We start from the raw sequence: 288,031 nt of genomic DNA on the forward strand, positions 1-288,031 counted from the left end.
TATATAACTGCAAGGAACTGAGAATATTTAATGGTGGAGTGAGTCAAAAAGATAGGAAGTACTCTCATGACTCTTGAGTAGAACTTTCCTCTATTTAATGTACAAATATTTGGAAATTAGTTAGTGCAATGAAGTTCTTTGTCAGTTGTGTTTCTGTGAGATTTTCACACTTGGTGCTGCACATCCATATAACTGTGACATGCAAAATACAGACTGGGATTCCTAAAAGTGTATTTCATGTTTCTTTCCTTCTGTTTTTTGATGGTAACACGGTGCTAAAATCATGAATTTTATTTGCATGTGAGTGTCAGTGTGACCCAGATTTTATATAGCATTTCATACAGATCCATAATAGCTTTATATGGCAGAGCAGTTTCGATTTAGGCTATGAGTGAGGAGCTCTCAGACTGGTAAGAATAGAAGGAATCATCTGTGGCTGTTCTGCTCGATTCCAGCTGCAAACACACCATCCTCACCCAGCTCCAGGGGCCTCATGGCTGAGCATGGAGCAGGGAGGAATCCCCAAGTTCCCAGGACAGCTTCACACCAGCAGCAGCCTTTGAAGTTGAACAACAGAGCCTGGCTCGGAGAGCACAGCTATTGGCCATGGAAGGAGAAGTCATTAAGCAATTAATCTCAGGCCTTATCTCAAAGTACTCCATTTCCATGGAAACTGAGTTCGTGGCTCTGATCACCAGAGCATTCCATGGGAATTCACTGTCAGAGTGTTGGAGCAGAGATATGCAGTTATGTGTCACCTGGGAGAACATTCTCCAGTTGTGCTTGTCACCTTGTCACCTTGCCATCTCTCCCCAGGTCCCCACCCCGGTTTGGTAACTAATCCTTGACCTCCTTCTTGCCCTTGTGATTTACATCTGAGTGGGACAGTAAATCCATTGGGAGCAGTGGGTTCAGGCATCTGAGACATTCCCTGAGACAGTTGGGGCACTCCTGATCTACTGAAGTACAGAGGACCTGTGTGGAAATGTTATCAAGCACAAGCTTTTCTGGCAAAGAATAAAAGTCATTTTACAGAGCCAGTAACACTCCAGAGCTCCTGTAAATCCCTTGAACATTGTGACCACCTAAGGGTTGGCAGCTGCAAACAGCTTACAGGCAAAGCTCCACATCAGAGGAGCAAATCTGGGATTTTCAGCTGCTGTTTTACATTAATAACATCCCTAAAAGGAATTGATGGGAACATAGGCCTATGATCAATAATATGCTGCTAGTATCTCACTCATTCGAGGAACTGAACAACCAACCACGTGTGAAGTGGGAATGGGAGCAGGGTTTGGAAAGAAATGGCTGGTAACCTACAGAAATGATGTGACTAATTGAACTGCATGTTACATTGTAGTGTAACAGTCAAAAAAAGAAAATGTCCACTCAAAATCTGCCCAGCACCTGGGAATGGGCTGTTACTACAGCTGGCAAGAGCTACAGAGATTTCCATCTGTACATCATTAGTCAAATATGTGCCAACTTGAAAGACCAAAACCTGCTGTAAGTTATGACATTATGTATTAGTACATTTATTTAATTCTACTGAAAAAATGGATTTATTCTCCATATTCCATTAAGCAGCTGTCAGATCACCATGTTGTCTGTCAGGTCCCCAGCATGTGCAGACACTGCTGACTGCAGCTGGGTGGGAATGGATGGCTGGAAGTGAAACATTTCGTTCATTGTGGTAATTTCAGTAGCCCCAACCTTCCAGCAGGACTTCAGGCTTTTGCCCTGCGGCTCCTAGCCAGGCTTTGCTGCCTCTGCTTTTTCTGTTGTGTGTTTGCTGCTCTGCTCAGCTCCTGCAGGAAAGGCACAGCTGTTTGCTGGGCGTTATCCTCCCTGCTCTGCAAATGCTTTGCTAACCAAATTGGTGTGTTCCCTTCGCCCGTTTCCTACAAACGGCACAAGTTGATGACAATGCAGAACGCTCAGATGGAAGCTGCTTTTCGGCTCTTTAAAGCTTTCAGTTCACTGCCTGGGACTCTCTTGGTCTCAGGAGTGCCAGCTGCTGGTTTGATTCCATTTGCGAACCTCGGAGTGCTCAAAGGGAAGTGAGTTGGAGGGGAAGCAGTTATTGGATGTTTGTTCAGAGCTGTAATGAGATGGAGTAGATAAAAACAAACAGAATGCTTTCATAGGCTCTTGATCTGACTGCAGGGACTGTGGAAAGCAGTGACAGGAGCCACAAAGGTTTATCAATTCCTTTGCTGAGAATCTTCCTGCTTGTGCAGAAAACAGTGCTGTGCTTTTATGGTAATGGATGTTCCTGAAAGTGGCTCAGATTCCACATCCTGATCCCATAGGACTGGTGTGGAGCTTGGAGTTGCAACATGTTTTACAAGTTGATCCCTACTTGTATAACTCATTAAACCAAAAACCAAACTTCCAACTCTTCAGGTCTATATTTAGATTGTTTTCACAAAACAAGTTAAATGAGTCTACAATTACTTCTAAAATATTTTCCAGAAGACTAAAGTTAGCTTTTAGACCCCATTTCCACTAGAAAATGAAGGTTAAATATTTTTACTTTGAGATCTGGGTTCATTGAACTCTCCCAAGTCCTAACACACACACAAGCCAAAAAAGCCATGAAACAACAGTTCATACAAACTCCTGAGAGCCAAATCAGCTGCCTCTGGCAGAGCACTAATGTTTTTAAACTCATTTCAGATTCTTTTATGAAGATAATCCAAGCAGTACCAACTTGCTTTTTCCACAAGCATCTTCTTTGCTTTCCCAGGACAAAATGATAACATTGGAGTCAAAGGCTTGCAGTGTCACAGAGTCATGGCCTAGATTTTTTGTACTGTAGCAACAGATCTGCTAGAGAGCAGATACTTGTTTTAAAATATAGAAAACAATGTTGAGAAAGAACAGAAACCATCATCTTTTTTAAACCAGCCACAGTATTTTAGAGAAGTCTGGAATGCCCTGTCTCTAATGTAAATGTACAGTACTCCATTTAACATACTTCTTTTACTTATTCTGTCTTGGTAATCAACTGCTGCCTTTGAGAGGATGATAAAATTAGTTTTTATTCCCCCACACAAACACACACGTGCAATGTAATGTATTGTGACCGATTGACTCTTTTTAGAGAAGCTAAAAAAGGAGAAATACACAAGAGCACCCTTGTCTGAATAAATACTGGGCTGTCTGTATGGAATAACAATTATATGCTGAAGCTAGAGCAGATGTATGGGTGTGAATCACATAAGGGTAGGTTGGGGAATTATAATCAGCCAAGCAGACCTAGGAATCAATCAGCAGTGGAAATTTTTCTGTGGTTAAAGAGCAGATTTTTCTAACGATTATGGGGCAGGATGGGAAAAGTGATTTTTCATCCCAGGTTCTGCAAGTGTAGTGTGGAAATTCCCAAAACATAAGACATACATTTGTGGCACAGAAACACAAAATGAAATGAGATCTGGCGCTGCCACTGTTAGGACTGATGAAGAAAAGGCTGCAGACCCTTTATTTAGTACTCTGCAAGAAGAGCAACTCTGGAGTTAGGACTGGAGAGAGGAATGCTGTTTTTTCCTGGCTTTTGCCATCCCCTCTGACCAAGGTTACACTGATATTTTTTTTTTGGGATGCTTTCATACACAGGGTTGTCTCAAATGTCATTTGCCTACTTTGCTTCATAATTTCTTCATTATCATACAAAAGATTTCACTCAGGTCATTCAATGGCTTTCCCAGCACTGTGTTTGTGATCTGCTTGCTCTCATTAAACAGCTTTACCTGAACCACCAGCACAGACCAAATCCCAAAGAGCACAGACAGGAGAAGTCAGGATGCCAATTCCCTCTTCTCTCCCGTTGGTTTGGCATTTTTCACAGTGCAATGGATCTTGCATTAGACTGCTGGAAGTGACCAAAGGTGTCTGCAAGCTCTGCAGCACCCTCCAAAAACCTGCCAGCAGCATCTCCCATCAACCTGGAGTAGGCAGCAAATGGGGTGAGAGGAACAGGCTGTTAGCAGCGATGACACAACTGACCACTTCATTTGGTGCCATTTATTCAGTGAGTCAGGGAGCTTTTCCTGCTCACCTCCCCACGGTGGGTGCTGATGAAATCATTTATCTCCCTGTTTTGTGGGCAATCTCAGCCCAGAGCTAAAACAGAAAGTCAAAGGAACCAGGAGCAAAATCATTGCTGGGGCACTGTGGGGAATGTCAGCACTGATTTCTGGATTTCTGTCCAGGGCAGCTTGGCAGCAAAGGAATTCTCACAGTGCTGCAGCTAGGGAGTGCTGGCTTTGGCTGGGGCAGAGTTAATTTCCTTCGCAGGAGCTGGTAAGGGGCTGTGGTTTGGGTTTGTGCTGGAAGCAGTGTTGCCTGGACAGAAATCCTGCCTCAGTGGTTACATGATACCACTTGGGGAAGATGGAGTAACACCAACTATACATCAAGTAGCATTGTTTGGATATGTAATTTTTTCACAGAAGGATTCAGCATCAAAAATTCCACAGTATTTAATGCTTGAATGAAGAACCAGTTACTCAGATTAATGGTGTGCTGTGCCAAAATAACAGTAGCTGCCTCCCAGAGCTCTCTGTGCAGCTAGAATAGATTTTCTGCCTTCCCTCCAGATGTTAATGTGATCAGAAATATCAGCCAATTTATTAAGTTCAGAAGCAGCATGGCAAAAGCCCATCCTTATCTGGATCCCAGTTCCCAATATCCTGCCAGAAGAGATCCTGGCCACAGAACCAGCAGTTCCTGAGGTTGGCCAAAGGTAAAGACACCACCAGCTTTACTGCTGGAGAGTGCAATGTCTTCTTTTCAGGGGGATTAGGAGCTGCAGATATTTTGTGTCTGATCTTTTTAGCTGCAGGTCCACTCTGTCTGCCAGTTTGAGGCTCAGATGCTAATCTTCAAAGCCATCAGCAAGTTTTAATCTCTTCCCATTGGCAGAGCATCCCTATCTGCACTGTGGCCACAGAGCTGCATCCTCGCAGAAATCAGCTCCAGAGTTCAGCACAAAGAGCACTCAGGCTGCAGGCAGATGGTTTTGGCAGCACAGAGGGACTTCAGTGCTGGCTAATCTCCTCAAGGAGGTCACACTGCACTCCTGAACCAGAAAACCCTGGATCCTTTCCAAAGTCACCTGTTTGCCCTGTGGAAAGTTCCCCTCATCTTTCTGCTACAAAATAATTTATATATACATATATATATCAGAAATTCAGAACTGTGAGATTACTCAGATTTATTTACAATCTGGAATGAGCAAACCTGCAGTCATTGAATAGTACTTGCACAATAATTTTTAAAAATTATGTTGCTTATTTTGAGATACTTTTGACACACATGATGGAACTAAATGCTGTTAGTTCCCAGATTGAAGTGATTTTTGATACACCTGCAGACCTTTCCTGTGAAAAGCTTCTTTTCCAGTAGAACGGAGTTGATTTGAATTATAAAGTAAATCTTTCCTAACAGACAAAGGTTTATATTACATATTCATCTCCCTTCAGAAATGGCCTCTTCTCCCTTTCCCCAGATCCTGCTGGAGATAATCCCTGCAGCTGGTGATTCCTGCTGAGATTGCTCAGGGTTTGATGCAAGATTTACATTTGCAGCACAGAGCCTACACTGTGTGAAGGGACTCTTGCAGAAAAATGGATTTATTTTCCCTTTCTCAGCAGCCAGCAGTGTTCCAAGGGGAGGCAATGCTGGCAGTCAGGTAGCAGCTTGAAGATCACCTGAGCCAAACTGAGGCTGCAGTTTGTTCAGTTTTCAGTGGGGAGGAGGAAGATGATAAAGGGGAGATGATGAGCAAAACCAGCCAAATACTGATCCCACAACGATTGCTGGATTTGTTCTGTAGTTATTTCTCTGCCTTGTAGGAGGCCAAGAGGAGAACTTTGCCTGTTGATATTCCTGTGATAATTTAGGAGAGAAAGCAAAGACTCTTTCCCCCAAAGGTTCTTGCTTTCATAGCCACCCTCCTGTTTGTCAGAAACATCCAAATATCACCACTGATGGCTGCAGCTTCACTTTCAAACTGCTGGGATTTCATGGTTTTACTTGACACTTCAGAGCCTGAACAATCTGAGACTTCACTTTTGTAAAGTTATTAGGTCTCACTGAGAAAAAAAAGATGAACCCAAGTGCACCTTAAAGGCTCAAAGTTACAGAGAAACTAAAAATGTCTTCATTATTATTTCCCAGCTAGATTGCATAATTTGTGTTTTACAACCAGCAATTTTGCTGAAGATTCTCTTCTAGATATCAAAATTTTCTGGGAGAATTTTTATAATTTAAATATGAAATGGTGTCCCCTCAAAGACATGGTGCAGATTCCAGTTTTGTGATTCACTGGTGAAGGGAGTTATTTTCAATCTTTCCCATGATCTCAGTGTCATGGGAGTTCTGTTCTCTGGGAGTCATGATGACACAAATAACATTAACAATAACAAATGGTTTATCCATTTTGCATTTATGATAAGAAATCAGCTCATGACTTCTGATAATTTCCTAGTGGGCAGAAGGTTTTGTTTCCAGCCAGCAGGACAAAGCTGGTTGTTATCAGGAAGGCTGCACAGACTCAACCAGATCTCAGCACAACTGCCGTTTATTTTCACTTTTTTCTTGTGCTTTCTGTGTAATTTATCAAATGACAAACTCTCTCTGCTTCATGCAGTATCTCTAAATTGGGATTCTTTGGATTTCCTTCTATTTGGCCATAAACAGGTTGGTACAGTGGGACAGATTCTGTCATCTCTGCCCCTGCAGCAGAGAGCTTCACAAAGGAAAATAATAGGAGTGAGAATGAATATTGAGTGTTTATCACAAGGGGAGCCTGGAGATGTATTCATTTATCTGCATGGAATGAATAATGTTATTAACACAAGTGATAAAACTTTCAGATGATGTAGAGGCTTACCCAGGGTGCAAATTCTAGATCCTGCAGGACACTTGGATGAGCACACTGCCTGCTGTTTCTGTACTGCTCAATGCATGCAGAGAGAGAAATCCTCATCACTCCAACTCATTTCCCTCACTTCAGGCAGACTCTGTGTCCAGTGTGTTTCTGTTCTGTGGTTAAATTAAGGACATCAGTTTCTTGGAACGTCTCATGCTAAACTGATAGAGGAAAATAAATAACATTTCCAAAGAACAGCAAAGGCAGTAGCAATGAACTCTGAGCTACTGTCTGTCCTGCTGTCCCTCCTTGCCTGTGCTTGGTGCAGCTGCAGGGAGAGGATGTTCTGTGCAGCTCCTGAGCATCCCAGAGATCACTCTGAGCCTCTGGGTGTGCAGTGAAAGTGCTGCTCTGTGCTCAGCTTTCTGGGTCAGGGTTATCTGCCTGAATTTGGTATCAAATGTTGCTGCTGCACACAGATCACACTCTGCTGGGAACCACCAGCTGCTGCTGCCTTGGGTTTTGTTCTCTCTGCAGCTCATCTGTGCCTTGCTGGTGTTGGAGGATTAATGGGGAAATGTGGCAATATGTATTGATAGTCATGCTGGCTTTTGGCAAAGGAGGTGATGAAATTAATGGAAGAATTTAACCCCAAATTTTTCATAGTGTGTACCTGAAATGCAGACACCAGAGCAGACAGGAATTCTGCATGTGGGCTTTTCAATAGTTTTATAGCAGGAATAAGTATGTAGGGAAGAGTGTTATATGTCTCTCTATTTTCTACAATGAATATAGTTCTGAATAGAATTAAATTATATTTGTAAGGCACTGCCAGGTATATTTTATGAGAACACCATAGGACTGGTTTATTTTTTTTAATCTACATTTGTTGCAAATCCATTTGATTCTTTTTCTAGTCAAGAGAACAGAGCCATACCTTGCCTTTCTGCTCTATTTTGGGTGTTTTGGAACATTCTTATTGTTTCAAAAGGAAGTTGAATAGTCTTGATGAGATCCTTATTTTTCCAGAAAATTTCTAGACAGAACAATTTAAATAGTATGGCCTGAAGTATCTCAAGATTGAATTTGTAATTTTATTTTGGAGACTGTTCTGCCTCACACTCGACGTGGTCCAAGATGATCAATCCTGTTGCAAAATTGTGAGATGTTTCTCATACGAATAAGAATATATATTTGCAGATTGATTTCAAAGGAGATCTGTTTCAAATCCTTGCAAACGAAGAGCAACAGCAGAGATTCGTTATAACATTGCTTTGCTTTTGTTTGCAGTCGCACAGAAATTGGATGCAGAGCTGCTATCAGCTCTTGCTTTGCTGCCAAGGTCAGCTCTGCAGGCAAACCTCCCATTTTGCACAAGGCTGGTCTGTGCTCCAGCTGTTTCTCTGCTGGATTAAAAACATATATACTCCTCTCCAAAGCCCAACGTTCGTGGCTTTGCTTTGTTTCTGTCTCCTTTTTAACCCTTCCAGCTGCTGAAGCCCTAGGAGTTATTGATTATTAATGCCAAGGGCAGTTCTAGAAGGAGTTAGGTGTTATTGCTCTCCTCGTGGGACACAGGAGGAAATCTGCACTTCATTTTTATTCCTACATGGTCAAAACTGCCTGTAAGTGAAAAATAATTTAAAATGTGGGTCATTAAAAATCTCATTCCTCTGGTGGAAAATAATAAATCCTCTGAAGGGAAAGGTCTCCAGCAATAACTTTAATGATTTACTATCCTCAAATACACTAAAGATAGAAATTGATGGCTAGAACCAGGATAAGGTCAATAGAACATTGTAAATGCAATGAAATACATCAATAAGGATGAAAAATATAGCAAATCACGTGTGACAAATGATGATAGGGAACTGTGAGCTACTTATTTCCAATGGATTGGGAAATCCACAGTGAAAACTTCAATCTTGCCATCAGTTAATCAACTCCTATCTTGCTTTACTCCAACCCTGAGCCCATAAACTCTTGTTTAATAGCAGCAATGAAATCTTCCTAATATGAAAATAAAACTGTATGAAAAGATGATGATGAGAGGAAAGCCTTCCTGCTGAAGAACAGATCTCCCACTAAAGGAGGCTATCATTCTGTTATAGATGTTCCTCAGAAATATGGGGATTTTATTCACTAGAATAAACACACTTTGAATATTTCTGTGTTGGGCAACAAAAGAATTTCATTCATACCTAGAGAATCATTCTAAATGATGCAATTAATCCTTCATATTCCGTAAGAAGACAGTGGCTCTCCCAGAGATGGAAGAGCTGGAATGTTTGCAGTTAAAGGGATGCAACAGTCAGTGAAATCCAAGTCCAAAACAGCTTACAGTGATGTAACTCCTTCCATTCCCCAAGATTTCTGTGAACTGATTCCTTACATATTATCAAGAAGAACGTGCACTGTATTGTCTTTTTCTCATTATTTTTCTTTCACTTACTCTCACATTTCATAGCCATTACCACATCATTCCTTCATGGCACAGAAATGCACAGAAATTCCTGTGTCCCTGTTAGGAGAACCTGCTGTATTGTGTGTGTTCAGCTGGGAGTGAAGGGAGAGTTCTGATAGCCCTGAGGAGCAGAGCACATCTGTCTGTCTGTCTGTCTGTCTGTCCCCTCAAGAAATCAGAGTTTGATTTCTCTGATCAAACTCCCTGCCTCCCTGGGAGGAGCACACTGAGTGAAGCACACCAGAGAACTTTTCATTTGCCACACAAGAGAATTTTTCATTTGCCACTAAGCTTTTGGACTCCTTCACAAGTGCTCTAGCATCCACCTTGTAAATGAGGCAAATTAACTGAAAATTGCTGCCAGTGCAGAGAGCCTGCCATGGGCAGTGCTGTGTGTGATTTGACTGGGGCTGCTGTCACATGTTATATATGTGATGTTAACTCAGTGCTGGAAAGCAGCCTTTGCCATTTGCCCTGTTCTCACAGGCAGGGAAGCTCAAACCATTGTTCCTGCTTTGTTTGCAGTTGGTGCAGTCTTTGTGCTGATAGTTTACCAGCCTGCAACTCAGTGAGGATAACAAGAATATCTCTTTGAAATGACACAATGCAAAGGCACATGAAAGGATAATTAATTCTGGTTTCATAGCACTGTGCACATCCTGACTTACTCTTTGCCACAGCCATTTACTCTGCAAAGTTCAGCAGTAATTTTGCAGTATATATGGGGCTGCTCCATTGTTCTTTAAATTAAAGATATCCTTTTGGGCTTCAGAGGGCTTTGGATTGAGTTTTATCACACTTCTCATCTCAGGATCTGAGTGTTTTGTAATTACACCTAAATAAATCTTCACTCTCCTGTAACTGAGAATTCACTTCTCCAGAGGGCAGAATTTGGAGGCAGAGAATAAGAGGAATGCAAAGCTGGCCACACTCCTCTCCAGCAGGTGAACGAGCTAAATCTCATTTGTTTGCTTTGCTTTTGTTTCCAGACCGAGCAGCAGGGATGTTCCAGACACCTTAGGTTTGCTTTTCTCACCTCCATCAAAACAGAACAAATACACCCCCGAGTTTTAAATGTGAGGAAAAAACAGTCATAAACCTGCAATGTTTGCTTCAGACCCTAGAAATCTCCAAACACTGTGGATTCACAAATCCTTGGAATAATCTCCTCTCAGAGCAGGTAGGCTATCAGTCCTGCTGTGAACATTCCTGGCATCTGTCACTGTCTTACAGTTGGGAATCTGAAAGCTCTTCCATCCTGCCAGGGAATTTTCCAGATTATCCATTCTGTTATTTCCAGTAACTGTGAATTTGTTTATTTCACTTGGGGATTAACTCAATTCCTTCTCCTCCTCCTTTTCCTGCAGTCCAGAAATGTCTGCACCATGAGTGTGTTCCCAAAGCTCAGTGTGCTCATTCTAGGGGTTAAACCATCCCTGTCATTCTCCAAGAGCCTCAGTCCCTCTCAGTTTTCCCTTTTGTCTCCATACAGCTGCAGCATCGCCTGATCCACACCATTCAAGGCCCTTTTTGAAATTCAACAGCAGTCCTGGTGCTCTTTGGAGTGGTGAATTCTGCTGGCTGACACCACTCCAGAGGAAGGAGAAATTCTTCTCTTGGCCAAGTACTTGCTTATTCTTTTAACAAAGGCTCATGTAGAGAGGAAGGAGTGACATTATTTCTGTCACAGTTCTGCCTGATCTGGTAGGACACAGAGACTTTTCTCAGCACAGAGCCCTGGCTGTGCTAGGCACTGGATACCTGTGGGTGTCTGAGGACAAATCCCAGCCTTGAAAATCCAACCCTTTTTAAAACTGAAACTGCAGAAGATGTGGGAAAATGTTTCAGTAAACACTGGACTTCACCTCGTGTCCCACTTTGGAGGGTTCTGCTGTCCTCCTGCCCTTCCTGCCAGGGCTAGAAATGTCAGAATACCCAGAGTATCAGCTTGGTGCTGCTCTCTGTATCAAAATGATTGTGCCATATGGCTGAAACATATGATTCTGCCATGTGACTTTGCTCAGCTCTAGAACCAAGGGGAAATTAATGCTCCATCTCCCTATCAATAAACATCCAGTTGGAATAAAACACACCTCTCATGCTTCCCTATGAAAAGCAGAGCATGGATATGAAATGACTGATTGTGTCTCATTTCCTTTTTGTCTCTGTAAGATAGGAATATGGAAGCATCAAAAAGCTTAAGAACATTTCAGTTTGCTTTGCAGCCTGTGATTTATTTGCTTAAATCCAATCAGAGTCTCGTTCATCAAACGCAGTGTAGCTCCTGAGAGGTGACAGATCAAACTCCAGCAATCACAAACCTGCTGAGCTTTGCCCAAATTATGGCAAAGGTTCCTTGCTCCTCAGGTTCCTTTCAGGAAAGTCTTTGCCCTCCAAATCCAAGTCAGCCAACCAGCTCTCAGTACAGAGATTAAGGGATGTGCACATTCAGGGTTTGGGTGTGATGTATTCCTTCTGAAATAGATGGCAAAGCTCCCCATGGCTCCAGAGGGAGAGAAGTCCTCTGCATTGCTTCTCTGGCTGATTGCAATCCACACAGGGTTGTGCAGAAAGAGCTGCCAGATAACTCACAGCATCCCAGAGCCCTTGTTTCACTGCAAGGCTTTTAGTCATCCCCAGTTCAGTTCAGCCCTGCTCATAAATCTGCCTGCCTTGTCACTGATGCAGCAGGAGCTGCAATAGCTGGATGGCAAGTTTTTGACTCATCAGGGAGGCAGCTTCAGGCTTTGTGCTCAGGATGAAGAGCTGGCTCCTTTCTCCCTGTCAGCCCAGTCAAACAATCTCCCTCCTGGCTGTAACAATCATTGGGAACGAGGAACAAAAACCTGATAACCCCTAGCAGCTAGAGCAAGGACAAATATGGGACTGTACATTTACTGATGCAAACTCCAGATCAAGTAAAACAGATCAGCCAGGAGATGTAAGTCCATGTTCTCTGCCTTGGGAATGCTCCATGAGCACCAGGAGCAAACAGCTGAGGGTTTTCTTTCTTTCACAACACCAAACTTCGCTGCTCTAGAGTGGTTCCTCATTATAACTTGGGCAGAGTGACTCACCTGGAGGCAGATTTATCCCCACTGGGAGCTCTGTGCACTTCCATGTCTGACTGACACCTCATCCCACCTGCTGCATCCTCTGCCATCTCCTGGAGCTCTGCTGGAGAATCATTTCGTGCTGGAAATGAGACTGCTGGGAATTCTCTGTGCTGCTCTGGCTCTGAACCTGGGATGGAGTGTGGGAGTCAGCCAGAGCAATCCAGACATTTTCCCTTTGGTTCAGAGCTCAGTCTGGAGTTCAGTTTCTGCAAGGAGAGGATTTCAGACACGCTGAATTCCTCCTTTTGCACGTTTGGATTGGGGGTAGCTCTCTGCTTTATTTTGTTTGCCTGAACCAACCTTCCCTGGAAAGGTCATTCAAGAAACTGCAAGTAGCTTCTGCAATTTCATTTCAACCAACTAAACACAAGCTTTTCAATAAAGGAATCAACTAATGGGGAGAGAGGAGGTTTTTTAATAATATTTTTATATTCCTTTTTTTTTCTTCTGGGAGGGGGAATCAAACCCAAGCAGAAAGGTAATTTTTGGGTTTCAGTCCCCAGATTCTTAATTAATGTAGAAGTTTATAGAATGTCTTGAACATGTTTAGACCTCACAGATTTTGAGGTCAGTAAGTTATTCATAGATTTGCTACTCAAATAGTAAATCTGAGTTTAGAACTAATTACATTCACTTGGTGTCTTCTAGAAATGGTCTAAATATATGTATATACATATTTATTACACAAAGGATGACATCTTTAAGCAGAATATTTCAAAAGCAGACCCACCCAAAAGAAACTCTGAAACAAACTAGAAATGATTTTGGGATTAGAAGAATCTCTATGCTAGTTCTTTAAATCCTCTTACCTGTATAGTTTTACAGATAGTACCATGTTTAGTCATGATGCAAAATGTATTCTGTAATTTTACTTAAGCAGCAAATAAATATATTCTGTATTTGCAATTTTTTTTCATTTTTCATAGCGTAAAGAATGGAGTAGCATGGACCAAAAGGCAGCCTCTTTTGTTTCTCTCATTTGCTGTGGATTCCTCTGGGTTTATATTGCATTTTTATGACCTAAATCAGGAACAATTCTGCTGTTTCTCACTGAGCTGCACGTGCCTTAAAATCAATAGAAGAATCAGGCTTGCTTTGTGTATTTTTCTTCTGAAAGCTCTATGGATACAGCGGTGTCTGCTTTCAGCCAGAGTGGAAATTCCACTATCAGCAGCTCATCTAAGACCCATGGGTTTGCTGCAGCTAAAGCTGCTCAAACTGAACTCTTGCCCAGCCATTTCCAGTGCAGAATGCAGAGGTGATCCCTGAGAGCTGCAGGTTTGTTCCCCATGGAACTGCAGGTTTGTTCCCCATGACGTTTCAGGTGTGTTCCCCATGAAGTTCCTGGTTTTTTTCCCCCACAAAGCTCAGGTTTTCCCCACAAAGCTCAGGTTTTTTCCCCACAAAGTTCAGGTTTTTTCCCCACAAAGCTCAGTTTTTTCCTCACACTGTTTCTCTCCCGGCTGCACCTGCACAGCTCTCGCCTGGCCCTGATCCAGGCAGGAAAGGGAAAGGAGCTGTAGGCAAACAGCCTCTGCTGGACCTGCCAGGCCGTGTGGAAGTCATTCTGCAGGTTCCCAGCCCAGAAAGGATCTTTAGGCTGATCTACAACAGCAGGAAATTCTTTGGCGTATTTTGTCTTTTCCCCAAACAGACAAACATTGATGAAATGCCTTCTTCATCCTGTATTACAATGTTCTGCCTTCCTTTCTGCAGCCATATGACTTCATACTCATATAAAATAATTTTATATATGTCCATGCCTGCTGCACACATCTCAAAGAAAAGCCATAGAGGACACAAATATAATTTATTCTTCCCCAAATATTTCTCTCTCCCATTTATCTTTCTGGTTTCCCTTCTCTCATTCTCACATCCCGCTCTCTTTGCTCTTTATCGTCTCTGTTCCTTTAAAATATTTTCTTTCCAAGGGAAACCAAACAAAACTATCAGCCCACAGTGGTCTTCTGCATTTGTGCTGTGTCCTTTGTTACAGGGAATTGGAGCAGGGGGTGGGCTTGGGCTGCTGTCCAGGAAAAAGGGGGAAGAGAGGCTCTGTTTGTCGCTGCCAAGGACTGCAGCAATCCCCAACCTTTGCTCTGAGAGAGTCTCTCCTCTTTCTTTCTACCTCTCATGGGGTGAGCACTGGTAAGTATCAGTTCCTGTTGTTATTTACCTAGGCAGTGTGTGAATGGCGTCTGGCAGGGAGAGTTTGGAAATGTCAGTGTTCCTGCGAGTTCCACTCACAGCAATTCCCTACATGGCCTCTCCTTAACCTGATTCTTTAGTACTGGAAGGTTTGTTGGAACCAATCCAGGGAACTGTGTGGTATCTGCACATTTCAGTGCTTGTTTGGGTACACAGAACTGGGTTTATTTCACATGTTTTGTGCTTTCCTGTTTTGTGGAGGATTTCTGGACCAGAAGGAATAACAAAGACAGAACTGGTGGAAGATGCAGCTCTGCCAGCTCCGAGCCAGGAAGGGGAAGTTGGCTGAACTGCTTCTCTTTCTCTCTTTTATTTTCCTTCAAGCAGGGCTAAGGTGAACTGCTAGGCACTGGAGGAGTGAGGCCCCACCTCCCCATCCCATCTCGGCTCGGGTTTCTCTGCTGTGTTCTCAGAGTCGCCGTGAGCTGCACGGCTGCCTGCAGCCCAGCCCAGCCCTGCCCAGCCTGCCACAGCCACACCAGGGCTCACTGCAGGAAGGTTTGCTGCAAACACCAGCTCCAGGATGGAATAGCACCTCTTGAGAAGAGACCCAGCAACCAAACAGTACCTGAGCAACATCGCATTTTCCTCTTTGATTTCCAAATCGGGGAAATCCCTGGAGAAGCCGTCAGGGGAGGACTCTGGCAGGGATGGCTCTGACTTCACCTGCTGCACATGAGTCACGCAGTGTTATAAAAAGCGAGGAGCTGCCAAGGCTCATTTCTTGGAACTGAGTGGAAATTTCAGCGAGCAGCTGCTCTTTCGTTAGTTTAGACTTTTCCTCGGCAGGTTTCTTGGAGAGGCCTGGAGTCACAGAAACTTTGTAGCACAAAGGACCTGTTGCTGCGTTTGGGTATCCCTGGCTCAGGGGAAATCGCTGTTCGGGTCAGATATGAGTCTGAGGGATCTCGGTGGAGCCTGGAAGGAGCCTCGGGAACGTAATTAATCAGGTGTGTAAGTCTTTCTGCATTGGCAATTGAATCCTATCAAATATCAGGAACAGAACCTCAAAAATCAGATTATCTCTCCTATACACCACCCGAATAGAGGTTCTTTTCAAACGTCTGATGCTGTCCAAAGATTTATGCTTTCTAGATTTTCTCTGGAGTCACGTAAGGCAAAACCTTATTTGAAAGAGGAATCGGGGAAAGCAGATCGTGGTGGAACAGCCCTGCTTTAGAGGGAAGTGGCTCATTGCAGCAATCCCTGGGCTAGCAGGGCAGCGTGAGGAGCTCGGCTACCTGCGAGGTTGCCAGCAGGGACTGTGCGGAGCCAGAGCCACGTGTGAGTTGTCAGAGGGGGAGCAATGTGCTGCCAGATGGAAGCACCATAAACAGCTGGGAGATTTCATCCGGGATTTCCAGCGAGGACGGGAGACTTTTGTTCTCGTAGCCCAGTCCTTCCAAAGGTGCTTTAGCTACACCTCCTTCTCCGGGGAAAGATGTTGCTTTGGAGTCGTGGTAGGTTTCGTGTGTGGCCTTTTATTTATTTATTTATTTTGTTTCCTGCAAACGCTTACGATGACTAAACTCCTCCGTTCAGCGGCTCCGGGGCGCTGCTCTCTGCACCTGGGCATGGCGTGAGCGGGAGGGAGCGGGAGGGAGCGGACAGAGAGAGCGGGAGCAGGGAGCGGGAGCGGGAGCGGAGAGCGGGAGCAGAGAGCGGCACCGCACAGCCCGCGGGGCGCCGGCGGGAGCTCCGCCGGTGCGGGAGATGCGCGCTGCCCCGTGGGGCTGGAGCAGGAGCAGGAGCAGGAGCAGGAGCCGGGGCTGTATCCGGGGCCGGGGCTGGGCGGGTGCCCGGCAGAGGGAGCTCGGCTTCTCTCCGCTGCTCTCCGCTCCTCGCCGCGGCTGCCCTGCCCTGCCCGCCCCGCTCCGCACTTTGCTGGCGGCGCGGAGCGGAGCGCGGAGCGGAGCGCAATCCCCGCGCCCGGCCAGCCCCGCGGGCAGCGCCGCCCCGGGCCGGAGAGCACCTGGGGCAGGTAAGGGGATGGCATGGCATGGCATGGCATGGGATGGGATTTCCCCCGGGCTGTACCGCGACCCCAAAGCCGCCCGGGCAGCACAGGGCGGATCGCGGAGAGCTGCTGGGCTCTGCTCGCTGCTGCAGCCGTGCTCCCGCCCGGGGCTGCACCACGGACCGCTCCGTGTGTCCCTGGGTGTGTGTCCGTGTGTCCCTGGGTGTGTGTCCGTGTGTCCCTGGGTGTGTATCCGTGTCCGTGTGTCCGTGTGTCCGTGTGTCCGTGCGGTGCTCTGCTCTCCTCTCCTCGCTGCCCACACCTGCTCGCCCCTCGCCCGCCGGGCTCTCCCCGCTCCGGGGCTCGGCTGGGATCTGCCCTCCTTTTCTGCCTCGCCTCCCGCCAGCTCACTTGTCTTTTAGTCCCTATATTGAGGTGTTTCCGCTGCTTTTCCGCCTGTACTGCCGTGGCGGCACAGAGCAGCTCTCGCTGGGATAATCCTGTTGCACCCCCGATTGTTGCTGCTCTCCGCTGCCGTTTGATCTCCTGCTGCTCATTCAGCCCTTTCGCTCTCCCTGCTAACTTTCCCCGCCGGTTTCGCCCCTGCTGTCCCTCTCCTCGCCATGGCACACAGTCCCTCAGCTCGCCGGTGGGCACTGCCCTGGGCACACCTTGGCAAACAGCCTTGGCATTTTGGCGAATAACCTAAGGTTAGGAATAACCTAACCTAGCTCAGCAGGGCTGCGTTGTATCCATGAACACCGAGGTGTTGCAGCTTCCACTAAGCCACAGTTTCAAGCCAGCCGGTAGCAGGCAATAGGAGAAAGGGTGGAACAGGTTTTTCTTAGGGATGTTGTTTGAGAACCAAACCTCCCACTCAGCAATCCTGCTTTGCCTTGGCTCGTGAATCTTCACCCTGCAGAGTGCTGTGACCTTTGGTGGAGTCTGCTTTGTGTGCTCGAGGTGAAGCACTGAAGGTAAAAGTATTGCTGCTCTGCATTGTGTCTGCTGAAACATTAACCCAGCCATGGATCTCGCGTGCCTTTGCAGCACAGATCGTATTTTAATTACGCCTCTCCTTCATCTTCAAAACCGTGCTCCTCCTCCCTTCCTCTTGACCATCTTCCCTCTCGTTGGTGATTGTGCAATGTCTATATGTCAGCTACAAAAGCTGCTTACGTGGGAGAACATAGAAATGCCCATTTTTGTTGTTAGCAACTGCAGCTACTGAATCAGCATGGTGTGACCAAGGCTGCTTTCCCTGGAACACCCCTGGCATTGCTGCACCCTCTGCCCTGCGAGGAGAAACTGTCCCAGCCAGGCTGGCGATGAGCTGCTGGTGTCAGGGAGCTGCTGGTGTCAGGGAGCTGCTGGGCTGCACTGAGCTGCTGGCTCCAGGCTGGGGAGATGCTGACATCTCCTGCCTCACAGGTCACACGCAGGGTAGCATTTCCAGCGGGCAGGTGGCTCTGTAAGGAGATACTGTGCTCAAGGCTGTGCCTGCTGCCTGCTCTCCCTGGGGACATGGAGGTGCCTTTGGGCTCAGTAGTGCAGCTGGTTTTGCTGTCACACACCCACCGGGGCTGCAGGGCTCAGTGGTGCCTTCTCACAGCTCACAGTGTGTGTTTGAGCGATTCTGGGATTGTGCAAGCAGACAAAGCATCCCATTAGGTTTATTTGGAGGGAGGTAACACCCCACAGGCAGCAACACCCACTAATGATTAGGTGCTGGTTACATACAGCAGTAATAGAGAGGGCAGGTTTAATCTAAAGTTACTTACCTCTGCTGTGAAATGCACAAATGGAAAAAAATACTGAAGTTTTCCACTTGGTGACAACTAAATTCTTGAAATATGGTTGATTTATTCTTTTTTCCTGTCCATAGTCCAGCTGTAAATGGCAAATCAGTCACATTAACTGCTGCATTTTTCCCCTGTGGGCGAAAGCTTATTAAAATCTAACATCTGAAGTCAAATAATTGAAGCCCCAAGGGTCAAAATAGATTAAATATATTCAGTTATTGTGGGAAGGTAAGACTTGAAGTCCACATGACAGAGACTGTGCTAATAAAGCACTTGCTGACTTTGGGCTCAGTGTCTCCCACTTGTTGCTCTTGTACTCCTGGTTACAATTCCTGCATCTTTCCCCACACAGTGAGATGGCAATGGCACAAGATCTTCTCGAGAACACAGCTCTTGGCTGTGCCAGCCAGGAAAAGGAGCCCTTTGGTCTGTGACTCCTCCAGACTCCTCTCTCTGCTCTGCTGGCCAGAAAGAAAATATATTTAACACCTTTAACACTTATCTCCATTTGAAATATATTTTTCAATGTGAAAATTCAATATATGAGGTTCAGTTCTTGTTTTCAGTGCTGGTTCTCTAGTTTTTCTGCTATTAAATGCTTCACATTGCCAGAAACTAGAATTCCTGCTTTTGGGGAAAGCTGTAACTGCTGCCATTTTATCCAAACTCCAGAGTTGGACTCTGATTCGTCCACTAATTTATTCTTCCAAAGCATTGACCTTCTGTTTGTACAGCAATGGATTTAACTGTGACACCTAGGATTTTCAGTTTTGCACCCTGAGTTCCCAGGTAGATGATGATTGTCATCTGAACTTGGTTTTGCTCTGAACTTGGTTTTGCCATGAGCTTCAGCTGCCAGTGCTGAGCAAGCACAGAGTTCCTCCTGCTGTGCCCATGGAGGAACTTGGCTGTAAAGTCATCCAGAACTTCCTCCAAGTCCCTGGGGCAGTCTGGGGTGTGTGTAGCAAACATTTGCATACCTGTTGATAAAACAGTGCTCTGCAGTCGCTGGAATGGAGTGTTGAGCCAAGGTGTCTTTTACAGCTGCTGACACTTGGGGATCCTGTGGAATTGGCTTTTTCCCTGCCAGGTTAGTCACACCTTCTTGGAAAGACCTTGCTGCTGTGAGGAGAAGCAACCTTCACATCTGGTTTGTGAGGAGGGACTCTTGCTTTCTTTTTTACCTCCTGATTTTGTGTCATTGACACTGGAGGATCAAAAAATGGATCACAAATGGAAATACTAGCATTAGCTTTTTGAGATCTGTTTCACTGTGAGCTGTGGCCATGAGCCACAATCTCTGACACTGCCTTTGATTGGAACGTCACTCTTAGCAACATTTTTAAATATTAGCCAACCCAGGGCCTTGGATTGCTGCTAGTTGAACTCTTCCAGTCCTTTCTTCCCTTCCTCTCTACTCCACTGTCTCGGTAATTAGAGTTAGGCATGCTGTGAATCTCCCCAGGGCTGAGATCTGACATGGAAATAGCAAATTACAAATCACTTTCTGTGCATTTATTACCTTTGTCTTTTTGTGAATAGCCTGCAGTGGCCTTATGCCTCCTGAATAGACAAAGTTAGTAGAAGCCTTTAGCCTCAGAGCTGCAGTTAGTGTTTTCCATGAAGTTACCAATTTCCATGGGATTTTCTGTTGTGGAGTTTTCTGGTGCATGACAGGCTTCTTCACTCCTGGGGTGGTGAAATACAGGGGATTCTGCCAGCCTTTGTTCTTAAAGCCTCCCTCATGTCATTCTGACCAGCCATGGAAATCGCTAGGCTCTCTATGGGGCTAGAGAGAAGAAAGGGAAAGAAAAAAAAAAAAGCAGTATAAACACAAAAATGATGAACCACTTCTCCTGTCATACTGCAAAAACTTCAAGTATTTCAACAAAATATTTAGAAAAAAATTCCTATTGTTATTAGATGGGCCCACAACCATTAGGAAATGGTTTTTAACTCCTCCTAAAAACCCCCAAACATAAAACTTGTTCTAAAACACACGAGAAACACATGAGATCACAGAAGTTCATTTGCTCCTCAAGACTTGCAGATACCTGCTGAGATACAAGATTATCCCATTTTATCAGAGTTTTGACTTTCGGTAGGTTTTGGTGTTGCTGTGATTGTTCTGTTCAAGGTCCTGGTGAATTGTGTTTCACCTGAAATGTGAACTTTGGTTAATGAGCTCATTCTGTCCTTCTGGGCTGAGTTCATCCCTCTGAATGCTCCTTGCATCAACACTGAGCATTTGCTCTTCCTTCTCATGCACTCTTGTTCTTCTGATGCCATTGATAATTTTATTTGTTTTCACAGTGTGTCTGAGGTGTCTTTTCTATTTCCTGAGACACAGATCTCTTTCCAGTGTAAAATACATTTTTTTTCCATTGTAAAATATAATTTGAAGTAATTAGCCTGATGATGGGGTTTTTTTTTTCCTGTTCCATAAGGGATTACAAAGTCACTTGGTGTTTCTGGGCATTAATACCTGGTTAATCAGGGATTCATTAGGAGTTCAGTGCCTGTGAGGATCCCAGTGCACATCATACAAATATTTTTGAATGTGCAGTTGTGTGACTCAGAGCCTGTGAATGTGAGACCTTTGTACCAGGAGTGGGACATTCACCTTGTGCATTGTCTTTTGCACTCAGAAACATGGAGAACTCAATGATCTAGCAAGGATAATGCAAGGAAATTGAGGAGTTGGTGATATCATGTGGTAACAAAATTTAGCTGGATGATCTCCTGTGCCATTTGAAAAACAGGCTGGAAAAGTCAGCCATTTATTCTTGTGCCTCTAAAGTCATTTTCAGCTTTGCACAACAAGTCTTGAGAAACCACTGAGTGAATTGTCCTGCTGGAGATAAACATACCCATCTGTGTTTCACACTCAGAACTGGTATGAACTATGAACACACTCAGACTGTGTATTAAACACACGTGTTCTTCTTCCCCTTCACTGTCATCTCAGACTCGCTTTTCCCAAAGTGGAATTATTTATTCTCTGCTCCACTTCCAGCATTATTTATTGCTGTGCAATTCTTGCTGTGCTCTCCCAGCCCTTACTGTAATGTTTCAGATTTGTTTCCTTCCCTTCCTGCACTCAAGGATGGAGTCTTGGCCAGGGCAGAGGCTGGGAGGTCAACCAGGATCTGTTTGTGTTTTAGCTGCAGACTTGTTTTGGGCTGATAAATCCTGGTGATTAGCCCTTGTTGCTGTCTGTGTTGCCGTGGGGAGGGCAGGACAGCAGAGAACAAGGACTTTGTACCTTTGTGGCTCTTGGGAGTCACCCTGGGTGACAAATGTCCTTCCCTGGCAGGAGCAGCCCCAGCTCCCTGCAGTCACAGTCTGTTCTCGTGGAGCCAAAGTCCTGCTGCTGCAGCCTCACCTCACCTTTGGGCTCCTTTCTCCTGCCAGCCTGAGCTCTTCAGCTTTTCCTTCCTTCTCCCCTTGCCTGAGCTGTGTTTCCCCACTATCTTCCATATTCTGGTCCATCCTACTCTTGAGTATTGATATAACTTCAGTTTCCTGCTGTTTATTTTTTTTCTTTATTTAATCCCCAAGTTTTCCCTTCCCTTTTTACATCACTCTTTAATTGCACATTGTGCTCCATGTTCAGCTTCAGGACACTTCTCACAGTAAAGCTTTTTCATCCTCAAAACCCAATTCTTTTTCTCCTTTTATATCATTAGTATTTATTCCAATGTCTCCTCTAAAGTATTTCAGATCCATTGATCTCAGTGGGAAATATTATATTTGGAATGATATGTGTAGTCAGATCTTAGTGGGTTAAGCCTTGTCTTCCCCATGATGCTGTGTACTTTGTCAAGGCAATAATTTCAAGTTTTCCTCATGCAATTCCAGAGCTCCAGCCCTGATGGGAGGTGTTAGAGTGTGTAGGTGTTTGTTTTCCCTGAGTCAGTGAGGTGTCTAACACATCAAAAATGTCTGTTCAGTAAATGCCTTAGTGAATATGAGTATGAGATACTCCTAGAAGTGCCTTCAATACATGGTGGGATTTGTTCTTTTCTACTTGGAACTTGGTTTTGCTCACTTTTTACATGAATACTAAATGCTGACATGCAAGAAGAAGGAAGGTTCAGATGTTCCTTAACCAGTGGCAATCCTGCCTGGGGGAGAAGTTGCTGCTGAGGCTGTTTTGGTGGTGCCCAAAATATCAGATATATGTTGAGATCAGAGCTTGGCAAAGGTGTGACTTCTCCAGAGGCACTGAGAGCTCAGGCTGAGCGTTTGGCAGGTGGAATAATCTGTGTCTGAGCAGTTCAGGGGTTTGTGTTCCCCAGGGTTTAGGGCAGAGGGAGCTGCATCTGCCTGGGACAGCTCTGATTGTCTTGGAGGATGTGGATGCTTAGAGCATGAGAGTTTATGTCCCAAACCATAAAGACTCAAAGAACCAAAGTTGGGTTCTTTGAGCATTTTAAGCTGTTCTTTTATAACTTTTATAATTCTCTTTTATAACTCTGAAAGTTATTGTCCAGACATCTCCATTCCCTTTTTTAAAAATAATCTAAAAATCTCCATTTTGGAAGCAGCTGTTTTGCCTCTGTCTCAGTTTTCCTATTTATAAGGAACAACAACAAAAAAGTATCTGTCTCTCTGGAGTTTTGTGAGGCTTAATTAACAAATATTTATACAGGCTTTTGAAGATACAGAGCAGCATATAAATGCTAAGTAGTGTTATTATTACTGCCAGCTGCTTTGTTGTAATTGAAGTAATAAAAACTTCAGTGCCAGTGGTTGGATTGCTGTTGTCTAAATACAGTTTTTATTAACTCAGGAGACATTCAGGGTGGTGATGCTGCACACCATCCTGAAATACAGTGTGTGGGACAGCTATGGAATCTTTGGGAAGGACTTTTCAATAAGAAAATTAAAAAATAAAAAATAAAAAAGTCCATAACTGGAGAAGAACAAACTCTCTCTGCAGTCTGGCAGTGTTCAGAGGTCCCAGCCCTGCCTGGGTTGTCTCCCTGGTTAGAAATGAGTTGGCAGCATTTGCATTCCTGACATGGACACAGAAAAAAGGATCTTTTAGACATGATTGATCATTGGTAGTATAGGAAAAGTACCATGGAATAAATCACAATTAGCTTTTAGGATTTTTTTGGTAAGGTCTACTTTTGTAAAGCATTCATGACTTAAAGCTGAGCTATTTTTATTAATGTTCTCCTGCTTATCTCACATAACCAGCTTGTTAAAAGCGGATATGAACACTTTTTAAGCCTCTGGCTTATAAATTGTGAGAAAGAGAAAAGAAGATTGATTCCAACAGGCTTGAAGGTAGATCCATTTCTCTTCTAGTTAGCAGAATGAGTGAGGGGAAAGAATTAAACTGTAGACTTTGTGAGCCAATCAGTTCAGCCAGGTTGAAATCATTTGATTTAGCTCTAATGTGCAGTTTAATTGTAAAGTCTAACTTAAAATAAATTCAGGGGAATTCTGTTTGGGTGAATTGATGATAATATCTCTAAGTTATTTCTGCCTGGAGTAATAAGAGTGTGGAAAAAAATGAAGTGCTAACAAAGGAGCAGTGAGGGGGAACAATCACTTTGCAAACATCTCCTGAGGTTCAGAGGGGTTTCTTGGTTGCATTTAAAGAAGAATATTGTGCTGCTTGAACGTTGGAGAGGATTGATAAAAACTGTGCTTTGAAGAAAACATCTCTGTTCTTTTCACTGTAAACATCTGAGATAAGATGGGAAGGTTTGGAAGAATGAAAAAGAAATCTTCTGTGGGTTTTTCAGCATTCTTGTTTGTGATGAGATCTCAGTTTGAGTGTTGGCAGATATTTCTGGTGGGTTTTAGGGGATTCTGATTTATTCAGTTGGGCTGTCAAACTAGCTATAGCAAGTAATCTGACTCTAAGAATATAGTTTAATATTTAGTGAAATGCTGGGTTTGGTTGTAAGATGATTCCTAGCAGCATCTGGATCAGTTCTGCTGCTGAGGACGTGAGTTAGTTACCACATTAGAGGGAAAACAGCAATCTGGATCAGTTCTATTGATGAGAACCTGAGCTAGTTACCACATTAGAGGGAAAACAGCAGTCTGGATCAGGGCTGTTGTGGTTTCACAGTGGCTGAGCTGCAAGGACTCTGGAGACAGAGAGGATGCAAAGCAGGGAACTCACTCAGTCCTTTATGATTGTGGGTAAGCAAACTTTCAGACAACTTTGAACATTATTAAACAGCCAGAAGAAAAGTCCCCAGCCCCCCACCTCTTTTAATTTTATTTTTTTTAGGCAAATCTGACTTTAAAAACAACCACAACATGTGCAACCACCAAGTTGTTCTGCATGGAAATAGAAGCACTTCAGACACGCAGAGGCAATTTAACCCTGAGGCACATCTGGAGACAACCCAAGTGCTGAATGGGTTCAGGAGAGGTTATTGCTCCAGATATTTCCAGTAGCCAACTGGAAGACAATTGATGGCATTGTATTGGAGCTGCTCTCCCTTTATGGTGTGACACTGGTGACACCTCAGTGGGAATGAAATCCTGGGGATTTCTGACAGCTGTGGGAAAAAGCAGCTATTTTGTGCTCCCTGTGTACAGTGGTGGAACAATTAGATAGGAATTTATTTTTCTGTTATCCCACACTGTAACTTACAGTGGTATAATAACTATCTTTTGAAGTACAAAAATATCTGCCTCTGGGGCTATAATTTTAAAGCATCATATGAAATGCTGATTTAATCAGGTTTGCTCCTTGCATGTTTAACTGCAAGGAAATGTGTGTTGAGACCTTGCTAATCTTCATTTGCACAAAGTCCTTGGTTCCCTAACTGTCAGGAATTCATGGTGTGAGTGAGATCCTGCACTGCTGACTGGAGTTATTTTATAAGAGATCCTGCACTGTGTTTGATGGTGCTTAATGAATTATCATAATAAATAAAATGAAATTGCTGTTGTCAGAACACGTGAGCAGAGTAACCTGATTGCCATGGTTTGTGTACTCAGTGGAATTCAGTGATGCCCAGTGGATACTGGAATTATTCAGTGATGCCCAGTGGATACTGGAATTATTCAGTGATGCCCAGTGGATACTGGAATTATTCAGTGATGCCCAGTGGATACTGGAATTATTCAGTGATGCCCAGTGGATACTGGAATTATTCAGTGATTCCCAGTGGATATTGGAATTATTCAGTGATTCCCATTGGATCCTGGAATTCAGAGCTATCCATTGGACCCTGGAATTCAGTGATGCCCAGAGGAACTCTTCTCTCAGCAAGTAGTAGATGTGTCTTGGTTCAGATCTTTCAAGTAGTTCTGTCACTGGTTGGTTAACACTTCTGCAACCTGTAGAGAACATAAACTCTGGAATTAATAAATAGGACTTAAACAGCATAGTTAGAAATTAGTCTTGATTAAGCCTTTTTCTTTTTTCCTAACTAGAATTCAGTTTTCAGCAGAAATTCAGCAGTCTGAGGCTGACAGAGATGCAAAGGTGACTTTCAAGGTGATGGGAGTGACAGAGTAGATTTCACCAATGGATTTGTGACTTCATACTGGCTCTGAATAACCAATTTATTTCTCTGAAACAAACTGGGGTAGTTGCTGTCTGCTTAAAGCTCTCTGCTTTTTAAAGTGAGCTTACAGTTCTCTCAACTTCCCATGCAACAGCTTGGAGAATCTCTCTTGACAGATAATAATATTCTGAGGAAAAGGAAGTTTTGCAACCCTTAAACTTCCTGAAGAAAAAAGGCTGTTAAGATTCCTTGAAAATAAAATTAAAAGCACAACAAAATATTCAGTGAGTCATGATTCACAGGAACATCAGTTTTCTGTGATGGTAACAAAGTATAATTTTTTTCCATTTATCCCAAAGGAAGGCAGACTTTGACTTTGCCAGCTTTTTTGTGACACTTCAGTATTGCAATCATATTTAAGGGAATAGTATCCAATTTCATCCATCAGTAACATGAGGATGTTTCTGAATTATGGACAGAAATTCACATCAGCTTTGAACACTGAATAAAAGGAAATGAGGAAGCAGCTGAACAAAAGTATGAGGAATTTCTGAAAGACAGAGTATAAATAATCAAATGGAAGATTTGCAGGAAAGCTAAAGGAAAGCATTGCCATTGCACAGTAATTGCACTCACTGTGGTGCAGGAAATGCTGCTTCAGGAGCAAATCTGATCTCTGGAGCACAGAGGTGAGAGTGGCTCAGACTGAGACTGAAATGTGCTCCTGCTGAAGTGCTAATGCTGCTCAGGGAATGGGAGAATTCCCAGCAAAGCCACATTTCCTGGATGAACTAATGACCCAGTTTGGAAAGCTCTGACCTGATCAGCCTTTGAGGTGCTGCAGGAGGCATTGCAGCTTCACAGCTTCTTGCTAAATCACTTTTCTGAGGGATTTGCTCTCAGAAAATCAAATGTGCTGTATGTCCAGTTTGGAACTCACAGGGATTTGTTCTCCTTGATGACATTTTTTCCCCTCACATCTCATTGTGTCCTTGCTGCTGAATGTCTGTTGTGCTCAGGGTTTGCTGTTGACCTCCTGGGGGTAAAAAACTGGCTTTATGATCCCAAGTGAAACATTTTTACTTACTTTTTTTTTGTTTTCTCCAGGTATTTAAAATAGCAATGTATCAATAGTTATTGCCCAGGGTGTTCCCCCATTGCAGTGGTGAGGAGCAGTTGGAGCATCTGGTTTGTCCTGGAGAGGAGGGAGGTTGCCATGGCAACTGCACATCCCTGGGCTCAGCTGGGTGTGTGATGGGTGAGCAGTGGGTGTGTGCGATGGGTGTGCAATGGGTGTGCAGTGGGTGTGCAGTGAGTGTGCAGTGAGTGAGCAGTGGGTGTGCAGTGGGTGAGCAGTGGGTGTGCAATGGGTGTGCAGTGGGTGTGTGATGGGTGAGCAGTGGGTGTGCAATGGGTGAGCAGTGGATGAGCAGTGGATGGGCAATGGGTGAGCAGTGGGTGTGCAGGGAGTGAGCAGTGGGTGTCTGATGGGTGTGCAATGGGTGTGCAGTGGGTGTGCAATGGGTGTGCAGTGGGTATGCAATGAGTGTGCAGTGAGTGAGCAGTGGGTGTGCAGTGGGTGTGTGATGGGTGTGCAGTGGGTGTGCAGTGGGTGTGTGATGGGTGTGCAGTGGGTGTGCAGTGGGTGTGCAGTGGGTGTGTGATGGGTGTGCAGTGGGTGTCTGATGGGTGTGCAATGGGTGAGCAGTGGGTGAGCAATGGGTGTGCAATGGGTGTGCAGTGGGTGTGCAGTGGGTGTGCAATGGGTGTGCAGTGGGTGTGCAATGGGTGAGCAGTGGGTGTGCAGTGAGTGTGCAATGGGTGTGCTCACCTCACCTCACCTCACCTCACTGCTCTCTGGGAGTTCCCTGCCAGGCTGTTGGGGTGAGAACTCCATTGAACACCCTCTGGGCACTGAGGAGTTCCTCCTGTCGCCTCCCTTGGCTGCAGGTTGGGATTTCTGCTGGATGAGCACAGGAGGTTCTGCTGCAGAGCTGCTGGGAGCTGCTGGGAGCTCCTCCTGCCTGCTCTGCCCTCGGGGAACATTCCCCTGCAGATCTGGGGTGGTTTTGGTTTGCTGTGCGTTTGGTGCGTTTTGAGCCACTTTTGGTCAACAAGTGGAACTCGCTGAAGGCTGGAGAGACAGAGAAATGGAAGGTGTTGAGCTGAGGCTTTGTGCTGAGACATTTCTGCAGAGCAGCTCTGTCACCACTTGTGAGGCACAGGTTGTTTGTTTGCTCTGTAAATCTCCTGGAACAGGAGGCAGTATATAGTAAATACTGTGTAATTTTTTATTTTATTTACTTTATTTTTAAAGTATATTTACTTTATATTTACTTTATTTACATGATATTCAGCTTATTCTTAGAAAAATATTTTATAAAAAATACTTAATTTTTAAAGTATACAGTAAACACAGTGTACCTAATTTTTAAATTTACTTTATTTTTAAAGTAGATTTTTTTATATTTACTTTATTTTTATAAAAATATTTAATTTCTTTTTAAAGTATACAGTAAATACTGTCTACTTAATTTTTATTTACTTTATTTTTAAAGCAGATTTACTTTATTTACTTTATATTTACTTTATTCTTATAAAAATATTTTATAAAAAATACTTACTGTATTTTTAAAGTATACAGTAAATACTGTCTACTTAATTTTTTAAAATTTACTTTATTTTAATACTTTTTAATTACTTTATTTTAAAAACCCAAAGCCTGTAGTGAGCTTTCTGCCTTCCCTGGAGGTGGAGCAGAGAGCTATCTGCATGACCACAGTTCTTTTTTCCTTCTCTTTCATGATGTTAGATCCTTGGCAGGGGATGGTGTTTTACATAGTTATAATTAGAAACCTGTTGTTGATGCTTTGCATCTCAGTCCAGGCTGGAAGGCAAATAAATAACATTTTGGTGGAACAGGTCTGGTTTGTACCTGCAGGACACTGAGGAGAGCTGGGCAGTGTTGAACAGAGATTTGCCTTTCCTCCTGCAAAGTCAGTGGAATTGTTTGCCCAACTCCTTGTCCTGCTGCCTTGCTAGAGCTGCAGTAATGCAGGGAGATGTGGGGCTGCAAACAGCTTTTTAAGGGGAAAAATAACAAGGACAAATGCTTTAATATGAATATTTTCTTGCTGGGCACAAGCTGAGCAGAGAGCTCTGCTCTGTCCCAGTGCTTCCCTGGGAAATGCCCAGCTGGGGCAGAAGGTTCTTCCTTAGGTTGTGACAGAAAAATGTGATTTTCAGCACTGGTTTAGCAAGGAAATTCACTGTGAAAATAGCACTGGAAGCTGTTAAATCACAAAGGATTTGCAGATTTCTGAAAAAACCAATCTGCCAAGCTGAAGTTAGGGTTTTAGGAACTGTCTAAGCATTGATATGTGGGGAAATAATGATTTTCTTGCCTGGCTAGAGCACTGCCAGCTTTCCTACTGTCAAGAAGAATGCACATGGAACCTGAATAGCACTAATCATGTCTCACTGGAAGTTAAAGATATGATTTACAGACTGACAGGCTCTTTGGTGGATCAGCACTGAGTGCTTGCAGTGCAAAGGAAAATGCACTTCAAGTACCTAGAAAAGAATTAGGCTGGAAAATGTCATGTTTTTAATTCTGTGAATTGTTATGTCTCCAAGTAAGCCTTGTATGCAAAACATTTGTACTTCTCTCAGGAACATTTAACATAACATTCTCATTCCCCTGTTCCTGCAGCCTTTTTGTAGTTTGGTGTTCCTTTTTCTCATCCATCTGTGCCCACTGAGTTTGGTTTTGCGTGCAGAGTTCATTTGGGGCAGTTCTGTGAAAATCTGGAGCATCCTGGGGAAAAAGCTTTGCCATGGCATTGCAAATATATATAGATAGATAGATAGATATAGATATAGATACAGATATAGGGTGTTTAAATTGCCACTTTCACCTTGACAGCACTGTGGTGAAAACCTTTTTCTCAGTCCCTTCTGCAGCCATGCCATGATTGCTGGTGTCAGGATAAATACTGAGTGGCTGAAAAAAAGGAACCAAAAGTGACTTTAACTCCATTTCTATAAATCCAGCCTCTTCCTGCCCAGTTTTCCCAGGGATTTGCTGCAGTGCTGTCTGTCCTGGAGGCAGGAGGGTGCTGATCTCAGGGTGATGCTCTGAAGGCATCACTGCTGGGCAGATAACCTGCTGAGGGGGTTTGGGGATGCTGGGGGTGACAGAGCTCACAGCTGCTGCAGATGGACATTCAGGTGACAAATATTCAGGTTTGCTCTGTGAGTGGGAAATGTCCTTCCCAGGGGACAACTGCTTCAGCCTGGAGCAGGAGGTGACAGACAGACAGACAGACAGACAGACACAGCCTGAGTGCTTCAGCCTTGTTCTGCTCTGTACCAAACTCATCCTCAGTCTGCATTCATTCCTGCAAGGAGAGATTCAGAATGTGGAGATCCTGGGCTGAGTGTCACTCTGAAGTCACTGCACACCCTGGCACAGATGAGTTCATCCTGCAAAGTCTGCATTCATTTCCTGCAAGGAAAATTCAGAATTTGCAGATTCTGCCCAGAGTGTCACTCTCTGAGGTCACTCCATCAAGTGGCACAGACTAACTCATCCTGCGAAGTCTGCATTCATTTTTCCTGCAAGAAATATTCAGAATGTGGAGATCCTGGGCTGAGTGTCACTCTGAAGTCACTCCTAAATTGATATCCACATTTGTTTTCTGCAAGGAAAAATTCAGGATTTGGGGATCCTGCCCTGTGTCACTCTCTGAAGTCACTCCATAAAGTGGCACAGACTAACTGATCCTCATCCACACTGATCTCCTGCAAGGAAAGGTTCAGACTGTGGAGCTCCTGGGCTGAGTATCACTCTGAAGTCACTCTAAATTGGCACAGAGCCACTGCCATGTCATGCTCCTTGGGGTCCCCAGGCAATATTTAGTGTCCCAGAATAAGCAGTGCTCCAGTTAACACAATCAGCTCTTATGCAGGGAGCTGCATTTCTGCCTTGCAGGACAAAGACTCTTTTCACTATATGTGCAGCTATTATTCTGGTCATTCTGTGTGGAGAATTACCACATCTTTGTTTTCCTTTGAGTGGGGAAGGAGTTTTGCATGTTCTGGCTGAAAAGCCCAGTGTTTGAAGCCACAACACTTACATGAGGATTAACTTTTTAAAAGACTGGAGGGTCCCTGGGGAGTTGCCTGAGCCCATTAATAAAAGTTTGAATTTTCAGCCTAATGTGTTAATTATGTTTGTCCAATTCCTAGAGGAACGGTAAATCAAATTAATCTTAATTAAATTTAAGTATGTGATAGGAGGGGAGAAAAAAAAAAGATAATGTTGTAGAGTTTAAAGCTTGAAAGGATCATTTACTGTTACTTTTTCTGGTTAAACTGTAAATACATTTTAAATTCAGATTTCTGTAAATGCATTTGAACTCACTCATTTTTAGACTGGAGTCAGACCTTCAGTAACATGGGGACTGCTGTGCTTTTGTCTTCATGGGAAGATTGTTCTCAGAGCAAAGGGTTGAAAGCTCATGGGATAAATGAAGCCCCTCTTGTCATGCTAAGCCTGTAAATGATTTGGATGAAATTTGCATCTCTAATAGTAATATTAATACTAGAAACAAAATTTCCACAGTGGATGTTTCCATGTAGTCAAAAGACAAAAAGCTAAAAGGGATACAGATGGAAGCCAATTCTGTATTTAGTTTTTGTTTCTTCTCCAGTTGACTTAAATCTTCCATTCAGCTCCTGCTGGAGGAATCCTTAGATGTGAGACCATGCAGAATTACTGAATCTCCCAGGATGTCTGCATTTTAATAGCACAGATGTCAGTTTTGCATCTTGAGGTCTATTTCTTGTTTCTGAGGAAAATTTTTCTTTTGGTTTAGATCCAGCAGAAAGGTTTTATTAAATCCTTGTCTCCATCAGGCTAACATTGCCATCTTGTAAAGCAGCAGAACACATCTCCTCTTCTCATTCTGAGCAGTGTGTTTAGTGCTCTTTCTTATCTCCTCTTGTCTCATAAGAAAATTTATGTGCAAGTAGACATCACCAGCATGTTTTTTCTTTTTTGCATTATATTAATTTGCAGTGCTCTAGAGCTGTGAGGACAGTATTAGTTATGTTTTCTAGGGACATTCTTGTTAAAAGCTGTCATTTACTTCTTCCTTTGGCCCATTTTGTCCTCCAGCTTGTTTTAAACCAATTCCTAGGAGCTTGCAGGAAGTGTTGCCCAGGATGTTCTTGGTGTTTTCCACTGACAAAACTGATGTATTTTATAAGTTGGTGTCCTGGGTGGGCAACCTGCAGTATCTGGAGAACATTTGGGGTGATTTTGGCAAGGCAAGGCACTGACAGCTGCCTTTGGAGCCTCCTGGGAAGTGAAAATATTCCCTCTGTTGTGTGATTTTGATGCATCAAAAGTTGTCTCTCTCTCCTTTTTCCTATGTGTCTTTCTCCCTTTATTCCAGCAGTCTTTATTTCACCCTAGCAAGCAGGGGGGAATCTCTGGATTTATTATTCAACTCCTCTAAGGGTGCACAAATTGTTTTGGAGCTCAAGACAAATGACACTGCTTGGGCAGTGTAAATAATGCAGAATTACCTGACAGGCTGCAGCCTCTTCTAGGGTTTCTCACCTCATCACATCTCCTGCAGACAACCAGGAAAGGTCAACTTCAGTCAGCCTGGGAGCTCTTCCTCCTTCTTTGGGCTGAAACAGTTTGTCCCTCATTTCTTATGCTGGGGTTTAATAGACTGAGAAAAGAATTTCAGTGATAGAAATGCAAAATCTTTTAGCTGAAATCCCATTCTGTGTTCCCAGAGGAGTCTGTGTGCTCAGGCAGAGTTTAACCTGGGCTTGGGCAAAGCCTCCCTGCAGCCCAGCTGGGTTCTGGTGGCACCAAAATCTGGTTTCCTTACTGCCAAAAGGTAACTGCAGTGGAGGATGAATTTGTTGTCCTCTGCAGAATTGCCCTGCTCTGGGGGAATAATGCCAGATTTGTGCTCTGGGGGGATAATGCCAGATTTGTGCTCTGGGGGGAATAATGCCAGAGTTGTGCTCTGTGACAGGAGGACTTGGGGAGGGGAAGAGCAGAAGTGTATTGAAGAGCTCCTTGGGTTGGCATTAAACCTGCTTTGAACAGTGAAAGCTTTCTCCTTTTTTCCTAAACCTGGTAATGCACATGTAAGGTGTATTTTGCTTTTCCATTATAACCTCGTTTTGGGATTTGGCCCCAAGTTTATTCCTCCATGCAAAGATGTGGAACGACCTCTTCCAGCCTACAATAAACACTTTTATTCGCATTTTTCTTGAGTTTGTTTGCTAATTTGAGGTTTTATCTTTTCATTCAACACCGTGAATTGATATTTTATGGCCAAAATTGTAAGTCTGAAAGCAGCTTTGAATGCATAAAATAAGAATGTAATGAATGTTATTTTAAATGCTTAGAGCAGATTTCTGATTTTATTTATTTTCACCAGAAAAATTCTGGTGGTTTGATTAAAATGATGAAACACTGGATTAGGAATTGTTTGTTCAGAGGGATTTTGTTTGAGTGTGTTCAGCATTGGAAATGACTCTATGCAGTGAACAAAACCAAACATAATTGAAATACTTTGTTGATTTCAAGACAAAATTTTAGGCATTCTTGGGAAACTGAACGGCTTCTACTTTTTTGTTTTTCTGCTTCTGGACTGGATGCACAAAAGTCCTTTTGGGTCATGTAGGTTTTTAAAGTCCTCACTTTGTTGTCCAGCAATGTTGATTTAAGTTTCTCTGTTTTGATATAATTGCCAAGCAAAAATAGTGTGGAAATAGGAGAGAAATGCAGCATGGTCAGTACAGAGCCAAGGGAAATCTCCATGTAACCATGGTGGGGATTTTAGGGTTTTTTCCCAGTTTGCAGGGAGGTTGAGCATTTTGTGTTTGTTTTTCTGTATGATTGCTTAGCCCAGGATTAGGATCTTTGTTTGTGGTGTAAATGCTGCTCTTGGCCCACAGAGAATATGAATTAACTCCTGCACTGCTCTGTGCCACAGGGCAGGGTCAGCTCTCCAGTAATGAGTGGAATAAAAGCCCAGAGGAGGTGATGCAGGGAAGGCAGAGAGGATCTGGGATCAGATCAAGAGCAAACTGCCTTGTTCCAGAGTTATAAAACAGAGGAAGGGAGATAATTGGAAATTGGAAGGTGTTTAGCAGGAGGGTTTCCCTTCTGTACACCTGCAGCTTTCAGAAGGACATTACTGAGAGCATTACATCAGTTTTTAATGGACTGCAGTAAAAGAAACATCAGCAAGAAAACCTTTCTAGAGATAAGTGGTGGTTTTGGTGTTTTCTGGGGTTTTAAGCAGTGGAACCTTTAGAAAGCTGATTCCCAGCTCAGAGCTGGGAGTAGCTGGGCAGGAATTGATTAAAGGATGGTATTTTGGAGTTATTCTTTGCAGAGCTCCTGATGAGCATTTGGTCATCATTGGAATCTTTCCTTACCTGCAGGAAAGTGAGCAAGAGACTTTGTCCTGCAGCAGGGGAACCTTCATGTTCCTAATATCTGTGGGGGATCTGAGGAGAAAATCCCCTCCAAGCTCTGCAGAAATGCTTGTTTTTGAGAGCATCCTGAGCTCTGTCTGCCCAGAGTCCTGCAAGGATTGCCATGGAGATGTGGATTAGTGCAGTGGGAACAAATAACATTTCAGGTGGTAGGAAAGTCCTAGTGAGAAGTGCTATAAAAATATGCTTTATGGTTGGAATCTGGGGTTTTTGTGGTTTTGTTTGTGGGGGTTTTTTGGGGTTTTTTTTGAGAGGGTTGGTTTGTTTGTTTATGGTTTTTTTGTTGTTGTTGTTGTTTTTTTTGTTTTTGTTTGTTTGTTTGAAATAGGAATCAGTAGTTATTCTCTACTGGGAGCATTGCAGGTTCTGTTGGAGGAGCAGAGTGGACTGAGAAAGCTCCACCTTGTCCTTGCTGCAGACTAGGCAGATTATTCTGTTCCTCATCCTTCTTTCCATAATAACTTATCACTCTTTTGTTAGACCTGATAGTTGGCCTGAAAACAGATTTGCTCTATTTGTTTCTTCCTCTTTCCCCACATTCATTACTAGACTAATAAAAGCATTTCAAACCTTGCATTTCATAGCTGCATTGATTCCTTTAGGTAGATTTAACTTGGCATGTGGTTTAATGTGCTTCACTGTGTTATAATAAACCATGAATTGATGAAGTAGAGGTCACAGGGGAAATAATGAGGAGTTCAGGGAGGGTGGGCAGGGGCAGGGATGGAGCAGATAAAAGGTCAGAGTTGCTGAATTGTGGAAAAAGTTGCTTTTTTGAGGTGGAGCAGAAGCTTTCTGCCCCTGATGGGTAATACCAGAGGAGACTATTTGGGGATTCTAACTGGGGATAAATGTGAAGGCAAAGGCAAGAAATGGGATTTGAGAAGAAAACCTGAAAGAAAGTGGGGAGAGATGGAGTGAGAATTCCGTGATCCCAATGTCTTGGTGGTGTGACTGTTCTGTGATTCTCAGGGACAGGCTGGCATTGCTGGTGAAGAGTTATCTGTGTGATATCTGTGTGATATAAACCCTGGGGTTTGATGTGTGTGAGAAGGGAAATGAAGGGATGGATGGAGGTTTCAGGTGTTTCAGAGGCTGCCTGTGGTGAGCTCTGGCGTCCCTAGGGATAAACATTTAATGAGTCAAGTTTCCATAAAGCTTCAAAGTAACTTCTGGTTACGTCATGATGGGGAAACTCCTCTGCTGCTCAGCTACTGAGAGACAATTATTGGCACTAAAACGAATTTATTACTACAGGCCATGCTTAAAATAACTTTTATTACCAGCGTGGCCAGAATGTGGTGGAAGTCTGTAGGTGTATTGATGTATTGGTTTGGGTTTTTAGGTTTTTTTTATTTTTTATTTTTAATTTTTTTTTCTGTTGTTGTTTTGTTTGGTTTTAGCTTTTTTTTGGTTGGTTTATGGTGTTTTTGTTGGGTGTTTTTGGCTTGTGGGGTTGTTTTGTTTTTCTTTTTTTTTTGGTGACAGATGTGAGTGCTTTAGGAACAAAATATTGTGTGAAACAAAGTGGTTTGTGATGATTCCAAGTCCTTTTTCCTGTGAGCTGCATTACCATCTCAGCACTGCCTCAAACCCTGCTGGTGTGCCTCGAGAGTGGCATAAAATAAAGAGAGTTAATTACAGCTGCTTAGAATGCTGTGGGGAAAATGGTTTAAAAAGTGATCCAAAGGGCTGTTATTAGTGATTTCCCAGAGCAGCAGTGGCTCTGGATCTGCTCTGGATCTGGATTTTTTCACTTTGAAGGGCGACTGAACTTCTTCAAGACAAGGTTATGCCAAATTAATTGATTCTTTTTTCCCCTGCTTATTAAATCAGTTTGGCCAGGCCACATCGACTTGGATTAAACACAAGCAGAAAGAAAACTCACTTTGGTTCAGGAAGTTTGTTTTGTGGCTCTTTGGGAAAGAACATTCTGTCCTCTTTGCAGAACCAATACAAACATTCTCTTGGCACAGACACTCCTCTTTGTAGATACCTTACTTGAAATTATCTTTTATTTTGCAAGATTAAGTATCTCAGTCCATATTTCCTGGATAAATTCTGAATTGTATAACTGTGCTTTCACTTGGTAAGTCACATCTGCAGTTGGTAGTTTTTTACACAATTAAAGCTTCTGAACACTCTTTGAGATCTGCTGATGAAAGGTACTGGAGAATGGAAATGGGGATTATAAATTTCAGGATAGCAAATGTGGTTTATGAAACAACACTTCTTTAGAAGTGGTTTTATCTCATTGCAGAAATGATCCTGTAAATATGGTTTGTATGTTGTTGGTTAAGGAAAAAGAGCTGTAGAGGCACAGAGTGAAACTGCAAGAGGTTTTTATTTCTTTAGTAATTGAGGGATTGTGTGTGAGTTCTGCAGAGAAATGTCCTTTTTCCTTCTAACTTTTCAAAGGACATCACTGAGCTGCTCTGTGCTGCTGAAGGAGTGCTGAGATAATGCATTTAATGTGCCTGGAGAAGGCATTGCTCACATGTGAGAATCTGGCAGGAGCTGCCAGAGCTGGGAATAGCAGAGGAGGAAATGTGCTCTGGGCAGCTTTAATCAACCAGCAGCAATCTCTGGTGCCCTCTCTTGAAAATCTCCTTCTGTGGAGCTTTCAGGGAAGGATCCTGAGTGATTTTGGGAGGTTTTTGGGCTGATTCTTTGTGATTTCTGCTGCTTTGGGCTCTTGGGGAAGGGAAATAAAAAAGATCTCCTGTACCTGGAAGGAGCCAGCCCTAGGTGTGGCAGGTGAATCCCCAGGTGAATTCCCAGGTGATATTCCCAGAGTGACAAAAGCAAAACAAATCTGTCCTGCAGCAGCCTGAGGTGAGCTGAAGCTTTTTACACGCATTTGGGTGGAAGTTTTGAGAACTGCTTTTTTTAATATAAAACTAAAACACAATGAAAAACTCCAACCTTTTGAACTTTCTATTTCCATACATTTAAATCCGAAGAGTGCAGTATTTTGAATGTCATGTCCATCTTATCTCCCCAGCAAAGCCTTTTCCTATCATTAAAAGGGCATCAATTTTTCTAATGGTTGCCAAATCCACCCCAAGCCTCCCAACAATCATCTCAGCCTTCCCTCTCCCTCCCATCATTGTGTGACATTCTGTTTGCTCAGTCATTATTCATTAACTCTGTTCACATCCAGGGCAGCAAACAGGAGTCACATCAGCAAGGAGGAGCTCAGAAACTCACCAGTGAGATCTTTTCCTTTCCTGTTTCACACTGGCTTTCAGATGAGAATCCCAAAACTTGTAACAAAGTTCAGAGATAAGGAGCTGGAAACAATGAGGGTGCTAATGTTTGATACTTTCTTTGCTTAGAATTCTTTAGTCTTCCATTCTACTGAGAAGAATTAATTTCTGTGTAAGAAGCTACTGAGGTCATAAATTACTATTGAAAAAGAAAAGAGATGTAGTCTGTCTTTTTTTTTTTTTATTTTTTTGCTTGCAGAACACACATAATCCTTAGTTAGAGTTGGAAAGGACCTCTGGAGAAGGTACAGAAAATACACTACTTCCTTTCTATATTAATATGGAGCTCCTGGATCAATTCAGATTGATTGAACTGAGCTATTGTCACTTGTCCTGTTACTGAGTTGACTTGTTACTGCTTCTTCCTGGCTCTGTTGCTATATCAGATTGATCTGTACTTTTAAATTATTTTTAATGGCATTTATTGTAAAATGGGAAACATCACTGCAGGGCTGGTGCTGCAAGGAGAGGGAAAGGAACCTTCCATAGAGGTCACAGCACTGGGATAATGTCAGAATGAAAGCCTAAAGAGAGTAACTCATGAGACAATTCCACTGTAAATGGTCATATTTGCTGAAATTTGAAGGAATTACCAGTTCCTGGAATGGTGCACAGCTGGAAGTGATTTGTATTACAGCTGAGTTAGAATGAAGTGTTGGATATGACTAAAATGGAATAGAACAGGACCAACTCCTGAATGTTGGATTCAGGACTGAGGGGTGACAGAGTCAGGAGGGTTTGGGGTGCAGGCTGTGCAGTTATCCCAACCAGCAGGTTCCTGTTAGCTCTGCACAGTTCTTTGGGGTACTGCTGGGTTCAGGGAGGTCCCTCTGACAGCAGGGGAGGAATCAAACCAGAGATGCATTTCTGTCATTCACTGAGGGAAATCCCATTTTAAGAAGTCAGGGATTAGCAGATAACTCACTGTATAATGTGCAGTGGAATTACAAAACTGAACCTGTGTTTTTTCTGGTTTCCAGTGCTTTGTCCTGCTGGGCAGCTGTGCAGAGATGCCAGCCAGCTGAGCTGAGCAGTGCAGGGACAGCATCTCCCCAGGCTCGTGGTGTCTGCAGAGGTGACCCTGGTGAGTTGAGCAGCAGCACAGCTTCTCTCTTTCCTCTGTCTCTACCAATTGGCATCTGTGGCAAATTCTGAATTTCTTGATGCACAGACTGTCCTGTGTGCTTGTTTTTCCAGAGGGTTACTGATGGGCTTGCAGAAAGTGAGAGTGACCCAAATGAGGTTTCCAACTAATCTTAGGAAATCCTTGCTATTTGTATGTTTGTGGATTATTTTCCTCTCTGCCTCCACTGGATGAACAACATCCTGCTGAGGCCAAACGTGGAATCTGTAGCATTTGTGTTACACTAGATGATATCACTGGGCTTTCCCAATCAGAGGAGATTTTATATCATCTTCTTTAGTGCTTCAGTGCTGGAAATGCCAGCTGTGAGGTTCTGGTAACAGCAGTGAGGGGCTGCTGTCAGCAGCAGGCTGATTAAAATTGTGTGTGTGTGTTGGTTCACTCCTTTCCAGCTGAACAGAAAATGTAACAACTGCCCAAAGCCTTTTATGTAAGTGCATGGATTTGGGCTTTTTTCCTGTTTCAATCCTGTGTGGCTGTGTGCAGACAAACTGCATCCCAGCTTCCTTTTGAAGGTGCTGTGGAGAGAAAAGTGTGCTTGTCTGACCTCTGAGCTGATCTGTTCTCACTTAATACCAGACAGAACCCCTCTGCAAAAGACAAAAGCTAACCATTTATTTTGTATGGGGAAGGTGGTTTCTAGTCAGTTTTTCCAAGCTGTGATTTTCCTTGATAAGACAAAGGCAATCTGCTTTTTCCAGCAGCTGAAATGCTGTGATGCTTCGACAGCAATGTGTGGAGTTCTGCCTTACACCTTGTAATTTAATGACATTAAAAACCACCCTGGTTTATTTAGGAATCTCTCATGCTGGGCTGACTGCTGTCTTCCTGGGCAAGAATTCCTGTGGCACCAAGGAGTTCTTGATGAGAGGCAGCCTGGTCTGCAAAGCACACGTTTGCTGTTAAAAACAACATATGTGCCTCAGCTATGGCTAATCATGTAAAAATCTGTGCATTTGGGGAGGCAGCCACTCTGTCCATGGCCAGAGCTCCATCAGAGCATCAGCAGGGCTGAATTGCTGCCCTGGGAAGGGCAGAGATGGTTTGTATTATGGGTGCAGAGAGGGTGAAATAGTCCAGGTGGGACTCTGGCAGCTTCTTGGCGTGTTGGTCAGAGGGATGGTTGGAGTATTTGGACAAAGAGCTGAAGGTCAGTGCTGTCCTGAGCTGGTCAGTGCTGTCCTGAGCTGTTCCTGCTGCCTTGGTTAGAGACAGAGCTGGAAAATCACCCTGGCCTGAAAAATTACGAGGGTAATTCTGCTTTGTGCTGGAGGAGGCAAAGCAGAACAAGGAACACAAATACATCATTTCAAGGTCCATGGCTTGTTAAGGCAGGCTAAAATAAGGAGGCTTTAATTAATGGAAAGTTTAGGGAAACAGCTCTGGTGCTCTTGTCACGTAACCATTGCGGTTTTGCAGGTTGGAAGCTACCTGTCCTTAAATTCCATTTATTGCTGCTCTTCCTGCCTCAGCTCAGGCAGAACAGCTTCTATCTTGGGAACACTGAAGGTGGATGCAGCTCCTTCCTGCTGCTGGAGAACCCCAGCCCTTAAATAATACAGCAACTTTAGTGCTCAGGGCAGCAGCTTTGGAGGAGAAAGGTTTTAGAGTTGTTGGAATTGATTTTCAGGGAGTGTGGAAATAGAGAAAGCAAGGTAGTCATTGAAGCAGTGGGTTTTTATTTAAAATCGTTATCCCTCGGGTAGGTGCACCTTTTTTTCACCAGTAAATGTTTTCAATTATTAAAAGTTAGAGACCACAGATTGGTCTGGAGGTGAAATAATTCCGTGTCTGTGTCTTGGGCAGGGAGGAAGGGAGGACAGCAGCTCAGGGAAAAATGATACATGTTTACTGGGGGGAAAAAAACTCCAAAAAACCAGCAGTGGGCATTGTGTCCTTCTGCTGGTTTGAACAAACACTTCTTCTCCTCTTCAGCTCATCTGCTGAGGAAGAGCTGCAAGCAAAAGGTGTGAAGGCCTGGGGATGAGGTCAGGGTTCAAACCACCAAACAGGAGTTCCACAGAGCTCCCTGCAAGGGATTTCAGTCTCCCCCTGAGCAGCTCTGCCTGTCCTGTCAGGGCACAGGGATGTCTGCAAGGACTCTGCTCTCATCTCTGCAGGGAAATCAATCCCCAGCTCTGCCCAGGGCTCCAGGGATCCCACAGCCCATCCAGGCTCACTCTGGGTTTGTCCTTTCCCTTTTGGCACTGCTGGGGTGCAGTCAGCTCTCCTGACAACGTGAAACTTATTTTATTTTATTTGGAGAGCTCTCTGGCAGATGGATTCCATGGAGTGCCTGCCTGGGAGCAGCTGCTGCTGAGCACTGCCTTGCACACCTTCATCCATCACCAGAGTTCCAAAGCTGAGCTGAAATCGAGCAAATGGGTTTGCAGGAGGATGGGAAGTGCTCTGCTAGCCCTGGAGAATGTGTCAGATGTGAAAAGCACAGCTCTGCACTGCCTTTAATTCATTCCTGTACATTCTGACTCCACTCTGTTAGCAGCATTCTCCAGATTCCCAAAAATCCAGGAGGGCAGCCTGAACAAGGTATTAGAGATGTAATTAAATACTCCTTACTGCAGGTGATTTTAACTAAGCCACTCAGGAGCTGCCAGCAGTTCAGACTGAGCTGGGGAGAACCTCGAGGTGACAAACCTCAAAGCTCTGCAGCAGGGAGAGGAGGTTGTTTCCCCAAGTGCTCAAACTCAGAAAGATCCATCAGCAAAACCATGAAAATACAAACAACCCAACTCCATGTGCTTGAGAGGATCTTTAGAACTCTGCTGTGTATTTTTCAAATGCCCTGAATCTGGGGGAGCTCTGTGCTGTGCATATTGAGTGATGGGTAGGATTCCCTGGCACAGCTCTGAGTGCATTTTAATATGATTTTAGTCAGGTTGTGCCCAGCCTGGTGAGCAGTGCTGCCTCTTCCAGTGGAACCCTGATGTCTGTCCCACTTTGGGATTGATTCTGTCCCACTTTGGGATTTATTCTGTCCCACTTTGGGATTGATTCTGTCCCACTTTGGGATTGATTCTGTCCCACTTTGGGATTTATTCTGTCCCTCAGTAGCCTCTCCACAGCACCCAGCCTCCCTCTCCTCCTTTCCGGAAAATGTCAACTCCTCTCTATTTAGAAAAAAAAATGGTTTATTTTTCTTCAGTGCAAAGGAAAAATGCTACTCAGGGTTCACTGGACTTTCTGCAGCAGTGTTTGTGATGATTTGCTTTAGACAGAGAGCTCTGGTTGAGTTCCCTTGCTGTTTATTTGTTGTTGCTGCTAAAGCTCTTGCTGAGCTTCCAAAGACAACTTCTGAACATGAGCTAAGTAGATTCTTTCAAGTGGCTGAATAATAATTGAGGAGCTCAACATGTGGGAAAACTCCACTCTTTTCTCTTTTTTTTCCTTTTTTTCCTTTTCCCCCATCTTTCTGAATGTTGATTTTTGTTTCCTTCTTGTCCCCATGCTTTGTGTGTTGGGATTTACTGTGATGTTTGACACTTCCCATCTATAGGTCATTAAAGGGAGCCAAACAGAAAAGGCTAGATTGCAAAATTTCATCTCTTTTAATTTTATTTCTCTTTTTCAATCCAAGGGGTGCCAAGCAATGAAATGAGTGTCTCCCAGGCTGGACTCTTCCCTTCAGTGTCCATAAACCCAACTCTGCTGTCCTTCAGTTTTTCAGTTTCACTCAGAATTTAAGGAGAGCAATGACCTTATTTTTTTGACCTTTTTTTAATTTTTTTTTTTTAATATATGACAGTGTAGTGGTTTTCCAGTCACCTATTCTCTTCTCAGGAAAAGAAGGATATGCAAATTTAAGTTGCAATGAAAAAGGCATGCAGAAACAAAACTGAAAGCTCCCTTTCCCCTTCCATGTCTTTTTCCTTGAGGGTTTTTTGTTGTTTTTTTTAAAATTTTTATTCTTTGCTTGTAAGCAGAAGCAGAAGGTCTGTCTTTGCTTCAGAAGAAATCTTCCAGCCCTGTATCAAAGTGCAGGGGCTGTTAATCACTGACACATTTTCAGCTGGAAATAAAAAGTCATTCTGGTTACTCAGTTCTGTGATCAGCCAAGGAGAGAACTCAGAACTGCAAGGAACTGTTTGCTTTCTGTTTCCATCCAAACAGGAGGGAGGAAAAGTGTTGTGAGTTGGTGAAGCTTTAATGCACAGATGTGAATACTTCAGTAACATCATGTCACAGAAATCCCAGACAACTGTCCAAACATCAGGGTTAGCCTAGAAAAAATACTGGTATTTATTTTGCTACCTGACTTGTTAGTGTGTACTGAAATCTGTTTACAGCTGAGCTTAAATGTGCTTTAATTCTGTTTGGAATAAAAAACGCGTGAAAAATCCCAAACTATCACACTGCTTATGAATTAGAACACACAGTTTGTTAAACCTTTGAAAATAGAAATGCCGAATGAGAACACTGTAGCTGTGATGAATAAAGAGCCAAAGCTCTTTGGGGATCTGTTTGCAGTGATGTGGGTGAGGGAGGATGGATATATTAAGCAATCTCCTCTCCAAAACAGTCACCTTGGCAAAAGGGAATTCAATTTCAAGTCTTTTTTGCTGAAAAGTATTTCTCTTTCAAGACTGAAAATTCTACCATGAAACCTTTGCCCTCCCAAGTGCCTGGGTTTGGTTTTTCCCATGATATTTTTTGGTTTTTTTGCTGCCCAGGAGCTCCCCTGGCAGAGCTGCCCAGGCTGGCAGGTGAGCTCTGCAAAGCTCCATCCTGCTCACATTGGCTGGAACACAACTCAGCTCCTGCAGAAGGTTGGCATTGCTGGGAGGCTTGGCAGGTTGTGTCACAAACAGCCAGCAGTTTGGGAGAAGCTGATTTGGTTCATTTCATTGTGTGCCAAAAGCTCTGTTTGAAAGTGTCTGACCTCAAGATGCAACAAAAAAGAGAGCAAGCTCCTCTGATCTTCCTTGGCACCATTTTCAGACTCTCTCAATGTAAAGAAAACATTTTGTTGATGTCTACCATCCTCTGAAATCTGAAATATGCAGGGAATGAAAAGCTCTGATTGTCAGTAACAGCATGAAACTTTCAGTGGGTTTGTTTCTGTTCCTTGACCTGAGTTCTTGACTCTCTTTTGTGTCATGAACTGAAATGTCTGTGAAGAGTTACACAGATGGAGTGGTTTAGTAATGCTTTTGTAGCAGAGATGTTGCCCACTGATTCACTCTGTATCTGTTCATCAGGGTGAAAAGTTTATTTAAGCCTTTACTACTTCATTGAGGCAGAACTTCTTAGGTAGAGGAGAAAAATCCTGCTGTTCCTGAGTGGTACAGCAAACACTGTCCAGATCTGTAATTGAAAAATAATGAAGAATTTAGCTTTGTGTGAAGATCTAATGTTCAGTTTGCTGCACAGCAGTACACAGATACCAACCCATGATATCAACCCGTGATACCAACCCGTGATACCAACCCATGATCTCAACCCATGATACCAACCCATGATACCATCAACCCATGATATCAACCCATGATACCAACCCATGATACCAACCCATGATACCAACCCATGATACCAACCCATGATACCAACCCATGATACCATCAACCCATGATACCAACCCATGATACCAACCCATGATACCATCAACCCATGATACCAACCCATGATACCAACCCGTGATACCAACCCGTGATACCAACCCATGATACCAACCCATGATCTCAACCCATGATACCAACCCATGATACCATCAACCCATGATATCAACCCATGATACCAACCCATGATACCAACCCATGATACCAACCCATGATCTCAACCCATGATACCAACCCATGATACCATCAACCCATGATATCAACCCATGATACCAACCCATGATACCAACCCATGATCTCAACCCATGATACCAACCCATGATACCATCAACCCATGATACCAACCCATGATACCAACCCATGATACCATCAACCCATGATACCAACCCATGATACCAACCCATGATACCAACCCATGATCTCAACCCATGATACCAACCCATGATACCATCAACCCATGATATCAACCCATGATACCAACCCATGATACCAACCCATGATACCAACCCATGATACCAACCCATGATACCAACCCATGATACCAACCCATGATACCACCAACCCATGATACCAACCCATGATACCATCAACCCATGATACCAACCCATGATACCAACCCGTGATACCAACCCGTGATACCAACCCATGATACCAACCCATGATACCAACCCATGATCTCAAGCCATGGCAGTGCCATGAGTGGTTTGCCAGAGCTCTGTTAGGCTCAGCAATCTCTGCTGGCTGCTCCCAGCTCTGCTGAGTGCAGAGTGCATTTTATGTTGCTGTTTATCAGAGCACAACTACTGCCTTTACTCTCCAAGCATTTACTTTATTTATTTTGGAGATTGGTGCTCTTCCAGGAGAAAGGTACAAACCTATTTGAGGAGAATAAGCATTCAGGAAAAGTGCTTCTAGCCTGCTTTCAGGGGTTACTTCCTTTATTTCCTCCATTATTTCAATATTTATCAAACAGGCTCAAAGAAACTTTCTGTTTCAGTCTCCTTCATGCCACCCTGGAGCTGTTGATGCTAAAATCCCCATCAGCCTGTGTGGGAGTGAAGCAAGCTGGAGTGAAGCTCAGGAGTTTTCAGATATTTCATTTATTCCTATTTTCATCCATTCCTTGGCTGTTTTTTGTACATTCTGATTGTCTCTATCACTTAGCCAGAGGCACAAGGGTGCTGTTCTGTGCTGTTGGCAAACACACGAGGAGATGAGCTGAGCTGTAAACAGGCAGTGAGTTATGCTGGGAAGAGGAAACAGAGGGAATTAATTACACTGGAGTAACATTTTGTCTGCATGCTGTAAGAGGTCCAGGATTTGAGGTTAACTGTTGGGAAGAATAATTGCTGCCAGTTTCTCAATGTGTGTTTTAACACGAGGAGAGCTGAGGTGGGCAGGTTGGTGCAGAGGTTCCTGGGACTGCAGGGGCAGATATTCCTTTGCTATTTCATGGATATTCTCTGCCTTCTGGCTGAGCTTTCATTTTGACTCTGAGACACCCTAAGTCTAGGTGGCACATGTGGCATACAGTAAACTCCTGTTTAAAATTGTTTCTCCTAATGGTGAAGCAGTCATTGTAAAGGTAAGGATGTTTGTCTGTAAAAAAGAGAAAAAGAAAATAAAAAAGAGTGCTGAGCTCTGGCAGTGCAGAAGTTTGTAAGTCACCCTGCAGGGTGTGGGGATCTCTGAACTCCCACATCACTGACAGTTTTTGATTCTTCGTGGAGGTCAGGAGACAAACAGAGTCTGGGAAAGAGCAGAAATACAAACCAAGCAAAAGCTAAGAGTGATTTATGTCAGTTTGTCACACCCAGGGCAGAGTGAGAGGGATGTGAAGTTAGAATCAACCCCTCACCCCATTCCTTCCCCCTTTTTGTGGGGTGGTTGTTGGTTGTTGGTTTGTTTGGTTGTTGGTTTGTTTGGTTGTTTTTTCCTTCAGCAGTTTGATGTTTTTGAGGTTGTTCATGCTGCTGCTCCCTTTCCTTGCAGGAAGGGATTGCTGGGAGGCCAAGGAGCCTCAAATAGCTCTTCCTGGAACTCCTGCTTCTTCTTTTGAGTTGCAAGACCTAAACGTTTTTAATTAAGTTGGCTTTGTCTCCAAAATGTGGATTTAGTACTTAAACAGTGTTTTTAAAGACTCTTTTTTCGTCTGCTCTGACCTTCTCCCACCACCGAGGTCACTCAGCTGTGCTGCAGAGAGGAAGTGTGGAAGGAAAAATGTTTTCAGTTTGCCAGGAACCACTACAACCTCCAGGGATTTTGAGCAGTGGGTCATTTTAAGAACTGTGATTTGTTAAATACCTGGAATTGGTTCAGAACATTCTTGTTGTTGCTGTTGCTGGTGGAGAAGCAGTTATTCCATTTTCCAGTGTGGTCAGAGTGTGAACAGCAAAATTTGATCCTCTTTTTTGGACACACCTTGTAACACAGCCTGCCTGTAGCACTCCTCAGAGTGAGCATTTCCAGGATTTTTAACTGAAGGGGGTTTGTTCAGCCTGTGGGAGCCACGAGAGGCTGTGGGGTGGGATGGGCAGAGCATCAAATGATGCTCTTGGAGCAGCCTGGGGTGTGTCAAACCCAGAGACACCAAACTCAGCAGGGCACACTGACTGCTGCACTTCTCATTTCAGTGTGTATCTGTATGTGTATATGTGTATATATATATGTATATCAATGTGTATATGTATGGATATATGGATAATATAGATGTCTGTATGGCTGTATGAATGATGCTCCTGCCAGGCAGTTATCCCATTTACAGCTGGCAGATTGGCTGGCAGGCTGGGAAATGTTCATTCTCTGCTCTGCACTTTGCTGTAACTCAGTCTCTGCTCTCCCCACAGCCCCAGTGAGCCCTCAGGTCAGGGTGAAGTGTGAGGAGCTGTGAGTGTGCAGATGTGTGCAGATGTGTGCAGATGTGTGCAGATGTGTTCTCCTCCCTGCTGTCACAGCCCTGCCTCCCCAGCTGTCTGCTTTCAGCTGGACAGAGCTCCTGTTGCTGCTGTGGCCCCAGAGCAGTGTGGGGCAGGGCTGGCAGATGCTGATCGCCCTGTTTGGCTCTGCTGAGCACTCTCACCGTGAGTCAAGGACTCTCAGTGCCTCATGCTGAGCACAGGCAGCTGGCAGGGCAGGTGACAGGGACAGCCAAGGGATATCCCATAGCACAGCACTCGTGGGCACTATATAACCAGGGAGCTGCCAAGGTGCCTGTGCTGCTGGGGACAGGCTGAGAGCTGCAGCACTGGGTGAGCACTGGGCCTTGCTTGGCTTCATTTCTTTGTCTCTTCACTTTGCTTTACAGAAATTTACTATTGTATTACTATTATTATCATTATTATTATTTTTACTACTACTGCTACTATTATACTTTGTTTCAGTTATTAAGCTGTTCTTCTGTCAATCTGTGTGTTTTACCATTTTCTGGTTGCTCTCCCCATCTCCCCATCCCTCCAGGGCAGGGAGGGAGGCAGTGAGAAGCTCTGTGCTCCTGAGCAGTGCTCTGCAGTTCCAGCCCAGCCCCAGCACTGTGCAGGACCCTGCATGGGCTCAGGGAGCTCTCTGTGGTTATGCAGCTGAGCTGGGCTGATTTCCTCCTGAGCAATGCTCCTCTGCTGATTTTTCACCCACCTTGCTCCTTCTGGCAGCTCTCTGTCCTCTTCAGCCTGGCTGTCATCTCCAGCTTTCCTAAAGTGCTGCTGAGCTGCCTGTGGGTCACAGGTGGGCAGCTCTGCTCCTGCCAAGACCTTTCCTTGTGCTCTTGGTCTCATGCAGGACCAGCATGGGACCAGAATGGGAGAGTTTATTTTGTAGAGTTTATTTTGTTTTGTGCTGTTTGTCGATCACTTGGTGTGTTTCTGGTGCCCTGAGAAGTCATTGTGATTATTGTCTGTGATTACTGTACATGATTAGAGATTCTATCTCAGTCTGACTCCCAAGTTAGTCTTGTTTTGATCAGATGACCTCCAGAGTTCACCCCAACCTGAATTATTCTGCAGTTTATACTGTTGTTCAAACATGGTAGGGATAAGGAGCAGCTGGTGCAGTGAAAGGACTGGTGAGCAGAGCTCAGAATTTGGGAACAAAAGGTGATTCATTGGCTAAAAGAGAGAGAAGAGTCAAGTCTGTATCTCTCTTTTGCAACTCAATGTATTTGCATAGCTGCTATTCAAATATTGGCTGGTCTTGATAGTCCACTATCTAATTGATAGGTCATAGAAATAAAGGTCTGGCTTATATTTGTTAGGAATGTTGTTTAAAATCCTTAACTCTCCTTAAAAGAGCTAAACAGAAATTGTTTGCTAAGAATTTGTGTAGCTAAGCCTACACAAGTAGTGTGTGTGAGGCAGGGAAATTAATTTACAAACCAAGGATTAACTTGTACCTCTTTTCACCTCTGCTAGGTCATTAACACACTTTTATTCATTTATGGCCATTTGAAAATAACTCCCTAACAGCAGGGCAATCCCACTTGTTCACCAGCATAAAACTTTCTGTGACAATAGATTTTATTAGTGATGCTGTTCTGTATAATAATTGTGCAGCTGACTTGTTACATTGCTGAATCACTGAACTTTCATTCCTCATATAACTCAGCATTTGTTGTGCTTCTGCAAACATTCCCACAGGTATAAACCCCATGGCTTGGCTGCAATGATGTGTGTGAATAAACTCCCAAAGTGGTTATTCTCCAGTGGGTGATTTGTGCTCCAAAGTACTTGAACTCCTAGTGCAAGGTGCAGCATCCTTTCCCTTGAAGTAGAAGAAGGATTTGATTGGAACTTGAGCAATAAATGAAATGTGAAATGGTTCCAACACCTGCTTGAAATCAGATCAACACAGCAATTCGTGCCTGTTTGGTATCTTGTGATCTTCAGTCTCAGTCACCTGAAGCTCCCTGTATTTTCAGCAGGGAGGAAGTGAAAATTGTGCTTTTGGCTGTGTGATTAGTAACTCCTGCAGCTTCCCAAATCCCTGGGGTTTCTCAGGACCCTCTCTGCAGGTTATCCCAGCAGCAGCAGGATTTTGGCAGCTCTGCCCCATGGCTGCTGTGTGCACTCAGAGTTCTTCCTACTCCTGGAGCAGATTTATTTCCCCTCTGTCACATTTCTCACTCTCAAAGTCTGTCCCATAGAGTTATTTAAGGGTGGAGATCTGCTCTGCCTTACAGCTCCTATTGAGTGCTGCTGGTTGCACTACAACAGAAACTGGTGATTTATGTTCACTCTTGGCAATAAATGACCTTGGGACCTAAACTGTAAATAATTAAGCTTTACCTCTACTTCTACCTCTCTTTAGCAAGCACTTTCCAAGAGTCTGTTTTCTATGTGCAACAAGCTGGGGATTAAAATTCAACAGGGATTTAAAAAAAGCACAAATGAAAAATGGAGTTTTTTTCATTCTTCCTATCCAAGGCAGAATGGAAACCAAGCAGCAAGGTTTTCTTCCTCTCCTTGTTGGTGTGTTTGAGAGAGAGCAGCACAGCTGACTTGAGTCCTGTGGGATGTGGAGATACAGTTCCCTCTGGATAATTCAAAAATACACCAAAAGTCTCCCTCCTGACTCAGAGCTGGCATCTGGACTCCTCAGCCTCCCCAGGAGCAAAGGGCAGCAGAGGAGGAGGAAGAATCCACAGCTCCAGACTGATGGAAGAAAAGAAAATTGCACAACACTTGAGGAATCTGGGATGCATTTCAAACACAAGAGTAGCAAAGGAAGTTGTAAGCAGCATAATGATTTTTGGTGTATTTTTGAATTATCCAGAGGGAACTGTGTCTCTCAAACTACACCTACAGAAAGTTGGGATTTCTACATCAGGTAGAAATCCTTGGAAAGGATTTTTTGCCTCCTTGGAAAAGCAGAAAGAGGTCACAGCCAATTAGAGCAGTAATTGCTTCTCTATTTCACCTAAACCTGTCTGTGAAGGAGTTTTCAGAAAGCTCAATGCAATAGCTGGGAAACATAAATTACCACCAAAAAAATTAAAATCCTACATGTAATTCTTTTGGTGTCTCTGTTGGGAAAGGCAATATTTACAGTTGTCAGTGTTAATTCTCTCAGTGATCATCCAACCCCATCAGACAGATGAAGGACATTCACTGTGGATGGCAAGCTGAGTCCCCATCCTAAAGGCTTTGTACATCAGGAAGTATTTTTGAGTCTAAATTTGAATTACTTTTTCTTGAATAACTTTTTATTCCCAGAAAATCTGCTCTAGATGTACATAAAATAAAAAAAAAAGAGGAGAAAAGCATAAGGGTGTATGAAACAATCTGAGGAAAGAGTAGAGGTTATGCAAAGTTCAAGAAGCAAAGGGATATGGTTTAGCAAAACACTGAGATAATGCAAGATAATATATAGATGAAGTAACTGCAATATGGTTCCCCCTGAAACTTGCCTCCTGGGCTCCTGGGGGAGAATAGGAGTTGAGATCTGCTTGCTTTGGGCTGGCTGGCTGGAAAAACTGGAGAGGAGGGGATGGGATGATATCCTCTGGGGCTGAGCTCAGTGATGGAGGGGAGAGGAGGCAGCAGCAAGGTCAGAAAATCAGTTTAATGCTGATTTGATACATGTTGCTACCTTTGGTTTTTGTCCTTTTGTAAAAGAATCCAATGTAGTTTTGGGGTATGTTGTGGAAAAAAGCAATATCCAGTGAGTGTAAATTGCAACAAGGATTTAGAATATTTATTGAAAAATAAGTTATTTACAATTGATAATTATATTATAATCAAAATAATATTTTTATTCTTTATAATAATTTAATATGATAATTGCTTATTGATTATTTATTGAGAAAAGCTTCAGAATAAAGCTAACAGAGCCTGGGTTTGCCCAGGCTGGGTTTATAGCCTCTCTCACCAGGGAAGATGTTGGGAAGAACTACTTTTTGGGAATTACCTTGGCACAGTTGCCTTAAGGATGTCAGATGATTTCCTTCCTTTTCAGCCCCATTTCTGTGATTGATTGGGAAATTTTTCCAAAAACCATTGAGTTTTGGGGAAGCACATATGAACAGGCAATTGCTTTGATCTGAAAGACTTCCCAATAATTTGGTCCAAAGCTCCTTTTTGCCCTGGCTCTGTCACAGAGCTGCCCTAGTTAAACAGCAATTCTCCTGGTCAGATTCCTTCATGGAAACATAGAAATCTAAGTATTTATGTCAGAATAGTCCTTAATTCTTTATGGGTTTCATGTCTAAAATGTGAATATGTTTTAGCCTCTTTTATCATTTTTAAGTAGTGTGGAGTTAAAACCAGTGCTTGCTGAACATTTGAAACATTGTATGAAGATATCTGGAAGCTCTTTGTCATAAAAGGACTTCTTGAAAAGTTTATTCTTTAGTCTTATTTTATTCTTTAAGTTGCTTCTCACAGCAGCATAAAGGCAAATGTAATGGAAACAAGTAGTTCTGGGAATGACAAATAGAAAAAGGATAAGTAGAGAGAAAAAAAAAAGTTCTGCTTTTCATAGAACTTCAGAAGTCTTTGGGAGTTTGCTGGAAGTTCTGGCTGAGATCCAACGTGCTTTTACTGGCATACATGACCAAATTATCCAGGGCACAGCTATTTTTCTTACTGCAGTAAAAACAGGGAGGCTGAATGGAGCCTTTGTGGAGGAGAAATATTTTCCCTCTGAAACTTTAAAGTTTATCTAGTGTGCCTTCTGGAAAAGGGCAAAATACACTTCTCAGTCTCACAGAATAGAAAATGGAGTCTAGGTTAGGCAGCTCAGAGCTCTGTCAACAAAATTGAGTCATTGGAGGAGCTGTGGTGGTTTTACAATAAAGCTCATCATTTCTTAGGTTCCTAATTGTGGGAGATTCATATTTGTTGATATTGTTTGTAGCTTCATCCCTCGAAATTTGGCTTGATAACCATCAATGACAAATTCCTGGGGCAAATATATGTGAAAATTTAAATGCCATAATTTGAGGAAATTGGAGCCAAAACCATTGTGCACTGATTATAGTTAATCTTTTATAAGAAGTTCTAATTTTTGACATTCTGAACCCTGGATGTTTGCTAGAAACCTAATATGTTTTTGTAAAGGCATTAAAATTTTAAGTATATATATTTTTACTTCTGGAAGTCAAGCCTGTAAACTTGCCAAGCCTGGGCATTGACAGCAGAGACTGCTTTTGAAAATGTGAGTTTGTGAAATGATTTGGAAAAAAATCATATTTATGCATTTGATTCAGGTAATTTAAAACAAAACAAAACTTCAAAAATATGACATTTGCTGAATATGTGTCCCTGGAATGGAAATGCACATAGGAAGGGCTTTGCCCAGGTTAATGGGTGAGAAAATTGTATTTGTACAGCAAAACCTAAATGTTTGCAGCTAGAAAATCAGAAACATGAAACGCCAGAAGCTTAAATCTATTTTCTTCCCACAAACTGTGGGATCTGCTATTGTTCAGCCCATTTTCTTCCAGGAAGCAATTGCTGAGTTACCCAAGGCTCAGTAAACAGTGAGCAGGGTGTGACTGCAGCCAGCTGTGACCTCAGCTTGGGCACTGCTGTCACCCTTGACTCGCTTGGTGCTCAGTAATTGCAGCCAATTATTAACCCAGCACTCAGGGGGTTAATCTGCCCTGCTGGATGGGAGATGGGAGATTGTGCCCTTGGCTTGCTGCTGAGCTGCAGTGGAGTCATTTGGGTTCTGTGGGTTCATGCAGACAGAAACTGCTGCTCAGGTGTTTGTGAGCCCAAGGAAGATCACCTCGTTTGGATTTTTGGGGTGTTTGGGTTTTTCTGGTTGTTTGGTTTTTTGTTAGGGTTTTTGTTTGTTTGTTGCTGAGTTGCCATAGATTCTCTCTGGGTTCTGTGGGTTCAGGCAAACACAAATTGCTGCTCAGGTGTTTGGTGACCCCAAGGAAACCCCAACTGCAGGTGGCTCAGTGCTGCTGCCATGCCAAGGCTGAGCATCTCCTGCTCTCTGTGCTGCTGGCAGCTCAGCTCAGGGAAATTGGCCTTGGAGGTTATTGCTTGAGATTCCTTGAGGTTATTGTTGAGTTCAGAAGGAAAACCCATCAGGGAGGTGCTGGGTGACAGAGAACTGCCTGTTGGACTTCACTCTGTGAGCAAACAGAGCTCTCAGCTCCTCTCCCAGCTCTGCTGGGGAGTGGAAATGGGTTTGGTTACCAGTTGGTGTCAAAGAGGTATTCCAGGTAGAAGGGAGAAAAAGAAAAAGTCATGTTCCCCTGAGCACAGCCTTGTTTGCACATTATTTGAGTTAGGGAAGTTTGAAGGGTTGGTCAGCATTATTGGAATTGTATGAATTCATTTATTAAGGTTTAAAATTAAACTTTTGGATTTGCTGTTGGGCTCCACTGTGAGTTTTCACCCTCCTGCTGAGCACTGCTGGTTTGCTGTGGCCTCATCAATAACTTCAGAATTGTGTGTATTTGTTCACCTTTGTTAAACAGCCTTTTCTGTTTCCACTGAACTGCATGGAAACTGCCTTTGTTATTTATTCTTGTTGGTACCAAATAGAAAACTGAATCTCACAGTCAGACACAGAGAGTGAATCCTTCCTTTGGTAAAGCTCGAGGCATTTCAGGTACACTGAGTTTGTATTCAGAGCAATTTATTGGCAAAGAGCTGAAGATCTAATAAGCAAAGCTGTGTCACCAAGGAACCCATCAGTGGGTTTCCACCAAACCTGGATGGTCAGGAAGTCAGTAGGTGTTGGTTCTGCTCAGCTTTGGTTGAATTCCAGATTATAACCTCCTGCAGACACAGAAATTGGGTCTCTGTGAGCAGCTGATGGACTCCAAAAACTTCACCAAAAGTGAAGAAAGCAAATATGTGAAAGCAAAAATTAAATCTTGCCACATTTCTATTAAACTGAATTAGAGAGGTATTGATGAGTGTTCCTGTCCATTTCTCCTTCTCCTTCCTGGGAATTTTTACAGTCTGTTGGAGTTTGTCATTCTATGGTTTAGTTTTTGTTATGAACTGCTCCACACCAGTTTTAATATTGTCCTTGTGTCATGACACAGTTACTGCTCTGCTAATAAACAGGTGGTTCAGCCAGTTTGGGCAACTCACAGCTCTGTTTTAAATATGCTGGAAGTTCCTTCAGTTTTTGGCCAGAATGAGAGGAAAACCTTATCTAAACCAGCAGACAACACCTAAAGTCATTGTCTTACTAATCTTTATATATTTTAGAAGTTTTTAGAAGTTCGCATTTCTAAAGTGATGATTTGAACTGACTTTCAAATTATTTTGGTATATTATAATCCCTATTTTCTACTCCCCTCTACAAGTTCCTTCACACACCACACACACTTTCCTCTACAGGACTTCCCTGTAGGTGTGGAAGGGTTTTTGTTTGGGCTTTTGGGGTTTTCTATCCTTTCTTTTTACTTTTCTACAAGCTATTCCAGCTGTGGTGATCCATTCTGCAAGGACTGCATAATGATCTTGGTAATTAATACTCACGTTGCTTTGGATGAGGTGGTTAATTCTCTAATTAAAAACAGCAGTGAGTGGTGGCTTCAGCCCTTGGCATATTTATTAAAGTTCCTTTGTTGCAGTGGGGATTTCAGGTCTTTGAAGCTTTTGTATCTGTAAAGCTGTTTTATTTTCTTTCAATATGGTTCATTATAAACCATGGCTCAGCCCTGAGTGAAAGGGATGGAAATAAATAGGTTGCCATGCCAGAGCAGGAACTTGTTTTCAAGCAGGGTCTTTATTAGTGGGGCAGTAATAAAACATGATCTGGGGTTTATTCATTCAGCTCTTCCTGTTGCTCTTCATGTTTCTCCCCTTTCTCAAAGTAAAAGGCAGATATCTTAATTGTGTTGGTAGAATATTTCTTCAACAGTGAATCACTGGGAAATGTCATAGCAGGAAAAGGAAGACTTCCAGGGCAAGTTTTATCTTGTTGGTTTTTCCGATGGAAAACTTCTCTTCTAGATAACAATTATTGTTCTGAAGACAGGGCTTGCATTTATATATTAGTCTTCTGCTTTGGTGGATAATCACAACAAATTTCTTAATAAATCTATCCTCTCCCTCCTGCTGAAAGGAATACTGCTAACAATTTGGCATACTCCTTCTGAGTGAAGGGCTGAGGGAAAAATAATAGCTTTCAGCAAGTGTCAGTGAAAATCAAAACACTTTCTGTAACTGGGAAAACCAGCACTGATCACTGAATGCTGCCCTGCAGAGGGGAGGAGGATGTGAATCACTCTGGGCTTTGTCACTGTCCCCTGATTGCAGAATTGGATTTCTTGTCTCTCCCTGTCTTTAGCTGCTCAAAATGCTCCTAACCCCCTGACCTCTCACACAACCAGGTAAATCACAGTCTGGGTTGAGTTCAGCTTTCTCTAAGGAGTAAAACTCACAGAGGAGAGGGAGACTCACCCAGTCCTTCCTCCTCCCACCACATTTCCTTCAGCAGGAGCTCAGTTAGCTCACATTGCATCAGCACTGAGCACAGAGCAGCCCAGGGCAGAGCTGTGTTCACTGAAATTCAGTGTAATTAGTGTGATGAACATCTGGAGAACATTCTGAATACAGACAGCACCCTGCAAGAAACAGCATCTGCAGAATTATTGCACTGTGGCTGTTGTGTCACCATGTCTCCTGGTGCTTGGGCACAGGGGTGAATATTGGGGTTTGTAGAGCTCAGAAAGCTCCAAACCCATAAATACAGAGTGAGGCACAGGGATACAGGGGTGACCAATCCAGTTCATCCATTTGGGGCCTGGATTTCCATTTTCTGCACTGATTTTTGCTTTCATCATTTCTCCCACCTTTTGGCTGCTCCAGTCTGTTTAACAGGAAGCTGAAAACATTTCAGCAAAGCTGCTCAGCCCAGCCAAGAGCATTTTCTCCGAAATTCTGCTATCAGTGCAGGGAGGATGGAAAAGCCCCAGGGATCATTTCAGCAGCATCACTCCTGTGCATTTTGGTGTTCATCCCGGGGCAGGATGTTGAACAAGCAGCAGAACTCGTGGCTGTGCTGCTCAGCAGTCCCAGAGCAGAACTGCATCCCTCCATCCATCACCCCAGCTCTGCAGGATGCACTTTGCCAGGAGCTCCCCATGTGTGAAATCAGAGGATGGGATGAGGACACAAACAGCAGTGATGGTCAGAGCAGTGAGGCAGAAATCAGGAGAAACCATTTAAAAATGAGCACAATGGAGCAGGGAAGGTGTGTGGGGGAGAGCAGGATGGCTTTGGAAGGAGCAGATGAAAAATGGCAAATCAGGCAGCAAGTGCAGCAGGTTTTGCTTTCTGCAGGTCAGCAGTGCAGAGTGCTGAGGGGCAGGAAGAGGATTTTACTGAATGCACAGTGAGCTGCACTGTAGCATGGGGAGGTGGATTTATTTTTTTTTTGGCTGTTATTTTGTTCTTCCGCAATACTTTCAAAAGGGGAAGGGTGGAGGGAGAGTCCTTATCTGCCATTGCTGCATTCCCAGAGCCTCTGGGAGTTTTGGTGCCTTGTGATATTCCACTGCTTTTTGTTTGGGCTGCAGTTACACCCTGCCTTTGTGCTCTGGCTGGGGCAGTTTGGGGGATTTGGGGACACAGGATAACAATGACTTGTTCCTAATGACATTTTCTTCATCAGCAGACAATTAGCATTCCAGCCATTATTGGCTTTGCTTTCCCTTCCTGTCCATCCTTTCCCTCTCAGCCCTTCCTCCTCCAGAATTTCTAAAATATCCACATTATTAAACTGTTCCTCTCTTGGTTCCCATATGATATTGTGGTTTGTCACTGGCTGGACTCACTGCTTCAGGATAAGAGCTCCAGGCTCTGCAATATCCAATTTTCTCTAATTATATAGCTCTTTCTAGAGAAGAAACCAAATTTTTGTTTGGTTTTTTTGGGGGTGTTTGGTTTTTTGTTGTTGTGGTTTTTTTGGTTGGTTGTTTTGTTTGAGTTTTTGTTTGTGTTTGTTGTTTTTTTTTTAAATAAATTGGGGGATTTTGTTACTTTCAAACTCCTATTAGAAAATGAAACAGCAGGATGTGAGTGTTGATGTGCCCCATAAATTTAATTTGATTCATAAATTTCATTCATTTTTCATGAGGCTGCCATGCTACAAGATGGGGAAGACAAAGAGTATTTTTGCATTTTGACATTTTTTTAAAGGATATTTTTGACTGATATAATCCTCTTGTGAATTAGCATCATTGTCCCCATTTTTGGGATCACCACCTGTAACTGCTGAAGGACCAAAGTGTGTGAGAAATAGAGATTTCTGAGATTTTTGTTATGGACTTGGGTCCTTGTCACTGCCAGAGCTGCTGCCTGCCAGCATCCCTTCAGAAATACAGCTGATGGCAGCAGTGAAGTCCTAGGTGGATTTTTGTTGTTGTTGAGGTAATTTAGTGGAGATTTTTGTATTCAAAATATAGATCTAACTGGTTTTAATTATGTATTATTTTAATATACTTAAAGATAAATACCTTGATATTTGTCATGCTATTAATTATTATTGTATCTATTTTCTTGTTTTGTTTTTTTTTTCCTGTTGAAACCTTACTTGGTTTTCCTGGTTTAAAATATTTCTTTTTCAGAGCAGGCATGATTTTTTTTTCTCCCAGTATCCTGAGCCATGACCATTTTAGGTCATATTCCCAACCAAGCTGTTGATCCTCCAGCCCTAATTAAAGAGGGATCATGCAGTTAATTGCAAGGATGTTTATTTTAAGGTCTGGGGCAGCAGTGTGGCTTTGGCTTGCTGTGAGCTGCTGAGCTGAGGTGGAAGGGAAGATGAAAGAGGAAATGGAGTTTATTAATAACTGCTGGCTGACAATGGCTCTGCAGTGAGCAGAGGTTGAGTTCTGCTGCAGAGCTGGTTGGGTTTGAGGGATGAAAGAGCATTGGGGATGAGGAACAGCAGAGCAAGCTGGGCAGGTGAATCACAAACAGAGCTCTGCACACACTGTTACCCTTCTGGGGTTTTCCCTTTCCTCCATCATGCACTTAATTACAAAAAAAAAATAAATTAAAGAGTTTTCCTAAAATGTTTTTTTTTTCCCTGAAACATTTAGGATGAAAGAGTTTAAATTGTCTGGTAATTTTGGGGAATCACAAGTAGCTTTTTGATGCTGTTATAAATATTTGGACTAATTATAAATAATTATGGAAATAATCATTAGTATTAACATTGAGGAGCTTTCTTGAGCCAGGTGACAGCAGCATTGCCTGGCCTCTTGAAATTGTCATTTCGAGGTAGTTCTGGCATTTGGAAAATGCTGGAAAATTGCCTGAGGGACAGGAAATGATGTTGGCTTTGCTCAGCTATCTAATAGCAAGTGGTGTTTGGTTTGCATATCAGCTGAAGCTGACTAGAAATTTGGTGTTTGCTTGGCACAACAAGCTGCTTGCTTTTGCTATTTGTTTTTTAATAGTCAAATTTTTTTACTTCAGATTTTCAGTGTCTCCTAATTCAAAATACAATTCTGCAGATTTTTGTATGCAAGTGCTGTTGTGTCTTACAGTGGACAAGTATTTAGCCACGAGATGTATTTTCTTTCCCCACTGTGCAAATCTGCAGCTCAACTTCATTGCTGCTTCCCAGCTCAGTGTCATGCTGACTTCAAAGGCTGAGGCTTGAAATTCTAATATTTTACATTCCTTCCACTTAAAATATCTGTTCCACCACTTCTGTAAAATTGAGTGAATACAAATACAAACCAAGTATTTGTCAGATTAAGATGTCAGAGCAGTGGAATTATTCTGAGAGCTTTTTAAACCAAGGGGGTTTTTTGTGGTTTTTTTCTCCCAGATCTCACTTTAAGGCAGATAGTTGCAGAATTTGTTATGAATAGAAACACAGGTTGAGCTCACTTTGGAAATGCAGCTTTTTTCAGGTGCAGATTTTCTCTGATGTACTTCTGGCTGTTCTGCAGTGTGACTGAAATGTGGAGAAATACTCAAATTTATATTATTTATGTATATATGTATATGAAAGAATATTTGCCTGTGGTTAATTTGAATATGAAAGGGTTATGAAAGTCACTTTCCAGAGTCAGTTTGAACTTCAATGGACATGTTGCTAAAGGGAGATGACATTTTTTAAGCTGTTTTATCATGGCCTTTTCAGCACTGCTTTTATGGGAAAGGTTTCATTTGCCATGCCAATGCCAAACTTTCTGGGTGTTAAATGCTGATTAACCAAAAAAAAAAAAAAAGCCAAAACCAAAAAACACCAAAACCCCAGAGCTTCCTTAAGCACCAAAATAGCTAACCAAGTTTCCTTTTGTGCTCACAATTGTGTTTTACTTTGATAATGTGTCTTTCTAACAATTCAGCTGATATGTTTCACAGAATATTCATCCAAAGGTCATTTCAGAGGTTTCATTGGACAGAAACGAGCTGAGGGTTGAAATCAAGCCTGACTAATAAAGTTGCCATTGGGAACATCTTGTTCACTTCTGCAGTAGATGTTGTTCTTTGTTTAGTGAGCCTTTCATTTCCAGAGCTATTCCTGAACGCCATTGTGTGGCAAATAATAGCTTTGTTCACTAAATTATAAATTATTTGAAGCAATAACTATCGAATTGCACTTGGGAGAAGTTCCACAGTGGAACTCTGAGGCATCCCCAGGATGCAGTTCCTGAGAATTGAGCTTGCTGATGCAATTTTGTCCCCATTTCAACCATCATTTTCTCATTAGCTTCGTATCACTTCTGTATCAAACCTTCGTCTTTTAAGAGATTTAAATGTTGTTTTTTTGTTTTTTTCCCCAGGTGGTTTCTCCCAGTGAGAGACAGGAGAATGAATGGACATATATCCAACACCCCTCCTGCTGGATATGGAAATTACTTTCCTCAAATGAAGTAAGGTTATGCCTTTGACTTTCTGTCTGTGGACAGAAAAACAGTGTTGTGCTTCCTTCTTTAAGCTTTCCTTTCAGACAGAGCTGGAATTAGCAGATCCCTCTGGAATTCTGCAAAAGCATTTCCTGTAAAAGGGATTTGCAAACTGTGGAGCCAAAGTGACAAATCTCACCTGGCTGATTGTTGTGTCAGTGTAGGGAGAGCTGGGGCAGGAAAACCAATTGCTGTGGGCAGAACTTGCTGCTGATGTTCCTTGGAGCTGCAATTCCTCACAGCACTGACGAGGATTGACCTGTCTGATGTCACAGATCTTGTATGGAGCAGGAGAGCTGTGCTGAGTTTACATCTCATTGTTGTCCCTTGGAGGTGAACTCACCCAGGACTCATTCTTGATACTCTTGTAGCCACATTGCCTTTTCATTGGTGTAAGAAAATGGCAGTTATTTCAAGTTTTACATTAGAAATGGTTAATATTGTTAAAAACAGTCACCACTTGTGTCCATAGGAAAATCCCCCAAAATCCTGCCCAGTTCTTTGGTACAGTAATTATTGTTATTATTATTGCTATTATTGTTATTATTATAATAATTATAATTATGCAGTGGATTGTATTACTTGCATTATGCTGCTGTCAGTTTGTACAGCACACCCCAATTGTGATTTTGTTGTATTAATGCAACCAAAGAGCTCAGAAAGCCTGCAGCCCAGGTGGAGCATTCTTTATCACATTCACAGTGTGATACAAATATCCACTGTCCTTCCCTCTGTTGCTGATGCTGCAGGTATGTATATTCCAACATAAAAGGAAGGCTTTTCAGTGCCTGTTTCTGTGTTCCAAACACATCTACCCAGAAAATAATCAGAAATGTTTTCTTCCAGTGGCTATGGCTCCCCAACGTTTGCTCAGGTGGAGAGGGAGCAGAATTCCAGAACAAGTGCAAAAGCTCTCTATGGTAAGCTGGCAAAAAGTCTCTAAACTTCTGTGCTAAGTTGCTATTCAAACACTGGTTGTGATGTCGTGGCAGAAACATTTTACACAGATTAATCTGAAAGTGTATTTACATCCCTGTGGGTGTGTCTGTCAAGGAAATTAAAACACAAAGGGGTTTTTCCTACTAAAGTGAGCTAGGTTGGCTAGAAAGTGCTCAGGTTAGTGAGCAGAGAAGTTCCAGCTGCTCATTTCCAAGGCAGCAATGTGTGAAGCATTCCTCACCAACCTCAGAGGGATCCTCAGCCAAGGCAGAGGACATTCAGGGGTTGCTGTGCTGTGGGTTTGGTTTGTCCTGCACCTCCCTCTGCCTCCCCAGCTTCATCCCTGCTGCAGAAAAGGAATTTGCAATGTGATTCTCCTTTGCCAGAGGGCTTGCTGGCAGTCAGAGCTGCTGGGATGGATCTGGAGTCCTGTTGGGCTGTTTGCAGAGCTCTGATGTCAGATGGGTTACTCACCAGTGCCTCAGCCTTGTCACTCAGCAGCTACAAACACTGGGGTTTGGCTTGGCTGAACACAAACTCTCCCAAATGCCAAACCAGTGTGGAGGAGAAATGCAGTTCTGTTCCTTGCCAGCCAAACTGCACCACGTTCAGGTCATCCCATGGCTAGCTGTGCTGGGAGTGGAGAGCAGCAGCAGAGGGGCTGTGGGGAGCTGTGCTCTGTGAGGCTGTGCTGCTGCTAAATGCTCTTTTGGAGTCAGCAGAGCTGGTGGGATGGAGGACAAGGCTTGAGCAGAAACACCAGAGATCAGCTGCTCTCCCTGAGCTTCTGCCCTGCTCTGCAGCTCAGCCAGAGGAGCCCAGGAGCTCTGCTAATCACTGCAACATCCCAGGGATAACTGAGCTGCTCTCCCTCTCTCTTGGCTGGGGTGGTGGCTGGGAGGGACTGCAGAGGTCAGGGGAGAGATGGCAGCTCGGTTTGGAATCTGAGAATCATTTAGGTTGGGAAAGATCTTTATGATCATCGAGTCCAACACTACCCAGCCCTGACTGTCCCTAAATTCCCCATGGACACATCTGAACACCCCCAGGGATTGGGATCCAACCATCTCCTGCTCCAGTGCCTGACAACCCTCTCAGAATATTTTCAACCCTCAATATTCAGCCCACTCTGAATATTTTTCCTAATATCCAGCCTAAAAATGGTGCTGGATGTGAATCATTCTGAGTTAAATCCACAGTGTTTCACACAGTGCTGTGCTACAAAAGTCAGTCCCTGGCATAGTGCTGAAGGCAGGAATTGCAACAGAGGAAAATCCTGAGCTGATCACTTTAAAGAGTGATTTCTGCATCCTGAATGGATTCACTCAACAAACTGATTGCAAGTGTTGACAGCAATAGGAGGTGGCAACAGAAACCAGCAAGAGACATTGCACAAAACTCCTAGCAGATTATTTCTTTATGAGATGCTATGAGAGTGTTGTGATTTCTTTTTCATTTTATGTCATCATCATCATTTTTCAGGAGTGCATGGTTTGAATAGTGTGACAATATCAGTGTCCTAACCACGTCCTTTAACCTTTGTGGGCTTTTAAAATATCATCTCTCTGAGTTTTCTGTATCCAGCATGATGGGATGGTCATGTGTCAGGAGGAGATGGGGACAAGTGAGTCCATTTGATGGATATCATGGTATTTTTTAATTCCAAAGCACTCAGTGGAGTTCAGGTACTTTCTGAAAGCTGCTGTGTGGTGCCTCCTGTAAAAGGAATTTTTGTCCTTGGCTCACTTCTGCTGCTGGTAGATTTATCACAAATTGTAGCTGCAGTTGCCAGGAGCTGAGTGAAGTAGGAGAATCAGTTTTTCTGGAGCCCAAGTGGCTGTGTGTTGGCACAGCTTTTGGAGTGGAGTTCACACATTTTACTACTTCTGCTGTTTTGTACTCATAAAGAACTAGGCTGTTGCTATCACCACACACATCAGAAAACAAGGAAAACACTTACAAACTTTCTCAAATTCAGGGCAATTATATTTTCCTAATTGTTAGCAGCCAAGTTACTGTTCTGCTGCATCCCACAAGAGCATCATTTCAACACCTGTTGGAAACCAGAAACATGTTCTATTCCTGGTGATTGTGAATTCTGTAATTGCACAAACCAGGGACTGCAGTAACATCTGTCCACATCTGACATCAGGAGTAGAATTCGTTTCTGTGGATCAATGATTCTGTTCCTTTAGAAGCTTCAGCAGCCAATGGATTTTACATTCAGGATCTAGAAGTGAAGTTCTGTGCTGCTATTTGCTTTACTGCCTTTGTGTTGGGAAAGAGTTTGTTCTAATCAAATTCTTCTGGGTTGCATTTGCTATAGATTATGATAAGAATTTAACTCAAGTGCCTTTTGCCATGATCCTCTTTTATTTCTTTTTCTTTTACCATAGGGAAAACCCTCTGGTAATCAATTAATGAATGTAATTTTGTTTATTTCTTTCTTTAAAGCACATATTCTCTTTTACTGGACAGCATTTAAGTATCTTTTACAGTCCATAGCAGAAGAACTGCTAACTGATCCCCTTAGAGATGCAAATAATTCTATGGGATTAAACTAGATACTGCTTTTTAATCCCCTTGTTTTGTTAGGAACAGATGGACTTTACTTCTTCAGATCATCATCCAAACAAAAAAAGAAAGGTAGCAGATCAGCCAGTGCTGCTTGCCTGCCTGAGTTGGGGTGTGCATGAGTGTGTTGTGGTTCAACAGACAAACAGCTGAAAAAGTAATTTAACTGACATGCTGCAAAAGCAGAAATGGTCGATGGAGATGGAATAGTCAGTGCTGATCCTCTGCCCTGGGATTTCAGGATAATGGGCAATGAAGGTGTCGTGGTTTAGCATTTAGTATTTTTTTTATTTTGCAGAAGGTAACTTAGCCTCCCTGGCAACAAAAGCACTTTTATTTCACCTCCAACTACTCCAGGTGTGATGAAACTGCTGTATTTTGTTTGTACATCAGGTTCTTTCCTTCTGGACAAAATCAAGCTGTTTATTTAACTTGCAGATCAAAAATCAAGGTTTTTGATGAACTGTAGAAAAAATAATTGTTTACTTCTAGAGTTTCCTTAGACCTCCCTCAGCCACGTCACCTTGTGAGTTTTTCAGAGCAAAGCTCCTGATGTTCCAGAGCAGGCACTTCAGTGGGTTTTGAGTGAAAAAAACCCTCCATACCTTCCAAATGTTGCATTCATTTTTTTTCCACTGGAGCTGAAAAGTGCTCTTCAGCATTCATCTACATTCCTTATTTTGAGGTGTGGGTGTGTGTTGTGTCTTCATCTTGCTTTTCCCCTTTGTCTCCTGGTTTGAAGTGAATCTGTTGCACAGAGGAAAAGGCACACGATGTTTCTGGTTTTGTTTTCTGGTTTTGCAGCATTGTGTCCTCTTAGCTGAGAAATATTTCTGTTCAGAGATATTTTGGTGTGTGATGTATATCTCCATGCACATCCCTGCATTAGCAATTCAATGAATGGAACACTTTATGGGGAAAGAAAGGATGAGTCAGGATTGTGTGTGGCTTTGTTGTCCTGCAGATTTGCCACAAGGGTTTGTACATCTCAGGAGATGTTCTGCTCTGAAGGACATTCCTGCAGCCCCAGGGAGCCCAGAGCAGTTAGCATGAGGCACAAGCAGAGATTTCCACAATCAGCTCCCAGGGAGGTGTTTGCAGGCAGAGCTGCTCCCCCCATGCCCTCAGTCCCTGGGGAGATAAAACCTTTTTTGTGCACCTCCAGCTCAGCCTGGTGACGCAGGAATGGTCCTTGTGCTGAGCTCGGGGTGCAGGGATGTTGTGCTGAAATACAGCAATTAGCCACAGCTCCTTATCTCCTGGTGTGTACAGCTTGTCCAGAGTATCCCTGAGAAATGCTCAACACGTCAGGATGAGACATGGAATGAATAATTGCTCTTTCTTTTGCTCCCACCTGCAGAACAAAGGAAGAATTATGCCCGGGACAGTGTCAGCAGCATCTCTGAGACATCACGGTACCACGTCGAGGTGAGAGAGAGAAAAACACCACTTACAGCTCTCAGTCACAGCAGTCACTGCTGCCTGTTGGTGGTTTCTGAGGGTAGATCTGCAGTCATTGCTGCCTGTTTGTGGTTTCTGAGGATAGATCTGCCTAGAGGCACCTGAACCTCCCAAAATATCCCTGCAGCCCGGGGTCACTTCAGCATGGATTACACTGAGATGGCTCAAGCTCTGCAGCCTTGCTGTGGGGAGCTGGGATTTGGCTGCAGGCAGAGCTGTGTGCAGTTTGGCAAAGGCAGCACTCACTCCTCAGCAGGACAGCAGTTCAGCATCTCCTGCTGCCCTGTCGCTGAACCTGGCTGCTGCTGGGCATGGGCAGGGCTGAGGAACGCTGTGCTGCTGCCAAGGCACGCGGGGTGATACTTAAAACTGATCCTCTGATCAGAGAGAATCAGCAGAGGTGTTAGAATATTCATGGAGTGCTGAGCATTAACCCCTGAAAGCCCAGAGCTGAACAGCAGAGCTGAACCATTGTGGCTGTCCAGAGCTGCCCAGGAGGAGCACAGTGTTTGCTGTGCCTTGCTGCCTCCAGCTCTCTGCAGGATTCCTCCTGCTGCTCTCAGGTGTGGGATCCTCAGCAGATCAGCCTCAATTCCTGTCTGGAGCTGGTAATTCCCTCCCTCTGCAGTCTCCCTTTGGCTCAAACTCTCCCCTGCTGCCCTCACACCACTGTCAAGGGTTGAGCCAAGTCTTGCCAACACCACAGGTTCTCAGCTCCTTTCTGCTGGATTTTAAAGCATCTGGGAATTGGGAGATCATGTGCAGAAGGCTCTTCATTTCAAGTGCTCAGACCTATGGTCAGCTTGCAGATGAACACATGTGTTGCTCCTAAGTGCCTGTCTATTTTTGGGTGGTTCCTTCAGAACAGTTTTGCTCCTGTACTGGCATCACAATTTGTATTTGCATTTGGAATCTGAGCACTCCTGGGTAAGCAGCCAGGACAGTTTGTTGCACTTTACTTCTTTTAAATACTTGGATTATATGCAGCTTCCACCTACTTCCTTATCTGTAATCACTGAGTGCTCTTAGCCTGTAATAGAAGAAAGCACAGTTAATTCTTTTTTGTTATTTTTTTTTATTCTTTAGAGTTATTTAGAAGACAGATATGCAGGCATGTATTAAACATGGTTCAGCTTGAATGAGTGTTGCCAGATCTTCAGCAAAAATGTGAAGGTGGATTTATGCCTGGACAAAACAAAGTAATTTTGTGGGGTTTTTTTCACAGTTGGCACACTGAAGGGGAAACTAACACAATCTTCATGACAGGGAAGCTAGCTGAGGTGGTGTTTGAGAGGTGCTGTTCCGTTTCTGAGCCATTAATTGAGTCTGGAGAACATTCCTAGCTGGTGGTGAGCAGAAGCAGTGGATATTTTCCCCTGTGTGGCACTCAGAAGTGCCCAGCCTGTGCAGAAGGTGTCCCAGGGAGATGCCAGCCCATCCTGGTGGCTCCAGCAGGACCTGGCAGCTCAGGGGGACATGGGGACACTGCAGGTCAGGGATGTGCTGCAGCCACCTGGGCAGGGAGCTCTGCTGGCACCTCCTGAGCTCAGCCTGCCAGGAGAGCCAGCTTTGCACTCCTCAATTAAAACTCGTATTTAATTCTAGCTTTGATACCTGAAGGATGTCAGAATTTGCCTTCAGGTCGAACTGCTTTCAGCAGGGAGGAAGTGACAGTGGGTGTCACAAAGCAAACTACAAAAATAAGTTGCCTTAAAATGACATTATGGACTAACCAGCCTTTCTCATGTCTCAGAGGTTGAGCTCTGTCATATAAAAGCACTTTTACTCATGAATAATTTGTATTTCCGCCTCCTGACAATTCCAATACTGACACTCCTGAACAATGGGGAAAATTGCAATCATAACTTCTTTTAAATGCATGTCTCCTTCCCCAGCACTTGACCACCTTTGTCCTGGACAGAAAGGAGGCAATGATTACAGTGGATGATGGGATCAGGAAGCTGAAATTGTTGGATGCCAAAGGCAAAGTGTGGACTCAGGACATGATCCTTCAAGTGGATGACAAAGCTGTCAGTTTGGTGGACTTGGAATCCAAGGTAAGGTCTGTGAGTGACAACCTCATTTTCAGAGAGGGAGAAGAAGGGAGAGAGCAGAGAAACTCTGTCTGTGAGACTGAGGATTTTAATTAGCTGATTATCACTTTCCCTTTTTAGCTGGTGCAGGTTTTCTGAGATCAGCATGCTCTCTAGTAAGGTGGTGTTTTGTGTTTCTCTTTTTTCCTCCTCTGACAGAATGAACTGGAGAATTTTCCTTTAAGCACAATTCAGCATTGCCAAGCTGTGATGAATGCATGCAACTACAACTCCATCCTTGCATTAGTGTGTAAAGAACCAACCCAAAACAAGCCTGATTTGCATCTTTTCCAGTGTGATGAAATTAAGGTAAGATAATAATGGAGATCTGCTGTGAGCTATTTGAACAGGGGAGGTTTTATGGGTTGACCAGGACAGTGAATAAAGACAAATGAGCTGATTGATAGAAAATAATTCTGTATTTTTATTTGTAAGAATATGATGTCAGCACTGCTTGTAGTATTTAGTAAATATAGTGTGGTTTGTATTGCATAGGAATAATGTGAGCTGAATCCTTGTTTATGTGCAAATCTGTCCTCACTGTAAATATTGATTCTTGGGCTCTGGAACTGTTCATTTAGGTTTGCAAATGTATAAAGCTCTGGAAAATGTCTGTGGTTTGCATTCAGAATTCTGAAAAATAGGTGTAAAATAATTTGAGTTATCTCAGATTTATTTTGTAATCTGCAGAGAGCTCATCTGAGCCCTGAGTCTTAGCTACTTTTGCTTTTTATCCCTGAACAATAAAATGTTCTCCACATTCTCACCTCTCTACATCTCTGCTCTGCTGGAGAGATCTTGAAAGGCAAACTATTCTTTGCAGGAGGGGCAAAACAAAGAGATGGATTGTCTCTGATTAAAATATTACCTTCAAGTGTAAATTATTTTTTATGTATTCTACAATACTTCCTTATTTCTGAGGTTAGGCATTTAAAATTTTATTGTTATTCTCTGTAATTCTAATTGACAATTTCATGGGGATTGTTTAATTCCTCTGTAGTAGTTTGTGTGATTGTGATTGTTAATCACACTGTGCAGCAGTCCTGGAATTGGTGCAGTGAGAGTGTGAGGATGATGAGTTATGTGGGATTTGCTGCACAGAATTTGCTGTTTTAAAGGAAAGTGGATCCTGTCAGGAGTTCAGGTGGGATTAATGGTAAATAATGCAGAGATCCCTTTGAGCTCTGTTTGGAGCCAATGTGCAGAGTTGGTCTCTTTTAATTTCATTTTTGAAGTAATTCCTCAGTGTCCACATCAAATGTAGAGTATGCAAGCATGACTTGGAAGTCCAGGATCTCCCTTTGTTCTTGGGCATGGTTTGAGTTTGGCCATACTCTGGATTTTTTTCCTTACCCATGAAACTTTTCTGGTTTTGAAAGTTTAGTTCTTTCTCTGTTGGCTTTTCCCTGCTTTTGTTAGAAGTTGCAAGGAACCTCCTCTGCAATAAAAAATAGTTAAAATTAATACTATTGGGGCATTCTAATATTTTATAAACAAGAAAAAATTTAAATAGTAAATATCAAGAGTATTGCACTAGTGGAATTCTTCTGGGTTTAAGTTCCTTTGATCCCCTAAAGTTTTTTCTATTAATTCTGTAATCTTAGGGTATCCCTCATAAATATTCTGTAGTGCACACCATAATAGCCTGAAAAGTCCCTTAATCCCCTTGGATCCTAAATTCAACAGTGTCTTCTGCTCCTTGCAGAATTCCATATTCCTCCCCAAAAGGAAAATCCTCCTGCATTCTGGGGGCACAAGGAGAGATGTGGTCCTTGCAGGGAGAGCCACAGGCTGGGCTTTGACAGCCTTTGTGGGAAATCAATTTGTCAGCTGAAGACAAATAACAGAGCATTGGGAATCCTGCGAGGAGCCATGACCTATTTAGTGCAAGAAATAGTAAAATAATGCTTCAGATGTGCATCAGAATGCCACTGGTGGGGGCAGACTGCAGGTGTGGAGTGGCAGGAATGAGCAGATGAGGAGAATTCTGAGAAATTCATCTTCTGATACATCGGAGAGAACTTGGAGGCTGTCTGAAAAAAAAATTGTATAATTAGGTGTTACTTTCTTAATGCTCATGCTGCTCCCATCTGTAGTAGTTTTGCTGCTTCTATTTATAGTAGATTTTCTTCTCATGGTATGAGACAAACAAAATACTTGAGACAAGCAATAATTACCTATGCAGAGGGAAAAAGCAGCTTGTGCAATAGTGGTTGAGTTGAGATAATTCCAGCTGTTCAGACAAATTTGGGATCTGGATTACCTCTTTGTGTGATGGTAATGCTGAGGTTGGAGCAGTGACAGAAATACCAACTCCCAGATTTTGATCTGCTCTTTATTCTGTTTATGTGAGAAGTAATTTGTCCCAGTGCTTTTAAATAAATGGGATTGAAAAAGGTATTCTCTGATCTAAAGGTGCTCTGCAGGACATGCATGAGGAGATGTTTATTTCATGTATTTGGACACAGTAGCTGATATCTGATTTTCTGCTTCTGTCCCCTTAGGCTACCTTGATTCATGAAGATATTGAAAGTGCAATCAGTGACAGCAAAAGTGGGAAACAAAAGAAGAGGCTTGAAACACTGAGGTAAAAATCCAGCTGCTTGGCAGAGTGTAGGATCATCAGATAATGGGACAGCATTCAGCTCTGCAGGTCTGCCTGCTGCCTTTTGGAGTTTTTTGGGGTTTGAGGTTTTCTTTTTCTCCTAGCTAATAGTATATTCCAAAGCCACATGGAGAGGTCTTGCTTTGAGAATTATCTCATGTTCTATCAGTTTATAGTGCCACTCTCACCTTTCCCAGTTCCACCCCAGTGATGGGAAGAGATGAACAATTCCACTTGCCAGAGAATGGCATTGCATGGCTCAGTTCTGCATATGGGTCAAGCAGTTCAGAATTTAAACTAAAAACACCAATTCCCCATGACTCCAAGTAAATAAGATTATGCTAAAAGGTTCTGGGATCTGAAGATGTTAAATAAAAGAGCAACTGAAGATTGAATAATCTTCCTGCCTGCCTGTTTAATGATGCTGAAGACTTCTTGTTTCCCTGGCAGCAAAAGCTTCTCTGCCAGTTGGAAAGTGTGAGGAAAGAATCAGTTGAGGTAGAGGAGATGAATGCAGAAATGAGAGGCAGCAGACAGAGGCTTAGAGAAGAGCACAAATATATTGGATATTGAATGGTGATGGTAGTAGTTTGTTGGAATGTTAGTCTGGAACTGCAGGCTGATAGTATCTCTCTAATAATTGTGTTCAGATAGAGAAATCTCTGCTGGACAGAAATAGAAATGAATTTATAATAGTTCTGGATACCTGTGAAACTCAGTTGTGCAACTTAGGAGGATTTCCCAGAGTAAGAGGAACTCCTATAAAAACAGAACAGAACCTGGACTGTGCCTAACTTTATTTGCAGGATTAAAATTAAATAAATAGACTTTACCCTTGAGGAACTGCTGCAAACCAGGTATAAGCACAGAGAGCAATCCAGAGGGACTCAAACACAGTGGATGTGCTGGGAAACTAATGAGGTTTAATTGGGAAAAGAATGGAGGTCAGTTCATCTGTTGGGACAAACAATCAGAAATCTCAGTGTCCAAGGGCTGTGAGAAGCAGAGGTCAGACGTGGGTGGATTTGAGTGCTGCTGGATCCCTGCTGGCTTTGGGGCACAGCAGAGCCCTTCTGCCCCTCTGGGGCATGCTGAGGAGCTGCAGGGTCACTGACAGGGGAGAGGACTGCGAGAAGGAAACACAAAGGACATTTATTTTTTCTTATTTGCTGTTCAAAGACCAAACAACATTTGATATTTGGTGGTCGTGTTGTTGAATGCCATGAGTGAGATGGGATAACAAAGAGATGAATTTCATGTGAAGATCTCATTTTTAAACAGAGCTGTGGGGAAGGAATGGGGGATATGTATGACAGGAGCTACTGTGGTTATTTTTTTATTTTGTCTGTTGGTATCAAGCTGCAGAATAAATTCAAAGACCTCTTTCCTTATGGTATTTAAAACTACAGTAAAAACTGGAACATTGCAGGTGGGAACATTGATTTGTTTGTATCCAGACAGGATGAACACATCCTGTTGCAGAACAAACCAGTGAACTTGGTTTGGTTGGTAAGGTTTGCTCTGACCCAGCAGCAGAGAGCAGAACAAACCAGTGAACTTGGTTTGGTTGGTAAGGTTTGCTCTGACCCAGCAGCAGAGAGCAGAACCTTTGTCCTTCACGTGTCCTTGTGGGGTTTTGCTGTTCCCTAGGATGATCTCCAAAGCTGACAGTGCCATCCCCCCTCCTCCCCGGGCTCCTGCCCCTGTGCCCCCGGGGACAGTGACCCAGGTGGACGTCAGGAGCCGCGTGGCAGCGTGGTCAGCGTGGGCCTCGGAGCAGGGCGAGTGTGAGTGGGGCTGGGCTGGGGGGCTGGGATGGGGGTATTAGAAATGGGAGTGTTGGGGATGTGAGTATTGGGGATGTGATTGTTGGGGATGGGAGTACTCGAGCTGTGAGTATTGGGAATATTGGGAATGTATGAGTATTGGGAATGTGACTATTGGGTATGTGAGTATTTGGGGGCTGTGAGTATTGGGAATGTGGGTATTGGGAATGTGAGTGTTGGGGAATTGTGAATATTGGAGGATGTGAGTGTTGGGGATGTGAATACTGGGGGCTGTGGGTATTTGGGGCTGTAGGTATTGGGAATGTGAGTATTTGGGGGCTGTGGGTATTTGGGGGCTGTGGGTATTTGGGTGCTGCTGCCCCACAGGGGCTCAGCAGGGTGTTTGTGATGCTCAGGAGCACAGAAATCATTTGGAAAGATCCCTTAGGAGGGGGTGGCAGGATAGATGCAGAATTGCTGCACAAGGTCAGCCCTGTGCCCTCGCTGGGAGCAGAGAGGATGATGATGATGATGATGATGATGATGATGATGATGATGATGATGATGATGATGGTGATGATGATGATGATGATGGTGATGATGCTCCCAGCCCAGTCTGAAATGCCCCAAGCCACTGCAGCCTGAGCTGGGCAATGAGATCTGTCATGATCTGACTTGTCATTTCCCTGCATTTATCCATTTTCTGAGTTCCTCTTCATAGCTTACTGGAGTAGCTTGCAGTATATTTTGCAAAACAGGATGATTCCTAATTACAGATTTATAATCTGCCTCTTCATGCTGAATTTTTTTTTAGTTTAAAACCTGGTACCACACTTCTGCAGTGAGCTCCATGTAGTTAGTTAAGTTAACTGCAAGCTTGTACAGAAGCCTTTTTTGTGAGACTTGGCAGGATCAGGGTTAAGGTCCAGGATTTTCAGCTTGTGTGGAGTCCTTGCAAAGGGAATTCGACAGTTCTGTCCATCTTTTTCATACAATAATGTACCTTAAAGCATAAACTGTATAGAAATTGCAATATACTAATTCCACATCTATGCACATAGAATTCCACATCTGTGTCTTACTGTCTTCTTCCCTTTTTGCAGATGAAAAGCACAGAGCATACCAGGAGCAGGAAGAAACTCCAGAGATGATAGCAGCCAGGATTGACAGAGATGTTGTAAGTGAGAAACTCCAAATTATGTTACTCCATGTGAAATTTTGCAGCTCTGCTTTGGGGAAAGACTTTTTTCCAAATGGGAAATTCAGTTCTGGAGAAAAGCTTTCCAGTCAGCCTCTGCCTGTGTGGTTGATTTAAACAGGAACAGGTGGTAGTTTCTTTTCTTAATTTACTTTTTTAAAAAGAAAAAATAAGAGGGGACACACTGAGTGCTGAATGCTGATGAACAGTTTTCTGCTGGGAAGAGCTAGAAATAGAAACTGTAATTTTTTAAGTAGACCAAACTATGTAAGGATAAAAAATTCCATCCATCTAGCAGGGCTTGGATATGTGTAACATCTGGAAAATAAACATGATAATTTCTGCAGACAGGTGGATTTTGTTTATTTATAGTTTAGAGCATTCTTGCCTTCAAGCAGCAGCACTGGGCATGTTCTGTGGCCTCTGCAAAATCAAATATTGCCCCATGGGCCACTGGGAACTTTCTATTTTCCACTCTGCTGTAGCCCTCAGCAACATCAGAAGGACTTGGGAAAAGCATGTTGGGATCTGCTGGAATTCCTGGATTTGTGTTTTCCCCCAGGGTTCATTCATTCTCCTCCAGTTACTCTTTGAAATCAATTCTTCAAAGAGCACATCTCTCCAGGCAGCTTCATTTGCAGAGAGCTTCACCAAACAGCTTAATTCTCAGTGCTGAAGGAGATTATGGAGTTATACTCTTTATGAAAATTCTGTCCATTCAAAGAATTAGACTTTTTTTCATGTGCTCTCAGCGAAAATGTGATGTGAAAACAAATTGAGTAATTGCAATCTGAACTTAACAGTCTTGTTACACATAGTTTAAAAACTTCCAGCAGCCCCGAGGTTTATTTTTTTTTTACAGTTGTATAAATTTAATAAGACAAGGAATCTAAATATGGAATATTCCAGCATGGAATTTGTTCCAAGGAAGCCTTTGGTGTCTGAGAGTCTGGGCATTTCAGTTCCTGGAGTATTTCTGCTATAGATTCTGTAGAGAAACTTTTTTTTTTCCTCCCCTAGCAAATTCTGAACCATATTTTGGATGACATAGAGTATTTCGTTACCAAACTCCAAAAAGCTGCTGAAGCATTTGCGGAACTTTCAAAGAGGAAGAAAACTAAAAAAAGTAAAAAGAAAGGACCTGGAGGTGAGAGTTCTTTCTGCACACTATTCTGTTTCTCTGAGGATCATTGGAGGAGCTGGGAAATAGGACTTTTTGTGCTGTTTTTTTAATCACTGTGGCAGTTTTCTCTCAATTTGAGCACAAAAGTTCCTAAGCAGTATATGCTGAGAGGGAAATCTGTGAAAATCACTCACTTGAAGTCAGTGGGGAGTGAGTGATCAGAGATATAACCCCAGAACATGCTCCTGCCTTGGTTCTACAATTACAAAATTCTCTCAGATGGTAAATTTATCATGTATTTACATGTTTACTACATCTGGAATATTGATGGAAGTCCCATCCCCAGCCATGGGTGTATAAAAACCTCCTTTTGTCCCCAGAGGGTGTTCTGACTCTCCGAGCAAAGCCACCTCCTCCAGACGAGTTTGTGGACTGCTTCCAAAAATTCAAGCATGGCTTCAATCTGCTGGTGAGTGGGTTTGGGGAGTGGGGAAGGGCAGGGGGAGCACCTTGGGCTGGCTGCAGCTTTGGGCTGCTGCTCCCCAAGCTCCCTGCAGAATGACAAGATGAGCATACTTGTCTTCCAGCACTGTGTTTCTCCTTTTCACGATTCTCTAAAGCCTTTTACTTGGGAAATTTGGTTTTGGTTTTCAGCATGGTTGTGCTTCTTGTTTTCAAAATTCTCTAAAGCCTTTTACTTGGGAAATTTGATTTTGAATGGTAAGAGAATTCCTAGGTAGGTCTGTGGGCATCACAGCTCTGCTGTGTTTGCCACCATCACCAGCTGTGCCATTATTTAGTTTATTCAGCCATGCCCATGGTTCTCCCTGGGCTTGTTGGATCATTGCTCAGCACCTTCTGCCCCCAGACCATCACATCCAACAAACTTCTGTCCTGCACAGCTCCTCAGCAGCAGAGATGATAATTCAGGAGCTTTCTCCTGGCCATTCCTGTGTGAACTATTTTAAAGTTTCCTAAAATGTATCATTTGTTTTTTTCCTCCAGGCCAAGTTGAAGTTCCATATCCAAAATCCCAGTGCAGCTGATCTGGTGCATTTTCTCTTCACCCCACTCCATATGGTGAGGTTTTACAGTTTCCTAAGTGTTTACCTGCAGAACTCTTGTATTTAAGTGCTCTGTAACCTTTTCAGTGATAACAAGACTGAAATGTTGTGTCCCTGGGTGATAACTAAGGAGAAATGTGTGCATCTCAGGGTGAGGTTTCCTTTAGAAAATAATTTATATCCTTTTCTGCATATTTCCCCATCTATTAAATATATTTATGTAAATCATCTTCAGCCTTGTGTTGCACTTTGTCACTGTAGTTTTGAACTAGCAATAAAAAATTGAGATTCTCTGCATAATGCAGGAGGAGAGTTGAAAGCATATTTAATGGAAGAGTGTGTGGCTTTGATCAGTAAAGCACAAATAACATTGCCCAAAGTGGATCTAAATAAAAAAACGGTTGGTGACCAGAACAACAGCAGTTCAGTCATAAATAGTTTAGTTTAGTTAATTTGTAGGACGTTAGGACATGTTGTTAGATTCTCAAAGGGGTTTTTGGGGGAAATGGTGTTTTTATGAGGAATAAGTGTTCCCTAGCAGCACTGCAGGTAACATAAATTCACAGTAATTTCCCCACTGACAATGTGAGTGTTCTTCCATGACTTTGCTGCCTGGGTTTAGGTGGTGCAGACGACAGGAGGACCAGAGCTGGCTGGCACAGTGCTCAGCCCCCTCCTGACCAAAGACACCATCGACTTCCTGCGCTACACTGTCACCAGCGAGGAGGGACAGCTCTGGATGTCCCTGGGGGACTCATGGACCAAAGCCAGGTCAGCAACCTGCCTATTCCTGAGAGCATCTCGAAAATCAGATTGATGGACATGACCTGAGCCAGGTTATCCAGCCCCAGATAAACACAGTATTGTTTATTTTATTCTGTTTGGTGTAGCTAGGTTCCCTAGGCTTCCCTGCTTCTGACAAAGCTGTTTCTCTGAAGCCTTTTGTTGGTGCTTTCACACCAGCAGAGCATTGCAATGTTTTTCCCCATGTCTCACCTTTAAAACGAGTCCTAGATTTGTTTTGATGGATTCCTCTATCACCACCCTTTGCTGTAAGGCAGTTTGTTGTGTTTCAGCACTCAGATGTCCTTACAGAAGGAGCAATTTCTCTCTGCAGGGCACTGCAGGGAGGATGGTTGTGGTAAATGAATATTTTTCTGCTGATTTTTTCTGCTCTAGCATGATTCTGCCTGTACTGCAACCCCAGCCTCTCCTCTACACTGACAAAAATCCCAAACCATTTCAGTTTATAGGAACCCTGTTCAAGCAGCACTGTCTGGCCCTCAGCACAGCTTTCTCATCTGCTTTCCCCCAGAGCTGAATGGCCAAAGGACCATTTCATTCCCCCCTATGTGCCTCGGTTCCGGAACGGCTGGGAACCTCCTCTGCTGAACTTCCTGGGAGCTCCAAAGGAGCAGCAGCTCAACCAGCTGGCTGAGTCTGTGGCTAACGTGGCAGAGCAGCAGCGCAAGCAGGAGATGAAGAGACTCTCCAGTGAGGTGAGTTACTGCAGACATGGGAGTTAGCACCACCAAGCACCTCCTCCATGGGTAAAATATTCTGGGGCATTCCTGGGGTTGCCATGAAAATCTTGGTGAGGAAAAAAATAAAGTCTACTCTGCTATAGAGATAAAAAAGAAAATAAATTGGAAAAAGCCTGCCAAGCAAAGGAATTTCCTAAAGCCTTGGATGTCCTTACATATGTGCTTGTGATAAAGTATGATTATTTTCATTGATGAAAATCATTAATTACACCAACTATCACACTCCTGCTTGCATTTCTTCATGGACTGCAGCCATGTTCAGTCAGAGTGTGACATGAATGAGCTCTTTCACATCCTGACCCTGGGATGGAGTGATAATTTGCCTTTATTTCTCACAGCCTCACTGTTGGCTGGCCAGCAGTAGTTCCAAGCAGAGGTTTGTGGCTTGCAGTGCACAGCCAGAGCAGCAGCTCAGAGCAGTTCTGCTGTGCAGTTTGTTATTCCAGAGCAGCTCAGCCATTGTTTCTGAGCTGTGTTGCTGCAGTGATAGCTGGGAGGTGACACAGCCTTGCCCCAGAGAGCTGAGGAATAATGCAGCAGCATGGCTCGGGATAGAAATCCTTTTATTCCATCCCTTTGATCTCTGCATTCTTGTACTGGAGTGCAGCAGGGATGAGGTTTTCATGGCAGAACCACAGACCCCTGAGGAGGGAATGCTGGAGGGGCATGGGGTGCTGGATGGGCACAGGGGGGGACACTGGATGGTGACATTGGATGGGAGCACAGGGGGTGACACTGATGGGGGCACAGGGGGTGACACTGGGGGTGACACTGGATGGGTGTACAGCGGTGACACTGAATGGTGACACTGGATAGCACCCAGGGGTGACACTGGATGAGCACAGGGGTGACACTGATGGTGACACTGGATGAGCACAGGGGTGACACTGATGGTGACACTGGATGGGTGCACAGGGGTGACACTGGATGGCATACAGGGGTGGCACTGGGGGTGACACTGGATGGGGGCACAGGGATGACACTGATGGTGACACTGATGGTGACACTGGATGGCACCCAGGGGTGACACTGGATGGTGACACTGGATGAGCACAGGGGTGGCACTGGATGGGGGCACAGGGGTGACACTGATGGTGACACTGGATGGTGACACTGGATGAGCACAGGGGCAGCATTGGATGGTGGCACAGGAGTGGCACTGGTGACACTGGATGAGCACACAGGTGACACTGGATGGTGACACTGGATGAGCACAGGGGTGGCACTGGATGGTGGCACAGGGGTGGCACTGATGGTGACACTGGATGAGCACACAGGTGACACTGGATGGTGACACTGGATGAGCACAGGGGTGGCACTGGATGGTGGCACAGGAGTGGCACTGGTGACACTGGATGAGCACACAGGTGACACTGGATGGTGACACTGGATGAGCACAGGGGTGGCACTGGATGGGGGCACAGGTGTGACACTGACACTGGATGGGTGCACAGGGGTGGCACTGATGGTGCCCCTGGATGGCACCCAGAGGTGCCACTGACCCTGTCTGTCCCTTGTGTCTCGCAGGCTGCAGCTGTCCCCGACTACCCCCCGGCGGAAGGGTATGCCTTTGGGAACACGGCGTTCAAGCGAGGGGCTGTGCTGGAGCAGGGCGCTGCCGTGGCTGCCTTCAAACACACTGTCAGCCGCCATGTAGATCGGTAACCTGAGACACCAGGGGCTGTGGAAAACTGTCCCACCAGGGCTCTGGGACAGGGCTGGGCTGCCTCTGGCTCTGTCTGCAGCTGGGGGTTAGCTCTGATTGATCAGGGATTCTGATCAGGGATTCTCTTTGGCAGTGGGGATTCTGCTTTTGCTTCTCCAACGTGTAGCATTAAAATTTTAAAAAAATAATTTCTCTGAAATACCCTGTTCATCAATGATGCTGAATTGATGCTTTTGTCAATAATGATACGGTGGAATTCCAGCCCAACTGCAAGCACAGAATCCTCCTGCTTGGGTTCAGATTTAAATCTGAGTTGTTTCATGGTTTAAGCACACTCTTGGCTCTTTTCAGAATGACAAGGAATGACAAGTCTGCTCTGTCATTCACCTGTCCTTTTGACTGATGGTTTGATTTTCTTAGCTGCTCTCTCAGTGCTCCATAGTCTCCTGCTTTTGTTTTCTGGGCTGGTGTGTAAATATCCACTTTCAGATCAGTGACATCTTGTCTCTTCCATCCTCTTTCAAACGGTACAGAAAATGCTCTGAAATGTTTGCACAGCATTCAGTGTCTTTTTGCACATCCTCTTTCACCCCTTCACTTTATCCTAAAACTGAATGCCCTGACAAGAGGAAATGCAGTGATCCTTGGCCTTGGCTGTGGGGAGGATTTATCCACAGCACAGGCTGTGAAGCAGATCTGTAAAGAAGCATTGGAATTGCTCTTCTGTGCCAAACCATATTCTATATACTCTGTAGGAAAAGTATTTTGTCTCATGAGCCATGGAGGATGTTAAAGCTAAGTTTTGGGGATCAAATTGCTGGTTAGATCATCACTGATGCAGTTTTTTGGATGAAAACTCTTGCAGAATCCCCAGTTTTGAGCCATGTGCTAAAAGACCCTGTTGCTGATCTGCATGCAAACAAATTCCCATGTGGTGTGCAGGTTGAAGACTCAATTATTTCCCAAACTTTGGATTTACTCTTCATAGCAACTACAACAGAGTAGTCATCTCTTGTTTTATCAGACTTGATTGCCTGTTGCATTCCTGTCTCAGGACCATCAGCTCGAAATCTAGATGATCTGTGCTGCAAATTACCTTCCCTTTTCTGTAATGTGGTAAGACCTGTTTGGTCCTTTCACAGTGAGAATATTCCATGCAAATGCAAATGTTTTTGCTTCTCCTTCAGTTCCAGAGAATGAATTTAAGTGGAACTGTTGATGAGGCAGCATAAATAGAAGTACTGTCATAGCTACATTAGTTGTATCTCTGAGACAGTAAGAAAGGAATTCAAAATAAATTAATTTCAATTGGGTGGCAGGAAAAATTGCTATTACACACTGTTCAGCCTCATGGCAGCAATCCTGCAGGCTGGGGTTGATTCCCTGCTTTTCACTCTCTCCTTAAGCACTGGTGGTGTTTTCCCTTTCTTCCAAAATGATCTTTCAGTCTCAGTGTGACTCCTCCTTGGTTCTGCTCTCTGTCAGGTGAGACAGTTCTCCACAGCCAGGCAGGGAATAGCCAGGTTAGCTGGGCTGCTGGAAACCCCTGGAAATCCCAGTTACACAGCTCCAGCAGCACCAACCTCAGCCCCAGCTGGCACCTTGTGCCCAGCAGTTCAAACCACGGATTGCTTCATGTTCTCATTAGCATTTGGATTTATTTCTCTATTTATTTATTTATTCATGTGGGGGGTTTGTTTGTTTGCTTGTTTTACTGCTCAGTATGGATTTATGTTGTTGGGTATTTTTGCACCAAGTGAATAAAATTATTGGGGGTTTTTTGTGGACCTGTTTGGAGTGGGCTGGGGAATTCTCAATTGAAAAAAAAGTATTATCTCAAAGGAAGTAGTAGCTCCTCAGCCAAAGCATTCTGGGCAGACCTTTCCTCATGGAAACAGAAAGTTGGAGAGCTTACTGTGAATCCTGTGTGCAGCTGGCAAGAAGTTATTCCTCATTTTTAATTGATTAAGCAACTTGGTGTCATCTTATGGTCAATTAAGAAAACTGATCTACAGTAGGTGAACATTTTTTAGAGTTTAACTCCATTAGTGTTGATGGCAAAAATTTATTCATCTATTATGTATTTGGAACAATTTAGGATGAGCACTAGAAATACAGTTTCATACAAAGCTCAAGCTATCAATTATGTCCTAAGTATAGTCATTTGTTTATATGGCAAATGACTGTTTAACCTTCTGTAGGAAAACAAACTAAATGTTGAGTAATGTTTATTTAAAAACAATAGCACCTGCTAATCTAAGTCCTTATCACACATCTTGCAAGCAGGGAGCTGATAAAGATTACTAGTTCTTGAGGTCTGTGTATTTCAGCCTCCTTTTTCTTTTGTTTCATTGTTACTTCTTTTTGGCACTTAAATCAGTGGGTTATGAATGGGTAATTCTACAGCAGCATCACAATACGGTTGAGAGGTTTTTGTTTTAAGAAATGTTTTGCAGGTTCTGCATGTTGTGTTTCTATTTGCTTGGCTGTCTCACTGAACAACAGTCTGATCTCTGCAGAAACTATGAAGCACACAATAAAGCACAGAGCAAGAAATATGCCAAATGCAAGTACGAGTTTGTGGCGAGAAACAACAGCGAGCTTTCTGTCATGAAAGAGGAGATTGTGGAGGTAATTTTGTTTGCAAAGACAACACAGAATTTCTGGTACTTCTCAAAGCTGAGGGCACCTTTCCTGTGGGCAGTGTGGCTTTCCTGATGTTTGCCTCCATGTGTTTGACTTGTCTGCCCTAGAAAGTTCAGGGAATTTGTTCTGCATGGTTTTTGCTGACTTAGGAGGAGTGCTGCAGGAATCCGTGCTAGAAATACATTTGTGTGTTCCTCCCTCTCCTCCAGTGCTGCTTTTAAACATGAAATAGTGTTTAAATAACCATCTGTGTACACGGGGGAGATGGACTTTCCAAGAGGATTTGGCACCAGAAAAGTGAGATGGATTTGGAAGGGAAGGAGCAACAAGGAGAGCAAATGCTGAGTGTGAGGCTGTGGGGCAGAAGTTGAACTCCTGAGTGCTCCTGGCCATCCTGCTGCCCTTCCCTCTTCACTGCTGGGTCTCCACATTTGTGCTCTCCCTGATCAATGCCTTTACTTGGGTTATTAGTCATTATTTATTCCTTTTGTCAACAGCACATGGCTGTAGAGCTGACAGCATCTCTGTGCAAATGCTTGATGTTCATTCCTCTGATCCAGACCATGCCTGGGTTTACTGAACTTCATCACACACTTCTCTTAAGTATTCTTTCTCAGAGCCCATTTTGAGAAGTGCAGCACAACCATGTAGAATTAATGATGGTGATAATCAAGGAGGATTCAGGATTTTCTCAGGGACACGTCTGTGCAAGGGCTGTGGGCAGATGCAGCACCTGGCAGAGTCGTGGTTTTGTTTGGAAATGATGCACAGCCAAAGAGAAAAACAGGTAATTAATGCCCCAAATTGTTTCAGATTCTGGATGACAGAAAGCAGTGGTGGAAGGTTCAGAACAGAAGTGGCAGCACAGGCTTTGTGCCAAACAACATTTTGGACTCCCTGAGGAATGCAGAAGGTGGTCAGGGCTGGCCCGAGCCGAGCTACACCCGAACCATCCAGGTACTGACAATCCTGTACCCACACCATCCAGGTACTGACAATCCTGTCCTCACACCATCCAGGTACTGACAATCCTGTCCTCACACCATCCAGGTACTGACAATTCTATACCCACACCATCCAGGTGTGACAGTGTGTAAAACTGAAAATCCTGTCCATCCTATCCATCCTACACCATCCAGGTATTGTCCATCCTGCACCCACACCATCCAGGCACTGACAATCCTATCCTCACCCCATGCAGGTTCTGTCCATCCTGTCCATCCTACACCATCCAGGCTCTGTCCATCCTGGGACAAATCTCTCTCTGGCAGTGTCACAGTGTGCAGCAAGGCTGAGAGAGCTGTGTGTGCCACTGCTTGTCACCAACAATTGACATTTCTCCTAAATGTCTGTATTTCACAGGCTCTAACTGGAAAGTGTAGCTAACAGAGATGCAGCAAAGTGTTTTAGCTCAGTTTTCCCCCTGCTGATTAGCTCAGAGGTGGTACCTTCAGTCCCAGTGGGTGTGTGTGCATTGATTTTAATTGCAAATATCCTTTGTGAATTGATAGCTGTTGATGCCAAAGAAGGAATTTGAATTATTTAAGGTAGGGTCATCTTTGTTTTTCCTAGAAGAGTGAACTCTAGCTTTTCTTTTGGTTCTCTGTCTTTGTGTGTCTCTATCCCAGCCTTGAATTTATTTAATTATTGTAATTTTGGGGTCATGAAAAAGAGGTGTATTTGCTTTTGAATTCACAAAGCAGGTATTTTTCAATTACTATGTCTGTGCATCAAGAGCACTCTATTATCCTGACCTAATTTTAATTTTCTTTCTTTCATGCAGTGGTGTGGGATTAATATTTTTGTTGTCGTTACTTCTTTTATATATTGAGCAGAATTAGAGGGTAAAATACTTTAAAAAAATTTCTTACATCAGCCAAATTATCCACCCCAGTAAGGATATATAGAATGAAGATGGATTGTGTATTTTTAGACAAAATTTAAGGGGATCAGAGGCTGCTAAAAGAAGTTATATTTTCTAAGACCTCTTTCTTTCCTTTTTTTTTTTCTAATGATCTTGAAGGTTTAGGCAAACAAGTTTGGATTAAGCAGAAATTCCAGGCCTGCCTCTGAATCAGACCTTTTAACCAAACTTCTGTTGAAACTTGAAATTTAATTTAATTTTATCTAATATTCATTCCTGGTGCCTGCACCTTCCAGCTGATGACTGAAAGCCAAGAAATGCCACAATATTTTGCAAAATAACACAATATTCCTGCCTTGATCTTGGTGGGCTGGAAGCAGATGATTTCTGAGCTTTGCTGTCCCAGACTGTTTGCCTGTAAAATGTTGCATTCTGAACTGATTGTGGATTTGCCTTTCTGAGAAAGAAGCATGCAGTGAGTGCTTTTCAAATCCTGATTTAAGCATCTGCCTTGTTTTTTCCTTCCTTGCATGGAGTTTGGTGTGGTTGGAATTTGCCACCAAAGACACAATAGTTTTGAGTAGAAGTTCTTCTGTAATGCACTGCAGGGTTTGAAATTTACTGTTGGAAATACCAACAGGACATGGCAGAGAATAAAATAATCATTTCCACAAAGCATTCTCTGGGCATCTATGAAAATCAGGGTCAGGGAGCAACGTTTGAGACAAGTTTGTGACTTTGCCCTCTGGCAGGTGATTCTGCAGTTTGATCATATTCAAATGTGAGCTTGAAGTACTGTGAAATTGTTAATGAATGTCATGAATTGCGCAGCAGAAATGAAGTCTTTAGCAAGGTGTGTCAGCTGCTCTTAACTTGATGGTGATGATCAGAATTTCAGCACTCTGAGCACCTCATTGCTCTGGTTTGCTGGTTTGTCTGGGAGGTGTTTGCAGAGCTCAGTTGCTCTCACAGCACCTCTGAGGCTCTGTGCTCTTTCAGAAGGAGATGAGGCTGGAGGGATGAATTCCTTGCCCAAAGTCAGGCAGGAGAACTCGAGGGTAGAGCAGGAAACCCAAGTGGTTCCTCCCAGTGCCTCTGAGCAGGAGCAGTGCCTGGTGGCTTTTCCTCTCTCCTCAGCTTCTCCACTTCCCAAAAAGCTAAAAAAGCTTCCAGAGCAGCCTTGGCTGCTGTGCTCACCTGCAGAGAAGTGTTATTTACAGATGATGGTGTTTTCCTTTCCAGATTAATGACCTGCAGTGCTCTGCTCACCAAAGGATATTGAGAAATGACTAGGAAGAATCAAGAATTTCATTAATTTTATTAACTTTTTTTTCATGCTCTTGAAAATGAAATTTGAAGAACATAATTAAGGTAGAATTGTGTATCTTGGTGGGCATGTTAATTAATCTGCTGACACCCTCTGTGAGGTGAGACAGTTACATTATCAGTGATGTGCATGAAATCCTTGGGCAGAGAGACAATGGTAAATAAGGTGCAGTCCTGCAGTTTTATTGAAAAACCCATGACTGTCCCCAGGAGAGTGACAGTGTGTAAAACTGGGTGTACAGTGATGTCTGTGGAACAGAAACACCAAGACAGAAGTCCCACCTCATTGAGGAGGAGTTTACCTGGCCTTTCTCAGAGCTCTGCTGTCCAAAGCTCCCTCAGCTCTCTGTTTATCATCCCTCTGATGCTGTTTTCCTCTCCAGCCCAGCATTTCTGCAGCTCAGGGCTGTGATGTCACCCTCAGCTCTGTCCTCCCTGCCCATCCTTATCTGGCTGTGATAATTGTTCTAATCTCTCCATTATCAAGGGTTTGGTGGAGAGGTGCAGCTGCCAGGTGTTCATCTGGTGACAGCCAAAGAAATGTCATTTTTGACCAAGGGCCAGCATCTCTCTCATTTCATAGCAAATTTTCATCAGACCAAGACTTCTTGAGGCCTTTGGAAAGAAAAAAAGTTTCCCATCCAGTTCAACATTGATCCCATGCCAGATTTTTGGATGCCACTTATTACACAAAGATGGACTGAGTGGTTGAAAAAGGATTTGATTAGTGAAAGGGCTTAAAAGTCCCCAGTTTGTACATATTTTCTTTCTTTTTAGAAATGGGGACAAATTCTAGCTAATAACAATTGAATAAGTAGATTCTGTCCAACCTATTTCTGAGTTTCTGTCTGGGTAGGTGCTTTGGGAAGAGCTGATTGCTGTAGGGTATCACTGAGGATGTTTGGTGGCAGCACTCTGCTGCTGATTCAAAAGAAGAATATTAGAATTACTGTGTTCATTTCCCAGTGAGTAAGAAGAGGTAATTGCTAACACTGATGTTCCTGTGGTTGAAATTGCAAATATGTGTGAAATTTCAGCAGTGATGTGTAGACAATTGCTTTTTACCTTTCTAACGATGCTGTTTGATGTGATTTACTCCATTTCCTCACAGCAATTACTGGGAGAGCTTTCAGAGGTAACTGAATTACTCTTCTGATACTGAATCTCAGAAATTCCTCTTTTGGACCAAGTAGTCCCCAAATTCCACACTGCATGCTTATTTTTACAGCAGTGAATAGAAGTGCTGGGCTGGAGGTGAGGATGTCCTCAGAAGATCTGGAGTTAAAAAAAGAAGTGTTAAAAAAAGAAACGTTCAATGGGATTCAAATATGTAATTGGCTTTTGGGCACTGTTCAGCTAAATGCAAAGTGTATTTTAATGTGGTTTCATTTGTAAATTTAGAATTTGAGTGATGCTTCCAGATTAATTTCTGTTTTCACTGCAGCAAGTTGTTTTGATGAGGCTGTGATTGCAGTACAACATGTTTTTGCAGCTCCTCCAGTGACATCCATTGCGAGTTCCATGTAGTTTGTAGCTCTGTTTTTCTGGATTGTGATTGTGGTGAAGTGCAGTTGATGCCTTGGTTTGTAATTTATCCTCTCTGTCACAAAATAGTTCTACTTTTCCTTTGTGTGTTTTTTTCAAAAGGTCAAAACACACCTGAAGGTGCACTGTGGGGATGGCAGCCTAGTAACTGGAATTTGTGAAAAAGATAAAAAGATGTGAATATCATTGGAACATTTTAGTATGTGTGAAATTTTAAATTCACTGGCAATCTATCATAGTAAATCTCTATATAATGAATTGTGGTATATTTGCTATACACCTAGCAGGGCACTCTCTTTCCACCAAAGGGCAAGTTTCATAAATATATTCATTCTGCTTATTCAATTCTATAGTATGCATTTCACTTTTCTGGTCATTTGACCATTAAAAAACCATTTATTGTCTCAACACTGAAGCTGTAGAATACAGAGAAGTCAATCATGATTATTTTTCAATCTCCCCACAGTGCACTGCAAAGCAGCTGCAATGGATGCCTTTGAGCAACTAAATGCTGAGATTCAAACAAATGAGCAAACAGGAATGTTTAATGGGAAATGTTTTACAGGGATATGTTTGATTTAGTAACTGTTATGTTATAGATGATGTAGTCACTAGATCATATGATAGATGTTTGATTTAGTAACTTTGATCTAGTAACTGCTGTGTTATATGTGATATAGTCACTAGATCATATGATATATGTTTGATTTAGTAACTGACTGTTATGGTTTAAGTGAAAAATCATCCAGGGGAGGTAAGGCTGATTTCTGAGGTTTAATTGATTGGCTGGATAATGCTGGGATGCATTTTCTGCTGCTGTAACCCAGTGGAGCTGGAATGGTTTATTCATTTATTACTCAATATCCTGAGCATCAGCTGGGCTCACTGAGCTGGGGATTCCTGTGCAAAGGCAGTTCTGACATTTGAGGAAAGTTTATTGCCAGGGCAGAGATGTGCTGCTCAAACTCTGACAAATCCTTCAAATATCTCCCTCCTTGATCTGCTGTAAACCTTCTGCCTCCGAGGAAATAGGGAAAGGCATTTCAGGAAGGAGCAGTGAATGTGGGGAATGTATTCATCATCTTCATACCACAGCGAGCTGACTTCTCATAACTCAGAAATGAGGTGTCCCTGTTGAGCAAACAAACTCGAAAATTGAACTTTCCAGCCACCATTGTCCAAAATTGCAAAAGGGAACATTGTTAAACAGTGAGATATGGAGTTTGAACTGCTTGAAAGAAAAGGCTAGCATAGGCTGCTGATGGATTTGTCTGTCTTTTTGATTGCTTGGGGAAAATACAGCTCTTCTTCCTGTAACTGGTGCCATTCTAAAGGCAAAGAAGAAATTCTTGAAATTATTCTGGAGACACCTGCTAGTCAGGTGTTAGCAGCAAGAGAGCTTACATGGTGTTTGGACATTGGGTGAAGTGGGGGAGAAAGAAATAACAGCCCTATTCCAAAAATTGTGACATTTGGGGCTTTTTAGTTGGATTATTGCCTTGAGATGGCTTGTGGTGATGCCAGCAAGAGCTGGAAAGGCACAGATGAGTGGATGGGAGGAGCAGGAATCTCTTCAGTGCTGTCTGCAGTTCAAGGAACAATGTGTTATCCTAACCTCAGTGACATTTAGGAGTTAAAACATTAGTCAAGTTCAGGTGTGGCTGGATGTGTTAACTTTTCACATTTTTTTTACCTAACATCTCAAAAATATAAATTTTCCCACTGATAAAGCTCAACAAGCCAAAAATTTCGAAAGCTGTCAAAACGTGCCAGTTAATAAGAGTTTGGGATTTAAAACCAATCTCATTTACAAAAACAATTATAAAAACATTTATAAAAACAATCTCATTTATAGAATTTCATCTGCTTGAGAGAAAAAAAAAAGTGTTTCAGATGATTCCATTGCGGTGAGTCTTGGTCCAGCGGGGAAGGAAATTGATGCCAAACATTGATACATGATCATGTTTTGGCAAATTTTGGAACTGTGTCTGGCAAGTAAGATGGACTGGGGATAAATGGGATGAAAGTCTGGGCTGGTGTGATGTCTAGTCTCTATTTTGCTGTCTGACTGAGTGTCTGTCTCCTTTCAGAAGCAGAGGACAGACTATGGAGCCAAGCAGCCCGAGGTGCTTCCTGCCACCCCCTCTCCGCCCCCCACGCCAGCTCCAGTGCCCGTGGCTGTGCCGCTGCCCCCCAGTGTCCCCAGCGTCCCCAGTGCCCCCAGCGTCCCCAGTGGTGTCCCCAGTGGTGTCCCCAGTGTCCCCACAGCCCCCGTGAGCCGCCAGAGCAGCACCTCCAGCGACAGCAGCAGCAGCAATGCCCGCGACTCTCAGCGCCAGAAGCAAATCCCTGTGGATCGTAAGTTCCTCTTCACAACTGTCCTGTGGTATTTTGTCATTAATCATGTCACGTAAATATAATTTATCATTAATCATTCGTTCATGATTAATTAGTGCAGCTTCCTAATAAGCAGTGTCCATGTAGGAGAATCATCCCTGTGCAAAACAGGGAAAAATCTGAGTTCTGTAAGTTGGATAAAAGCAGATGATAACAGAAAAAAATTCCATGAGGAGCAAGGTGGAAACTTCCTCCCATTCCTGTGTTTTTTGTGTAATTCTGAAATTCTGTAAATTTGTGGTTCAGATAAACCTTTCTGAAAAAATTTGGTTTAGTTTTATGTTTAAAGTACAGGTTTTCTGTGTATGTGCATTCTGACCCTCACTGTAATTACATCATGGTAATTAGGGAAAAGCCCTTGTCCCAGCCTAGATCCTGTCCTTTCAGGATGACACCCATGATGGATGGAGAAGGAGAAGCCTGGTGAGAAGGGATGTGCACAGGGTGGGAGGGTGCAGAGCTGCTGCAGACTGAGTGCTTGCAGGGCATCTCTGCCCTCTGAGCCCTGCCGAGCTCCTGGGTGACACCTGGGTGACACCTGGGTGACAGCCAGCAGCTCTGTCCCTGCTGCAGCTTCCCCCAATTGCAGTGAAAGGGCTGCAGGTATCTGTGCAGAGGGATGGGAAGCTGTGCACCTGCAGCCAGGTAGAGCAGCCTGGCCAGTGCTGATAACAGCCAGCAGCAGGGAAAGCTCCTGTCCAGCAGCTAAATGTTTGTCTCTCGATACAGTCCTGGTCTAGATGGAGCCTAAGTCGGTGAGGATGTGTGTAAATAGGAGGGAGATAGCAGTGTTCTGTCCCTTCCTGCCTGGCAAACAGCAGGTGCAGCCTTTGATAACATTGCCTGGAGGCTGTGCTGCTGTAACCATCAGATCCTCACAAATCCCTGAGCTGTGATTCACACTGGGGGGAGAGGGGAGAGTCCACAACAGGGCCTGAATGCCTCAAATATTCTACTGGAGATGTTTGGTTCTGCTTTCAGCCTGAGGCTGTTTTGTATAAGAAAAAGGGAAATGGTTAAACCAAAGTTTTTCCTTCTTTTTGCCTTGGTGATTAAAGAAGTAATCCTAGAGGTCTCTGTAAAGCTTGTTTTTATTTGTTTAACTGGCCAGAGATATTGATCCCTGGAGAGATTTGGAGAGAATAGAAAAGGAAAGTAGAGAAAGCAAAAATATTTCTATCTTACAGGATTTTTTTTCATATTGAAGTTGTGTTGTTTTCATCTGTTCCTGTCAGTGTCAGGGGAGGAAGGGGATCAGTTTGGCCAGCTGAGTGCATTGAGGAGGTGAAGTAGTTTTGTGTATCAAAGTGAGAAGGTTGAATAAAGATCACTAAAAATACCTTGGCAAGGAAATCCTGAGAATTTTTGAGATAATTGGAGTTGGAGTTGTTTGTCAGAGGATTGTTGTAGTTGTTCCAATGTTGTGGCACAGAGAGTTTAACAGTTCTAAAGCAGCATCTTCCCTGAGCCCAAAAGGGTATTTACACCTTTTTAGGTCCTATTGGTGTGAATTGTATAAAAAGCATTTTACATGTATTTTAAACAATTCTCAGGGTTGTTATAATTGATCTTGTTGAAATGACCAAAAAAGCATTTCAGTTTGTTGCCTGCTAAGGAACAGCAGCTGAACTAGATGTTTCAGACAAGTAGCTTCTGGGGGACAATGAATTCTTATGGGTTTGTTTAAAATGATAAATAAATAAACAACTCTTGCCCAATTGTTGAGTCTCTGGTGAGAACAGCTACCCCCTTTTATTTTATTCCTTTTTTAAATGCAATGTTTCAGCTAAACAGCCACTCCAGGCTTGGAGAGAATTCAGATTTCTCAAAACCCTGTCAGTCAATCAATGTGATTGCTGCACTACCTCACTAGATTTTAGCTGATTTGTGTCAGTTTTTTTGCCTACATTGATTTGCACTAAAAAGTTGAACTTTGAATTAAAAACCTGTTTGTGGAAAGTACTGCCTTTCCACAGTGTAAGCAATCCTACACCTTCCTTACCTTTTCCTTGGTTTTGGTTCCAAGCCCTCAATTCTAGTTGAAAAAAGGCAAACTGTGACAACTGAATAACTCTGCATTCCCATTTTATTGTACATTCTGGCTGCTGTGACACTGAGCTGCACCTCTGTGTGACATCCAGCTCAGCTCTCCTTCCTGGGCTCTGAGCTGAATTCTCCTTGAGGTTTTTTTGTTTGTTTTTGTTCGCAAAATAAAACAAATTTTTGCCAAGAGACGATTGGGAATATGGAAATTGTTCAATGTCATTTGAGTATTTAATTCAAATACAATTATATATAATATATATAATATATTATATTATATAATATGTAATAACATATACTATATAACATATAGTATATAATAATATATAGTATATAATAATATATAATAATATATAGTATATAATAATATATATATATAATATAATTATTCAAATATAGAGAGAAAGGAGAAAAATATTTTTTCTTTAAAGATTCATTCTCTAGCTCTGTCTGAATCAAGTTACCAATTTCAAGCGGCACATGAGCCATGGCTGTGGTGCAGCCCCGTGGCTAACTGCTGTGGCTCTGTGTGCTCAGGCAGGAAATCTCAGATGGAGGAGGTGCAGGATGAGCTGGTGCACCGGCTGACCATCGGCCGCAGCGCTGCCCAGAGGAAGTTCCACGTGCCTCGGCCCAGTGTCCCCGTGGTGAACATCACCTACGAGTCCTCACCTGAGGATGTGCGAGCCTGGCTGCAGTCCAAGGGCTTCAACCCCGTGTGAGTGCCTGGGAACTCTGCTTTCTGTTACTGTCCTGTCCTGGCGGCAATGGGCTCTTCTGAAAAGCAAGCAGCCTCCTGAAAATCAAGGGATGGCAGCTGCACTCTTGGGAAAAAATAATTGATTTTTACATAAATATATTTTTACATATATATGTATATATATATATACACACATATATATACATGTACATATATATATATACACACAACACATATCCAAATGTGTGTGTATATATATACACAGATATATTTTTACATATGTGTATATATGTTTTTACACACATATACATATGTATGTATATACATATATACATACTCATATGTATATATATACACAGATATATATTTTTACATGTATGTATATATATTTTTACATATATATGCACACATATATGTATATATACGTACACATATATATTTTTATACATACGTGTATATATATATTACACATATATATATGCACATGCACATACATATATGTGTGTGAATGTGTACCTAATACATATATAAAAGTATGTGTCAGTGTGGTTATAGATCTACAGAAGTGTGTGTGTATATATATATGTGTATATATATGTATATATATATGTGTATATATATGTATGTGTATATATGTATGTGTATATATATATATATCTGTATATGTATATATGTATGTGTATATATATATGTGTGTGTATATACATATATATATGTATATATATGTGTGTGTATACATATATATATATATTTTAGCCTCTACCAAAAAGTGGTACTTAGATCCTCAACTGACTTCAGGAGTTCTGCTGCATAAACTTGGTTCTTCATTTAGCACCCTGCCCAGGGCAGTGTGGGATGAAGATGATTCCTGTGCCTTGGCCAGGGTGGTTTCCTGATTCCTGTTTTCCCCCTGGTGTCGCAGGACTGTGAACAGCCTGGGGGTGCTGACAGGAGCACAGCTCTTCTCCCTCAACAAGGAGGAGCTGAGGACTGTTTGCCCCGAGGGCTCCAGAGTGTACAGCCAGATCACGGTACAGAAATCTGCCCTGGAGGTAAGGCAGCCCTGCTCACCACCCAGCCTGGCTCACCCTCTGCAGCCTGCAGGGTTAGAGAATCTTGGTTTTTCCTCATTCCCATTATGTGTGTCTGTTTGGGTTAATCCATGGGAACAGCATGCACCAAAAGATCAGGGGAGATCCTTTCCCCACTTTTCAAGGAGCCCAAAAAGGGTCTAATCCCTGTTCTCAAGCTGCCTGGAAGAACAGTTTATTCTCTTTGGAGAGAGGAAAGGCACAGCAGTGGGATTGAGTGGAATTGCTCAATCAAGCACCAGCAAGGATTTATTCTCAGGTTTATAATGTCTAAATATTATTGCCCTGATTTTTAAGTGTGGAATCCTAAAAGGCTTGCTGGGCTTTAACCCTGCTTTGACTGAAGCCATATTCCACCCCTAAATATCCAACATTTCAAGCCTCATGTGAGAATCAAAGATGCTCAGCAGAGCTGCCAGGCAAGCTCATGCTTTTAATAGTCTGCAGGGTTTTTTCTGCTCTATATTTAAATAGATAAATACTTTCCTATCAGAGCTGCAAGGTGAGGTTGTTTGTTCAAACACCTGTCGTAACAAAATGCTGACAGAGGAATTTCAGATCTGTCAAAGCTGCAAATAAACTCTTCTTTTTTGTTTACAGGCTAACAGTGGTAGTTCAGAACTGCAAGAAATCATGAGAAGACGGCAAGAAAAAATCAGTGCAGCTGCCACAGATTCAGGTGTGGAGTCCTTTGATGAAGGAAGCAGCCACTAAATATTTCCTCTTTTCTTTAATCCCATTGTCCATAGCATTAAACCATCAGCTTTGCTTTAGGAAGCAGTGAAGGGGAATGTCTTATTATATTGTAAACTTAACTAGCCAACAGAAAGAAAATACACAGTAGATCACAGAAGGACCTGCTGGCTTCTGACCAGGGAAAAGGACAGATAAGAAATGCAGTGGAGCTTCCTGCCAGGTGAAACTATTGGTACATAACTCATTTTCACCAGAGCTGAGTCCTGGCTTTGTGGCATTCAGGTGACAGATAAACTGGAGCACTTTGTGTTTGGGATTCAGCCGAGGGAAGCTGAGCCAGCACTAAACAGCATTTGAACCTTTCAGCACTAATAAGATCTGCAGCATCTCCTGCTGTAGTGTGCAATTCTGGCTTTTGGGCTCAGCTTCTCCTGGTTGGCTGCAGGAAGTTGGATTAAGCTGTCAACTCCAAATGTAGAGGAAGTGTTTAGGGATGAGCAGCAGCCCAGCATAGACTGAATCCTTCTTGCATCACTCCCCAGAGGTTTTATTACTAATGATGCTGTTTACAGCAAAATAATCCTCTGTACATTGATTTTATCCATATTTCACCTGTGATGAACTATATCATATTGCACAAGGAGGAGGAAGTAGAAAATAACAACTCAGCTCAGAGGTGGTGAGATCTGCTGTAGCCATCAACAACTCACAGTACATTTTTAAAAAATATAATTGCAGTTTTTTTGTCTGTAACCTAACCCATCAAAAAGAACAGTGTATAATCTAGACTTCTCTGTGTGCTGATCCCAGATATCAGTTTTTCCTTATGTAAAAAGCCTTTGTAATTTCCTCTATAAATGTAATCTTTTGGAGAAGGGAATTCCTGGAGGCAAAAAAAGGGGAAAAAAAGAAGAGAGAAACATCCCTTCCAGAAAAATGTTATTTTTGAAGATGCAATGATTTTTGTCACAAAATGTTCTGTTATTTCACATGGTCATGTGATTTTATATATAATATATGTATTATATATAATATATAATATCACTTAATTTAGATAAATTTAATCATGTAGTTTGATTAAGTTTCATAGTGCCTTTTTCACTTGAATCAGCTTAAAGTCTGCAATAAACAGTATTTCTTGTCTGTTAAATCGTGTTATCTTTGTGGCTACAAAGAGAGTATTGAAATACGAAAATAATCTGGATTTTTGCCATTAGTTTGCTTTTCCTCTGCACACAAGGGAAAAAAGAATCTACTCGTTTTTCACAAATGAAAAATTAAAATCTTAATAAAGGTGTTTAGTGCCATTTATTGTACAAGTCCTCACAAACATTTCTTCTGTGTGTTGGTTTGTGTCTCACAGTCTGTGCAGTCTGAATGGTGTTGAGGCAAATCTTTCCCTGTTTGCTGAAATTTCCTTGCTGGTTTTAAAGCCCTGCAGGGAGCTTCACCCTGTGCTGTGCAGGTTTGGAATTTCCAGTTTGCTGGCAGTGCTGAGAAATCAAAAGGAGATCTCCTTTGGGGTTCCTCAGGTGGAAATGTTTTCTTCAGAATATCCCGTGGTTCATATGAAAACAGGAGTAAAATGCAGTGTTTCATTCCAATGTTTTCTCTAGGATTGGAGCAGCAAGGCTTATTTTTTTTAATACTAATATTTTAGAAGTATGTGATATGTCTTTGAGAGGGAAACAAAGCAGGTTTTTAAATGCCAAAACCAGCGCCTTATTAAAGGTTTGATGGCAGAGGGAATAATTTACTGTTCTACTGCCATCAATTTGCCTTTTCACTGGTGCAGGGAGGCAGTTTGTGCAGCCTCTGCTCCCTCAGTGTTCTGTGCTCCCAAAGCACAAACCTTCCAGCTTCAGCACTTCTTCCCACCTCTGCAGGCTGCTTGTTCCCCTGGGACACCCTGGGCAGAGCAAAGCTGAGAAACCTCACTTTTAACTCAGGAGGAACTTCTAACCAACCCTGATGGATGCAGCAGTTTACTCACCAAATAGCAATTCGAATGTCAGCATAATATTATTTTTATATATATAAATATATATATAATATTATTCTATATATTATATATAGAATATTAACATTATATGAATTTATATATATATTTATAGAATAAAGCACAAATAAGACTTCCTCACCTGTTCTGAATCCTTGCATGAGGTTGGAAGGAAGCAGCTCTGAAGGAGGTCAGGCTCACTGCTCACTGCACAGCTCAGACAAGCCACACTTTCACTCATGCCTCTAAAAACCTCTTACCTTGCTAAGTCATCTTCTGAAGTTTGCTTATTTTCTGCTTCCATGGCAACACCCATTGTGAGGCAGCAAGGAGAAGAGCTGCCCTGGTTTCAGCTCATGGCACAGGGCTGTTCTGGGGAGGAGATGCTGAACAGCAGCAGATCAATACAGAGCAGCAGTAATGCCAGCAGAGCTGTGGACATGAAGCCCATAATTCCAAAAATCTCTTACCAAACCTGAAGCTTCAGACAGCTGGGATGACTTTAGAGCTGGAAACTATATTAACATGAAGCAGGAGCCCAAACCATTGGTCTTTTGGACTTCCTGTGAAGGTGTGTGACAAGGAAAGCCAAAAGTCTGTCTGTCAGTTCAGGATAAAGGATCTGCATGAATCTTCTGAACCACACCATCTTCCAGACTCATTGATTGCTGTACTCAAGTCCTGAATGCTGCCAGAGGTGATTTCCACATATTTTCTGAGTAAACACATAGTGAAACTCTGAAATACATTTTTTTAAAAAGCGTAACAGGCAAGGTCTGAATGGTCCAGTGCTCATTTGTAATTCTGCCTCCTGATCCATTCAGGCCAGACAGCTCTTTGCTGCTCCTGCTGCAATGGCAGAACCTCAGCTGGAACAGCAGCGAAATGAGGGGGAAATGTGTGAAATGAGAGAAATGTGTCCCAAAGATGCCTTTCTTGTTACCAACCTGCCCCAGGATGGATCAGTGGAACAGTGCAAGGAGTATCAGAGACAGGGAAACACAAGGAGGGGAAATTCACATTACACCTTCCAGTACTCAGAGGCTGGGCTCTGTTTATTTAGTACCCCTTCCCTGTTTTATTTGGGGAATTGCAAGTCTATGCAGTTCTGCATAATAGATATGGGATTGTTATTTAATAAGTATACATCTACTTACCTGCTAATGGAACAACTTTGGAAGAAAATAAAAAAAAAGAGCATCAGCTGAAGGAGATTTCAGACTGCTGGAAGCAGCTGAGCTCTTGACCTACACCCTGTGCCCTGCCAGGGAATGGAATCAAAAGTATATTTGGTGTTGCTGACAGTGATTCTGCACAGGTAAGCAATCCAGTGTGTTTACTTCCAGTTCAAGTCTGTTTTGTTTACATTGAGTTCCATTGCTGCTAACTTCCAATGAGGTGACACAAAGCAACAGGTCACAAAAATGCCATCAAACATCCATTCTGACAGCATCAGGTCACAATACACAATGATGTACCGGAATTATACAAAGACCAAAAAAAATTAAAAAATAGATATATAGCTAATTGTTTTGACTAGAACTGAAACGGACAGCGAAAAAGAAAAGAGCCCCCCAGCCCTGCCCCAAAGGCCCTGCAGGAATCCATGCTGACACTTTGGCAGCCTTGTAGCACAAACTGAGAACCAGCCCTTCCCGTGCCAAAACCTCCTATTGGAACAAATTCCTGGTTCAGAAAAATATGTCTATTAAAGCACTTTTTGTTTCTTTTCTTCCTTTCCACCCCTCTGACCTGAACCAGCGTCACGTTTTCACACAGGGTTAATAATTACTAAAAATAACAAACCAGTGAGGGGTATAGGCACCATGGACTGCTCAGACAGCTAAATGCTCGAGTAAACATGCTAAGATATCCCAGCTTGGAACTCAGTTGCCCTGTGATTGGATTGGTCTCAACCAAGAGCCTGACCAGTGGCGTTACTGAGAAAGGTTGGCAAGAAGAGCAGTCCCTGTGCTCAGTGAGCAGCAGCACAGTGAAAACCCCAAATCCACCTTCCTGCAGCCAGTGCCAGCTGCCTGCTGCAGGATTTCTGCTGGCAGTGCTCCCCGTGCTCCCCAGACCCACAACATCAGTGCTGCAAGGAAACAAACCATGACCCCAGCAATCCCCCTGCCCTCCCTGCCCTGCCCCGCCACAACCTCCAGGTTTCTTCATGTATGTTCATGCCTCGCTAATTAATTCACTAATGAGGTATTATTAGATACTAACAATGCCTGCTCTCCTAGGGACGTTAGCACAGACCAGTGACACATGAAGAAAGCTCTTCAGTCAACCATTACAAAAATATTGCACTTACTTCAACCTTAAGCCCAACCTGCACAGAAAAAAAAAATTAAAAAATTATGAAAGAGCTTAACCAAAAAGTACCAAACAAAACCCCAACACTCTGGAGCGATCTATCTTATCACACATAGTGTCTTTTCCTTCACGTTGTTCAGTTGAATTTGGTCCAGTATTTAAAAAAAATGTCCAGAAATGAAACAGTTCAAAAGACACCGCAGGCTCGTTAAGGCTTTGTCTCCCCAGTGCTTCAGAAAGGTAAAAGTTTCTCTCCCTCATTGTCCATGGACTGCAGAGCAGTGATGTCTTGTGGCACAACAGCTGCCCTTCAAACCATCAACAGAAAATAAATCAGAAGCAAGGGAAGATGGGTGTGCTTCGTGGTCTCACCTGCAACCAAACAAACAGCACTTCAGGAAGGGGAAAAGGAAATAAAATACTGGTTTTAGCATTTGTTTTACTGACTCTCCACACAGGCTGGGACTGGGGTTAGGCAGTGAATTACCTAAACCTTAGGGACAGGAATGATGCACAAAGGTGACAAAAGGCACTGTGCAGCAGCAGGGACACAGCAGCCATGGAGGTGACACCCTCAGCCAGCTCTCCAGCAGCTGCCTGGGAACACTTTGTGCCCAAAGCCTGCAGCTTCCTGCTCCACCCAGAGCGAGGATTAGGGTTATGCTGGGTTATTGCTGCCACCTAATGAAGCACAGCCTGGTGCCCTAAGGAGCAGTGACACATGTCCTCACAGCTTGTCACCAGCAGCAAAGCTGTGGGACAGCACAGGGCACAGCCACGGGTTGGCAACACCAATCCTGCATTATGCTGCTGCTGGTACCAGCTGGAGACCCTCAGACTGGGTTTGCTGCTTCCCTGGCTCTGGGATTTCAGATTGACCAAAAGATTTCCCACTGTTTTTGTTGGAGTTTTTGGTTCCACCTCACCCTCCAGCAGAGCATCCCCAGAGCTCTGCTGGCCTTGGGAGCTGATTTGGGAATGGCTGAGGATACAGAAGCTCTCCCTGCCTTTAGGGTTAGTAAGGTGTGAGCACAAGTGGCAGGGATGGTTGGATGGCTCATCAAAGTTCTGCATTCTCCTTCCCTTTCCCACCAGACACTCCCAGGGCCGTGGGAAGGGCAGTGCATTATTTGCTGCCAGGCTAGGTGGATTTCCCCCTAACTCTCCACATGAACAGGAAAAGCAATAAGGTCAGGAAAGCCCCAGACTGGCAGAGAAGCTCCTGGAATTGCTGTGAGGCTGAGGGCTCAGCACAGGGCAGCTCCTCACCCTGTGACTCTGACTAGGACTTGCTGACGTTCTCATAGATGACATCACTGATGCAGAACTGCTGCTTCTTCTTCTGCCACATCAGCTGCACACACTGGTGGATAAAGATGTACTGCTCCTGCAAGGAAAAACCAAATCAGTGGGCATTTTTTGCACCTCAGAAAGCATGGCAAAAACCCAACCAGTGGAACACTTTGATAGTTCACACCAACAGCCTGCACAGCTCCAAGTCTCCCAAGTCAGCCCCTCACCCTGCACAGGGAGTTTTCAGCTCCCAAAATAATAGCTCACAATTGTTACAGACAGCAGGTGGGGATGCCTGAAATCCACCTGAACACCATAATCACTTATTAATTATCTCAATGATGAAACAAGAGAAGGATTGAGTCAGAGCTAAAGTGGGTCTCCTTTATATTGCCTAAAACTGAATTCTAAGAAAGGTACCTGAATGCTTTATGTTCATTTTTTGTCTTAAAAACAGAAAAAGAACTACCCAGTGGATATTTGGGTAGGGAGAGGGGTGAGGAGGGTGTCTGGCAGACTCACCAAAGGATTCTTCTGTCTGTTTTGCTTGTTTGAAATCCCATTGTGCATTGAGTTCCTAGCCTGGCTAGATGATACCAACATGATCCACGAGCAAGGCTGCTGACACTGAGATCATTTCATGAGCCATTAATCCCCTCAGCAAGCCCCACTCCTTTCTGTGTGCTTTGAACATTTCCTGTGTTAATCTCTGCTAATGCATTGTTTGCAGATGAATTTCCCAAAGTGAGAATGACTCATTCCCTTTGAAGACAGTGAGATTGCAGCTCTATCCCCAAACACACCTATGCAGCAACTCATAATGTGACATTATCATATCAGAGATGGAAACCTGATTGGATCAGTTCACAGGGATTTTGTCAGAGGGAACTCCAGTCATGGGACAGAAATATGCTGAAAAGGAGAATGAAATAAAGGAGCAGATCTCACCTCAGTCTGCACCATGGACATCCTGTAGGACCTCATGTCAGCCACCAGCCCCAGGATGTCCACGAACTCGTGGTCTCTGATGTGCTGCAGGAGTCGATCCAGGGCGATGAAGGTTCCTGTCCTCCCCACGCCAGCACTGCAACACACACACAGACCCCAAATCAGCTCCTCTGAGGGAACACAGGGAAATCACAGAGCAAGTCCTGCAGCTCAGGGATCACATAGAACTCATCTGAGGGCAGGCAGGATGGTTAATCCATGGGATTTATTGGGATTTATTGGCACCAACCCATCAGCCATGGCTGGGCAGAGTGGATGGAGTGATGGCTCTGCAAATATTCCATGTTTTCCTGCTCACATGAATGGCTCTGCAAATATTCCATGTTTTCCTGCTCACATGAATGGCTCTGCAAATATTCCATGTTTTCCTGCTCACATGAATGGCTCTGCAAATATTCCATGTTTTCCTGCTCCCCTTCATGCACACATAGCCTCCTCCACCGTGTCTGTCTGTCCTTCCTGCTGCCCCTGCTCCCCTCTCAGCCTTCACCAGAGCCCTCTGACCCCAGGGCTGTGGGCAGAGCTGCAGAGACCTGCTCTCAATTAATCTCAGCAGTAATTAATGCCCAGAGACAGCAGGGTCACAGCTCCACTCAGCTCACAGCTCTTTGTCCTCAGAGGACAAACCACCCCGAGGGGTTTGCACTGCAGGACTTGTGCCTGGGGAGTGAGGGACAGAAATAGCCACCACTAGGCTGAAAATCTGCATTTCCCCCAAAGGGAAGCTTAGCAACTGGAAAAATACACACTGCTTTCATGTAGAATTCTTCTGTCTGTTTGAGTCTCTGCATTGTAACTCCACATGGAATGTTTAAGTCTGATCTCACTGAGTGGCTTCAGAGGTTTCACAGGGTTTCACACAGCATCCCAACACCTTCCCTACTGCTGAGGGTAGAAGTGTGTAACAACAAAAATTCTTTTTTATGTCTTGTCATACTTTTTTCTGAAAAGCCTTGGAAGTGTTTGCAGTAATGCTGAATAGTTCATCTCAACACAGTTCAGTGTAACTGTCACAAAACAGGTCTCTATTTTGGCTTTTGTCGTGTTAATTTCTTAAATAAGATGAATACAATTCAACTTCTGCTGTGTTAATTGGACAGATGAACTGATAACTCATTCTGTGCCTCAACATTTGAGAGCAATTGCTGCAGGAGTTGATTGATCCATCCTTCCCTGCCCTCCACTCATTCCACAGCACTGTTGCTTTTAACCTGTGTGGTCTGAGAGCTACACTCTGGTCTGAAACACTCTCTGAAAAGATCTCTCTTTGCTGCTAGAAGCATCCCAACTAAAAAAAAGCAAAGACTGCAGTTGTTGCCTAGCTCTGTGATAGATGTTCTGGGAAGGAACAGAAACAAGTAGTAAACACAGGGTTTGATTTCATGATGTTATATATCAATCTCCCATTTGATTTCATAATGTTATATATCAATCTCCCCTGGGTTACAAGCACCTTTCATGACATTAACACTCAGAGAACAACATCCTCTATGGATTTCTCCATGAGGCTACAGGGGAGACACACCAGAGAGAACCTCTTCAGCCACGAGGTGAGCAGAACCCAAAAGCTCTCCTCCTCGTGCTTTCCCAGCCCATTCAATGCTGTCCTGCTGCTCCTGCAGCATTACCTGCAGTGGATGACCAGAGGCCCTTTGGCCTTGGCTGCTCTCTGCCTGACCATGTGCACAAACTGCAGGATGCTCTCGGCAGCGTTGGTGGTGGGAACTCCATGGTCTGGCCAGGCAGTGAAGTTAAAATGCATCACATCCTGCACCTCGTCAGCCTGGGGAGAGGAGAGCAGCAGCAGGGTCAGCTAGAGCAGTGTCAGCACTCTGTCAGCACTCTGTCACACTGAGGCTTTGTGGCATTTTGTGGCTTTTTTCCCCACATGCAGCCTGAAAGTGAAGCCAGCCCAAGAGCTGGCCAAGAACAAACATGGGATTGATTACAGGGTGGGGGATATCAGACCATCATTGTCAAAAGGGTATGAACTTCTTGTTCCTGGGTTTGGGATTTGGTTTTTGCTCTTGTCCCCCTGGAAGTTCCATTTGATTTTGCTTTTAAACCAAGAAGTGTTGCATTTCTCAACCCTGTGCTTTCCCCCTCTTTTTATTCCATTCCCTCTCCCTTTCTCATTCTGCCACTGATGAAGAATAACAGAACTGGCAAACAGTGCAGCCTGGACTGAAATGAGCCCCATTTTTTGTGAATTGTTTCACTCACATAGCTGATCCTGAAACTCCTGTACACCCAGTCAGTGTGCTCCTCCTCGCTCAGCATCTCCACGGTGATGTCCCCATAGGCAACAGGATCTTCTGTAAAAGGCCAGTAGTGATCACATTTCACCTGGAAGGGATGGAAATCCAGGCCTGTTTGTATTTGTATTTGTATAAATAACACATACAGAAATACAGGATGCAGAACCTCAGGCTCAGAAATGCCCACACCACTGATCACTTGCTGCTGTCATTTCTCCTGCAATGAATTCCACTCTGACCACTCCTATCTAACTGTGGCCATCAGCTATGTGATGGTTTTCAGAAGGGAAGATTTAGAATGGGGAAAAAAAGCGCCTTTTGTTACTCCTGAAAATAGGTCTAAATGGAACAAAACAAGGGTGAAAGGGAATGTCCATACAAACCCTTCCAAATTACATTCCAAGTATTTATTTTAAAATATCACGGGGAAAATGTAAAGCATAAAACCTGTATTTTGCAATTATTGAAACTTAAAAGTGCAGAATCACAGAATGCCTGAGGTCAGAGGAGGTCAGGGAAAATCAGGGAATGTGGAAGAAGGTCCTGAAATGGGAAGGAAGATTCCAGGGCTGGTTGAGATGCTGCCCCATGATCAGCAATAATGCAAAAAAAAAAAAAAACAAAACCTAATCAGCATAAAAAGGCTGTTTTCAGAGCAGTTTCTGTTGCACCACACACAGGATTTTGTTACATACCCGTCTTTTCTCATTGCACTGAGTGAGCATAACAATAATCTGTGATTTTTGCTGCAGAACCATCTTCCAAAAATCGTTCCTAGTTTCTGGCAGTGGTCCTTGGGTTGCAATGTATTCCTGGGGTGAATTATAACCCTAAGAAATAAACAGAGATGTCCTGATTACCAACATGGTCAGTGCCTCAGAACAGGTATTTTTCATATTTTTTTTCAGCTTGCTCAAGTTCAGTTTGTACTTCTAAAAGTGACTTCCACTATGAAGAAATTAATTTTTTTGGTATTTATTTGTGATGACACAAATAAATTTTGGGGGTTTTTTGTGATGATTTATTTTTTATATTTATTTTGTGATGACAACTTTTGCCAGATTCTGATGCCCCCAAAGTACAAGCAATCCAGAATGAAGGCCAGGAGATGAAGCTGTTACCCCAAAAATCATTTGCCCAGAGAGCAGAGGTTCTCTCTGGCCACAGAGGAGCCAAGCACAGACTCAGGGACAATGTCACAGTGACAATCCACAGTGACAGAAGTGGCTTCACTGACTCACCCAGAGCTCCTCCCTTCTCCACAGTGCTGGTTTGGCTCTCTCAGCACAGGCAGGGGCAGTTTGGCTACAGCAGGGCTGCAGAAATGCTCTTTTCTCTGTGCTCCCAAGGAAAGGACATTTCCCAAGGAAGAGAACATTTCCCAAGGAAAGGAACATTTCCCAAGGAAAAGAACGAACATTTCCCAAGGAAAAGAAAGAACATTTCCCAAGGGAAAGAACATTTCCCAAGGAAAAGAACATTTCCCAAGGGAAAGAAACATTTCCCAAGGGAAAGAACATTTCCCAAGGAAAAGAACGAACATTTCCCAAGGAAAAGAACGAACATTTCCCAAGGAAAAGAACATTTCCCAAGGGCTGCTGTGCTGCTCTGCAGCTACCCTGAGGCACAGCCAGGAGGGACAAACCTGGTGGCAGTGGCAGGAGGAGCTCAGTGGCAGGAGGAGCTCAGGGGGAGTGCAAAGAGCTGCTGAGGCTCCAGCCAACCCCAGTGTTAGATATTTGGCTGCAGCTCTGTGTGCAGTTTAATTCTCCTCAAGCTGTGGTGCCACCCTGGGGAGAGCTGCTCTGGCAGGTGCAGGGAGGAGGGAGGGAAGCACCAGGGAGGAGCAGAAAGCAGAAGTTCTCCCCACACACCATCTGTGCTTCTTGTGCATTTGGAGTGTCTGCCTTAGCCCTTTGCCACGTGCAGCAGAAACCTAGAAAAATGTCTCATTTAAACATGTATGGTAATTCTCACTATCCTGAAAGCAACTGAATCATTTCATGTTTCCTGCTCATTTCCCTACCAGGTTTCACAAAGATTCACTGATCATCCAGAGCTACTGGGGCAAAATTTGCCAAAAATCTTCCCCCTCCAACCCCTTTTTTTTTTCCTTTCTTTTTCTTGGTGGTTGTTCCCTGTAGGCAAAATATTGGAATCTGGAGAAGCTGAGAGCCTGATGAGCTTGCAGGAGATGCTGTGCTGTTTGCAGAGGTCAAACCCCCTGAAATCCCCCTGAGCAGAGCTCTGCACTCACTGGGATGTAGTTGGCATTGATGTAGTCAGACCCTTCCTCCTCGTTCATGGACACCAACCTGACACGGCTGAAGTCATCTGGGAAAGGAAAAATCAGTTTAAAAATTGCCTCTCAAATATGGCAAAATATCTCAAAGTGTGGCACTCATCTCCAGCGAGGCAAAATTTAAATTAGTCCTATAGAAGCAGTGAAAAAGTATTTATTAACAAATAGAAAATTCTTGTATTAACCAAGAGAGCAAAGTTTCCTTCAGCAAACACCTCATGGCCACAGCATCATTACTGCTCTGCAAACACCTCTCCATGTGCTCTCCCTTTGCTTCCATTAAAATCATGCAAAAAATGCAGTAACACTACTCAGCAGCACAAACAACCTTGCATTTCTCACCTCCAAACTCCTTCCACCAGAAACATTTCCAGGAAACAACTTCTATTCAAAGCTAACAAAACCCACACCTCTTGCCTGGCTCCCTGTGAGAGCAGCTTTGGAGAACAGCCTTTTATCAGTGTTAGAACACCTCCTGGCTCTCCCATTCCCCTATCAGAGCTCTCCCTTCCCTCCCGGGGATCTCAGGAGGGTGTCAGGAGGCTGGGCTGTGCTGTACTCACACGGCAGGATGTTTGTGTAGCGATTCTTGCAGCGATTCATGGGCAGCTCAGCAGCAAAGTGGGGAATGTCCAGCCCGATCAGTTTGAGCTCCTGGGGTAACAGGGAGGAAAACCCCAAAGTCAGCCTCAAAAACACCCAGAGAATAATTCTTTGTGGTTACAAGTGGCTTTCAGTCTGGGAAGAATGTTTGGAAGATCTTTGCAGTCATTACCTTCAGTCCTTATAATATATGGTGTATCAGGAAATTTCTCTGTCAGGAAGGATCATTGTAAACCCAGAGAGTTCTCCCCACTCCCTTCCCAGGTTTAAATCTTTGGGGAATACATTTAAACAGGACAGGGATGTGGTTTAGCTCTATGCCATTAAACTGACTTTAAATCCTGGGTAATTAGGAAAAGGCACCTGAACTGACTTTAAATCCTGGGTAATTAGGAAAAGGCACCTGAACTTGTCTTAGAGAAATCTCCTTGCTCTTACAGAGACTTCTGATGCCACTTCCTTGTTTCAATGCTTCCTCTCAAATTAAGAGTATAAAATATATAAAATAAAACCACTAAAATCCCAGATTCAATTCAGGTTGCCAGCGTGTCCTAAACTTACAGTAAGAGTGTTGTTCTGCCAATTAAATTGAATGTGATGAGAACCTCCCAGCAGTTCACTAAATTCAGATTTAACACCACCAAGTTCCACTTCTGAGTTCTGCAGAAGGGGAAGTGCAGCTGAGCCACCCAGCAGCACCACACAGCCATGCAAATGGAACAGCTTGAAAGAGATGAGAGGGCAGAATCCCCAGATTTACCTCAAACTGCAGAGAAAATTTATAATCTGAATCTTTGGCCATATCCTTGATGTATCCATCAAAATCGTCCAGCTGGACAGGGCTTTGAAAGAAAAATACACAGAAATTAAGTAAAACAATCCAACATTTGTGACATCTTTCATTTCCCCCCCCCAGAATACTATCAAGTCATAAATATCTATTTGCAGCTGTTAATGCTAGAAAGCAGTTAGGAGGAACCTTGTGGGTGGATTTCATGTTTAGGCTTTGATTTTTTTTTTTACAAGTTCCACCTAAAAAAATCCCCCTAAACCAGCACCTTGGATGTCACTGCCCTGCCTTTGGGAACTACACACTTCTGTCCTTAGAGGTCAAATTCTCTTCCCAGAGAGATGGTGGCTAAAAGTGACATTTAAGTATAAAACCACAGAGAATCCAGCAGGTGTGATTTAGCTCTGATTTAGTGACTCCCATCCTGCACACTGCTTTTGCCAGGTGAGGATTGATCAGCCAGTCAGGCACAACCCCTGAACACAACCCAGAAATAATTAGGCTGCTGTCTGAGTGAGGAAACACAGGTAAACAGCTTCCTCCCCCTAATGATCATCCTCTAATTTACCAGCTGCTGGAGCATGAGCACAGCAATCTCCTCATTTGCTCCGAGGCAATGTGCCCAAAGGAAGGTGTCTTATCACCACTTAATTACTGCTGTTTCCCCGTTAATGATCTCATGTTCTCCCAACAACTAATGAGAGCCCCACGTCAAGAGGGAAATATCACTGCAAACAAATGCAGCAGGTTTCTCACCATTTGCCATTTTTAACTAAGGATAAACTCTGTTGAAATCACTAAGTTGGATAATTGATCTCTTCCCTGATGACTAATTTTGTGTGTTTTACTACAAGCTGTTGAGAAGAGTTGGTTTTGTCCAATTGTTGTTTGTTTTCTGCCTTCAGATCTCTCTCAGGATATGTCTATCAAGAAGTTTATTTCTATATATTGCAATACCAGTATGCCATATTTCTATATAATGCAATGCCAGTATGCCATGTAATCCATAATGCATATTTAGCCTAAGATTTATTCTTTAAATATCAAAGAATTTACATACTTGGTCAGCTTTCTCTTCTTTAATCCATTTTTACTCCTGTAAAAGAAAAAAAAAAAAAAAGGAAGTGTTTTTCATTTGTTAAACTGTTGTACAACCTTTATTCAAAGATAAATGTCTATTTATCCACCAGATTCAGGAGGAGATTGGTGATAATAACTTGGACAATTTGAAGCTGATACAAAAGTTCTGTTGGCTCCAGTGGGATGCAGAGAACAAAGAAGTTAAGCAAACAATAAGATTAAATACACAAAGCAAAAACCCTGGAATACCTTGGCTAAAAATACTGATTTCTGTTCAATCAGCCACAGAGCACTAAGAGATTCTTGGTTACTCAGAAGGGATTTTAGTAGTGTCAGTTTTTAATTACTGGGCATTAAACAATATCTCTTCATTTTTCACATTATCATGATGCTATTTTTAACTTCATGATGATATAAGAATGATTTCTAGATCACTTGCTTCACAACTTCAATTAGTAAATTAAAGGAGAAGACTTTCAAATTCAAAGTAATATAGAGAAAGAAATATTAAAAATTTGAGCATTTTAATTTTTCTACCCTGTTTAGTTTAGAAGTTACATTAAAAAAAATGAAGTATTAATTTTCAAGGTTAATTTTTCTACCCTGTTAAGTTTAGAAGTTACATTAAAAAAAAATGAAGTATTAATTTTCAAAGTTAAGTTTTACAGAATGTTCAGTTTCTGGAGCAGCCACAGCCTGTAGTGATTTGTTATTTTGTCAAGGTCCATTTCCATTTAGATGAGGAGCTTTAGCTGCACAATTAACAAGAGCTATAGCACTACCAGCTTTATATTAATGTGGAGATTAAATATGATAAACCTCCTCAGCCTATCATGTTATCTGCACAGCCATGTGTACTGCACACATAAATTAGTGGTATTTATTTTCCATCTCCAAAGATTTTTTTCCAATGAAATCTTAAAGTTAATTCCCCTAAATTATTCCACACACCTCCATCCCCCTGTGACTGTAAACCTTTTAATGTCAGGTGCATAAGAATTAATTTGAAAAGAAAAAAAACACCTAAATGCTCTTTATGATGGGAATGCTTCTAAGAATGCTTCTCCAAGGGACACTTCAAGAGGCAATAAAACAAATGATTGACACACATTTCTCAGCAAGAATTTCCTGTCCCTAGATAATCTCAAAAGGCTTTTGTTTCTTAGCACTGCAATTGTTTCCTGAATGTTCATAAATATTTGAAAGCAGCTTGTGTGAGAAACAAAGACATTTGAAACATTAGCTGCTGTTTCATCTGTTATTCCATTTACTCTACAGATTAAAACACCAAGACAGGCATTAATCTCATCTCATTGCACTTCAGCTCCTGTAACCTTAACCATCCAGGCTAAACCAGGGAGATTGAGTGAAGGGGAAACCTTGGAGAAAGATCCACATCTGGAGAGGTGGCTTAACACATCTGGAGAGGTGACTTAACACATCTGGAGAGGTGGCTTAACACATCTGGAGAGGTGGCTTAATGCATAATAAAAGCAAAAAGGCACAGGGGCAGAAGAAGCCAACTCTTTCTGCAGCAGTGCCATTGACAGTGCATCTGAGCATTGGAGATAAAAGAGTTCAGTGTGACCTCCAAAATAATAATAATAATGATAATAATAATAATCCTGCTTGCCTGACCCTCCACCACTGCAGCTCGAGAGTTAGCTGAGGTTACACCAGATAATCATTATATAATAATAACTAACATTAACTTGGAGAGGTGTGGAAAGGTCCCCTGTGCTCCTCAGTGTGGAGAACATGCTTTTGTCCCCCTGAGAGAATAAAGGAACCTTCCTCCAGTGACACAAACACTCTCACTTCCAGGCCAACTGGAAATTCAGATGGGTTTTCCTGCAGACCCACTGCAATGCAAGGAAAATCTCTCACAAAAATCCCTGTGCTGGGGATGGTGATGTCTGCCTGCCAGGCTTTGCATGGTAAGACCAGGAAAATGCCTGGGAAATGAAATCTTAACCTCAGTTGCACCCTTTTTGTAAAATCCTATAACTTGGAGTCAAGACCATCAGGAACTTAAGTTTCTTTATATGAATTAGGCATTTTTGGATCACAGTCAATTATAATTATTTGTTAAATGGTTTGCCAAACAGTCCTGGTTGTAAACAGACACATGGCTTTGTTAGGTGTTTTCAAAAAACAATCAGTTGTTTACAAAGTCCATATAAATTATTTACAGACTGAAGTATTAAATACACACAATGAGCAGTGCACACAGTGACCCTATTTGTACCCTATTTGTACCCTTTGGGACTTCTGGCTCTATTGATTCTCAGTGAACTGCTTTTGCCAAAAACAAACCTTTTACTAATATCAGGGTAGCCTAAGTGCACCTTTAAAAAACAAATGTATTTGACATCACACACCAAACAGGTGAGGCACAACCAAGCAATTTTAGTAATAAAACAGCAGCAATCAGCTCCAGGCAATGAACACAGAAATAACCAGGACAGAAGAAGCCACATTATAATGAAGCAGCAAAAATTGCAAAGACAGCAATGAGATGGATATGATGACCACTCCAAAATTAGCTTTTTAATCCCAAAATGGGCTGGAGCATCAACAGGCAGAGCAGATGAAGCAGGGCAGCAAATACTGTGATACCCACATCCTGAACAGTCCGTGTTCTAGGGCAAAAAATTCTATCTTAAAAGCTTTGACTCGTTTGAAAACAAAAATATCATACATTTTTCATGGAATAGAAATTAACATCGTTTACACATTGCATATGGAAAAACAAGTAAGTCACTTACCAAGGATTAATATAAAATGCCAAAAGATAATCAGTCCAAAGGCATGAGGGTAGCAGAGTTAGGAAAGCAAACACACTTCTACGCCTGTGAGCATTAATAAATAACATACATAAAGATGAGAAAGTGGGGAGAGTTAGTAAGACAAACAGAAATCAGGAGATCAGCAAATTCTATTTTAAAAATCAGCTAAACCCATAAATCCTCCTTCTTATTTACTTCCTAAGAATATTATTAGCATCCCTGAGATTCCTCACCCTGACACCCTCTGCAGGATTTTCAGCTTATCCAACACAAGATTCTATTTGGGCAAAAGAAGTAGGTCTTATCACATTGATTCAGGGCTGTTAGTCTAAATTTTCAGAGAGTAAAATGGGTAGGAAAACATCACTGACAGATTTACAGCCACTGCACAGGTGGCATGAAGCCTCTTTGCTGATGTTTGCAGATATTCAGTGCTGACATGGTTTGTTCTTATCACAAACAAGCCACAGTCATCTCCCACATTTGTCCCTGCAAGTGATCCTGGGGATATCAGGAGATCTGTATCAGAGATAAATTCAGATGCTTCCAATCTCTCTTAATACCCTCTAGTGAGTCAGATTGCTCAATCCATGGAACATCTTGCAGAGTGCTGGAAATTCTCTCCTAGGTTTTCATCTGAACATTGCTTGAACAGTTCTAACTGTGCTTTCTATGCATAACTACTCACAGCAGATTTTACTGTGGCTAAAGGAAATATGAATACAAAATCATTCTAAATTTCTGTGTTTCCAAGCTGTTTACCAGGTTCTGCTGTGCATTAATTTGGGAAACCCACTCAGGCTGTTCTGCCTATCAGTGAAATGGGCTTTAGGTACTTCACAAATATTAAAAACTCAGGAAATTTAAACAATCTTTGCTGCAGTAGAAGGACTTTTTTTTAGCCAAATACACCCTCAGTGTGTTTTTTGCCCATCAGAAAATCTGCTGCCTTTGAAGTGATCCTGTCCTGCAGCTGCTCTAAAGAGGAAGAACAAAGTGAAATTTCCTTCTCCAGTACTCTTGGCCCTTATGAAGTTGGTAGATTGTGTATTTTCCCTGATAAACAATTCATGTCCAGTGTAATCATCCCTAATCTCAACCTTCCAACCAGTGCAGGAAACCCTCTGCCCATGCAGTGAGAAGCCCAATGATGCTTTGGTGAGTTTTGCTGCAGTGCAGTTTCTGCAGGGTGCCTTGGCCAGCTCTGGAGGGAACTGGGTGGGTCAGGCAGCAGGAAAAGCCTTTTCTACTTCATCATACACCTTGGGGCTCATTTGCTGGCTGAGTTTCTGGGGGACTGGACTGAGGGAGAAATCTGGTTTTCCATAAACACATCTCTGCTGCCAGAGGTTTCCATGAGTCTCAGAAGAGAGAAGTGAGGATGTTGCTGGAATACTTCTCTTTCCTTTGAGAAACTCCACAGGAGGCTTTTCCTTCCTCTTGCCTCCAGAGGCAGAAGGAATTATTCAAACCTGAGCTTCTCTCATCGTCAATCCTCACAAGAATTTCCACTCTTTATCAAACCACAGGCTACACTACCTCCAAACTGATTTATATGCTTCACAGACTAGGAGCTCTGACATCTAAGCCAATTGATTTTATTCAACATATGAAACATATGTAATTGCCCAATAAATACACCACTGTTTTTCTGCAATTATGTGGTCTTCCACATCCTGCTCAGGTGGACTGAACAACTTCATTAAAAGAAAGAGATGCAGAGATTGTTTAAATCGTGAAAACTCTGCTGAGCTGAGCTTCCCTTAGGAATTAGTAGCTTTGCCCATAGCTCCCTCACTATATCCCTGGAATGAGCCCAAGAAAAATGGATTTTTTAATCCTCCTAGCTGTCTTTAGGGCCATATTTCCCAGCTGGCTGCTTGAAGGATAAGTGGATCTGGTCTTGACATTAGACAACAGAGGCACACAGAACAACTCTCAGAGAAGTAAGGACCATAAGATAAGATAAGATAAGGACACACTGCCTTCAGGTACAACAGATTTGTGGAGGTATTCAGCAGGAATGCTTCCCTCAGTTTGTATTTTTATAACCCAATTCATGTATGTATACATATATGCATTTATACACACAAACATTCACATACACTAAATCAAGCAACAAGAACCTTCACTTTCACATCCAAACCTACTAATTCCCTTCCCTTGAAAAACAAAAAGCCTTTCATGCTTTTAATGACATCTGCTGCTAGTTTAATAATTTCATTCAAGCTTGGATATTTAATTACCATGAGTGTTTGATCTTCTGCCTCCTCTGCCATTAGCACAGCCCAAGCAGCAGAACTGAGGGATGATTTCACCAGCACTGCAAACAGCTAAACCCAGCAAGTGCAGCTTGTTTAATATCCTGTTAATTAGCAGCACAGTGAGATATTGACAAGATCTGCTGGGCTGTGAGTTCAGTTTGCAGGTTTATTAGCTCGTTGTGCTGCAGTGTCAATAATTCAGCCCATCCTGGCTGGCAGGCTGTGTCCTGGGAGATCAGGGAAGCAAATCCTGAGCCCCAACTCCTCTTTCCAACTTCTCAGCTGTCAGCAAAGCTGACCATGGGTGTAAAACCATTTTATTCCTCTGGCACCCTGGAACAGGGCTGATATTTTGAATATCTGTGTTTGGATTGCCTTGGAAGAGGAGAGGCTTTGGCAGAGATTGCTAATAACAGAAGAGCAAACCTTGGGTTTGTCATCACCACTCACTGATTATCAAAGCAGGAGTGGGAATCACCACACTGGTGCAGCCAGGTAGCTCTCAGAGCCTTTTACTCCTAGAAAAGCTAATTTTCTTTGTTCCAATACTTCTCTTCAGCTGATGGTGACAGTGATGATTTGGAGTCCATAGTGGCTGAAACTCCTGAAGGTGATTTTCTAGCTTAGAAAGATCCATTTGGGGTGTTTTGTTATTTTTTTCAACAGCACTGAACTTTGACTTAGAGTGTATATGTGAGTTGGCTTTCCTTGTCTTGTAACATAAGGATTTATTAATTAATGGCACTGCAGGGAGACACTTGCTAATTAGGCATCTACAAGTCATCCTGGATGTAAATATATGGAAATGCTTATTTACAGATCAAGTTTCTACAGTTGTGTTATTTTAGGAAATAAGTCTGTAAGAGAAAGGAAAAAAATATCCTCCCAAAACACATTATTGCAACCTGTCTGACCTGTATATACATCACTGCCTGCTGAAATGGCTTTACTAAAACCAGCAGGTGACAGAATGCATGGCTTCAGTCCTCATTCAAGAAATAAAATACATTCAAGGAATAACATACTAAATTAACAAGCATAGGAGTTTTATCCTAAAGAGGGACAGCAATGACAAACAAAAGCACTTTAGGATTGCAGATAACATTTTTCATAAAGCAGAGATGGGGAAGAAGAGCAGCTTTGCCTCAAACACTCACCAGTTGTAGGGGAGCTTCCCATCCCTCTCCAGAGATGCAAAGTTCACAAAGGTTCCAGCCCCACACTCCCTGTGCCAGCAAAACCAGGAGGGAAGAATTACTAGTTTTGGATTCACAACTCTTGCAAAGATTCAGCAGAGAACTCTTGGAGCTGCAGAGAAGTGCTGAATGCTCTCAGCTGTGACTGAGAGAATCTGCACTAACCATGGGTAAAACCCCTAAGTACAGCTGAACAAACCCAATAAATGTTCAGCACCACCTGAGAACAAATTACCTACAAATGCCTAAAAAGAATGAAATTCCCAAATAGACCTGATCTTCTGTCCAGATTGGTGCTTTCCACAGTCTGCCACTAGCAATGGTTTCTGTCCTCAGCACAGGTTAAATATTTACCTTTCTATACTAAATATTTACCTTTCTATACTAAATACTCACTGCTCCCACTCTAAGGAGAAGTTGTTTAATTATGTCCTTTTTACAGGATAATTATAGGTAATTTTGAGTTAAGAAAATAACTGTAGGGAAAAGAAAAAAAAATCCTGAAGAACATTTTAGTAGTGTCTTTATCACAAGTTCATTATTTTTGGCTACGAATTATAAACTGACTTGACTATTTCTTTGATTTAAGCAAACAATTGCTTGCAGCTTCTCAGTGGATTTATTTTTTAAATTTCCTTCTGGGGTTTTTATCTTCTGTGGCTAGAAGCAGTGATGGAGAAAAAGGCTTTGGGCTTGCTGCACAGAAATTAAATGGGAAAGAGAATTAATTTAGCTGGGATTTTCAGAGCCAGTTACACGTAAAAGGAACAAACCACATGATGTTTTCTTAAAAAGATAACCTGAAAACTGTGTGTGATGTGGTTATCTGTTACAGGGAGTACACAGCCAAGAAACAACACAAAAAATTCAGCATCTGCTAGTGTTAAGTGCAAGATTTTTTGCATAGGTGTTTTTTTTTTTTTAACATGAAATAACTTCTGTCTTGACATGGATTAATTCTCAGCTGAAACTACTGTCCCGATGTGTTTGTTGGTGTCTGAATTTTTTTTTTTTTTGGTAATTAGCATAAATCTGGACCTACCTGGCCATTTGCAGGTGTTTTCTCCTGAGAACCACCAGCGTGACCAGCAGCAGCCCAATCAGGAGGATGCTCAGGATGGCCAACACAGAGATCACCACCACGTTGGGGTTCATCTCAGTCACTGCAGGGAAAAGTGACTCTGGGTTATTCTGCCCACAAGCACTGACAGCTTTGTTTGGTTTTTCCCTGAGTTTTGATAATGTTATTTTTTTAAACTTATCTCAAAGAGCCTGGAGTGTTACAGAGAGAAAAACCTACCACAAGAGATAAAGGGAGAGTTTGAGTAGCTGTAGATAAAGGGAGAGTTGGAGTAGCTATTTCTCCTAGGAAATTTCTTTGGGGAAATGACTTCACTCTGGCATTTTTGTTAAACTTTGGCATGTTCTGATTTATTTTTTCTTTTCCTTTTTAGCTGACATTTATAACACAAGAGAAAACGCTGAAGGTAATACAAAATAGAGATATTTATCACCATCTATGTCTCCAAAGCACATTTTCTGCTCTCAAGTTGTTCTTCAACAACAATCAATACTTTTTCTGACCCAGAAGCAAAATAATAAGCTGGGGCTCTGTAATATACTGGGTTGGAATTGCTTAATTACTCTGGAAAGTGCCATTCCCAGGCATCCTCCATGCCTCCTGGCTGTGACTGCTGCAGACCCTGCAGAGCCCCTTTTCTTCCTTGAGAAAAAATTCACTTCTCTGCTGAACTCTTTGCTGAATGCAGAAAGCCTTAGCAGCTCATGAATGTGATTTCCCTCTTCTTTGGGCTTGGCTGAGAAAACATTTTTCTCCATAAATATCAAGCATGATGATATATCATCAAGTATGACAAATATCATCATTCTTGATGGTGATGTTCTTGCTGGTGATCCTGATGTTCAGTACTGACCCCACAAACTGCATCCCTGATCTCCAAAACCCACACCAGAGCTGAGCCCCGAGCTCAGATTTTTCCAGGTCAACCACAGCACTTTCCAAAGCTGCTCCCCATCCCAGCCCAGGCACATCTGGCAGCTTTTTCCTGATCCAAACCAAGTGCTCTGGAAAGCAAGGGGAGCAGCAGCAGGAGGAGGAGGAGGGAAGAGCTGCTTACCCATGGTGGACACGGCGATGAAGGTGGGGATGCTGGGGCTGTCGTGGCTGAAGGTGGTCACACTGCAGTTGTAGGACGTGGCAGGGCTGAGGCTGGAAATGGTCACCACGTGGGAAGAGACTGTGACAGGTTCCTGCAGACAGGAGGAGACCCACAGCAGTTTGTCTCTGCCCTGAGTGCACAGAGCAGGGCTGGGGGGATTGGGGAGGTGAAGGGAGATCTGGGAGAAACCAGAGCTTTGGGACACAGGAAATGTCACCTGGGCTGTCCTGGGGAGGTAAAGGGAGATCTGGGAGAAACCAGAGCTTTGGGACACAGGAAATGTCACCTGGGCTGTCCTGGGGAATGGGCAAGGAGGCTGGCAGGAAAGGGGGTGAATGCAGCAGCAAGAACATCCCAGAGCACTGCAGGGAGCCCTTTGGGGAGGGAAGGAGAGGTGCCTCTGGGGCTTGGTGGGGAAAGCACTGAGACCCCCAGGAAGGAAGCACTGTGACCCCCAGGATAGAAGCACTGTGACCCTCAGGATGGATGCACTGTGACCCCCAGAAGGCACTGAGACCCCCAGGACACCCCGAGGTGGCACAGCTCAGCAGCTCTGGGCACTGAGCCTCACAGGTGGGAGGAAAACAAAGGTGTTTCTACTCCAAGCACAGCCAGGACAGTCCCACTCCCTGCTCTGAATGAAGCCAGAATTCTGACAGGAATTCATGTCATCTCTGCCTCTGAGGAGCTCCTCTGGATGGGAAAACCTGGGATTGCTTTGGAGTGGCCAAGGTGAAAAACAAAGCTAGAGCAAAGCTATTATTTGGTAATAATTACAATCACCCTACAGCTCAGCGTTTCCAGCTGGTAGAAACTGTGTGTAACATATTTATGTAACATGTATAAATAAATATGTATGTAACGTATTTACCCAAGGAGTTAATTACTCTGACCCTTGTGAACACTTTATGGATTTTAAATGCTGACAGAGCAAGAGAAAACAAACACAACCAGAACAACATGCACTGACTTAAAGAAAGAGATCCTTAAGGTCTTTGATTTTCTGTCCTGTCCAGCAGAACCAGGTGGTTAAAGCTGTAAACACAGGGACACTGAGCCAGTGGTGTGGAAGGGAAAGGAGGAGAAGTTTTGTGAATGAGCTCACTCCAGATGGGGAATACAAGATGCTGTATTCCCCAATACAAAAAATACAAAAAAAAAAAGACAAGAAGTCCCAAGCACTGGGTATTTGCTGTCAGCCATGGCCTAACTCTGCTGCAGAGCAATGCTGAGCTGCACTGTGCAGATGAAAGCACAGAGTGCAAGGGAGATTTTTATTGCCTGAGCTGAAAGGAGGAGCCACACTTTGGCAATTGGACTTGGTTGGATGTTTCCATTTTCCCCTCTGGGAAATTTAAATTAGCCAACTCAAATCCAAGATGTTCAAAACCAGAAAGCTGCTCCTTTTCATTTCACTAATCTAAAAATGGAGGAAAGGGGACAAAAATATTCATGTAGTTAGCCTGGAAAATCACAAAGAATTGTCACCAGGCTACTTGGAAAGAATTCCTTTTCACAGTGCAAAAGGAGCTCTTCCCCATTTTGCTGCAGAACAGGAAAGAGAGAGATGAATCTGATGAGGAGAGAGCTGACAGTTCTGTGCATAATCCGTGCCAGATGTTCATGGCAACAAATGAGACACCCACTGAAGCAGCTGCCAGTGAAGCAATCTTTTCCTGATGTTCTTAAAACAGATCTGCTCTGAACTAAAGCTGCAAATCCTGAGCTATTTTCCTTGCCTGATCTCATCTCTGTGTTGAATCTCTGTGAAGTGAGACAATGACTTCACAACCTTTGCTAGTGAGGGTGAAAAGCAGGAATCTAGATGTGGAATCCAAACTTGCCAAAAGATCAAAGTGCATTTAAACTTTTTTTTTCTTTAGTCATTGCCTGTCTTAATTTAAAAAGAATATTAAATAATTCACACTGATCTTCCATGGGATTAAAGAGTGTGCAAGTCTTTTGTGATAATCTGTGGTTTAAGTGGGTAATTTTTCACTTCTTTCTGAATGATTCTGATGTGTCACAGTCCACATGGGCATGTAATCAGAGTGATTCATTATCCCTTCAGCCAAAGCACCGAGTAAACCTCACGCTGAATGCCAAGAATTCAAACTACTACTGCTCTCTGTTTGTCACTGAAAGCATCAGCAATTTAAATACTCTGATACTCAGGTGGCCTCTCTGTCCAGCCAGAGAAAAGGAGGTTCATTAGTGAGCCTCAGAAGGTGCTCTGGAAGAAAATACCCTGAGATAAAATGCATGAGAAGCACATTTTCAGCATAAGGGAGTCTGTGAATAGCAAGGAACTCCTGCTGAACTTCAGTTAACAGATCTCAAAATCAGGAATAAAGTTTGCCAGAAATAAGTAGATACTGTATGAGAGATCTCATGGCATCTAGATATGTCTATTTTTCCCATTCCTCATCAAGCTACCTGACCATTTTCCCTTCTTGTTCATTGCCATTGCTCAGTTTTGTGCATTAGGTTTTCACAGGTATCAGAGCTATTTCCACACAGCCCAACACCAACACTACTGGATGCACTTATTTCCTCTCCCACCAGTTATAATCTCATCAAAAAGGCAGAACTCAACATTGCAAAACAATGAAACATTTTACTATTTGAAGTGTAGCTTCAGTAGTTTAGCTTTTAAGAGTTTAATTCTGAGCCACCTGATCACGTTTGGTATAAAATGTCATTTAAACTCCCATTTCAAGGAGCAGAGCCAGAGCAGGAAGGTGCAAGGCTCAGTCTAGGCTCAGAGATGAAGAGTGAAGAGCACAGAAGAGACACCAACCTGGATTTTGGTCTCCTGGCCAGATCCAGCCTGCTGGCAGTAGACTTCAAAGAAATCAGCCACTCCTTCTTCCACCCAGAGCAGAGTCACAGAGGTCTGAGTCTTGTTGACAGCAAACAGGGATTTTGGAGGGGCTGGCTCTGGTGTAAGAGAAAAATCTCCTTTCATTAAGCTTATCTTTAAGTTCCCAGACAACTGAGAAAAATGAAAAAGTTGAAAGCAATGCCTGATGCCCTTCTATCTTTCATTTCCTTCAGATAAAGTCCACCAATGCAAATCGTCTCACGATGCTAAACCACCACTGTGAAATGGGAAGATGATGAAGTGGGTTGGTTTTTCTTCTCTATTTGAAGTGTTCTCTGTTTGGACAGATGGATAATTACTTCACTTCCCTTTTCAGCAGAGCCCTTGTTGGAGGCTGATCAGTGGGTTCTATTAATAGAGCAATGGTAGCAGAAACCCTCAGAGAAGATGATTTTCCACCTGTTAGCAACACATTTGGCCTCAGAAAGCTTTTCCTCACCAGGCTGCCCAGGAGATTACAAAGAGGCTTCCCACAAGCAAAGGCTGCCTGAGTTCATCTGATGGCAGCAGAGGAAATATTTAGTCAATTATCAGTTAAAAAACCCCTTGTATCTTTTTTTTCCCCCTCAGCTAACAATTAAGGGCCATTGGATCTGTGCTCACTTCCACCAGCTGTAGGGATTTTCTCCTCAATATTACTTTTTCTCCTCAATGCAATATTATTTCAACACCAAGGCATAATCCTGATTTTCATCCTGATGACTTCCCATGCTGGGTATTGACAATCCCTGGCTTTCCACACCTCCTGGGCTCTTCTGCTTTGCCTTCAGAGCAAAGTTTGGGTTGGACGTTTCTGATCTGTTCTGCACAGCTCTCGGATTTCCTATTCCATGGATGTTTAATTCAAGCTGCAATTCTCAGACAATGATCTGATTTCAGGGTTCTGACACACTGCATACACCAGGTGATGCACAACACCACTTTGGTTTTATTTTTTTCCTTCCCCAAACAATTTGTCATTCTCATTCAGTGAGATGCTGTCCCAGGAACCTTGGCACAAGGGACTTGCTGAAGTAGTTATAGACTTTTGGGAGACATTTCTGATCCCAAAACGATCAGATCTGTGTCCTAGGCTTGGAAACTGCCCAGAACACATTGGCATGATGGGGAGAGCTGGGCAGGGCTGAGGCACATGCAGTGGGACTGCAGTGCTCAGCTGGTCCCAGAGCTGCACAGGAATCTCCTCTCCCCTAATCACATCTGTAGATCTGCTCTGGGAGTCACCAACCCATCCCAGCTCTCCCTCCAGGTGAAACAATGGCCCCAGTTAAAACAGGAGTTGTGCACTTGGCCAGCATCCCAAGCAAACCCTCCTTTAGCCTGCAGCAAATGGCTTGATTTGGCTGCAAGAGGAAAGCTGCCAGGATGGAGCAAACACGGTGGAGGGAAGAAGATTTGGCAGGAGAGCTGCAGGGACTGCCAAGCACTGAGTCGTCTGTCACTGAGTCACTTTGCACTGCTGCTAATTACAACTCCCACTGCTGCCCTCAGAAACACAGAGCAGGGAAACCTCTGGCAAAATATCCTTGCTTTTGTCTATTCAAAGTTCAGACATCAGAAAGGGAAAAAAAATCCAACTCAAGCCAATAAAAACCCCACACCCAGAAGTCTAGAAGGGATTTATTGAAATGGAATTCATCCCACCTTCCCTTTGCTGTCACTGGAAGGCAAAATACTCATCCCAGTTCAATGGGAGAGAAAGAACACAGAGATACAACTGTGCTGCAGGGTGTGCAACACAAATCACACTGTGGGTCTGTGTGAAAGATAAAACTAGCTGGTATTTTGAAATAGCACCCTGAAATGTTTAGGCAGTGCTAGCAGGGAGTTCTGCTCAGCCTCACCTGCTCAGTTCTGGTATTAATACATCTATTTAGCTGCACAGACAGCAGCTTGGGGAAAACAGGGATATGGTTTGCACAGGGAAGAGAAAACTCATCCAATCTGTCTGCTTCTCTCAAATATTGCCTCTGGCCAAAAGACCTGCAAGAACTTCAGATTGTGTGTCTGCACTGCTCACCTCAGCAGTGTCTGAGATGTGAGTAAGAGTTCTGAGAAACAGAAATGGGCAATGCTTGCTTCGAGACTTCTAATCCAATTAGAAATTATTAGGTACTTTAAATTTACTCCTCTCCCAGTGACTCACAAAAGGACTATTGTTCATGTGGAGAAGATAATCCAGTTTGAAATTACAAACTCTTCCTTACCCAGCTTCTCTGTGCAGTTAACACCCACAAAAGCAGTTTTGCACACTTGGAAATTTCAGTTTTAGGTTCCTAAGGCTCAACAATTCTACATACATTCAGAAGAGAACTAAAATTTCTTAAGGTCCAATGGTGCAGTGTCCAGTGGTTCTCCCAAGTAAAGAAACATATTGGGCAGAAAATTATACTTTAAAGTCTTACATTAAGGATCAAGTTCTCAAGTTTTCTTTTGGTTCTATATTACACATATTTCTCTTAAAATGAAGCTGGGTTCCACATTCGTGAATCTGACTGTTTCTATAAAGAGTGCTAGCATTAATTTGTATTTCAGGGTAAGTTCTTGGTGTTGGAAGACTTTGCAGATGTGCAGGGAGAGAGGAGGGGAGACAGGAAAGGAGAGCAGGTGGCAGAAGGACCTAGAAATTGGCTTGGCAGAAGCAGAAAGGAAAGTTCTGCTTTTTATGGAAAAGTTTTTGTGAAGGTTGAGTCGCCACTCTCAAAACCTACACATGTTCAGGATTTTGGGAAAGCCCCTGTGAGGCTGAGTTGTTCTCTCAGCAAGGCACTAAGTGATTTCCACTCTCCTCCTTCCACTCACAGTCCAATTTTGCCTCTCTCCCTCCTCTGGAGCAAAACCATTTTAGGAGAGGATCTTCTCACAGCAATGAGACAATCTTCATCTCACTGAGGTGAAAATCCCAGCTCTGCAGGAGAAATGGGGTCACAGTGCAGAGCTGTGCATGAAGGGAGGTGCTGACAGAGCTCTCTGCAGCCAAATGAGTGCAGGGAGGGAAGAATTGCCCAACAATTGATAATAATAATTGCCCAACAGCATTTCTTACCCAGTTTCACCAGCTGGGGCACAGAGGTGTTGCTGCCTCTCTCGGTGCAAGCAGTGACTGAGAGGTTGTAGATGTCCCCAGGAGGCAAACTGAGCACTGCAGTCATCACATTGCGAGTTACCTGAGGGAGCAGAGAGATCAGCTTCAGCGGGGCACCAACCACACAGCTGCCCTGAAAATCCACCTGCAAACACTCCAAAAACTCCTGTGCAGCACAGCAGATCTTCTGCACGCCCCAGACTGTGACATCAACCCACTGACACCAGCTATGAAACTGGAATAGCACAATGCAAAAAAGAAGATTATCTTAGGCTGCACTATGTGGCCAGAAATTAAGAGAAAATTAAGAGAATTTAAGGAAAAAAGAAAATCTCCCTCACACCATGGAGAAGTCTTGTGAATCTAGATATTTCTAGTTGGGCAAAATGCTAAACAAGCCACAGACTTGAGTATATTGTAATTTTAGAGGAATTTAAATCAGGTCAGACAGCTCAAAGAAAAGCACACAAGCCATGTGCAGGCAAGCTTTATGTATCAAAAAACCTGAAAATTGCACTGGATCCCTACAGAAACACTGCCCAGGGGCTGTTCTGAGAGCTCAAGTCTTTGGAAGTTCATCTAACACTGTGAAATGACTTGAACTGAGCAGAATTCTACCAAACTCGCTGAAACTTTGGAATGCAAAGTTATCAACTCAGAAAAACAAAAGTAAACAAATAAGAACCTGCCAAAAAAAAGAAAAAAAAAGAAAAAGAAAAAAGAAAGAAAGAAAAGCCCAGAGAAATGAGCACCACCTTCCCCACTCAAACTTACGCTCTTCTTGATTTTTTTCTTTCCCTCTGCAATGACCATCCAGTGCAGCATCCTGGAGTGAGACAGGTCAGGACCATCTCCCCCATAGGTCCAGGTGACGTACAGAAGGTGGTTGTAATACTCCACAGAGGTGATTTTGGGTGCCACTGGTGCTGAGGGAAGAAAGCAAAGTGTGTCAGACAGTGTGTCAGCAAATCAGTCATGAACTTCTGCCAGGGGATGCTGCTGGGAAGAGAAATCACAAATCTAGCAGGAAATTATGAATAAAAACCCCTTTGAAAAGGCCACAAGATGTCACTGCTGCTTGCACAAAGGCTCCTTGACTTTGCCACTGAGACATTTCTCAGTGAACAGATTTACTGCAGTAATCACTGAGGAAAGCAGCAAATGCACAAAATTGAAAACACTCAGCTGGCAATAGCAGCAAATGCACAAAACTGAAAACACTCAGCTGGTGACACCCCAACTGCAGCTCCTGCAGTGAAACAACAGCCAGGTGGAGTTGCTGCCCAGCAGCACTGCAGGGTTTTTGGCTGGCTGGTTACCTGTGATGAAGCTGATGGTGGAGCTGTCACAGCAGCTCAGCTCGGGCTCCCCCCAGGTCACCATGGTCACCCTGAAATTGTAATACCAGGCAGGCAGCAGGTTGGCAATTCTCTGTGAAGGAGAAAACACAGCGAGCAGCTCAGCAGAGACTCAGCAGCACCAGGCAGCACTTCTGAAATACAGCAGGATTTATCAGTTTAGGGCACACACTCACTATCTGAGCTCCCAGTCCTCCCTTCAGGGGAAATCTCTGAAATTTGGTGTTTCCATTTATTCAAAAGTCTGTGCAGGAGAGCAAACAGCTGGATGGCTCTGCTGCTCATCCACATCTGGCTGCAGGTTCTCCTGCCACAGGAATCTCCCATGGATTTCCAGGGCAGTAAAAACCATTCCCACAGAGCAATCTGCCATCCCAATCCCAGCAAAATATCTACATGGAAAATGTTCAATATTAGGTGCTCCTACTTTGATTAAATGGGGGTTTGAGGATAAATTAGGAGCAATGTTTTTGTCACAGGTATTGTCACTTTAAAAGGTGTATTTTTTCTCCAGTTTTCAAAGTGTATTTCGCTTTCTATTATCATTTATTATGAATGGAATATGAATGAAACATGAATGACTTATGAGATATAAATTATATATGTAAATATAAATGAGATAGAAATGAAGTATAAAAGGCAGAATGTTTTATATTATAATACTGAGTGCAATATTTAAGTTAAAACTCAAATTCTTCCACTGACGGCACAGAACATTTAAGATATTTATGTTTCAATGACAAGCCTCATGATATTATTAAAATTCAAAATAAAAGCAAGTTGCAAAAACTTAGTATCTTCAACAATGTAGAAATTGCTATTTTTGCAGATCTCTGTTGTTTGCAGAATGAAGCAACTAAACGAGAGAAAAGACAAATTCAGTTCCAAAGGTTCTTATCAAATGTTAACCTCCAGTAAATTGAATATTTCACGCTGTTGGATACCTTGATTTTTGACTCCCCTGCCTTCTCACTGTCTCCAGCATTCACCACCCAGAGAGCAGCAGAGCCCAGGGATCCCAGTGGGATTCTGGAGAACCACCAGAGAACCCAACAGAAGTTCACCAGAACCTACCTGAATGTTAAATGCCACAAGAGAAGAACAGGGAAATGTTCTTTCCCTAACTCAGGCTTATTTTTAAAAATTATCCCTGAAGAAAAGCTCACTTTGTGCATTTCAGAGTGAAATCCAGCCAGAGGAATTCCAGCTTGGCTTCTCTGAGCAGGACTTGCAGCAGTGAGGGAGAACATCCCCTCCTGTTCTAACAAACCCCAGCAGCTCTGGGTGATGGCTTAGATCACCCAGCTAGTCACCTCTTTCTGCTGAGTCATGATTACAAGATATTAATTACTAGTTTGGGAAGGTATTTTTGGTTTTAATTTCCCCAGAGATTGATGAGCTAGATTTACAGTCCCAGCCCCAGTTACAGTAAAGCTGCTGCAGCCCAAATGGCTCCACCAATGGCAATATGCAAATCCTTTACAGTAAATCACTGTGCCTCTCACCAACAGCAAGTTATTGCTCTTTTTTGCATACTCATAACTATCTGAACAGCTAATTTCAGCTGGAATTGCTTTCTGTCTTGCACCACAGTGAAGTCTGAATAAAATCTGTTCACCTTCTCCAGGAAATCATGGGAAAGAGGAGGAAAATTTCACTTTATTTTTGCACAGATGCCTGTGAGTACATGATGAGTGTGTTCTTACACAGACCAGCATTCACCTAGTTAAAATCCCAGCCTAGGTTTTGCAGCTTCAGAAAAATGAAAGCTGTTTCCACAAAACCCTCTCCCCAGCTCAGCCCTGCAGCTGGCAAAGTGCAAGCCCAGCCTGCAGCCCCAAATCCATACCATCAATATTAATTATGGAGCTCAGGCTTTGGGCTGCACCCCCTGAGGAGAGCATGGAGCTTTGAAAGCCTTGGCTGACAAACTGACCCACAAACTGAAGCTGCCTCTGGACTTGCTGAACACCAAAAAAAAAAAGAGGTTCATCTCCTGTCTCATTGCTCTGCATAAATTCAGCATGGTTCAGCTGGCACTGCCTGGCTTTAGAACACAAAATGCCTCCAGCAGCCTGGACATTTCCTCTGCTTTGCTGGGGAAAAAGTGCCATTTTTTGTAGATATTCATGGGGAAAAGGAGGAAGCACAAGGTGCCACCCAGGCAGGGGACAGCAGGCAGGAATGCCACTTTACCACAGAGGCAGTCAGGGACACAGTGGCTGCTATCTCATAGTAGGTTGTCCACTCCGAGGTCATCGTCGAGGGGTTGAAGTAAAACATTTCCACAACATATTTCCTGAACACCCCCAGGAAAGGTCTGTTCCAGCTCAGAACCACAGCTGTAGGTCCCAAAGGGTAGAGTGTCAGATCCTTTATTCCTGTGGGCACTGTGAACCAGAAATTATGGTTAGTGCAGTGTGTGTGTTATCAGTCCTACTTTATTTTAAAATTACACCTTGCCTTAATCAAATTCTACCTATTTCTGGGTTTTTTCACAACTTTAATTCCCAAGAACTTCCTTGTCACAAGCACTTGAATACCATTTTTTCAGCATTTGTTCTCCAGTTTAAAATTACTTTTTCAGAAGTGGCTGCAGACAGCTTGGTGTTGTGACTGCTTAGCTTGAGAGAAAGTGCAGAGCTTGATTTTTCATAAATGGAGAGTTCCATCCTACTCTGAGAATCAGGATGCCTAGGAGATATTTCAAGATGCTCAAAACCAAAAGCATCAAAGGCCAGAGCACTGCAAGAAGGAAAAGTTTTTATCTCCAGCCCTCCTTCCCTGGGGAGCCCAAAGGTTCTGTCATGTATTTGTGTCTCACACACAGTGACACCCAGAAAGAGTTGAATATTTCTCTGCAAGTGTAACTCTGTTCACTGAATCTCCTCTCTCTGACCTCTCTATAAATACATTTTGATTAAGTGGTAATCTTGGCAAAATAATTTAAACTAAAATGAAATGGTAGAATCCTAAATCACAGATATGGGAGCAGCAGCTCTGCCGGCTGGACATAAAACCACATTCCTGAAAATGTCACTCTCAGTCTCAGAGGGTTCTTCTCATTTCCAAACCCCAAAGCAGAGGACATCAACATCCACTGTTAAACCCAAGGAAATCAAGGTATAGTCTTCAGAACTTCATGAATATACTACAGATATTTAGAAACAAACCACCCCAAAGCAAGGAAAGCCACTTCAGCAGCAGGTTCAGGGGTTACCAATGGAGAAGGTGACAGGGTCAGAGGGAGGTCCAACCAAGGGTCCTTTCTGCAGATAAACCACCACTCGGTACTGAGCTCCAGGAACAAGGTTCTCAATCAGGCTGCTGCTGGAGTTCACCTGCAATTCAGGAGAGGAACTCATCAGACTGACCTGGTTCATGACAGAAGATTGAGATGTAGCTGAATGGCTGCAGTTACAAAAAGCACAAACCCAAACACATTGGCACCACAGCAAGAGCTGCACTCTCTGAGCCCCAAATGGCAGAGCTGTGGAAGTGGTCAGACTGAATTCCCAAATTCTCTGACTCAGAGAGCTGCCCTTGCCTGGCTGCAGAGGCTCAGCTATCTCACTGCACACCCACTCTCCTCTACTGTCAGAGTTCATGAAAATATTCAGGCTGCATTATTGGTTTTACATTAATATTTACAAAAATATCACAAAACATACAGGCAACATTTCCAGACTATTCAGGCTACATTATTCAGGTGGCATTATTCAGGCTGGAGCATTCAGACCATGAGTTTTCAATGAAAGCCTGAGGTTTCCCATCCTCATCTGCTGCTGCTCTGCGAGCTGAAGGCAGAATTTGGGGAAGCTGTGCTGAGTGTGTCCTGAGTGACTCCACAGTGAAATCAGAGAGGAAATATTCCCTGTGTCCTCCCCTCCACAGCACCACAAATGTGACTAAGTGACATTGTGTTTTTTCTTTTCTGTTTGAAAACAGAACATTTCTGCTAACCTTTCTGCTGTCACACCAGAATTTCCTGACCAGGTGATTCCTGCTGTGACACAACAGAAAAGGCTCATTCATCTCCTGAAGCCTCCACTACCAGCAAATGCACCGAGCAGCTTGGAGAAAACCTCCACACATCCTTTCTAGAGCTGCAGGCTGGTATTTCCTACTAATATTTTCTTCACAACCTTTGCAAAGTCTGTATCACAGCCACCTCTGCACTTTGCTGCAAAGCACACGAACAGATCAGTGCCAGCACAGATTTGCTGAGGAACAGAATTTGTCTCTACCAGCTGCTCTGCAGAGCTACAGCACTTTTAAATTATGTTAGAAATGGAGAGAGCTCTGCTCTGAATTTTGCCCTTTTCAGCTCATCAAGAAGTCAAACCAACAGCCATTAACAATTCCAGGTATAATTGCTCTGAATTGCTCTTTATTTCCCAGCACTGACACCTTTTTCTATAGATGAAAAGCTGACTTCTGATCCTCCTGAAACTTCCAGACAATTTACACTCAGGTTCTGTATTCATACGTGGGATAGCTAAGAACTGATTTATGCTACTTCCATGATAATGATGCATGTGAGCATTTTACTGTATAGAAATGAATTGCAGCACATGCCTGAGTGAGGGATTTGCTACAGCCAGAAACACAATTTGAGCAACCCTGGGGTGTTCTGCACCTTTTCCTTCCTGCCTGCTGGGCTCTGCCCTCCCCCAAGTCCAGCAGAAACACAATTTGAGCAATCCTGGGGTGTTCTGCACCTTTTCCCTGCTGCCTGCTGGGCTCTGCCCTCCACCCTGCCCCAGTCCCTTCCCTCTGGATGCAGAGCAGCCACCCTGTCCCTGCAGCCTGTCCCAGCCCTGGCACAGCAGCTCCACACTGCAGGAGGATCTCCCCAGGATTTGGGAGCCCTGCAGCTGCTGCCCTTACCTGGGTGCAGTAGTGCTTCTCCAGCCTCTGGCTCTCCTTCTGCTTCTGGCAGGTGAGGGAGAGCACAGACACGATGGTGCTGCTGCTGCCCTCCTGGGAGGCTGTCCAGGAGGTCAGGGCAGTGGTGGAGCTCAGCACTGTCACTGTCACATGCTGGGGCTTCTCGGTGAGCTCCTCGATCCACTCCCCCGTGGGGCCTGGGGAGCCCAAAGCACAGTGAGACACGATCTGCCCGTCTGAGAAACACCATTTAGGTTTTTATCCATTGTAAATCACCTTTCCTGCAGGGAATCATGGATTCCTGGCAGCTCTCACCTCCCCACTTTCCACCTGCAGCACAGTTTGTCACAAGGCAAACAGGACTGTCTGAAAATTCAGATTGCAGTTCTCTCCCAGCTGAATCAGATTTGCTCCCAGGGAATGCTTAAAGCAGTGACAGCCAACAACGTGCAGATCACTGACCAATACTAAAGGATGAGCACAGAATTTTTCACCTCTCCACACACTAACACACCCTCCAAGCACAGCACAGCCTTGATGCATGAAAATCAACTTCACAGAGGGATCTCACTCTGCATCAGACTTTTCTGAGCACTTGGTAGAGAACACAGCTTTAAATACAGACAGAACAACAGTTTGGAAAATAACTTCATCTAGACTTGGTCAAAATTTCATATTTCATGAAAATAAATCAGGGGTTTTTTCATATAATGAAGCTGTCTAACTATTCCTAAAATAAAAGAGAAGACAGAGAAATTACAACAGCAGAGACCCTCTCTCTCATGTGCTGGTCTCTGTATGTTTTCCAATTATGGTTTCTTTCAACTATAAAGTTGTTAAAAATGGGAGCAATAGTGGAATTGCTACATGCAGTCCAGCATTATGGTTAATTCAAGTCTAAATAGTTAGTATTTGTAAATGTTATGAGCCACTAAAGGGACAATTTTTATTCATAATACACTGAAGCACTCAACTACATTTCCTTTTACTATGGATTTTTCTGCCAGCCTTAGCTGCTGTGTCTTGTTGAAGCATTCATGGGCTGGGAAGGCATCACCTCCCCACATGGAAAATTGAGCAGTGAGCAAGTATTCCCCTTTATGGGCATTCTGTAGGGAATATCTATGTGCTTTTGCACAAAAAGGGACAAAGGTGACCACAGCCATTGGAAGGACAATGATGAGAATTCACCAACTCCTGTCTCACTTGCTGATCTGATTGTCACTCATGGTATTTGTTTACACAGCAGTGTATCATTACTTTGTCTTTTACTAAATCTCCAGTTAAGAAACTCTGGGATTCTACAGGGAAATAATAAATTACTTTTTCTCCTTTGAATTTAGCAGGCTGAACCACTTCATCTCCTGCAATTTGCTGGGTGTTCTGTCAGAGACCATGCAGTTCCAGAGTTCAGTGTTTAACTGTGCAATTCCCACAGGCTCAGCCTGAGCTGCTCTCATCCCTAACCCACCACACACTCCAGGAGAAAGGAAGTTAAATATTTCAAGGACTCTCCATAGCCACCAAATTAATTCTCAGAATTAAATCCTCCCTTGGAAAGGAGCAGAAGGGTGACTTGTGTCGGTGAGTCACTTCTGAACACTCTGCACATCACTCTGCATGTTGCTCAAGGAGAAAAAGATGAATTGCAGGAAATACTTACTGATATAAAAGCTCAGTGTTTTTGCTGATTGACTTCCCCGAACTTCACAGGAGCCAGAGGAGCTAAATGTTGTTACAGACAACTTGTATTTTCCTGGTTCTTTCAGTTCAGCAACGAACTTGTGAGTGTCCTCACTCACTGTCAGAAATTCGGTGGAGTTCTCTAAATCAGGGGAAAAAAGAGTGTGGATCAATTGAAATTTGAAAAGCTCCAGCCACCAGGAAAATTATTTACATCAGAAATGCTCATCTCGTTTCTGCCGTGGGATTCAAAGGTATCCAAAAGGGCTGCAGTTAAACAGTGTGGCAATAAGTACAACACTGTAAATCTCATTTAAAAAAGAGAACTGCAAACTGCCATTTCCTCCTCCCTTACTTTTGTGTTGCCTGAAGTAGAAGCTATCCAATGCAAGAAACTCCTCAAGAGATACAGAGGATCTAGGAAAGCTCTCTGAAGCTACTAGACAATGACTAATTTGCAGAGGGGACAACCTATATAATGATATATAGTCAGAGAGCAGCTGGACGCCAAGGGCACAGGCTGTGCTTTACCTTCCCTCTCGATGCTGATGTGGAAACCATCGAAGGCCGTGGGGGGCTTTGGGGGCAGCCAGGTGAGCACCATCTGCACGGGCAGGAAGGCAGGGGGCTCTGCTGGGGCTCTGCCAGGGCTGGGGACACGGCTGGGGACACGGCTGGGCACTGCAGTGACCAACTCCTCCTCGCCCTGCGCCGACTCAGCCTCGCTGGAGCCCCAGGAGGGCTGCTGGGGGCTCTCAGTGCCATTCCAGGGCTCCTCCAGCCACCCTGCCGAGCTGGTGGCTGCTGGCATCTGGGCTGGGCTGGCAGCAAGGTGGGTCACTTCTGTCCTCAGCATCTCCTGGGGTCCCAGGAAGGATTCCTCCGCGAAATTCCCGCTGTGCTCCTCCCAGTTGTTCCTGCTGATTGGCACAATCTGCACGGAGATGTTTCGGGGTGGGTAAGGAACTGAAAGAGAGGCAAGGGATCAGCTTTTAACAGGAATGTTCTGTGCACCTTTACAAGGTGTTCATTCCCCTGACAAACCACATTCTTCTAGGATCTGTCTGAAATAACTTGTCCTTACCTCCCTTCTCTTACACATTCTCATAGCAGAAGTGATTCCAGTGGGATCAAGATCAGTATGATTCACACAATAATCCCAACTCAAGGATACCAGAAGTAAAGTAGATGTGAAGTCACAGTAAATCAAACTTCAGTGCTGTTATAACAGCAAGGCTACTCTAGTTCAAGTTTTTAACAGTGAATCTACATTTATTTTATTGTGTCTTCCAGGAAGATCTTGATCATGGAAAAAACCCACCTCTGTAGAAATGAATTGAAAAATATATGCAAAACTAATATATGGCACAGCTCATATTTAAAAAAATAACCTCCATATTGCTGTAGGGCTTTTCATATGCTTTTAGCAGCCACCTTTTCACAAGCATTAAACATCAGTTTAAATTTGAATATTTGTGAAAGCTTGATCTCAAGCCTTGGGTCTCCAGAAGACAAGATTTTGGCACGCAAAGCAGTGGCTTCAGCCAGCAGGTGAACACCCAGCATTCTGTGTCTCACTGTAATTGTTTTCTGCCTCTCCTTACACACTCAGTGTGAGCAGCCTCTGCAAATAATCCTGCCTGGCACCTTTCAAGCTGCCACTTTGCAGCACATTAACTTGTTGAGGTCCCATCCCAGTCACAGCCACCAACAGAAAACCAGACTGTACATTCTCAGTGCAGTTCATGTGAAAAATGAGGGATGGGAGGGCAGCAGGAAGAAAAAAACAAACAAAAAAGCAACCCTGTTGGTTATGGTTCAGTATCACAGTAACTATATTTAGGATCTTCAGGACAGAGCTCAGCTGGCATCATTTGGCTCTGTCCTGTCCAAGGCAATGGACCAACAGCAGTGTGTTCAGCTGAAGGTTTGGCCTTTTGATTTCATCACTGGATCATTTCACTTGGACCCTGAGAAATGTCTGTGGTCCAACAGATTCACAAAAAAGTTTTGGGCATTGTCCCAGTCCCAAATTCAATTAGCTCTGCACCCTGAACAAATGCAATTTTCAGCCTCTGCAGCATGGCTCTCTTGGAAATTAGAAGTTCATGCTTCAGGGCACAGACTGGCCAAGTGGGGCAAGTATGACATTGTTGTGGGAGATGGAAAAGTGCAGTGAGGAGACCTGGATTGACTACAGCAGGAGACAGAGCAGAGCAGAGCCACACCAACAGCATCCTCACTGCAGCCATTCCTGCTGCTCACCTGTGCATTCCCAGCACAAGGCCTGGGATATCTCATGGGCAGCAGGAATTGTTTTCTAGGAAGCAAACTCTATGACAGAAACACACAAATTTCCCTCTGCACTGTTTGCACACACAGTGCAGAAATTCCCCGTGGAATTCCCACAGCATCCTCCTGCCTGGACGGATCAACCCTCTCTGGATCAATCCTCTCCCCACAGCAGTGAGAAAAGCAGCAATTCAGCCTGGGAAGGAATGTTTGGAAGGGTTTTCCTCACCTGTTCTGTGCTGTTTGGGCTCATGCTGGACTCCACTGTACTCCACCAGGGTGCTCTTGTTGAAGGTTGCCTCTGACACCAACTGAAATGTGATGTTGCTGTAGCAGATACCTGGCAGCCAGTGGTTGAAAACTGTTTTGCCTTTAAAGAAATCTGCAGAGGGTTTGAAGAGAAAAGAAGAAAGGGGGAAAAAAAAGAGAAGAGGATAATGGATCAAATGTTCACTTTCTGATAGTGTGACTGCATGTGCTGAACAGGCAAAGTTTTAGATGTTTAAACATTTTTCAGCCTGCTCTGAGACATGAAATTGTAATAATTCAATAATAACAACTAATAAATTGTAATAATTTGCCAATGCTCTTCCTGGCTGTCAAAGCCACTTTGCTACCAAAAAAAAAAAAAAAAAAGAAAAAAAGAAAAAAAGAAAAAAAGAAAAAAAGAAAAAAAAGAGAGGGTTAAAAAAAAGAAAAGACCCAGGACAAGAAACATGAACTGCTTCTCAAAGGCAAGGGAACTGAATGTGGCAAGCTGCTCCACATGACACTGAGTATCTCCAAGAGCTTCTGACAGTTCCTTTGGCTGCTGCACGCAAAGCCTCTGTGCTTCTGCTGACTGAGGCACGGCAGGAGGGAGATGTGCAGAGGGACAGCACCTGGAGGGAGCAGGAGCTGCAGGGCTCAGGGCTGGGGTTGTGGCCACAGCTCAGCCCAGAGGGCTGGGGAAGGGCTGTGCAGGCTGCAGGACATGTTCCCTGAGGAACATCCTCATTCAGGCTGATATTTATCAGCAGCTTGAGCACACAGCCCCTGGAAATGTCTGTTAGCTGCACAAGATAAAAGTTACTGCTGGTGTCCCTTTGTTCTCTGCAAAGAGGTCACCTACATTTTCTGCTGTCACCCAGACTTCACCATGCCTAGCTTGCAGAACTCTACAGCACTGGAAATGTGATTTCCAGAAGGAGACTCCCAAATTTTCTGATCTTCTGGAGGTGTGCATCTCCCTCTGCTGCCTTTAAAGGGAGTTTACAGTGACCAGACATCTATTCTGGGACCCTTTTTAACAGTGAATCCACATCTATTTTATGGTGTCTCCCAGAAAGATCTTGGTCGTGGGAAAAACCCACTACTGTAGAAATTAATTGAAAAATATATGCAGAACAAATATTCCAGTGCCTGGAAATCAATTCAGCACCTCCTGGATTGCCCAGAGGCATCTGACTGCCACCAGGGAATGCTAAATCACTGGGGTTTCAGGCCCCAGAGGGTGTGGGGTGCTTTCCTCACCTCTCAGGGTCCTTCCTGCTTCAATCCCTGAGACAGACACTGCCTAAGTCCCACTGCAGGGCAAAGGTTGGAAACAAACACACGGAAGGTTTCAGTTATGAGCAAATTAAAAACAAAGCAGAATTTGCTCTTGTTAGACCATTGAGCTGGTCAGGCTGGTTGTTTGTCTAGGCTGACAGTCTAGACTGCAGGATTGATTGCCCTTGATTGGATGGTGTTAGGAGCACTGACATTTTATAGCAGCAGCAGGTTGTTAGCCCAGGGACAACACTGAGTGCTGCAGAGATGTCCTGTACAGCACTCACTGGGCACTGCAGAGCTGGAGCTCTGATCCTGTGCCAAAAATCAGATTTATCCAGTGGGATTCCCTCCTCTGGGACATCCCAGGGCTTTCCTGTCAGCCACACACCAGAGAGGAAACCAGCAGGAAGAGCCTGGAGCTTTGGAATTGCTCTGAATTGCTCTGCAGTGAGCCAGCAGCACAGCAATGGGCAGTGCCTTCCCGGGCTGAATTCACACAGAAATCCACACTGCCAAATCTTCCTCTAAAATCCAAGAGAAAGGGAACATCACCAGAACTAGGATGGTAAGCAATTTAATAATCCCAAATGAACCAGCAGGTAAATTCACCAACCCATCACTTACTCCATACTATAAAAGCTATTATAGAAACACATTACCAGAAATATAAATCCTTTTTTACATATATCCTTATCCATCTCAAAACCCCACCTAAGCCCACGGTTTAAAATGTCTCCAGCAGTATTAGCATTAAATTGTGGTGAAATAACTTCCTCCTACCTTTGTACAGCATTGTTCTGTAGTCTTTTCCTTCCCAATAGCTGATATTAACTCTGGTAAATACATTGTACTTCTCTGGGTACTGAATTTCAAACAGAACTCCTGTTTCTGGAGATGGTTTGTAGTCATAGATAGAAACGTTGCTCACAGGAAGAGGCTCTAAAGGACATGCAGACAAAAGGGGGAGAAAAAGAAGAAAGGAGCAGATTAATAGGCAAAATGAGTTCTTTACACATAAACCACAGCAAGGGAAAGAAATGGTTTTGCAGGTATGGCAAAAGAACTCCTGAATCCACCAGGTGAGAGCTGGGGCTCCACAGAGCTCTGGGGCAAAGCTCACTGGGACACTGCCAGAGCCAAAATCTCTGTATTCCCCTCCTCTCACACAATTTATCTCAACACTTATGCTTTATGAGGAAAAATTTCTATATTTGACATTCAAAAAACGTTATTTAGGTCATCACCTCAGAAAGATTTTCATCTTTAATCCTTGTCAATCATGTAGAAGTGCCCAGACAAAACAACACCACACTTGAAACTGCTTGTGACTTCAGCATAAATGTCAGCTTTGAGATGGGCTGAGAATTCAATCAGTGTGGTGGCCAAAGGAAGCTGCAGGAATGAGGATTTTCTGTTTGGGTATCTCTACATTTCTTTATTTCATGGGCAGTTATACAGTCTCCATTCCTACCATGGGAGAGGATCACCATCTTCAACACATTTATCCACATCAAACTCCTACAAAACACAGCAGTACCATAACCATTATTGTATAGATGGAGAGCTGAGGGACACAGAAATAAAGTGCTTTATTGGAGGGCACAGGGAAAGCTGTGCTCAGCAAGGAGCTAAGTCAGGAGCTGCTGATCCAGGGCTCTGAGCTCAGAGTCAGGTGTGCCACAGAAAGCAAGAAAAATCTCCCATGTGCTGAGAGCTGGAATGCAGAGCAGTGCTGCTCCAGCAGCTGAGGAAAACCCTGAAAATAACAGAGTCACATTTTCATTCAGCCTTATTTATCCACAAAATAACCCCAATAAAATGAAAAGAAAAGCACACCTTTTGCCCCATGCCCTCCTCAGCAAGACAAAACTGACAGCAACTGAACTATCCCTGGTGAAGAGGTGAAGTGATCCTCAAGCAAGGTTATGCTGGCAGCTGAAGTCTGTCACACTAACACATTTTAATAGAGGTGCTTAATGCAATTATGCCTGCATCCTTATGAAGATTAGCATGTTGATTTAGTTATTGCACACTGCAGGGATCAGATTGCAAAATCCAGGCTGTTGATTAGCACAGCCCTAGAGGAGCCATTTGAGTTGAAAATTCTGCTGCTGCAGGCCCTGGAGAAAAACTAATAAAAGATTTTTCCCCGAAGAGCATGGAGTGACAATGGGCAAGGGAAAGAGCAGATGAAAGGGAAGATCAGGATCAGCTTCAAAAGGGGAATTATCCCACAGGAGGTGGGGTAGGTTCATCAAAGAAGGAAAAGCAGGGCTGTAGTGAAAGAGAAAACTAAATCCCAATGACCAGCAGAGCATTTTCACTACAGCTGGAATTTTCCAGATGTGATAAAAATCAGAGAAGAAAAAACAACTGGGAACAAAACCATAGCTGCAAACAGAACCTCTCACCAACACCAATGTCTTGTCATTTTTAACTTTGTCAGAGCATGGAAAGGCAATGCTGTGGGATTATTAACCTATTTCTCATGGCAAAGGCTCATTGTGTTCATCAGATTTATATCAGTGCATTTGCACATTAACCACTTGCAAACAGAAACTCCCTTCTCCCCTCAGTGATGGGACTGTGGAAATGCTGCTGACATTTCCCCCCAGCCTGGAAAAGGCCAGGAGCACAGCAGAGCCCAGGAAGCAAAGCTTCCCTCCTCCTTCTCAACCCTCTTCCATCGCTCATTCCACACTGAACAGTGGAAATGACTCCCCAGTGACCAGAGGGTTCATCTCCCAGCTCACCAGAGTGGTTTAAATGTCAATAACACCCCTGAACAGCCCAATGCTGATGTGCACACCTCTGCTGTGTCAGGTGAGCCCTGGGCTCTCTGCTGCCTCACTCACATCTCAGGTCTCCTCCTTGCTGAAAGAATCACTGAAACCTTCCTGTGCCAGTGATTCAATTACCCCATTTATTCCTTCCTACAACAAATCAAATAAAGGATGGAAGTTATATTCATTTTTAATCCGAATGATTTTTCCTCCTGATGCTTTGATTTAATTAACCAACAATTGAATTAAGCAGTAATCACCACAGACTCTCTCGTGTCTCTATCTTCTCTCACCACCCTCTCCTTGCTCATGGCTGATGTTAGCAGAGCTCTGTGAGTGATTTAATGCCATTTAAAGATTCTTCCATTATCTTACTTCCTTCGGCACCAAATCTTCCCATCAGAAGCTATTTGCACACTGTGAAATTAAAAGAACACTCAGCAGATAACCATCACGCTCTGGTTTTCACTTACTAACTGCTCCTAGGGTTATTAAAATTAAAGAATGTGGAAAATGCCACTCTTTGCTAGCTATATTTATAATTCAGAGCATCAACAGTCTGGTCTTTTTAATTTTACTGTTTTCAGGGCTTAGGATCCAGCTCCTCACAGATTCCAGTGGCTGTCAAGAAATAGCCTAAATAAAGTGGAATCACAGAAATGTAACACTTGGAGCTCTATGAAAACTCTGTACTACACTGAAATATATCACAGAAGGGACTTAGAGGGACATTGAAATGCTCTAACAGTTTAAGGCACTTCCTCACTTACAATCTCTTTATTTTTAGACTTGCAGATTATGTTACACACAGACACAACTCTGCAGGATCAAGAGGATCAAGTCCTAAATTTGCCATTTTTCTCAGTGTCTCACAATCTCCTGCTTCTATAGCAACTGCTTTCCCATTTTATCTGTTTACAGGAGAACATAACTTCTCTGTTTAGCCTGGACTTCCCAGCATTTTAGCATTTAACTCACATTTCACAAGCATCCAGATAGCATAAGAAATGTGCCTAACATCATTCTCTAATGCCCTGGAAAATTCTGAATGCTAAATCCTCCATTAATGCATTCAATTTGTGTCACAGGCATTAATATTTGCAATTCAAGGGGGAAAAAGAAGTCCATTGAAAATAAGTACCACATTTCAATCCAAATCAATTTGTTGGCGATATTTGTAGATTGGGTCACTCTGCAGATGGAATTAATGGTTATTGTGGTAGCTCAGGTGTAGCATTACATGTGGGACTGAGATCAACCCTCCTGCTCCTCACACTCACATCCAGATTTATGATTATTCACCTCCACATTGTGACTTTTATTAAAAAGATTCCCCATTAATGGAGTGGCCTAACCCCCATGGGTAATTCCCTTTATTCACAGGAAAAAGTTGTGAATTATGTCATTTTCTCCCCAGGATGACACTAGTTATGTATCTTTAGGATTACTGGGAGTGAGGCACAGCCAGGATAAAGCTTCCATTTGGGTTTGTTTTATCTCCTGTTAAAAAGAAACCATCCTTGAGATTAAAGAAGCTGTTGTTTAACACTTTGGAAACCCAATGTTCAGGTTTCTGACAGCTAATAGAGATATTGTGCTATTGCTGACAGGGGGAATAGAAGTGAAAATAGAGCCTGAGTAGTGATGATGCACAGTGCAATTTCTCCATGGCCACACAGCATGAGAAATAAAAAGATGACACAAACTAAAAAATAAGGTTGTCACAGGAACAAAGGCATAGCTGTTGTTCCTGAACAGATTTAGGCCAATTGTTCAGATCATCCTTACAACAGAAATTACAGCAGGAAATCATATGGTTGCAGTTCTCTCTGCTTCTTTGATCCTGATGGAGAGGATTTTTCACCCTAAGAAGAGGATAACATGGTTCATTTGCTGGGAAAAGCTGAGCACCAATGGTGCTATCCTGAGTTATTTCAGAGCCAGGGCTGCACAGCTAACCAGCCTTCCTGAAGGTGTTCCATGTCATCCTTTAAAACATGAAGGCTTCAGTCTCCCATTTCTTAGGGAAAGGACTTTCTGCAGCTCCTGGCTGAGCAGCTCTGATCAGCAGGAAGCAGTGCAGCTGCTGCATCACCTGCTGCATCACCTGCTGCATCACCTGCTGCACATCTGGCCAAGGGCAGAGCAGCTCCACTGCTCTGGTGGCAGTGACTGCCAGGGCCAGGCAGCAGGGCAGCTGCTGGGCTCTGAGGAGATATTTCTGTAGGAGACACAGAGGCACAGCTCTCCCCAGAGGGAATACAATCCACAGCCATGGATGGAAGGAATCACAGGCTTTTGGAACAATGAGACATTTACCACTCACAACTCCTAATCATCAGCTGGAATGAAAGCCAGGCAGAGCTGGTCTTAATTACCATCAGAGCTCCTCAGAACCTGATTTCTGCCATTCCCAGCAGAGACACATTTCTTTCCTGCAGCACACAATAGCTTTGCTATGATTCTATGTTGTATGTATATTTATATAGCATTGTTTTATGGTTTTATATGTATATATTTATGCACATACATATTTATATGTATAGTTACACATCCATACCTATATATGCATATATATAATGTGTAAAACATGTATTTTGTATGTTTGCATGATTAAATAAACCAAGAATATTAAACAGACAGACAGCATTTGGCAAAAAGAAAAATATTAATCCATCCTAATTATTGTCTGCCAAAAAAATAAAGTTAATTGACAGTCATAAAATTGTGTAAAACAGGCAGTGGACAATACTAATGAGAGGAGAAAAAACCCAACAACAAACCAACTACCTCATGCATTTCTGGAGCAGGAAACTGATCGTGACACAAGTTTGAAGATCTCTTCTCCAAATCTGCAGGGTACTGAAGTACCTTGAAAAGCCCACCCAGCCAAGCTGCCTCTTCATTCCAGACTGACTTTCATCCCTGCAGCCTTGTGCTCCAAAGGATGACCTGAGGAGCAGAGGCTGCGACAGGAGAGCAGAACTCATCAGTCTGCCTGGCAGGAAACATCAGAAGGGAGATTGGATCCTTCCAAACCCAATCTCAATGTACAGCCTGGCTCAGAGCTCAGCACAGCATCCTCCAGGGCTGCCTGCAGGGTGTCCTGTCTCTGCCATGCACCTGGCTGTCTCTCTGGTGAGACAAACCCACAGAAATCCACTGTTCCCCTGTTGTTCCAGGTGCTTCCCACTGGCAGCACTGGGATTCTCACTGCCACTGGTGATGCCCAAACCAGGCTGCCTGAAAGAGGCCAAGACAAATTAGGAGAATAAAGCAGACAAATTTATTCAAAGCCTTCCAGGTACACTCAGGCAAGGAAAGTCCCCTCGAGGGAAAACACCCCAAATGGACTCAGGGTCAGGAGCTCTTCACCTTTTGTAAGTTCTGTCCTATTCAGGTGATGCTATTGATCACCCCAGGCTCTGCTCCCCCCCTTTCCACCATTATTTACATATTTTCAGGCCCTAGGGTAACAAATATATCCTTGAATGTCTATCCAGAGAGCTTTGTTTTGGTTAATGTGTTGGGAACAGAGGTTTTCAGCATTCTGTAAGATCCCAGAGCTAAACCAACTCACAGATACATGAAGAGTAAAAAACCCCCAAATTATTAAAGCATCACAATCTCTGCTCCTTCAAGGCCTGGGGAGCAGCAGAACTCCCAGCAGGAACCCCAAAAGCTGCCAGCTCAGCCCCATCAGACAGGTGGTGACACCAGGGAGGAGGGACAGTGACATGGGGATGTCCTTGGAGCTGCCAGCCTCAGCTTTGCCAGGAATGGGACTGGGCTGGCTCTGGGGTCTCTGGCTCCTTTCCTCATCCCAAATTCCCTGCACAGGGGTGTGTAAACCATCTGCCAGCTGGGATCACACCTTCCTGCTGCCAGCAAACCTGCAAACCCAAGAGCAGCCAGCCTTGCTGCACAACTGCAGCATCCAAACCCCTACAGAGGCATTTCTTACAGTTCTGTATGACAATGGATGCTTCAATTATCCTCTTGGAAGAAAACAAGCAGAAAATAGGAAATTGGATTAAAATTACTGCTTTGCTTACAAGGTTAAAGCAGTCGAAGGGAAGGAAATTCAGGCTGCCTGTGAACCCTGAGATGGCTCAGGATGGTGTTTCCTCACTGACACAATTATTCAGGTACAAAAAACCACAACCATTCCTCAGCTATGAGCCAATAAATTACCCATCAATTCCAAGGTGCCATTTAGGAAAAAAGAAGAAAAAAAATCGGAAAATTTGTCTTGCTCCATCCAAATAGCTTTTTGCCATCTTCCAGATGAAGAAATCATTTTATGTTCTACAAATTGTTTCCAGGTTGGCACCTGAAAGTGCTGGATCAGTCCTGGATCAGCCCCAGTGCCAGAAGCACAGCTGGAATCACACAGCAATCTGTGGTATTTTGTATGATGACAGAGCAAACAAGAGGGTTTGCTTTCCCAGTTTAGCATTGCTTCCACAGATTAGCCATTGAAGAATATTGTTCTAGCATTTAAAATAGAATAAACCTCCCCATGGGTCAGCAGTGCTCACCCTGAGGTGTCACTCACCACTTGTCATGGCTTTATGGATTTTTGGGACTCCTGGTTCTAAGGGTTTAGGACAAACAGCTGAAAAGAAGGTTTGTTCTTCACACTGTTTGAGTGTTACAGCTCAGAGTTCTGGCAGAGCCAGCCAGGGAAAAACTGCAGCCTTTCCTTCCTTTCTGCCCAAGCCTTGGCAATGTTCTCTCCCACCTTGGGAATGTTCTCTCCCACCTTGTCAGGATTCCCTGCTGCTTTCCCACAGGGATGGATCCCAAACACCAGCAGCACCCACTGGAAAACCCAACAACCACCCAACCTTCACAGGAAGAACTTCTGGGGAAAAAGCCACACAGAACAAGAAAAGCAGAAAAGGAGAATTAGGTGTTACTTACTGGTTAGCACAGTGATTGATCTGGCTGACTTGGAAACCATGTTTGAGTTCACCACCAGCAGAGTCACTATGTAATACAGGCCATGGTATTTGGCATTGAAAACCACAGGGGCAGGTAAAGTGCTATTGAACTCGTCAAACTGGAAAAAGTAGTTCTTGGATTCTCCAGCTATCTTCACAACGTAGACAGAGGAGGAGCTCACCAGGTCTGATGCCTCCAGGGAGACAATGATGCAGTTGTCCTCTCGGACAGCCACCTGGAAAGGTTCTGCATTCTGCAAGACAGGAATAAAGAGTGTGCTGAAGTAAAATCATCATTTCACTTCCACCTATTTCCCTTGACATTCATGAGATACTCATATTTGCAATGAAGTTATATCTTATATTCTCCAAGAGAGTTAACATCAAGCAGGAGCAATTATTTCAGGCTGCAATTCACAGTCAGCCAAAGGCCACAGGTATGTGATAATCAGAGGCAGAGGCTGATCCTGCTGTGTGCTTTCTGATATTCCAGATATCCCATTCCTTACATCCTCAGGAATAAAGCCTCTGGCATTCTTTCATGAGGAAAGGTGAAGCAGAGCAGAGGAAGGATGAGATTGTAAAGGGTATCAGGGCCAAGAGGATTTCCAATAAAGCCTCAAAGTCATTTAAATCCCCAAAACGAGGTGATTAAATCAAGACTCTTTTATCTTGCAGAAATAGGATTGTATATTCCTCAATGCAATAGATGTTGAACACAACTGAAGGATAATTTCTGGCACTGCCCAAGCTTTTCCAAACATGCTCATTCCAGCAAGCACCAAGTGACAAGCAGCTCTCAACACTATGTCCATAGCTCTTCTCATTACCTAAGATACAACATTTAATTTTCAATATTTTTTTTAATTAGTAGTAGGGAGAAAGGTGCAATTTAACCTTGTGCTCATATATCATGAGCATGTTAAGCCATTGCCAGCGGAAAACACTTTCATTTTTATTAATTGCAAACCAGCTGTCAGGAGCAGCACTTGTTCTCCACAGGAATTTCAAAACAGATTCATGGTAATTAAGAAGGAAAAGTTTAAGGTTACATTAAGTTGCCTTTCTGTTTATTAGAACACACCACAGCAGGTAACTTTTTTACCCCCTGAGAAAATTGTAATATCTGATATTTTCAGTTCCCAACTCCACAGTGTTTCTTTTTCCTTCATATTTCACAGGCTGGGAGCTCTCATGAAAAGGTGGAAAAACAAAGCCAGTTTGCAACTTGTTCAATCAAGCTGTTCCTGTAGAACAACCAGAGCTGGAGACCTTCAGAGATTAACTCCAGCAGCCTGGCTACCTCCTGTCTTCTTGTGCTTTTGTTTAGTGGGGATTCCTCCTTGAAAATCATCTTTCTGGGATTTATCCTGAGGATTCAGGATCCCTATTTGGAATTCACATATATGGCATTCAATCCCCCCCAATAACAACTACAAAAATAAACCCACAAGGAATAAGGAATTGGTTCTAGGAATGTAAGATGTTAAACAGCAGGAGTTTGTAGATATATTCAGGGTGTTGTCATTGGGTTTTTCCAGCGTACCTGAGGTTATCCACAGTGTACCTGAGGTTATTCCCAGTGTACCTGAGGTTATTCAGAGTGTACCTGAGGTTATCCACAGTGTACCTGAGGTTATTCCCAGTGTACCTGAGGTTATCCACAGTGTACCTGAGGTTATCCACAGTGTACCTGAGGTTATTCCCCGTGTACCTGAGGTTATCCACAGTGTACCTGAGGTTATTCCACCCCACAGGCAAAGCCCCAGGACTGAGACAAAAGCCCTAAGCAAACCCCTCATCTGCTCCCAATGAGAACAAGGCACAAAGCACATTATCAGTGCCACCCAAATAGGATAACCTGTCTAGACAGCTGAAAACCTGAGATTAAAAACAGAGGCAATGCAACTTCAGCTGCTGATCTGAGGTTTGCTGTAATTAGTCTTTTAAAAAACTACTTTTAAATTGTTAAAATCATATCAGATGATGTTATCAATGGGAGAATATTCTGGTGCAGAGTCTGGGTGATTTTTCACAGATGGCACAGAGGTTGTTCCACAAGGTTTGCAATGTAAGACTACAACTGCATAAAAGCTTCCATGTGTTTTTCTCAGCCTCAGCTGCATTCAACAGGCTTACCCTTGAGTGGATCCAAATGCCACACCTCAAGTGGTTGTAATTTGCCATAAATCCCAGTCTGGCATTTGGATTCACACAGATTCAAACCTTTAGCTGGGGATTCTGTTTAGATCTGGTCAAAACCAAGTCAAGGTTCTCTTACCCTTCTTCCTCCCCATTTTCTTTTCCCTGAGACAATGTGGAATCAATCCTAGCTCAGCCCTGCTGTGTGGGAAGGCAGGAGAAGGAAGGCTCAGCTGAGCTGGTGATTCCCAAAGGAATTGCACTGTTGGATCACAAACCATGGCTGTCCTCCAACAGCAAGCAAGGACTCAGCCATGCTCTTTCTACATACTAAACTTGAAGTTTGTGTAAAATCCCACAGCTGTCTGTGGGGTTTGACCTTCCACAGACTTGCATTTGAATGCCAGGAAAAGGATGGTGTTATCCCTAAAATTATTCTGGCCTTCCCTTGGCATTGCCACTGAATTCCACATGCTTACCTTGCAGTGAAGAACCAGCCAAAAAAACCAAACAAACCCAAAAGTGCCAACAAACAGCTCCAAGTGAGCTCCTTACAGTTGGCTGTACTGTAAATCATTTGCTGTGCTAATCAAGTACAGCTGGAAACTGAGCATGTAATTGCAGAGTCATGGACATGCCTGGGATATAATGAGATGCTTTCAGAGAATGCTCCTCTGGGTTGGGATTTTAGTCTTTGATTCTTCCATGGCTATTCTGTTAACCATGCTGAAGACTGTACTTTGATTTTTTCCCCTTAATGTTTTCATAAATCCACAGCAAGGAGCATTCAGCAAACAATTCATGAGCCTTTTTCACCGTTTCTCACTCAATCAGCACAGAATGCCTCTGTCCTTCCACACCCCTGGCTGCTCCTCAACTGCTGCATGCAAGGGACACACATTTGGGGGAGACATCTGCTGTTTATTATCCATTGGCTCTTGAAATCCTTTCATCCTTTAATTCCATGTTCTAATACTGCAGTGGTGGATGAGGGATCAGTAAAAAGAATTGGCAATTAACATGTTGTAAGCTGAAATCATTTATCTCCTTTGGAATGTGGATTTCCCTCTGACAGAGCTGTACAAGAACAACCATCCTGGTCATCAAGCTGTGCCAGGTGAGGATCACCAGCCAGCCCTGGGCTTGTGCTTTTAGGAAAACACCTGAGTATTTCCTCTCAGCACCGCTGGAAGTGCCAAACGTGCCCCACTTAACTAGACTGTAAAGCCAGTGTGTCTCAGGACTGACAGCATCAGTATGGTAAATACACATTTCATTACTTCTGGTCAGCTAGCTGCAGGATTTCATTTGCTGGTGTCACAGCCTGAGCAGCTGCTCCATGCCTGTGGGGAGGTTTGGCTGGGCTGGTGCATTCCCAACCAAACGATCAGCTCCAGCTTCCTCCCCAGCTCATTATCACAAGCTCGTGCCACGAGAAGCACTTGGAGAAAAGCAGGGAAGGGGAGGTAAATCCCACCCAGTGCTGCCTGTTCAGGGTCATTTCCAGCTCAGGATGAGCCATGCTAGCTGCACTTCCAGCCAACATCCAGGTCCCAATTCAAATAAACAGGAAGGGGAGGCAAGGAGATCTACAGCATGTCAAATAAACCACATTCAGAGAGTAACAGGAAAATAAATGGTGTGCAGCAGAGCTCAGAGCTCTTGTTCAGAAGTTTCTATCCTTGGTTTGTTTCCAAATAACAGAATGAGTTTCACGCAGGAGGAAGAGATCAAAGTTGCAAAGCAAATACTAATTTTCAGTACTCTAGCTTTTGAATGTGTCACTCTGAAACACTTTGTGCCAAATTACCAGAAGTACAAGCAGTGACAAGTTCTGCCGACTTTAGGAGGAGCTCTGGATGCTCACCAGCTCTGTAAAATTCCAGTACTGGTAACTGCACTGCATTATCTAATGCTGGACAAGCAGAACTAAAATCCCAAATAAATCTGACTTTTGGCACCTTTTACAGAGTAAATCCTGCAGCATCACAGAATTTTCAAAGGGGATATCTGAAACCCCAAAGCAGCAGCAAATTTTAAAGCTATGAGGATTTAATTCTTAGGTACCACAGTGATCACCTGCTGTGTAATGCTGGACACAAATACCATCAGTGCAAGTACAAGACAATATTGGTACATTATATCCAAACCTCTTGGGAGAAATAGTGGCTATTTGGTGAGTGATTCTGCTGCACTCAGATCTGTTTTGTCCTGGTGGCCAATAATGCTAATTTCACCCTAAATCACACTATGACTCATCTCACCACAACTCATCCTACTGAATCTTAGCCACTTAAACGGAATGACTAAGGCAGGATGACCTTTTCAGACAGAATACCTGTGGATTCATCTGAGATGGGAATCACATTTGAAAGTGCACTGAAAAGCCAAAGGGCTCCTGGTCCCAGCCTGGCAGAATTCCTGCAGCTCTGTCCCTGGCTGCAGTGAGTCCTGACAATGACACAGGACTGGGACCCACAAAATTCAGGATTTCGGTCTCTGGGATCCACAAAATTCAGGATTTTGGTCTCTGGGACCCACAAAATTCAGGATTTTGGTCTCTGGGATCCACAAAATTCAGGATTTTGGTCTCTGGGACCAACAAAATTCGGGATTTTGGTCTCTGGGATCCACAAAATTCAGGAGTTTGGTCTCTGCCCCAGGTGCCTCCACAGAATGCACACCAGAAATAAATAGTACTGCAAAACTAGGAATTTCTGGCTATCATTCTTACATCCTGTAGTTTAAAGAAAATAGGCAAAGACACCCTTACAGGATTTAGGGAAGTACATCCCAAGTTTTTCCAAAGTTCCAGTGAATTCTGGAGCAGGGATAGACTCGAGGCCTGACTGCAAGAGGAAAGGATTGTTTGAAGTGATCTTCAAGAGGGTGAATAAAAATGGTAGAGCCTTGTGGGGAAAAAAAGGTAAAGACTTTTTGAAAAGAAGGATATTTATTTCTGGGATTTTTGTTTTGATCTACACTTTCCCACAGGTTGTGTAAAGATCCTCCCTTAAGAAGTACTTTTCAGAAGAAATCCTCCATGGGAAAAATGCAAATCCATCTAGTGCAGATTTTCCATGCAAAAAGGAATATTTTAACATGCAAAAAGACAGCAAAAGCAGCAGTTCTCAATAATTGATGGTTTGTGATTCAGGTTAACACATCATTTCTGCCATTCTGCTCTAGGAATAGTGTCCTCAGCACTGCTGCTATTCTGAGTCTCAAAAAGCCAGTAATACCAATCTGCTGGTCATATTTTATAAATGAGATTTCCCCATTTCTCTGCTCTGGAAAGCAGCTTCAAAGGGACAAGGATTTTTTTTCCCATCTCTGCCCACAAATGCAGAACACGAGGGGTTTTTTTAAGCAAACATCATTATGGGATGTGCAGCCCACCCTGCTCTGCTGCCATTCTGGAGTTAATCATCTGGAAGGAAATATTTCTTCACACAATCAGCTGCCACTACAATAGCATTTAAGTAGATGCCAGAATGCTGATTTCAGTAAGGTTAATATTTTATCTTTCACACTGCTGCCATGTCCAATATTGAATAAATCATTGCTAAATATCTACTTGTATGTATCTTGTATATATATGCCAGAATGCTGATTTGAGTAAGGCTAATATCTTATATACCACACTGCTACCATGTCCAGTATTTATTAAATTATTGCTAAATATCTACATCTATATATATGCCAGCATGCTGATTTCAGTAGGGCTAATATCTTGTATATCACACTGCTACCATGTCCAGTATTTAATAAATCATTGCTAAATATCTACTTGTATGTATCTTGTATATATATGCCAGAATGCTGATTGCAGTAAGGCTAATATCTTATATACCACACTGCTACCATGTCCAATACTTAATTATTGCTAAATATACACCTCTAGCCCATCCTTCTAGTGCAAACTGCAGTGAGCAAAAGTCAAGCACAGTGATCCAGAGATCTTGAATGAAGTTTAAATTAGGACTTTTAGGAATGTTTTTTGCTATTCTAAAAATAGAAAATTTCTCCCTATTGTTGATCCTGACTGCACATGTACACCCCAAATACAACAGGAATTCACATCCAGGCAGATATAATTTGCTTTCTCTCCACTCTAGATTTTTAGCTTTTCCTAGTACTAAAATTATGTCAAACAGCATAATTCTGCTGAAAGAAAATAGGATTTTGGTTCCCTTGCCCAGCTCAGATCTTTGTGGAGCCTCTGCAGTGACAGTTGAGCCATCCCTGGTGGATGTACCCAAATGGCAGATGAACCCTGTGCTTGAATCCAAATGCATCTTCCCTCCTGAGCCTGCATGTGACCAACAGAAATGCAAAAGGGCACAGCAAACACACCACACAGCAAACACACCACACAGCAATCACACCACACAGCAAACACACCACACAGCAATCACACCACACTGCCCCAGTTCCCTTAATTCCACCCGAACTGCCCTTCTCTAGGCAATCCTTGCTCTCTGGGACAAGAAAGAGCAAATTCCTGCTGAACCAATGTGAAATCCAAGTTGAACACATGGCAGGTGGAGGTGGGAGGTGAATCCTCTGCTAAACCCCAAATTGAACAAGGAGGGGAAAGGAAGAGCAAGATCTACTCCACGGATACTCCATGGATACTCCATGGGTACATCCTTCTAATAATGTACTCATCATCCTAAGAACATTCATGTTTTCCAGCACTGGAGAGTGAGAGCTGAGAGCAGAACATCCACAGGGCAGAACACTGCAGACACACCTCAGTCTGGGCTGGGGAAGGAGAGCAGAGCACCTCCTGGCAGGGCTGAAGGACAGGGCAGGGTGAACAAATGAGCCATGAATTCAGGTAGATTTCCAAGAATTTGTATTGTTAGAAAGAAATCTCTCCTTACACTGTGTGACACAATTCTGCTGCAATGTCCTCTCCACCACCTAGTGACTTCAGTTCACAAAGCAGAATCTGCTGCAACTGTTTAACCAGAGCAGGAAAAGAAGAATTCCTTCTGCTTCAACTTTACTAGACAAACACCACATTGATGCTTCATGGGGAGCACCTGTGTGCTGCCACAAGCACTTGCTCCAATATTCTGCAAATATTCTCAACTATTCTGCTCAAATATTCCCCTTCTGTGAGGGTAGCTAAAAGGCTGAATGTGCTGCTGCCTTCAAACTCAGGACACTTCAGAGACACACACTGGGCAGAACCTCGTGATGAGACTTCTGTACTTTTGATCTGGCTTCATTTCATCATCATCTTCATTCTGGGATTGATCTGGCTTCAGTTCATCATCATAAAAATTGGGTGTGCAGTCAGATCTCACCATCTAGGCTCCCTCTGTACTCTGCAGGGAGAGACAGAGCTGAAGAATTTGATTTATCCACTTAACCTTCGACAAGCTGCCTTCTGCAGATGTTTGTCTGTCTCTGTGCTCCTTCCCTTTGCCATCAGGAGTCAGCTGAGACACCAACAGCTGGCTGTGGCAGGATGGCAGCTGCAGCTCGGATTTGCAAAGCCATTTTTATGTCTTATAGCTCCTGCTCCTTTTTATCCCAACTGATATTCGAAGGTTTAAATTTTAGCTGCTCTCTTTGTCAGCAGTGTAAAGTGCATGATGGCCAAGGCTGAGCAAGGAAATGACTTGAGGCACACGAAAGGTGCTGCTCAGCAGAAGAGGTGAGCATGGCCATAAATCCTCTGCCTCTGTGACACAGGCAGCCCTGAGAAAAAAGGAACCTGTCAGGAGATCAAGGTCTCTGTTCTGGAGTTGCCAAAGGGCAACAACCCCTTGAAACTTCCTTCTAATTTGAGTTTTTTATGAAGTGAGGTTGCTAAAAAGTCATTCGAAGGATAATAAAAGTTGCTCTGTGAGGTGATGCTGAGAGCCCTGTTCTGCAGGTTCAGAGTTCTCTCCACAGAAGTTATTATTCCTTGCTGTGCCCATGTGGATTTTACTCTTGGCAGTCCTTCAGTGGCTGAGGGGATGCAGACAAACCACTGCAAATATATTTATTCTGTATTTATCAGCCTCATCTCCTGGGCTGAGGGAGCTCAGCAGTGATGCTGTGGAGATCACACACATGACATTTCCATCTGCTTTGGCAGCCACATGCCCTGGGAGTGAGGAATCTAAAGAATTAAACTTCAGCCATTAGCTTTTTCTATATTTCTCTGCTAATACCTGACAGAGCTTTTCCCCAGGCATGACAATGGCAAGCCAGGCAAGAGAAGGCTTAATAAACTGAGAGATGAAATCAGCTGAGAAAAGGCTGTGTGGAAATCCACAATGGGAACTCTGTTCCCTGCAGCAGAGTTGACTGTAATACAAAAACATAAATTTCCAGAACACTGTTTTCTCATTTTAACTCAGGATGCTAAGCCTCTGCAGTGCCTCCTGAAAAGGATGAATTTATAAACAGCATGACCTTAAATGAGTCACCAGAACCTTTCCCAGACACACAGCACAGTAAATATTTACTGAGCTTTATTTCATAGGCATTAATTCATCAGGAATATCAAAAGCTCTCAGGCTGCTAGACAATGCAGTGTGCAATACTACCATTTGACATTTAAAAATAGGCAGAGTTTAAAAGGGATGATGACTTTTTTCCTGGTTAGCCTCTAGATACGAGTTCACTACGTATTTGTTTATGCTGTAATTTGCTTCTTCCATTTTATGAAGTAGTTTTGCTGCCAGAGAAAGGGAAGGATAAGGATGAAGACATAGATTATTCTCCTTTTGCCTTTTATTTAATTCACAGCTAGTGGTGCTTCCATACACGAGCAGTGGTCACTTTGCATTGTACTAATCCAGGCAAAACCACATCAGCCTGGCTGTCTGACTGCCATTTCCAGCTCTCACTAGGGCAATTCCTCAGTAACTGCAATGCAAATATCCAAATCTCTCTTATCTCACCAACTCCTGCACTTCAAATTCATGCAGTAAATACACTGCCTAAGCTCTTACCCAACTCTTTGACTGAACCAAAATATTTTTCATAATCCTCCAGGGAGCACACCTGCCTGCACTTCAGAATCACAGAACTGATGTGGCTCTTTTTTCCTAATTGTGACCAGAAAAAGACACTAGAAGAGTTTTGTAAATGCATATGGTGTCCTACAATGCAGAGAAGTATCTACAAGATCCTCCAAAAAACAGAGCTGGGCACCAAGACATTTTTCATTTTCAGTTAAATGTACACTTTAACCCTTTCCACCTTCCCAGCATGGTCCTTCTCATATATTTACAACAGAAAGATGCAAAATGCACACTGGCAGCACTGAACCCCTGGGGTAACAAAGCAGCTTCATCTCCAAGCCAAATGAGTGGTTTCTCTTAGTTATTTATAGCCTTTTAAAAGTTTAATTACTTTATTTACTCATTCTCTGCCAGCTCCCTACTGACACCATTCAGTTTTCCCTCCTCCTGCACCCCAGTGAGCTCACAGAGCAATCAAAGCTCTTTATTATCAATATCAGCCTACAATGCTGTTCCTCAGCTCAGCTTTACTCCCAAGGCAATTTTTGCCACCAAACTCAGGAGCCAGGAGAGCCAAAGGACAGAACTCCTGAGCAAGCTGCTTGCCACCAGCCTTGAGAAACTTAGAGCAGCAGAGAAGGAACAGTGTTGGTGTTTCATTTGGGTTCTGAATTTCAGTGTTTGTGGCTGACAAGTTACATTAACTGCTGTAACTCCAGACATGTTTCTGTGATGATTTCTCCATGAGGAAAGAACACCACACAGGAGAAACCCAAGGCTCAGTGGGTCATGGAGTTTTCTGTCCACTCCCAGACTTTACAGGAGAAAATCATCACCCAGAGCTCCCTGAGCTCCCTGAGCTCCCTGCAATCCACAGCAGCAAAAGCCATTTCCAAGCAGCAGTTTATTACAGACTCTGCACTGAGTTCCACCAGCAGGCAAAACACAGTGACTTCAATTACCACCAAGATTAGGACCAACAACACAATCAGCTGGCAGAGCTCAGTCTGTAAACAAAAAATGTTATTTACCTATGGCAACAAAATTAGCCATGCTCTCCTTGTCTGTGCTGCTGCAAACACTTCCAGCATGCATGGGAGGTGAACATTCCTGCTTGCACTGAGGATTTATTCCCATGTTTGTGAATAAACTGTAATCAATCTGACAGTGTTCTTCCTTCTCGCCCTGTTAGCCCTGTGAGCTCTTCATTCACTTCTCCCACTCTGCATACCAAAGAGGCAGAAAGAAAAACATCAACAGCCTTGCAAAGTTGCACACAAGTGCAGAATGTCTACATAAATAAGAAAATTAGACCCAAAGGCTGGAGATCATGCTCCAAAGAGCAGAACGTCTTGGGATTGGCCACAGTGAAAACAGAAGCTGGGGAAATCTTGGATTTTTTTCCCCATTTGTCTCTACTTGAAAGAGGGAAAGAAGAGACATGCTTGACTGATGGTAATGGAAAACCTATTTGTGTCCAATTCACTGGAGAAACAGTACAAGGACATATCACCCTTGTGAAATAATTTGTCCTGCAATCCTTGAGCCAGATGAAAGTCCCATTATGTACAAAACAACGTGTGCAGATGAATACCGATTTGGGAGATCTATTATTCTCTCACTGCACTGTCTTGGTGGAACTCTGCCATAAAAAAGGCTTTTTCCTAGTGCCTCACACTGTCACACGGTGTGACTTTTTGGACTGACCTGGAATGGATTTGAGAGTGCTCAGCAGCACAGAGGAGTCATTCACAGTTAGGGCTCTTGCTGTGAAACAAAACTGGCACAGCTCCTGCACCTCCAGCAATTAGCAGGTGTGAAATCCAAAGGTCTCAGTGCACCCATTGCTCGTGGAGCAAAACCAGAATTAAACAGCCACTTCTTCCTAGCCCTGGATGGCTGTGCAGTGCAGAGATCTTTGTGAGCACAGAACAGTTTCATTCCCCCAGTGAGGCTCTGTGCCTCCAACTGCTGGATTTGAACTTCTCAGCATTTTCCTCTCCACACCACCATGATGTACAAGGTGCTGTTACCTCACTTGTTGCTCATTAATAGTTCCCTGACCTGACAAGAAATCTGTGCAAGAACAGAAGACTTTGGGATCTAAAGAATGATTATTAAGGGACACAGGTATGATCTCAAATCTGAATTTTCTCCTCTTGCAGCACGAAGGTAGAAAAAAGAAATAAAGCAGGCCCAGCAGAGTGCCCAGCACACCACGAGCCATTGTGCTGCCACTGCTTTTTAAGGGCTTACAGGGCAACTCCTTCCACATCAAACTGAGTAATAAAAAGTGAAAAAAAACCCCAAAAAACCCAAAAAAACCCCCCAAACTTTGAGGCACCATTCCTGGCTGAAATCTGCTACCATTCACGTTACAAATAATTCCAAGCACACAGAAGGATGTCTCTGGCAGAAGAAAGGCAGTGTACATGCACACATGGTAAAACAGAGGTTGGACAGTCAAGACCATGCTGGTTTGCTGAGCTGTCCCAGAGCAGCCTGGAGCTCATTCAGATCCAGGTCAGAAAATCCCAATTGCCCAATCTGGCCAGAAAATAGCCTGAAATAAATGCCTACAGCTCTCATCATCACCTAATCCAGGACACAATGTCACTGCAGATGTGAGGATGGAAACCAAGCCACCTTCTCCATTCCAATGTCAGTCCAGGCAGTTTTCCTTGGGCTCCAGTTTGCCAGTTTTATGTAGAGGTCTGCAATAAATCTCAACAGCTTCTGTCAATTTGCTTCCCATATACATTTAAAAATCATATAAATAGAAACCATATTTCATAGAAAACTTGCATATGGTTTGCTCTTATGTTCCTCCCTTTTAAAATGAATTTTTAAACCCCAGAAACATGAGGGTTTTGCATCTCCAACCAATTTATCTGTGCTGCATTCTGCAGTCTCTCCCTCTCTCTCCAGTATTGGTTGTTTTTTGGTTTTTCCCTCGCTGCTGACTGCTGTGGACACCAAGCTATTTACCTCACCCAGAAAAGCCCAAGAGCTTTCCAGCCCTACCAGGAGCTCTCCCTGCTCCTTCAGTCTGCATTGCAATAGATAATAAATCCATCTCTAAATAGATAATAAAATTGCAATAGATAATAAATCTATTGTAATTTGCATTTTTCCTCCCCAAACGACAAGGGTTTGCCTCTCCTGTGCTCTGTGCAAAGGATATTATCACCCTTAAGCCACAAGAGCCTGACCTGAAACAATGGGAAAACCTCACCCAGAATTTGGGTTGAAAAGCCTTCAGTTGTGAACTATTTCCTACTGTCAGTCCTGGCAGCCCAGCAAATCCTTCTGCTGAGTTTCCTCTTGTTTTGTGCACAGAAACAGAGCTTTCTGACAAGAGACCAGGGAAAGTCAGCCTGAAATAATCCTGTTTTCCTCTAGGCATGATCTGCAGTGACTAATCCCAATTTGCTCCCCTAGCTCTGCCTCTCTCCCTTTCCAAAGGCAGCTCAGCTCTGAAAACAAACGGGAGTGGAGGAGAAAAGGCAATTTGTACTCATCTTCCCCACCACGCTTCCTCCCACTCCAGATTCAGCAGCAAGGAGTATGTTTTGCCTCACCAGCTGAGCCCACATTCCCAGCTATTATGTTAACAAATAGTAATGAAGGAATATTTTGAGTTAATTACACAGCTCTGCTGTTGCAGCTGACTGGGGAAGATGAGGAAATCTGTGTGGTTTTTGGTACAAATGCTGGGTGGGAAGTGCTCTAGCCTGGACTTGTTGGGCCATCATTCCATTTCCCAGGAAGTTTGGAAACTTCAGTCTGGTAACCCTCTTGCCACCTGCAAGGAGAAGATCCTAAACTGAAGCTCAGATGTAGACAATTTAACTTGAAGAACTTACTAAAGCTGATGTCAAGATTGGAAAACGCTCTATATTTCCATGACACCATATTTTTCACTGAAGAATATCAAAGCACTTCTCTAATTCATGCTAATGAGCCCTCCCAAGATTGCTATAAATACAATATCATGTGGATATGACTCATGTGGCCCATTAATTTCACATCACCTACACTGCTGCTAGAATGAGAGTGACAGAGCAGCGTTCAGAGAAATCCCTCGGTGAGAATTTAGCCCAAATAGCAGTACCTGCTCTGCAGGGGTCAATCTGCCTCCAGGCTGACTAGTTAGCAACATCCAGGCTGAGAAATGTTCCCACAGCCCTCCCTGGGCAGCTCTCTTGGCAGAAATGTAGAGCATTCTCCCCATAAGAAACTCCAGTCTAAATAACAGTTCTTAGGTTAAACATTCCCTACAATTCCAGTGCTCTACAGCAGGGGGAAAGGAAGAACAGGAACTTTGCTGGGGGATAGAAATACATCCAAAAGGCACAGATCCTCCATGGAACTGGATTTTAATTATAAACCAGGAGTAAAAAGCAATATTTAATCTCTTGAATTTACCTATGCCCGTAACTGAATGACATTTTTACTCAGCTTAATTAACTGTTAACACTGAGTTGCAGAAAAGCCCTTTGTAATTTCCAGGAGTTCACTCTGCTCCAGTGGCAATTACCCCATTAGGAGGTTCCAGAGGCAGAGCAGTAATGAAGATGTAAAGGATTTGTTTGCTTGGGACTTCACAGGAGCTGGGAGCCAGACAGACTTTTTAATGGAGATAAATAGGTTGATGAGAGGTCAAGTGTATTAGTGTGGGGTTAGCACTAGGCAGGGCAGCTTCCTGCTGGCTCAGAGGCTGGGAAGGGAAAACAACTCCTGTCTGTAAACTGCCACAAGTTCAATAAATGGTTAAAGGCCCCACAGAGGGTAAATAATAGAGCTGAAACCACAATAACTCGATTTCCTCAGCCCAGTCTCAGTGGAATCAAGAGAGGTGCATCAAACCCCCCATTTCATAGAGATTTCCACCTCTCCTGCCTGCAGGATGATTGATGTGGAGGAATTCAGACTCAACAAGGCAGGGGAATTGCACAGCAGCGAGAGAATTTCACTCACAGAGGGGAGAGAGCTGAGTCAAGGTGGGAAATCTCAAGAGTAACTCATTCCTCTGCCCTGCAGAAGGTTGGGTGAAGCTGGGCAGCAACTTGCCAAACGACTCTACCAGATTTTGAAGTCAAGGCTCCCAGTTTCAAGAGCAGAGGCTCCAAATTTGGTGCTTCCCACTAATTATATCTGCAAGGGAGTTGTATTAGCTATATTTTAAATTAGCTGGTGACCTGAGCTGTATCTATTACAGTCCAAATGCACTTTGCATATCATTCATTATACAAATGAGGTTTGGAATGAACATAACTGTTTACTCAGAAGACATCCATTTAGTGAGTTGGCATTTCTTCATTACCCAAAATATATGATAATTGTCCATGTAATTCCTTCAGCAATTTAATTGCACACAGTCCTGCTCCTCCATGGAAATTATCTGTCAACCTCACATAATAATTAGGCATCAGTCTCAGTAAATATTCATTCACACTGTTGCACACCTAGGACTGGATTGAAACTGGATTCAATTCACAGTGAGGTGAGCTTTTTAGGGAACTACAGCAGTGAGGTTTTAATTACAAAACTGAGACCACAACTGCTGATTCAATGACTGAAGTGCTGCACATGGTGTGGTGTATGCTGATAGCAGAATACAGAGGTTTTGCACACATTTTCCAGGGTGGAAGCTAATGGGAAATGAGGGTGATAACCCTGAGCCCTGCAAGGAAAGATCCCCTCTGCAGGAGGGCTGGGAGGAGCATTTCTGCAGCTGGAACCAAATTCTGCATTTTGCCCTGAACTGACCAGATTTATTCTGCTTTCAACACAAACTGACTCATTTCTAACCCAGTTTGCTGCAGCTCTGTCTGCAGTTCCTTGTGCAGGGGGATTTGGCTGACAGGGAGCATTTCCTAGCCGTGGCACATGTGAGGCTGAGGTGCAGCTCTGCAGGGAAATGGAGCAGCATGGAATCTCCATTGCCCTCAGATCACACAGCAGATACTCCTTGTTTACTGTCACCTCCAATTTATCCTGGCTGGGACAGCAGCAAACAACCTCCAGCACAGAGCAGAGGGAGAGCATGGCACAGTGATGTGATCCAACCCAGCAAACCTGTCAAGAACAGCTCATATATATATATATATATATATATGTGTGTGTCTATCCTCATAAAACCACAAAGAGCATTCAGATGACGAGTTCAAAATGAATGCAAATCCCCAAGCCCCAAAACATCTGACAGAAGAAGGTCTTAGCAGCTAAAAATGTAAGTTTGGAAACTAAAAAAGGATAAACTGACAATCTAGGTCAGGTTTTGTCATCCCCTGGTGACTGCTCTCAGCCTTTCTGAGCCTTTTTGTTGCTGATCTTTACACATCCTCATGTTACAACTGAAATAAAGGGGGAAAAAAAGTGTATCTCCAGATCCCATGGCTTTTGGTTAGCTAAAGAAGGGGCTCTGCCCCTCAAGGCTGTAGAATACTCTATTTTTGTTAGACATTTATAGAAGGAAATACTCTGCAATGAGGTCTGTATTCAGAAGGGAACACAAACCCCCAGAATGCAGAGCTAACCCAGCCAAACCCCTGATGACCATGAGGGCATCAACAGTGATAAAGAATAGGAAAAACCTGAACAAGTGTGGATTCTGAGAGCCTACAGCATTTTGTACTGTGTGCAGGGAGTGAACAGGAAGGTCTAAATTAACTTTATTGAGGTTAGCATCAATCACTGCTGCATTCCTGTCATACTCCTGAGAGCATTAAAAAAGCTCCTGCCTGCCAACTTCAGCTCTTCTCACAGATCCCAAATTGCTGTAACTGCTGTGGAGAACAAGATACAATCAAGTCACAGCAAATTTTGTGCAGTATTTTGGTTTTTACAGGATTAAAAAAGGATTAAAAATCAAACCACAACTCGTTTGGTGAGGAAGTTCAGCCCTCAGCACCAGAGTGAACCACAGGTCAGCAGTGTCCCCATGGGTCAGTGAGAGCCCAGAGCAAACTGAAACCTCCAAACCCAGCTCTTCCTCACAGGGAGCCAACAAAGCTCATTTCAAAGAGATAAAATTAATGCAGAGAAGTTGTTACCTCCCCCAAAACCAAACCCCAGAGTGCCTTGTTCCAGTACAGCACCAGCCCTTCACAGGGGGAGGACAATGTGGGTTACCATTTGGAATTTCACTTCATGCAGCTGGGGAACATTTCTCATTCATTCCACATCCCTGTCAGGACTCAGAGTCAGCACACAGCAAAAGGAGCTTTGCACCATTAAAGTGCTTTGTGCCTCAAAAGTAGAAAACTTCAGAATAGCCTTTCTCTAGGTGATCATGAAACTCCCTACTTCAATCCTGCTCTGTGCCAGCCCTACATCCACATCCTCAGCAGATCACATTTGCTTTGGAGGGGAATTCTGAGCATGACCAAAAATCAGAGAGGATTTTCTACTGAATTTTGGCAGAGGTAGCCCTGTGAGTGTCACAGTGGAGCTCAGGGCACCTCGGGGGGTCAGGGGTGACCCTTGAAGCTGCCAGGATGTGCTGCTGCCTCTCCTGCTCACTTCACAGGGCTTTGTGCTCCTCACGCCCTGGGAGGAGAGAAACGACATGAATTTAACATTTTCAATACCCCAGAAATGAGGTCTGAGGTGCACAGCTCAGTATGACTCAGGAATGCAAATTTTAGAATTAAAAGATCACAAACCCCCCCATCCCTGGCCAAGGAAATGCATCAATGTGTTTAAAATATGTCATATTTAAAATATGTCATATAAACGTATGACAAGCACTTAAAGATCCTGTCTATTCAAACACACTTCTGTACATCTAAGTAGGCTGAGGATCAAAAGCCAGACTCCAATTTATGCTATTTTGAGCTTAATGTGGTAAATAAGGAATCTTCAGCTGGTGATCTGAGATACTTTTGCTGCTATTCTTGATCCAATTTTCCTGGTGCATTTCTGTGCATTTCTACTTCCTGTGCTGAAGAACAACCCAGCCAAACAATTCACTGGCTAGAAAAGGATTTCATATGGAGCAAGGTTGATTTGCAGGACTACAGAGAAAAATCTGATTTTTTTTTTTTAAATGCTCAGCCCTAGTTAAAGGACCTCAGAAAAAAAGGCAATGACACAACAATGCAGTAACATCAACTGCCACATAATAATAATAATAATAATAATAATAATAATAATAATTCTTTTTGCTTTCTAAGCAAGTTCAAGGAAACACCTCGTGCTTTTGTACACTAATGCAGCATCCCATTTCATAATGGAATTTCTTAGAAGTGTCTAATTATACTTTACAGGGAAAAAGTAATTTTCAGGTTTTTGCTTTCTGGCCCAAGAGGCAGCTCCCTGAAAAGATCTGAAATCTGCAGCTTTTTACATGGTCTGTGATTTTATGAAAGAGAGATCATTTAGGAACTGTCTGAAAGAATCAGCACATGGGAAAATGGTGGAACCTCTGCTTTTTGAATTAAAGAAATAAAATACCTGGAAGGAAATTAGTGAGATGAGGTGTTAGATTAGCTTGATGAAGCGTTTCTTTGATGCCACTGAAAAGGGAACACCTCCTTCTTGTCAGAGAGATTTTACACATTTCAGCCAGCAGAACCAAATAATAATTAGCTTTCCATGGCACCCAAGAGAAATAGAAAATAAAGAAACACAGATTCAAAAACAGTTGCTGAATAACATCATTCAAAATCTTCTTTCTTTTTAGACAAGTGAAGAGCAGCTTTTCACACCTCAGGGAAAAAGGTTTTGCTTTGAAAGGTAAAGTACATGATGTATGTTTAAAACAAAAAAAGTGTCTTTAAATAAACAGAAGTCGTGGTTTTCTAAGGCTATTGAACATGCTGCACAGAGCCAGGGAGATCCTTTCAGTGCACATCTCTTCCCATTAACCAGCACCTATAAATTGGGCCCTAAAGTTTGGGAAAAGCACCAGAGGGCAGAATGAGAGGAGCTGGACAGGTCTGGAGCCACTGACCCAGCTGGCCTGAGCTCTGCCCTGCCCTCCTGGCCAAGCTCCTCTTCCTCTTTTAGCCCAAAACAAGCCTTTCCATCATTCCTCATCTCTCCTGTGCTCTCCCCCTGCTGCTGAGCCCCCAGAGCAGCTGACAGGTTGTGGGAAGGCTGCTGGAGATCCTGGAAATGCTGATCTGCAGTGAATCACAGCCTCATCCCCTCCAGAGGAAGCTGCTGAGCTGCAGCAGCCCAGGGCCTGTCACTGCCACTGCCACTGCACCCTGGTCCATGGGTAATTTAAATTAATGAGGGATGGATGTTGTTGTTTCTGCCACAGACAGGAGCTCCACACAGCCAGAAGAAATAATGCTGGCAGGTTTGCTCTGCAGCTGGAGCTCAATGGGTTTACACAGGGAGAAAGCAGCATCACCCTGTTCCACAAATTAGGCACAAAAGGGAGCATGGAGCCAGCAGAGCTGGTGCAAAATCCAGGGACAGGCTCTCAAAATCCAGGGACAGGCTCTCAAAATCCAGGGACAGGCTCTCAAAATCCAGGGACAGGCTCTCAAAATCCAGGGACAGGCTCTCCAAAGGCAAGGAAAAAAAGATATGTACAGGGGTTTAGGATGGATTGGAAAGCTACAGAGAAGTGATGCAGAAAAGTCAGAACTGAGAAGCTTTCTGTCCAAATAGAGCAAAGCTGGTGTGATGGTGAAAGCAGAGAGCAGTCAGCACATTTTTAAACCTTTTCCAGTGGAGCAGAGGTGCTTTTCACTCTGGGCTAACAGCTTCCCTGCCTTTCTCCATCTGTATTCAGCTGCAAGGGAACAAACCAGCTTTGCTTTGGACAAGGCAGACCAAGAAAACCCCAAAATTTCACACAAAATCATTACCCTATTTCAGAAAATGGGTGAAGTGCAGCAGTCAAGAGGCAGCATGAGCATCTTTCCAGAGCTTGATAAAGATCCAGTAAAGAGCATTAATAGAATTGCTCCAAGGGCTGAGCAGAACCTGAGCAGCTCCTGGGCTGGGAATCCCCAGGCTGCAGCTCCCTGGGCTGCTCTGCTGAGAGAGCTAACTCCTCTGCTCATCCCATCCTGACACAACTCACAGCCCCTCCAGGATTCCCTGCTGCCTCCAGAAAAGCCCTCAGTGATCTCCCATTTCATGGTAACATGAGGGCTCAGCATACCATGCACAGCTAATATTAATTTTTTGAATTTTAGGACTATTTTTTCCCTGACCTGAAAGGAAGCTGTCTAGATTAAAATCTTCTGGCTGTAGCTGCCAGTGAAGCTGAATTAGCAGTATTAATGTGTGACAGGTTGTCCCTGCAGATCCAACCCTTCCCAGTCACAAATGACAACATTCCTGCATTTATGGCTTCAGGAGAATTCTGGATAAAACTTCTACCTTTTCCACTGTCCAGTTATTAAGACAACCTATATGACCAAGATGGGGAAGTTTATCCCACATAAAAAACCCAAACCAAACCCAAACTCAACCAAACCCCCAAAAATATATTGGTATGATGCTTAAAATGCCAAAATGTGAGTCTATACCTGGGTTGTAAATAAAGATTCTTGTGACAATGGTTACCTGTTTATCTCATAATCACTGAAGTGGAATGATTTACTGAAGTCTTTAAAATAATACCATAATCCTTATTTGGGGAACCACATTGCTGTGTAAGTTCATTCAGGGAGTTAATTTAGGAAGTTCCTAGCAGAGCTGTGAAGAGACTCCAGATATCACTATTTCTTACCCTACACTGAAACCTAGCAGCCAGAGCTTTTACAGCAGCCAAATCCTACTCCAATCAATTCTCCACCTCAATATTCCAAAAGCCTGACCAGTCCTTATGCTAACCACATCCAGAAATCCAGTGTTTTGCAGCAGCTGTTCCCACACACTCACAGGGATGGGCTGCTGCCAGAAGCTGATTCTGTATCACAGCTTCCCACACCCTGCTGGAAGCTGCTCCTCTGCACCTCACCTGACACAGTTTTCAGCAAAACCTCATTTCTCCTTCTCTCACTCTCATTCCTTCCTCTGTTTTGTGTTTTAGCCAAAACACAGCACTGCAGACACACATCACCACTGCTTCCCATATCCTCATCACAGCACCTGAGCTGGGAACACAAGCTCTGCTCTGGCTCAGGAAAACACACAGCTATTGAAGTCTCAGAGAGGAATTGTTTTTAAAACCAATTTTTAAAAACCGTGAGGATGCCAAATGGCAGCTTATTTATCCAGCTCTGGCTGCAGCTCCCCCTGCAGCGAGCTGCACTGACAGAGATTCACTAATTAGCTGCTGGAGGTGAGCTGGGCTGCTCCAGCTTTGATGCTCTGCTTTGCAATTAAATGTATTCCAGCAGCCACATGGGGGAGAGGGGAAAACCACAGCTTCCAGTTCTGCAGTGACCTAGTTCCACATGAAAGGGGAAGGGGAGGTGGGGAGGAGGGGAGGGAGAGCTAACTGCAGCTGAATGCAAGCTGGCACTGCCCTGAGCTCAGCCTGCACTGCAATCCATGCAGACAGGGCTGCACATCCTGCAGGACATACTGGGGAGACAGACAGTTAATGACAGGAGAAATTCATACAAGGCTTTGGTTCCCAAAATCTGCACTAGTTTAATATCCACAGTCCCTCTGTGCCTCCCCTGCCATGCCCCATAGCACAGCACTCCTCAAGTTGGTGTTTGTAATGTGAAAATTCACGTTTTTCAGGCAATACTCTGCACAGCACAGCCTCCCTGGCCCAGAACACCTCCTCCCAGTCTGGTACAGACATTCTCATTCCTCCCTCTCAAACAGCAAGGAAAGGAGAGAATCTGATTTATTTAGCTTCACTCAGCTAAGTCAATGCCACTGATTGATTCCAGACCTTCCATTCATGTTTCAATGTCCCTTCCCCCAGTTTTTCCCCACCTCAGATTGTCTTTCATCTTTAAAACAATTAAGCAGAATCATTAGAGAAAGGTGGTCATGGGAACACTCTGCATTCTGTCAGGGATCCCAGAGCACACTGGATTTTTAAGCACAGGATGTATTTTGGGATGTTTTCATTATTCCACCATCCTGGTTCATGGCATGGACAATAAACCAGACTCTTCCAAAATGCCATGTACTTGCAGCATGTGCAGTGCCTGTTGTTTAAGTATCAGAGCAAATGTTTTGAAAGCTTAAGTGCAAAAATTGAGCTGAACAACACATCAGTAAGCATTTAAAAATCTTTGTTCATTTGTAGCTTTTTGTATAATAAAATATAAAGCGAAGGAAACTCCTTTAACAATCATCTGCCTTTTCCTTCTTCCTTGTGCTGTCAGATGAAATATTCACCTTCAGTTCTGTTTCCCAAACTTCCAGAACAAATATATTGGAAATATCAAATGTAAATGTCCAAAGGCTATTCTGAATTACAGTACCTAATGATAAAGAAAGAAGAAGAGAACAGTAAAGGTGGAGATGATTTTTTATCCTTTCAGCCCCACTCAGACAAGGAGCAGCATCCAGCAGCACCACTTGCCCCAGCCAGAGGATTTTCAGCCTGAATTATTAGTTTCCTTCAGTATTCTGCAGCTCAGTAGCTGCACTGCTGGGAGGAATCACATCTGTGGGATTTCCTAATCCCCTCCTACAGCTGTCACAGACATTGGCTGCTGTCCCTTTGCCAGCTCTTCCCCAGTCACACCACCTGGGGCTGGGAGCTTGTTGGGTCTGATGGCTGAGGAGGTCAGACACAGAACTTGATCCAACCACAGCCAGAGAGAGCTGAGATGCTCTGGATTGATGGACAGCAAATTGCATTCCCATGGTTCTGCACAGAGCACTCCCCTTCAGTGCAGACAGCTGGGATGAAACCAAGAGAAGTACTGGTCCTGCTTGAAATGACAGAAGATAATTTAATTAACAGCTCTAAGTTAGTCACAATCACTGTGATCTATTGCAGTGGATAAATTCCTGAATTAATGTCTTGCAAAAAAGTTGGCAGGAAATTCCCTCCATTGAAATCATGGCAAAAATCCCATTTTTCAGTCAGAGGTTTCATTGAACATCATGTCCAGGATCACTGCACTGCCATGGACTGGAGGAGTTCTCATCTCAAATTTACTGCAGCCTGGCACCAGATAAACCTGAACTTCCTGGAGTCAGCCAACTGCACCTATTCACAAACCTTTGTGCCACCAAAATCCAGGAGTTAAAATGAGCAAGCAGAGGAGAATATGGCCAAGAGGTGTTGGTTTGATGGTTCCCTGCAGTCTCTGTCCTTTCCAGCAATCCTCTGTGAAAACCACTGCTTTTCTGCAGTTTGGAGAGAAGGAAATATTCCCTGGTGAGGAAGAATAGAATTTTCTTCTTCTTTGCTTGCTGGGCACCTGAGATCCCATAAAGGTCTTTTTATGGGGTGAATGTATCAGGGACCAGTGAAAATATCTGGGTATTTAGAGTTATTTGAGCCATTCTGTGAGACATCAGTGTCTCCCTGCATCCATCAGCACTGAGATGATGTACTTTGCCTTGCAGTGACATTAAGCCTCAACAGTTGTACAAACTTTGCCACGCTTGGATGAAAAACATCATCTCAAGTCTACTGTATAATTAATGTGACTGCACAGACTCTTCCTTCTCTTTAAGCAACTTCTTCAAAAGCATTCTGAGCATCTAAAGCCTTTTTTCTTTTCCTGTGAAAATGTCTGATTGCATATTTAAAAGTATTAATTGGTTCTATGGTAAGGTTTTTTAAAAAACCCTTAACACTTCAAGATATCAGGAAGAAACCTTGTAATTACTCAAATAACTTAAAATGCTCCCAGGTTTTCACTGGTCCTTGACACAATCACCCAGTGAGGACACTCATAGGCAAAGCTGGATGGAATTTATTTAGCAAAAGCTGCTTGGAAGTAATGGACTAATAATAAATAATTTGCAGAACATTGTGCACAAATTATAAAAAGCATTCCAAACAACTGATCTCATTCCTTGGTTTAATTATTCAGTTCTTTTTAGGCTGGAGCTCTGTGTCTGCTATATTTGCCTCAGATCTCCAGAGGGTATTGACCAGGTTTTCTGAAGTCTTCTGCATTATTTATCTCTTCCTACCATAAGGGCTCTGATAGGCAGACTGTTTCAATAATTAAATGTCAACAATTCATGCTGTTGGCCAAAACCCAAAGGACCTTCATAAATAAAAAAATACCATCTTGCATTTTTACAGCTCCTTTCATTCAAGGGTCTCAAAGTGCTCTGCAAATATTCATTAAGATCCTCCTGACAGCCTCACCAGGTAATTCAGAATTATTCCACTGCAGGTTTTTCACAACAGGAAAAGGGGAGAAGGGATGTGGAGAAGGATCAGCTGTCCCAAGGGCAAGGGCAAGGCAGGGGCTGGGCTGGGGAAATAACCCAAACCAGCAAATAAGCCAGACCCTGCCCTGCCCTGCCAGAGCTGGGAAAGTGGGGCAGGATGAGGGAAATCAGTGCCTCTGCTCCTGATTTTTGTTTTAAACTTTCTATTCTCACATTTCCAGAGAAGGTGAGGGAAAACAATGCATGTTTTCCATTCATGGTCCACTCCTGTGGACTCAGCAGTGACATTTCTCTCAGTGTTTACAGTATTTCAGTCAGCAGTGATTTCAGCCAGAGCAAGGAAATATCCCATTTCCAATCTAATCCCTCCAAATGTTCATCCGAAGTCAAATAGCTGAATTTCATTTGCCTTTCTCCAGCCCTTTCTGTCAGCATCACTCTCCATGACCTCTTTTTCACTCCTTCCTGAGGAAAACAAGAATGATCACAATGATCTTCCCTTCCTGCAGAGGCTTTCATCACACTGACACGCTGAGAGCAATGATGAGCACAGAAATAACATGAGAAGCCTTTTCAGGCAGCCTCTCCTCAATTCAGAGCTGAGGTTCTGAGGGGAGAAAGGCTGAACCTGAAAGCTGAGTGCAAATCCTCTCTGCTCATTCAGGTAGCTTTGACATTAATTCTCCGTCCAGCCCCACACAGCTGTGAGAATTTCCACACTGAAGTGGAATTTCCCATTCTGGTTCTCAGAACAAACACCAGGTTCAGAAAAGCTCAGCCAGTGCTCTCCAGTGGAGCTCCTTTCTGCTGTGAATGCAATGCCCAGCTAAATGCACCACCAGAATATCTATTTTTAAAGAAATAAAGCATCACAAAGTGCTTTCACTCACATACAGCACTTTAGGACCTCCAGCCCTGCATTCCCATCAGAGGAATATTCACATTTCCCACCCTCTGCCCTACTGCCACTCTGTATATACATTTACAGATATACACACCTGGATATAGAGTGGATATAGAGTCCCTTAATTGCTTTCAATAATTAGCACCATTTTTGGATGTTTGAATGTATTTGCCTGTTCCTGATGTGGCTTTCTGAAATTCTTCCCCCTGAGCTTATGTCTGTTATTACAGCCAGGAATATTCACTGATTTTCAGGAATTAACACAGATCTGTCAACATCACTGTACACTTCATGTCCAGTTTTTAAAGACATAAATCATCAATGCCTTTTCTTTTCTTTTTCAATTTTTTTTCCCTAAATATATAGACCATTTGATTCGATGGGAAAAGTTCTGGGCTCTGTTGATAAACACAACATGAAGCAGCATTCAGGAATTTTCTCATGGGTTTTTATCAGGGATTTTATCATGTCCTACCTGAACTGGATCAATGCTCATTACCAGTAAGAAAAAGAGAAAAAGAGAAAATACTATGGAAAGGTAAGGATTTAAGAACATATTTAAGTATTTAAGGCTATGGCATTGGATGAATTAAAACGAAAGCAATTTTACACATGGTGAAAATCAGTAAAAAATTAATGGAAAATAGGATACATTTTGCTTTAATAACAGTAATTCAGCTCTGTCTCCTGCAGGCTCTTTTCTTCATGCCTCTGCTGCTCCTGTGCCTCCTGACTCTCTCCTTCCCCAAGCTTCATGTTTGCTTCCAGCTCCCCACAGCTTGCAGAGCTACACATTTGGAGCAATTTAGGGAAAAGGTATGTTCTTGTAATTACCATATTTCCCTATCCACTGCACAGTCTAAGTCAGCCTTCCCCCCATTTTTCTCATTAAGTCATCCAAGCCAGAAATTAACCTTATTGGCAGTTTTGCCTTCAGCTGGGTGAGACATTGAGCTGTGGAATGCAAGGAAAAGACAGGAGAATGTGAGAATTCACCTGCTTGGCAGCAATGGTGCCAATCTGGAGGATGTTGAAAGACCTTTTTACCATCTGGGCAACAACCAAGCTGATTTATGGATTCTCTGGACCTATTTCCCTGATATTTGTGAATTCAGATTCCCCAGGTGATCCTGGGCCAGAGCAACACCAGTTCTGCTCCCTGCCTGCAACTCTTCCTCAGTTTCCTGCATGCACACAGGTGGATTTGCATCCAGAAAATTCATAAATAATCCATGTAGGTGGACTGAAACCTGTCTCAGGAGATTAGGACATTTCCACAAGACAGCAAAGTTTCTAATGTCAGATATTTCAATACTACTGAAACACAGTTTTATTCACTTTCATTACCCTGAATACTTTCTGCTTTATTTGTGATCTCCTGACAATCCAGCAAGCAGCACAAGACAAATACAATTAATTTTCTAAGGAGGTACTATTGATCCCATGTCACTGCTCTATTAAAATGACATTTTGCACGCTGCAGCATGACTGATGCAGGAGTTATTTAACCTGACAGATGCTAAGAGCAAGAAGGCAATAGCTGCTCACTGCATCATTATTCAACAGATAACACTTCAGCTTGGCTTTGCAAAGGCCATTCTCATTTAAGGGGTGCTACTGAACTGACTTTTTATTACAGTTTGGGATTACATCATCCTTTTCCAACATCCCCTCCCTTCCAGTAAAGCTATCCTAAATCCAGTCAATGCAGCAGTGAGCAAAATACTGCTGAATTCTATTATTTTAATCTAATTAACCTACAAAACTGGCCTCAATAATATCTGTATTCTACAATCTGGTTTATTAGTTCTCCTCCCTGTTTCTTTACTGTGGACCTTTCAAAAACCAAAATAATCCAACCAAACAATCAAAATCCACCCAGCATCCCCCAAAAATCCTGTATATGAAGCTAGGATGATTCTCAAATTTGACTCTCAAGATTTTTGCCTTTTGTGTGCAAAACCCAATATCTCCACAAGCCAGAAGTTTGTAGTTTGAGTCGACAGGAATTTGCTGATCCAGCCAGGGAAACTCCACACACTGACATGCAGAAGTCATCAGCTGTTAAACTAGGATACTCCTTCCAGCTTTTAGAAAATTCCCATGCCTGATGTCCTGTTCTTCCTCCTCATGCACAGCCTGGAAACTCTTCTAGAAGAGCTAAATGAAACCCCTAAATCAGGAGCAAAGCCTTCAAGCCTTGCACCACACATCATTTCAGTGATGACAGCAGCACTATCTGCACAAACAGACTTACCCAGGGCTTCTCTCTCCTGCCCTGTGCTCCAAAAATCCTCCCCCAGGACAGCTGGGAGCTCTCGGGAAGCTCAGCCCTGCCAGAGCAGGTTTTCCAGCCTCCCCAGTGCTGCTGAGCTGCAGCTCATTCAGATCCATTGCAGCTACTCCCAGGTGCTGGGGGTGGAGCTGCTTGCAAGCCAGCCAAAGCCCACTGAAACAAAGGGCTAATTGCTAATCCCAATTAGTTTTTTTAATTGAAAGAGCTCCAGCTACTCAGGGTCTGTCCACAGAGGTGTTTTGCAGACAGATGGGAAAAAGGTCTGCCCAGGCTTGGGGCTGCCTGTGCAGCCTTGCTTCATACAGGAGCCACAGGACATGAGTGACACCAGTGACACGAGTGACATGAGTGACACAAGTGACACAAGTGACACAGTGACACGAGTGACACAATGACACAAGTGACACAAGTGACACGAGTGACACGAGTGACACAAGTGACACATGGGACACAAGTGACACAGTGACACGAGTGACACGAGTGACACGAGTGACACAGCCCCTGCCTGAGCACAGCCAGCTCTGCCAACAGCTCTCCTCATGTCACAACTTCTCAGCCCACATTCGATGGATGGTTTCACTGCTGCTATTTCCTGCTGCTCAGAGAAGGTGTGTAAGCAAGCAGAGCAATGGGATTCTGGCAGCACGGGAGTTTTTCAGTAGCTGCCTGGATCCTCAGCTCCCCTCAGAGCAGAGCAGAGGGCAAAGCACAAGGATATGAGCAGAAAGTGAAGAGCAGAGGAGCTCAGGAGGCTGCAGGGCTGGCAGAGCTGGGCTGTGCTTCAGTGCCACCTGTGCAGCTGCTGCAAACCCTCCTGCCAGGCTGGAAAAGCTCTCTCCTTCCTTCTCTGCTGTGCCAGAAACAAACTGAGCTTGCAAACAAGGTCTGCACCACAAAGCCATGCAGAACTCTTGTCTCTGGCAGAGCATGGCAACCAAGCTGTCACTGGCAGGGCACATCAGTTTATTTGGGTCATTTCTGGGAGAGCTGCTCACCTGCTGCCTGCAGTACAGGAGATAGGCTGGCAGTGCTGGGCTCTGGTCCTGGCTGAATTTCACTGCCAGAGAGAATGGGATGAGATAGATGGATAACATGGGGACCTCTGCTCCAGCCTGGGTGCAGATGGAAAGCAATATAAAGCCTAAGAAGCAGAGATTTAAAGTCAGCAGTGTGGCTTTACTGTCTCCTCCCACAGCAAGTCCCACAGGGCAGATGGATGACCAAGGGACCACAGCAGGAGCAGCAAAATATTTCAAACACAAAGAGCTGTCTGTTAATGATCACTCCATGGTGAGGATCCCAGGTGGTAAATACACCCAGGGGAACCCCAGGCTAGTGTGGTAATCTTGAAAGTTCCCAGAGGTGTGATTATTTCCCAGTGCTGCTGCTAGCCTGGTCAGGATGCATTGCTTAATCAATCTCTGCAGAATCACTGAACATTTCCCTGGCAGAGGAACCACCAGCAGCCTGGAGCTGCACTGCTGCACCTCTGCTGCATGCTAGCAGAGACAGCAAAGCACTAATTATTGCTTAAATAACAAAGCACAAATTATTGCTTCAGCAGCACCAGCCAGGCCAGCTGACAAGGTTTGCTAAGGCAGAAGGAAATAAGACAGGAAATCCTTGACTTGGTCATTTCTCTCCCAATGTGTGTGGTTACTACATGTTTTTTTGCTTCATAGTACCAACTGATTTGTAACAGCTCACTGTACTTACTGATCATATTCTCAGATTTATTTTTGTAAGGAAAGAAGGCAACACTCTGTGCTTTATTAGATCTTTTCCACAACTCAGGCCAGAGAACACTGAGCAACTTCTCTACGCCTAAAGCCTAAACCTCTTCCTGAGCCTTAACAGTTCTTGGCATCATCTTTATAAACTTTCCTTTACCTTACAACATATAAAAGAAAAACATGTGTAAAGGAGGTAGGTGTTACTGAATGAAGGACTTACAAGTGAGGAAGAATCCACCACTTCCCCAAGTATCTACAGACATTAATTATCCATAATGTATTTTTTTGCATGTTAAACTCAGCATCAAATCCTCAGATCTAACAGAATAAGAAATATGGAGATCAAAACACTGTTGAGTATCAGAAGTCTCTTATCAGTGTTGGTTCTTCTAGACCATAACCACAGTGACTCCTTCCCTTCCCATGGATAAACCAACTAGACTGAGCTTCTTTAATCTCCTATTTTAAATCATTTCCCCCAAGCATCACTCTCATGCCTTTTTCCCTAAGAAGGAAAGAAATCCAAAATGCAATGACCTTTCATTTTGTCATTAAAGCAATTGTTTAAAACCCTTTCTCCCCTCTCCATCCTCTAAACTAACCTGCTGATGGACTCTGGGAAGCTGTTATAGCCCAGGACACATCAAACACTGGCTGCTGTTATATAAATGCACTAAAAGTTACACCTTTGCTAAAGAGTGAGAAAAAACCAAAATGTTTTATAAACTCTCCTGATCAGGAAATAGTTGAGAATGTGTCTAGAAAAATAAAAAAATCAGTGCAGTACAAGCTGAGTGTGCAGAGACACTGAAATGACAAATCTCAAGGCAATATTTAACCCAGGACCTATTGATCTGGAGGAATTTCATCAGCATCTCCTTCCCTCCTGTCTAATCCAAGCACTTCCTATCCCCACACCACTGGATGCCAACAGCACTGTCAGGATGCCACAGAAACATCATGTTATACACTAAAAATGCACTAAAAATTATATGCACTGAAAACTGTAGATCATTTCCAGATAACTGTGCCACACTCCAGCAAACAGCCTCTCCACAAGCCTTTCATCACCTCATGTAGAACTCCATTCTTATTTTATCAGCAAGGATTTCTCCATTATGGAGATGCAAATTCTACCATGATAACTGCAGATATCATCTTAGTTATTCTGCTGCAAGTGTTTTGCTCTCTTAAAAATCCAATTTCCAGCAGCTTTGCTGTTGGTCAGTGCTGTATCTGAGCACATCCAAATTAGATTCAACATTAGAAACAACGCAGACCTGCACAGAAAAGACTTTCTATGTGAAAAGAGTCAGGGTGTGTAACTGTGGAACTGCTTTGTGGCCAAGAAAACACAACTTTGAGCAGCTCACTAGTGCTGGTTGTAAAAACCTCCAGGTTTTGAGCTGAGGGTTTGAGTTAGGGGGGAGCTGTTAGTTTTTTTCTAAAGGGGGTTTGAGTAGAAGAACATGAAAGGAGCTAAGTTTTTTCACATGGCAGAGCAAATCTGCCTGCATGAAGACCTCAGAAATAATGTTCCAATTTTGCCATGGCAGGCAGAGGCAGATGAATAATTGAGGATGTGCAGCACGAGCAGAGCTCCCTTGTCCTCAGTGCCACCTCCTCTGAGGGAGGCTGGGCTGCTCATCCCTGCCAGGGCTGCAGCTAGCTCACCCTTGGGGCAGCAGGAAAAACGTGGAAATGTGAAATATGTGAGATACATGCATCTGCATTCACCCCCAGCACACTCACAGTTTGGGCCAGAAGGATAAAATGACCTTATCTGCATTCACCCAGAGCAGAGCAGAGAGCCCAGAGAGCCCAGGCAGGGACACAGCCCTGCTGAGATGTGAAATCCTGAGGTGCTGTGGAGCAGAAAGCCTTGCAAAGTGAGGGTTTTGCTGCCCTGGTGAAATCCTTGCTCACTTCTGTTCCTTTGGCTAGCTAGGAAAGCATTCTGGGAGTGACTCAGCTGAACTAGAGATGACAATCAAGTTCCATAACTGTAAAACAATAATTAGAACAATCAGTGCTCACAGTGGGGCTGTGGATGCTGCTCCTGTCTGCTCTGTGGTGTTGGTTAAGCACATTTGCTGTGCCTCACAGGTGTGGAAACTCAGAACAAACCAGAGCTGAAGAGCCCTGGATTTGTGCAATAAAGCATCTTTACCATATCCTGATGGATATTGTGTGTTTAATTCCACACTGAGGCAGTGGCTGCTGCTCCCAGCCAGCCCCAGAGATGACCACTGCCTGCCAAAAAACCCACATGGAAATAAATCCTGAAGCCCTCACAGCCTCCTCCAGCACAGTACTGCCACTCTGCTGAGTTATTGTATTGGCAGTGCTAAAGCAAAGGCAGAACAGAACCATAGAGGCATCAACAAAGTCATTTCATTTCTTTCAGAAATTCAGCTCTCTGGTTCTCTTTCCATTTCTTCCTCCCCCTCTCAGGAGGGAGAGAGCATTTGTTAAATTTGGCTTTGAAGACAGGAAAACACTGGTTTGTAATAACCCTTCTAATTTGCTTTTCTTGGCAAGCACCCTGCACAGCCGTCCCTGGGTCTGTTGTTGGGGGATGGCTGTGGAGCTAAGAAAACACACACACACCAATCCTCCAGTAATTATACGTGCAGTACCTGCCTCTGAATGCTCTGCAGTGTAATTACCTTTTTGTCAGCTCAGCCTCGTTCTGTGCAGAGCAGCTGAAATCCCTAATTACCAACTGCAGCAGCCAAAGTGCCCAGTTTGCTCCAGAGGAATTGGTGTCATTAACCCAACTCATTCTGGGCTGCTTGTCAGGTGAGGACTGTGCAAATTTCACCTGCATTTACAGGTTCCCTTCCATGGAGGAATAAACACCACATTCTGGATAAAACACTGAAAAAAAAACCCAAAAAACCTCCATTCCCCAAGGGCAAACCCCAGCAGGCTGACTGACCCAGGAGAAGGCTGTAGAAACATTTTGCAGAAGCTAAATGGTGAAATACAACAAGTGACAAAATTTTAGCAACTTTGGAGCAGATTTAATTAAGGAAACTCCATTTCATTGCAGACAGACTGTCCTATTTAATCTCCCACTCACAGGTTTGCTTCTCGCTGCATTTTTGAGCAATTAAACCAAGGCAAACTGGAGCGCCAATTAAACGCTTTGGAAACAACAGCCACCCCTCTGACACCTGCTGAAAAACGCGTGAAGTGACACATTTGCAAACGAATTTCGGCATTTCTGCATTGTCCCTCATTGCCTGCAGTCTGGGCTGCATGTTCTGCCCCAGGAAAGCAGAGAACTTTGGGCACTCACAGCCCCATGGTGAGGCAGGAGAAAGGAGAGAGATCCTAAATGAGCTCCTAAATCAGGAGCTGGGGGTTTGGGCTTGGAGAGGGAGAGAAGACTTTGCTTTCTGAACATGAAGGTTCTTTAGGTTTTGGCAGACTTGAACTCATCGGTTTAAGCGGTGGGACATTGTTCTTTCACCTTGCAGAAAGAAATTGAGATTTGTTTTTTCCCCTATTCTTCACCAAGACGATGTAGAGGCTGCCAAATTTTCCATGGAAGACCTCAAACAGAAGGTGGGAGAAAGAGAAGAGAGCAGCAGGGAAAGGAGGAAAAGCCAGGGGAAAAGAAAGGGACAAAGATGGAAACTCAGGTCCTGAAAACACCACCTCTTCCAGAATCAGTCTTTCTTCAAAGAAAAGTAATTTTGCGTCATTTAGCACCCAATAACTTTTTCAGTGAAAGTCTGCTTGAAATCGATATGTGCCTAAGTAAAGTTCTGACTGATCAGCAAAAAACTAGCCCAAGAGATTATCCTTAAAATAAAGCTAGATTTGAGGCAGATTTACACACAGCTGTTTGCGTGGGAAGATGAAGAACTGTGCCATGCCTTTGAATCTGAACCAAAACCAAACCCAGCAAATCCCACTCTGACACAGTGCTGCTCTCCATTTCTGGCTCCCAGATTTTATTTCTTGCTGGCCTGTCCTGCTGCCCCCCAGCTTTTCAGACAGTGATGTCTGTGCTGCTGCAGGTCCTGCTCTGCCCCTGCATGCAGTGATTCAGCCATGCTGCACATCTGCCCAGGGCTGCCAGCTCACATCTCATCACTGCATCTCCAGCTGCAGCACTGCTCATCAAGCTGCATTTGTCTTTCTAGGCAGATGTGTGATGTGGAGCTTCTCTCTCCATTTGTGTCTGAGCAGCACCAGCACAAGCTCCCAAACTCAATGCACTTGTGAAAATATGAAACACTCAAAGGGATTCCTAATGATTTTTCTTTTAAATTAGGGAGTTACAACCTATTTTTCCTGCTGTAGGCAGAGCCTTCAAAGGACTTAGCCCAGCTAGTTCACCTGCTAACCTGTGAGCTGCACTGCAGTCCAAAGCAGAAGTCATTTCAGAAATCAAACTACACCAAAACAAAAGCTCAGCCAGGCTTCAGTGATCCCTGCTAGTCAAACCAACCAGCACAGTTCCCAGTCCCTGACCCTCAGCCTTCAGCCTGCTCTGATGGTTAGATTGCTTCAAAGGTCATTTGTAACCCCTTGGCATTGTCAGTTCATCCTGTAAACCTTTGATGTGCAGCAAAGACCAATGGAGACAACAGCCCAGCTGAACTGCAGGATGGGAGTGAGGGTGACCCCAAAATCTCCATTTCTGCCAGCTTTGGAAGGCACTGGCTGAAGTCCAGCAGAGCTACAGGATGTGAGGTTGACCCTACAGGGCCCTGATATTCTGATAGATATTCTGATATTCTGATATTCTGATATTCTGACATTCCATTTCTGCCAGCTTTGGTACACCCTTGCTGAAGCCCAGCAGAGCTGCAGCACCAAATCTCTGTCCCCAGGGCCCTGGGTGTGCCTTTCCCTCCCTGGAGGGATGACAAGGCTGGACCAAGTGACCTCAGGGTCACAGGGGGCTTTGTAGGAGTTCTGCTTTGCCAGGGAACCAGCCCAGCAGCTGCTGCAAACTGCAATTCCAAGCACTGCCTTATTAAAGCAGCTTGTTTGAACTTGTCCATGTTTCAGGGGTTTCACCTCAGCCTGACCAGCTGCCTGGAGCTGCCTTGGCACACAGTTCTCATTTAAGGGTTTGACACAGCCAGGGATCCAAAATTCTGTGCACCTTCTCTTTCCATGTGACACCACAAGACCACTAAGTGGCACACAAGCATCTCAGAGCAGACTTATTTTGTAGTTTGTTTTGAGGGAAATACAACCATTTTTGAAGCAAACAGAATAACACACATTTGTTTCCATCAGATGCATCCTGATGGAATCACTGCTGGTTAATCACTACCATGATTAACATTCATTTTCCTTTATGCACAAGACACAGTGGTGACTCTTTATCCCCAATGTTCTTTGCTTCAGGAAAGAACATTTTACAATGGATGTTGGACATCCTGTACTACAGTCCTGTCACAGAAAATTAGTATCTAGCATCCCTGCAAAGAGCCTGTCTGCAGGTGGTGGTGTCATCTTTTTTCAAAGAGTATTGTTACTATAATCTAACCACAATCAAAATTCAACTAGTAAGAACTAGTCCTTTCCCTAAAGGAGCTTGATTATTACAAAAAAAAGGACAAAGTACAGGAAAAGGAAACATCAGCTGAGCAAAGTAGCAAGAACAGTATAAAAATTCCTAAACAATAAAATACCTGTAAGATTTTTACTGGAAATAACAATACAGAGCTTGTTGAAATAAATCTAACACAGTGAAGAAAAGTCAATGCACACCTTCAAAATTCACTTTCTGTTTTTTGACCAGAAGCTTATTATTTCTACAAAATAGATTCACACTTTAAACAGAGGTTTGCACCTGATGAGCACCAGAAATCCCTTCCTGTTTTAATTATTCTGGGGTCCTCTAACTCCATTGGTCACTAATGAGGGATCTCCCTATCAATCAAGAATAAAAAGTAAAAGAATAAAAGTAACTGCATAGAGAAAACTAGAAAATAATTTTTTTTCCCACCATCTCTGATCTCAGGGATTGCCTCTGAACACCATGCCTAACCACCACAGAAGGATATGGAAAAGTAACTTTGTGTCTTTGCTACAGCATTGAGAATATAAAGAAAGCATGACAAAGGACAGAGAGCAGCACTCAACAAAGCTCCAGCACAATTACATAGACATGTTGACAGCAGAGTTAGCAAAATAAATACATCAAATAGCAGCCTGGGACTCTGTGATGCTCTCCACTCTGCAGGAATGAGCTTGGCTAATTCCCTTGGCTAAAAGGAGCTCCAGCTCCAGCCTGGGCACTGCTGAGCCCCCAGGGCTGGGGCTGCAGTCACTGAGCATCCCAAGGCACTCTGAGCTCCCCAGGCAGCATCCCTCCCAGCTCAGGACAGGTCTATCCCAGTTTCTGTCCCACAGCAAACACATTTCCAGCAGCAGCCCAGGGCTGTGCCAGCCCAGCTGTGCCATGTAGAGAGCAGTGATGGGAGCATGTGGAGAAGAGGGAATTCATCACCCCTGGGCCCTGGGGAGGATGGATCAGAGCCTCCCCAGGAATGCAGGGACAGCAGAATGCACAGTCAGCAGAAATGCACTGATGTTTCATGGACACAAACATGAGCCCAGCAGGGATTTCCACCTTCCCTCCTCCACCAAAATGCACTCTTGCTGCAGAGGGGAAATCCCTCTCCTGCCCAGCTCCCCAGCTCTGTTACACCTACAGCAGAGCTGATCCTGCTGCTCCCATTAGCTTCACCAGGCTCTGCTCACTGCCAGATCAAAGCAGCCTGTTCCTGGAGGGTTTGTGCCACTGATAATCTGGATATCTGCAGTAAACTCAATCTATCTGTGCCACACTGCAGAGACTGGAGGCAGGGGAAGATTAGAGTGATTTGCCTAAGACAACAGAGGCAGCTTGAAGGAATTGAAGGCAGGTTTCCACAAAGCCCAGGCTTAAAGAGGAGTCTCTTCACACATTGAGATTCCCCAAATACACATCTGGAGAATTAGGATTTTGCTATCACTCTATTGGATATCTAAAGGGGAAGGATTTGGAAATAGGCTTATGTTTGTCTTTTTGCTGCTTTTTTTACCCTTTTCTTCTCCCCGAGTCTCCCTTAATTGTGCTCTGAAAGGCTCAATCAAATAAGTCACACAAGGCTTTTCATGCATATCTTATCAGCAGACAGCAGCTTTGTCAGAATGCTTCTCCAGCATGCTGGGCTGTGCTAAAATTACTTCCCAGTTTTTACAGTCATTTCAGGACACATCACTCCAAGAGGAGGTTCAGATGGTCACTGTCACCCGTGCTGGTGCAGCTGTGGCAGTGCAGGGTGGCACTGGGGACAGAAATAGCCAAGTTATTCCCAAATTCCCCTGGAAAGCACCTGCAGTGCTGCCTTTCCCCAGAAGGTTTAAGAGAGAGGTGGAGGTGTGACAGCAAACATCCCTCTGCCTTTGATAATGACATTATGCACAGCTAGCCTGTTCTTTGGCTTGTTAAACTCCAAGTTTCCTGTGGGGAAGAAATGAACATTACTCTGTCACTGTTTGCAGGGCTTCCTGCCATGTTAATCTGATTATCTGTGACAGTTTCTGTCAGTTTGTTAGTGAAGATCCAATTATTCTGCTTGGCTTTTAAGTTTTCCCACATTCCTGGCTATGGGCCTGATTCTGGGTTCTTCTTTGTCCTCCTGTTTTAGTACAAATTTTAATGTAAAAAACAATCCCACAGGATCAGAACTGATACACTAGTGGTTTATATAGAGTTCTTTAAAAATGGATGCATTCTTCATCCTCAGCAAGAATAAACAGAAAGCTGCAGAGCTGGCAGCTAAAGGAAATAAATGGCCCCACACCTATCTGACTGCATTTCTGTAATTGAGATTTACAGTGTTGGTATGGATGGGAAGGGAGTTTTGGGGATTTTCCCCTCCTTTAAACTCTTGTTTAGATCTTGGATTGTCTTCTGTGTCAAAACAAGGATGATAGCAATGCCTTCTATTTATAGTCCCAAAAACTCTGCATCCCACCAACCAAACCAGGAACTGAAGGCAGCAGCCAGGAGAATTAATTTGATAATATTTTTTCTTAAACATCATCAAATGGGCGTAAGTTTGCTCCCTACCAGAGGTCATCCTCAGCAAGAGCACTGCAAATCAAGCCAAACTCCACTGCTAAATATCAAGTGCAACATTCTGTCTCACCACAAACTCCAACATCTCACTCCATGATAATTTTTTTGCACAGCTCCCTCCATAAAGAATTTTATCATATTGGGTGCAACTTGGCAGAGATTCCTCATAGTTCAGAGTACAACCAGCCACTGTCAGGCGAGGATCTCTCCATTTCTGCACATCTTCAAACTGACAGATGAAAGACCAGGCAATAAAACCCCAGCATTTTCCTCTCTAGGGAATTTCAAAGCCTGAAAAAGTCTTCCCTTTCAAGTGCAAGCATAAAACTCATGCTTGGGTAAGAGCAAGATGGGGAATTGCATGTTCAGGAGGAAAAGTATTGTAAAAAACCAGAGCTGCTGCTGCCCTTCATGCCCAGTGCCCTCTGCAAGGCTGTCATGCTGGAGAGAGCAGAGGGAAATGGTGAGTTTGTGTGTTAGGTGGATGAGGTGGAGAGGAGAGAATGAGGTAATCAGATCTCTCAGCTTCAAAGCCTCAGTCTGTCACTAACAAGGGTTAGCCAGAAATCCTGCAACCTTCTCTGCTCTCAAGTTCAAACAAACCTGTGCTCTAGGGGGTTTTTGGGGTTTTACATGACCTCAGGCTCATGGCTGCTGCTCTAGCCTGCTTGCTGCTCTGAACTGCCAATTCCTGCACCAGCAGCCAGGAAAAGCCCAGGAAACCTTGTGGAACACTAACTGCACCCTCTGATAGTCACTGATAAACAGGATTCTCACCAGGAAAAGCCCAGTAAACCTTGTGGAACACTAACTGCAGCCTCTGATAGTCACTGACAAACAGGATTCTCACCAGAACACCCCCTGAGCTCCCAGAAACTGCACAGATTGAATCTTCTCCCTCTTACATGTTTGACATCACTGGCAGTGATTGTGCTCCCAGAAAAAGGTGCAAACAGAGCACATCCCACCCTGCTGGGGCTGGAGATGGGACTGCAGGAGTTACTAGCTGCTAGCAGGTCTGCAGAGCACTGTGCCCAACACGAGTTTGTGAGCTACAGCATGAGCAGGAATGGCAGGAGGAGATCACCGTGGGGCTCAAAGCAGGTGGATTAAAACATAATTCTCACTGCACTGTCTGGGGTTTGCTCAAAGGCGTTCTAGAAGGGGACAAAAAAAAAATCCTGAAAAAAAAGGGCTTCAAAGTTTGAGAGGCAGCAGGGAACAGCACAGGAGCAGAAAGGCAAAGACAGGAAGAGAAATTTCCTGGTTTTCCCCCAGAGGAGATGCTCCTGCTGGTGCCTCAGCTCCTCCCCAGCTAACAGGCTTGGCTGAGTCTCTCTGCTGGAAATATCTACAGCTTTCTCCACGGGGATAATCAGAAATCAGCTTCCTGTGTGAAGCTGTTGAAGGTCCTGAAAGGAAAGGTGCAAAGCAGCACTTGATGTTCACCAGCATTTGATATTCACCAGCAGAGGATGAAGAGAAGAAGTCAAACCATGAAGTTCAGGGAGAACATGACACTGTCTGCTGCTCGGTCCATTAATGAACAGACCATAGAAAAAATGATATTAGGTGCAGAGTTTGCATAGTTACATTGCCTGAAGCCATGCACAGCAACAGCTAGAAAAGTGAGAAACAAATGGGAGGAAAAACCTTTTTCTTTACATGATTATTATTATTTTCTGTAGAGGCCATTTGTTTTCTGCAGCAATCACCTGCACACAAAAGTAATGGGTAAAAATCAGGCAGGTAAGAAGGAAATGTGTCTGAATAAAACCACCTCCAGGCACGGGGAGATTTGCAGGTAGGTAAAGATTTTGAAACGCCTTAAAATATTGCTTTAAAATATTAAAAAATATATTAAAATAGATTTAAAATATATTTGAAATATATTAAAAATATATCAAAAATATATTAAAATGTTAAAAATATTTTTAAAAGTATGCTTTAAAAGTGCTCCTTGCTCCCTTGCCTGCAGCCTTTCTTGCCAGGATGCATGGGCAGAGCAGAGCCAGGGGAATGGAAATGCTTGGAGCTATTTCCATGGCAACAGACCGGTGAGGTAATACACCTGAGCTGTTAATGACCTCAGCGTGGGGTCTGGATGCTAATAGAGAAATGAAACGAGATGAGATGGAGGCATTTTTTACATTTCAATGGGCTCTTTAAGGAGCAGCAAAACAAACCCATAACAAAAATTTCCAGCTGCAATAATAATCTCTCCTTTGTGTCACTTCCAGGACATATATTCTTGTTAACGGGGAGGAAAAAAAAATAAAAGAGGAAGCCAAAGCCATGGATGTATCTTCAGGGTGAGCAGAGCTGACACAAGCAGATTGTTCACCTCTTTTTTGCTTCTGCTTGTACAAATGCACTTCCTGACTGAACACTTCTAAGCCCACAGAGAGCTTTTATTTACTTCAGCAGATTTTGGGTTAGGATTAGCACAAAGATCCAGTTTCCCTCTGTCCCTCCTCCCCCTAAGAAACTCCCCAGCTAATTCCTGCCAGGAGAGACAAGAACTAAAGACTGTCTTTAATTGTGACACTGACCTGTGAGTGCATGGAAGACAGCAGGAAACATTTAAATTTAATGTCCTAAAAAAGAAAAGATCACTTGGAAGCAGCAATGCCAGTGCTCTGTAGAGGTGGGAATGAGGGCAAGAGCTTCTCTTCCTCATTACTTGACTCTTCCTGGTTTTCCTGATAAATTAAAATTAGTACCAGGCAACTAATTGTGCAACTGAAAGGAAAAGTGAGTTTGGGGGATTTTTTTTCACCTCCTTTAAACTCTTGTTTAAATCTTGGATTTCCTTCTGTGTCAAAACAAGGATGATAACAATGCCTTCTGTTTATAATCCCAGCAAAAACTGCATCCCAGCAGCCAAACCAAGCAAACCCTGTGGCTGTGATGCTGAGAAGTCAGTCAGCCTAAGAGAAATGGGAATGGCAGAGAGGAAAAAACAAACAACAAACAAACCAACCCACACCCAAAAAAACCACCACAACACTTTGTGAGTGGCTTGAAAATTCAAATGTAGCAGTGAATTCTGATCACGTAGGGAGTGGAGCACAGGCTTGCCCTGATGCACAAAATCCCTCCCTGTGCAGGGAGTGGAGCTGTGCTGAGGACAGAAGTGGGTCAGTGGGACTGCAGTCCTGCTTGTCACCTCAGCTCTTTCCCAAAGCCACGGCAGAGTTCCAACGCCAGGCTCTGGCTCAAGGCATGGCAACAGATGCCATGCTGAGAGAAATCACAGGCAAACCCATCCTCACTGAGTCTGTTTGCTCTTTTTTTAGGCTTACCTCAGCTGAATTTGCCCAGAGTTTGGAGCAAAAATTCAACAGAACAACCCACTTCCAGTATGTGCCACAGAAACCAACTTTTCCTCCTGAATAGTCAAAGACTGTAAATGATAGTCATTGGCATTGTTCATGCCAAAAAAAGCAATTGCCACATTCCTTTCACTTAACTTTCTTGCTCTTGAATATCAGCTATTTCTGCTGATAGTTCTATCTGGTTTTGGAAGCAAACAGGATGAGGATTCCTCAGGTGTATGAACTCTGCAATACTATACTGACAGAATTCAATATTCATAGTTTTACCCTAAAAAGACTCAAGCAGAATATAAAGGATGAGAGGATAACAAAAGCTGGAACTGCCTTTTACTGTAATTAAAAATGCCCCATAATGTTTATGATCCTTTCCTCTCAGCAGCTGCTCCAACATTTACTGCTAATAAAAAAGCACATTTTGGAACAATATTATTTTATTGCAATCCTCTTCACATTCCTGACCTTCACAAGGAGCTGAAGGCTGCTTGGTGGACTGAGAAAGGACAAACTGGTGCAACTCAAAGAGCAAAGAGAAAGGAGAACTGAGTCCCTGCAGTGTGAGAGTGAAGGTCAAGAAGTCCATCAGCCAACCCCAGAAAAAGGCAAGACACCAAATTCACTGAATATTGATTAAATTCTCATCTACATCACAGGACTATGGTTTGAAGACACCTCATTCACCAGGCTGTGGGTTTTTTTTTTAATTCCTTCCTGAATGATTTCATCTGCACCATTTTACACCTTTGCTGAGCCAACTTCAGAAGGAAATCACAGAGCAGTCCCTGGAGAGCACTCCTCTCCTGGAGAGTTCCTTTGTCACACTGAAATCAGACACACACTGCCTGTTCTGTGGCTGGAGGCACTTGGTATTTTCAGTGCTGGGATGAGACAGTTATGCAAATTCGTGTACAATAAGAGAGAACTTTGAAGCTCCTGGAATGTCCTTTCACTGCCAAAGGCTTGATGGGAATTCAGCATTTCCATTCAGCACCTTTCCCTTCCCTGTGTAAAACATTCCTTTCTCTCCTCCAGATTTCCCTTTTGCAGAATTACCATTAAAATCACATCCTTAAAGAACACCAAAGGCTGTTGTCACATCCCTGTTGCTTTAAACCCCAATTTCTGCCAGGCTGAGCTGCAGAGCTGAACATGGATTGTCACCTGAGGGGTGCTGCTTCTGGCTCTGCCTGTGTCCTGCCCAGAAAATGGGATTTGCAGAGGAGGAAATCAGTCTCCAGTTGAATTGCAGGAAGATCTGAGCACCAATTTCCCATAGAAGAAGCTGCAGTCAGGATCTTGCCCTGGCACAGAGGTAAATCAGAAATGCCACTCTGGCTGCTCCTGCTCCCCAGTGCTCTGCAGATGTGGTGGTTTGTTGCTCTCTCACTGCTCTCTCCTCACCCTGGAAGGCTAAACCATTTCATTTCTGGGTTTGTACTTCTTTTTTTTTTCCCCAATTTTATTCTAAGCTGAACTGACAAACCTCTTCATGGTTAAAATTGGCTTTGGGCAATTGGTTACTGAATTAAGCTGCTTTTCTTTAGCCTGTTTCTAATCTGTAAAGCCTTTCTTCTACCTCATTTACCTCTTCCCTTTCGAGCAGCACTCAGATTTATATATTTGCCTTTTTTTGTCCCTTTTTTCTCTTGGGTATGGCTAATATTTGCAATACTACTGAGACAATCAGCCAGGAAAAATTTCTCCAGCCAGAAGACCACAGAAAATTGATTCTGTGCACTCATGTGAATATGGAATTTATGTGAATAAAGAGCTAAAAACTGCTAGTGCTGGAGTGGGGAAGGTGTTTTTACCACACCAGTTGGTCCTGAGAGAGCTTGATCCACCAAGCCATGCTGGTCTGTGAATTCTGGATAATTAGGATGAGCAGAAGTGTTCACAATTCGTTGGAGGCATGCACAATAACTAGTTGGTTTTTAATTTCACAGACTCTTGATATCAGTCAGGTGCTCAATGAATCTCCTTCCTTTACACATGAAACCCAAAATGACAATTCCACCAAGGAGCCAGTCTTACTCTTTGCAAGATTTTTTTTTTTTAATGATGCCCAGTTGAACCAAATGGAAACACTTTAAGAGATTTAACAGTGAACTCAATTTCTAAAACCAGACTGCTTTCAGATCACAATGCACTATTAACATGTTCAGTGTCTCCCTGTATTCTATTAAGAAAAGCCCCAAATCTCTCAATATCTGCTAGAAGCACAATCTTGTTTCCAGTGCCTGGAGAAGCACTAGGTAATTACAAAACAGACTAGCTGGAGGAAGATAAGAAAAATCATTGTGTCACACAACCTTGAATTCCATTGATTGCACTCTGGGAAGCTCCAGTTTTAGGTTTTACCTCTGCTGAGGTCAAAGCTAATTCTGCCATGGGCTGCAAGTGGGAGAAGTTTTGTACAAAGGTTTACTTGTTTAACACTTGGGTCACCCTAAAGCATCTGTTAGCATTGCAGGAGTTCTCACTGAGGTTTCTAATTAAGGTTTCCATACAATCCCTTCTCATTTACAGGGCTGCAGGAGAAAGGCTCTTGAAATTATGATTTCCTTCCCCCCAGATTGCAGGGCAGGGAGGGGAGAGATGTTTTTGTGTCTATTCCTGCATTAGATCTTTGATTTCAAATCTGGAAGATGCATTAAAATTTCGAGGTAAAAGCATGAAAATGACAGAGCAAAAGGTTAATTATAATTAGATCCTTCCCTCCTTTCCTCTGCTGCAAATGCCTTAACTCCTCTCCTGTCAGACATTTTGGAGGACTTTTCACATTAGCAACACTTCAATTTTCTGCCTAACTTTTTTTTTAAGACATCAGAAAGAAAAGAGAGGCCAGAACCAGGGAACTGAAAACTCAACAGTCCTATTGATGGGAAAGAAAAACAGATTTACTGATGTTTTATCCATCATGAACAACCATGCAGTCCCTGCCCTAGAGCTCTCCAACCCCAGGGGTTCCAGCAGGAGGGAGCAGAGATCTCACCATGGGCACAAAGCACAGCTTCACCCCAAAAAAGAGCCTCTGGAGAGAACTGCAACATGTGGAGCTGGCACTGCATCTTTAGTGGGGCTGAGCACTGGGATTTTTGTCTGCAGAATTAACAATCTGGCAGCTTTCTTATGCAGGGAATGGAGTTAGGAATAAAGAAATTGCCATATGTTGGTTCTTTCAGGCCAGGAGAAACAAGCCAGCTGCCATTCCAGGAGTTGGTGTCTCCGAAATTCTGCTTTTTTTGTGATGTCCAAAGCAAAATTTGGCTCCCAGGTTGGGAAGGATGTATAAATAACTGAACACAAAACTCATCTTCACCTTCCAGGGAGCCTCCAGATAACCCTGCAGTAATTTTTCCTCTCTATCAGGTAAATAATAAACTCCCAGGGGGATTACCTTATATCCAACTTGTCGTGTAAGTAGAGAATAATTAATTTTGCTCCTGTTTACAGTTTGTCTGATAAGAGCATTAAATGGCAAGGAGCTAGAGGAATGCCAAGGGGCTGCAGTGTTTGCTCTCAGCCACTCCACATGGGAGCACAAGGGGAATGAAATCCATTTGGCTCTGACTTAAACATCCTCCCTCCCAGGAGCAGCAATCAGCTCCTGAGGCTGAAATCGAGTTTTGTTGGTGCTCCACAGAACAATAAAGTGTTCTAAATACATCAGCAATCTTAAGGCATGAAACTCTAATTATCTCCTCTGAGGTCTTGCAGGACTCCCAGATGTTATTCAGATTGTTGACAAGTGTCCTTGATTTTTCTGAATTTTTCCAATTCAGACAGTTATTGGTCCAGAGCTCTGCTTGTATTTCCAAAGCCAACACCTAGAGCTGGTGGAAATCAGGAGATTAAACACTAATTTTGCCAGCTAATGACGAACCTTTTCAGATTTCTGAAGAAAGGGGAAAAAAAACTTCAAGGGGAAGAAGAAAAAAAAAAGAAAGAAAGAGAGGAAAAAGGAAAAAAAAATGAAAAATAACTTCAAGGAGAAGAAGGGGGAAAAAGGGAAAAAAAGAAGAAAAAAAGAAGGGGCAGAAACCAGGCATAAACCAGTTACAATATCCATGTCATATTCACTTGCACCCTGCTTAAAATTTCGTTCTGGTAGGAGCAGAACATCTGTCACAAGTCTCCTAATACCCTCTGACAAGGTGAAGATAAATTCCCATTAAGACCTCTGCAGTGCCAGTGAAATGTGTAAGCTGTTCTTACACCGAGGAAAAACGAGGGCCTGAGACTTCAAATTGCAGCCATAAAAGTGAAATAAAAAGCAGAAAGGCAGAAAGGGAAAGAGAAGGAAGCTGCTTTTATTCCAGCCATGAAAAAGTAATTCCCTGGGATTAGCATATTTTTATTTCCTCTGCATATTCTTCTCTGAATTAGTTTTGCTGCGTTTTGATAATGATCTCAGTGAAAATAAGTTGATGGCAAAAAAGTGATGCTAATAGGAAGGAATGGCTTGGAGGCACTGGGGAGGGATAGATGACCTCTTTAGAGGTTCTGCTTATCCACCTCCAAGGGCATGGAGAGCAAATGCTGCTCCTGCTTGGGGAGCAGATCAGCCTGGCTGGGAGATCAGGAGAGGAGCAGCAGGGAGGAGGCAGAGAGAGAAGATTCACCCACTGGTGCCAAGGGAAAGTCCAGATTTCTGGACTCTATAAAGCCAAGACCCTATAAACATATATATATGTTTATATATGTTTATATATATATAAAGTAGGTTTATATATATATAAACTCTATGAAGTTTAGACTTTATAAAAGTCCAAGTCAAGGTGTGTTGCACAGAGCTGTGATGATGAGCCAGGGCAGAGGCAGAACCAGGAGGGAAATTCTGCCTTTCCATGGAAAAGAGGCTTTGGGGTTGGTTAGCCACTTCTCCTTTATTTTTGATTTTTGATGTTACCAAAGGGAAGAGCTCTGTGAGTGAGAAGGATTGCCATGGGCTGAGTGACGCTGGGGCTCAGTGCAGTGACAGCTCTGGGAATCAGAACCCTCTGGGACATTCTGTGTGGCACAGCAAACTCCCTCCCAGAAAGCCAGCCAGGAAAGGCACTTCCACTGGTGTGCAAAGCAGGGCAGACTGGCAGCTGAAATGGAAATATTCCCATGGGAATTAGCTATGATCTTGTGCTGCTGGTGTTATGCAGCTGTGGCAAGAGAAAAACCATTCCTAGCCACTCAGTTCATTCAAGAAATATTCGTTTGAAATTGTATTACCAAAGGATTTGGGTATTATTGATAATTGATTGGGTCTCGATGTGTGCTTAATTAGCAGGGAGTGTGTGAAGTTTTTATTTTCCTACTCACACTATTTTATGTATAAATCTCACCCCATGTTATCAATAATAGAAATACATACACTGAGAACAACTTGAAATAAAAGCAATGCGTTGCCCTGATTTGAAAAGGAACAGGACACCTGCACCAAAAATCTACATTATAAAGCTGCCTGGGACAAAAAGGGGTGGAAGAAACACCAGTCTGATCCAAACCCAAAAAGCAAAGCAATCCTCAGCACACATTTCATCCACAAACAATCTGCTGCCCCACTTCCCTCCAGCTCAGGCACAGAAGTGGGTTGTATCCAGGAGAAGTGGGTTGTATCCAGGAGAAGTGGGTTGTATCCAGGAGAAGTGGGTTGTATCCAGGAGAAGTGGGTTGTATCCAGGAGGATTTCTCTCTCCACATCTCCAGCCCTGCTGCTTTCACAGAGCTGTCAGCTCCACAGCACACCACACTTCAAAGGGAAACTTCAGCCTTTCAAAGGGTGCATGCCAATTTGGGGTTTTGTAAAACATTAGTAACAAAAACAGAGCAGGGAAAATATTATGGAGCCTGATATGGATGCAAAGATTTTAGGAATGTTACGGTTAAAGAATGGACAATAAGCATGACAAAAGAGGGGAAAAAAATATATACTCAGATAACCAAAGAAAAGCCCCAAACCCCACCTTTTTCTTCTATTTAAAAGAAAAACCACAACACCATGTTACACCATGAGAATCAAGTAAAAAATCCAAACTACTAAATGGAGCCCAGCAAAGTACACAAAGTGAAATAATGTGGTTTCACTGTGCAGTGTAAGAAGAATCTAGGTAAATACACCAATGAAAATGAAAGCACTTTAAACCTGATTTTACTTCTGGTGCTAATGTTTCAACTTGTGAGGAGGATGTTCTGCAAATGAATCTCATCTGATTTCTTGTTAGTTTTAATCAGCAGATTAGGTGTCAAAGGAAACGATGCTGCTGCTTCTCCTTCAGCCTGAGATCTCTGCTCCATCCACAGCACTTCCATGGATTGGATAACACTAATTCAAAGATTCCCAAGGAATCTAACCAAGGGATTGCCAAAATCAGCAAAATTTTGTTATGGAGGTTAATATGGGAAACAGGAGTTTGCAGACAGCAGTCAAACAACCAACACAAGCAAACTGCAAAAGCTCTGCAGTCTGTGGAGATCCAAAAGCTGGAGGCTGATGGAACAAAGTTCCTCACTGGGTGAGGTAATTAAAGCCTTTTGCATGTCTGTGTGGCACTGAGGATCCAACACCAGTGAGATTTCCTGCAGTCAGAGATGAACAATCCCACAGCTCTCTGTGCACCCTAAGAGCCAAACTCTAGCACCAAAAAAGCAAGAAGGTCTCTCATCAATATTTCTTTATTTATCTGTGCTTTCTTGGCTTAACCTACAACATGACAAAGGGAAGAACCTGACTAGGTTTCAGGCTAGTTTCATCACTGAGACTTCAGGCTGAAATCCTCACTCTGTGATGGCAGCAGAAATCAATTCTGGACTTAAAACACAGGTTTGATGCTTTAATATTCACCTCCCATTAAAGTTCTTCTAAACCTCTCTCAGAGCTTTGAAAACCTGAGTCCAAATTACTTCATTCAGAGCTGCTGAAATTACCCAGAAGCTTTCATGAGCAAGAGATACTGAAATTCCTCTGCTTTTCACACCAGAAAATCATGTGCAGCCCGAAAGGTGCATTTAAGAGATATGAACTTCAGTTAGAACATCCAAAGAGTCTAATGGGAGTTTCCAGATGACAGTGGAACCAGAGGCCAGGCAGGTTTCACTGTGATGTCCAATAATTATTACAGATACTGCTGCTAATATCTGCTGTGAAATACGTGGAAGTTTCAAGTTGTCACTTCTCAAAACATGATTTTTTGAAGCACAAAACCCCCACAAAGGATCTCACCATGCACTGCTAGAAAGACTTTACCCCTCACTTTCCCATATTATTTACCAACAGCTTTTCAATGAAATTTCATTTGAATCTCAAAGGATGGCAGGTAATTTGCAGTGATCCATTTGCTATCTGTGGTCTCCAAACCCTCTGCCTGTGCTGCCACATGGCCAAGGAAAGCAGCACAGGACAAGAAAGGCATAAATAAAGAGATGCCAGGGATGGGGACTGAGTGGTGCCAGAAAACCTGGAGTTTCCTCACTGGAATTATTCCATCCCCAGCTGAAACTCTCCAAAATGGGGGCAATTTGGACTCGTGCTGTGTGGACAGAGATGCTGTCTGCAGGGTGAGTCACACACCTTACAGATGTGAAACATCTGGGCTGGATCCCCCACTGCCCTGCAGGGAGGATACAGCAAGCACAGCTCAGCCCCAGGCTGTGCACAGCTTTTTCATGGATAATGTCATTTTTAGTGTCCAGACTCTTTAATGCTGATGGGAGGTGAATCTCCCCAGCAATCCCCACAGAGCAAGGGCTGATCTCAGCCCAGCAATGCCTGTCAGCCTCCTGTGAACAGGAAAACTGGAAATGAATCCAGAGGAATTCAGAGCCTCTTGTGCTCCATATGGGAGGCACCAGCTGCTGCTGCTTTTATTCTTGCACTTTGCATGATCAGAATAGATGAAACAATGCAAAAGCATGATCCTGAGCGTGTCAGGCTGGTCACTAATTTGGGGACTGCCCAGGCAAGGAAGGCTTATTTCACCTAATTAAGACAGAGCACAGTATTTAAAGGCAGAGCATTTGCATTAAAACAGACAATTCAGAAATCTAAATGCTGTTGAGTCTGAAATGATGATTGTTAATCTCTCCTCACATAACAATATTCCACTGACAGACATTGTAAATCACTTCCTTTTGCTTGCATGAGATGAACCCATCACTCAAAGGGCTCCATTAGAAATCTGAATACAATTTAAAAGGTGAACTTCCTTTCGTTTTACTAATGGCAGAAGGGCAATCCTCATGGTGTAATACCAATGTTAATGCATTACTTATGACAGGAATTTAGTCTGGATTCAGTAAATTGCTCATTCCTGTGATCAGAACAGGCAGCAATTTGCTCTCCTGGATCTCATTCCCCTTCCTGCAAGTGCATTGGGTGTGTCATGGGCAGGAGGACACCCAGCTGTAAGCTCTCTGAACAGGACATGTTCATCTATAATGAAAAAACCAAAGCAAACCAGAAAATAAACTCAGAATATTCACTGCATAGTCATGACAGGTTTACAACCTGCAGGTTTACAAACTGCAATTAAACACAGATATGGAATCATTAAAATATCAAATACTGCATCGTTAATTTTCATTTTCCCGTGGAAATGAGATAGACACGAGCAAGTATGTGAACAGCAGTGTGAATACTCTCCAGCCCTCAGCTCCTTTAGGTAACAGGATTTAATTATCCTTTGTCCCATGCTAATCTGCAGAGATGCTCCCACCTCAGCAGAAACTCCTCTCTGTCTGTATTGGAATAAAAACCTAAAAATAGCCATTTCAGTGCAGAGCTGCAGTTTACCAAAATGATCTCCAGCAAGGTTTTCTGGTCACAACTGGTTTGCTGACCAAGGGAATGCTTCCACTTCAGGTCAAGGGAAATACCTGAATGTATTTCAGTTCCAAACCTATCTCAGTGCCAGCTGGGCTGTCCAGTCCCACTTAATGACAAACATTCCTAGAGATGGCCAGAAGGGAACTGAGCCCATGGTCACACCTGAGCTGCTCTTCTTTCTGGCCATTCTTCCCTCTGAACAAAGACCACCCAGGAAATGTTCCAGGACATGAAATGCAGCAGCTCAGCATCCTTCTGCACTCATTTCTAGGTCACCAAAATGTGCTGCTCCCCTGTGATTGTGTCAGTGTGACACTGAGGAAAGCCAGCTGCTGGGATTGTGTGGAACACACACCTCACTCAGATCTGCTGGGTTTGCACAGATCCACACTCAGATCTGCTGGGTTTGCACAGATCCACACTCAGATCTGCTGGGTTTGTGTAGAACACACACCTCACTCAGATCTGCTGGGATTGTGTAGAACACACACCTCACTCAGATCTGCTGGGTTTGCTCAGATCCACACTCAGAGCTCTGGAGGCATCTGCAGTTCTCCTAACACATTCAGAAGCTTCAAGGCAACACTTTTCTCTCTGAGTTCTCCTCTCCATGCACAGCAATTCCAGCACTCCCTGCAGGTTGGAAATCCTAGGAGAGGCTGGTAGCTCCTGTGAGCAAAGTCCAACCTGCTCTGGTGATCAGACACCCAGAAATTGAGGAATTGGATCACCTAAAGACTTGAACATGACTTTTTGCTTTCACAAACCGACAGGGACTGGTTTTCTAGCAAAAACTGAGAAACTAAAACAGTGATGTTCACCAGTGAGGTCATTTACCTTCCAGGGGAAGCATCCTTGATTAATAATAATGGGATTGATTAAATTCCTCTATGGTGTGTGGGATCCCCACTGTTGGTAATTGTGGGTTTGGAACTTAGGGTGTAAATCACATCACCATTGCAATAGTCCTAGAAAATCTATTTTATGGGCCATCAACCTGTCCTGGTACACAGGAGGACCAACTGATCTACCAGAAAGCTTAGAGTATGATAAATGGAAGAAACACATATCATTCAGACAGACAAAACTACCCAAACAAACTTGCATTAAGTGTTTCACAAGAAAAGGTAAAGGTAGTAGGGGGCAGAATAAAAATCAATTTTAAGCTCTTCCCAAAGGCTCAGAGCCCCAACTCTTCTAAGACTATAGCACAATCAACCACATATTACCAAGGAAATAATAATTCCTAGTTTTGAGGGGGAAAAGTTCATAAATACATCCATTTCTGTGAACTGTAACCAGGACAAGGTTCTGAAACAGTCCCAGCCAGCAGAGCTGAAATCCACAGGGACTCATGCTGCGTTTAGTTACATTTGGTAAAAATCAGTGGAACAACATCACTTCAGATGAAGTTCATTTGAATTCACAGTGGAGGTGACAGAGCTCAGTAATTGGCCCTTTTTCTCCCTGAGAAATATGATCTCTATTTGAATAACAGCTATCTTCACTAAAATAGGCTTTTCATGCAATCACAGTCTTTTTGTGACTTGTTTAGCATTCTGCTGCAAGTTAACTATGGAGCTAAATGTCTGCAAATGGTGTGCAGAGAAACCTTTCCTGAGGGTTGAAAAATGCCATCCCAAAATGTTTACTGGAGAAACACAACTTCACACTGAAGCTAAAGGCAAAATAGCTGAGAAATGAGGTTACAGAGCTCATTTGGGGTGAGGAGGGTGAGAGGCTGGGTGGGAGCAGAGGGACTGAGCAGGGAGAAGTGCAGATGGAGGAGAATCAGGGCTGGCAAGGGGGGCAGAAAGGGAAGGAGTGGGGCTGGAGAGGAGAGAGGCCAAGGGAGAGATAAATGAGAAAAATGGGATAGGATTTCATTCTTGGGAAAACAGAGATCTCAGACAATTGTAACTATTTGCAGATAACTTCAAACGATTGTTAGCTGTTGAATTTTCCTTGACTGACTGACTGACCCAGAATCCATTTTTCTTTAGAGGGCTGAAAGCTTAGGGCTGAAGTGCTCCTTCCGGAGAACAGAAATATTTGCTGGGAAGCTTCTTAGGCTTCTCTGTCACAGCAAAAACTACAAAAATAATGTTTGGCAGTCAATCCAAATTGTTATTTTGCCTTTCAAACCTTCTGAATATCCAACCTGTGCAGTATTTTTTTGCACAGGATTATTAAACAAAACATGGGATGAGCTCCCAGTCCCACCACAGAGCCACCCTGGAACTGGAGCTGCAGGTGACCAAAATCTACCCCTTTCTGCACAAAACAGCATCCACAGAGACTCCTCCATCACTGTCACAAAACTGGCTTTTATTATTCTAAACTAAAACCCATATTTGCCTAATCCCTGCCAGTCAGAACAGCACTATTTGAATTTATGAATTAGCACTGGTCAGGGGACTCAGCCATTCAAAGCAAATCTTTATCTTGCCTCTCCAACAAAATGATTTCTAGATTGATCTGCCTGGCTGCTTTGACACAGCTCCTTTAACCACAACGTCTTTCTGTTCCTCTAGTAGCTGAGATTTAGCATTTCAGGCTGAGTACATATGTTGGATAAGAACATAATCCTCAGCTCTGGGCACAGGAGCTCGTGGGGAGAGGATGGCTCTGCATACCAATTGAGAGCACTGAGAGGCAGGCAAGAAAAGAAAACTACACTAAACCCTCATATGCATATTATGAAGGCCTTCTGGCATCAGAAGAAATCATCAGTTATTTAGCTTGACATCTTTAGAAACAGAGGGACTGGAGGGGAAAAAAAGAAGGAGAGAAAGAGAGAGAAAAAAAATGATATGACCTTCAGTCCAACACTCCAAGTAAAGACTTTGGATAAATATGCACACAGCAAGAATATGCCAATATGCAAGGAGGAAAAGAGCTAAATGTGACTAGGGCGTTTCAGCAGAGAAAAATCCCATTTCCCAGCCCTCTGTGACAGCACAGAGCTGGGTTTGTCAGGGGCAGAAGGGGAAACTCCTCCTCCCCTCTGTCACCCTGTGCTCAGCCCTTTGGGTGCAGAGAGCACAGCTCTGCTTCCTCCTGCCTCCTCTCCCCCAGCCTGGGCAGATGCAAAACCACTTTTCATTATCATCTCCTAACACAAAACACTTTCCATTGTCACTGCAATAATCCACCCTGGCACCCAGCAATTCAAATGGCTTTGGGGTTATTCACTGGAAGGTCTGACTTTATAAAGGTGCAAGAAAAAGGCTTTTTTGGGTGATATTGTTGGGAAGTCAGGATTCATGGAAGAGAGCTGGGAGATATATGGGCCACAGGACAACCACCATCTTAGGGGTTTTTTAAACTTGGGAGAAAGCTTTTGTTTGGGTTTTTGTGGGGGTTTTGATAGGGTTTGGGATTTTTGGGGGGGAGGTAGGAAGGAGGAAGAGGGAAGTTTGGCTTTTTTATTCTGTGTCCTGTAGTTAAAACCCAGAAATCTGTATTCCAGCATGGATGGGAGGAAACATCTACAAGTATGAGCTAACACAACTTCAAGGCAAAAATCTGGGAAAAAAAAAAGAAATCCTGAATTCATCCTCCCCTCCAACATTAAAAATCATCAGAAATAAAATCCCAGTGTGCTGCAGCCAGGCAGCAGAAGCTGAAATCACAACCCAAAGTGTTCCTTTGGAGCTCATTAAGTGTATTGAGTCCCTGGAATTGATTGATTTCAGGAGCAGTGCTTCGGTTATCAATACAAAAATACAGGAAATTTCGACAAAAGATCCCCCATATTCCCTAGAAACGTGTATTTCTCACCCTGATTTACACAAGTTTCTGTAACTGGGTGCAGTGGTGAGAGATTCCAGCCAGGACAGAGTCAGTCCTACACCAAGAGCCTTTAATTCATGTTTCTCACCAATATCCCTTAATTCATGTTTCTCACCAATATCCCTTAATTCACATTGCTCACCAACATCCCTTTATTCAGGTTTGTCACCAATATCCCTTAATTCATGTTTCTCACCAATATCCCTTAATTCATGTTGCTCACCAAGATCCCCTCAGTGAAGCTTTAATGGTTTCCTGCATGCCTCAGAGCTGAGCTGGTAAAACACATGAAGTCATGGTTCTCCTCCCAGAAGTGTAACTCAGAAGGGGAAAAAAAAATAATCAAAAAATCTTCTTGAGAGTGATGAAGCTGTGAAGGGAATGTGCAGTGATGGCAAATACCTGCCTGACTCTGCAGAAAGCCTAAGTGATAATTAAGGTACATCCTAACACTGACAGCTCCAAGGATTTTTATCCTTGATATAATATTTAAAGCTCAAGCTTCAAGGCACTGATAAATGCAAGAAAACAAGCAGAGTTCAGCAGAAAGCTTATGACTGTAACCCAGAGTTTGAAACCTCACAAAGAAAGGCAGCCCAAATTATTCCAAAATGAACTTGCAAAACAACAGAACAGTCAGGTTAATAAAAAATTCATACATTTTGTGTCCTAATTCATGATCTTTGAAAGGACTCAACTTCTGAGTCCTCTTTGAAAGGACTCAATGAGGCTGTCATTGCTCTCCTGCAGGGTCCTGAGCAGCTGTCCAGAGAGGAGGTGGAGTGAGGAATATCAGCATCACTGTCAACTTCAAGGCAGCCAAAAGCTTAAACAAGGAGATACCTTTGCTAGGCCAGCAGCTCTCGTGTGCTTTAGTCACATAACAAGGGCAATAAATCCCTCCCTCTGGGCAGGGGAGGAGAAAATAAAAATCTCTCAGATCAAAATGAAAATGCTCTGATCAGTAGAGGAGTTTTACTCTCAGAACACATGGGCATGGAGAACAGCAGCCCAGAGCAGGAGCACTGCACTAGTTCAGATATGGATTCCAGCTCAGCAACCCTTGCCAGTACAGCTATTTGCTCCCTAAAGAAGGTTGCTCAGGATTGATCTGGAGGAGTTCTGCAGCTCTCAGCCTCAGCTCCTGAGAACCAACCCCATCCCTGGCTCTGGTTTGCTGCCAGCACTGCAGTGACCCCAAGGCCACCCCATGTCCCCTGGGCTCTGAGCCTGGCAGACCCCATGCAGCTCCCAAAAACCCACTGAGAGCAGCAGAAAACCACCTTGGACTCCCCCTGGACTTTGTAGCTTTTCCCAGAAGCACAGAGGACTCTCTGATAACTCTCAACCTCCTCAGGATGAGAGGAAATCCCTCAGTTGTGATTCCAGCTGACAAATACTGATGCTGCACAGCAACACCAGGTGGGATGACAAAGCTGTTATTCCTGTTCCACTTCAATATGATGTTGCCACTCTGTAGTTTTCAGGATTTCCCCCAAAGCTGCTGAGGAGCCCTGATGGGGTTTCAAAGCCTATGGAGTCCTGAGCTAGTTTTCAAAAGGTTTGAAAATAAAAAGCATTTTTTTGGCTTAACATGTTATTTTGCAGTGCAACTGAGAAGTGATTTTATCCCAGAGATCATTTTGAAACACACTTAGATATTCACTATGTATTCATTTCTCTTTCAGAAAATGTCATCATTTTTCTTGTTGCATTTAATAATTGCCAGTTAATGATGTAAAATCCCATCCCATCTGCTTATTCCTTCACACAGGGAAATTAGAGGGTTTGATGCTGCAGTCATTACACACAGAAGGAGAGGCATTGATTTAATGGACTTTCCTGAAAAGGGATTACAGCACAGGATCCTCTGAGATTGATTTTGTGACATCATCATCTTTCCCTCAGAAGCAGCAATGATGACTCAAGAAAACATCAGCACAAGATTAGGCAGAGGCAGGCAAGTTAGAGAGACAGAAAATTATTAAAAACCACCTCCCCAAACCTCCTGGTTTACAGCAAGGTGACTACAATAAAATATTAGCTATGCTCTCTGTTTCAGCTGCAAGTTCTCTTTGAAAAAGGCAAATATCTGAGGGATGTTTCCCTCTTTCATCTCTTGCCCTGCTTACAGTAACTTTCATGCAGCTGTTGTGAGCTGCAGCATTTTTGTAGGTTAATGGGCTCTCTTGGAAGGGATTAAAGCCACATTGATTATTAATTATTTTTTGATGTCTTAAACGGATGTAAATGTCCAGAAGCTCTGAAGAGCAACATCCTGTAGAAATCAATACCGAATTTAAAAAAAAGAAAAAGTAACAAACAACAACAACAAAAACCTCTCTGCTCAGCTCCTGGGGGAAGCAACTGTGACTTCTGTTTGGAAGGTACAGCAGCCCCTGGAGAATAGCAGCAACTGGCATTTATGGTAATCATTCCTAAGTTATCTGGAGCATCCTTATTTTGATGTGTCTGTCTGTCAGACTTCAGGCAGAGTCTGCAGGTATTTTGCATACAGAACAAAGCTAGGCACAGCAGTGCTAAGCAAATAATAAATAAATTATTTTCATTGCTCTTGGAAAATGTTCATTTTTTTTTTTCCTTAAATCTGCCTTACAGTACTTTAGGAAAACACTAATTAGCATTCTTTCCATGGTTTGTTTTTTTTCTCCCCAATTCTCTCTACTGTTCATCACATTTAATAGATGTTCAGGTTTTGGGTGTGTGGGGTTTTTTGTTGGCTTTTTCCCCCTTGCTCAAATTTAACATTTCTCTGCTGTTTGTAAGTGGAATGAAACCATTCCTCTTCATTGAACAGATCAGTGAGGAGCAAAGATTCCCCATGTTCAAACCACTTCCATGTGAACAAACAGGAAACAATCAGAACAGCTGTGGTGCAGATAACAGACAAAAAGCAAATTCCACAAAGGGAACGAGGCAGTTGGACTGTCTGGGGCTCCTCTCAGCATTTATTTAGGGGATATGACACAGAAATTACTGAAAGCCCTTAAGACTGAAGGAGCTGCTGATCAGATTGGCAATTTGGTCAGTGGGATTTACCTCCCTTATCCCAAAGACTTCCTGGGATGTGGTTGGAAATCAGCAGAACTAACTGCAGGAGCTGCAGGTTGGTGGCACACTGAGGAGCTGCAGGTTGGTGGCACACTGAGGAGCTGCAGGTTGGTGGCACACTGAGGAGCTGCAGGTTGGTGGCACACTGAGGAGCTGCAGTTGTCCAAATCCTTCTGACCACACTAGAAGGGCCTTGAATCAACGTGGAAAAGCACTGAGGCCAAATCATGTCAACATCACAGCTGTCAGACTGACAAGCGACCTTATCTGTTTTTACCAGAGAACTTAGGAATTTAGGAATTTTATCCCCCGAGAGGTTCATATCTACCAAACAGCTACCTCCTGTTCAATCTCTGGCTGGCATAGAATAATAGCTCAGAGTTGTTTACTTCTGTTATCTGTGCTCAGCTCCTCTGAAGGGCTTGAATTCCATCTGCCATCCCAATATTCTGTTTTCTGCTCACTCACAGTGCCTATCCCACATATTGTCATATCTATGCTACCACCTCAAGACCAGCATGTTTGAATCTGACTGCATTAATTCCCTTAAAACTTCTCCTGCTAACTCCTCCCTGTTCCTGTCAGGCAAAGTGTCACCAACTTTCCCATCCCCAGCACTGACTGCAAAGCCCTTTTTCCCTAAATCCAGGTGTACAACAGGCAGGGAAGTGCAGAGCTTGCCATGCTGATTCCAGCACAGCCCTGACACACTGTGCTATCTTTATGGCAAGCCAGACACGATGCAGATCATTTCATTCCTGGAACTCCATTTCCAGTCCAGTGCAGTTTCCCAGCAGAAGCACCAAGGGGTTCCAGAAATGGAATGCATCACGTTTGGCTTGCCTGAAGGACAGCAAACTCCCTCCTGAGCTGCTCCCTTCGCTGGCTGCCATTCCTGCAGGACTGCAGAGTGCTGTGAAAAGCAAGGTAACCTTTCTGTTTCGAGTATTTCCCATTCTCTGTTCATCTGTTGCACTGCATATGTGGCAGCTAGCATATGGTGCCACATTTGTCTCCAAGGTTTTCCCCTTTTCAACTCTACTTCTATAGAAGTTTGATAAGAAAAAAAAAAAAAGTGTTGTAACTTTCACGTGTAAAACATTTAATAAACAAGTCTCTCATTTTTTAGTAGTGCACTCGTAGGTACTCAAGTCTGTGTAAATATTTTAACTTCAAAATAATCTTAACGTTTATCAAAGTTTGCTTTTTTTCTTCTTTACAGTGCAACCAATTCAGTTTTGTCTCAGGACCAGAATCTTTAAAATCTTGAGTAACAAAACTGGAATCACTAATTTACGAGAAGATAAGAGTGCTCAGGATGAGAATACATTCTGGGCAACCATACCAGGCCCATGGCATGCAGTGGGCAGTGTTTGCAGTGGGCAATGCCCCTGTCTGATCCCTGAGCCCACCAGCAACCTCAGAAAGTGCCACAGGCTGGGACAAGCTGGCACTGGTACTCTGCACCATGAAATAATGACAATTGGAAGACGAGAGAAGAGGAAATGTGCTTGGAGCAGCTTTATCCCTGAGCAAAGTCTGCTGATGGTTTTACAAATTGCCAGATGGGCATCGAGGCCACATCAAGCAGATTCAGCTCAGCAAGTGCCATTTGGGCTGCTAGCACTGAAACTGCAAGAGCAGACAGCAGGTTTGCCTGTCTTCAGATCCATCAGCTCAGTGCCACTGCTTTCCCAACGAGATGAACTTCCAGGTGAAGCAGCAATTTAACAAATCGAGTCTGGCTGATTTTAGCATTGCTTCAACAAGCTGGCAGAACTAAATGGCACTAAGCTAGGGAAATGCCTTGTTTTGAATCGATTATTTTCAATTATTTGTCACTGGAAAAAGTACTCAGATCTTGAGGGATACTCAGTGAATTTCAGGCTCAGGGAAATGGTGATGATCTCTTGTGGTGATGTGAAACAAGCACTGCTCTTGCTCCCCCAGCTTCTCTCCTGTAACCACATTCACTCTGACTATCCTCTGCAGTCTCAGTCCTTTCACTGTGGTGTCCAACAATAATGCAAAGGTAACTAATTACAGTGAGGTTGTTATCCCCCCAGAGCCACAATCCAGTCACACAGGGTGACACTGATGCACCTCCAGCTGAAGCTGCAGCTTTAACTTTCCTTACTCCACAAAATTCTGCTAGTGCTCATCAGCTTTCTTTGTCCTCAGTCCTGGGTTTATTCAGCTGAGAAGTCATGGTGATTTTAGAGAAAATGAAAACCTCAGTCTTGGCTACCTTCAAACCTCAGCCAATTTCTTCAAACTTATTATTCATTTAACAAGTATAGTATTATACAAAGTTAAACTACATATTTTCTGTCTTGCTTCACCCCAGCAGGTCTAGGAAAAAAAATTAGAAACTCCAACTATAGCACATAAATACTTAAAAAAACAAACCAAAAAACCCCAAAAATAGGATAAATAGGCTATAAAGTAACATACATTCTCTGATTGTGGGATAAAACAGCTACTTAAAACTGTGTGCACTTCTGTATTTGTGAACAAACTAGAAACTTCATCTTTCTACGAAGCCATAACATCCACAGACTTACTTTCTTAAAAAAGAATAAAATTTAAAACTACCACATTGCATGGAACAACATTTTGTCTGTACATTACCATTTTATCTTGCATAAATGTATGTTTCAGCAGTTATGAAAATGAGACAGCTGACAGTTGACTACTCTATGTGAACAGATGCTGTGAAAGCTTCCCTTGAAATAGTTCTGTCAATGCAATGTCAATTTTAGAAGCAACACCACTGCTGCTCTAGGACATGATCCTGCAAGCTCTTGTTCACACAGGGAGTCCTGATGATTTCCACAGAATATTTACATTTATAAGGCTCTGAAAGGTCAGCTCCTTAGCTGCAGAGCTCTCCTTAACAAATACACCACAAAGTTTTCAGCAGTGCTGAGCTCTGTTCTTCAGGCAATGCCATTTGCAGCCAGCACTATCCACCTGGGCACTGCACACATTTTCTTTCACAACTCACACGAAGCATATCAAACCCTCTCAAGAAACCATTAAATGAGCTAAAGCGGGGAGATAAAACCATCCTGCGAAACCAAGCTGGCAGCATCAGGCAGAACTTTGAGAAATGACTCTGCCGAGGAGATAGGCTGAGGTGGCACCCAGCAGGCACCGAGCAGAACAGAGCTGTGCGATTGTGCCACCGCTTTGTTAGCTGCGTCCCCACGGGCGGAGGGGCTGTTCTCCCGGGCAGGGCTCGGGGGTGAGAGCTCGGGGTGCTCAAGGGGTGAGTGAGTGCTCGGGGTGCTCAAGGGGTGAGTGAGTGCTCGGGGTGCTCAAGGGGTGAGTGAGTGCTCGGGGTGCTCAAGGGGTGAGGAGCTGGGGGTGCTCAAGGGGTGAGCTGCTCAGGGTGCTGAAGGACAGCGAACACACCGCGCCTCTGGGCATCCCAACAAGGAACTCCGGAGGGGCAGAGCATGGAGCACAGCATGGGGCACAGCATGGGGCACAGGACGGGGCACAGCTCCGGCCCCGCTCCCCAGGGCTGCCGGCAGTTCGGGGATGCGGAGAGGCAGCGAACCCGCCCGGAGCAAAGCCAGCGCTGCTCCCGCGGAGCGCAGAGAGGGACAGCGGGGATGAGCTCCGCATGGAGCACCAACAGGGACAGCGGGGATGAGCTCCGCATGGAGCACAAACAGGGACAGCGGGGATGAGCCACCGCCCGGTGCTCTCGGGAGAGGGGCAGCGACACGACACGGGCAGCGGAGCGGGGAGCGGAGCAGGCAGGGATAGCGGGCAGGGATAGCGGGCAGGGATAGCGGGCAGGGATAGCGGGCAGGGATAGCGGGCAGGGATAGCGGGCAGCATCCATGAGCAGCGGGCACTCCCGGCCCGTTGTGGGCACGGCCAGCGGGCAGTGACAATGGGCAGCGGGCAGTGACAACGGGCAGCGGGCAGTGACAACGGGCAGCGGGCACTCCCGGCCCGTTGCGGGCACGGCGGAGCGGCGGGCGGCACACAAAGGCGGCGCGGCGGGGCTCGGCCCGCACCCCTCCCCTCCCTTCCCTTCCCCTCCCCGCGCCTACCTTGAGCAGCACAAAGAGCCAGAGCAGACAGGAGCGAGCCCCCGGGGCTCCCCGCCGGCGCCGCTCGGGCATGGGGCGGTTCGGGGGCCGCGGCCCGCGGGGCTGCTGCTGCTGTGCCCCCCGGAGCCCCGGCGCTGTGCCCCCGCTCGGCCCCGAGCCGTGCCCGGCAATGGCGAACTGCGGCAGCATCAGCTCGCCGCCGGCGACCTCCCCTGCGAGCGGCGCATCCCGCCGCCCCCCGCCCCTTTTATCGGCCGTGCGGCGGGGAGGGACCGGAGGAGGTGCGGGAGGAAGAGGAGGCGACGGCGAGTGGTGTCTGCCCTCCCTGGGCTGCGGGCGATCGCAGCTCCCCGAGCATCGGCGGCAGCAGCCTCGGCGGAAGGCGAGGGGTGGGAGATAATGGGAGCCGGGAGATGATGGGAGGATGATGGGAGCTGGGAGAGGATGGGAGCTGAGAGAGGATGGGAGCCGGGAGAGGATGGGAGCCGGGAGAGGATGGGAGATGATGGGAGCCGATAGAGGATGGGAGCCGATAGGAGATGGGAGCCGACAAACGATGGGAGCCGCAGCCGCTGCCTCGCCCCGCTCCGCCCTGCCCCTGCTCCTCTCTCCTCCCCGGCGGCAGGAGCGCAGCGCTGGGCACAAAGCATCCTCACATCCCCAGCGGGCTCTCAGCCCTGTTGTGTGGCATTTGCTGCCCCGCGGTGAGCAGGGACAGCAGTGCCGCCAGCGTCGGGCTCAGGCGGTGCGGAGGGACAGAGGCTGCCGGGGACAGGGGAGGCTCCGGGAACAGGGACGGCAGCAGGGAGCGGCAGCTCACACCGGGCACAGCGCCCTGTGGCTGCTCCAGCGGGCAGGGTGAGGTGGGACAGCTCTTCAGGTGCTCACGGTGCAGGGCTGAGCCTGCAGGGGATGGAGAGGTGCTCATCCTGTCCCACGGGACGCTCGGCCCCAGTGATGCTGACAAACCGAGGTCACCTCACCTGTGGTGTCTTCCCCCCACATCCCACCCTGCAATCCTGCAAGTTCACCAGACCCATCTCCAAACACAAGCTATTCACCTGAGCAATAGCTTAACATGATGTCCCCAGGGGAAAAAACCCCAAAACAACACTGAGGAACCAAAACCAAACCCCAAAGTTAAACACCTTCCCCACTCGGACACCATGATGGAAACAGCATTTCCAAAATGAGGTGACTCCATCAGAATCTGGTTTGTCACAGCACACTCTCACTCACACCAGCATCATTTAGGAAGCATCCTTGGCACCACTGTCAGAGGCAGAGCAAAGATCAGTTCAAACAAAATAGGGTTGCCAGGGTAATGCAAAGGGCATTAAACTGCATCTGGGGCACTAAACTTCACAGTTTGCATCTAGTTTTTTTAGCATCACCATCTCCCTGTTCCTTAAAAAAATTATCTAGTGGCTAAAAGTAGCTTCTGGGATAGTTTTCAGCTTTTCTAAGTCATTTATGCAAGTTGAACTCCATCACAGCCTTTAAACCAAACAATCCCAGAGCTGTTTTCCAGCAGCACTGCTAAACTGGACAATAATGAAGCTGTGTTTCAGAGCCCTGCCCAGCTCCTGCATGGCATATCTTTGATTTCCTTATAACTTGGACATTCAGTCAACAAAAGCTTGATTTCAAAGCCAGAGAGGGATGAGCTTATTTTGTACTGAAATGGGCCCTTGAGCAAAGATTTGCCACACTTGATGGGGATTAATCCAGAAAGCAAGGAAGAAATTCAGGTCCCATGTAGGTACTGGGAGAAAGCCTTCATTTAGAACTCCAAGGGCAAATGCTGTTCGTGTGTTCATTTCTGAGAAGCTGGGGACATCAGGGATTTCTGGAATGCTCCCAGTGAAGGACACAGAGCTCTCCTGGGGAGCCACCACTCCATGGTGTTTGCAGCTTCAGCTGGAATTGCTGTGCAAGGGGTTAACCATAGCTGAATTCCCTTCAGTACTCAGGCTTAGGTTGGCTGAAAGATAAAGATGTGAATTTCTTTAGGAAATTCAAATTTCCGCCAGTGTTTGAGAGCTCTGGATTGAATTTTAGGCTGGGAACCTCTTGTTTATTGAGTAAATTGAACTGAAAGAGTCAATGATTTTTCACCTTAGGACTAGATTTTTTATGCTTCTTTCTTCTCCAGTATTCCATTATTTTACAAATATTTAGACATTCGAATGACGATGGCGTAAGCAAGGCTAAAGATTAAAGGTATTTAAAAAGAAAGAAAAGGTATAACATTCCAGTAGCATTTTAGCCTCAGGACAACACCATAGGAATCAAAGAACTAGAGTGAACAATAGCTGAAAGAAGTGACAAATGTTTTGGGAATGAAAACTGCAATAAAGTACCAAGATAATAAAACATTCTGCTCTGGCTGTTGAAGGCAAGGAAAATGCAGCAAGAGAATTCAAGGGTTGCATCCTCTCAGTTATGAGGGTCTAGCAGTACACAGCTCCTCCAAAACTGGCCAACACTTTAGAATATTCCAATTTGTAAACAGAACTTAATCCCTCAGAAGATTATAATTAAGTCATTATTATTATTATTGTTATTATTAATAATAGTAAATTCAGAAGGTGTTTTCTATCAGCTACTCAGAAGTGTGTTAGACACTGGCAGTAGAATAATTCCTCCCAAGGAAAGCCCAAACCCATGCAGGGAAAGAGGCACAATGGGTAAAGCCAAGAAGCAAAGATTGGCTCCAGGGAAAAAAGCTGGAAATTAGCATTTATTCTGCCTTGCAGTATAAGCCCAGATTTCTGTGAAGCTTTAGAGTTCTCAGCCAGTCTGCATAAACATGGCATGAAAGGAGTTTATAAAAACCCCACTCTGAGCAGAAGTCATCCTGGTGCATGAGGTTTTTGAAGCAAAGCAATTTTTCAGTGCCAAATGTCCTTCCGAAAATAAAGTGTGGATTGTCCTGAATGTGTTCTCCCCTAAATCCCTTCGGTTTCAGTGACAGCCATGGGTAAAACAATAACAAAAATAAAGTGTGGATTGTCCTGAATGTGTTCTCCCCTAAAGCCCTTCCATTTCAGTGACAGCCATGGGTAAAACAATAACAAAAATAAAGTGTGGATTTTAAATGTGTTCTCCCCTAAAGCCCTTCCATTTCAGTGACAGCCATGGGTAAAACAATAACAAAAACAAGTGCAAAGGGTGGCTAGAATAACGTCCATGGTACGTGTTGAGGCGCAAATTGATCTGAGATGTCACTCTGATGAGGACAGGCTCTGTGACCTCCCCAGGTCTGTCCCTCAGCCACTCCCAGACAGGCTGTCAGGGCTTTCCAGCATCTGTCTGTGCAGAGCAGGAAGGACTGACACCCTGCAGATGTGTGAGCTGATCAACCTCCAGACTCTTGTTAGCCTTTCAGGGCAGGAGGAGCACTGAGCTCTTCTCAAAAGGTCATTTCCCTCTTTAGCCTGGTCAGAAATCTCTGACATTGAATCTTTCCTCATAAATAAGACTATGAAAGATTTTTGTCTGGTATTTCTTTCCTTCAGCACTGTGCACTGCAATAGGGCATGGAGAGGAGCTGAGTTGGTTTTTTGGGTTTTTTCAGAAGGGAAGCAGCAAACAAACCCACAGGGGCAGTGAGATTATTTAACATTTAAAATTTCCACTCCCATTTCTCTGTCCTGGGCTATCTGGATGTCCAGAATCTCCAGATTGAGGTCGTGAACAGAGTATTTAAATATTTTTTTAAATATTCATCTGTGTACCTTTCTAGTTATCCACTAAGTATTTGGCCAGCCCTGCTTGTTATCAAGAATTGTCTCCTTTATAGTTCTCCCTCAAGTCTCTGCAGATCTGGTTGATTAAAAGGAAATAAATGGCTGCAGTTTCTGGCTGTTTGTATTTTGTGTTGCATCCTCAGTGTTTCCTTCCTGATGCAATTTGCTTCTCCATCTAGTCTGTGATCTAAGCAGGCCAAAGCCACACACTGGGGAAAGAGGAGGTTGGGAGTTTCTGACTCTCTTTAGCAACTTCTGCAGCCAGAGAAGTTGAAAAAAGGGAGAAAAAAAGTGATTTTTCTTCTGCTTAAGGTGGGTATATATTTCTGGGGATAATCCTCAGTAATTCAACTGTACATTACATTGCAGAACCATACAGGCTTTAAAATAAAATAAAATAAAAAAATAAATACAAAGGGAAAATTTCCAGAAGAAAAATTGGGCTCCAGTCAGCCACAGACTTTAGCACCTTTCACCTCTAAAATATAAAATACATTGACTTCCTCTGACCCTCAGAGGCTCTATTGATTCACAGATGTCTGAGTCATAGTTACAGGAAACGTTTCTCTCCCCAGAAATTTACAGTAGGAGCTGAAATTTTGCACAGATAACATCCTTTTCTTCCCTGGCATCAATACTGATTTTTTTTTCAATGGGATGGAATTACCACATCCCAGTATAAATCTGCACACTTCAAACCAGTGCCTTTGCACTCCCATTTCCCAAATGGCATCAACAAGCAGCCTTTTTACATTAGAAATATATTTTTCCCCCTATGCAAAGATAATATTATTTGCTTTTACATGTTACTTCCCAAATCCAGATGTAACATTGACTTAGAAATATTTAGAAATAATATTTAGAAATATTTAGAAATATTTAGAAATATTTAGAAATGTAACATGCATTAGAAATACTTTTTCCCCTATGCAAAGATACTATTATTTGCTTCTAGATGTTACTTACCAACTCCAGGTAAATGAAGCATTTTTCAGAGGAGTTTCTGCCCCCCTGCCTGGGCAGGTGAGGGAAATAAAACCCCAACTGATCAATCAGGAAACAACTCCTGGCTGAAGCAATCAGTCACAGCGTTTGATTAATTGTGCCAATTACTGGGCACTCTGAGGAAACAATTTGAAAAGCAACCCCAGGTGGAAAGTGCCCTGCAGCTCTGGGAGAATGGGGAAAATGGCTTCAAATCAGAAATATATTCATAAAAATCCCATTTCATTCACTGACAATTTACTTCCTAGGGGGTGAATTTCATTCAAAGAAGAGAGAGGGAAGAGAAGATTCAGCAAATATATTGTTGGCACAGTCAGGTGTTCTAATCACTGAGGATTTAAGGGAATTTTACCTGTTCTATGGAAATAGCAAGGAAAGCTGTAGATTTACCAGCTAAGGCAAAAATGTTTGTTATTTACTTTCAATCTTTAGCATTTCAAAACCTCAGGGGTCAAAAAACCTGTTAAACACAAAGAAGAGAATGATGCAGGAGGGTTTTTTTTTCATTTCTGCATTCCTGCATTCCATGATATGTGAACTCATTCCAGAGTACTTGAAAGATGAAGTCCAAGAGGAGGGAGGAAAATAAAACCTTTTACAAATATAAATGTTGGAATATCTCTATAAAATTCCCCCTCCATTTTTAGACCCAATATTAGCAAGATGTTAATTAAAAATCGCCTGCTTTCCTTTTCCATGATCATCTTTCCCAGTCTATCCAGTTTGCATCAATTAGCACACTAACATGCCAAGTTCATCAGTTCTGAGCTGACACTTCTCACACTGTGCCCATGCCAGGCTCAGGGCAGGATAACAGATCAAAAAGACTCACATTGTCCAAACTGAGTGCAGAATCAGCCTGGTAAAGCAAGGGTTTTATCCAGGTGGGGAGTTCTGTGTCCTGAAGGACAGCAGCTGATGATCTGAGCTTCCTGCAAGGCACAGAGGGCTTGACAAGGGAAAAAATGTCACTGATCTGAAGAGAACCCAAAGGCTGAGCTGACAGACTAATATATTGTGTTCTCTGACCCACATGGTCTTTACAGGGTGGTATTGAATTCTGCTGAAAGAGTGTGGGGAAATCCTGAACTTCAAACCTCTGAAATACTGTATTTATCAGCCTCCAGGGTGGGGGTGGCAAGAAATAAAAATCCATCACTGCTAGCACTGTGCAGAAGAGTGCCAAGGTTAGCCTAGCCAAGTTATCAACCCCATGGCAAACGTGGGGTTCACTTCCTTCTGCTGCCACACATCCCCCAAAGCTCACAGTGCCAATTGAACTAAATCCCTATGAAATTGGAGTCACACAGAACTGCAGTGACAATAAAACCCTGAACAATCTTCATTTCCACGGCGGTTCTGTGGTAATTAAAAATATTCACAGAGCTTTACAAGGCATGAAATTACCTTGGCGTTTCCCTATCACAGAGCAGAGCCTTGGCATGAGCTGGGGGTGGATGGGAATAAATGGGAATAGCTGACAGGGAATGGCAGAGCTGCTTTTCCAAGAGCTCTGGGCAACTCCAGCCATTCCTTGGGTGCCTCTGGATCTTTCCAAGGTGTTTGAGCAGCTCTGGAGGGCTGGGAAGCTGCAAATCAAACACCAAACAGCATCTCAAACACCTTGGAAAAATCCAGAGGTGCCCAAGGAAAGGCTGGAGAGGCCCAGAGCTCTTGGAGAAGCAGCTCTGCCATTCCCTGTCAGCTCAGCAGAGCTGCAGGAGCAGGAGGGAGATCAATAGTGCAGCAAACATCAAAGTGACGTTTTGGGGACTTGCAGGGAGGTGATGGCTCTGAGCAGAACAGCTCCAGCTGCAGCAATGAACTGGAGCTGGGCTCAGGCTGGGCATGGCAGCAGCTCCTTGCAGGAGGCTCTGGCTGATGTGACCCAAATACCTGCTAAAAACCCCAAAACTGAGGGCACTGAGGTACCTCACCCCAAACGTGGAGTGCAACCAGCAGCAGCTAACAAAGGGTGTGCTGGTGAGATTTGATCCACCTTGCATTTCTGCTCAGCAGAGGAAGTGAAAATGTGGAATTCACCATGGGAAAAGTGGGAAGTGCTGCCTGACAATGGCTTCATCAGAGTGGACATCAAAGAGACCCAAAATATCAGTGTTCTCATGGCTGGGATGGAACCAGGGATGCTGGGGAATATTTTTAATAAAGGAGACAATAACAGAAGTGGAAATCCATTGAAAATGTCCTGCTAAGATCTCCATCCCTGCAGAACACATCCAGGCAGACATTCCAGGTGCTGCTAACTCTGAGCAAAGCCTCAATAAAAACCATGATCCAGCAGGTCTGAGGAGGCAGCATTGCTCTCCTCTATGGATTTCATGCCTTCTGCCCATTTACACCTCTGCTTTAGCCTCATTTTTATTCCCTATTCTTTAAGTGAGCTGACCTACTTAATCACTTTATTTTTTAGCTCCACTGAGTGTCATTATTAGTGTCTGTTAGTGTCAAAACATGCTGTGATTTTTAATTTTTCTGGCACATTCTCTGCGCTTATAAATCAAAATAGAATCATCAAATGAGAAGAGGATCAGTAACCAGCCATTCTTAGCCCTTTACATGCAAATCTGTAAATTATTATGGCACTCATTTTTAGTACAAGCTCTCCAGTCACTCTGAGGTATTTGAATGATAGCATCAATACAATCAAGTTGGTTTAATTTTCAGTAAAAATGCATAAAATTAAAGCACTATCAGATTACACTTTGTTTTCATGCAATTTCACCTACAGCAAGCAATATTTTGACTTTCACTTCAGCGTGGCAAAGAGCTCCACAATATTAATTAATTAAGCCTTAAAATCCCTCTCCCTAACAGGGAAGTCTTATTATCTGCATTAACCAGAGAGGTAAGCTGGACCCAAACTGTGTCTAATGACTTGCCTGACTCAGTGACAAATGCAGGAATGGAGCCAAGGAGTTCACTTCCCCAATTTCTTCCCTTTATCTCTGAAAACCATTCTCTGGCTCTGGGTAAACACACTGAGCTGCCTCAGCATGTGGAGTTAGTTGGGCACATCAGCAAATTTCAGTGGATTTGTCTTTTGGTCTCCTGGAAGCAAAGACTCCATCAAGTCATGTTGTAATTAATATGGGAAGATGGTCAATATAATATGTTGACATCAAAGCTCGCATTTGCTGACAGTGTAAGCCATCTCATTAAATGGAAAGAATTAATTATAGCAGTTTATCAATGTCAGGTTCTCAACTAGAGGCTCCCCCAGCAGTGAATGCATCATTGCACCTTGTTTGAACTAATTTTCCTGTGCTGACAAAGTCAAATATGGATGTGGCAATGTTTATGAACTATGAAGCTTCCCCAAATCCAGGCATTATTGTCTGACTGTGGTTTGCCCCAGCAGAAATCAATACAAGAGCAGCACTCTAGATGAGCTGTGAGCAGGGCAGAGTGTGTGGAATGTCCCTGGTAGCCTCCTGAACACATTAGTGTCCTGCAGCAGAACTAATGAAATTGGTATCCAAGATAACTCTCTTGCTTAATATCTCACAGTGAGTGAGGAAAAACCCTTCCAGGAATTTGGGATCCCCTCAGGAATGTGAATGACATTGGGAGATAGGAGATGTTAAAGGATCTGAGCAAAACCTGGTGAGATTTAAAAGCAGCAGGGAGTTGGTGAGACTCAGCTGGCCATTGCTGTTGCTCAGGTTATTCTGTGTGCTGGGAGGGAAATTTGGAGATTCACCTCTGAAATGAGAGGGATGGGGAAAGGAGAGCCAGGGGAGATCCTGGATGGAGAAGGATGGAGCAGGGATGGATGTGCAGCTCTGCACCAATGACAGTGACAGGAAATGTCACTCAGAGCAGCAGCCACAGCATCCCCTGGACCTGTCTGGGGTGCAAATCCAGCTGAGCATCGAGCAGAACCTTCCACAGCAAGAGAACACCTGGGATGGTTTCACCTGATGGGCTCTGGACAGAGCAGGGGAGTTTGCAGAGCTCTGGGCTTCACCTCAGCATCAGGGAAAAGAGGAAGGAAAAGGAGCAACATCCAGGGAAAAGGAAAAACTACCCATGATTTCACACAACTACAGGGTAGAGTGGCAAGACAGAATTCCAGAGATTACCCAAAATCCAGCAAATTCATTTTTTCCCATCCAAATATTCAAATATGACCAATTCTGGAAGGAAATAAGGATGCTGAGGAAGTACAGAGATAGCTGCTTTAGCTACAAGGCTGACTAAGCTTGAAGGCAGCTGGACCCAGGGCTGGTTGTTTCCTATCTCTGCTCCTTGCCAAATATCACTAATTTGAGAAATTCTATTGACATTTCCTCCTTCACAGGCATTTATGGGATTAAAGCTTCCAACAGGTACAATATCAGAGCATTGAGGGGTTAAAACAATATCTGTATACTTTATTTTATATACTTTATTTTATGAATATACTTTATTTTATGAAACAAATACAGTAATGTGGAAAATGGTTAACAACCTGACTGCAATTCTGAATTCTAATGATATGTTATTTTCACATTACAGAGTATTTGGATACAAACATGTGAGAAACAGGCAAGTATGCCACTCTGCCCATTTTTTGGTTTCAAAAAGTCACAGTTTTGATTTTCCCTACAGAAAAAAAAATAATTTAGTAGTACATGGAGGGGAATATCAGGAAGAGAACATGAAGAGCTCAGAAAATAACAATGCTGGTGTCCACCACTCGAATTAAAAATATGAGAATTTAAAAAAGAATAATTAAAAAAATTTAAAATTAATTTTTCAACATTTAATAATTTAATGATTAAATCCCTGTACCCTGTCCTCACCCCAGTGCTCTACCATCAACTAGTGCTGAGATTAACCAATATTGTCAGCAGACTCGAGCACAATCCTCTGAAACATTGCCACGCTGTGGCAACAGAAAGTATGAACTTTGCAATTTTCTGTTGAACACTTAGGCAGTTTCCTATCGCCCTAAAATCTGTTTTTAACCTTTGTGGCAGATACTGTTAAAAAGAGAAAGATTTCTGGCAAACAAATAGCTCCAATTACCATATGGGGGGAAAAGCCCCAAATCAAATATTCAGAATTTCATCACCTGGCACTCCGTTCTCTCTCCCCAGCGACCCGCAGGTGGCAATGTGGGATTGGATTTGCAGGATTTCCTCACTCAGTGGCCTCAAGATGTAGCTCAGCTCTCCCATCGCTCGAATTTCCAATTCCGTGGGTCACTTCTTGTTTATTTTCATCCTTTTTCATCATTTATTTACCATAAGGCACATTCCAATGTTTGATTCAGTTCCCACTTGCTGCTATGTGTGCTTAACTTCCCATCATTACAGGTTTCCTAAGTGGGTTTTCCGGGACAATAAAGTTTTTGGAGTATGGAAAAATTGGATTTCTATAAGTTCTCTACTTGATACTTTCTGTAGTCTATACTGCCAACCCTGAAATTGAAGTGTTGAATTTAAGAACTGAGGTACAGGAGGATTCTTCTCTTGTCAATGGAGAGAATAAACATTTTTGGAGGAAATTCAACTGTTACACTTTCTGCAAAGACTGTATCAGAGCTGAAAAATGAATATGCTTCTAACTCAGACATCTGAGGGAGCAGGAATTCCTGATTTCTCAATTCTTGATACTCTGTTTTTATAGGAAAAAAAAAAGACATAGCTTCTATGATTTTTTTTTCTTTTCACATGAATTTGCATGAGGAAAAGTACTACAGAAGCATTAATAACCAGACAAATAATCACTGATTGTGCTTCAGCTGAAATAAATATCAGTGTGTAGCTTATTCCAGAGATGGAACTTCTCCCCTGTGAGCATTGCTGTCCCCCAGGAGAACATGCCAGCATTTGAACTTTTGTTTCACACACTCCACTAGCAGCTCTGTGATCAAGAAAAAACAATCCCATCCTCAGAAATCCTCTGGAGAACTTGCTGCTGAGAAAATCCACCCTGCAGGCTGCCAGGAGCTCTAATCAGCTAATCCATCAAAGCTGGAGTGTTGCCTGTCTGCTCCCCCAGCCCACCAAGGGTTAAAATAATTCTCCCGGGTCAAACTGCAAACCCAAGGATAAGCAAGCAAAAATGCATGACTGCAGCCTGCAGGATTGTGAATGGCTGATGGTGAGCAGCACTCTGCTTTGATGCTGCTTCCAAGAAATTCCTCATGCACTCCAAATCCTGCTGTCTGTGGGTTCAGCAGCAGCTCGGTGAGCCAGGCCTGAGCACAGCTGGGCTTTGCTTTCCATGCTCCATGCCAGCCAGGCCTCTGTGGCTAGCACAGGTTTTCCCATGAGAAATTTTCTTGTGTTTTATAAATAAAGATAAAGTTTGGATGTTATTCGAACAGTGTCCCAGAACTTGGGCAGTGCAGGCCTGGCCAATCAGGCCTGGGGGAAGGCTTCTGACCAACCAATCTGGGTGACTTTTGAAAACTCTATATATATGATGAAATCAAAACAATAAAGGTCATTCCTTCTTGCCACTGAGAACTGGTGCTTTCATTACTCTGCTAGCTGCTCAACAGCGACAGGCCTGCTTGCATTTTCTGCCCTTGCTGGCATTCAGACAGGGCAAAGTGTCACTTAAACACAGTTGATTTATGGTGGGTGAGAGGGTGAAGCAGAATTTCAGTCAGGAGACTTTTCTTCCTCTCTCCATCTCAGACCTTCAGGAGTCCCTCATTTCTGTCAGCTCCAGGAGCACATGTGGCTGTGCTGTGCAGCTCCTCTCCCTGCTGGCACACTCCTTCTGACATGTGCAGGTGGATTAAACCCAAATTACACTTCCATCTTCATCAGTCCATCCCAGTTAACTTTCTCAAAATAATATATCTGAATATTCTCTCTCAAATCGCACAAACCACAGTCCCAGAGCCAAACATCCAAGAAAAAAAACCAAACCAACAAAACAAGCATTGGATGCTAATGCAGATCTTGGGAAGCATGAGGAGTTCTAAACCAGCAAGAGTGAGCTCAAAACTGAAGCTGAACCTGAATTCTGACTCTAAATTCTGACCTAAAAATCTTGGGTAGAAGGTTTGAGGATGAAGAAAAAAAAAAAAATTGCCACAACACAAATTATCAGTTCCCAAAAGCATTGTATTATTTCAAAACCAATTCAGAAAATATTTCACTGGGGGGAGAAAAAAGTTGAAAATGTTTAAATAATAGGTTTAAATAATACTAAGGCAATTTCTTTCAGTGTGTTTAGCTCCAACTTCCCTACAATCCTCACTGGACTTTACAAGCCACTGATAAACCCACTGCCAGCTCCTCCATCTCCCCCAAGCTCAGCTCATTACATCCTTATCCCTTGACCAAGATCATTGCTTTGAGGGTTTAGCCTTGCAAATGACTGAAATTCTGATCTACACACTGCTGATGGAGTTGCAGTTCAGACCTGAGTGCTGTTTTGGGTCAGAGCCAGAGCAGGTTTTTCTTTGCACCACTAAGTCCTAAATCTCCCTCCAGGAATGGTTCAGCTCCAGTTTTATATTGTTTTGTTCTTTGCAGGAAAATCAGAGCCTGAGGCTTGGTTCCCTCAGATATTTTGGTTCCCTCAGATATTGCTGCTCTTTTACATGAGCAGAATAACTTCAATGAAGTGTCCTAAATCAAATCTGGGAAATGATTATCTGGGTGAATGGATGTGGTTATGCACTGCTGGTTGCAGTGGTGGGCACCAGGAAAAAAACTCTTTTCCACTCTACAGTTGCATAAAACTGTACTAAAGTATAATTTTTCTCCTCTTTGTGGTAAGAAGGAAAAAAGCTGAAGGTCTTTGGCAATGAGATAATCATGAGCTCTTCCTGATGGCAAGAATAATTCCTTAAACAAGGAAGAGAGCAAGGGAATTAAAATCCTTTATTCCTAGAAGGTTTAAACTCCTGAGTGTTAAAGGGTGATGATTCATTTTTAGATGTAGCAAGTCTTTAAAAAACAAATTCACAATATTTCTGGCAAAAATCACCTAGGCAGAAATCTGTAGCCAAAATTACTCCAATTGTCTCTGTGTTTATAAGGTTTTGTGTTATTAATATTTTTTGTACAGTGTCACATCAAATATCCATCTTCTGAGCTGTTTAAATACATTAAAAAAAACCTCAGAAGAAGAACACACACAATATGAAATTCCAGATTTAATCTATCCAAAAGCCTCCACAATTCACCTTCAGTAAAGTCTTTCTAAACAGACATTAAAAAATTCAGAATGCAGTACTTGTGGCTTTTGGTTGTGGGTTTTGTTTTTTTTTTAAGATTCCACAGTTTAGAATAAATCCAACCCACACCAGCCAAAATATTACAAAATTCTTATAACTAAGCTAATTCATTTGATATATTCTTTCCCATTTGCCCACTTGCTCTGCCCCTGTGGGCATTAAGAGGCTGAACTGCAATCCTGAGTGAGTGGAGAAAAAGAGTTATTTCATTCCTGGGACAGAACATTCGAGTAACAAATGAAAAAAACAAAGTACTATTGGACAGCATGTTCCTTAAACATGCAAGAATATTCACAATATTCACAATATTCATTGTTCTAAATTATAAGTTTCCTGTAGAATTTTATAGCTGAAGCCAGAACAAAAAATAAATTATGCTAATTTTAAGTATTACCTCTAAGTAGTTCAAAGTGAAACATTTATTATTTTAATCTTTTTTCCGACCACATCCCAAAACATTTAATGAATTTTTAAAACCCATTATTTTTATGGATGATACCCTACTAATTAAGGGTGTAGTACAGGCATTAGAGAGCAGTGTTTTTTAAGGAGTACACTTAATTGAGTTCCTGCAATCTTACCATCAGTGATACTGGAATAATGAACAGCTGAATAACCCAGTGACTGCTCAGTTAGTTAATCTCCATAAAATGCTGCACTGTTTTCCATGGGATTTGTGTTTACACGAAGATGGGAACCCTGGGCAAAGGAGCAGAGATTTAATCTTAGGGGTTTTTTTATTCTGCTGGTTTAATTACTGCTTTTTATTGACTCCTTCCAGCTGTGCCATCAGTCGAGCAGGGAATCCACAGGAATTTAACATGTGCTTCAAACACTTCTGGAACTGTGGCTTTGCTAGTTGCATTTTAAAATAGACTCTTTCAGAGTTTCTCCACCTCACAGGGTAACATGCTGGGAAATTTGGGGTTGTAACATCAATTTAACTTTTTCTTCTCTTTAATGCGGATATTTCTGACTGTTTCTCTCATTCTGTCCTAACAACCTTTTATGTTGGTTTATTATCATTTACAAACGGTGCCTGAAGGTCTTTGTTGATGTCTGAAACTTGCAGTGAACACACAAAGCCAGCAATCAGCTCCCAGGAACCTGGACAGGTAATATGATAACAGCAATTAGCATCCCAAAGCTGGGCTGATGAGCAGGAATGGTTTCCAGATGAGGATGGATGATCAGCAGCACCATCCCCTCGTGTCCTGCAGCACAGAGCAGCTCAGCAGCTGCAGCTACAGCAACTTCCTGCTCTGCTGGGAGAGCTGATGGCCTTCTTGGAGTAATGGATTTTAGTTCCCTTGCTCTCTTCCTTGTTTAAACCTTCTGGGTTTATTCCTCTGAGAGGAGGCTGAGGCTGCAAAATTCCTTTATCACCTTAAACACAATGAATTCAGGGATAGTTCTTAAAGAGTATTTAGATGATACTGACATGTCAAGTATTTCAGTAGTTGGTGGGGGTTTTCCTTCTAGAACTTCCTTTTCTAAGAAAGTATTTAGATGGCACTAACATGTCAAGTATTTCAATATTTTTTGAGGGTTTTCCTTCTGGAACTTGCACCCCATCATTGTGGGGAAAGGTGGCAATGTAGATCCCAGTGAATCATTCTGTAAAACAGCACCAAAATAAGGAAAACACCTCAAGGCACATGACAGAGTCCAAACTTCTCTCTGGAGGAGATAGGAAATAATTCAGCACCCAGCAGTTGATAAATTAGATCTGAGTTTGCAGGACTCCTGGACAGCACATCATCCAGTCCTTGACTGGAAAAGGAACTTTCTGCTTTTCCTCCAGGATGTTTCCAAGATGTGTCACCCACTGAGGTGTCCTCTCTGCACAGAGCTGTGTCTCCTCCATCCCAGGAGTAATTCAGCTCCAAACTCCCAGCAATCACAGCCTCCTGAAGATATTACCACCAGCAGCAATTTCCCCTTCCCATCCTCTTGATTAACCAGAAGGAAGGAGGCAGAGCAAAGATGAGAGACATAAACCTCCAGATGTTGTCAACACCAATATCTGGTTCCAGCAGGGAGTTTGAGCACTGCAGCAGTGATGAATTACAGTGAGGTCCCCATGGCAGTCAGCCTGCAATCACAACAGCACTGAGGAACAGGAAGGGCTAACATCCATGGATGTGAACAGCAAATGAGTTTCTGACAGTTTCCACTGGTGCTTTCAAAGAGCAGGGATACATCTGTAAGGAATTAGGGTGACACAGCAGTGTTACTCATTCATTAATAAAGTCTGGGATTGCACAGTTGTTGCAAAATGTGTCGCGTTTGTTACCAGTGGGTTTTCATTCTGTCAGTGTGCTTTATTAAAACCATAACACAAACATCTCCAGCAGAAGAGTTCCAGCTAGTTTGCAGACAATTCTGTAGGTGATTTAATTTTTGGTTTAAACTTATTTTGGTTTAAACTTATTTTAAACTTATTAACAAAAAAAATGTTGCTTATGACAAAGCAAGGTGGCCCTTGATCTACAGGACTAAAGCCTAAGGCTTTAAAAATCCATTTTGGGTAGAAAAAAAACACCTAAAAACTCACCAGTGTTATGAAACACAGTGAGTTCACAGAAAACAAACAGCAAGTGGAGCACTCCTGGACCAGCCTTGGGTCTCTGAAACCTTTGCTGTATCCACGATTAGTGTTTACTGAATTCTTCTGCCTTGGCACCAGTGAGAGACTTCAGCACAAGCTGACTGCGCAGCCTCTGGGATTTTAATGACCAATAAATTATCTGCTGTTTTGGAAAAGGCAGTTATGGTATTTAATTTGACAGCCCCATGCAGGGTGAATTCCACAGACACAAAACAAATGTCAGGCCTCGAGACTAACACACATCGCCCCAGATGCAAAATACACACCAGTTGCTCTCTTAGGAGGATGTAAAAAGCTAATCCCTCTGAATTATGCAAACCAAGCAGCGAGAGAAGCCTTAAAGCCTTTGCTTTTAAGAAGTAAAGCATAAACCACACTACTGCTTTCTCAACTGCCTTCTGATTTTTTTTTTTTTTTGCCTTTCCATGATTCGCAATGCAACTATTTTAAGATCTGCTCCTGGCACTTCTTAGAGGGAATAAAAGCTTTTCATTTCTCCTCAGGATTGCCACCCTGCCCCCTGAACACTTATCTTGCTCCTCTAGAGAGACTTGGACCACGGAAGACCTTTTCCAACCCAGCTTCTATTGAATTTTGCACCAAGGCAGACAGGGAGGGGAGAGCTTTTTCTTTTACTCATCTGCTATCTCGTTGGGATCTGAGCTGGAGCAGAAACAGAGGAGAACATCCACTGAGCTGTGAGTGCTTTGCAGCTCTGCTTCACATCTGTTACTAATGCATCTTTACATTACTGGATAGTTTATTAAACAAGGAAGGAAGAGCTGTCTGGTGAATTCTGCGCTGTAATTTCAGAACTTGATCCCCAGCTCTGCCACGACCCTCTTGGAGAGGCTGAAATATTTACACGATTCGTTCTGCCTTTTGCAAATTGAAATAACAACACTTTCTTTTGCCAAGAGGGGAAGTCGGGAGGAAGGGCTGCGAGTAAAAGTTGGTGCTACTGGAAAGCAGTGTGATGGGGCAGCAGCCCTGCTGTCACCGTGCTGTCACCGTGCTGTCACCGTGCTGCCACCGTGCTGTCACCGTGCTGTCACCGTGCTGTCACCGTGCTGCCACCGTGCTGTCACCGTGCTGCCACCGTGTGCAGGGCTGGCACTGCTGAGCAGCAGGACGGGAGAGGGAAGGAGAGTCCTTGAGATGTTAAAATAGCCTGCAGAGCAGCGTTGGCCGGACTGGCTGCCAGCGCTGGCCCAGGGAGCAGAGCCGCTGTCCCACGCAGTTAAAGGCTGCGGTGACACCGAATTACAGGGCTGCGGTTCTTCCTGCTCTGGGGCACCGCGTCGGGCACGGGCTGCGCTCTGGGGACGCGACAGCGAGGGTACAGAGCCACCTCGGCCACCCTCCGCGTCCCGCCCGGAGCCCGCTCCGCATCCCTCCAGCTGCGCTCAGCATCCATCCCACCACCTCCGCATCCCTCCGGCTCCGCATCCCTCCTGCTTAGCTCCGCATCCCTCCAGCTGCGCTCCGCATCCCTCCCGCCAGCTCCGCATCCCTCCGGCTCCGCATCCTTCCCGCTCAGCTCCGCATCCCTCCGGCTGCGCTCCGCATCCCTCCCGCCCGGCTCCGCATCCTTTCCGCCCGGCTCCGCATCCCTCCAGCTCGGCTCCGTAGCCCTCCGGCTCCCCATCCCGCTCAGCTCCTCATCCCTCCCGGTTCCGCATCCCTCTCTCTCTCAGCTCCGCATCCCTCCCGCCCGGCTCCGCATCCCGTCCAGCTCTGCATCCCTCCCGGTTCCGCATCCCTCCAGCTCCGCTCCGCACCGCTTCGGCAGCTCGGGCAGCCCGCAGGGGGCGCGGCCGGTCCGCACGGGCGGGCGGAGGGGCGGAGGGGCGGGCGGAGGCTCCGCTCCTCGTTCTGCTGCCGTTCCGCATTGTGCGGCCGCGCCGCTGCCGGCGGGAGAGCCGAGAGACGCAGAGAGGTGAGTGCGGGGCCAGGGGGGATGCGGGGCTGTGCCGCGGTGCGGGACTAGGGGGGATGCGGGGCTGTGCCGCGGGGTGCTCCGCGGTGCGGGGCTAGGGGAGGATGCGGCGCGGTGCCACGGGAGCTGTCCGGAGCGGTGCGGTGCGGAGCAGAGCCCGCCCGAGGGATAGAGGGGCGGCGAGGGATCATCCTGTGGGGAAATGGGAAATCATGGGAATAATGGGAAATCATGGGAAATAAATGATGGGCAGTGAGGAGCGGAGCGCAGGCGGCGCGGAGCAGCGATCCTGCCGGGGCAGCGGCGGGCGGCAGCGAGCCTTGGCGAGACACCAGCGCTGTGGCCATGCAGTGTCCAGTGCCACATCCCGCCACGTCCTGCCACAGCCTGTGCTTCCTGTCCCTGCAGAGGGACAGCAACCTCATCTCTTCTCTCAGGCTGAAGGAATCAGGAGCATTTAGACATCAGAGATGCAGCGGGACCATCCTCCGTGTGTCTCGCTGTGTCTCGTGGCTTCACTTTTTCTTTTCACAAGCGTTTCTGTATAGGGAAAAGGCTTGGGCGTTTTTCTCTTTTCACAAGAAACATGTTTGAAATGCGTTTTGCTGTAGAGCAGGTAGTGCTGACATGGAGAGCATCCTACGGCACTGTTAGGATTCCTGGCTAACGTGGGAGCTTCAGCTCAACGGCAAACCCCCAACCAGCTGCAGTCAGACATAAAGTTCTACCCTGTTTTAAGGGCAGACTGAGTATTTGATGGTTTAGTCAGGGCTGGGGATGATCATGACGATTGCCCTGCTTTCCCTGAAGATCCTAAAGCACTCTAGAATGACAGCTCTAGTTTTAGATATTTTACTGTCCAGGTTAGCAGAATCAAGGTCGCACAGCAAAGCTGTGACCAGAGGTAACTGCCGGCGGCTCCCAGTGCAGGACAGAAACTCTGGCATCCTTTTGCTAACCCCACGCTCTGCTGGATGTTTATGGATGAGCTGAGGCAGCTGGAACAGGAGCTCCGGAGAACTTTCTGGGCATGGATTTGTTTAGGACAGTGAGCAAGGTACAAGTGCTTAGAGGTTTTTAGGCAACTGCAGTGAGTAATTGAAACCTTTTTGGAGCTGGAGGGCTCGAGGAAAGATTAACTATCTGCAGGCACTGCCAGGGAGAGCTCACGGCTAGCAAATATATTCTGCAAAAAGGGATTCATTGCAGTTGATTCAAGTACAGTAAATATATACAACTGCAGCTGAAAGAGAAGGAAGGAAAGGAAGAAGGAAAAGGAAGGAAGGAAGGAAGGAAGGAAGGAAGGAAGGAAGGAAGGAAGGAAGGAAGGAAGGAAGGAAGGAAGGAAGGAAGGAAGGAAGGAAGGAAGGAAGGAAGGAAGAAAGAAAGAAAGAAAGAAAGAAAGAAAGAAAGAAAGAAAGAAAGAAAGAAAGAAAGAAAGAAAGAAAGAAAGAAAGAAAAGGAAGAAAAGAAAGGAAGAAAAGGAAGAAAAGAAAGGAAGAAAAGGAAGAAAAAGGAGCACTGCAAGGCAGGTCCTTGGGGTTGTGAAGTTCCCTTTGCAGTATCCCAGTGCAGTGTGAAGCAAAGAGCAATGGAAAGCTGCAGGCAGGTTCTGCACAAACAGTGCCTAACGTGTCAGCAGTGTCACTGCAACGCTTAAAGCAGGAGCACCGCTTCGATCACCATGAATATTTCAGCAGAAGGAGCAGGGAGGGGGCAGGCAGGGCAGAGGAGAGCCCTGGCTCCTCGCAGCTCCATCCTTGTGCTGTTCTTCCCCAGGCTCTGCATTGACGTCACAATGACACGGTGAAGCTGAAGGCAGAGCTGGGAACACTAACTGTGCCTCACTCGTGCGAACGGAGGCACTTTGGCAGCTCTGCTCCTCCAGCATGGCCAAGAGTGCCGAGGTGAAGCTGGCCATCTTCGGTCGGGCTGGCGTGGGCAAGTCAGGTAGGTTCACTGCTGAGCTTTCCTTCTGCTTGTCGCCAGGGAACTTTCTGCTCTCTCTGCAGACAGACTCTTTGTGAAAAAGGACATCTCTGACCTTGTTCTTGTCAGGGAGGTGGGGATCAGGCCAGGGATTCTCTCCTCCTTGCCTTTTCATGCTGTTTTCTCCAGGTTCTCTCAAATGAAAGTGCTTTTATCACTTTTTAAGAAAAAGCCCAACAACAAAACAAGCTTCTCAACCTAAATATAAGCGACTTCTCATTAAGTCAGTGGCAACATTATTCTTTTCTGCTGGACCAGAATTAGTAATATTGCATTTGTCTCCTCATAGCTTGTGCCACGATGAAGGCATGGAATATTATGCTCCCTATCCTCTGTTAAATATTAGCTGACTTCTGTAATTGTTGTAATTCTGGCTGATTTCCACAGGAAATTTTAGACTCACCAACTCAAAGAAGTTCTTTTTTCACTGCTCTCCTGGATTTACACATTTACCAGGAAGCTAAGACAACACCATGTGTAAAGTTTCCATTTGTAGAGATCTTCAGAGAAACAAAAACAGTCTGCTGAGTCCATATAGCAGAGACACAAGGGGGAGGCACGAATGTTAAAAATCCATTTGCACAGCCAGCCTTCCCTCCGGTGAGACAAGGAGCTTTGTGAGAGGGTTGCAACCTCTCTGGGGTACTTCAGGGGTGTTGCATTAACCTGACAGCTCCACGGCCACTCTGCCATGTCCTTGCACCACAGGGAGGAGGAAATGAGGAGACTGGGGCTCATCCTGCTCCTGTGGCACTTGGGGAGCTGTGAGACACTGTTTATTTTAGGGAAAGTCTGCACAAGAGCAGGCAGCAGATAGGATGTCCTGGTAAGAGCATTAAGCTGGGCTCAGCTGCCATCAAGCAGCTCCAGTTCCCCAAAATGAGTTTTCTATTGCACATGCCAAGGCTGTGTCCCATAAATGCATTACAGTTTGGCTGATTCAGAATGGGATGTTTATAAAAGCACATTTAGCCAGGAGGGATTTCACCCAACACCACCAGTGGAGTAGCTCTGTCAGCAGCCAGGAGAAAAGGCAAATGGCAGGCAGGAGCTCTTAGAGATTACACTGCTTATTCAGAGGCAATGCAGATTAAATTCCACCTTTCCGAACAGAATGCCTGAGGGAATGCTGATAATATACAGGGATAAGTTGAAACTCTTCCTTCTTCCCTGCTGTGCTAACCCCATCCCTGCTCTTGGATTCAGATTTCACTGTCCTACCTCCGTTTTGTAGCTTCAGTTTTGGTTTATCTTCCATTCAGTTAATGGTTTTTTGGTTGTCCATTTTTTTGGCTGGACTCAAAATAATGCAAGAGAAAATTGAAATATTTACAGGAATACAGAAACACTAATAGAGTTCCCTCTCCCCAGCATTCCTAATAGTTTGAGAGTTTATATTTAAAAAATACAAAACTACCTGTTAAGTGCTCAGTTAAAATGCTAGGACAGGACCAGCATAGGATCAACAAGAGCCTTTTTGCCTGCTATGTCCTTTTTGTAGACTTCAATATATTAACATAGTATAAATCGTAAAAGTCTTTTCTTCCCGTCCTGGAACTGGGTGGGAGATAAAAGAAATGGAAAACCAATGAAAACACCTTAGTCCTTCAAAATCCTCCTCCTCTCTCCTTTTTTCCCCCTTTGAGATGCAAGAAAATATTACATAGAATATTAACAAGGTCCCTCTTTTGCCTGTGACCATAGATGTGAATCTGGGGGGGAAATGGAGGCACTAATAAGTGGACAGCACAACGAGGGGAATTTATTGGGGTGGAGAAAGCACAGAGTGCTACCAGGTGAATTTATTGGGGTGGAAGAAGCACAGAGTGCTACCAGGTGAATTTATTGGGGTGGAAGAAGCACAGAGTGCTACCAGGTGAATTTATAGGGGTGGAGGAAGCACAGAGTGCTACAGGGTGAATTTATTGGGGTGGAGGAAGCACAGAGTGCCACAAGATGAATTTATTGGGGTGGAAGAAGCACAGAGTGCTACAGGGTGAATTTATTGGGGTGCAGGAAGCACAGAGTGCTACAGGGTGTATTTATTGGGATGGAAGAAGCACAGGGTGCTACCAGCTGCCTCAACAGAGCAGCAGCTGTGCCTCCCAGCATCTCCAGCTTGCTTATGAAAACCTCTCTGTCCATTGCCATAAAAGGCTCCAGTTTCAACAGCTTGGCCAACACCAGAGAAATGAGTTTGTGTGTGTAAAGGGTTGGTGTCTGAAAACACCTAGTTGTGTGTAGCCAACAGGAACAACAGTGGGAGCTGTGAGATTGCTGTTCCACCTTTGCTGAAAGCAGAGCTGGACACAGAGCAGCTCCAGACTCTGGTCTGGTGGAAAATCCCTGCTGGAATGGTGCTGAAAGTGTGTTTTTAGTGGAGCAATGTCATTCCCTGTCCCTGTGACCAGTTTGTCACCCGCTGTGGGACAGAGTCCTGTGGTCACAGCTCAGTGGGGCAGCCCTGGCCAGACAGCTGGCAGATCAGGCAGGCTCTAGAAGAACACAGGCAGGGTGCTGGAGCTCACAGGCAGGGGAAAGGTGATAAATAAGGGCTCTAATTGCCAAAAAGTCATGCCAGAATGTGGTCACTGGCAGCTCTGCTGGCTGGGCTGTGTTTGCTGAGGAACAGCCAGGCTTTGGCTGCTCAGTCTGAGTGGCTGAAGCACCTGACAGCATCTGGGGAGTTAAAAACTCACTGAAATGTCCTGGAGAAGCTCCTCTCTCCCTTCCTAACCCAGACTGAGCAGCAGGGAGTCAAGGCAGCTCTGCAGACAGAAGAGTTGTGCTTCAGGACCTGAGGGGAGCTAAATGTGTCCTCAGTCACTGTGCCAGCCAGCAGAGCTGTCAGCATTCCTGAGAGCAGAGAACAGCCCAGCCTCACCATTAATGCCACATCTGCTCAAAGGAGGAGAGGTTCCTGTTCTACAGAGCACTCCCTGCCAAAACTCTCACACCACAACACTGTCCCAAATCTGATCAGTGATAGCATCTCAGAAGGGTTAGCATCTCCAAGTGATAACATCTCAAAAGAGTTAGCATCTCCAAGTGATAACATCTCAGAAGGGTTCAATCCAGGGAAAACAAAGCTTTTCTCCACTTTCTCGCTGCTTATCAAGTTCCCACCCTTCAAAGGTTTAAAAAACCAACAGCAGGCAATAACTAATGCCAGTGTCAGCCCTGCAGTGCTCTCCTTCCTTGCCTGGTCTCTCCTGCCTGCTGCAGAGAACCAGCAGATGGCTAATCACTGCCTGTCCTGCTGTGCCTTTTTTCTCTCTGCACACCCAAACAGACAGGAGAGGAGCAGAGCAGCTCAGCCAGGAGCACAGGAGCTCTCCTGGCTCAGAATTACACTGAGCACTGAGCAAACCCTCCAAGCACAGCATCCCAACCTGCCCTCCACAGTGCCATAAATGCTCCTCCATTCAGCCCCTTCTCACTGTATAAAAGCTACATAAACATTGTTCTAAAGAGGCTGAAAAAAGCCAGATGAGGGGCTCTTTGCAGCTGCCTCCCCGGGGAAGAGGGGAAACGCTCTGTGGGTGGGAAGGGACATTGCTGAGACCTGCTGGAGATAACAGGGCTGCACCTCCTAATTTGGGCTGCAGGCGAGCAGCACTGAGTGGGGGAAAGAGCTTTTTAAAGAGCTTTTAAAGCCTTTTTCTTTACGGCCAAGAGGAGCTCGGATGGAGCAGAGAATGAAAGTTGAAGTGAATTACTTAAACGTTGCTGTTTAAATTGTTCTTTCTCTGAATCCTACAGCTTCATTCCTATGGTAACAAACCTGAGAAGTTCCTAAATAGCTCCCTTTAAGAGTACAGTGGTAGCAATTAATAAAGACTTAAAGGCCTTGTTCTTCCATGTCAGCACAGACTCTGTGTGTGCCCAGAAATCTAAAGAGGAGCGAAAATGGATGAACCAGGAGGAGAAAAACAGGATAACACTGCATGGCTGGTGCTTTTCCAGCTCAGAACTCAGAACTGTGAATGCTCAGAATGCCTCTGCTCAGGAGCCTTTCTGTTTTGGCCAAAAAAGAGACAATGTCCAGCTGCAGGGTGAGCTATCCAGCTTTGCCTTCTTGCTGGGAGTGTTTCAGGCTGAATATTCAGGTTTCTGTGCTAGCAGGGGTGGTTTGGCCATGTGGGGAAAAGGGTGACCAGGAAAGTGGCTTCAGGAAGTGTCACCTGCCAAAAAACCTGTGCCATCACAGGAATTAGGATCTCAGCAACTCCAGTCATTCTAGAGTCACAGCTGGGAAAGTCCTGAGCAGACATTTATTTGTGTCTGCTGGTTTATTCCATTTTCCCATGTCTAAACCAGGATGGGAGAAAGATACCTGGGTTTGGAAGTTCCTACAGAACAAATTCAAGCAGCAGCCAAGCCAGAGAGACCTTCAGCAGCTCAGTGTTTTGTTTTCATCACTTGGGGATATGTCTGAAACACTAGCAGGGATCACTTCCCAATTGCCTGTGGGAAATACAACTGAATTCAGTGTCACCCAACCCCCATTCAACAACACCCTGTGGGTTACTGGGAAAGAAGCCCAAAGTGATTTTTCTACTGCACAAATCCCTGCTGATATATTTTCCCCCACTAGCTGCATTTCAGGGACTTTTGCAGAGGGAACTGGAGTTATTAAGGAGTGATTAGTTCTCAAGCTCACAGCTCTGCTGGTAGGACAGGGAAAGCTGCCACGAGTTCTTCAAAGTCCAACTGATCTGTGGAGGGAGGATTGCTGTAATAATCTGTGCCTCTGGAATCCAGAAATGGGGCTGGAAAGAGACTGGATTTTCTGTTGTGGGCTTTGTTTTTGTTTTCTTTTTTTTTGCTTACACTGGTAGAGCAGATCAGTTTTCCTTTGTTCTTAGGAAAGGCAATGACAAGCAGATGCTGAAGGGATTGTTCAGTGATCAGCTTTAACTCCCACTGTATAAATTGTCCTGCATTGTTTCACTGCTAAAGCACTCATGAAACACTCCCACTTGTTACATTCTCTGTTTTGCACTTCCCAGCCAGCTCCAGGCTCTCTGAAGGCACTGAGCATGGATAAGTCATAACAGCAATTCAGTCACTAATTTTAAGATTATGTCTTCCCCAACAAGAACACAAATAATCCCCTTGGAGAAATGAATATTGCAGGCAACCAGTGGCATTAATGTGACCTTGCTGAGCTCCTGCCCAGTGGGTGATTTTGGTGTCTGTTCAGAGGGTGAGCCCCAGCTTCAAGCACTGGTGAAATAAATTGCTTTGTGGCCTTTACCACTCAGATACAAACTCTTTCTAAAAACTGCATTTGTTGATTCTTACCATGCTAGAGCTAGAGAGAAGGAGCCCCAGGAGCCTGGGCTGGACTCACAAACATTTGCTGTGCCTTTTCCTCCTCCCTTTCCTCTGTTTGCCTCTCCATGGCTCACCACAGCCTTGCCCTTGCTGTAGCAGAAACCATTCACTCTCTGCTCCACATCTGATCTTCCTCCTGGCTAACCATGAAATAATAAAACACAGAGTTTCCCCAACCAAATGCCAACGTGGCTCATTCAATCCTCCCCTGTTCCATCTCATTTCACTCCATCTGACAGCAGCTCTACCTGTCTCCCCTCTGAGCAGCTGCTGGCAGCTGGTGGAGCTAAGAACAGTCCTGCTGCTCTTTTTTTGTTGTTTAGGTTGGGCTAAATATAGCCTGCAATTTGATTCCTGGGGAAGGAATGCCAGGATTGGAGATTTATGTGCTCAGCACACATTTTTCCTGAGGCTGTGCCTGGCCACCCCTGCCTGGATAGCACAGCTCTCCTGCCCTCTGCCCTGCTGGGGTTTTGCCCAAGGTGGCTGCAGAGCTCCCTGCTGGAGTCCCAGGGATGGCTGGGCAGCTTCTGCTCCAGGCTGGCACTCTTGGGTCACTGCTGCTTCCCACCAGGGCTCTGGGAGCACTGGGAGCTCCTTTCAGAAACACCAAGACTTTTATCCTTCCACAGACTTGTTCACCTCCCTGATATCTGAATCCTTGCCTACCTTTGCCTTGCATATACATTTTTTTTGCCCTGTTTTTTCTCAGCTCTCACCCTCCCCTTTCCCCTGCCAGTTCAGTGCATATTCCCCAGAGGCTGCATATGGTGCAATGGCTTTTCCTTTACAGCAAAACTCTGTATTTACAGTTCCTTTCTCCCCTCCTCACTCTGGGCTTGCTCCCATCTCTCTCTCAGCCCCAGCTCCTCTTTGCCCACACTGAGCATCATCCAATGCTCAGGGCATGAGATCCAGCTGAGCTCATCCTGGCAGCAGGGCTGGGATGCAGCACAGAACACTCACTCTGAAGTGCTTCCTACTGTCCTGGAAACCATTCCTTGCCGTGGGCTGGGAGGATGTTCCAAGCTGGGACTGCTCCAGGTCATTGCAGGAAGCCAGCTCTGCCCAGGTTCAAAAGGGAAGCACTGTGTATCTGTGCACAGCTAGGCTTGGTCACAAAGTGGGGAAATGTACCTATTTTGGGTTTGTGGCAGAGCAGGAGAGACAAGCTGTGTCTGTGTTTCTCAAGCAAACTCTTTTTCTGCGTTTGTTTTTGTGCCACCCTTGAACCTTTTACACTTACAGCACCCAAAAATAAGTATTTTAGGTGTGTGAAAAGCTACCACTGCCCTGAAGCAGCAGGATCAATGAAATGAGCTGAGCCCTGCTCTCAGGGCTGTGGTTCTGTGCTGCTGACTGAGGTGGCTGTGCTCTCCCACCTCATGCCTGGCAGACATTCCCAGCCCTGCTGAGCAGGAGAGACACAGGATTGCTGTGAGAGCAAGGCAGCTCTGGCACCCTCAGCCATCTGCTGCTCCCATTCCAGCTCAGTGTCTGCTCACATTCTGGCAGTTTTACACACCCCCTGCTGCAGGGCAATGCCAGCTCTGGCCAAAGCCATCCCTCAGCTTCTGCTCTCCCCAGCCAGTCTGGGGTGCTGATGGAGAGAGAATTCCCCATTCTGCTGCTCCTGGAGCTCCACCTGCCCACCTGGCTGAGCCCACATCTCCTTCCATCCACCTCCAATCCAACCAGCCCCTCCTCTTTTCCCTGCTCCTACCTCGTCCTGAGCACAGAAAAACAATCTGGGAGGAGGTGCAGCTGTTTCTATTGCCTTTTCATAGCTCTGAATGGGAAAAGTTCTTTTTATGATTGTTTCCCACCAGGTAGAGCATTCACTGCTGGAGTTAGCCTGCAGCTGTTTCAGTTTCTAATGGGTTTGCCATGTAGGTGTTGGGAAGTGCCATACATCATGGAGAGAACTCATACTCTGTGCATCCAGTGTGAAAAATGAATGGCAAGAGAAGCATGAAGCCCTGGGGAAGGAAGTTGTAGATACATTAAACATATGTGCAGCTTTGAAATGTCACAGAAATTGGCTGGAGTCTCCAGCTGCCTTTCCAGAAACGTTAGACAGTGGTCTGTGCACAGGAAAATGAGGGAATATGCTGAAAACGTCCTGGCTGGGCTGGAGAGCACAGGGAGCTGCTGACACTGCTGGCTGGGCTGAGCAGCACAGGAGCTGCAGATGAGAGCAGAGGGCTGGCCAGGGGGAATGTGGGATATGGGGCTGGGAAGGTGCTCAGGTGCAAGGATGGAACTGGACAGGGCACAGGATGCTCTCCAGGGAGGGAATTCAGGGCTGGAGCAGCACTGCAGCTCCCCAGGGGCTCTGGGAGCAGTGGCCACCAGCTGGGAACAGTGACTACCAGCTAGGAACAGTGGCCACCAGCTGGGAACAGTGGCCACCAGTTGGGAACAGTGGCCACCAGCATGGCCCTCTGCATGGCCTTGAGTGGCCACTGTGGGAGCTGGGGGGAGGAAGGGACACTGAGAGCCTGATGTCACCCAGAACTGTGAGCTGGGCACTGCCACAGCTCTGTGCAGGGCTGCTGAGCTCAGCTCTGGTTGCTCCCAGCCTGGCAGCAGCTCAGGCAGCCCTGGGGATCCCTGTGAGCCTTTGTGGCTCATCCACTGATGTTCATCACTGACAGCAGAATAAAGCTCAGAAGCAACACTGATTTTCATTAAAAACACATTTGGCAATCCTGTCTTTCACTGCTCCCCTGGCAGGGTTTATTTCAGTTTGACCCACAGCACCACAAGCACCAGAGGAGCTTCTCTTCACTTCCTCTCTCCCCTTCATGTGGCTCTATTTCCCATCCAACTCTCAGTCTCACTGTAATATAGTCCATCAGAGATTTGCACAATCTGCTCCAGAGAGCTGCTTTTGTCAGCAGCTCATCTCTGCTGCCCTGGGAAACAAAAATCCAACTGCCCACAGCAGGGGAAGCCAGTTAGACTGAGCTGCCAACCAGGATCTTTTCCTGACCTTCCCAGCAACTCACCCATTCCCTGGAGCAGCTTTTACAAGTGAGAACTTCCAAACTGCCATTCAAAGCAGGAAAGTGTAAAAGAGAATTAGAAGCTAAAAGATCAGAGTGAGCTATTTGTTTTTTCACTGCAGAACAAATTGAAAATTATTGAAGAGTCGCCAGAGAAGAATGCAGAATTAGACCCATGGGTGGCAGAAAAAACACACCAACAGAAAATCCCCCCAAAGCCCAAACCCTGGGGTTGTGAGTGCCAAAACAAACTGCTTGTTAGCCATGCTCAGTGGCACAAGCTGTGATTCCAAGCACTGCTGCTTCACCCAGCTGAGCTGCACTTGGTTCTCCTCCAGGCTGATTTCCAACATGAAATAATTCAATAGTGATCCACAGCATGACTTGGTCTGCTAGATCTATAGCCAGGCAAAGGTTCAAAAAATGTATCTCCAATTAAGAAAATTTGACCTTTATCTCTGGGTTGGTCTCAAGATAACCCAGTAAGCTGGATAATCAAACATTCCTATCCTGATCTTCAGCCTCCCATGGGAATCTCAGCTAATCACATCTCATGCAAGAATATCCTTTTGTCAGTATTCAGAGGGATTAAAGCAGTCTGGTTCTCACCATCCTGAGCACCACTTTGGTAATTTCTTTGGCAAATTTTGCCTGCAGTTCTGACCTGCCATCTGAAACAAGCCAGCCTCTCTTGGGAAAACAAACTTCCTCTATTTTAAACATCCCCAGCAGGACTGTTTTCTTCATTAATTTGCTGTTTGGGATCCAGCAGGAAAGAGGCCCCTGGGATTTCACTCAGGACCACTGGGGTGGAAATTCACATAGTGCTCAGTGCAGGCTGGGAGGAGTTTGGGAGCCTCTATTAAATAAATATTTCTGTAGTTTGGACAGGTTTTACATCTAGTTCTGAAGAGTTCTAGGGCTCCACAGAAAAGATCACTCTATTTCCACTCTTTGCTGCTTGAAAAGGCAGAAATATTGCATTCTCAACCAAGAAAGGAGCTTTGCCTGCTCTGTTTTCCTAGTCTCCCTCTACAGAATAAACCACCAAAATATATAGGAATTTCTTTATCCAGTTTTATTCTCATGGAGAAGCCTCAGTAAAGCTGCCCTTTGCCTAAGCAGCTCTAGCAGTATAAATGCAATGTGTATTTATCTGTAAAATCACATGCAGCTGCTGAAGCTCATGGGACAATCTCTAGAGCAGGATGGTTTGGCATCCTGGTGAAGATGAGGCAAGAGACAGACAGGAAAAATGCAGAAGAACCTTTGAAGGAAATGCAGAAGTTTCATCATTCTGGCATTTTACAGGTATGAAAACATGATTTGCCTGCAGGGCTTCATTTGATGAGGCAGATGATTTTCATAGTACTGTTAGGAAATCTATTTTTAAGGTTTAATATTAGGTATCTAAGAAAAAATTATATAACTTTCCGTATTTGTTTAATTTAAGATGTAATTTCATGGCACTGGGCTGAAAGCATTCACCGAGTCAATATCTGGACTGAGCTGCAGGGATGTTAATGAGAACTCCCAAATTTTCTGCCCTGGGACTCATTAAAGGGAACACAAATTCTGCAGCAGTGCCTCATTTGCAAGAGCAGGGATTAGCAGGAGCACATCGAGAGCAGAATACAGAATGCAGTTTTTTCTGTAAATTCCCACCAAGATCAGAACAAAAGCAGAACTTCCCATGCTAACATGAATATTTTCACCTCTGAACAAGGTGTGAGATTGAAAACCCACTGGCAGATAAAGAGCTGGCACAGAGGAGATCTGCACAGATCAAAGAGGAAATCTAGAAGCAGCCAGCTTTAGAAAGAAAAATCTTAACTAACACTCTTGGAAAGATGAAAAAATAAATTCACAGAAGGTGAGCTTTAGTTACAACTCTTCAAAACTAGATGAAAGTTTCAGGGGATTATTTGCAAAGCTAATAAAGAACATTAGTTATGGGAAATTAAGGATTAATTCAATGCTCCACAAGGTGCTAGACTAAATAACCTTGTGCAGTGTCCCTCGCAGACAGGAGGAGGTTGAGACATGAAAATAAATGCAAAAGCCTGTGGTTATTTCTGTGGGCTTAGGAACAGTTTGTGGCATCATATATCTGCTGTCTTCTGAGTAGCCTAGGCAGAGCCTGCAGTCCTGCAAAAAAAAAAAAATTCAGTTTTCAAGCAGAGCAAGGGGTTTATTTGAGCTATTTATGAAACTAAAGGGCTGAAGAAAAAACAGCCTGCCTCCATAAAGGTATCATTTATTTCTCTATTTTATCTACTGTCCTATACAGAAACCATTCCAGAAGAGTTATTTTTTCATCCACTTCAACTGGTGTTGAGTTGCTTGTAGCTTCTTGATTTTTAATTTATTTTTTTAGCCTTTTTAGTGCCAGGCTGGAATATCATATTCAGGTGAGGACAGTGAGCAGCTTGGGAAGATCTAATAAATACCCTGAGGCTCTCCAGTGCAGCAGCAGCCCCAGAAACCAGTCAGGGCATTAAATTATTTTGGGTTATCTAGACTATCCAGCCATCCAGAGGGTGCAGTGAGCCACTTCCCAAGTTCCATGATGCTTCATTTGGAGCAATCCTGGTTTTAATGCAAGAAGTGCCATATCTCCCAATGGGAGCTGGAAAATGGGAAAGAGAAGCCTGAGGGTTCTCTCATCACCACCTCAACCTCTCCCTGGCCCTGAAGAGCACAGAATATTCTAATTTCCTGCTAGCTCTCCCATCCTGGCAGCAAGCAGCAGGGATGGGAGGTTTCTCCCCAAGGTGTGCAGCACTCAGCTGATGGTTGTGCAGCTCCAGAGCTTTGTTTGCACCATGTGGCTGCAAAGCTTCCATCTGGCAGAATCCACCAGCAGATGCCTGGAGAAGCAACTGCTCAGCTGAAGATTTTCCTGGGGGAAACTCCCATTTCCTCCACACCACAACCTCCTCCTTGAACATATGGAGCTCCAGTGTGGTTATGACTCAGGGAAATGTTTGTCCTTAAATTTAAAGAGCTTTCCCTGAATGCCCTTTCCGGGAGGAGTTCTCTTTGCCACGTTTCTTAGAAACCATTTGCAGAGTTCCCATGCCTCAATGTTCTGTGTTTTACACCCAGCAGAAAGCCATTTGCTCCTACTAGTGTTGTGATTTTGGGGACTGGATTGTCTTTAGAGAATTAGTTCACTGCTAAACCCTAAAGGTTGTCCATATATTCTAGATAGTTTGTGGTGTTTCTGTGCCTCTATAAACTATTTTACATGTACCAGAAAGCCCTTTGCTCACATTAATGTTGTGATTTTGGGGACTGGATTGTCTTTGGGGAATTAGTTCACTGCTAAACTCTAAAGGTTGTCCATATTTTCTAGATGGCTGTTGGTGTTTTCATGCTTCTATATTTTATATGTAGCAGCTTGCACTAATGTTGTGATTTTTGGGGACTGGATTATCTTTAGGGAATTCATTCACTGCTAAACTCTAGAGTTTGTCCATATTTTTTAGATATCTGGTGGTGTTTCTGTGCCTCTATAAACTATTTTACATGTAGCAGAAAGCCATTTGCTCCTACTAATGTTGTGATTTTGGGGACAGGATTGTCTTTAGGGAATGAATTCGCTGCTAAACCCTAAAGGTTGTCCATATTTTCTAGATGGCTTTTGGTGTTTTCATGCTTCTATATTTTACATGTAACAAAAAGCCCTTTGCTTGCACTAATGTGTGATTTTGGGGACTGGATTGTCTTTAGGGAATTCATTCATTGCTAAACTCTAAAGGTTGTCCATATTTTCTAGATATGTGGTGTTTCTGTGCCTCTATAAAGTATATTTTACATGTGTCAGAAAGCCATTTGCTCATACTAATATTGTGATTTTGGGGACTGGATTGTCTTTGAGGAATTAATTCACTGCTAAACCCTAAAGTTTGTCCATATTTTCTGGATATCTGGTGGTGTTTCTGTTGAAGGGTGTTTGGTCACTGCTGGGTCAGAATCTAGCCCAGCAGCTCAGAGATCACACTCTGGTGTACAAGGAAAGGAGGATTATCAGATCCTGAAAAAACTTTGCCTTGTTGTGTATCCCATAGAAACAGCATAACATTTTTCTTGGAGAAAGGCCACTCACAACCCAGCCCAGCCAAAAGTCTAGAAAAGCAACAAAAATATATCAGTGACTAGTTCAGACCCAAATGCTGAACCTCCAGGACAGAACATTTTCTACCTAGGAAGGTTTCTCAGTGCTTTCCATTGAGTGCAGCTTTGTTTTCACAGCATCAAGTCATTCACATCCCTTCCAAGCACAGCTTTTGCAGGATCTGCATGGTTTAAAGTTCAGCCAGTCTGTAGTAAAAGCTGCATCTCTCCACCTGGGAGTTTTCTTGCATCCTTCACTGGCTTCTCTTTAATTCCTAAATCCAGATTTTCCCTGGTAGTGGAGTTACCTCTGACACTTCAGTGAAAGCCACACCAAGCCAGGCTGACCACCAATGTCTAAATTTTAAAAAAAGCACTGTATTCTCTACAAGTATTTCGTGTTCTCATATATTTTGTTCTCCAGGACAAGTGTGACTTCTAAACCTTGGTTGCAAGTTTAAAAACCAGAACATTCAACCACTGTGACACCAATCACTCCCACTCCACACCAAAAAATATCCCCAAAGCCCTCCAAGAAATCAAAATTGTCATCCTAATAAAAAGAAAAACGCAGGAGCAGCTGGAGCTGAACTTGTTTAGTCATGTTTTTGAGCAGAGAGCACTAATTAACACTGCAATTGGTGCTATTTTATATCTAATCCCATCAGAAGGGACAGAGGAACATAGAACTGCTCACTGAAAAGGCTCACTGGCCACAGTTAGGATTGATTAAAGTCACACTCCTGCTGGATAAAATGGGACAGCAAGTAACCTGGTGTCAGTGTTTGAAAGGGATAGGTGTGAATTAAAGCTTTAGAGTCGATTTTCCAGACAAAGCATCTCCTCCAAGGCTGGTAAGGCACAGCTGCATGAACAGCATTAGCCAGAGGCTGCAGTTCCATGCCTAGGGAGACACAATGATCCAAAATCCTCTCTTAATTCAAGGATTTTGATTCCTCAAGTGGGCATCAACCAGTGGGCATTTACAGCTCTGCCCTCTCTCATTTCAAGCTCCTCAACCCAGGATGAAACTCCCTAGCAGAGCCCAAGAGCTGTGGATTTTGGAGCTTCACAAAAGGCCTGTTATTCGCAGCACACCCTGTTTCCAGCTCCACACAGCTACAAAAGTTAACCATAAACTCATTTTCTTCCTTAAATAAGTCATGGTTCGTTTTTGCCTCTGTTTAAAATTTCATGCAAGATGAAAAGTTGAAGCTGACAGGCTTGAAATGAAATATCAGAACATTCCCTGACCTTGTCATCGCCATTCGCTTTTTGCTCTTCTGTGCAATGAAAATATTTCATTTTAACAAACAGCATATTCCCATGAAACTTCTATTTCACATGAGCTCCAGCAAGACACTGCATTATTGTCTGTAACACAAGTAAGTGCTGGATAATATCCCAAACAGGGCAGCTTTGTACCTCAGTGCCTCTGGCAATGGTGTTAAGTGCAGAAATACTGCAGTTCTGCATTGAAAGGTGATTCTGCTCCAGAGAAAATGGAGATGGTTTGGAATTCGGTAATAATCTGACTAGAGACATGTTTGAAAATTCTCCATAAAAAGCAAAAGCCATGGGACTAGGGCTCTGCAGCAGACAGCTTGGCTCTCTTCCCCACAGGCAGTGCAGTGCCAAGAGCCCTGAGAAACCCAACCTTTGTGCTGAGTGATCCCAAAGCTTCCTGCCTGGGCAAGGAGAGCTGTCAGAACCAAACCAGCTCTTCAAAACGCTTCCACTTCGACAAATAAGCAAATGCTAATGGGGGGGAAAAAAAATAGTGAAAAAACAAACTGAAAGCAAAGCGAACCCAACCCTCCTGGAGTTTTTCTCAACCCTGCTAGTAAACATTGCAGGGCAGTGGCTCCAGCTGAGCAAACAGGACAGCAGTGCCCTGCTGTCTGACTGTGCAGTCTGCAGGGGCAAAATAAAGAACAAATTAAAGGTGAGTGGGACCACAGCAGCCAAGAGAGCTCTGGAGCTCTAAAAAGCCAAACCCAGAGAGATAGTGGCTCTTTATGAGCTGAACCCTGTTTTGCCATGCAGGTAGTCAAGGCTGGTGTGGTGAAACCCTCCAGGAGAGCACAGTGGAACATGCTTTTGGCCAAAATAAATAAATAATGACTGCAGGAAGAATACACATCTGTTTGATGTACAGAAACATCAGAGGTGGTGCAGTGCCTCCCCAATTAATGAAATGAGCTCTTGGGATGATGCTGCTGAGGTGTCTCTGCAGGTTCTGCTCCAGCAGGAGGTGTTCTTCCAGCCCTGTTGCTGGGAGACCTTTCCATCCTGGGAGAACTCCTGGTGCTGAGGGGGTGTGAGGAGCACCAGAAATATCCTCCCCTCCCACCCCTGGGATCAGTGGGATGGTGATTGCTGTTCTCTCTCCCCAGACTGTGCAAACATCCCAGCTGTGCAGCAGCAGCTCTCCCTGCAGAAACACGAGCTGTGGCCCTTGGCCAGCCTGCAGCCCAGCAGCACCTGCTGGATTAGGCCCATTGATTAATTAACTTAATCAAGGTAATCAAGGATTCCCCATCCTCAGTGGCTCAAACACCCATGTGTGATCCCTCATCCCATTCCTTGGGCTTTCTGCAGACAAATCACCATGCAGGTCTGCAGGGATGAGCAGAATTGTTTGCTCTGTCTGCCTCATCTGTATTTCTCCTCTTCCCATTTCGTTCCTTGCTTTGGGATTCACGTTTGAGGAGCTATGACTCACTCTACTTATGCTCCTACTGCTTGAAATTAAAATAAGAAAGCTTCTCCCTCTACACCCTCCACCTCCCAGTTTTGTAATGTTGCCTTCTGAAGCCACACAACTCCTCATAAATGTTTCACCAGAAGGGAGCTGACTGAGAATCCCCATCTGTCACATCACCACAGCCCTATTGGAAATATTTTAAAAATTTAAGATATTGTATGGAGGGAGGGAACGAACAAGGAACTGCTGACATGATGGGGAGAAGGAGAGATACTGGGAAACTGTGCAGTAGTGCCACCTTGGGTTTGAGAATTCAGATTGGAGAATTTCACTTTGAAACTCACTCCAGCTGCTTCTACAGAGGATGAGCAATCCCAACTCTCACCCTGCACTGGGGGTGATTAGCACCTCTGTGCCTGTGGCTCTCACCACCTTGCTCTAGTCCCTTCCATGAGATACCTTTTCTAGAAGTAAAATATATGGTGCCTAACAGCTGCTAGAGACAGGAGTACTTGAAATTAGCTCTGCCTCCGTTTTCAAAGAGGGGGAGGATTAGGCATCTCAGCAGAAAGTTTACTGTACAGCCTTTCCTTTGAGCCCAGCTCCTGTGTGTGTCATCAGATGAGTGAGCAGTGGGAACGACTGAGGCTATTTCCCACTTCTGCTTTCTCCCCCTGTGCCATTCATGGATATTTGTGCTCTCCAGCTCAGTCAGACCTGTGGGCTTCTGTTTTCCAGGGCTGTCCTGAGCAGGAGCCTTGGTGACTTGCAATCACTTCTTGGACTCAGAGCAGCAATGGATGAATCTACATCATGAGGCATTGTATTCAAGCTGTAAGCCAGTCAGAAAAAGACAGTAATTAGTGCAGAAAAAACCCAGCAAGGAAAACAAAAATCCCTTTTCCTTGGTAGGGTTGCTTTAATTGTGAGATGTGAGCACAGCTAGCACGTCTGCATTTCTCAGTCCCACTGAGGAGGAGGAGGGCAGACAGAGTGTTTGTTCTCCTGCAGCTTTCCAGGAGCTCACTTCATCCTGCCTCATCCTGTGTCTCATAGAGCAGCTCTGTCATCCTGCAGGATCCTCATCCTGTGTCACTCAGCAGCTCTGTCACCCTGCAGGATCCTCATCCTGTGTCACTCAGCAGCTCTGTCATCCTGCAGGATCCTCATCCTGTGTCTCATAGAGCAGCTCTGTCACCCTGCAGGATCCTCATCCTGTGTCTCATAGAGCAGCTCTGTCACCCTGCAGGATCCTCATTCTGTGTCACACAGCAGCTCTGTCACCCTGCAGGATGCTGTGACATGCAGGATGCCATGCAGGGGCTGAACACCCACCCTGGAATGAGCCAACCACACTCAGGCCTGTTCTGGATATGTAAATGGACAGAAATGGGTGATCCTGAGCTCATCTCCATCCTGATCTGATCTCATCTCAGTCCTGATCCCATCTCCATCCTGATCTCATCTCAATCCTGAACTCATCTCCATCCTGATCTCATCTCAGTCTTAATCTTATCTCAGTCCTGATCTCATCTGGATCCTGATCTCATCTCAATCCTGATCTCATCTCAATCCTGATCTCCTCTCCATCCTGATGTCATCTCAGTTCTGATCTCATCTCCATCCTGATCTCATCTCATCTTGATCCTGATCTATCTTGATCCTGATCTCATCTCGATCCTGATCTCATCTCAATCTTGATCTCCTCTCCATCCTGATCTCATCTCCACCCTGATCTCATCTCCACCCTGATCTCATCTCGATCCTGATCTCATCTCCCCTGTTACACAAATGTTCCACCACACTGGGTTTCGCTCTGGCTGTCAGTTTGTCTCCTGGAAAGCAGTGGGAACCTGACAATAGCAATCCAGATTTTCAAAAGAGCTCAGCCTCCCACTCTGACAGCCAGACTTTGCAGGGAAATCACCTCCTCTTCAGGAACCAAAATGTAACATTCACAGGTAGAAAAGTTTGGCACACTGAGTCCTCAACTTCTCACGCAATCTGGGCAGCAGGCACTGCTGGAAACTTGGAAAAATTTGCACCTTCTCTAAGAAACTAAAAGAGAACCCACTTTTTCTGAAAATCTGGCTCCAATTTAGGTGTTGAGCACTCAAAAATGTGAGCCTGAGCCCTCTGGAAAAGCTGGCATCGAACAAAGGAGCACTGTGAGGATAAATTAATTAATGTGAGATCCTGGGGTGACAGTGCTGACAGGCCTGCTCAGCTTTGTAAAGGAGTGAGGAAGAGCTGCATGTGTTGAAATTTCAGGGGAAATACCTGGTAAGTGAGAAATTACAACCTACTGTGGCTCTGCCTCAACACAAGGGAAACCACAGTCAGCTCTGCCATGGCTGAATTCTGCCGCTGGGAGAATGAATCCCCCTGCCAGTGACAGATATGATACTATTGGCACACAGCTTTAGAAGCTTTAAAACATTGAATTACAGCCTTTGAGTGAAGCAGAGAAACACACAGAATGTCTTTAATCCTGACTGCCTAGCCAAGCAGTGCAAAGAATGTTTGAAAGCTGTTGCTGTTTTGCTCTTCGTTTCAACCAGAAAATGTGTTGTCAGGTGGACTTAAATTTTCCAGACGACAGTAATATCCCTGCAGGAAATGAGGAGGAGATGAAGCAATGTCTTTCAAACGGCTCAGAGACTAGTTTTGTGGAGGAATTATGCAAATCTGATAATTGTGTGGTTTTTCTTTTCAACTGTAGGGAAGGAAAAGAAATGCATTGTTTGCTCTGCGTGTTCACTGCTGTAATACCTGCTCAGTGAAAAGTGCTGATGACTGCCAAGGGGTTTCCCTGCTCCTCTCAGGGACAGAGAACTCTGGTTTGGGGAGGTTTTTCTGACTAGAAATAGAAAAGGGTCTTATTTCTACTGCAGTTCTTTCATTTCCTGATAGCTTCTTCTCAAACAGAGCTGAAGAACTTGTAAGCTTCAGCTTTCTCTCTTGCCCTTGGGATGCTCAACTCTCTCTCCTGCTTCTGCCAATTTGGAGGAAAAAAAAAAAGAGGTGGGAAAATGAAATGATTTCTGGAATGTGTCAGCAACGAGTGAAATCTCTTGGGATCACCTCTGACATGGAGGAACAATGAGTTTGAGAGAGGAAATTGGTTTCCCCATGGCTGCTGGTTCTCCTGGATTGGCTCACCCCACTCCCACAGTGTGAACCATTGAATGCTCAATTAGCATTCCCCAAAGTGTCCAATGAACTGAAGCAGCTCCAGAAATGCTTCCCTGCAGTTGATGTATCAATTTTTCAGGCTCTGAGAAAAGCCTACTGTTCCACTCAGTGCAGCAAACAAGTTCTCCCCTCCTCAGCCCTGTGCTCTTGTGCCTTTATTTTACATGTGTCAAGGGCACCTGCAAAAATAAACAAGATTTTGCCTCCAGAATGTGTGGAGTAGCTCAGCTAACTGGTTCATAAATAGCTGGACAGATGGGCATGATGGCTGTAGTACCCTGAAGTGGTTTGGTTTGGTTTGGTTTGGTTTGGTTTGGTTGGTTTGGTTTGGTTTGGTTTTGCTGTGGGCAGTTTCTGTATCACCCTGTGTGGTTCTGATGGCAGCAATGGATTCCCAAAGTGCAGATGGACAGTTCTCCATTCTCCTAGAGAAATTCTCCTACAGGCCAAAACTCATTCTGCCAAGCCCAAGGACTCAAAAATCATGACCTCTGCTTCACCTCCAAGGAAGGGATGAAGCTGATGGAACTGGGCTTGTAAATTTAAAAAAAAAACCAACAAAAAACCCCACATAGCATTGCTTGTATTTCATATTTATGGTTTTGGGTCTTGGTAATGTGTTTGGTTACATTTTCATCTCATCGTCATATCCAAGAGTCATAAATTTCTCGCTTGGTAATAAAAACAGAGACCAGAGTGTGACTCCAAGTTTCAAAGAAAAAGCTTCCACTGGAACAGAAAAAAGGACAGAAGTTAGAAATTAACTTTTCAAGCTCAAGAGGAGTCCAAGGACAGCCCATCCTGGTCCAGCCCAGTGCACATCCCCAGAAAGCTGCACCTCAGCTTGAATCTCCCACTGAGGGTCTAACACTGCATATCCTACAGGCATTAATTTCCTTAGGTTTGCTTACTCTAATTATCTTTGCTAGGGACAATGGCTTTCTCTCTGTTGGCCAGGCTTGGTTTTGTGGTCAGAAGCAGCAGAGGGAGATAAAAATAAGATCTAGCTAAGCCCTGGGCTGGACATGACTGAGTGCATCATGCCCCAAGATGCTCAGAACAAAGAAAAAGCAGAGGTTATCTGAATTTTAAACCTCAAATCACAGGTGCGTTTTTATCTGAAGTACCAAAGCAATTTGCAGCAATTTTGCTATTTATTCTGAAGCGAGTGAGTTTTAGTACTTTGGTGCTTTGCAGGGAGATCAAGGACTCTTTTCCAAGAATTGAAACACTCAGCCTTGAGTAAATAATAAAGAGCCAGTCCTCCCAGTTCAGTCAGGAGCTATTTATGAGAAAACTGCATGGAGAAAAGTCTCAAAGAGGATCTAGCTGGAAAATGATTCAGGAGAAGAACTGAACAGAGAAGAGAGACAGGGCAGAGAGACAATTGATCAGTTTGCAAACACTCTTTGCTACCCCCTGAGCTCTGACAGACATGGGGCAGTTTAATAATTGATCATTTTTATGAAGAGTTGGAAAATATGATATCATGGTGGGATGGACAAGAGCTGTTCAGAGAACAGAATAAGAATTCAAAATGATGCTGGTGATTGGGAGAAGTGATTTGGAGAAGAATTCAAAATGATGCTGGTGATTTGGATTGGTGTAAGATGACTGTTCTTTAAAAAACAAAAATTCTATTTAGGAAAAGTTTGTGATACAAGATGGACAAGTGGCAACTGAGAAGATACTAATGAGATGAACACAGCCTGGGGCTTGTCTGGCTGAGGAGCACTTTGTCCAGCAAGGACTTTGGGTTATGATGAATCAGAAGTGATCCATGAGTCAGAGGAGCCTGTGGCAAATGGGGAGAATATTCCAGCAGTGTGTTTAAACCAGAGCAGCAGTAATAGTCACTCCACTCCACTGGGAGCTGCTCAGACTGAGACTAAGACTGAGAAAGCACCAAGCAGCTCTGTTTTCCACCCCCTGAGGGCTGCAGGGATTAAACCTCCTGCTGCAGAGTTTGGTGTCCATCGAGCAGCAGCTCAGCTGCTGGGTGCTGCTGACACAAGGACTACCTGGAGGGAGGAATTGCATTCCCACACCGAATTTTAAACCTGAAATCTCAATTTTGCTTTGCCTTTCAGACTTCTTTGTTGTTTCAGGACCTTTGGGGTAATTTATGCCCTGCTATTTGACTTTATTACACGAGATGCCGAGATTTATGTTAATAGAGGAAAATGGATTTAAAATGTCTCCTAATATATTTCCCTTGAAAGGCACGAAGATTACAGCTGCTGCAATAAACTCATAATCTCTGAATGCTAGAGTGGAAATGTTTGACATTAACAGGCTGCTTTTGGAAATGAAATATCTGCAGGCAGGACATGGAGAACTTACAACTGACGTCTGGTTGTGACTGCGTTTGAACTTTGTGTGCTGTTTGAGCTCCAGAGTGGGGAAATGTGAGCTTTTTGCACATAACCTCAACACTTCTTGATGTCAAGCAGAAACAGAGGAGCAGAAGTTGTTGGGATAAACTTCTCCCATGTCAGTTTGGAGCTGGCAGGAACCAAAGGGGAATGTGGAATCTTGTGAGAAAGTCTGAGCCTTCCTGTTTTCCAGTCTCAGTGACTTCCATGGAAGATGAATGCTGGGGAATGCAGGCAGAGATTTGTATCTCAACTGCAGCACAGAGTTTAGAAAATCTGGAATGGTGTGGGACAATTTAGGGAAGAGCTGGGTTTGAACAGCTCTGAGTTTGTGACATATCCTGGTCAAATATGTGCCTGGGAGACCTGAAAGTGCTAAACCATCCTGCAGCCCCAACTGCATAAAATTCCATCATTTTAGTGGAGGGAGGCAGGATTTGCATGTTACTGGGAAGTACAAATGGCAGTGAGGTGGAAAGAGGTGTCTCTGACCAGGTTCTCTACTCTGACTTAGCACTTTTGTGCCAACTAAGATTTTCAATTTTTTTATCTGATCTCATTGTAAATCTGACACAGCACAGCAGATATTAAGTCTAGGTTTAGAAAACATGAGCAAACTTGAAATTAAAGTATTACAGCAGAGCTCATACTGCTGTCAGCAATCCTTAGTGCTCAAACAGGATGAAACTAATTTTTGTGCCATGAAACTCCTGCTGAACCCTGCTGGCATTGACAGGGCAGTTTGACTAATTGCTCCCAATAAATTACCATTGCCTGCTCTGAATTCCTTTTGGTAAGAATCCAGAGCCCTTTGATACCCATGGGGTTATTTAAATCATCCTCTGAGGGATGAACGTCAGAGGGAGGGGCTGAGCATGACCTCCCTTTTGGTTGGGGAAGTCTGGTCAGAACACACATTTATCTGCTGGGCAGCTTTGAATTTACATCCTAGGCCTTAATTGCACAACCAAATGTACCTTTGCCTTGTCCTGCAATATCCCTGTGCTCCAGATTGGTAGGTTGCTGTAATTTTGGAAGCAGGGAGGTGATGCTGCTCTGAGTTTTTATGAAAGCTGTGGTGGGTTTTGGTATTTGCCACAAGGTTTTCTGAGCACCACTGTCAGCTCAGTGGCAAAGGCTAACACTGACAGCTTGTAATATGAAATATTCCAGTGCACTCAAGGGATTTCAGTGCTTTGGGGATTTCTACCCTAATTCCTTGAGATGTCACTTACAGCAGAAGAAATTACAGCAAACACACATATGAACAACATCATTTACAGTTAAAGGATAACCAAACATTCCTGGGGATGGATAGAAAGCAGAGCAATTGGATCCAAACATGAGCAGCCTGGCAGACAGAGATCTGGTTACAATCTTTACAGCTGAAGCATCTCTGTAAATACCTCTGGAAGGAATGTATAACAACTTGCACTGTAATATCTGAGTCACCTTCCAGCTCAGGAGGTGGGGCTGGTGAGAGCAGCACTGAATGTTTGGATGTTAAGAGCTGTAAAATAAATAGCCAGAGTTGGAATAGGTGGGGGAAAGTCAGTGAAAAGCTCTCTTAAACTTCATGTGTTTGGTTCTACCAAAGCTACACACTAAATACTTAAGCTAAATACTTAATTTTAATTAATATTTAATACTAAGCTAAGGATTTAAAAGCTACCCAAAAGCCACAAAAGTGTTGAATTGTGGACAAATCACATGAAGTTTTACCTAACACGACTGGCAAAAGGGACTGAGTCAAGATGAGAATTCAGAGACTGAGTCAAGATGAGAACTCACATTATATTTGTGTCCATAAAGTCCAATTTGAGCTGCAGATCAGCCTGTGGCTCTGGGCTGGGGGACACTGCTGGCCCTGGCAGTCAGGTCCATGGGAACAGAACTGTTCAGAACCTTCAGGAGGGGAAAAGTCCCTGGCTGGTGTGGGAGAGTCAGGAGGAGATGCAGAACACAGAGATTTCCAGCTGTTTGTGTTCACTGTGTTATAACAAACTCGGAGGCAATAATTGCTTCCCTAAGGTAATAGAACTGCACCAGCAGCAGGAGAAATTTGATCTGCCCATGTCCTGGGTTTGGCCACAGCTCACGAAATCCCAGCCAGGGCCTGCATAAAAGGGCCATTCTCCTCTACCTGCACTGCTATTTTTGGTCCTTCACAGCTTATAAATAAAATAATCTTTCAGAGTGAAATTGGTCAGGAGTTCTTTTCCAGCCTAATAGCAAGTGTCTTTCAAGCTCTTAGGGAGACAAGAGGAGTCAAAAGAATTTTTGAGTCACAACTGTGTGTTTGAATCGTTCAAAAATTAAACTACTTTCCTAAAAAAAAAACCAAAATACACAAATTCTGTGAGTTTGATCCTGTCCCTGGAGAAGCTCTCAGGGATTTCCATGGAGTGATGCCAACCCACAGGAGCTGATATTTGCTCTGGGGTGTTTTGCTATCACAACCAGCAGCTCCACGATAAGGATCACAGCAGATTTCTGCAGGGAGGGCAAGTGTCACTGATAGACTGATAGACACTGCTTGCAAAAACGTCATTCATTCATAAAAAGGTCACCAGTGACTGCAAGGGACACAAACCAAGTATTTCACTCCTTTGGAGCTTTACTTTTGCAGTCCTGTTCCTTGTACCTATCAACCATTTCCCTAACCTTTTCAAAGCTCTGTCTGCCTGCAATTGAAGGTCTGTTTGGGAATTAGGTGAAAAAGAACCTTTCAGTCTCCAGGGCTGAGTACACCCTGGGAAAATAAAGACTGAAGCTGCAAGAAAAGAGGGAATCAGAGCCTTGAAAGGTTCCTCAGCCCAAAGAGTGCAAAGCAGCTCTGAGCACAGCAGCAGCACTGCTGCTCTCCAGAGGAGGTAATTAGCTGCTCAGGTAATTACAGACTTCATCCTGGAGCAGCTCCCACTGCAGTGTGATGTGCAGAGACCAAAGCATGAAGAGTTGCCCAGCCCAGAGCACAGCAGCAGCCTTAGCAAAGAAAGCTCCCAGGAAAATGAAGGCAAAAAAAGAGATGCAAGCTCAGAGCATCAAACATGAAATGAGTGAAAACTTGACTTCCTCAATCACTCCCACCTTAGGCAAGGAAAGCAAGCTTACACTGCAGGGTGGAAGGAAAATTTATGAGAATTACAGAAATAAATCACAGTGCTTTATTTGTCCATGGTGTGCAGGAATTTCTCAGAATCCAGATTTTTTTTTTTGTTCTTGTTCCAAACACAGGCAAGGAATGCATCCTGAATTACTGCAAACTTTTAAGTCTGTTTTCCCAAGATAAAGAGCTGTAGCATAAGGAAGAACAATTCAAAGCCCCACTTTAGGGGTCACAAAAACTGTCTGACTCCCTGCTCTGGACAGCAGGTGAAGAGCTCCAATTCTTGCACAGTGCACAATCCAAAATGACATTAAATTGTAAATCAATTGCAAAACACTGAAGGTTTTACACCATGTAACTTCTCCCCCTCTCCCACAAATTAATTTTATTGAGCAAATATGAACGGGTAGCACTAGAATCAACCCAAGGCAGGGATAACCCCAAAGTATTTGCAGTTTTTCCTGTTCCCTGTCTGACCTGCTCTGCTTTCTGTCAGTGTCTGCTGCAGGGGAAGGATTTGTCTCTCTGGGCAGTGGTTTATTTTGTGCCACAATCGCTGATATTGATCTCCTGCAGTGAAGGTTTCTGTTTGATCTCAGCACTGGATGTTATTTTCATGGATGTTATTTTCATCAGGGCTTTCCCACTCCCTTGATTCATCTGTTTTGCACAAAGCAGGGTTGTGGCTGGGCAGGGAGAGGGGAAGTTGTATGTGCAGAGTGAGATTTAGCAATTCCTATATTTCCTGTAAGACAGAGGCTATTTTGAGTTTGGCTTTTTATGCTTCCTTTGGGAAAAAAAAAAAAAGGTATCTTGCCAAAGCAGAGGGCAATGGCATCTAATTTTCCCATCCACTGCTTGTAAAATATTTATTTAATAAATTTTTACCTCCTCCCTTCTGAACTCTGCAGGAATTCTGTGCCACACACACTAACCTTGTTCTGAGTGCAAATGTCCTTCCTCTCCCAGGCACAGAAAACAAATGCCTTTGACCAAACAGCAACCTCCATTTCTCACACCAGAGCTGCTTTCCCAGTTGTTCTCTAAAAGCAAAACAAATGTTCTGCCTGTGGGAGCAATTGGAGAGGAGATAAACTGTGGGTTTGGCCTCTCAAAGGTCATGCCAAGCTGATGCTCTAACCTTTTTCTGGAGGTTTGGGATGTTCCCATAGCAGAGATTTGAGTTTGGGATCAGCCAGTGGGATTGAGGAGCACAGGTGGGAATTCTCTGACTCACTTGCCATTTGCATTCTTGCAAGAAGGAAAATCCTCAGAGACACAAATCCAAGGCATTAGTAGGAAATTAGTAGGAAACAACTCATATTCGTCTGCAAGAAGCAGGAAAAAAGCAGAAATCCCAATGTTTAGAGATTCCATCATCACCCTAATGGGATCAGATGAGCATTATTATAGAGCCACAGCTACCCAAGGCTGTGTGACACCCTGGGAATGCCAATTCAGGGGTGGAAAGTCTCTGTGCCCTTCTCCTTTCCTGTCTCCTTCAACTTCTTTATAGATATTCTATAATACCTAATATAGATGTAGATATTTTCTGACACAGACAAGCAACATTTGGAGTTCTCTGTGGGGAGAGTGAGTCCAGCTCAAGGTCTAGAAAACAACTTGATTCCCTGAAACGTGAAATTGTGACAACCAGCCAGCCTACTTGCCTGTCAATTCCTGTCCTTGGCTCTCTTTATCTCCCTCAGATACTCTCCTAGCTATCATTGGAGGCTGTTTGAACAGCAAAGGCATTTTTGGCATTGCTCAGGAGGAGCAGCACCATTATTTGTTCTTTACAGCCCCCAAGTGCCTGCGAAGCCCCAGGCGTGGTTGTTTGCCGTGCAGCAGCTCCCTGGTGTCTAATGCTGCTGGTAAATTGGTGACTCATCCATAAATACCACAGCTCTTCTCCCCACAGGAGGAGCTGACGAAGGCAAGGCTCAGGGCAGGAAACACTCACACAGCCCCAGCAGGAATTCACAGCTTTGCTGCTCTGAGGAATTTCATGTTCCAAGGTGGAGCATGCAGTCAGCACAGCAGGAGCAGCCCCTGGTGAGAGCTGTGCTCACTTTCATAACAAAAAATATATCACCAATATGAAGTAAGCTTTGTTGTTGTTGTTCATGTCTCAGCATCCTTTTAAGGCCAAAACCACGTTCATTGTGTCAAAAACTGTTTCTGGTTGAAATATTCCTGACAGATCCAGTACATTCCAAGGGACACTTTTAGCAGTTTCCCCACCTTGACTTCTATAGCAATTGTGTTCCCAGGGGGCAACAAAGCCACAGGGAGCTTCTGCTGTAAGATCTGTAAATCTGTGTGTTTAGCTGTGCTCCAGGATATGTGGGTGTTACACATCTTTCCTGGAAAAGAAGGATGAATTTGAATAGGAAAATACCCAAACTCTGTCAGGTAGAGAGCTGCAGCATCCTGGAGAGTCTTTGTCAGGCAAATCCAACTCAGTGCTCTTAGCCCTAGCAGAGCTGGGAAGGGCTCAAGAACACACAAATTCCTCTTTGCACTCAGTTAATTTCCACTTCAACTCTTCACTGCTGTGATGCAACTCAAACACAACTAGAGAAGAAAAACTAAAGCTACTCTCTAAGTCTTACTCTTTTTATAAAGGGAACACACCAAGAATTTTATTTATTTATTTACTTACTCTAGACTATTCTAAATGCTATTAACTATAGAACAAACATCCCTGTGTTGTTTGTGGAAAGCAAGGGAAAGAATGCAAAGCAAATGTGCAAGTAAACTAATAACCAGTGTTTATTCAATTGCTGCTTTGTGCAAACAAGCAGAGTGCTTTAATATCAGTCTGTAAACATCTTACCCAAACTGCATTTCCAGTGGATCATCTGCATGCAAATCAGTTTTAAAAAAGCACAAAACCAGGCTAAAATTCGAAGGAAAAAGGCCTCCAAAAATCAATGAGAAGGGATGAAAAAGGATGAAGAAAATCAAGGAAAAGATAAAAGCAATTGTTCAAACTTTTTCTTGTTAAACAATGTTAGAAAACTGTCAGCCAGAGAAAGACACACACACAGAAAAAAAATCTACTCATCTTGTATAAACTCAGTTGTGAATTGATAATGAAAGATTTTAAACAAGGCTGGCTGCCAAGCAGAGAAGTGGAAGTCCCAGCTGTAATTAAACATATTGACTACTCCTCCTCTGGCAGCAGCAGAGCCAAAGCTGCTCTTTGATGTCTCAAAACTTCCCTTTTCTGTGGCTCTTCCACTGAGCCCACCTGGCTCAGGGCAGCCTGGGTTTGGAACAGTGAGGGATATTTGGGAGGTTTTTGGGGCTTGCAGCTGTTTCATTCAGGTGTTTGCATGAGGAGAAGGATCTGTTTGAGGAGAGAAGGAATATCCCAGCTGAGAATCTCCTTTCCAGCCTGCAGGGAGCTCAGGGAGGGCAAAGGGCAGTGATTGCCCTGAGCTGTCTCACTGCTGTGCCAGGAGAAGTTCTCACAGTGCCCAGGCTGTGATCACTCCTGTGAGGGAGGGAAAAACACAGAGAATCTGCTTTTCACACCCAGAGGTGATGAGCTTTGATGAATAAACCTCACAGACTGAAATATTCTTGTTGTTCCCAAGCCAATCTGCAACTCTCTGAGTTTCTCTGCCTAACAGGCACTGCTTGAGCAACCATTCAGCTTTCTGTTAGGGTATTCTGAGGATGGAGAATTTCTAGGCTATGATGCAGTAAATTATATAGGGACAAAGCAGCTGAGCAACAACTTGGTTTTACCTTTCCTGTCAGACACACATCTCCCTTACTCTGTGCTGGTTTTACCCCTTCATTTCAGACACAAATTTCCCTTACCCTGTGCTGGTTTTACCCTTTTCTTTTAAACACACATCTCCCTGATCCTATGCTGGTTTTATCAATTCCTTTAAGACAAACATCTCCCTTACTCTTTACTGGCTTTACCCCTTCATTTCAGACTCAGATCTCCCTTACTCTGTGCTGGTTTTACCCCTTCATTTCAGACCCATCTCCCTGGTTCTGGAAACCTTCCCAATGTGATTAGCTCCTGGAAGAGCTGACCTTTAAAAGTCAGGGATGCAATTACCCAGTCTGGGCAGCTCCACAGGCTCAGCTGGCCCCAGAGGCAGGAAGCAGACAGCTCCTTTGGCACTAATGGCATTACAGGAGGGCAGGAGGTGAGCCCAGACTCTCTAATTAAACAGCAGCAGATCTGCTCAGCAGGCTGGTGGCACTGAGTGCAAAGTAAAGAGATCTTGCAGGACAGGAGAGAACCCCTGGGCTGTGTGGCTGTGTGCCACAGAGGGCTCTGTGGGATTTGCTGGGTGTTGCTCTCATCCAGCTGGCAGGAAAAGGGAAAGTGGCCCAAGGAATGGGAATCCTCCACTGCCAGTGCTCTGGGCTTAGCCCTAGGAACTCACCTAACCCAAACTAATGCATGAAAGTCCTTCCAGGATGGCCAAAAGAGCCCTGAGAGCAGAGGCTCAGGTCTGACTCAGTGCTCTTTGCTGTGGCTCAAGAGCCTCTGGCCAGAGCCAAATGGTCACTTCTCTCTCCCTGTCCAACCTGCTTTAGATATGGATTTAAACAGCAAAATAGGAATCCTGCAGGAAGGTGAACCTTGCAACTCTCTTGGAGGTTTTTTTATTTTTTTCCTGGCATGTCAGCTGGCTGGAATTGTGGATAAAACATTGGCATGGAGTGCACTTGTCCCTGTCAATGTTTTTTCAATAATTTCAGTGGCACATGAGTTTTCTTCCCTTTCATTGTCACCCTGATTTCCAGGAATGTTTCTCTATTTTTCCAGCCAACGTTCTGTTCAGTGGTTTATCTGGTAACAGGTTGCAATGGTGCTGCTGCTTCTCTGCCTTCCAGACAGGCAGTCCTGCCCTTCTTATCTGCCCCATCAGTCAGTGAGAGATCTTTAGATGTTGTACTTGATCTAATTAAAACCAGAGTGCATTGCTCCTTCTCTGGCCAGAGCACACTCATTCCTTCAGACCAGGGAATTATTCAGCTCTTCTTGCTCTTCCTGTGGGCTAAATAAACCCTGAGGAAGGGGAGGGAAGGTAATTCACAGAATGGGGTGAGATAACAAAATTCAGAGAATGGGGTGGGATAACAGAATTCATAGATTGGGGTGGGATAACAGAATTCCTGCTGGAGCTCTGATCTGGACAGCAGTGAGGAGAGCAGGAGGTGCTGCCTTGGCTGCTGATCCTGCAGCACATCAGGTGCAGCACACAGAGCAGCTCTGCTGGGTTTATTGTCCCCCAGGGCTCCAGTCACTGAGCCCTCATCTCCTCTGCCCTGGGAGGATGAACCACAGCCCTGCCAGCTGCTCTCCCATCTAAACAAACCTCCAGGGCAGACTCTCCCTGTGAGGAGAGTTAAAGACTATATCTCTTCTATATGAAACAAAAAAAAAAAAAAAAGGGAATTTATGACTACTTTAAAAAATAACTCTTGCTGCTGTAAAAAGGTCAGCAAAGCTTTCAGCACTCAGCAGGAGCTGAAGAGCTCACCCCATAACAGAGTAATTTCTGAGAGCACAAGGCTCATCTTGATCTCGTGGGGAATCTGTGCTGAGATGCATCAGGAGAGTTAAAAATGTCACCCAAATTTGCTTCCTCCTTTAAAAGCAGTAAGGAACCAACAGCTATAGACTGTCCTTGCAGTCTGTAAACAGCTAAAATGAAATGAAGTGAATTTGTGAAGTGTTTTTCAGCATCCAAGTGCTATTTGTATTTCTAAAGCACTTCTGCCTTGTCAGCATCAGTCTATCTGCAGTGCTAATCCATTTATCCCAGCAGCAGCAGCATTACACACAAGTTCCACATCAAACTGAGCAATGGGCAGGGAAACTAAAGACCAAAATCTTCAGCAGCTGCCTGGGGACTGAAAGAGGAAGGCAGGCTGCAAAAGAAATTTCCAGAAATGCTCTAATGTAGGAGAAATCTCCAGGTGTAGCAACAACAAACCAAATAAGAGCAAAACCAATGAAAACAAACAAGACAGAATGGAACAAAAACCCACAACAAACCAGTTTTGGAGAAAGGGCATCTTTTGAATTGGGAAAATTTCATTGGGAAAATTTCTTTAATTCCACCCAGAGTCCATCCCTGCCCACAAGTGGATCAGCATGGCTGGGGCTGGAGCTGGAGAGTTGGAGAGCCTTGGTGGGCAGGAATGGATGGGATTTCCCTGGGAAATGCTCTCCTGTCAGCCCAACACCATTGAAATACTGCTGGACACCATGCTGGCCACCTCTCTGCTCTGCCAGGCACACTGAGAGTTCTGAAAATGCAATCACCCATTGCTCTGGGCACAGCCAGGCATGAAACATGGCAAAGCATGGAATGTAAAGCCCTTTTTGGAGAGCTTCCCTGGTCACTGCATCAGCTGCCATCTGAGCAATTGGAGGTTTTACTTGTCAGGCTGTGGAGTCCCAGGGCTGTTTGCTCATGTCTGGCTGGAGTCCTGGTGAGCAAATGCAGATTCCTGCAGCCAGGGCTTGGCACTGCAGGGCAGCAGCAGAGAAATCAATGTACACTGCTCTGTTCAGATGCTGCTGCCAGAGAAAGTGGGATTGTTGATGTTCTCTCTGCTCACTCTGAAAAGAACAGGGGGAGAAACTGAGGAAGTGTTCTTCAAACAAAGCATTAAAAGAAAAGCTTAGCCAGGAGAGGTTATGAGATAATAACAGAAGCTAATATCATCATAATTGCAAACTTCCTCAGAGCTGGAGGATCTCTGAGCTGATCCCTGACTGTTCCCACTGAGGTGGAATGGAGCTACCAAGCCTCAGGGTGGAGGAGAGGGTCCTTGAAGGGAAAATGACACAATCCACTCACAGAACTGCCCTGGGATCCCTAAAGTCCCCCCAGAGCAAACAGGAACTTGGTGTTTTCAGCCTGATGTCAAAGGAATGAAGAAAATCCCATCACTAAGGTCACTGCAAACTGGCTAAACCACTGAGTGAGATAATGACTGAAAGAGCCCTGAATATATGGCTTGTTATATTTCTTATCTGTGCAATTTCTATGGGCAAGAGCATCTCACCCAGGCAGCACCTCAGACCTTTGGGGTATAACTCATTATTCAGCAGGGAGAAATGTGGAAGAGTCACTCTGAATGGAGATTTCTCAGTAAATACAGCTAATTAGTCAGCTGAGAGCAGCAGAGCTCTGGGGAGGAGGGTTAGGTAGGTCTCTGGCAGCTGGGATGAGCATCATAAACCAAGTTCTGCTGATCCTCCAAGTTCCAGCCTTGAGATAAGGCAGAGCTTTTACAGCACCCATTATCTCCTACTGTGTCCTTCACTTGGTTTGGAGATGTGATGTTTATTAGCTGAATGCCCTCAAGCAGTGAAACTGAAAGCAGAAATTTACCATTTAAATTTAGATCATGCTTTCCCCCTCCCGTCACACACACACATAATTTTAAAGTTGACTCTGAGCAGTTCCCAGGATTGTGTGTGCAGATCCCAAGCAGAAGGCTAATAACATCCCCTGCATTATTCCAGACACCAAATGGGTGCTCAGAAAGCTGCAGCTGCAGCCAGATGTGGGAGCTAATAGCTGTTGATCAACACAATGAATTAAAGTCCATTTGGTGCTGTCACCAGCACTGGGAGCAGGCAGAGCCCACTGGGCTGCACTGCCCAGAGCACAGCAGCACTGAGCTTTGTCAGAATGTGGTCTTGGGGGAATCACTGCTGCCAGGGTGGGAGATGAGTTACTGTTCTCCTGGCAGAGGGTGGGATGGCAGTGATGTCAGAGCAGGTAGAGCACCAGGCAGGGTTCAGATGTAAATGAGTTTTGGTCACTGGTGATTTATGAAAAGCTGCTCCCCAGCCAGCCCTGCTCTCTGAGCTTCCACAGAAACAGGAGATGCTGGCAGAGACTCTCAGATACCTTTAGGTATTAACTGCCACTTCCATCTCCCCCAGGATTTCCTCCAGGATGATCCTCCTACAGCATGTAGGGAATCTTTATTCACACTGAGCTTTTGTCTCCAGCTGATCATCTCTACACTTGGCAGTATATTTATTTTTACTGTGAGAAGGTTGTGGTTCAGAGTGTTTCCCTTCCATTCACTTCAGTTGTTGATCACAGCCTTTCTATCATTCACTTTTATCATCCTTCAGCATTGCAAACCCTGCTGTGGAAATATCCTTTAAAGAGCTCCTCTGCTCCTCCTGCTGTGTCTCTTACTTCTCCAAGGGTAATGGCAAAGCTGTTTGCTCTAAAAAAACCCCAAAAAATTTTAAAAATTAAAATAAATTAATTAATAAATAAAATTGCTGGTCCAAACAAAAGTTCAAGATTCCAGGGTGCAAGCAAACAACAGGAGCAGGTGTCTTAAAATAATAAAATAAAATAATATAAAATAATATGAAATAATATAAACGAATATAAACTAATATAAAATATAAAATAAAATAAAATAAAATAAAATAAAATAAAATAAAATAAAATAAAATATAAAATATAAAATAAAATAAAATAAAAAAGGAGGGAGGGTGAAAAAGCAAAGCACAGCTAAATTCTGAGAGCAGCCATGAGGACAGTTGCCAGCAGTGCCCCTGAGGTGCAGCAGGCAGCTGGGAGATCCCAGCCTGTGCTGCTGGGAATTGTCACACATGCCTGGAAACCACGGTGCTCTGGGGCACTCTGCCCCTTCTGCTTCACTCCATTTCCCCATCAGCTCCCCCAGGAATGAATGCCTGCAGGTGTTTGGTTCAGGTTTGGGCAGAGAGCCCATCGGACAGAACACAACTCCTCACCTTCTGCCTTGGACTCCAGCCAGCTGAGAGCTGATTTTGGGAAGGATGGCTCCCCAGAAATATTGGGTTGGGCACTGAATTAAAAAGATGTGACATTCATCAAGGCTTATGTCAGCAGGTTCATAAAAAAAAGATCATTCAAAATCCATGAGTCAGTTTTCCATGTATTTTGTTGCCTCAATTCCTCATTTTCCTGTGACAAAGGTACCTCACAGGCACCTACTGACTGACCTGTGGCACATCTGACAGGCTGGAACAAATTTCTAGTGCTCACCTCAGCTCCTTTGTCAAGGAAAGATGGAAATTGCACAGAAAATAGGATTTTTCAAGGTCTTCCTGAATATCCCACTCTAGCTGGATGGGAATCTCAATGCAGAGCTTTTCCAGGTTCTCTGAGATTTCCATGGATAGAGGATGAACTCTAAATAAATATATATATTATATATATTTTTAAATAAAAATTTAAATATATTTAAATATATAAATTTAAATATATTTAAATATAATTTAAATATAAATTATATATCTTTATATGTTTTATATATTATTATATAAATTATATATTTAATAATTCTAATAGAATAATTAATAATTAATAATACAGTATTAATATAATTAATAATATAATAATATAGTAATTATAATTTAATAATTTATATAAATATATATTATTATATATTTTTAAATTTTTTTTTAAATGGAATATTTCATTTCTGAAAGTGCCTTTTGATCATTGTAAGCTTTGGTTTTTCCCACTCTGGTTTCTCCTGCCCAGTGTGCTTTAGGGATGACTAAACATCCTCATGGCATCAGGAATGGACTTGGTGAGAAGTTAAATAATGGGACTTCTTCAGGCCATTTTTATAGCTGAAAATTCTCATGGCATAAAAAAGTCACCACGCAGTAATTTCACTGTGGAAAATCCTTCTTTTCCTTAGAATAACTTTGAGCTCTGTAACTGACTGGGAAGGGGGTTGTTTTTCAAAGAAAGCCCTGCTTCCTTTCTTCCCCCAAAAACTCAGCTTGTGTTAGCTGGAACCATACCAAAGCCACAAAGATATGTATTCAGCCAGATTGTAAATTTAGCTAGAATATTTATATGGAACCAAATCCAAACAGAGATCTAAAGCAAGGCAAAAAATATCACACATTAAAAAAAAAAAAGGTTCCAAAAATATGGACTGGGATTTTAAAAGGGACTCAGCCACACAAGTTCGAGAGAAAATTGATTAATTATTTGGTTGATAATCTTGGTTTCTGTGCCAATTAATTCCTGCTACAACTTCATTGTCTTCAGTGGAGCTGCAGTGCAAATGGACTCGACAGACAGTGATGGTTCTTCTCCAAGAACAGCTAAGGCAGAAGTTTTAACCTCTGTGAAGGAAAGTCCTGTGCCAAGTTCTGCCCTAATTTATGCCCTAAAACAGCTGCCTAGGACTGAGGGTGGCAGGAGAGGCAGGAGGAGACATGAGAGACATGAGAGACATGAGGAGACATGAGGAGAAATGAGGAGAAATGAGAGACATGAGGAGACATGAGAGACATGAGGAGACATGAGAGACATGAGGAGACATGAGGAGACATGAGGAGCCAGGAGGAGACATGAGAGACATGAGAGACATGAGAGACATGAGAGACATGAGAGACATGAGAGACATGAGAGACATGAGGAGACCTGAGGAGACACATGAGGAGAAATGAGGAGACATGAGAGACATGAGAGACATGAGGAGACATGAGAGACATGAGAGACATGAGGAGACATGAGAGACATGAGAGGCATGAGAGACATGAGGAGACATGAGAGACATGAGAGACATGAGGAGACATGAGAGACATGAGAGGCATGAGAGACATGAGGAGACATGAGGAGACATGAGAGACATGAGAGACATGAGGAGCCATGAGGAGCCATGAGGAGCCACGAGTCTGTTCCTCTTGCTGGGATGTTACATCAGTTCATTCCCGTTGGTGATGCTCATGTCTCCAAAATCCCAGCAGGAATCCTCCATGGAAATTAGTGGAGATTCTTTCCTTCCCAGCCTGCAAGTTCTTGTTTTTCCCAAGCACTGAGTGTTCAGGGAAGAGCCTGGAATGGTGTGAGTGGAGAAATCCACTCCTGTTAACTGTAATTCCATGGAATTCACTCCTGTGAACTGTAATTCCATGGAATTCACTCCTGTTTGCTGCGTCCATCTGAACCTTGGCTGCTTCCAAATGAATTTGAGGATAAGTGCTGGAAATGGCCATTTTAATATGAATATTGGAATTAGTCAATCTAATCAGAAAATAATGTGTTTCAGACAGTCCCAACCTCAAGGTTATTTTGAACCAAAACCCAGCATTCAGAGATTTTTTTTTTTTTTAATTTGTTGGGCTATTTTTGGCTCATTATTAGAGTTAAGCATGGCTGACTGAAACGTGACAGGAAGTAATTAAATATATATACTTTTTAAGGATATATGTATTTTTATGCTTTTATATGTAAATAACATTTATGTATAACATATGCATTCTAAGCACATAAATTCAATGTGCTTAAATGTACTTTTAAAACGTATATTGGCAGTCAGCAGAGGACCTCTCTGTGCCATTAAAAATATAAATATATTTCTATTTATGGCACAAAAAATGGAAATATATTTATATTTGTGGCACAAAAAATGGAAATATATTTATATTCGTGGCACAAAAAATGTAAACATATTTATATTTATGGCACAAAAAAAATATAAAATCATAAGCAGCAATTTTCCTGAGCAGTTCACTGCTTCAGACAGTGCTGAGTTGATGTTTTGTGTTTCTCACCCTAAATCTCTCTGTCCTGCAGCTCTCGTCGTGCGTTTCCTGACCAAGAGGTTCATCTGGGAATATGACCCCACGCTGGGTAGGTGATTTTGGAGGTGATTTTGGAGGTGATTTTGGTTTTTTGGCATGGAACAGCATGGCTGAGGCAATGGGAAATCACAGAGTTAAAATCCCAACCCCCAGTTTAAACTCAGCCTTTAAATTTGCTGTAAAAAAAAGCTTTTCTGTGGTCATTTGAAGCAAATTGTTAGCTGGGATGGCAGAGTGGAGAGGCAGACAAAAGCTCAGAGAAAAGCTGAGTTATTGGATGAAGCACATTTCTGCCCACTCACTAATCCATGGCAGTTTTGCCATTGAAACCAATTGCTTCAGTATTTCACTCCTCAAATTATTTAGTGAGAGATCAGTTTGCTGCTTTTGAATAATCCAAACATCTTCTGGTAGAGAATAACTGCAGATCTTAAAAATTCATGGCAAAAAAAAAGAAAAAAAATTTAGCTTTTCCCAGCTGATTTAGGTAAGTTTTCTGTCCTCACTTTCAAACAGATATTGTCTCTCATTTTTTGGGTGACCAGGTAGGTGACCAATAGTTTTTGGGTGACCAATCATTTTTTGGGTGACCAATCATCTAAAGGACATCCTTGTGTCACTTCCACTGCTCCCACCTAGCAGGGAGGAAGGAAGAAGAAAATGCCAGAAACTTGCACAGCAGAAATGAAGTTTAATATATTCTATTAGAGAACCCAGGTAACCCTTGGAAAAAAAGCAAAATATCCAGGATCATGCTAAGCATTTTTGTTTATGGAGAGATGGCAGATATCAAAACTCCCATCTTGGGAAAATAAATCTCAGTACAACCTGAACTCAAATACTCAAATCCATCCCTTTCCCTGCTGCTATCAGGATATTCCTCAGTGAATTCCTTGTCTCCTGCCTTGTGCTCCACAGTGGAATGTTCAGCAGAATGTTCTGCTAATATTATCAGTTTTAGTACTTCACATTTTTATCACCAGCACATCATTTTAAGAGCTTGACAAGAATTGTACAAAGTCTTTTCCATCAGTTGAGTTCATCAGTTTCTCACAGGGACACTGCATGCCAAAGCATCCTTCTCACCTCGTTGAAGCTCCCAAATGAAGTTATTAACGAGCCCCAAGGTTTATTATTTTTGGCCCCATTCTGAGAGCCCCGTGCCCTTTTTGCTGTACAAGCCTTGCCAGTTGTTTCTCTTTTACAAATGAACACAACTGCAGATTTCTGTGCCCCTCAGGAATCTAATTGTCTCCTCTTTGCAGCACGGAGAGCTTTCGTGCAGCCAACAGCCTCATCTCAATAAACTCCAAATTCAATCTCTCCTGACTTACTCAATTCCACATCCCCATTCAGTGCAGGGAGTAATAGCTGAAATTATGTATTGCAGCCATTGTGATGCTAAGTGCTCTGGGTTGCTTGGAGGGAAAGCTTGGAGGAATTCAAAAGCTAATAAGCTATGGTTAATAAGTTATTTCTTAATCACTGTAATCGCTGGTGGAAGCTGCTCAGCAGAGTTTGCTCTGTAAAGTATTATTTGTCAAACCACAAAGAAGAAATGAAAATTTGAGGTGAAAAATTATCTTGAAATCATAACCACCACTGAGGTCATCAGAGATCAATCAGAAAGCAGCTCTTCCTCCAAAAGCTTGGAAAAACAGTGCAGGAAAAATGCATTTCTGTCCTTAGCATGGTCAGCCTGAAGTGAGTTGGTGTCCAGATGGAAATATCTGCATTCACTGAGGTTTCAGCAAATAGAGTCATTTCTTCTCAGCAGCCATGGAGTGGCAGTTCTGTGGGAAGATGGATATCTGCATGCTCAATCAATATGAAAAATTAAAGTTGTGTCAGTGGAAATCATTTCCTCTGCAGGGAGAAATAAGCAGCTTTGTCAAGTTATTTTTTTTTAAAAAATGCAAACCATCCAGCAACTAAGCAACTTTTTGTCAAAAATCACTGGGGCTGTGAGAGAAATGTCAAATTTATAATTTATTCCTTATGTCAGGTTTTCAACCACCCATTAGCTCTCTGATTGAAGCAATCCCCAGGTAATTCCTGTTTTCAGGAAAGCTTTTACCAGGCTGTTCATGGCCTGATGGAAATTCAACATTTACCTAAACTAAAAATTAAAATTTAAAAAAAAAAAAAAAAATTCCTTTTTTCATTCAAGGGTGGCACAACCTTGGCATGGGTTTGTGTTTGTTTTCCAAAAAAGTGCTAAATTCCTCAGGCTAAACTCCTCCCTGGCATTAGCAAGGTGAAGAATTTTCTCCATCCATCTTCTTTCCCAGTGAATCTCAGCTTCTTTCTCATTTTTCAGCAGAATTAGAGCTCCATGTAGGAATGGGCTGGAGCTGCACCTTTTAAAAAATACATGTGGTTGTTTTGTAAAATATTAAATACATGGAGAATTCAGCATCAGGCTAGTCTTCTTTAGCTTGTTAAATACATGCTGAGGAAGGGGATTGAGCTCCCAGATGTGTTTCACCAAAATTCATTAACCTTTACAGGTTTTCAAAGAGAACACAACTTTAAAAATGTACAAGTGTGGTTGGTGTGACGTTGGAAGTTCTACAACCCTCAGCCTGGTTAGGACAACCCTGAGCCACTCTGTTATCAGAATTTGGGACTCCAGGGGACCTGAGTGACCCCAGGGTGTGACACCACCATTCTGAAGGTGCTGGGAAGAGCTGCTCTCCCAGTAAAACTCCATAAATCACTGGGAAACTGCCTTGTTCTCCAGCCAGGCTCTAGCTATCCATATCCTCAATTTTTATTGACAAAATGACTCATTTCTTCTGCCTCAGTGCTGGAGGGATTCAGTCCTCAGCAGCCCAGGTTGTGCCTTGCTAGGCATCTTCCTGAGCTGATATTTTCCCTACATCAGAGCAGTGGAAACATTATTGAACTTGATTTACATTTAATGTGTTACATCATTTTTACTGTGCTCTTCAGCAGGAGGAATTTATACTGAAGGTATTGTAGCAATGAGCCATGAAAATATTCCCAATTTCTCGGAGGTGTTTCTGAGGAAATGGACTCAGATGGCCCAAAGAACCTAAAAACACCAACTCTGCCTCCTAAAATCCCCAACAAGGACTGGAAATGATGAAATCATAACTGAGAGCAGCAGCAGAAGATGCTAACAATAACAGGGGAGGCTGTTATCTGAAAATGTGGTTTGTTTTCTCTCCTGTGGGTCTCCAGATGAAGATATTCCTGATGCCAGTAATAAAAATAGTGCTTTTTCCCAGTAGCTCAACAGACAGCAGGACTCAGGCATGGCAGAGGCTGCTCCTGCTGAAGCTGCAGCTGCAGAGGATTTTGCCCCAACTTTCGTTGCTCATCATCATCTGAAATGTTTTCCAGATGAGCAGAATTTTCCAGTGCTTGTTTCTGCACCTTCAGGAGAGCAGGCTTTTGTTTGGCTTGTCTGAGGTGGGAGAAAAACCTCACTGGTTTGTTTTCATTTGTATTGTAAGGAATAAGTGAAACTCACAGCTTCACCAACGAAAATTTCTTGCTGCCGTCAGACAAAAGAGACAGAGCAAAACATGATTTATTTAGACTAAAATTTATCAGGAACATAATTCCTACCGAGAAGCAAGATCCCTTCCACGTGCTGGTGAGAAAATGAAATTAAAAACAAATTAAAAAAAACCAACAAACAACTGTTTAAACCTTTGAGCTCACTCCTAGTTGTTAGCAACTGTCTCTTTACTGGTTTGGCTTTATTATGCCTTGATGGATTCACTTCCCAGCTATCTGCCCACATTTTCTCTGCTATCATCTCACTAAAAGCTGAATGAGTGCAGAACCCACAGGAGAGGAAAAATAACACCATTTCACTTCTCACAGAAACCCATTCTTTGCATGGAACACAAAAATCCCATTTGCATGCAGCAGAAGGTGACAAATAAAGACATTTTCAAGCAGTGGAACTGGGAGGACCAAGAGAGCTTTGCAGGGCAGGAATGCTGGGGGATTTCAGGAGCCACTCTGAGATGTGACATCAAATGACACTCATCACACCTTGGGTCTGCCACTGGGAATAACTGCAGACAGCACAGCCCCAGAGCAGCAAGGACAGGGCAGGTTGAGCTATTTGTGTTGGAGCAGAGCAAAGAAATAATTAAATAAATGTATTTCTACTAGCAGCTTCAGCCAGGCCACAGCTCAGCCAGCACAGCAGCTCCAGACTCTGCTTTGAGCAGGTTGGACAGAGAGTTTATGGCAAGAAAAACACATCTCTGGGATCTCTGGGATCTCTGTGATATCTGGGATATCTGAGAGGTGTAGCCACACAGCTGTACATAGGATATATTGGCATCAGGTCGTGCAAATGTGCATCTGCAGCTCAGAGTCACCTCAGAGCCACTGCTACACTTTGATTTTTCTGCTACACTTTGATTTTTCTGCTTAACCATAGCATTTTTACAGCCTGGGCTCATCTGACCGATTCTAGACTTCCAAGTCTCAGCTTTTGAGGTGCAGTTTATCTCAGGACAGAGCTCAGACAGGCTGTGTCCAGCACCTACTTTATTTCCTCCACTCTAACAGGAGTCAAGGGTGCTTAGCTGAGACACAAACACCTGTGCTGTCAGTGGTTGCAGGGAGGCTCCAGCAGTTTTCTCAAGCCCTGTAATTACTCTCTGGGTGAATGTCTGGAGAAAAAAATAAAAGGAAAAGAAAAAAAGGCAGCAGCAGAAGGCAAATGATGCTAATAAATCCCAAAGCCAGGCAATGTTTTTGTGAAGTACCAGGGGATCAATGTGAGCAGATTGGAACTCACATCTCCAGGGCTCATAACTCACAGGACAGGCAGATTTTTCAGATGGTTGTGCTCCCTGGAAGGAGAGGCCATGTGTGTGATTACACCAAAAATGCTTTTAGTGTCCAGCTGTTTTAGCCTCCTCGTTAAAATTCACCCAGCTACCACACATTCCAGAGCCCAGGAACAGACACACATTTGCTGAGATTTATTTACACAAACCTGACCCAAATCAGTGCTGCTCATCCAAGAGCAAATTCCATCCCAACGGGAGCAGCCAAAGCAAGTTAAACTCTCCACAGAAAGTGCTGCCAGAGCTCTATTTTGAGAAGTCCAGTAGCATTTCAGATTCGTGCTGCTCTTGCACAGTGAGCAGGAGATTCCTTGGGATTTATTCTCCCATTCCTCAGGGAAGGTCTGATGGCCCATCCTGCCTCCCAGAGGGACATCTCACAGCTACCCTGCAGGGCTGCCTGGGTGAGCAATTTCTCAGCTTCTGGGGAAAAATGCTCAGCAGCCACTTGTCTAGCAGGGCCAGATGGTTGGAGGCATGTGGGCACTGCACAGCCCTAAGGAAGGAGCTAATGTCCCATTGCTCACCCAGAGAGCCAAAATCCCACTGCTGATTCAGAGAGCCAACAACCCATTGCTCACTTAGAGCCAATATCCCATTGCTCCCTCAGAGAGCTAAAATCCCATTGCTCCCTCAGAGAACCAACATCCCACTGCTCACTCAGAGCAAAATCCCATTGCTCACCCAGAGCCAAAATCCCATTGCTCCCTCAGAGAATTTTGCTCACTCAAAGCCAAAATCCCATTGCTCACTCAGCAAATCCCAATCCTCACTTGGAGCCAAAATCCCATTGTTCCCTCAGAGAACCAAAATCCCATTGCTCACTCAGAGCCATCTCTTCTCCCCAGCAGGCTCCCCAGAGGAACAAAGCAAAGTTCCTAAACAACCTCAAGCTCAGAGTGCTGCACAGGGAATCTCAGCCTGGCACTGAATATTTAGCCACTGAAATAACCCACTGGAGGTGCATCAGAGCAGCTTCCACACCAAACCAGCATCTCCTGCTTGTTCTGCATCCCCTGAGGGATTTCTGCAGCCAGGAGGGTGTGGGAGGGACAGATAAGACAAACCAGCCAGAGCCTTTGATGTCCCTTCCTCTGCTGGGGATTACAGCCTGAGGATCACAGAATTCCAAATCTTCAACAGCCTCGAAATACCAACCAGAAGAGTATTTACAGCCTTGGAGAAAACGCAGTCCTCATGGCCTGAAACCCTACAGAAGATTGTTTGCCATCTGCCCCAGCAATTGGCCATTTGTCCCCGTTAGGGACAGCTGGGCAATTACAGCAATTCGGGTGGCACAGGCAGGGAGTGACACTTTTGCTTTGGGGAGAAAGTGTTTGCAGCACTGCCAGCACTGAAACATTCCTGATTTTGAAGAGGTGACATTCTTAAGTACACAACAAAAACAGGCATTCCCCAAACATGAGCCATTTCAAAGGATCAAATTAAAGAAATGCATTTCCTTAAAATAATCCTTCATTCCTATTGAAGAGATTTGCACCAAATGAAAGAATTGTGTCTCTGACAGTGCAAAGCATTCAGAGTCTCTGGCCAGACTTTTACAGCTTACACATTTGCCTTTTGATAGAGGACATCTGTGAGCTAGCAGCAGTAATAAATCTGAATGTTAGCACAGATAGTTTTCCACTTTTCAGGTCAAATGCTATCAAATTGGACTTATCAGCTTATTAAGATAAAACAAACCCTTTTGTCATGAGCTTGCGGATTGGTTGCCTGGTTCCAGAACTTGGGACAGTAAATAGGTTATTTTTTTTTCCCCTATAGCATGGTGTGTATGCTTAATGCCCACTGGTTATCCTTATAAATCATAAAGAGGGAAATCACTGCCTGATCCCTCGCTGGAGGAGGGGAATGTGATGATTTCAGTGTGTTTAAAACACACATTCCTCAAATACCTAACTGCTCTGTCATTTTTTCACAGGATAAGGCCTGAGCTTAGTGTTTGGGTTCCTTGATCTGCAACCATCCTGGTTTTGATCTTGGGAGACTCCAGGCGATGCTGGGAGAGTCTGCTGAGCTAAAGCACAGCTTTGAGAGTTGTGTCTTGTCTTCCCCAGGCAGCAGCCTTTCCTAGGACCAAACACGACATTGGGATACAATTTGCCAATTGCAGGGCTCTGCCACAGCAAACTGTCCTTTTTTGGGTGCAGATTGCAGCATCCACCAGCCTTTTGCTGGGAAAGAAAAAGTTGTGCCTTGGGGAAAGAGAGAAAAGTGTTGCTGTAGTAGAGAGGAGGACTTGAGTTTGCTCCAGCATGGCTGGAAGAGCTCCAGCAAACATTGAGTCAAACTGTGTGTCACATCTCAGCTGGGAGATCTGCGAGGAAGATGAAAAAAACAAAATTTACGTCCTTTAAATACGTTTGACAGTATGTGTTCTTATTTTAGAGTCGACATATCGTCACCAAGCTACCATTGATGATGAGGTGGTTTCCATGGAGATCCTAGACACAGCTGGCCAGGTGCGTGGGAGATCCTGCTGCTGCCCAATTCCTCAGCCTGGGGACACTGCAGGGAGGGCACGGAGGTGGCAGCAGGGAGGGTAGGGAGGTGGCAGCAGGACAGAGGGTGGTGGCAGCAGGACAGAGGGTGGTGGCAGCAGGGAGGGCAGGGGTTGGCAGCTCTGCTCCACTCATCTTTCTCCCCCAGTTCACTGCTGTTTGCATATTTTGGGGCTCTGAGGCAGCAAAGAGTCCTTGGATTTTCCAGCTGAGAGCAATGTTTTGTCTAAAAATGAGAACAGAGGGTTTTTAGCACTTTACAAAGCCTAGAACTACACACCAAAGCTACACATGAAGGATGGAAGCTAAAAACCCATAAGGCATCACTGGCACTGGGTGGAATTGTGATGTGATATCCTCTGGCAGGTGATAACAAAGGAGATGTGAAGGATGGGGGGAATGGATCTCCTCTGCCATGAGATAAAAAAGGAGATGTGAAGGATGGGTGGAATGGATCTCCTCTGCCAGGTGATAAAAAAGGAGATGTGGGCAAAGCAGAAAGCTCTACTGGTCCTACAAAGCAGATGCTCACAGCTTTGTAGGATCAGCACCTCTCAGAAGGTCTGCCCCCTCCCCAGCCCCAATTGCTGAGCTGTGCCCGTGTCCCCAACAGGAGGATGCCATCCAGAAGGAAGGCCACGTGCGGTGGGGCGAGGGCTTCGTGCTGGTGTACGACATCACGGACAGAGGCAGCTTCGAGGAGATGCTGCCGCTCAAAAACCTGCTGGACGAGGTGAAGAAACCCAAAAACGTCACCCTGATCCTGGTGGGCAACAAAGCAGACCTGGACCACTCCAGGCAGGTCAGCACGGAGGAGGGGGAGAAGCTGGCCACGGAACTGGCGTGTGCTTTCTACGAGTGCTCAGCCTGCACGGGCGAGGGCAACATCGGCGAGGCGTTCTACGAGCTCTGCAGGGAGGTGCGGCGCCGCAAGATGGTGCAGGGCAAGACCCGGAGGAGGAGCTCCACCACCCACGTCAAGCAGGCCATCAACAAGATGCTGACCAAGATCAGCAGCTAAAAGGTTCTGCCCTAACCCGGGGAAGAGCGGATTAGCTTGGGGTCGGGATGAGAGTGTTTAATAAAAAACGGTCAGAGCGTTGCGATGGAAAAAAAAGGACAAACAGCACCACTTTTTTGAGTCACACAGAGTTGTACTATTTTCCTGGTTTGAAACGTATTTAGCCACGCTGCTTCTGGCTAATGTGGGGGAAAAAAAACACCAAATATGGTGAGAAAAAAACAAACTACCAAATGAACTCCAAATGAGCAGACAGCTGTGGGGATTGGCCAGCGAGAGAGAATGTTCTGCTCCACGTGGCTAACTCCAATCCCCTGCAGGTCAGTAGTGCCTAAACAGAACTTCCAGCCAGAAAGCTGCTCAGTAGCCACTGGAGAGTGAGATTCAGAGGCTGCTGTGTTGATCAGAAGGTTCACCTGACACTTCACCAGCTCTAAGTTGTGCTTTCACTCCAAACTGTCCTTCCTTGTCATTTCTGTCAAATCCATGAGTGTTGATGTTCTTAGCAAGGGATGCAAAAACTACAGGCAAAGGCTATTTCCTGCAGTGCTCAGCCAGCTAGACACACATTTCAGCAGAGCTGGAGTTCAGCTGCTCTTCCAGAACTGCAGAATTCTCAAGAAATAATCAGCTAGTCCAGTGGCATTTCAGTATTTCCCCCTCAAAGCACAGCACTGTACTCGGGGCAATGGGAGAATTTGTTTTGGGAAATCAAAATGAAAAATAAAGAACTATATTACTATTGATTTGGCCACAGGTAGCTTTTAGCTTTTGTTTATTTTTTGATTTGGTCTTTTTTTAAATTCAAGTAGTTCCTCTTAGTGTATCTTGCACCAAAAAGAACTGAATCTTTGGGAAGGCAAGTATTTAAAGCCTAAGCCCAAGTGTAAATCAGATCTGAATGGCCTCTACCATATCAAAAGACCATAATTTCCAGCTGTTTAAGCTTCCAGATGTTGCTTGGAGCACTCTGGGGTTCAAAGCAGTGCAGGATTTGTGTGACTTTTATCAGGCACATTGAAGTGAAAGAACATTTGATCAGATCTTGGTGCCTGGGATAAAAGGTGCCCAGTTTTTTCTCCTCCCTCATCATCTCATTTAAGCCAGCTGCCAAATTTGCCTCCTGCCTGGTTGGTTTGCTATCTGCTTGCTGAAAGATGCAAGAGCCAAGGCTGGAAGGTTTTCCCTCAGATCATTGTGATCTCCCACCAGAGGTGTTTCATCCCTGCAGGCAGCTCAGAATATCAGCATGAAAAACCACAGGCAGGGGTTGGGGTGACAAATCAGCAGTGTTCTCCTCTGAGGAACAGCCCCTGGCAGCAGCTATTTACACCTTTGTTCTGCACTGCTGTGCCCTCCTGGGGTTGTTGGTGTCTCTGAGCAGTGACTCCAAAAGGCCATCCCATGCAAATTGCCACAGCTGTAGGCAAAAGTGAGGAAATGTAGCTGGATAGCACTTTATGCAGTTTTTGGGAGCCATAAAGGTGGTGGGGCAGACTGAAGACTCAGATCTGCACACCACTGATGGCAGAAAACATTTCCAAGTTAGGACTTCTATTAAAAGTATTCGCTTCAAGACATTTTACCAAAGTAAAGTTTTTCAAACCTTCACTTTTACCCAACCAGCCAAGAACATCACATTCAGGTGTATATTTTATTTCTGCTGCTGTTTGTTTGCTCTGTTTCCCTATTTAGGCAGTTCAGACCCATTTCATCTGCTGGAACCCAAGTTATATTTTGGTGCTCATGTTCACATCTGCTGCTGCACATCTGGGCAATGGACACTTCCCTGTGCTTGGGTCAGAGGCTTCTTCTGCCACACACTTCTTCCCAAACTAGTCATCAGATTGGTAACTTTTTTTAAAAAAAAAGAAAATAAAAAAATACCAAAAAAATAGAGGTTTTGCCATTTTCAGTCCTGTTAGTGAGCTGGAATCAATACAAGTGTAAAAGAGCATTTGCAAGTTGAAGCACTCAGGTTCTGGTATCTCTCAGATCAGTGCTGAAGTAAACAAAATCCTTACCTGCAATCCCATGGCAACACAGCTGAGTGCAAAACCTTGCCTTGGTGTGCAATTGATTCATCCTCTCAGAAAACCTCAGCAGTTCTTTTATGTAAAAACCTTCCTTGGGGCTCAGGCTGGAGCTGCGTTTGAAACCACAAAGGTTACAAATGAATGACAAGAGAAAATAATAACTGTTATTCATACCAGAAGAGCTGAAAGGAAGGGGAGGCTAAGTCACAGCCTTCATGCTTTCCAAAAGATTTCCAGCAAATTGATCTTCTTTTATAACGTCTGTGTGGAGAAATTATAAAATCCTGGGGGGAAAAAAAAAGTTCCACTGTGCAAACACCCCTTGTTACATAAAGAATTTACAATAAAAATAGCAACATTCCTCTGCAAAGACTGAATTTGGAAACTGCCAGACTAGATAAACACTTGGTTAAAAAAGAGGTTCCTATCTTGTGACCTTTCCTCCCCCACAAATACCAAATTCTTTATTAATTGCTCATTAATTTTTCCCCTCTGAGCCAGTCCTACTATGGTCTATTTTAATCTAATATATCATATATCCTATGGTATATTATCACCTGTTGATACAGATGACATAGCATTAAATGCAACTCAATTTCCTGTTGCTCACAGTGTTGCAGCATAAATCCTATAAATTGTCCCATTTCTCCAATGTGCAAATTGAGCCCCAAATTACCCAAACACTGAGAAAGCCAAGAGCAGCACGAACCCTCATTCAGTGGCCTTTCTGCAGCAGATATCAACAGATTCAATTCTGTTTACCTGCTGCTCTTCAAGTGGATTCATGTGACATTAACCTTGAATTTCTCTCCTCTGCCCATTTCTGCAGAGAGAGGATGGCAAGGACGATAAATAAATGTTGAGAGGAAAGGTGGAAGGGACACTTGTTACCTGCAACAAGTTGGTTGTCATTTCTGAAGTTTTTAAATATTTCTCTTCAATTGATGAAGAGTTAGTCATGCCCATGCTGCAAGACCTGGATCAGGAGAAAGAATTCCCTAGAACTCTGAGAATCTTTATTTCTGGGGTTTGGTGCAACTACAGGTGGAAGAGAGGATCAGAGCTGGGTTTGCACCTCCATCCACAGCAGCTGTCCCCAGCCTGGGGATGGTTGGATCTGGAAGTTTGCTGCAAGGCTGGTTGATTTTTATATATATATATAATGATCTGTATGCATTTTTACATTGAAAATATGAAAGCTTGTGCTTGTAGATAATATATAAGAAAAAAAATAAAAAAGAAAAAGAAAAAAAAATTGTGTTTTCTGTACTGAGCTCTCACATATTGATCTTCCATTAGACCTCTCCTCTCCTCTCCTCTCCTCTCCTCTCCTCTCCTCTCCTCTCCTCTCCTCTCCTCTCCTCTCCTCTCCTCCTCTCCCTCTCCCTCTCCCTCTCCCTCTTCGCTCTCCTCTCCTCTCCTCTCTCCTCTCCTCTCCTCTCCTCTCCTCTCCTCTCCTCTCCTCTCCCCTTTCAAGCACACTTACTGCTTTCATAACCCCTTGAATCCCACAGAAAAATGAATTTTTCCAACCATTTCCATGTATTTAATCGAAGTGTGAAAATAAAGTGAAATGTTCACATTGTTAATAAAATCTAAAATCTAACCTTTGGGGTAAAAATCAGACCCAATGAATGGTGGTGCAGAGCACAGGAACTTTGGCCTCTTCTGTCAAATCCCTTCAGCCCTCTGAGCCTGTTTGTCATTTCTAAATGGGGCAAAGGACATTTGCCCTTATTTAATACATGTGGGAAATGTGCTCAGTGACAGCTCAGAGGTATTGATCAGAGTAACTCAGCAGAGAACTTCAAAGAGAAATGGGTTATAACTGCAAGAGGGACAAATATCCAGAATTTCAAGCTTTTCTCCTATCTGTGAGAAGTCTTCTTTGCCAGATTTATTTCCAGACAATAACAATTTTGGTTTTAGAATGCCAGTAGAATAACAACAACAAAAAAATAGTATAAAATTTTGAACTTAAAACATTCACCCCCAAGGATCTTTATGAACTTGGAAGCTTTTTCTCCCCAAACTTTTCTCAGAGAGAAAACTATGCAATGATGGTTGCATCTTTAAAAAGAGTAGAATATCGTGGCCAATTCTTTGATGTGTGATGAAACAGAATTTACAGGAATTCCTGTCATCTTGAGTATTTTCTGAAGGAAACAGCGGCAAGAATTACGACTTCAAGAAGATGCTGACATAATCAGCTTTCTCTCTCCTGCATTTCAGAACAGCACTGAGCAGACACTGTGGGGCCAGAGCTCTCCTTGGGGTGACTGCAGAGTGCTGAACTCACAGAATTTGCCAGGAACATGATTGCTCAGTGCATGTTTGGTGGGTTTTGGAGAGTCCAGCTGGCTGTCAATGCCAGGTTTGTATCCCAAGCATCCTCCTGTCTATCTGGCAGCAAGGTGGCCAAACAAACAGCTGAAGATGTTTTTTTTCCAGTGTCCCTTTGCTGGGATGTTATGGTTGTCAGAGAAGCATTCAAACTGTGGAAATGATTGGAGGACAAAGTTCCAAACCCTGCTGGATGGAATGTGAGTCTCCACGAGCTGCCCTGACCCCCTGGGGCTGAATGTCCCTCTAAATGTCCCTCTAAATGTCCCTCCAGTTTGGATCCTGTTCCCATCTCAGTCCTGAGTCAAGGCACAGGCCAAGCAGTGCTGATATGGATCCACAATCATGTAAACTAACCAGAGTCCCAAGGCCAGGGCAGAAAATTTCCACACTCCTCACCCAACCAAACCCTCCTGTGTTCAGCCAGCCTGGAGATGATTTTCATGGCTGGAGCAGCACAGAACAGCCCAGAGATGAAGTGGATTTCATGCAGGGACTGGGGCAGGAGGTCAGCCCCCAGTATTAAGGAAAAGGCTTTAGAAGGAGAGCAGGAATGGCAAACCCTGGAAAGAAATGGGTTAAGGGAAAAGCTGGATGGTGGGAACAGCCAAAAATGGGTTTTCCTTTGGGATCTGAGCTGCAGGGACATCTCTGGCTGCCCCAGAGGACTGAGTTGTTTTGGTTGTGGAGCTGGGAAACAGCAGCTGGAGGCAGAGGGGAGGAAGAACCACAGGGAGGAAGGAGAACCTAAACATCCTGAGTGAAAATCTGCAGGGAAAGACAATGCAGGGAGCCCAGCAGAGCACAGGAATTCAAGCCTTGGGATTTTTCAGGAAATGGATATCAGAGTGGGTTAAAAAATACAATATAATATAATAATATTTTATATCTCTATATATATAATATTGTATATATTATATAATAATATTTTCACTGAAAAGATTATATAATAATATTTTCACTGAAAATATTACTAAATATATGTAGCAATAATAGTAATTAACAGTAATAAATATTATTACTAAATATTATATATAACATATATAAGTTATATTATATGTAATATTAAGTAATAATGTTTATTACTGCTATATAAATATAATTTCTATAACAGTAATAAATATAAATATATAATTATATTTATATTTATTACTGTTATATATATTACTGCTATAATATATATTTATATTTCTATAAATATAATATATAAATATATTATATTTTTATATATTTATATTTATATAAATAGTATATATTTATATAAATATAAATATATAATATCTATATATACATATAATAGAGTGCCCAGAATGGCACTGTATGGCATTGTACAGCAGGAGGTTCTGGAACAGCCCCAGCCCTCTAGGATTCCATACTGCACAATGCAGACTGTGCAGGGAACTCATTTCTCTGGGAATCCAGCAAATGCCACAGAGGCACTCAGGGCAGGATGAGGCAGCTGAGAGCCCTGCAGACATTGCAGAGAGCCTTCAAGAGGATCTGAGGGTCACTCAGACCATTTGCTCCACAGCTGGGAACAAGAGGCAGTTATCTCCAGTTGTAACAAACTGCACAGATCAGGTTAAGCAAGGGCAGCATTCAAATAAACAGAGATAATTCCAGCTGAGCAGCAGGACATCCCCTCAGCTTGTCATGACCTCTTGCTTTTTGAAAGGAGGATGCAAACAGAAGATAAACCAAATCAAATTAAGGTACAAAACACTGAGCTGGTTAACTCTGCATTGAAAACTGAGCTGGAATTTATATACCTCTTGGGCATCAAAAGAAGAAATATTTCCTCTGCAGACAGAGGCAGAAAAGGCCAAAATACCCTCTGCAGACTTGTTTTGCATCACATTGACTTTGGGAGAACAATTCTGCCAAGGAGACAAGCTGCAAAGTTCCCTGCAGAGCTGGGGATGTGACAAGGCAGGGAAATGAGGGGTTGCCACTCAGCTCCAAAAGGAGTCAGCCTCATCAATCTGCTGCTATCAAAACACTCTCAGACGTACAAATCTCTTTGCATATTGGTGAAGCTGTTCCAGTGCAGAGTGAGAAATGCTGGGAGAAGTTAAGGGTAAAAGGAAGGACTAGGTGGTGAACTGTCTGAGAGCTGTTTGGCTGCAGCACAGCTGCAATTCCCACCCTGAGAGATCAGCACTGTGGGGTTATTGCAGTTAGATAACTGCTCCAGCTTTGGTTTTCCCATTCTGCCTCCTGAATATCAAGGAACAACAAATTCAACATTTGGAAATGTGATTTTTGCCCAGCCACCTCGGTGACATCCCAGTCAGCACCAGCTGTCCCAAACTAACCCAAAAATGAAGCTGTTCCACCACATCCCCCCACGACAGCCTAGACAGTTTGTCCTTCATTATGGTTGGGATAATGGTGTATTTACTCCTCATGAGAGCCACTCACATCTCATTCCAGATCCAGCAGCTAAACACGTCAGTGGCTCACAACAGCAGCAACTAAGGGTTTATATGTGGTTCCCTCTGTGGGATCCTCCTTTTCCTCCACTGCAGCTGCTGCCAGGACCCAACCCAAGCCCTGCAGCCACCAAGGTCACTTCTAGAATCAAAAACCCCAAACAAACATCCCCCACCTCGCTGAGAAGGCAGAAGAAATGAATTAATTAATTTTCCAGCTAAGATTCTAACTTATGCAAGGACAGGATTGCTCTCCTCTTTCCAGCCTGACTAGACAAGGGAAATATTAGAAATCCAATGAAAAGCATGTCCTCTGGAGATTTCCAGCCCCTTTTGGCAGGTGCAGCTGTAGGTCAGACAACCAGCAAGATTTCTGGGTGCTCACTGGATGGGAAATACTTGGTTGCTCTGCAGCACCACTGAAAGCATGCATGGAACAAGGTTGTTGTGGGGATTGATGGAATCTGTCACCCTCCAATCTGTATTTTCAGCTCAATTTATGAGGTGTTAGCCCTCAGCACACTGATGTCCTCAACACTCAGCAGCACCACTCACTTTCCAAATGCCCTGACCCTGCAGAGGTGCACTCAGTCGGTTTATTTTGCTGAAATAGCTCTGCCATTGAGAGAAACTGCTCTTTAATTTACAATCACAAAAAGGCTGTCCAATGAGAAATTTCATTCTGTGCCATCCAGCTCGTGCTTCCCACTTTGCTGTCCCTTTTCCTGCTGCCAGCTCGAGCTGCTTGGCTGGGCTGTCCCTGCCAGGCTGTCCCCATGTCCCCAGACTGTTCCCTGGCTGGAGATGTCCAGCAGCTCAGTGGTGGCTGCAGGCTGAGAGCTCCCAGTGCACCCAGTGCACCCAGCATCACCCAGCACCATCCAGTGCACCCAGCACCAGCCAGCACCATCCAGCACCACCCAGTGCACCCAGCACCACCCAGCACCACCCAGTGCACCCAGCACCATCCAGTACCATCCAGCACCACCCAGCACCACCCAGTGCACCCAGCACCAGCCAGCACCACCCAGTGCACCCAGCACCACCCAGCACCACCCAGCACCACCCAGTGCACCCAGCACCACCCAGCACCAGCCAGCACCACCCAGTGCACCCAGCACCACCCAGCACCACCCAGCACCACCCAGTGCACCCAGCACCACCCAGCACCACCCAGCACCACCCAGTGCACCCAGCACCACCCAGCACCACCCAGCACCACCCAGTGCACCCAGCACCATCCAGCACCACCCAGCACCACCCAGTGCACCCAGCACCATCCAGCACCAGCCAGCACCATCCAGCACCATCCAGCACCATCCAGCACCAGCCAGCACCAGCCAGCACCACCCAGTGCACCCAGCACCAGCCAGCCTGGGCAGTTTTGCCCTTATTTAGTGAAATCTTGGTCACACGAGGAGCTGATGAGCTCAGCTGGGTGTGCAGCAAACAGCCAAAGGCTTTATTTAACACCCTGAGGCTGATTTTGTCAAAGCTGAGCCAGGCTAGAGCCTTTTGGGTTGAGATCCTGAGCAAAATCAGCTCTAAGGAGAGGAAATCCACACAAAGCATCTCCAGACAGATGCTGATGGATGCCATGTGATCCATGATTATTGAGATGGATTCTCTAGCACATTCTTGCTTGACACAATTAACTGTTCTTGTTATTCTGTTATGCCACAGTAGCCAGCCATATGGCAGCTCACACATTTCTGGAATGGGATTTTTTAATTACTATTATTTTCAGTCCTTTTTTAATCTAGCACAGAACATACATTACATGATGAATTACCTATATATTGCCTTAATAAATTGACATTTAGATCTAGCCAACACAGAGTAATTTTCCTAATTAAATGTCAATATGTGCCCAAGAGCACAGCTCCTCAGCATTGTAAATGTCACCAATTAGCAAGCAGGCAGCATCATTTACAACTGTGTTCCTCCAGATCCCTGGGAAGTTCTGCTGAGCATCTCCCATGGCAAATCTGGGGGGAGAGAGGGAGAGGAGAGGCAGCAGGTGTTCCCTGAGCCAGCAGAGCAGAGCAGCCTGTGGGACCTCATTGCTGCATCACTCCCCACCCTCATTCCTCCTGCATTATTCCTGCTGGGAATTGCTTTGCCAACTGCAGCACTCAGCGAGGGCAGCCAGAGCTTGGACTGGTGAGAGGAAATCACCTCTGAGCTCAGCACAACCAGCACTGAGCTGGCTCAGCTCCAAGTGCTCCCTAAATTCAGCCACCAATCCTAACTCTAGGGATTGAATGAATCCTTTGGGAGTGTCTCGAGCTGTGCTGGCAGAGCAAGGTTTGGGGCAAAGAACAAACCCTTGTCTGTCAGTCCTTCCCTCTGCTGACAGCATTCCCTCACCCTGCAGACTGCAATCCCTCAGACTCTGCAAGCAGAACTGCAATTTGTGTTACACACTCTGTGAAACGATTCCAGTTCCTCAGCCTGTAAAGATGGTGTGATCTCTGTCCCCTCGGGGCAATGCAGCCACAGCAGTTTCTCTGCTTTGTCTCTCTGTAACTCCTGCTCTGAAGCCCCTTTTATCCCCTGGAGTTCAATCCAGCATTGTAATGCCAGCTGAGGATGATGGATCAGCCCAGAAATGAATCGATAAAGATGCACTGCTGACAGCCCTGAGCAAGTAATTGATACAGTGACTGACTGCTCACCCTGCTCTGATATTGGACAGACTTTTCACTGCCATTACAGCTGAGGTTCTGCTGGTTTGGGGGTTTTTTCTGTCTTCAGCATACCTGCAAAATACTACCCTTTGTAATTTTTAATTAGATAGACTTGCATCAGAATAATTTCAAGAAAACACAACTTCATGCTGTGACTGCAGGCAGTTTGCAAGTCTTCCACTTCTCCAGACTGATCCTGAGGAAAATCTGGAATCTGAAGTGATTCAGAATCACAGAAATAACAGAATTCAGAATCACAGAAATCCCAAACTTCTCCAGGAGAAACTTGCACCTGAGGGATTCCCAAGGGCTGTGCTTGCAAACCCACTCTGCAGTGCTCAGGAAGGGCTGCTCAGGGCAGTGTGGCTGCTGAGCTCAAACCCAGGGATTTTGGGAAGTGATGGAGGAGAATCCACTGGGAACACCTCTGATCAAACACTTCCTTGCATGTTTGGGGATTTTGAAGGAACAGGTCTTAAGGAAAGGCAAGGAAATGCTCCATTTCTCATTGCAGGATCATCTTAGGGCATCCAGAGTTATCCTGGCTGCTCCTTCTGACATTCTGATTGGATAGTATTAATTTCAGACTCTGTCTGTCTCCCCAAAAGCTGACTACTCCAACATCCATCTCTCCAGAAGCTTTCCTGGTCCTGCAGAAACCAAGTCCTCCAACCTCAGAGTTTTTTTTTGTCCTTCCAAAAGCACTTCAGCTGCAAGCTCTTTGTCCATCATGAGCCCAGGACACATTAAAAACAGATTTTCTTCTTCTCACATTCCTGCTGGTCTTTGCAGAGCACACAATGCAGATTTCTTTTGAGGAAGAGCCAGAATTCAGTGTAATCCCTCTTTCCCCATGCAAAAAGTGAATTCTCTTTAAACTTTTCCTCTGCACAAGGTAGTTATTTGCTCACCTAAAGGAGAGAACAAGTATGGCTTTTACTCAGCATGAGGAGAACTCCCTTGGTGCCTGGGAGGGTTGGGATGTAGTTTCACTAAATAATTAACCCAAAATAGTGACTGCAGCAGTCTAAGAGAACCACCCACACAAGGCAGGGCTTCAATCATTTTCCTCAGATCTAATTCAAGACACAAAAGAGAAATCAACTCCTCTAGCCCTCATGCAAGAGCAATTTGTCTTCATTCTTTTAAAGAAACCTCTTCAAATCCATCTGAGTGCCTAAAGCTAAAGAAAAAAAACAGTTCCCAAGTGGGGGAGCAAAAAGCACCTAATCTGCCTGGATATCCATTAACACAACAACCCTACCCAATTTCTTTTACTAAACAACTAGCATCCTACTGCTAAAATTTATTCCTATTTTTGCAGGAAGCTCAAATGTCTAGTTCTGCTCTGTGCTAAGCTGCACACCTAATTCTGGACTCTAAATTCTCCTGCTCAGCCCAGATGATTAAGCAGCGACCATGGCAAAGCTTCCCCATTTTGGTGACAAGCAGCTGCCTCTTCACATTTCCTTTGTATTTTGGTGACCAATTTATTTAGAATGTTCTCTCCAGTCCCAGTGTTTCGTGAGAATTGCATTTCTGCAAATTTCCAGTGAGAGGTTCTCCCAGCCAAAAGCTCTCATGTCACAGTTCCATCACAGGACCTTCTCCACTGAATGTTTCAATACCATTATTGTGTTAAACTATCCCAGGTTTGCTCCTAGCAGACAATAAAAACCTTGAAATCATTCAAATCCCTGCAAAACATGCAGTTCTGAGAGAACAGCACCAGCAAGCAGTGGCAGCTGGAATGACTTCCCTGAAATGGTAATTCAGAGTGCAGCAGAGCATTGCTGAGCTCCAGATCATCCTCTCCCTCATCAAACCCAAATTTCATCTGAAGGTAACAACATCCTTCAGTTCTATATTCTGCTGAAAGATAGAATATAACAACCAAATAGAACAACCATTTCCATTATAGATGTTGGAAATGCCAATGTGCATCTCTGCATGTCTCCACTCTGACACTCTTTGAACCTAAGAACAGAAACCTTCCTCTCCAAGGCCAAACCCAATTCTCAAGTCACACTGAATATTATGTTATTATGTACAATTCTCTTATTATGTACAACATTATGGATATGTCCAAGAGGTACATCATGTTAGAGAGAGATTTTTCAGGGTTACTTTAATTCTTCTCAATAATTTTTTTACTATCAGTTAGAAAAGTTATCATTTACCTTCAAAAAAGTTAAAATAAAAATATGCCTCTGCTCCTTATTTGAATTGATAAAATAGCTTAGGATCTGGGTGATTCTGGGCAAATGAGTCAACACCTTTGTGGAAAAGATCCCAAATTTTTTTCCTTTGTGGAAAAAATCACCTCAAAGGGTAGGAGCTTAATTTCTGCTCCCCCAAAGTCAAGGCTATTCCTGAAGGAATTCCTTTATTCCCATTGCCCATTGGAAAAGTCAGGATGCACTGCACTGAAATGATCCTTGCTTGCACCTTAAGAAAACAGCTTTTGAAATGGATCTAAATGAGGTTTAACCATCTCTCACTCGCCCCAGGCTGAAGCTACATCCCATCCTAGCAACAACCTGGAGCATTTTGCAAACATTTGCTACTAATTACGGGTTGGTAGAACAACAATGCACAGCTCCATGCTTTGCAGGGAGAAAGAGGCCAAAAGCAGCCTCCAGAGTGAGCCTCAGCCTTTAATTTAAACCATGCAGATTCCCAAAGATACACTGCAAAACTTCCCAAAACGCTGCTCTGATTAATGGCTCTGAGAACTTGTAAAAGCTCAGCTGTCAGCCATTAAAATGTAGGCTGAGGAAAAGCTAAATAAAAATCCTCTGGAGCAGCTTTTCCCTGTTCCTTCAGCAGTGGAAGGAGAACTCCCCAGAACCATGGGGTTTGTGCTCCTTGCTGGGAAAAGAAGAGGTTTTGTGGTTATTTTTGGTTGTTGCTATTCTCGTTCTATTTGACATTTAACTATTTAACGCTCACTATTTAAGAGTTCCTGGGGAATTTTTAGTGAAACAAATCTGTGGCCACAGCCTCAGTGATGCATTTTCGATTTTCTGTAGGAAGGAGTTACAAAACTGTTCTATTTGCTTTTCATTTAAGATTTTTTTGGAATTTCTTGTAAGAATTGCATCGGCTTAGAAACTTCCAAACTAAGAGGAAAGCAGAATGCCAGGAGAGGGTAAACACAATAGATTATTCTCAAGCCTAGAAAGGTTATTTATAGAAAAATATTCATTTTTCTATTATTCAGCATTTTTGCAATCCAAGCATTCTCTGGCAGCAGCCCAACTTCCAAAATCCCAAGTGCCATACAAGTTACATTCCTGGACAAACAGAACCATGTAATTACGTGGGGCTGGTTATTCCAAAGTATTTTAAGCACCAGGAAATGTGGGAACAACATCAAATAAACAGCATATCACAGAACATAAGCAATGGGAATCACACAGGACATTTTTTTTACATTAGCCATGTGAAAATGCTCCAGTTTGAAGCTCAGCTGAAGCTGCTGCAATCTTTTCATTTCAGCTGCCCTGGAGTGCCAACAAGAACAACATCTCCTGACTAAACCAAGGTGAGACAACTTCTGTCAAGTCCCAGCTGTTTCTCCTCTCCATGATTCTCCCTCTCTGCCTTTCATCTCCTGCCCTGTTGGATCCCAGGGGTTTCCTCTGGCCAAGGAAAAGTTGTTTTTTCCCACAGCCTGCTCTGCTTGGGTGGAGATTGCAGAGTCCTTGCCAGGAGAGCTGCAGGGTTTGCTCCAAGAGCTCCAAAGGTTTCCAAGAGGACATCACCTCACCAGGAAGTTCTTTCCAGAATCCTGCAGCAGCAGAAGAGAATCTCAGACAACTTCTTCAGCTTCTAAATATGGATTGAAACTGCTGATTTGGTTCCAGGAGCCAAACCATCTGAGTTTAGGATATTCTCAGCAATTATATGTTCAGTCATTTGTTTTAAACTTAAGCTTGTTAGGAAACAAGGCAACTTGAAATATCAGAAGCTGTATTTGGGGTTGGTGGATGAAGCAATACTGTAAGAAACTGGAAATTGTCCTAACAATTTGCTTAAAGAAAATTGCTTTGTCTTTGCACCATGGCTGGAAATATGACACAGAACTGTAATCTTTAATAATCAAAATATATTGAAATTAAAGTACATAGGAAAAATACCTTAACTGTTGCCTTGTGAGTTTTACCTCATTTGAAGGTCCATTTCCAACAGAACAGCTCTGAGTTGCTCATGCAAGGCTGTTAGACATTATTAAACATCCCTTGCTATGCTTTTTCCTGTTTTGTCAAACCTAAAGCATGAAAATCTTTACATTCCAGGTGAGATTTGCATTTGCTGAGCAGAGCATCATGGCCACACATTTCTCCAGGACCAAAGGAAGCATCTAGTAACACCTGCAGCTCTTCATGGAGCAAATCCAAACCAAGCAGAGCACAGATGGAGATCCTTCTCTGCATTCACACAGCTTGTGCTTTGCTCAGTGCTCTGGAAATAAAAAACAGCTCTAAATTCAGATCTCAGTTTACAGACAGGCATTCAAAGATGCTCAGACTGTGAGGACATTTCATCTTTTGCAGGGAAGGTAAGGTGGGAAATAGAGTTTTTTGAGAGAAAGGAAGTCAGAACACATCACTGAGCAAGGAGCTTTAGCAGCCTTTTTGGGAGAAAGGGCAGCACTTGTGGAAGCTCTGGAAGGGTTTGCAGTGGCATCAGGCTGGGAGAAATCAAATGAAATTAAATGAAATCAAATTAGAAATATGTGACAGAATCCCACAGGTGGGGAAGTTCAGCTCTGAGATGAGGATTGGCAGCTGCAGAGCTAAAGTTCTACAAAATCAGGAACAAGGTTTGTGCAGCAGAATCCACCCCTTGGGCTCATCCTGACCCAGACTGCTGGCTGGTGATATCTTTCATTTATCATCCTCATCAGAGAGTGCAAGGAAAAATAATAAAAAAAATAAACTAAAAGAGACGAGGCAATCTTCCCCCAAAGCAGCAGAGAAACAACTCAACCCATTCTTCAATCCTTCCTTCACAACTTGCTGCAAGTCTGAACTTCTTTGGGGCTTAAAAAAAAATAACAAAAGAGAAAGCAAGCAAGAAAAAGCATCAGTGTTTCAATCTAGCTGCCTTTTGCTCCTGTCTCCATTCTGTTCACCACTGAAAGGCATGGAAGATGTGCCAAAATAACACAAAATTACTGCTCTTCCTCCCATGCTCCCAGCAAGACAGGAAACACTATGGCCTCATGAGAATGTTTTTTAAAAAACAGCAGAGGCTGATCCTGCTCTGAGCTCCATGGAAACAACAATGGAACTCACTGCTGGACTGCAGCCTAAATCTGGGGTTTAGCTCCGTTTGTTGTGTTTATTCTCATTTTGTCCCAAACAGCCTACACATCTCTGGTGCAGCTCTGCTGCTCTGTCAGGAGCTGAGCTGAGCTCTCCAAATTCCCTTAAACAAGACACCAAGCAGCCATGAAATGGTAATGACTTCCAGGGTTTATCCCAGGAACCCCTGGCAGGAATGCAGGTAGAACTGTGTTGACTGATGCTGCATTGTGTAAAGCCAGCATCAGATAAGTGCTGATATTTTTTCTGTGCTTGCCACGGGGAATAAAAAGCACACAAAAAGCTTTATTTCAAAATATAAATGAGGTTGGGCTGAACAATTCCTGTAGCTCTTTTAAAAATTACACAGTTTGAAAAAGAATTGTCAATCAATTTTGTAGGGAACAATGAATGCTAAACCTCATTCAAGAGTGTTTCTGTGCTGGTCTTATTTTGCTAGCAGAAAGTGCATTATTTTGATCCACATATCAGATGGTATCTGTTCTCCCTGCTCTTTGAATGATTTCATCTTTCATGCACAAAGCCACAAGAGAATCCTGACAGACCTTTTCAAGCTGTTGATCTGAAAGGGTGTTTGAAGGCTGGAGAAGCTTAGCTATTTTCTATCCTTGACTTCATTATTTTTACAAAGTGCAGCTACATGTGTTCCACTTTAGCCAATAAGGAAGCCACTGAAAAATAGAAATATGCCACTCAGTATGCAGGGCTTTCTTCCCCTGGCTGCAACAAGATGTTCTGCCAGCTAATTCCCATTTGCATGACATTGTAATATTTCCATTAGCGTGGCTGATAAAAGTTTTGGAAGTCTGGACATGCTGGCAACCTGAAATGTTCTTTAAGAAACTTCTGCCCTACCTCTCCTTGAAGAAAGGAAACAACAAGAGTCAAACTGAAGAACTAAATCATCATGAGCTGGGAAAATGAAGGGTTTAGTTGGATTGGATTTCTGTATTGGTTGTAGGTAGGAAAGCAATTCCATTTTTTAACATTTTAATATTTGAAATGTTTTGAAGGAATTGGCATCAGGAGCAAAACAGAGTAAAAATTGAGTCAGAGTTGGGCATAAAGCCAGAAGTGGTCACACCTGTGAGTCAGTGCAGTCCAGAGCTCTCCTGTGCACAAAGACATGAATAAAACACTGAGAGCAGCCAGAGGCCAGGAGGACAAGATAAAGGACAAGATAAAGGACAAAAAGGAGATAACCCTGAGCACTGCCTGCTTTATAAATCCTAAAGGTATTTGGCAGACCTGGTGCAGAGAAACCTAACCTGGAGGAGCAAACAGCCACCAAAAAGGAGTCAAATCCCTCACAGAGCCAGAGAGAAGGAATTATTGCAGCACAGGAAACTGTGAATGAGGAAATAGATATTTCTGATGGAAAGCAAACAGTTAATCAGGATTCTACAGTTACCTGTATATTTTATTATTTACATAAATAAAGCAAACCAAAGTACAATGTTTGAATAAATATGGCAAAAATAATCAATTTAGGTCAAGAATATTGGACAAGAACACAGGGAAAGAGCACCAAAACCTCCTTTCTCCTCACCCAAACTCCAGACCCTGCTGCTGGGGGCAAAGGGGGAAAACACAACCCCTACCAGCCTCACAGGTTTCATTTTCCTGCCTACATTAATACACTGAATAAGCACAGACTGAGGCACTCAGCTTCACCATTAATTAGCTCATCAATATCTTGCAATCAGCAGTGTGCAGCACAAACAATCCCAGCCCTGCTCCTCTCGAAGCTAACTTAATTCTGATGAGCATTTTGTGCATCACTGTTTGTGAGTGTGAGCTGCTTCACAACTCTATAAAAGTCTGGAGTGTTTCTTTTTCTGGATAGAGTACATTTTCATATATTATTATACATTTTATTCTGGATATATAGGGAGATAATATTTGTGGCTTCTAGAAACATCATGCTGATGAGGAATTCAACCCATCCTCTCAGAACATGGTAAGAAATACACATTCATAAAGTCTTTACTCAAAGTCCAATAGCCCAATGCTGCAGGATGTTCTTTACTGTAAATTCTTGTTCCCATCTCTGCCCCATGTAACCCAGCAGAATCTCACACCACAACTCAACCAAGTCCTCTGCCAGGCACTATCTGTGAGCCTGAAGTCACCTATGAACTCAAGAATTTGTTAATATAACCTTGTTCCAAAGGTCCCTGGCCAGTGGGGAAAAGCTGCTTTTGCTCTTTTCCACTTGTTTTACAAGGCAGACTTTGCACCCTCTGCAGCTCTGCAGCTGTCACTGCATCACCCCAGGGGTTCTACTGCTGCTGCTGCTGCATTAAATCCTTTCTCAGGGAGCAGGAATAAATGTGTTTGCTCTGCTTGGCTAAAAGCACTCAGGGATCCAGCAGATCTCTGATTTGTGGCCATGAAAAAGCTCTGGTGGGAAGCAGCTCAGAGGAGTTCATCTCAGTGTAGGGCAGCAAATGCTGCTGTTAATTTGAGTCAATTTACCCTTTGGGTTTTCACTTCCTCATCATTCTGCTGCTCATTTGTTCACACTGCTCTTGTGAATTGAAAACAAGCCCTGGAGGGACCTTTCCAAATGCCTTCCCATGTCCAGAGCATAACCCAGACCAAGAATAGCTCCAACCTAACTAAATTCAGCTTTAACATCTCTGGGAGCAGTGGGGGAGAGGAGCCTAATGATCCTCAGCCCACCACAGCATGTGTTTGTCACCAGTGCAGATTGACACCAGGATTTATTATGTAAATTATTACACAACCACTTCTTGAGTCTCCAGAGCTAATGACTCGCTGTGAAAATAGATCATGAGCAGAAAATCAAGAAAGAATCCACATCATTAATATCAGAGTGTTTTCACTCCTGCCATCTACCAGCCAGACTGGAGATAAATCCTTTAATCCAGCAGTGGCTGCCAGTGGGTTTGTGTGTCTGTGTCTGCAAAAAGGGGCTGATAATAGTGCAGACAGTGTGGAACACCCTGAGAACCAGGTAGGGAAATAAAGAACTCTGACTCAAAGGATCACCTTGCTGTGTACCCTTTGGATTCCATAAGAAATTGTATTTACACAGGTCATTCAGGATTCTATCTAATATTGTTTTACAGATGATAGAGACATCCATCCAGCAACCCACCTGGGACTCTGACATTGCCTGGAGCTTCAATGACTGCTGCTCAGAAACCTCCCATTTGAAGACACAAATCCTGCATCCTTTGGGAATGATTTGCCAGAAATCAAGGGTTAAAATGCATGCTCACAGCAGCTCTCTGTCCATGTATTACCCTCAAAAAAATCACCATGATAATGAAAATATTTCTTCTCTCTGACCCTTCTTTCCAGGAAAAAAAAATAAATATTAAAAACCTGATGGGTACATGAGCTTGATGTAAGCTCAGCCAGATTTTCATTTGTTACAGAAGACATGAAATATCTGCTCGTGTGGGACACAGGAAGGAACTCTGGTCCCTCTTTGTAAATTCGCTCTGCTGGAAATGAGAGGCTTTTAGCTGTTTGTGGAGGTTTGTGGTGTCCTCTGGTGGTGTCTGTGGGAATGGGATAACAACGGGATAATGGGATAACGGGATAATGGGAAAACAGAATGAAGTCCATGAACTGAAACATCCCATTCTGAGCTGTGCCTCCCATTCTCCCAAACGGGAAAGGTGTGAAACTTTTGCCAAGCAGCAAAACTCCTCTAGAGCTGACACTTTGGGATGACAAATAGAGACTCTTCGAATGTGAAGAATAACGTGATTTGCTCTCTATTTCTTTGGAACAAACTCATGAAACCCTTACCTAGTATTCCTAAATGGTCCCAGAAGAGGCCAAAGCCTCCAGAACAGCTTTGAAGTGAGGAAACTGAGTCACAGAAGAGCACCCAGGACATGACAAGGTCAGAAATAAACTCCAATTTCCCCAGTTCCTAGCAGCCCACCCCAATCCCCGAATTGGGAAAAACAATCCTTTCCTTGTGAGGTTTTTTCCATAACAAGCCATTAAATTTCATCTTTCCCTGGCCAAAGGACATCCCATGTTGCTTCCATCACTGGTTTCTGCTCTCCTCTGCCCCTCCTGCTCCCCTCCAGCTCATGGCTTGGCCAAGATCTCTTCCAAAGCACTGCAAGGATTATTTCTGTTTCACACAAAGCTCCCCTGAATCTGTGGCAGGGAGAGGCTGCAGAACTGGATCTAGGTGGCTCCCGAATAAAACCAGCTCCCTGTTATTTCCATCTCTGCAACTTCAGACCAAATTGTGTGAGCTGGAAAGCTAATCTTTGCCAAAGGTGTAAAGGAGGTGATTTTAATTATCTCTTCAGTTATTAAAGCACATTTTAATATTAACTGGATGTTAATAATCTCTTTTTCAGCTACTAGACAGGAGTGCTCATTTCACCTCAAGCATTTCCAAAGTTCCTCCTCCAAGCTTCTTTATCCTTGGGGAGGCAGAGATGAGAAGAAATGGACATTCTCCTCGTTTTTTCCTGCCTTAGTTCCTAGAAATTGTTCTTACTTATTCCATCTGGCTGAGGTGTTGCCAGGACTGCAGCTGACCTGAAAGGACTCAGGTGAGTTCATTTCCCCAGTCAGGCTCTGCAGTGGGGCTGAGCACATGAGAACAGCTACAGCAGAGCACTGCCTAGTGGCTTTAACCAGAATTAAAATTTCAGTGCACATTAACTGCACTGAAAGCAGTTAATTTTTCAGCATCTCTGAAGGCCCTGAGTACCAAAACCAAGGTGTTATTTCACACCTCTGTGTCTGCAGCACATCTCATCTGCTGGAGACTTTTATTTTTTTAATTTTTTCTCTCCTCACCTATTCAAAAGCCAAAATTCAAAGCCCCACACAATGCTGAAAACAGCTCATGTAACCCATTGAGAAACAGGTGAATATTTTCCTGAATGAAGCAGCAGATTTGCAGCAGAGAGAAGTAATAGATGGCATGAGATACCTTCTTCCTTCAGAGGTAATGATGATAATGTTTCCTTGGAATTCTGTGAGGTATTTCCCACCAATACTGTGGGAAATGTGAACATCCAGGAACAGAAGGAGGTGGCAGCAGGATGACTCCTCAGAGCCAGGTCTGCATTGCTCTGCTCCGTTCACAGCCAGCATCCTGAGGCTCTCAGTCAATCCTGCAATATATTCTCTCCTGGAAGGAATTTCTGGGCAGGAAGAAAGCTGACTGGTGGTCTGAACTCACTGCAAAACAAACACACACAAATCCTGGTGCTCCTCACAGGGTAATGGATTCAAATCCACTTCCATCCAATTATTTCTTCATTTTCAGAGGGCACAGTGGAATGAAAGTATTTGGATAAATGGAAATATTGGAGCTTTATCTTAACCCTGCCAGATCTGCAGGACAGAATGTGGTTTATAGCTGAAGGCAAAAATAGAGTTATTTGTAGAACTTTTGGCTTCCTGGCTGCACATCCCATGGGCTGTGAGCATCCCACATCCTCAGCTGGCTCCAAACCTTCAGATCTTCAGCAGAACTTATTAGTGAAAGGAAAAATTATTATTATTATTAAATTATTATTATCATTATTTTTTAAATTATTAAGAAATTATTGCCCAGCAAGCCAGGCATGCAACAAGATCACTTTGACAACATGGACCTGCAGAAGATGTCCTTGGCATTCCCAAAATAATTGTTATTTTTTCATTTCCACAAAAATAAATCCAGAAATAAAACCATCCAAGTTCAGAACAGCCTGGCCTTGAGCACCTCCAGAGATGTGCATCCCCAGCTTCTCTTAGGCTAAAGTTACTGTAAATAACAGAAACTTCTAACAGCTGCTTTTACAGAAAACTGGAAAATCAGTTTCAATCATCAAGTTACTCTAATTAGTATAGAGATCCAAAATATTTGCAAGAATAGGGAGTGACACAAACCTCTGTGCTCTCCTGTACCCCAGGGTTACAATTTCCTGCAATGCCAACAAATCCCAGATGCCACAGATCCCTGCTGCAGTGGGATATTTTTGTCTGTCGGGTAGCAGGAACTGCTCCAGTTCCTGAGATGAGTTTACTCAGTTAATAGACTTAATTTCTTAGCCTTAACTCACCTTGACACAGCAGATTGAGAGCTGGCAAGTGCCAAACCATGCTGCTGGGCTCTGCTGGGCTGTGCTGGGCTGCTCCTCACAGCAAACTTGTTTTAAAGTTTGGGTTTTTTTTTAAAGCTCCTCATTTTAACTGGCACAGCAATCCGAATGATGATTATGGGAGGAAGTTATTATGTGATTCTCAATATCTGGAATTACAGACTGACCCACACTGCCTCTCTCCAGCACAGCACTCATTCTAATTTTTAGCTTCTCAATACATGGAATTACAGCCTGATTACCCACCCTGCCTCTCTCCAGCACAGCACTCATTCTAACCCATTTTTAACTTCTCAATACATGGAATTACAGCCTGATGACCCACCCTGCCTCTCCCCAGCAGCAGTCAGACCCTCTTTCCCCACAGGAGCAGAACTCCAGCCCAGCCTGTCCTGAGCCCCACTGCAAACACCCAGAGCACCATTTGACCCCAATATTCCCCATCCTGGCACCTCTGCCCTCCCAGCTGCTCTCCCAGCCACAGAGCATTTCAGAGACACCAAATTGCAGTTTCCTGGCTTCCCCTAGCAGTGAGATGGAAGGAATTTGCTGCAAATCAATGAACATTTGCAAGCTTCAGTGAGGCTGAGAGTGTGCAAAGTTGGGAACATTTTAGTGCATCACTCCAGCTCTGTGTTGGTCATGATTAAAAAGACTCATTAAACCTGCAGATTAGGATGTTTATGAATGACATGCTACCTCATTAAAATTATAAATAAGATGGACAAGTCAGTCTCTTTTACAGCTCTTGTCTCTAAGTGAAATAAGCTGGGAAAATGATGAGGCTCTGAATGAAATGTCAAACACCTGAAGGCTTCCACTGACTTAATAAGGCCAAAGATTTTCTCATTTCCAATTTCCTTTTTTATTATTTTTTTCTACTCCCCTTTGAGCATTCCAAACTAATAAATGTGTTTTTATCACAGAGAAATAAAGCAGCACTGCTGAAATCTGCAAGAGCAAGTGGGGCATGGAAATGCCTTTTTTTTTTTTTTTTTAATAAAAGCTTTAATAAAGATGTATATATAAGCCTTGCAGCTCTTCAATCAGAGCCTGCATGACGTTATAGACCTCAAGTTGGCAAACTATTTCACAGGAAACAATCTTGTGCTGGTCCCAAGGCAATGAAGAATATTATCTAATATATCTTTTCCATCCTGAACCTCTGTGATTAGTTCTTAATTCTATCAGTGGGAGAACCTTGTGACCAGAGCAGAGCAGATATGCAGATCTCAGATATTTCTCCTCCTGGTGCCAGAGGGGGACAAAGTCCTGGTGCTTCACAGGGAGGGCTGGGAGGGGAGAAAACTCCCAGCAGGGTCTCCATCCACCCTGGAGCTGCAGAAAATAATGCTTCAGCTGCAGGAAATGCTGCAGAAAATGCTGCAGAAAATCCTTCAGCTGCAGAAAATGCTGCAGAAAATGCTGCAGCTGCAGCCTCTGTGGCAGCAATGTGGCAGAGGAGGTCTTGCTGGCCAACAGGGTTGGTTTTTACCAGCAGTTTGAGGACCCAGAAGTCATGGATTCATTAAATCATTTAGGTTGGAAAAGATCTCCAAGATCATGGAGTCTGACTTACCCCCCAGCATGCCAAGGCCACCACTAAATCATGTCCCCAAGTGCCACCTGTGCACTCCTTTGAAGTTCCTCCAGGGCTGGGGACTCAACCCCTTCCCTGGGCAGCCTGTTGACAATCCTTTCCCTGAAGAAATATTCCACAAAACCTAACCTGAACCTCCACTGGTGCTGCTCAAGGCCATTTCTCTTGTTTTATTTCTCTATACTTGGGAGAAGAGACCAACCCTGACTTGCAGCAGCAGTGAAGACATTTCAGGAGGAGCACCTCAAAAACAATTTTTGAGCCAATAATCTGAATTTTTTCAAGGTAAATGAATTAGTGTTGGTAACAGTTTTCTGCTCCAAAAGGGGAGATTTGATAAATTGGAAGCAGCAGTTAATAAAATGAACCAGGCTTGTCAAGCAGAGAATCCTGGGGATCTGCAGGGCTGCTGGCAATTCCTGCAGCTTCAGAAAAGGCTCAGAAAGCCATCAATCCCCAGCAAGTTCCTAAAAGGCTTTATAACACACAGTGCTGGGAGAGCAAGAAGTGGAGCTGCTGGGCAGTGCCAGCAGGCTTTCCCTCCTCCTCCTCCTCCTTCCTCTCCTTCTCCTCCTCCTCCTCCTCCTCCTCCTCTTGCCAATCCTTCAGCCTCTCCAAGGACATTCCCAGCCCTCACCTCTCTCCAGCCACCAGCTCAGCACCAGCAGCAATTCTGCCTTCAGGCCAGAGGGAAAGCTGAATTACAATTTTTATCTCTTTTTATGACTTGGACACACTCTGCTCACAATGGAGCACCAGAAAATTCAACTTACATTAGGGATTTTTAGAAACGTCTTGTTTGTATTCAAATTTGTGCTCAGAGCTGATTTACACTGTAATAAGGAAATTATATTCCTTTGGCAAGTATGGCAACCACTTAGATATTCAGGGGAGAGCATTGCTTTGCTGAAAGCACAAACAGCAAGAAAAACAAACAATTTTCTCTGCCTGTTGCACTGTGACAACTGCTTTACCTCCTATGGACCTTCATTAACAGGGGAAATCGTTTTCTCCAGCAAGTATTTGCAATAAAAACCATCAGCAGTTCCAAGTTTGTGGAGATCAGCACTTTGAATTTAGTCACAGGGGCTTTTAGGTGCCTTTAGTGAAAAAATTAATTAATTAATTAGAAGTTGAGTGCCACAAGCCACATCCAATTAAGGAATAGCCAGAGCAGTTATTTACCAGATTATTTGAAGGTAATTGCAAAGATTATTTGAAGATAATTGCAAAGATTATTTGAAGATAATTGCAAAGGAATCAGTAGTGCTACCAGTAGTACTAATTCTGCTGGGAGTGAAAAAATCTGTGTGACACTTAGAAATAAACATGCCAAATGTCCTTTTTTAAAGGCACTACAGAGAGTTTATCTTCATGAGGAGATAAAATAGGTTTTAGCTAACTCAGTGTAAAAATTCAGTGAAAATTAAAGGCTGTGTCGTTTTTAGAACTATTTAGTTAGGATAACATCTATAAAGGATGTGAGAATTTATCCTGACTGACTGAAGTGAGAACTCCCATCTGCTCTGCACTGGGATATTTCCCACCCAGCCTTTCTGAAGTTATATTTTTTCATTAGCAAATCCAGTGCCAAAGCATTTTTCTCTCTCCCTGCTCTAATCCAGTTGACTTTCTCTCTGTCAAATCTGTCAAACTGTGAATGGTTTCATTTCAATGCATGTTTGATTCAGCTGCTCATGGCAACTGCACTGACACCTCTCCACTTTGGGGCTACTCCCTTTTTGAAAAAAAAAAACCCATAAAAATCCCCCAAACAAAAAAAAATTACTTTGTTCAAAAGTTGTCCTCACCTCAACTTTAAATTAGCAGCTCCTCCTCCCTCCTGGCACCAATTGGTTTTGTTTCTCTTTGGATTTTTCCAAGAGACTCCAGTTGAATTCCACTTGGACTCACCTTGCAGAGCACAGCTGACTAACTGTGCACGTGGTGTTTCAGATAAGGACCTGCTGGGCTTTGCAAAGTCAATGTAATTCCTCAAATTTCAGTGAAAACACCACACCCAGTACACCCCAGCTTTTATTCAGAGCCAAAATGTATCAGTGAGCACAGAGAATAGAGCAAAGCTGTAATGACATCTTCCAAATCAGCAGAAACTTGAAAAAGTGAAGCTTAAAATCCTTCTTTGAAGCACTTTTACATTTGGGGAAAAGGAACTGAAGCCTCATTTTTTTTTCCCCCCAGACATTACTTACTACCAAGAAAATTATTATTTAATTCCTTATTACTTAATACCAAGAAAAATGGGATTAGACTCGATCCAGAATAATTTACCTGGAGAGCAGGGATGCAAAATAGTGAAGGTGCAAAGGGTGATGGTGCAAAATGTTAAGGGTGCAAAGGGTAAGGGTGCAAAAGGGCTTAGCAGCACTTAATCACTGACTAATTTAATATTTATAAAGTGATTGAACAGGATTTATTACAATTACTAGAGTGACCTAATTGTAGATCCAAGATAGCAGCAT

General features: G+C 43.8%; 3 protein-coding genes and 1 long non-coding RNA gene across 15 annotated transcripts; 3 read left to right on the plus strand and 1 right to left on the minus strand.

The window, feature by feature from the left end:
• Positions 1-15,098: 15,098 nt before the first annotated feature.
• On the plus strand, positions 15,099-93,770 carry EPS8 (EGFR pathway substrate 8, signaling adaptor). Of its 10 annotated transcripts, none has more exons than XM_085049258.1 (22): positions 15,101-16,125; positions 38,702-38,805; positions 60,157-60,246; positions 61,126-61,199; positions 65,153-65,220; positions 67,149-67,310; positions 67,506-67,655; positions 69,851-69,933; positions 71,602-71,738; positions 72,821-72,894; positions 73,936-74,062; positions 74,419-74,507; positions 75,044-75,118; positions 75,725-75,873; positions 76,418-76,601; positions 78,174-78,307; positions 80,832-80,943; positions 81,772-81,915; positions 87,787-88,051; positions 90,671-90,851; positions 91,756-91,885; positions 92,525-93,770. In XM_085049258.1, exons 3-22 carry the CDS (start codon positions 60,185-60,187, stop codon positions 92,636-92,638), a joined length of 2,514 nt encoding a protein of 837 aa, XP_084905384.1. In that variant the 5' UTR covers positions 15,101-16,125; positions 38,702-38,805; positions 60,157-60,184; the 3' UTR covers positions 92,639-93,770. The 10 variants fall into 10 exon arrangements, with proteins under 10 accessions (XP_084905386.1, XP_084905384.1, XP_084905376.1 ...); XM_085049250.1 differs by having other exon boundaries at positions 15,103-16,125; positions 87,784-88,051; XM_085049259.1 differs by having other exon boundaries at positions 15,103-16,125; positions 78,174-78,208; positions 87,784-88,051.
• Positions 93,771-95,938: 2,168 nt separating this feature from the next.
• PTPRO (protein tyrosine phosphatase receptor type O) lies at positions 95,939-200,049 on the minus strand. Of its 3 annotated transcripts, none has more exons than XM_085049261.1 (27): positions 199,646-200,049; positions 140,136-140,409; positions 133,207-133,365; positions 131,123-131,275; positions 129,133-129,567; positions 128,582-128,743; positions 126,919-127,115; positions 125,249-125,369; positions 124,225-124,418; positions 121,990-122,101; positions 121,445-121,596; positions 120,632-120,752; positions 117,502-117,641; positions 114,660-114,792; positions 113,564-113,684; positions 112,483-112,551; positions 109,041-109,124; positions 106,253-106,288; positions 105,163-105,244; positions 104,363-104,453; positions 103,755-103,831; positions 102,193-102,327; positions 101,463-101,585; positions 100,868-101,022; positions 99,180-99,315; positions 98,208-98,325; positions 95,939-97,310 (listed from the first exon to the last, which is right to left on the minus strand). In XM_085049261.1, the coding sequence occupies exons 1-26, from the start codon at positions 199,832-199,834 to the stop codon at positions 98,221-98,223; spliced, it is 3,756 nt and encodes a 1,251-aa protein (XP_084905387.1). In that variant the 5' UTR covers positions 199,835-200,049; the 3' UTR covers positions 95,939-97,310; positions 98,208-98,220. The 3 variants fall into 3 exon arrangements, with proteins under 3 accessions (XP_084905387.1, XP_084905389.1, XP_084905388.1); XM_085049263.1 differs by lacking the exon at positions 199,646-200,049 and adding an exon at positions 166,680-166,815; XM_085049262.1 differs by lacking the exon at positions 109,041-109,124.
• An 18,646-nt stretch (positions 200,050-218,695) lies between these two features.
• On the plus strand, positions 218,696-263,765 carry RERG (RAS like estrogen regulated growth inhibitor). The gene is made up of 4 exons (XM_085049264.1): positions 218,696-219,111; positions 254,619-254,675; positions 261,880-261,953; positions 262,606-263,765. Exons 1-4 carry the CDS (start codon positions 219,051-219,053, stop codon positions 263,011-263,013), a joined length of 600 nt encoding a protein of 199 aa, XP_084905390.1. The 5' UTR covers positions 218,696-219,050; the 3' UTR covers positions 263,014-263,765.
• An 11,522-nt stretch (positions 263,766-275,287) lies between these two features.
• Positions 275,288-278,033, plus strand: LOC146442711 (uncharacterized). The gene is made up of 3 exons (XR_014849403.1): positions 275,288-275,400; positions 275,956-276,061; positions 276,190-278,033. It is a non-coding gene; the product is annotated as an uncharacterized LOC146442711 (long non-coding RNA).
• The last annotated feature ends 9,998 nt before the right edge of the window (positions 278,034-288,031 follow it).

Source organism: Lichenostomus cassidix, chromosome 1Ab (genome assembly GCF_008360975.1).
Source record: "Lichenostomus cassidix isolate B80296 chromosome 1Ab, HeHo_3.0, whole genome shotgun sequence".
Classification (NCBI taxonomy): domain Eukaryota; kingdom Metazoa; phylum Chordata; class Aves; order Passeriformes; family Meliphagidae; genus Lichenostomus; species Lichenostomus cassidix.

Bases quoted from the DNA above. Each gene is read 5' to 3' on its own strand.
- EPS8 (XM_085049250.1), top strand. From the start codon at position 60,185: ATGAATGGACATATATCCAACACCCCTCCTGCTGGATATGGAAATTAC. The intron at 67,656-69,850 runs GTAAGATAATAA...CTGTCCCCTTAG, and splicing joins TCCAGTGTGATGAAATTAAG to GCTACCTTGATTCATGAAGA. The intron at 74,508-75,043 runs GTGAGTGGGTTT...TTTTTCCTCCAG, and splicing joins AGCATGGCTTCAATCTGCTG to GCCAAGTTGAAGTTCCATAT.
- PTPRO (XM_085049261.1), bottom strand. From the start codon at position 199,834: ATGCTGCCGCAGTTCGCCATTGCCGGGCACGGCTCGGGGCCGAGCGGG. The intron at 122,102-124,224 runs GTAAAGTGGCAT...TCTCCTTCACAG, and splicing joins TGTCCCTGACTGCCTCTGTG to AGAATTGCCAACCTGCTGCC. The intron at 117,642-120,631 runs GTAAGAAATGCT...CTCTTACACCAG, and splicing joins GCCCCAGCTGGTGAAACTGG to AGCCAGCCCCTCCAAAATCC.
- RERG (XM_085049264.1), top strand. From the start codon at position 219,051: ATGGCCAAGAGTGCCGAGGTGAAGCTGGCCATCTTCGGTCGGGCTGGC. The intron at 254,676-261,879 runs GTAGGTGATTTT...TTCTTATTTTAG, and splicing joins GGAATATGACCCCACGCTGG to AGTCGACATATCGTCACCAA. The intron at 261,954-262,605 runs GTGCGTGGGAGA...TGTCCCCAACAG, and splicing joins TCCTAGACACAGCTGGCCAG to GAGGATGCCATCCAGAAGGA.